Source organism: Podarcis pityusensis, assembly GCF_964106645.2.
Source record: "Podarcis pityusensis genome assembly, chromosome: 6".
Classification (NCBI taxonomy): Eukaryota; Metazoa; Chordata; class Lepidosauria; order Squamata; family Lacertidae; genus Podarcis; species Podarcis pityusensis.
Window position 1 is genome coordinate 60960864 of NC_138030.1, and position 268877 is coordinate 61229740.

The window sequence follows — 268877 nt, forward strand, 5'->3', positions numbered from 1 at the left end:
CCGTACCAAGGTGATCTACATGCTCCACAGTGAAAGCAAGGCCAGTCGGGAGCATTTGTCACGTGTTCAGCACAACTCGCCATCCCACAGTGAGACAAGAGCTTCAACAGGAGTGCCAGCCACATTAGCTGGGAAATCCCCCAGGGCATTCAGGAATCCATCCATCTTTGAGGGTAGACCATCTCAGACCATTGCAGAGTAGGGTAGCTATATTCAGCCCACATCTCACCATGGCATTGTCCATCCTCAACACAGCAAGAATACAGGGGTACCTCGGTTTAAGAACAGCCCTATTTATGAACTACTCGGTATAAAAACTCCGCAAAACCAAAGTAGTGTTTCATTTAGCAAACTTTACCCTCAGTCTACGAACAGAAGCCGAACAGTGGAAGGGTACCAGCGGCGGGAGGCCTCATTAGGGAAAGCGCACCTCAGTTTAAGAATGGCTTTGGTTTAAGAACGTACTTCCGGAACGGATTACGTTTATAAACAGAGATACCACTGTGTTATCAATCTGTTCTAGGGCATACCTAGTCACATATGTTGGACCCTTGGAAATAACACTGAAAACATTAGAAAACTAAAACTGCTTTGTAGGCAAATGTTCTTTTGCAGCCAGTGGCAATAGGAACAGTTTAATGCAGAACAGATTAAGCATGTAATCTGTTGAAATAAGCCCTCTGGCCAATTTCAAGATCAGCAATATGACTCCTCATTAGGTAATAAGCACCCCCCCCCCTCAAGGAACTTCTGCCTGCTGAAATATCTCAGAGACCAGGTGTATAATGTTAAAAGCATCCAGTCTTGATAGTTTTTCTGAGCAGCAGGATCCACCAGTGCCCATTTTAAAATTCATTTTTCAAGTGCGAAAAGCACTATTCATGTGATCAAGTGGGGCTGCCCTTTAGAGTGACACTGGCATGCGCTTTCAACAGTCACACCTATATAGCATATGCTCCAGCTATCCACATCCTTATGTTGGCTTTTGGAGCTGCTTTTGCAGGAAAACAAAATGTTTGTATGAGCTGGTAAAATTGCTACTCGCTCAGTGCCCTTGGCCTTCTGCTGACTGAACGGGGGGGGGGGGGCTAAGAGTGTGCCTGTTTTTCCTACAGCCTTACAAGCCCTACACCTACAAGCAGTTTGATAGAAGGAACGGAACAATACAAACCAAGAACAAGTAAGGAGGATGGCTAGAATTTCAATGTCAAGAAGCAATTATTTCCACTATGTGGCTTCAGAAGCAGAAGCTTGCGTTGCAAGCCCCAAGTCTATATCAAAGGGAGACTCGGTGCCATTTGATGGGCATATCATAGGCTCTCCAAGCTGAGTTCCTGCTTCAAAAACGCACCCTTAGAGACATTTTCCACATTGACCTACCTCTCTTTAAGATCACAAAGTGGGACGACTTCTCTATTATCTTCAACTTCTTATTGTTAAAGCAATCTTATTCTATGAAATTGAGTTGGAAGAGCATGCTCAGCTGAGACAATTTTATCTGTCTTTATAGCTCTGTGCTTTCGCATTCTTGCCAGATAAGCAGGAAATCTACCCATAACTCTCCAGTTATGAGCCATTAATGTTCTCTGCGGGTCTATCCTCTCTATCTTGGAAAGCAGGTAAAAAGTGAATATATTATTTTTGCAGCGCAAAATGGTCTTGGAAAGATATATTTCTTTACTGGCAAATCAAATATAATCACCACTGCCAGGAACCCTGCCAATAAGCCCATTGCTTTACAATTAAAGTGTTGGAAGTTTGCAAGTTCCATGTGGACAGATTAGGGTGGCTATATTTCCATATTGCCAGTCCCCCAAGGCAACCGCGCAAAAGGCAAGCTCTTCGTCCAGTCAATCCTTTAGGAACAAGGCGGCAAGCGAAGAAAAAGGGGCTCTCACCATTGCTGCCTTTTCATCATTGCAGATGCAGTGATGAAAATAAATCGGGGGCCACCTCAAACCACCCCCGGAGCATCTGCCAGAGCAGCACACAGGAGCGAGACTCCACAAGGGTTGCCTAACCGAGCTATAGCTTAGGGCCCCACTCTCTTGGGGGCCCCCCAAAAACGGGAAAAAAACTGGATGTACATTTCCAGAATGTAAGATAAAAAACAAATAAAAACCTACATATAGCAACAGTGGTTTTGTGTTGTGTAGACTCCTATGATGTAAGTAATGGGCCCCACCTGCTAGCCTGCTCCCTAAAATATCACTGGCTTGCTCATTTCTATATATAGGGTGCCTACATTCTGCATGGACTGGTTGCGTGGCAACATGTGCAAATGGCTTTAGATACCAATTAGGTCCATAAATTACCATGTAGCATATATTGAACACAGAAAACAGCGACAATTTGTTGTTGACAAAGGACAGCTGGACATATAAAGGGCCCTATTACCTTCAGTAGCTTAGAGCCTCATCAAACCTAAATCCAGCCCTGGCTGCCTCACATTGCCGCAGTGGCAGTTGGCCACGAGGAGCTCTCTGACTGAGGTGGCGGAGGGAGCCTCCCTTCTCCTCTGCCACTGAAAAGGGGTCATAGGGCGAGAACACAAATGTCCCACGGTGCCAATGGTGCGAAGCAAGGGGAAATGCCTGGCACCCTTCCTCAGAGAAGAAGGAGTGACCCCTGGCTGAGAAGGCGGTAGCCTGGCGCTGTGTGGAGGTGTCTGGCACTAAAACCCAATTCACCGAGTGAGAGGAGTGGGGTCGGCAGGAGAAGGAGCCTCTGGCTTTGCTTTGCCTCAGAGACAAGAAGCGGCGCTTGCCCTCCCAAGTGGAGAGGGAGGGGAGGCAACAGCTGCCCCCACAAGGTGTGCCTCAGCGCTCCTTGCTCCCCTGCCCCCTCTTCACTCCCTCATTCACATGCTCCCCTTCGTTGAGCTTTTTCTGGTAACATCTCCCCCCAAAATTAAAGTTTTGGGGGATTTTTAAAACATTTTTTTATTTTAAAATGGCCCTACTTGCCATATGTCTGGGTTTTCCGGACATTCTGTCAATTTAGCGAAAATCCACCCGGATGCCATTTTTCAGCTCGATTCCCGGATGTGTCCAGGAAACTCTGGACATATGGCAGCCACAGGGTAGATGCACTTAATATTATTTTAGGATTATATTCCAGAGCAGCAAGTCTTGCCCGAAGTCACTAGGTTTCCCACAAATATCTGGGAAATCCCTCAAAAGCTAATTGAAGGCAAGAATTGTTTCAGTATTATACAAAAAGTGGCATAATCAGTGAACTGGTATAGGTCTTGTATGTTTGGTGCCCTCTAGTGCCAGGTATCCATTATGAAAATTTGTGTATTGAATTTATTCAGTATAGAGCAGAGGCTCTTAGAAAACTTCAGTCCCCTTACCTCTAGGTACCTCAGGCCTGGTCAGTGTGGTGTGGCTTCCTTAATATCAGCCATGACCCAACAGACACTTTGTGACTAGCGGCTGATGTGCTTTTATTGACTAATATGGTATCAGGTTTGAGCAGTAACTAGAAGCATCCCACCTTTGCAGCTGTCATTACCCCTACATAACAGTTAGCTGCTGCTTTGGCCTTCAATTCAGCTTTTGTAAAGATCAGCATATGACCATTTTAAATAAATGAATAATATTACATTAATTCAATAAGCAAGAGTGGCTCATATGCAGGCTGGATACATCCCACAAACGTTGTTGTTGTTGTTGTTAGGATGTGGGTGGTGCTGTGGTCTAAACCACTGAACCTCTTGGGCTTGCCAATCAGAAGGTCAGCAGTTCGAATCCGTGCAACAGGGCAAGCTCCCATTGCTCTGTCCCAGCTCCTGCCAACCTAGCAGTTCAAAAGCACGCCAGTGCAAGTAGATAAATAGGTACCACTGTGGCGGGAAGGTAAACAGCATTTCCATGCACTCTGGTTTCTGTCATAGTACTCTGTGCACCAGTAGTGGTTTAATCATGCTGGCCACATGACCCAGAAAGCTGTCTGTGGACCAACACCGACTCCCTCAGACTGAAAAGCGAGATGAGCACCGCAACCCCATAGTCGCCTTTGACTAGATTTAACCATCCAGGGGTCCTTTACATTATTTATTAGTATTATTATCAATCATCATCATCATCGGGCACTTTTAGCTATCTCAGAAGCTATTCACAGTGCGATATAAAAAATTGCCCATATTTTCCCTCAGGTTGTGAAAATTAAACTGTTCAAAAGCAAAATATGTGTGTCACTTTCAAGTTCTCACTGACCACCATACTGCCTCTTGAAGAGATCTATTGCAAAACACACTTGTGCCTCAGACACTGCCCAGGCCTCACACTTGGTAGTGTTCTATATCGGTGAAGGTCTTATTCTTAGGCAGTGCTGGCTTTTATTACAGAGCCATCTGTGAGGGTGTTGAACTTGGTGCAGGCTAAGAAAAGCTATCGGGTTTTGCCCGTAATGAGCATCCATTAAAAACTCTTACCAAAAAATGGGGGCAGTGGAGTGCTTATTCTGATCTGCTTCTGCTTCTAGACATGCCCAGCAAAAGGAAGCATGTTTTGAGTTATTTAGGACAAGAACCCTAAAGCATGCTTTTGTGCGCACCAGAGAGGAGGCAGGGATGCCTTAACCCAATGCACATTACCTGTTTGGCATTTCTACGCCCAAAACATACCTTCCCACCAAACTCTGCTTCATTAGGCTGCCATCTGCACATACAGTATGCTGTCATCAGTGCTATTATTCTAGAAAAAAAGGTGCCGGAACTCACCATGAGCGCCTCCCTTGTTCTCTTACAATGGCAATGGCGCCCACCTGAGAGGTGCCACCAGAACTGAGTCCCTGTGATCCACACATGCACAATGGTTGTCTCAAATTACACACCTCAGCTTAACTGTGCAGTAAATGTAGCTTATGTTTTCCTTTCTGATTGAAGCTTCTTTGAAGGGAAACGCATCAAGCAGCCGTGAAACTACAAGGCAGCTCTGAAACACTGAGTAATGTCATGGGTACATGGCTTTGAAAGCCAGCAGTGGGAGCACACTTGACCCAAAGTAAATGGCAAAGTGTACATAGACAGAGACTAACAGCAAAGCAAGGGCATTCTTGGTAATGGTGCCCTTCTGAAGCGCTCTACCAAGGAGAACAATCAATTCCTCATGCCCTTTAGGAAATGTGTTTGCGGTTGGCTGCTGAGCTGGAGTGGGTGTTTTTTTACTGGGTGTCAGCTGGCCTCTGTATGGGTTGTATGGATAGCAATTGCTAGGTTTTAGTGCCTGGGAAAAGTGGTTCTTGATTATTTTATATTGAATTACTTTTACTAAAAATTGCTTGAACAGTGCTGCAAGAATCTACTGGCATATTTTATTTTAACAAGTATATTCTGCTTTTTGCCATGAAGGCCTCAAAGCGGCTTACACAACTATATCTAGTTACCAAATAAATAAAATTAACTAACTGGATTGAGAAATCTGGAAGGCGCTATGAATAAATACTAAATCAGACTGGTACTGCCTGACAGTCAAAGGTATGCATTTGGGTGCGTAAACTTTATCCATAATTGAACATAATTTCAACATAATTGTGGATAGCAGGTTTTTGTCAGTTGGAATAATAAGGTGTTGTTTTCCCAGGCCATTTAACCAAATGTGTGAACAGAAAGGAATTCAACAAATGTCGGATTCCAGCAGAGTGCCAGCTAAAATTTAGTGAGAATGTTTGTTCTTTCAAAACAATCCTCCTGTAAGACGGAGGAATTGCATTTTCTGTTGTCAAACATTGATTGGTGTTTTGTTCGTTCTTGTTCTCTTCATTGAATTCCATGCTTAGCAAGTGGCTGAGGAAAGTTGATGTGTGGGGGGGCTTTTATGTGAGACACTGAACTGAAACATGAGCCGAAAGTTCTACTTTGGACCTTTAAATTTTAAACCCCAAATATAGTTTGGAACCAGGCTACCAGGAGAACCAAACCTGCCTAGGAACATAAGAACATAAGGGCCTGCTGTATCAGGCCAATGGCTCACCTAGTCCAGCATCCATTCCTCACAGTGGCCATCCAGATGCTTGTGCAAAACCCGCAAACAGGACCTAAAAACTTTTCCCTCCTGTGGTTTCCAGAAACTGGTATTCAGAAACATATTGCCACGAGCCATGGAAACACAGCATTAAGATCTGTTTCAGAGACAGCCCATGCACAGGAGACAGGGCCTTTTCGGTGGTGGCCTCTGAGATACAGAACTTCCTCTCCACTGAAGGGTACGCAGTCCCACTTTTAGCTAGTTTTTAAAACTTACTTATTTTGGATTGCTTTAAATTATATTTCCTACATTTCCAGATGGTTTAAGATGACTGAGCCGTTCTATGCTGCTGTTTTGTTTTTTTGAACTAACTTTTTTATTTATTAAAAAATGATGCAGCTGTCTTTATTAGGAAAATAGGAAGCTGACATACAGAGTCAGCTCATTTCCCCATCTAGCCGAGTATTGTCTACCCTGGTTGAAGATGCCTGCCCCCCAGTATGGTTCCCCTTTATCACATACACAGCACAGCAGGACAATGACCTCCCCCCCCCCCACAAAAAAAGCATACAAATCAATATGGCTAACCGGACCCAACAACCTACCCCCCTACTTACAAACATGTCACACTGCAATTATCTGAACTCTACCATACAAGCTCAGGACCCCCTAATCTCTCGCAATAGCAACAAAAATATATGAACAAAGGACCTGCCTGTGTGAAGCTGACACAAACCCCTACACTAACACTAGGCAACACAACAACAAGAACAACAACAAATACCCCCATCTTTCTCCCCACAACTGCAAGATATCTATGACAAAAGTGTCTCTCACTAAATGTAAACGAACTGTGAAAAAGACTCTATGAATGGAAAGTGGACACAATAGATGGACCTTTCCCTGTTTATCTGTTTCGTAGCACACACACAAAATCCTTAATAAAAATAATAATAATAATAAAAACCAGAATTGTAGAGCTGAAAGGTACCACAAGGCTCATCTGGTCTAACCTTCTGCAATGCAGGACTTCTCCGGGGTTTCAAACAGAAAGCTTTCCTGCCCTACCTAGAGATACTAGGGATTAAACCTAGGATCATTCTGCATGAGAATTTTACTGTTCTCTTATAATGTTTGGAATTTTTTTTTGTTTGGCAATATATTTTGTGATCATATAAATAATGTTGTAAGGGCCATTGCCTAAAGAGGCTGCATATAACTGTATAGATAGAAATCCATATCCTGTTAAGACTGCAATCCTAGAATAATTTTGTGGGAGTACTGGTAATCGAATGGGGCTCCTTTTTAGTAGACCAGCATAGGCTTGCACTGTAATAACCTTTTAGCCCTGCGTCTCATTCTTCGGAAATTTCAGTAGGTGGAGCAATTGACAACATTTTACACAACACTCACCATTTAGTACAGACAAGCCACACAAAACAATTGCAAACAAAAAGCATCCTCTGCCTGGTGAATTAAATGGATAAACTGAAATCATAGTTTTTCTTCTTCTTGGACTAGTGTTTGCTAGTCAAACTGTATGAAGACTGCACATGCTTACCAAAATAAAACAATGCCACCCTGGGGTTTTCTTCACCCTCTAATTTGATGAAGGGTTTTGGTGGACTTGAAAGCTTGCACACTCCTTTTGTGTGCAATTTGATTGGCCTAATGCAGATTTTGGACTTTTTATTATTGGCCAACACGGCTACCTTTGCTTTTTACCAAAGCAAGTTCAATTAAAAATAAGCATTCACCCCTTTTGCCTGGCTCATTCTGTTGACAAAAACCAAAGCACCAAGTCTCAGCTTATTTAAAATCTGTGTCAATAATGCTTTAGTTTAGTAACCAAAGTGCACATCTACATGACACTATTTGTGGAGATTGGATGTTCTTTTTCAGGATTATGAACTATGAAGATTAAGAACCCCTGGCCTACCTGGCAGCAAGTCCAACGTCCAAAGGTCCAGAAACACAGTCCAGGGTCAATCCAAGTAGCCAAGTCTGAAGCACAGCAGTCAGGATACAGCCCAGAGTTAAACCCAAAGCCCATAGAGGTCCAGGCTCATCCAAGCCAATGTCTAGCAACAGGGGCAGCAGAGCAAACACAGCACCTCAGCTCTGCTTCCCTCTTTGTATGCTGATTGCAGCATCTGTGTTTGATGAGGCTTGTGACCTTCACCTGTTCTGAGTCTACTCTAGCTGAGGAATCACATAGCGAGCCCCACCTGGCCAGCTAGGCTGCCCCAGCCTCCTAGAGAGTCTCTTCTGCTGCTCCCTACGCTTCAGAGCCTGCCTTGTTTGTGGAGACAGGGGTCCCTCTGACTCTGGTGATGGGTCTTGCTGCTCTGGTTCCTGTGCATTGACCTCCGTCCCCTCACAATCGTCTGTCACCCTGTGAGTACTTCCTTCCCAAACCATCTGGAATAGCTCAGTCAGTAGAGCATAAGACTCTTAATCTCAGGCTTGTGGGTTCAAATCCCATGTAGGGCAAAAGATTCCTGCATTGTAGGGCATTGGACTAGAGGATCCTCATGCTCCCTTCCAACTCTACAATTCTATGATTTTCCTATCCTCTGCTTGCCCTGGTGTGTCCCAGTCCTGGCTACACCCCTCCCCAAAAAAACAGCTACAGGGGATGGGATTTTGTTGTGAAAATTCTGGGTGGGTATTCACAACAGCACAATTCAGAAATGGCTAAGTGAATAGGTCCAAATGGTTTCAATGGGTCTCAGTCTCATCTGACTTTTTCTCAATTGTCCTCATAGAGTATATCAACCACCTTTGGTGGTGCAGAGTCTCTAAATTATATACATAATGCTTGGGAACAATAAACTCATAACTCCACAATGTGGTTAGGCTACTTCCGCAATAGTTATTGTTTTGCTCTGAATCAGTTTATTAATTAAAAGGGGGGACCCTTTGGAAATGTGTTTTAGTTGCATGATGTGTTGTCAAAGTGCATGTTCAGTTTTCACTTTCGAGGACTTCCCCTTCCCTCTTGCACGGTGGACAGCTTTATTCTTCTTCAACAATTTAGATGATGATGTCAGCTGCAGACTTAGATTTTTTAAAAACAAAATCCTGCTGACTAAATATATTTCTGCGCAGTAAGCCAATAAACATTGATTTCTGCAGATGGGAGAAGCCAAGAGATATTAAATGATAACATTTTGTTCGTGATTCTGTGATAGGACCTGGAGAGATTTATAATTATTACCTCTCCGTCTCACTATTATCTTATTTAAGACCCCAGTGTGTGGTGTGGTTGCCAGGCAGCATGCACCATCCTGAGATATTTTCATCATTGCTATTGACCTCTTTAGATCTTGAAAAACATTAATAACCTCCTTTTTTCTGGATGGCCTCATGATCTTGGCATGTACCCTGACTTTGGTATGCACCTTATATTGTATACATTCAGGTGCCGATTAGAGGCAGTCGTTGCTCCACTTTTTATTATAAGATGAGGCTTACTTCCACATGCAAGAAAATTATTTGATGTGTAAGTTCAGGAAGAGGACCTGAAGCACAGTGCCAGAGCAAAGTACTTGGTTTCTTGCCAAGGTTCAATCCTTGGTGGCGATGGCAGGATCTACCATTTTCGGTTCTTTCAGTTTCTCAATCTTAAATTCAGTTTTCCACATTTCTACTTCAGTTTCCAAAGCGTTTTGATTTAAAAAAAAAAATCCTCAGCATTTTAGTGCTAATTTCTCCTGTTAAACACATTTTTGTATGCAGTTTTGACTAATGTGCACATTTTTGCAAGCATCGTCTCCTAATGCATTGCATTTTTGTATGTTATTATCACTAATGTAAAAAAAACCAAAACCCCGCACATGCATCCCTAGTACAATATATGCATTCCTGTAAACACTGTTTGGCTGGGAAACTGCATCAGAAAATTTGGATAAGTACAAATTTCAAAGGTTGGCTGTACAAGTTTGACAGTTTTGGCTTTAAATGCAAACTGAATGGAATTATTCCCCCTTCGCTAGTATGTAGCTGAGCCACAGGACGGAAGACCTTGACGACCTGCTTAAAGGAAGTGGAGGCCTGGGGTGGGCAATCATTTTTTTCTCTTCTGTCAAGAGCCATGCGTCCTTGGTGGTAATCTATCAGAGACTGCCTGCTAGTGGTGGGTGGAGCCAGACCTGAAAGTGGGTGTGTCCTCCCCCCCCCCCCTCTGTACCCAGCAAAATGCCAAGGGAGGGTCACTCTTGCTGAGGGTCTGAACTGATTCTTTGTAGAGGATTTTTGAAATTAGCCCAAGTCATATGAAATTAGGCTGAGGGCCACAACATGCCTACCTCTAGTGTAGGCCTTGCTGTGATGGATGAACCTATGGTCTGCCTCAAGATAAGGGAGCTTTGTATGTCCATGTGATGTCATGTCACCTGGTCACTAAGCGCTTGATGTATGAATTGACTCCAGTTGAAGACACCGTGTTTGTGGTGATGTGATGGTGCACGGGACCTGCTTGCGGTAGTATAGCTTTAGGAGGTTCACACACAGACACATGCCATCTGCCACTTGATACGGAAAGTGGAAAGAAGCTCACTTTATAATCTAGAATATCTGTGTGTTTTCTGTCTGTCTGTGGATGCCAAGACTCTCATTTATGTGATATGGCCCTACAAAAGAACTGGTTAAATTGTGAACAGAAGTAGGAAAAAACCACCAGATGCTGTATCGTCCTATTCTATCAATGGGCCTTGACGCACAAAGCCACTGGCAAGGATTGCGGCTTGAGCATTGCAGTTGCTTAGGTGGTGCTAGAAAGTTGTTTCTCCTCCCCTGTCATTTTTGCTGTTATTTCCTGAGTGGAAAGAATGCTGTTGTTATGCTTTAAAATACACTGGGAAGAGAAGGGGCCAGTTTCTGTTGTTTATTTTTAAGTCAGAGGCCCTGCCATTCTTGCCTTTTCCGTGGAGTCTAAGTCTCAGGGAGACCGCACAGTAAGCCGTGGATTGGACGTTTGCATTCTTGGCATATCTTTGAGTTTATATCATGACAGCTTGCTGGAGGAGAGCTCTTCCATTTCAGTCTGCCCCCAACCACCCTGCCTGCTTTTAAGGAGGGCGTCTGGTGCTTCCACCCCCTAACCCCTTTCAGCAGAGCAGATAGGGGGACCTTCTGGACAATGTGGCTGAAATGTGTTCTGTTGATCTCAGGGCTGTTTCACATGAGACATTTTGTACTCAGTTTTAGGATATCCAAGAATGCATACATGTTGTGTCAGCTACGAAGTGTGCATGTATAAATGAAAGGTTTTCCTTTCAAAATATTGGCATGTGATAAGCTGCTTGTGGTGATTTTGAAGTGAAGTAGAGCAGCCCATAGCTATGACCTTGGCTGCATACACATCATACACCCCATCCTGCAAGAATACTGGGAAATGTAGTTTCCCCCTCCTCACTGAGTTACAGTTCCTATCACCCTTGACAAACTACTTCCCCCATTACAGTGGTACCTCGGGTTACAGACGCTTCAGGTTACAGACGCTTCAGGTTACAGACTCCGCTAACCTCGGGTTAATAATTTACCTCAGGATAAGAACAGAAATCGTGTGGTGGTGGCAGCGGAAGGCCCCATTAGCTAAAGTGGTACCTCAGGTTAAGAACAGTTTCAGGTTAAGAACGGACCTCCATAACGAATTAAGTTCTTAACCCGGGGTACCACTGTATTCTTTTGTGGGAGGGGCAGTAAATATGCTTTAAATTTATTGTGTACACTCATCCTTATCAAAATGGATGTTAATACATGTAACTTTCCTTCCTAAAAGGAAAAGAAATACGCAAGACAGTACACTATATCTCTGTGTAGGGTGTGCGTGCGTGTGTGTGTGTACAAACAACACACACACCATACAATTTTAAAGTCTAAGAAAAAACCATTTTAATTACCAGACCATTGCAGATGATGAGAGGTACATTTTATTATCTTCTTTCTGTGGTTTTTCCAATAAACACAGAATGAGGTTCCCATCCACAAAATGAGGTATTGACAGACTTTGGGTGAAGGAGCAGGGCTTTTTTTCAGCCGGAACTCAGTTCCGGCACCTCTCAGGTAGGTGCCATTGCCATTATAAGAGAACAAGGGAGCCATTCTTGGTGAGTTCCAGCACCTCTTTTTTCTAGAAAAATAGCACTGTGCAGGAGTACAAAGAGTATTTAGAAAAGCACCTTGAGTGAGGCATACATCCCCTCTCATGAAAGGAGACCAAGGAGCCCAGTTGCCACAAAATGCTGATTGGCTGTTGGAGGTAGAGGTGTGTGTGTGTGTGCTGGGGGAGAGATGCAAAATTACAATGGGGGGGGGGGAGAATGGAACAAAGTACTTGGGAAGTGGGCAAGTTCCAGTTAACAAGCCGTAACAGGAAGACTTCACAGTGCAACATTTTGTTGCAAGTACCACTTGTTTTGCAACCAGTACAGCGCCAGAGATCTGCACATAAACAGAACTGAATGTTCCTGTTACAGTACTTACTATACAGATGTGCATCTGAGTGGATATAATATATATCCATTGCTTTGAATGGAAGGCTCTGTCAGCATCCTGTTTAAATGTGCCTACCTACCAACCATCTACATTCTTGTGCAACTAGTCACCTATTTGTCTCTGTACATGGTTTTGTTATTGGATCAAGGTATTTGCTGTCTGTCACAGTTACGATTCTGTAACATTTAGATTTCATAGAAGGGTAGAATTCTGAGGGTCATCTGGTCCAATCTCAACTAAGAGCATCCATGACAGAGGGCCACCCAACCTCTGCTTAAAAACCTCCAAGGAAGGAGAGTCCACCACCTCCCAAGGGACTCTCTCCCACTATCAAACAGCTCTGTCAGAAAGTTCTTCCTAACATCTAGTTGAAGCCTCCTTTCTTGTAACTTGAATCCATTGGTTCGAATCCTACTCTCCGGAACAGGAGGAGACAAGCTTGGTCCATCTTTCATGTGACAGCCCTTTAGATATTTGTAGCATGGAACAGATGTATAAATTAATGTGTAATTGTGACAGTGTGACTATTATTAATCCACAGTACGTAATGTTGTTGTTGAGCCATTTGAACTGGTGAAGGCTATGTGGTGAGCAAGTCATCATAAAGATACATTTAAAACTGATAAATTACTTCTGCTCCTCACTGCACAGAGAAGTTAATCTACAGGACTGATGGGCCTATAAATAACCTTCAATGAGCTCCTTCCCATTCAGTGTCTAAATTGTTGTTGCCATATAGCACAGTATTAAACTATATTTCTTTAGCAATCAACAGCCTTCTTTCTGAACTTGCCAAACTTGAGTGTTTACACTGTCTTAAGACAATATCTGGGATTTTAGACAGTTCTTTTCAGTTCTTTTCAAAAATTAAATCAAACTAAGTAAACGATGTGTAGAAAAATACTTTAGGTTAGAACTTCTCTAGACAACAAAAGGCTAAATAGTATCTCTGGAGTGCAAATAAAAACTGCAAATGTAAGAGCAATATAAAGAATTCTAGCATCTCCAATTGACATCCGCAGAGTTCCCTTGTTCTCTTGGAATGGCACTGGCGCCCACCTGAGAGGTGCAGGAACTGAGTTCCTGTGAGTTCCCCCTGAAAAAGCCCTGGTTACAATATTAGGTTGTGCTACAATATTAGGCTTACATAATGCAAAATTGAAGGAGGTCATTCAGATGTTGTTAATCATCATATTATAGACTGTATAATTTTATATGGATGCAAATGCTATAATTCTATTTGCTGCCCACAGGCATTTCAGAGTATAAGAAGTAACCAGGATGGCAAGAAGTATATTTTAAATACTTTTACTAATTGCTTCCTGAAAATATCTGAAAACAAGCAAATGTTACATTTTTCACATGGGCACAACACGGAATTCACTTGTAGATTCAGGTTTTAGAACACTAAAGTAAAATTTGAAAGCTTGCATTAGATGTCCCTTAGCTTGTGAAATGCAAACATTAAGATATGATTTTAGAATTCTAGCACTTGAACAAGTACAGGCACATTCACAGAGGGGCCAGTAATGGATAACTTTTTCTATTGCAACATGAAGCTTGTTGTTTTTTACATTAAACATGTGTATAACCACAGGGTCTCGGTGAGAGACTAGGTTTTAATGCTTTTGTTTTCGGGAATCAGTCCTGTAGGTTTTTTAAAAATAGAATTGTGCCTGGTGGGTACATTTTAGGTACGTAGGCCTTCGCAGAATTAATATTTATTTAGAGATGGCAATCACACTATATTTAGCTATCATATATAGGGATGCAATCAGATGGATTCTTTATATTTAAATCTGAATTTATTTTTTTCCCTTTAGTGACTCCAGAGAAATTGCATCAGGAGTTCGCTATCAGTGGGTTTTGACAGAGGAATTTGGCTACTATTCACAAGTAAGGCATTTGTGGTTGGTGGACTGTAAACAGATTACCGTATATTCATTTGCAAGCAAGGAATTTATTTATCTGAATAAAGTGGACGATAGTGTATTCTGAATTGTCAGTCACTTTTACTAACAGCGAATTTGGCTTTCCTTTTTTTTACCATTCCAGGGAAAATGGACGACATTGCTAGAACTTGAACTTCCATTCCTTGAATGGAGCAAGGCTTTCCTGCTTCCTCTTTCTATCTGCAGTGACCTTGGGCTCCCTGAAAATCTGCTCTTGAGGGCTGGCAGGTGCATCTGGAACAGCATGGTAGGTTGCATAGGAGGGATTCAAAGCAGAGGGTGCAGGGAGATTACAAAAAACCTGGGGACCCATCCTTGCATGAACAAAAGCAACTTCCACTCATACATCTACATCAGTAGAATCGAGCCATTGGCAGCATTCATCCATCATAACCAGAACAAATAGATGTTGTTTTTCTATTTCCATGTTTCCTGTAAATAAGGGTGAACCAAAATGGACCAGTGAACTGAGTTTCTACCAGGATTTAACAGTCAGATATGCTGTGCAAATTCATAGACTCCTGATCAATCTGGAACCAGGTTGATATTGATGTTTCACTTTTGTGAAGTGAAGCCGCCATTGGTCCATCCAGCTGACTGGTGGCATCTGTCCAGGGTTTCCAGCAGGAGTGTCTCCTGGCCTTAGCTGGAGAGGGGAGGGATTGAATCTGGCACCTTCTGCTTTCAAAGCATGTGAGCTACCATTGAGCCGTGGCCTTTCCAAACGTGGCATTTTCAGTACTGTTTTGTTTTTACACAGCATACATTTTCATTTACCGTATTTTTCAGTCCATTGGATGCACCGGACCATAGGAGGGGGAGAACAGGGGAAAATTTTTTTTTCGTGTTCTCCCCCTCTAAAACAAGGTGCGTTCAAGGTACATTCACCAGAGCTTGTGGGGCTGGCGGTTGGGGGAAGCGCTCCTGAAGCCTTTGGAGCGCAGCGCCCCGCTGCCCTGCAGAGGTTTGCGCGCAGCCATCCCCAAGCTAGAACAGCGAGACGGAGCCCTCCATCTCGCTGTTCTGGCTTGGGAACAGCCTTGCTAGCTTCTGCAGGACAGCGGGGTGAAGGCACCCCGCTGCCCTGCAGAGGTTTGCGCGCAGCCGTCCCCAAGCTAGAGCAGCGAGACGGAGCGCTCCGCAGTGCTCCGTCTTCCTGTTCTGGCTTTGGGCTTAGCGGCGCAGCCTGCATTCGCTCTATAGGATGCACACACATTTCCCCTTAATTTTTGGAGGGGAAAATGTGCGTCCTATAGAACGAAAAATACGGTATCTGACGGCATTATATAGTTTTATGAATTGTAGGTTTTAACCAACAAAGTTCTGCTCAGAATGGATCCGTTAGTCATGCCCACTAATTTCAGTGGGTCTACTCAGAGTACAACTGAAGCTGGATAAAACCCTATGCCTTTAATCAGACTCCGAGTAGAACCATTCACAAATTTGCCATTTGTGAATTTGAGAGGATCTTCAATTCTCTCTCTCTCTCATTTATTCATTATGAAATGGAATATCACTTTAGCTGCCTCTCCATCTCATTTATTTTGCTTGACTGTGTTGGATCCTCATATGGTGTTTGTAGGCTATATCCAGCTTTGTGGGTCCCATATTTTGTGTGTGCCTTCTACAAGAAGCCCAGGCCCTTGCTATTGATAATGGAATGTGAGGTGGAATGACCTCCTGTTGCTTTAATGATTACAACAGACTTGTGTGTCTGTGTGTGTTTTTCCTGGAGGACAGTAATGAAAGGAATGCTCAGTTTGAGCCCTTAAAAAAAGGGCAAGGCATGAAGTCCTGTTTTCTTGAGGGTATCTGGGAGTTGTGCAACTGATGTCTTATGTGAAGAGTCAAATATTTTTGCCCCTGAGCAACAGAATCAACTGCAACTATTAGCTCCATACTTGGTGCTGAAGCAAGTATTTTTTGTGGGATCACTTCCGACTGAAGGTGTGGAGGAAAGTGAAGAAAGAAGAGGTAAATAAGGGGCAGGGTGGTGCAGATGGAAAAGTCCATTCAGTTGTCAAGAGCATTTTAATTTTCTTTCAAGTTCTTTGTAGAGATTGTGTGACTAATGGAAGCCCGTTTTATTTTTAATGAGGGCTGTTTAATAAGAGTCTTAATTTTTTTAAAGCATCTCTTCACTCTGCTTTGGTCACCATTATTTTACCTCAGAATGCACCGCATATAAGTTTATTTCGACAGCTCAGCTGGATTCTCAAATTGATTTTGTGCTTGTTTCAGCCCTACAGAGCTGGACCATTAATTGATTACCTCTCAAAGCCCGTGACTGCTTTTATCAAACCTGGCATTACTTAACCATTTTATAAAGTTTCCCATCAATGCAATCAGGACAGTCTTACACAGATTTAAACAGAGGCTCTGTCAACTTGTTATATGACTAATTTTAATAGTAATGTACAACAAAGTTCACACAAGTCTCATTCTATTTTTCCTGGAAGGTTACTATAAATGATAATGTCAGTTCATTTAAAGCATTGAAATCCGGACGCAAAACAGTTTTTAAAAACCCCAAATTACTTTCAAGTTTTATTGCAGATGGGAGCTCCTTTGTCGTGTGTGTGTGTGTGTGTGTGTGTGTGTGTGTGTGATCCACACTCAAACTGCTCAAATGTGATGTGTCTCACTTTGAAGCATCCCCTCTCCATCCCATTGGTGCTAAAAATAAATTTCTGCCTATTTTCTTACAGAAGCTGTGCCTTAACAGGTGCATGCATGCAGAATCGAACAAGTGTAGCTTTGTTGCATTTATGACTACCATGCCATGAGAGTTTATGTCATGACAGAGAAAAATAGAGACCCTATTGTGAAAGTATTCATTTTTAAAGGATCGGATAGAATTGCTAGGTACAGGTCAAATCCCAACATATGTAATACTGGTTGAGTTTGCAAGTAATGTCCTGCAATGAGAGTGAATGGTGGTAAGCCTTGGGGTTGCAAGTTTTCCCATCTCCCCTTTCACATGGCAGAGGAGCCGCCACTTACAGTTTTATCCTAACCATTGTTCGTTTGTGATGTTCAAACCTGGGAAACTATGATTTGTCAAATTTCAGATCTGTTAATAAGGCAACCTATACAGGTTATGGATTTGTCGAAAATATAGTTTGAAAACAAGCCACTCTCTGAAAGTATAGCTTGATTCCAAATTGCTTTCACTAAACATAGTATTAAAAGCCTTTGCAGTTCTCTGGGTCTGAACGTCACAGGGAACAATGTTTACTTTAAAATAAGAAGTAGCTCCTTTTCTGGTATGTGAGAGATGAAGGACAAGCACACAAAGCCGAGGTTGTGATTGCTAAAACACATGCACATAATGGGAAACCACAATTTCCCATTATATCTGGACCCAGCCACTGAGTACCATAAATGGCTTTGTTATAGGGCCAAATTACTCATGACGCAAGAGATCAATGATCAGGACCACCGCATTTTGTTTAATCATTCAAAACAGCTAATTTGATCAGGGAAATAGTGCTGAGGGAAGCTCCTCGGTGCTGCCTTTTTCTCTTCAGAGAAGCCCTAATGCTTTCTGCACTTGCTATGACCACAACATGAGATTTTCTTTAGCTTTGCCCTAAAGAAATGTGTGCATGCACTGAGAGCTCTGTGACTTTCTTCTTTGCAGAAAAGAACCCTATGCTTCATCCCACAGTTAACGTAACACACCTGATTTTCAAACGTAATGCAGCAAAGAAGACTATTTTACAGTTCCATTTATTTACTTAAAATGATAGGTCATTGAAAACATTGCTCATAGCAGAGACAGCCCAAATAGTTAAGCAAGAGTGATCTGGCATGCACGCACCCCAGTTTAACTAGTTTTCAACAAAACATTTGCAGGATAAATTTGAGGCAGAGAAGCTAAGCAGATGCATATTACAGCAAGTTAATGAGGATGAACTTTAAATTATTACTTTGACAAAGCTGCTGTTCAAAAGAGGCTGCTCCACTGGAAATGAGGAACTGGTTGCACCGTTTCTGGATTATGGAAGGTATTTTTGTTATTCATTGTGGTTGAGCAATGGGAATTTGAGCGAGATCTTCCTATGTGTGCATTATAGTGAGTTCTGGAAGGCTGCCAGAGCCCACAGAAGAACTCTGCCTACCCTGTGGGTGGAAGGTTACTCAATAAATGAAACAATATGGCAGATAAATTAGTACAACAGATTTCAATCTACCAAGTTTGGGATTTCCAGCATTTTAGCCTGATGAAACAGATGAGAACAGATGTTTGCCCAAAAGGCACCTTCCATATGAAGCCATAATCAGAAATAGCTCTACAGAACCTAATTATGAAAATATCTTAAACAATAATAATTCTCATGAGGAAGTTTATGATCAAGTCATTTTGTTCTACATACTTAGCTCGGTAAAAAAATGAAAAAGCACACTGTATCTTAATTGTGCCCAAACTTCCAGTGAGAAATATACTTCAAAGCTTTCTCTTGGCTGGTTAATTCAAATTCAATTAAAAAAACGTAAGAAAGCCATATATATGATAATTCCAAAGGGATAAAAAACAAGATGGTTGTGCTTTGTGAATATACAGGTAGTAATGTGTGTGTGTTTGGATCCAATACATTCAACTATTTCTGTAAATAATTAGCTATGACTTCTTGCATCAGAGCCATAGAAACCAAACACAACCAAGATATATATTGTACATAATCTAGCCAATCTATATTTGTAGCTGTATGCTGAGTAAATGTTGACTGCCGGTACTTATAGAAATCAATAGTAATAAATAGCACAGTACAACTTACAAGTTAACTGAGACATGCGTTAAGATAGCTGGTTACAAACAACACTCATTATCTAAAGTTACTCCAAAAAAGTATTGCTTTACTGCTGTGCTTGTAGACAAACTGGAAACATCATGTGCTTTAAGAGATATATGCTGGACTTTCATTTGAAAAGCAATATCTGTTTTCACAGCCCAACCCAAAGATGTGGTACCAATGCCAAATCAATGACTATCAACTATACTTATGTCTTAGTTTCCTTTCTTCTCAGTAATGTCTAGTTTTACCCTATATGTGATGCTGTCGTGCTGTGTATTCTTCTTCTTTGTCTCAGAACATCTGCTATCCACAGTGGTGGGCGACAAGGAGAAACAGATAGGGCGGTGATGCAAGGTCAAATATTGCATAAAATGAGACACTCCTGGAAAAGCATGGCGTAATGGCAACAGCACGGTTGGATCCAAAGTTCTGTCGATGAAGTTCTGCTCATGCAATGGGGATCTCTCGAGTCTCAACTCTCAAGTTCTGCTGTGGTTGGATCCAAGCCCCTTTGACAAACACATCCAAACTAAAGTCTCTTGTAATGACTGCTGAGGTACTAAGAACTGGTACTAATTTGTGCCCTTGTACTGGGATCAGGCCCAAACCATAGCCGTAGCCCAACAGCAACCATCAGTGCTACTGCACTCTTGATTTGTCCCTGATGTGATGCTCTGATGCAGCAGGGAGAAAGGCTGGTACTTTCCTACAGAGCAGTCAATGGGCTGTGCAGCAACAACAGGCTTAGAACAAAAATAAGTGAATCTGAGGAAGATTTACTGGGCAGGAAGGAAGACTTCCTAGTGTTACCTTATTCACAAGGTACAGAGAATATATTTGAAGTTAATACAAGCTGACACAGCATCAGGCTATCAATAAATTTAAAGTATCTCAGAATTGCTCCATATTACTTGTACCTTCACTGAACCTGGGCAGCTTTGGTGTGGTGGTGATGTCATACCTGAAAGCACATTATCCTTTATGCCCTTGGTCTTCGAAAATGTAGAACTATGCCCAGGGCCAACCTAGTTGCTTCCCTGTAGTTATTCAAGCTTTGAGAAACAAAAAAAGATAAGCTCAAAGCTGAAGAAGAGACAAGACAACTTGACTTGTGGAAGTAATTACTATTAAGAAAAGGCAATGAAATAATCTAACCATTATTTGTGCCACTGGTCAGAGGTTAAGGCTATAAAAGCAGGTTTAAGGGAGTGACTCATTCATTAGAAATGTATGCAAATAGCTGACATAGTTCTGCCTTTCCGTAAGTAGAGAAATCAGCAGTTATCAGCTATGATCATGGGCATATAAATTGGTTACAGAGCTGGGTAAAATAATGAGTCTTTTGTTATCGGTTTCCCATTCCATCACTTTATGTATTCAGAGGCCGACTGTGCTGTATGTGGCTCCGAAGGAACTCTGCAATTTCCGTGTGGGCAGATTTCAAAGCTATGGACAAAGCAGAATTACCAGCCTACATGAAGGAGAGAAAAAAAGGAGATTATTATTATGCCAGCACTCTACGTTTAGACTTAACGTATTTTTCTGTGTATTAGACGAAGCTTTTTGACTCAAAAATCATGTCAAAAAACTGGAGTTGTCTTATACATGGATAGTGGCATGGGGGAGGGTAAGCTGCGGGCTGCCAGTCATCTGGTTGGTGGGCGTGCAACTCCCCCCCCCCCCAATGCATCAGTGGGAAGTGCGTGTTTCCCGCAATGGCGTGGAGGGGAAGCTGCCAGCCATCTCCCCTCATTTTCTTTAAATTTAGTCCCCCAAAATAGGGGGCGTCTTACACATGGGGGTGTTTTATACACAGAAAAATACGGTAAGTCTAAAGCTGTACATACTGTTAAATAAAGAAGAAAAGAAACCACCACCCACATTTATAACAACAGAGCACCTTCTCCAAAGGAGCAAGCACATTATTTTTTTCTAAGCTATGCCTACACACTGCCCAGGCTTACGCCCAGAGAGGTCACTTTGGTGCTGCTAATGCAGCAAAAACAATGTGGAAAGCAGCAATTAAGATTTATTGCTCTCTGCAGCCACAGCAGGCGCTGTGATTCTCCAGTGGTTTGACTTCACCTCTAGAGGTGCACTCCATTGTCTCCTGAGACAGATGGATGCCAACAATGGCAGACTTTGACATAAAGACTCCCAGCCCATTGGGTGAAATTTCGTAGCTATTATGAATCAGCATCTTTCAATGGCAGCCTTCCGGATTAGGTATTTGAAGTATTGCAAACAATCACATTTCACTTTATTGACCCCACTTTTTGGCAGACAGAACACAAGGCAAGTCTCATTTTGCAGAAAACAAACAAAAACCAAATACGAAAAGTCCCGGGTCTTCTAACAGTACACAGCAGAGTGGATTGCTCATTAACAGAGCAGGTCCTTTATAATAGCATATTAGCACTAAATTTCATGTGGAATCAACACGATGTTGATGGTCTCCAGTTGCATCCGTGTACATGCAGTTAAAAGCTTATTGGAAGTCACAGCCCTGCCTCAAGAGTTGTTTGGCTTGGAAATTGTGCTTAAATACCAGGCTGTTTCACTGTGAGGCAAAGCTTGATGGGACACATCTGGATCCAATTAATTATAGCATTTTCTCTAGTTTCTGCCAGCATAAGTAAACCTTTCTTCCTGTGATATAAACTAAACAATGGAAAGAGATAAACTGCTGCAGATTTAGTCTACCTGGGGTACTTTTCATATGATTTGAATTCACGCCACATCAGATCAACTCAGGATAAATTACCTAGAGATCAGCTTGGTATGTTTTGACTGACACTTCCCTAAGAATCTATTAGTCGGATGAAGACGCTATGGCCAACTGGGCATGCTTGCTCAGTCGATGGAAACTGCAGTCAACATCTGCAGGGACATAGGTTCTCCACCCTGATCTAAACATTAAAAAGCCTAAATTCCTAGTTGGGTTTTATTAACATGGCAGGGCAGCCACCCCCAAAATACAGAAGGAAGTGAAAGCCAGACTGGTTCACATTGACCTAGACTTTGATTCAAATTCTTGCTAAGCCACAGAATTTCAGAGACAATGGATGTTCTGAAAGCCCTGTAGAAATACAGGAATAGAGAGCCTATCTGTTGCTGTTAGTATTTATCAAAAACTTCCTCAAATGACCAAAGTGTTCTTTTTAAGCCTACACTAATTTAAAGAAGTGGCTGTTAAGCAGTAGTAACAACAGGAGAACTGTGGCCATGTTGCAGAAGTGGAAGGGAGACCAGTACACACAAAATAAATCTTAAACCGGCCACTTCTTTTGTTGAAAGGGCATACAAGCCAACTGGGTCAGGGAGGTCAACCAAACCAACCTGCTGTATAACCGCAAGTTGGCCTGTGTAAATCATCCATAGGGCAAGCTGAAAACTAACGCAAATTGACTCTTCTCAAAACTGAGACCTCAGTGTTCAGTATTTATTGAATAGTGGGTAAAAGGAGAATAATTTGAAACTCCCCGCTTGAGTCTTGAAGAATCCAAAGAACCCCTAGAGCCATTTTAAGCCCATCTCACACCCCTTAGGTTGAAAATAATATGTTAATGCCATATTGCTACTCACATTAATTAAGATTGATCTAAAATTGCTCTATCCAGTTTGGATACAATTTGCTGTATCCTCAGCTCTGTGCCCAAGAGTTGTGACAAACAGAATACAGTGGTACCTCGGGTTAAGAACTTAATTCGTTCTGGAGGTCCGTTCTTAACCTGAAACCACCTTAGCTAATGGAGCCTCCCACTGCCGCCATGTGATTTCTGTTCTCATCCTGAAGCAAAGTTCTTAACCCGAGGTACTATTTCTGGGTTAGCGGAGTCTGTAACCTGAAGTGTCTGTAACCCAAGGTACCACTGTACACGTATCTTGGCTAAAAATAGGCCAATCGTTGACAGAGGTATTTTCTTTCACAGCCCTGCAAGGAAGCAGCAGCTAGCAACAGCTCATGAGGTTAGGTTTTAAGAGTGGGTGGCAAAAATTGGAATGCCATTGGCAAGGGTAGGAGGAAAGGTGGGCACAAGCTTATAAACCCCAAGAGATCCAGTCCCAATAGCAACTTAATTGGTTGACCTGTAGACAAGTGCACAGCTCGGCCAAGCATAATAAATGGTATCCTCCCTCAGTAAACCTCTGCCTGTGTGTGAGGCAGCAGCCGTTAACCTTTGCTCAGTTTATAAGGAAAATGAGACAGGAATCTCATTTGCCTTTTAAGGAGCAGTAAATTTCACCTTGAAATTTGCTTTCCCAGACTAGAGCATGCATCCCTGTACATCAGTCTTGTTGTATCATGAGTTTTGTAGTCAACTGTCACTACATACGTTGTTCTCAAGCACTTTTTGCTCACTGTTGTACTGCACCATGGGATCCGTATTCTTATAGAAACACATACAGTTGGCCTGTGCATGCACGCTACAGCTAAAAAAAAACTCATAATGATGTGACAGTGAGCAAAAGTTAGGTTAGGAACTACACTGTTTAACAAGGACCTTTGTACACATCCGAAAGTCAAGTCAAGAGCAGCTCTGTCAGAAGAAACCTGAATTTCTATAAGATTGCTAGCAATTTCAGAAAAAAACCCTCATTATTGGTTCCCAAATTTTATGTTAAAACCCGTTTGAGATAGTATTTAACAGGAAGCTTAGTTTTAACATGGTTTGAAATTGCGGGTCCTTATAATTTGGCAAGCATTTATTTCTCTCACCTTGTCAATCAATGCAGCATCACAACTTGGATGGGTCAAGAGAAGCTTCACAATTTCGATGTTACCATACTGAGAAGCAACCATCAGTGGTGACAAACCAGCATCATCCTGAAGGTTTACATCAGCGCCACATGACAACAAGGCTTTCACCATATCTTCTCTATCATGGCTCACCCCCAGAATCAAGGCAGTCTGGCCTCCCTAGAAAAAAATCAGAAGTGAAAAATCAGTGAAGAAAATCACCAACATTTGTAGCCCGTTCTTTAAGGAGGAAAATGGTGCAAGATGGCGAAGGATATAAGGAAGACATGAAAACATGGTGCACTCCGATTCTTTAGTGAATGTTGTACTCCCATCTCTTCATTCTCTCAAAGCTATTTTTTTTTTGTGTTGCCCAATCTCTGACAAAGCTTCAGAGTTGTGGCTGCCATTTTGTTGAATTATGGGAAGGAAAAAGATTAGGAAAAAAGCTCATAATCTCCCTGCTGATAAATATATGTAGCCACTCTAAGATAGCAATGTAAGATAAGCCGGTGAAATTTAGTTGGTCTGTAGATATGAGCAAAATAATTTAGCCAAGTCTGATACAGGAGACCCTGTTTACAGCACCAACCCTCTGAAGAAGATGTTGAGGGTAAGCAGAGGTCTGGAAATGAGGATTAGATGAATTCATGGAGGACAGGGATACCAATGGCTACTGAGATCTTATGATGAAGGACTGTGTGTAAATCAAATACATGCATGCTAGCCATGATGACTACGCTCGCCTCCACAATTGGAGGCAGCGATGCTTCTGATCAGATGCTGGAAACCACGGGAGGGGAACGTGCTGTTGTGCTTGAATCCTGCTTGCTGGTTTCCCACAGACAAATGTTCAACCACCGTGAGATGAGGCTGCTGGACTGCATCAGCCACTGGTCTGATCCATCAGGCTCTTCTTATGTTCTTATGTACTATTACAAATATTGTGGCATCTTGATCATGTAAGCAAAGACTGACATTTCAGCACGATAGCATTAAAGTAACGTTTTATGAGTCCAGATACCCATGACCACTTTTTTAATATAAAAAAGCCTTTTGGTGTCTGTAACTCAAAACAAAATGTAGTGACACATTTCAGCATACCTGACTTGCCCGTATATTAACATTGCCTTCTTTCAAGAGCTTTGTGACCACGTCCATTTCTTCATCGGTTTCTGCTGATGCAAGTGGTGTGATCATTACTGCTGTATACCCAGCTTTGTTTTGATGGTCCACATCACAGACACCTAAACAAGAGGCAACATTTTTCATCTATCTATATGTACCAGGAGTCAAAGAAGCACAAGACACGTGAAGCAATATTCTTATTTAATTTACTTGTATCTCAGAAATCAGCCTTCACCAATGCTTAATCCTCCAGATTACAATTAGCTCCACAATGAATGGAAATTAGCTGGCTAGGGCTGATGAGAGCTGTCCTCCAAAACATTTGGAGGACGCCGGGCTGGCAAAAGGTTGCCATAGACAGTACCTTACAGTGCAATCCTATATGTGTCTACTTAGAAGTATGCCCCGTTGTTTTCACTGGTATTTACTCCCATGTAAATGCATACAGGATTGCAGCCTTAAACACATAAATATTTATCATGTATCTGTTTTTTTAAAAGACAATCAGCAACAGATGGTACAGATAACTGCGAAGATCAAGAATTTGATTCATGTTCCTTAGGCTTTAACACACTGAATTTTAAATTCAGAGGGATGTATTTTCCAGAACTAAGCAAGCTTCCTGTTAGGGCAAAGACTCTGGAAACAAAACATGGAGAAGTTACGGCGACAGAAGGGAACACACTCCTTGCATTTTCTAGAGCTTCTCAGAATATAGTCAGGACCATGCATGCCTTCTGTAAGCACGACCCCGTTTGCACAATTTGTTATGCTGGAATAATGATCATTCCACTCACTTCAGCTTTTGACTTGTTTGGACAGTTTAAAGGAAAAGACTCAAAAGCTCAAATGGGATAAACGGCAAAATCAGGGGCTCAATTCAGCTCATTGTCACACCAGAACAAGGTCCATTCTACATTCACTGACAACACTGGCGGGGGGGGGCAAGGTCATTGGGCCCCCTCATGAAGCAATTTCACCGATACTTTACTGATACTGCATCAGAAAAAATCCCTACGCCAGTCTCGGAAGGTGCAAATTGGTCCTAACAACACTTTCCTCTCATCCCTAGAGAAATTTGGTGGCCTGTATATGACCCAAGACAGTTTATAAGGGGATAGGCGTGAAATACTTTGGTTAGGGAGAATGATATTTTATTTAATATGCCTTGTACTAAATATGTACACTATGTGTTGGATTTGCTAGAAAGGCATATGGGAACAGGAGCTGGCTACCTTACTTGGGAGAAAAAGGGAAATACACATTGATTAGCCCTAGCCACAGATTGCTCACGCGGAGGGCATTAGCACGATTACTTGGAGTGGGGTTGTGCCCTTCACGCTGCCATTGATGTTGCTTCCTCTTCCTCAAATAGCCATGTGCGTCACCCACACTTGTCTGAAGAGAAACCACAGTGTTCAAGTTCTTGCTCATGTGTGGGGCCTCATGCAGAGGCCCTACACACACGTAGGGCAAAGCATGGTTGCTTCTGGAAGAATTCCTCAGGGCAGGGCTAAAAGCATTCCCCGCCCCTGCTTCCATGGGTGATGCCCAGCAGGCAAGTATAATGCATGAATAAGGCTATTGTGTCTGGCTTATTGTGAGAGTTTTCCTCATAGTCCTTGGCATCAGACCTTGGCTGTCTTAACTTCAAAGGAAGATGTAGGTATGCAAAAGGAAATAGGTGACTAAAGGATGGGAAAGAAACTGGAAGAAAGAAGTTCAGTGGTAGAGCACATACTTCGCATGTATAAAGTCCCAGGTTCAGTGTCTTCTCCAAACAAAAGATCTGAAGCAGCAGGGTTGGCAAAGACCTCTGTTTGGAGAGTTGCGCCCAGGCAGAGCAGACAGTACCAAGGTTTTTCTTAAGGTTTGCATCATTGCTAGAACTCCAAGGCATGCTATTATTTTCCTTCTTTCATAGACTTGAAATGAGTTAGTATTTAAAACTCAGTGTGTAGCTTTGAATATAATTGCCCGGGGGCATCTACCAAGAGAACAAAACAACCTTGTTTCAATATTCTGGGGTGGCTTGGAAGTCTTAGTGCAACAATTGATTTATAGACACATATGATAATATGCCATTCTTCTAACATTTTACAGGTTGTCATGCCAACCAGGAAATCAAAGAGCTTCTTTCTTCTTGCTGGAAAATACATGCATGTTTACTGGATAAAAATCTTGTAGGACATTTTACTCTTTCACATCTGACCTGACAGGCCAACCGTTTAGAATGCAGTTTTTATTGCTGAACTCTAGCTTCCCATTTCAGTTTATAAGTAGCAATCCTCGATTATGAAGTACAGTCATGCCTACTGTGACTGTTACAGCATAGAATATTTCACAGTTTCCCCCCGAATTTGGGGTGAGGGGATGTGTAGAAGAGCCTGCATTGAAGGGCCTAACTCTGGTATGCTCTTGCGCCTTAGAGGTCTGCAATTTTCTACCACAATTTTTGGGTTTCAGGTGTCAACTGAAAACACTTTTGTAACTCTTTTGCAATCTGATGAATAGAAGATTACTTCCTTAGCAGCAATGCATGTATCTGTGTTTGAATTACTTGATACAGTAGGTGGTGTTGTTTTTAGTTTGTACACGTTTTTAGCTATGTTTGGATGCATTTTGCGTAATTTTTTTTAAATGTACATCACCCCGAGTTCTTTTTCAGGAAGGTTGCATCTATAAGTATCCTAAATAAATAAACAGAAGTCAGCCATATCTATATTTAAGGGCTGATTGACCCTTTATATAGTAAATATACCTACCGCATACATAATTTAGACCTAACTGCGTAAATGGAGGGACGCGGGTGGCGCTGTGGGTTAAACCACAGAGCATAGGACTTGCCGATCAGAAGGTCGGCGGTTCGAATCCTCATGATGGGGTGAGCTCCCGTTGCTCGGTCCCTGCTCCTGCAAACCTAGCAGTTTGAAAGCACGCCAGTGCAAGTAGATAAATAGGTACCGCTTAGGCGGGAAGGTAAATGGCCTTTCCGTGCGCTGCTCTGGTTCGCCATAAGCGGCTTAGTCACGCTGGCCACATGACCCAGAAGCTGTACGCCGGCTCCCTCAGCCAATAAAGCGAGATGAGCGCCGCAACCCCAGAGCCGGCCATGACTGGACCTAATGGACAGGGGTCCCTTTACCTTTACGTAAATGGAAATACAACGCATATCAGCATAGTGTGACCTGTGTGCCTGCTCAGTGTGCTATCTAGGGGCTAACTGTTGACGGGCAATTTCAAGGCCCCTGTTATCCCTTCATCTAACACTCTTTATCTTTCAACCCAATTTGGGTTGAACAGGCCTTCAAACAGAGGACTCCTTCAAGAATGCTTCCAAGCTTATGCCGGCCATTAAGAAGTTATCCTTCTGTAATCACCAAATTCTGATTTTACATTTTTACATGGTTTTATATATGATCGTTGTCAATCATTATGATATTTTTAAAGGAATAATGGTATATAAATATTTTTATACACCAAAGGAAAATAAGCAGAGAGCAGTAAATCAGGACACAATGCCAGCTCCCCCTTTGCTGCAGATTGTGGACAAGATCAAAGCATAATGCAGGAAAGCCAGAGAGAAGATTACCGCAATTAAAGGAAAAGAAAAAAAGTACAGTGGTGCCTCGCAAGATGAAATTAATTCGTTCCGCAAGTTTTTTCGTCTTGTGGTTTTTTTCGTCTTGCGAAGCACGGTGTCGGAAAAGTTTTGGAAAAGCTTCAAAAATCACCAAAGTCTTCAAAAACCTCAAAAAAGGCTACCACACCGCGTTCTATGAGTTGCTCCTCGAAGTCAAGTCGCAACTGTATTAATGGTTTTAAGAAAAAGGAAACAAACTTGCAAGACGTTTCCGTCTTGTGAAGCAAGCCCATAGGGAAAATCGTCTTGCGAAGCAACTCAAAAAACCCTTTCATTTTGCGAGTTTTCCGTCTTGCGAGGCATTCGTCTTGCGAGGTACCACTGTAGCCAGTTGGGCCCTAAGAACTCAGATTGAAAAAGCAGTTTCAGGGAGAGTGTTGAAAGCAGAACAAATGGACATAATTTTCAGCTCCGAAAAAGCAATTAAGGGATTCTTACCTGTCTCTAAAAGAAGCTTCACAATCCGAAAGTTGGAATGAGAAACACTGTAATGAAGTGCTGTGTTGCCGTTCCCATCAGCCAAGTTCACAATTATATTCTCTAACTGTGGATGAATTGCCTCAACCTCTTGGAGGTAAGCTGCCACAATTTCAGGGCTGGAGGATTTCCTGCTTGAGATTCGGAACCACTCCTGGCAGATGGTGCTTAAAACGTGCCTCTAAAAAAAGAGACCGACAGCTGATTTAGTCCAACAATGAGGGTATTCCAAACTCTTTAACAACGTTTTTGTGCTTGAAACTCACAGCCAAACTATTAGTGCCTCCCATTCACCTCTGGGGACCAAGAAAGTCCTCAGATTTCAGTCCATATAGTAACTTACTGCTCTATGTACAAACTTCCTCCATGGAACAGCACTGTGAGATGCCAAGATGAGATGATAGCTCTTACCAGAGCAGCTCTGCTAAAACTGATGGGAGAGTTCAACAACATCTGGATGGCTGCACGCTCCCCAGCCTTGTTGAATCTTAATTCTATTATAGTTTAATGTGCTGTTCCTCTGCTTGGGCAGGCTACAAAAAGCAATCTATAACTGAGACATAATAAATAAATCTACGCATATTTAAACTTGCCTTGTAATGAAATCCTGCTATGGTAGCAGACCAGCCCAACATCTTTTCAGTAACTGGACTGATTTGAGTTTTGAGAGATGCAGTGTTGTGGCCAAGTGTAGACCCATTGAAATTCATGAACTTAAGTAGTCATATCCATTAATATAAATGGGCTTACTCTGAGAATAGCTAATGTTGAATACAACCCAGTTAGTAACACTGGATACAATCTAGCAAAGAGTATTAATACACAATGCTGTACACTCCGAATGAATGGGAGCCAACCATGTAGTACAGAGAGGAATAAAATCTAGAAGCCCACATGTTCAGTCTCAGTCTCCTCAGATGCCCACAGATGTAACCTCCCCCCCCCCCAAGTTCTATCCTGACATCTGCTTTGTGATGATAAATGCAATGGGTTTAAGATGTGAAAAGGTTTTATTATGGTTGATTGCTGCAAATGAATAAACTATATAAAACAAACTTTATTTGGGGAAATGTGTCTTTTACTTCCCTACACCATTTATCAAAACTAGCATTTCATTAATTTAGATTTTGAAAATAGGGAAATCGAAGTTAACCATAACACATCAGTGAAAAGCTGGCGCTAGTATGCCAGGGACAGCTCAGTCAGTAGAGCATGAGACCTTTAATCTTAGGGTTGTGGGTCTCAGCCCCACATTAGGCAAAAGATTCCTGCATTGCAGGGGAATGGACCAGATGACCCTCATGATCCCCTCCAACTTTACAATTCTATTATTCTCTGAGTCCACCATTAACCAAAAATAATAACTGAGAAGGTTCTTAAATTAAGCTGAAACAGAGAGGTGCTCAAAATACAACATGAAAAATATTAGTACCAGTAATTTGTCCTTCGTGGTTCTTATTTCTGGCAGGTGTTTGCTCAAGATCTGGCATCCTTTCAGAAAATCTGTAGAGGGTTTAAATCTGAAAACGAAAAACATCTTTGTGGATTCACTGTAAAAAAAAAAAGTGCAGAAAACACAGCTTCTTCTCTTTTTAAAGAATAAGATCAGGCAAAATAAATGAATACTAGTAGGGGGGAAGGCCCTTATAGCAAAACTGCTCCTCTGCCCCCTACTACTATTCAATAACTCTTTTTTTTATATGGAACTATATAATTGAAAGGTTCAATGCAGGACATAAAGCACAGGGGGTGTTGTGAGAATAAAATGAGGAGGGGGAGAGTTCCTTGAAGGAAAGGTGGGATATAAATGTAATAAATACAGGTTACTTGAGAAACTACCCTGTTTGTTATACAGTGGTACCTCGGGTTACATACGCTTCAGGTTATATACGCTTCAGGTTACAGACTCCGCTAACCCAGAAATAGTGCTTCAGGTTTAGTACTTTGCTTCAGGATGAGACCAGAAATTGTGCTCCGGCGGCGCGGCAGCAGCAGGAGGCCCCATTAGCTAAAGTGGTGCTTCAGGTTAAGAACTGTTTCAGGTTAAGTACAGACCTCCAGAACGAATTAAGTACTTAACCCGAGGTACCACTGTATACCCAAAAGGCTACTGTGTTTTGCATTAGTGTTTCACTTTCAAGTCTCCAAACTACCAGAAACACTCAGAGCAGGGCCTCCCGCATGCCTGCCCATTGTGTTCAACTGTGTCCCTGTTGACATACATCAGGGATCCATTATTTGTACTTTCTGGAAACAATTGATGGCATTTTTGTTTCAACAAGCTCTTGCAGCTCTCTTAGGTGTACACCTTGTGTTGCTTTTAAACCTATCCTTTGTAGTGGTTGTTTCAGTTTTAAAATTTATTTTTAGCTGGGCTTTTTTGTTTGTTATGTTTGTAAATCACTTTGAAAAACAAGCAGAAAATGATTCATAAATGAATAATCATAATAATACCTTGTCTTCAGTGTTAATTCAAATGCCTTATAGGTCATAACAACTTGGATTTTATTAATGTTTCTCTCAAATACATTATTACACCTGCTGAAAGCAGAATGGAACAGAAACTACTACTGATTGTCTGCAGGAATTGTACATGTTCACATAACGTTCCAGCAGCTTTGCTGAAACACCAGCTGCATCAGGCACCTCTTACCCCTAAACTGTGCCAGCTGGTTATTACAAAAGCAACTGTTTAGGAATTGGGACCTGAGTTTGATTTTCCCTCTTCCCTCCCTGTTCGTGTGTGTGTGTGTTTTATTTAGATTTTAAGCTTGCAGGCAGGGGTTGTTAATTGATTCCATGTAAGCCACTCTGGGAGCTTTTAAAGCTAAAAAATGGAGTACAAATGCTCTAAATAAAAAACAAGAACCATTACCTGTCTGCCTTGTGCTGTGTGCTTGGTCGTGTGGTTCCCTCTTGCTCTTCTGGGTCTTCTTTCCTTGCGTAATGGGCAGTTCCAGAAGTTCTTTGTTCACTTTCATTGCCATCTTCACCCCATCTATGCTCATCATTGCCACACTTTCTCTCAGTCTCACTATCTGAATTCCCTTCTGAGGAGCTTTCTTCACAACTGGAATCTTCACTGGATGTGGTTTCGTAACTGGGTGAGGACAGCAGGCATTATTCAGCGTTCCTTCTGTCCAAGAACCATAGAGCTATAAGCAAAATTGGTGGGCCCTAGGCCCAAAACCCTCTTAAATTTGAAATCCCAGGCTGTGCAAGCCATGGATATTTTTTTTTATTCACTGGGACATAAGTAATCTCAGAAGCATGCAAGTTTTTGCTAATTCGAAAGGAACTGGCCTCTTGTAGGAGTGGTGGTTTCAATAACAGTATTATTGCTTGCTTTCTAACTACCATGACGTGGCTCATTCATAATACTTTTATGGCTCTGTGCCATAAATGTGAGATTGAGGTGAGGTGACATTGCATAATTTCCAGAATGGGGATTATAGGCACTGATGCCAAGGGAAGAACCTGGCAAACAATTCTACATGACAACTATGCACATGTCATTGACATCTTTCTCACTGCAAGACTAATATTTAGAACCAATACCAAAGCAATATTGGTGTCTTAACAACTCTTAGCTTTCTGATTTATGTCCCCAACTATGGCACACATGTTTAATGCTTCCATTACAATTAGGAGCATATATGTGAATTCTACTTTACATTGTTTTAGAAAGCATTGTCCCTAATTCAGGGAATGATCCACAAACTTGAGCTCTACTGAGAGCTCCCCAACCTTTTCACCCTCTGCTAAGCTCCAACACATTTGAAGTCCAGCTTCCACATCGCCCAGCAGCTGTGAAATAACAGTTAAAGCAGCCACAACAGCTCCTGGACAGAACTGGAAGCAGATAGCCACTGGATATATTTAGTGTTGTTCACATTTTTATGCAAAAACATGTCATTTTCACCTCTATAAACAATACAGTACACAAATCAAAATGCAGCTATCCACCCAGTTTGTGCTTCTTTGAATTTTGCTATTCAGTTCTCCAACTATATGTGTACAAAAATGCATATATTTGGGAAAGCACATGGAAATACTTATATTACTGAAAATAGCACACCAAAAATGCATTATATTACGGGAAATTGTATACCAAAATGTGTATATTGGGAGAAATACACAATAAAATGCTGGTTTACTATTGTTTTTAATTGCACACTAATGCAGAAATGTGGAGTACTGTCCCTTAAGGCTGGAAAAATGAGAAACTGAAAGAAATCAAAATTAAAGATTCATTCATCTCTATCTGTACCTGGCTGGTGAGACTGTTATAAGTGGCCAAAGGTTGTGTTGGAGATGGTTGCATGGCTATTATGTCAAAAAACAAGCCACTGGGTTTGCTAAGGTTCAGCTAGGTATTCTGTTAGTACTATAGATTGGGGGCCATCCCCTTAATGATGAATTACATTGCTTTCTCATTTTATTCAAATACATTTTATCTTATCTGGAACTTAAAACATTTTACTAGCATTTGTGCATTTTCAAAGTAAAATGATAAAGTAACCACCTCTATATCAAAGCACTTAGAAGCCAATGGTGACTGTTTGCTAAATCACTTCTAAGGGTTGTCCCTTTAAAACTACTACTTTATCAGATGCTTAGGGAAGAAAATGTGTTAGCCCTCACTCTCAAGATTTTGACCTGAGATGGCGAGGATAGACTATGAAATATACAGGGCCCAGACACCAAACAAGTATTGTGATGTTTGCAGTGAAGTTTGGGCAGGTACAGATGTCCATGTGCATGTGGACTGATAGCAACATGTAGACATGCTAATAATCTGTTTTAATGATTTGTGATATATTTTGCATTTTATGAATGTCGTATCATTGATATTGAGCTGTTCACTTTTTTTAAAAAAAGATGGTAGTATAGAAGTTTTTGCAAATAAATTAATGTATTTAAACACATGGCCACAAACGACCTTTGATTCCAATATTCCACCTTTCAAGGAAGTTGCAAGCGATTGCAGCATTAATCTACAGCTACAAATGTCCAGCTTCCTACATGGTTTCTGTCGTGTCTCTGTGAGTTTACAAGCAACTACTACACAGCAAACAGCCAGTCCACTTGGATTTGGAACTTGGTGAGGAGAGATGCGCTAGGCAAATGGCAGAGGATCTGGTTTACAGGGGAAGGTGGGCAAAGTTGATGAAACTTTCTTAAAACCAACTTGCCTTCTGCACTGGAAGCCAAGAGCTGTAGAGTTGCCTATGTATCTGGAAGCTTAAATTAGCACAGTGCCTTTACATCACAGCCAACCATGGCAGTAGTTATTTAAGATTGTGTGGTAAACAACATTCTAGTAATGGGAAGCTGCAGTCTTCTGAATAAAAGGTTCGCTGGCATTTTTTTTTCTTAAGTCTATTTGTCAAAGAGAGTGAAAAAATATCTGAGTTCAGATTGTTTTGTTCTTTCTACAGAAATCGAGAGAACTGCAAATTGCAAGCTAGTTCCAATGATTTCCTGGCTTTTGGTGTCACTGCTTACCGTATGTCTGTTTCCTAGCCTACTCACTCAGTGCTAAGGTTACCATTCCTTTTGTGAAGTTTGCGGTGATTTTCAGCTTTCATTTATATTAGCGTAGTACTTTTCAATACTTCGGCTAACGACCTACGTCATGGGTAGGCAAACTAAGGCCTGGGGGCTGGATGCGGCCCAATCGCCTTCTCAATCCGGCCTGCGGATGGTCTGGGAATCAGAAATGTTTTAAGAGTAGAATGTGTCCTTTTATTTAAAATGCATCTCTGGGTTATTGGTGGGGCCTGCCTGGTATTTTTACATGAGTAGAATGTGTCCTTTTATTTAAAATGCATCTCTGGGTTATCTGTGGGGCATAGGAATTCGTTCATATTTTTTTTTTCCAAAATATAGTCCGGGCCCCCACATGGTCTGAGGGACAGTGGACCGGCCCCCTGCTGAAAAAGTTTGCTCACCCCTGATACGTCCCAATGCTTCCTCCAGCCTTTTGCAGCAATCTTGCCAACATCAGAATGGAGAAGGAATGAAGTGAGTCTGTGTTTAATACATCAATCTTTTCTTTTGGCATACATTAAAAAGTAGCATTATAAATGACAAGGCAGTTTTGCTTCTTCCATTGATGCTTACCCACCATTTACCCCAACAAACTGAAGGTTCTTTTTGGTGCCGTTACCTCCTGCATGGAAACCAGTGTCCTTCTTTTTCATTATAGATTTAAGGCTTGTGCTTGGAGAAATTTCTAATACAAATATTGAAAACACAGAACATCAGAAATGTTGTAACAGAGTTGTCTTACTTAACTATATCACATACCTTTAACAAACTGAACATGGTAAATAAGTCCCCCTATCTATTGAAAGGCTGATCTCAACACCTCTCAACTCCTACACCAGTGGCTACACACACACACACACACACACACACACACACACATATACACTGCTTGATTGTAAAAACAAAAACTCAAAAGCGGTTCACAACGCGGCTGTTTTTAAGAGGCCTATCTTGTCTGGTAGTTCTTCTGTTTGATAGCTTCATAAACTTACCTACCCTACCCTGGTTGGGGAAGGACACCAGTGGTTGGTATGATGCAGCAACCAGAGAAGGCTCCCCCAATCTTGGGTCCCTAGATGTTGTTGGATGCCAGTTTCCATCAGTATGGTCAATAGTCAGGCATTATGGGAGTTGCAGGCACAGATCCCTCAACCCAGCTTTAAGGCCCAACACTGAGCAATGTCACATGCATAACTGCAATAACATTTATTTATTCATCATTACAAAGACCCATCCCCTTCCCAAGCTACAGGCATTTTGTTGGTGCTTCTATTTTGTTGAGTGTGCAGATGCAATTGATGGTCAGTGGAGTTAAGGGAATGTGATAGAATAATGTGAAGGATGGAGCAAAAGAATAGGGGTATGTCAGTTCTCCTTCGCTGTGCAAGGGGGCAACAGGAATTTGTAGAAGTGGATAGGACTTTTTCTCAACCACTTTGGGGTCCTTGTTGGTGTTTGCGGAGGACATTCCCATTAGGTTTCCGACATTGCCTGGGCCCATTTTATATGTCCGTGATGTTCAACTCATTATGAAATGTAGTGTTCAGAAGAAAACAAGACAAAGGGAAGATGAAGACAGTGTGGAGAACAGCAGATGGCTCAGTTGCCTCAAGAGACTTAAAATGGAGGCCAACGATGACCCTGCTGTGTTGATACTGCTGCTGTTTAAATATAAAGCTTATATATGTCAATCACCAACTATCATTGATTTGACTCAAGATGAGGCACTGGTATCAGTGTTTGCCCAGATACTGTTGTCATCAGTTTGTGGCTGCGGTATATGGAATGGCAACCCTGAGACACTTTGCAATATCAGTGTATAGTTGGCATACCTTCCAACTCCACCCTCTAGCTAGACTTCCAGTCTGAGGTAGCTGAACTGGTCCAGTTTAAATGTCATCAACTTGGGTAAGCTTGGGATTCAGTGAACATAGGACTCCATTGCTTCCATGACATAAAGAGAGGATTGAGGGCGGATTTAATGTTTTCCAACTGAATGGAAACAAGTGCTGTGCATTTTGAAGAAGGCGCAACTGTAATGGGTCGTTTCAAAATATTGATAGCTTGGATTAGTCTGTTAGGTTGATTTGGCCCTAGAAACTGAATGGATCCCAAAACATTCTGGTGAGCATACTTTGTGCTACTCTTCTGATCACACGATAGAATCATAGAGCTGGAAGAGATATCAGGGGTTATCTGGTCCCACTCCCTGCAATGCAGGAAACTCAACATGGGTTTCCCATCCAATATGAAACCATACCGGACCCTTCTTAGCTTTGAAAAGAGTGTTAGCAGTTTTATAAATTGTGAAATGGCTCAAAACAGTTGTGTCCAAGAGTTCCCTATAACTAATGTGGGAACAGACATCTTTACAGAATGAGGAACTGAGGTTGTTGAAAGAGGACAGCTGACATTAATGGCACTTACCTTATGACAGAGCTGACCAGTTGCAGCTGTGCCACAGCAATGGCAACTTTTTCCTCCACCACAACAGATATCATATAAATGGCTGATAAATTCTACAAAGAGGTTCATCCATGGTTTTTCCCACCCTCAGTAAGTAGTGTGAGTGGCAGAGAAATAAAAAAAGGGAACTATGTTGATACAGCAATGTGAATATTTGCTGTTCTGGGTTTGGGCTGAAAAAACTGGTTGACTCTATTCATAGAAGCCCTATGCACTTTCTTATGAGCAGCATGGAACTAGATTGTAGGAGTGCTTTTCACAAACCTATTCCAGCCATCCCTGTTCATCAGTTGAGAGGATGTCATCCATGCCTGTCCATACCCATTTTCTCTTTCTATCGCTATGAAATTGGTTGTATTAATATGATGCATTTAAGTGATGTTGGATGATATTTTTAAGACATAATGAATTTGGTTTCTAAACTTTCATATTTCCTTAACTGCCACATTAAGTTCTGTTTACATTAAAATAGTGCTTTTCAACAACATGGAAATGTCACAAGAATATTTCTTTTAGTTTCCCTTGTTTGTTTTGGTAAAATGGACATTTTTATTATTATTTTGAAGCAGCAAACATGTTTATTTCATTCAAAATATCTCAGGTGATATTCCTGACTAGCTGCAATGTAAGTGGAAAGGAAAGACTGGCTTTGCCAATATTATTTACCCAACTGTTGATACTGTGTGTTGGAATTCTCCTTGTCTGTCGGCGTTTGTGTTGAGTAGGCAGAGAGCAGCAAGTTCAAGGAATTAACAAGCTGGTTCTGGATGGAGCTGAGCTTTGAGGCGGGCTGCTTAATGGCACTGGCGAGTTCTGGGTACCCGTGTTCTAGGCATGTCCACTGCTCTTGCAACAGATCCTGGATTTTTTTAACGTATTGGCCTACGATGGGATCTGCAGGCGAATTCTTTGGTTCTGGTTGGGTTTCCTCCTCATTCAGCTCCTGCTTAAAATCTTCTTCAAAAAGGCCTTCATTTCCTGCTGCCTTTGAGCCAACCACCTCAACACCTGAGCAGCTTTCTTCACTAGCAGCAGAGAACTGTGTGTCATAGTTGCACACTCCCTTCTGGTAGTTGTCATTATCAGTGTGTTCATCAATCTTCAGTTCATTGTAACTTAGCTCGAGAGGGGAACTATCATTTTCCTGTTTCATTTCTTTCTGTCTCTGGAAAGATGGACGGTCTTTTTCTCCAACATCAACACTTGTCATCTCATGGTGGACATGGAACAGCTTCCTATGGCCTTCCTTTATCTGCAGATTCTTATTATCAATTTCACAGGCATCGCACCCTATTGATTCCATAGGCACAGTGATGCTTACATTAACCCCTTTGTCAGATGCCTCCTTAGCTGCCCGTTCGGTATTCACAGCAGCATCATGGTACTGGAGGGCAATTTTGTCCTGCTTGCACGGTGTAATTTCTTTGGTACTCTCCCCACAGAGTTTCTCTTCCAGTTGAGCTTTGGAACTTGCCAACATTTCAATGCTTCTCTCCTTGGCCTTGATTTCCTTATCCTGCTGCTTCAAAACTACTCGAATCTGCTCAAGTTCTTCTGTCTTGTTGTTCAGCTGTTCCTCCAGAATAGCAATATGCTGCTTTAAGGCCGTTATCTTGCTAGGTTCTTCAGAGAGCAAAGGCTTGAGGTTTACGTTTCCTTTCATCTCTCCAGTGCCAGGACTTGTAACTTCATGCCCCTCCTGCAGTCCTGCTGTAACTGTCTCAATTATGTTGAGTTCTATGTCTTCCTGGGTCTGGCTCTCAGGGTTGTATTCCAAGGCTCTGAAAGTGGTCAATTCACTTTGGGTGGATGGCCGACAAACATCTGTCTCCGTTGCATCGCATTCCTCTTCTCCGCTCTCAGCAACTGCAAGCAGTTCCTGAGATACTAAATACTGGCTTTGCCATGAAGCACTGGGCTGTATTCTCTCCTTTGTAAGTTCTGGTTGCCCCTGGTCTAGTACAAGCTTAGCTTCTTCCTGTTGCCTTGTAAGCTTCTCAGTATCCTGGACGGCCTGACTAATTTGCTCCTTTACATTTTTCAGATTTTCAGGAGATCCCTTGGACCAATCTGAATCCAGTGTTCCCTTTACGGGACTAAAATCAAATTCCAAGCCTTTCCCATCAGAAGACGGAAGGAATGCCAAAGGTGGAAAAGCTTCTGGCTGCTTTTCTACTTCTGAATCCTGGCCTGGTGGCAGCGTGGCAGGCATACTGGATGCCCTCAAAAGCTGAGGCCTCCCTCTACAGTTGCCAGTCTCCTCTTCAAGGTGCGCAGCATCTTGCTTGACAGTCTCTATTAAAAGGGCCTTTTTTCTGTAGCTTGGCTCACTTGAACGCGTGGCTAAGGGCAATGAGTCAGTCAATGTGACAACAGGGCTGCTTTCCTCTGCCCCTAAGGAGGCCTTCCTTTGTGTAAGGAAGCTCTTGTCTGGGGCTGAGGAGTAGGCCCTTGATCCATTTTCTGGAAGGCTGAAATTGCGAGGCAGCGTGCTGAATTTTGGGTGCTTTGCCTTCCTGTGAATAGGAATCCTCTTGATAGTATTTCCTTTCTCAATGTCATCTACGTACTTCAGGAAGTCAAGATCTAAGTGGAAGCCATAGGGTGTTTCAAGAGAATAGGGGCTTTGGGGTGGATCTTTATCCTCTCGTTTGGACGCCCATTCATCTGCTGACATAAAATTAAAAAATTAAAACAGTGTGATAATCTACAAACAACTATAATATCAAGAAAGTCTGATGTCTGAAACCACTTATAATTCCTACCTCACGCCCCTGACAGCAGTCTTTAGCCACTTAATTCTCATGATGGAAAAAGACAATCTGCTAAGGTCACTCTAACCTAACTAACTAGAAACTACGAGGGCATGATGTGCCCTGCAGTGACGCAGCCATGTGCTTGAAAAAAGGAATCAGCTTGGTCTCATCAGAAGACTGTAGCTCAATGACATAGTACCAGGTTGGACTGGGAAAAGTCCCTGCACGACACTCTGGCAGGCCTCTGCCATTCAGAGTAGACCAAACAGAGTAGCTAGATGGAATAATGGTCTGACTCAATATAATGCAGCTTCCTGTGTTCCTCCTTTTCTGGCTGGCCATCTGGTCATAACACAGAGTCCTACAGACTCAGCCACTTTCTGACCTAGTGCCCAAGGAGCTCCACTCACAAGCATCCAGTTCTGCATGGCATAATGTACATACCAAGGGAAGGCCAGGAAAGGAGGGATGAGGGCTTCTTTTAGCCCTGTGCCCATCTCTTCCAGAGCACATCACGGTGACTATATGGAAATGCATAGTGCCTGTTTCCCATCCGCTGTGTTTCATCAGCATAGCCCTCTATCATTAGGATGAGGAGTTGTGAATAAAGGATATGAAAGAAGCAGATGAATGCCAGATAAGGAGGGCCCAATATTCTATGGTGAGGTCCCTATGGACTTCCCCAAACCCTCTCCCAGCTGTCTCTAAGGCTGCAACAGCATAGAGCCACTGCAGTATTTCTGAAAATCAGCCTATATCAGCATGCATACTCCCCCCCCTTTTTATTGAAATGCTGGCTGTAACTCCAGGCACAACTGCAAGGCAGTTTCACTAAATCACTGTGCAGTTAGCCTCTATCCAAAAGGCAAAAAGAGGGGGGAAACATGGCTGGCAATTTGTCATCTGAGACATCTCTGTACAGTCAGCTTAGATATATAGTCCCGAAGAGGCATGGGCAAATGTATAATCTTGTTTTCAAGGGCTGAATCATGTAATTGTAGCACCGAAAGTCATCAAGAATTTGCTAAATAATCACTCTACTTGGTAATTATGTAAATGACAGCTTTTGCAATCCACACAACATATTTGCTTTAAAGTCTGCATGATCCTAATGTATAATAAACCTTTACCATTACACTCAGCATCACTAATATATTCAGCACTAGCTTTCAAACCATGTCAAATGCTTTAAGACATGCATACAAGGTTGATCTGGAAAAAGAGCAAACTGAACAGATTGGTTCCTGGGAGTCAGCCTTGATCTCCCTTAAATATAAAAAAATGCCTCTGTGTGCACACAAGTTCCCAGGCTAAGAGCTTGGTGCTTTTGCACAAAACCAGACAGAAGGGAATCAGGAAAAGCAGCTATCTTCTTGAGTGGAGCTTGAAGCGTAACTCCTGCTCAACAGACCTCATGGCTCACTTTACTTTTCATGCTTAGGTATATGTATAAGACCCATGAGCAAAAAGTGAGGAGTGGCCCGAATACATGTTGTCTCAGGCAACCGTATACTGATTCAGGGGCAAACAAGATGTGACATTATTGACATTGTTTGGCCTTCCATGGTAGTCAGCAATGAGTCAGGACTGTGGTGTGTAAGGAAGGCTTTTTATCCTTTGACCCCACCACTGCCTGGGTCTGAACTGGGACTCCCTAAATTGATGTTCACAGTTAGAGGAAAGTTGACCCTTGGCACCAAATGATTTGAATAACATGCCATGTATTTTGGCCTTAAGAGTACAGGACCATGTAGGCCAGTTCTGCCTGCTCTGAAGTGCAACAGCTCTCCGATATCTGTGGTAGAGGTCTTTTTCAGCCCTGCTACCTCAGTCTTCATAAGCAGAAATGTCTGGGATTGCAGTTGGGAACTTACGCTTGCAAAACATGCACTCTCCCACTGAGCAAAGGCCTCTCTCCAATGGAAGACGTTATCCCTCAGCCCCATAGTACTGAAATACTCCTCCTGCTTCTTCTTATTTTTAAGGGGTGGTGCTGTGGTCTAAACCACTGAGCCTCTTGGGTTTTCCGATCAGAAGGTCAGTAGTTTGAATCCGCATGACAGGGTGAGCTCCCATTGCTCTGTCCCAGCTTCTGCCAGCCTAGCAGTTCAAAAGCATACCAGTGCAAGTAGATAAATAGGTACTGCTACTGCAGGAAGGTAAACGGCATTTCTGTGCACTCTGGCACTCGTCATGGTCCTCCGTGTGCCAGTAGCGATTTAGTCATGCTGGCCACATGACCTGGAAAACTGTCTGTGGACAAACACCGACTCCCTTGGGCTGAAAAGTGAGATGAGCACTGCACCCCATAGTTGCCTTTGACCGGACTTAACCACCCAGGGGTCCTTTACCTTTAGGGGGAAAGGCCATCAGCTTCTCTCTGCAGGCATAAGGTCCAGAAGCAGACCCCTCCTGCAAGAACCCTGTTTTCCCTTTGCACTTACAGATTCTGAACAGAGATTGGGTGAGTATTCAAAACTGGGGCCTGAACATTTTTAAAAGTCTAATTCAAAAAGCATGAGTTCTTTAATCGTTTAGCAATTAACAGAAAAATGAACAGTGTAAAGTTTCTGCCTTTCAATTAAGGTTAAATTCTGTATCCATACCATCTGTATTCTCCATAATGATGACTGCTGTCCAGACCACAGATGTCAAGCCATTAGTGAAACATCATCTGAAGACATGTAGTCCACCTTAAAAAAAAAGGGGGGGGGGTGGAAACTATTAAACAATACAATTATAGTTATTTCAAGACCTAAGCATCACACTTCCTTTCGATTATTTCTTTATGTACAAACTGCTCACTTCATCAGAATAATCTATTTTTAAACACAGAGCTATTAAGACAGTTTCCGTCTGCATGGAGTGAAATTATTATCCTTTGAGTCCTTATCCAGTAAGCACTTCCAGGCATCTTTTAAATCAATGTTTTCTCTTCTAACTGTAAGAGTTCCTGCTCTGAAGACACAGGCGTATCGCTATCAGATCATTTTTCACTGCTAAGCAACAACACACAAGACCAAAGGAAATTCAGAAAGAAATTGGGGAGGTAAAGGGAGGGGAAGAGGGAGGAGAGGAAGAAACGCTGAGGAGATGCATGTTGAGTAGAAGTTGAGGTGATAAGTAATCACTCATCTTATTACTGTTGGAAGCATTGATTACTCTGGGACATGGCCTATAATTAATGTGCTGTGTACTACAGCTTTCCTAGTTTAAAAAGCGGGGGGGGGGGGGGCTGGAAGAGAAACTAATTATAGACATGACAAGATATTGCCAGGGTCCTTCCCTACGGTTCTGCCTCAAGTAGCTGATTATAGACACCTCTAAAGGGCAGCAAACTGACAGATATTTCCAATTCCCATTTATAGATGAACATCCATGGATATGTATTAGCTAATATGAAAGCTGATGTAGGTAGTTTTGGAGAATAACTAGCCCCTTTTTTGTACGTGTTAATAGATAGGTCTGGATACAAAAAAACAGTTCACACATCACAGTAAATCATAATTCAGCCTTTGCTAATTTGATGCCTGCCCAATGTTTTGGATTACAATTCCCATCAGTTGTGCTGGCTGGCGCTGATGGGAACTGTAGTCCAGAAGATCTGAAGGTTGGAGAAGGCTGCCAGGTTTGGGGGAAATAAGCAAGCAAACAACAACAACAACATATGAATCAGTCCTTAGACATGACAATTACTGCTTACATTATTGTTTTTCTGCCAACAAAGCACACATACCCATGCCAATACAACACACTATGGCTACCTGGCTTTTGCCATAAAACAAGCCCCCATGCTTGTCAACGATTATTCAAAAGATTTAGAAAAGCTTCTGTGGTGTTGTCTCTGCTTAGTAGCCATGTTTTCAGCAGTACTGCTAGGTTCCATAAATCATATACATCAGTAGAAATAACTTTCTGTGCAGGATTATCTGAACAGTGTGTCAGTAGAACAGTACCAGGAAACCTTCAGTTTAAACTCTAGACAATCATTGTGTAAGCACAAGTGACATCTTTAATTTTAGTGGACGTATCCATTTGAAAATATATACTTATAAAATAAGTATATATACAGAAAATGATATAACAAAGATGTAGAATATGTGTATCAGTTAGATGTGGAAATTGTCAACATCAACATCATTAGAAGCCTTCACTACTCATTCACAAGGACATGGTTTATAGAGACAGCTGTAGTTTGCTTTATATTTGCGTCAACTGAAGAACAACAGGTAAACTGAATCTAAAGATCCAAAACATTCAACACCATGTCAAACTACAGTGGAATCCTGTGCATGTTTACTCAGAAGTAAGCACCGTATTATTCATTGTTGCTGACTCTCACCTATGCACGTGTAGGATTAAGTTCCACTGAGCTGGCAGCAATGGTTTGCCACTTCCGAACTGACAATGCACAGAGTCACTAAGATCAATGCCTGTGGCATTCACTACAAGGAAGGACCCTTTGATCATTTAGAAGCATTTAAAAACAGTATTTTGAAACCAAGATCATTTCTCCCCAGTGGGATGACAAGTTAATGCATTCTCATTAAGAGCTATTGCAACAGCTTTCTGATACTGCCTATCATTTGCAACTGCATTGCAGCAATTTATCTCGGCATTTCATTATTGGAGTTCAAACTGGCAGTTAACAGAAGTATTTGGCCAGGTTACCTTCATATCCTCCCAGCTGCCAAATCAAAAGGAAGAAAAGAAACCCAGACAAGCCTTCTCTTTCTAGGAAGCGCTCCAAACACTCCTGAAAAGTCCAGAGTTAGACTGGCAAAACATGTAGTCACTCCAGCTGCTAAAGAGTTGGTCAGCTGACTAATGACCTTGCTTGAAAAGCAAATACAACCTTTACTGTGATAACAGAGAAGGATGCAAATAGAAGTCGTGTTCAGGCATGGTAAAAACATGGCATTTGCAAGAATCTTCATATACTTTCCAAAGAAGGATTGTCTTATTTTTGAAGCTCCAAGAGAAACAAAACATCTGATTAACTCCCAAGAGGAAATGCCTGAACCAAGTTGTGAAATAATTATCTTATTTTTTTAATTTTTATTTTTGGAAAGGATTATTTAAAAGGCTGCCAATAATTAACAGTGGCAGAAACATAAAAATTATTTTGGGTAAGACAAGCAAAGCCTGGTTCTACCTCAAATCACAAACCTTCCCAACAGAAACATGATTATACAGTGGTACCTTGGATTAAGTACTTAATTTGTTCCGGAGGTCCGTTCTTAACCTGAAACTATTCTTCACCTGAAGCACCACTTTAGCTAATGGGGCCTCCCGCTGCTGCTGCTGCTGCTGCGCCGCCGGAGCACGATTTCTGTTCTCATCCTGAAGCAAAGTTCTTAACCCGAGGTACTATTTCTGGGTTAGTGGAATCTGTAACCTGAAGCGTATGTAACCTGAAGCGTATGTAACCCGAGGTACCACTGTATTGTGCATTAATATTCCCTCAGAATTCAGACACTGTGGATTTCAGTGAGTTTTATATTCTAATAAAAAGTTATGGATTGCAGCCTTAATTAAATGTTCAACTTACTGTCTGATTTACTTGTAGTCTGCAAGTGCTGCTAAAAGGGCAAGTTTTATTTTCTGAATTAAGAACAATGATAGATGCCACATTGATCTGCCTTGTAGCCGTAGGTCTTATGTAAGTAGGAAGGTTTGTTTTAACAGCTGCATGGCAGGCATTCAACAGGAGCTTTTCCCAGCATGGAACTGTTTCACCTGCTGGGCTTCTGCCTAATATGCTGCTGTCAAAAGGTACAGGAGAGCAGGCAGGAAAAAATGCCAAGTAATGGCATAAGAAAGTAAAAGCAGCCCTGCTGGAAAAGGCTATAGCTCAGTGGAAGAAGGGCAATACAGTGGTACCTTGGTTGTCAAAATGATCCGTTCCGGGAGTCCGTTTGACTTCTGGAACTGTTCGAAAACCAAAGCATGGCTTCCGATTGGCTGCAGGAGCTTCCTGCACTCAATCAGAAGCCGCGTTGGATGTTTGGCTTCCAAAAAAGGTTCGCAAACTGGAACACTCACTTCCGGGTTTGCGGTGTTTGGGAGCCAAAATGTCTGAGTACCAAGGCACGACTGTAGATTATTGTTGCAAGATAGGTTGTGCACTCAGAATGCCCCAGGTCCTATTCCCAGCATCTCCTGGTAAGGCAGGGAATGTCCCTTACTTGAAGCCATGGAAAGCTGCTGCCAGTCGGTGTAGGAGCTAGATGGGCCAATGGACTCACTACGTATAAGGCGGTTTCCTGCGTTCCTACGGATCAAGTCAAAGGTCCATCTAGCCCAGCATTCTGTTCTCACAGCAGTGAAGCAAATGGCTATGAGCTCTCTCTTGCTTGTGATCCCCAGAAACTAGTATTTAGAGGTAGTATATAGCCATCGTGGCTAGCAGCCATTGATGCCTTGGGAAAGCAATACAGTGTGTTCGCCACTGCTGGGACTGGGACCCTTCTCCTCTCACAGATGTTATTAGAAGACACTTCCTCGTGTGTGAGAAAGAAAACGCAACTTGTGAGGCAAACGATCACCACTGCCTCCTCCACCTGGTCCTGCTGTACAGATCCTCTCTTTGAAGAAACTAAATGCACCTTTCAAAAAAACAAAACAAAACAAACAAACAAACTGGGAGGGAAAGGGGTTCCAGTACAGTTTTCAGTCATGGCTGGTTGCTTTTAACCTTTTCAAAGGCACAGATAAATTGGTTTTCGTTTTTATTTGTTTCTCTCCCCCGCCCCCCAGTCTTCAGTTTGGTTCTCCCCGTTTCCACCTTAGTTTGCAATCTTCTTTTAAATACTGTATGAAAATTCATGTGCATTTTCCTATGCATTTCACCTAGCATTACTCTGCAATTTTGCCTTAAATATACATTTTGTTTCCAATCAGCTTCCCCCCAATTTTGGGATATTATTTTCACTAAAAGAAGCATTTTTGTGTGCACTTTTCCTTAACATATGCCTTTTGGGGGGGGGGTGCATGTTGGGTTGGACAACTGCACTACAAAAAATCAGAGAAGTAGAAACATTGAAGGATAGGTGTGTTTCACTGTGTACAGTAAGCCCACCACTTACGTGGGTGTTACGTTCTGGGATCATGCCTAAAGCCAAAACACAGTGGGTTCAATGGTGGGTGGGATTGCCAAAGACTCCCCCCCCCCCAGATGCCACCCCCTTTCCATGCCCTTTTATTTTTTACTTTTTGCCAAGAGCATAAAGTTGAATGTGCACATGTTAAATGTGCATAAGTTGTGGACTTACTGTATTTTATTTGGGAATTGCAAACTGGGTAGGTTACCTGAACAAATTTCCCTGCTATCCCTACTTGCTAATGCTACAGACAAGACAGCTGTGTGGACCAGATGAGGACAAGTGATCTCAGCCTTTGTACAACGCAGAGGTTGGCTTTCAGCCCCAAATATCAAACCATGCATCTTAAGTGACAGCTTTCTGCTCCAACAAAAAAACAACCCATGAGGCAAATTGGAGATAAGACAGGCACACTTGCTCCAGAACCTGAGCACAAGGCAATGGGCGTGAGGGTGGGGCACTGATCCCCAATACACAAAGCCACTTTCCGAAGCCACAATTAACTGCTTCTTCAGAAAACCATTTCACAGGAAGCAAATTTGTGATGGCAAAAGACAACTTGCCCCAGAACCTGAGCACAAGGCAGAAAGGAACACGCAAAACTATCCCTTCAAAGCAACAGAAACCCATTTCACAGGAGGTAAAGTGGTGAAACTAAAATAACTTGTCCCAGAACCCAGGTTCAATGGCAGAGATGGGCTCTGATCTCCAACACACGAATACAATCACAGTATCTATCTCCCTCATGATCACCCCCAAACTCTGTTTCTCACATACCCAACTGCCAAACTCCCTGATGCCAAACGAACAAAATCAAGTTTGTTCATGCTACTAAATAAAAGTAACAACCACATTTGCATTTTAAAGTCACACTGACTACACTTTTGGGGGTTGTTTTTTTTAAATAGTGTGAATGGAAAGCAAAGTGAAACAGCTTTGATTGTCTTATGCTACAACATCATGGGCGATTCTGAATGTTAACGGATGCCACAGCAAAAATGGTTGTTTGCGTAGAAGTGAATTGGGAGCCCAAGAGCTTATTCAATGCACTGACCACCATATGTTGCTGGTTTCAGCTTTCAACAGCCCCAGCCAGCATGGCCAAGCGCAGGGCTGGGGGAAACTGTAGTCTATAACAGTACCTGGAAGACACCATACCTAGTAGAGGTAATAATAATAACAGCAGTGTTCCATTCTGAAGAGGTTATTTTGGCTGAGGCTTCATATCTTCCTTGTTATACCATCAGTCTACAGAGAACCAGTGAAAACATTGAATCTGTGCAGAAGGACCAGAAAAATTAGCAATGCATCTGTTGTCATTACTGAGCATTCAGCACAATTGATTTTATACCTCAGCTGCAGTTCAATGAGTAGCATCTGTAAAAGCAGGCAGAAGTGGGAGGAAAGCCCTTTCCAGAGTGATCCTGTGGTTTAAGGAGACCCACTTAAAACCCTGCTGACTAGTCGTTCACTAGCCACCCCTTGACTAGTTGTAAGCAAGGAGGCAGGCAGGCAGGAGAGTTGGCTGAGGTTGGTGGGGCAGTGTCCCCATTCACTCTGCTGGACCATCCTCCAGTGATGGCAGCTGCCGCTTACAGCAGTGAGAGGTAGTAGGGAGAATGGGGTACTGTGCCACACTGCTGCCCCTGAGCAAGAGTGGGCTCTGCCAAACCACAGAACAGGCTAGATTAACAAAATCAAGGAAAACATGAACATGCCTTATCTGAGACCCAAGCTGGACGAAAGACCTGACTATTGGCAATGGTGCTTTGTGTGAGGAAACTGAACAAACAACGTCAAAGTGTCACCACACCGCTTCCAAGCTGCAAAGCACACTCAAGTCAGCTGCCAGTTTTTGAGGCTTATTGTTGGGGTCGGTGGGGGAGATCTCATTAGAAGGGAAAATATTTCATAATAGCTAATAAAACTCGCCAAGGTCTAGATAATGCTTCGATTGTGACCTGAGAGAATATTGCAACAGGAGGTGTGCCAGAGTTCTGTCAAAAGGCTTTCGAGGTGAAACTGAACCCACAACGTTCCAATTTGGTTATCCAGTCATGTCCTACTTATTTTAAAAGTACACCTCTTTTGGATCACGAAAAGGTCGTGGGGGCAGGAAGAGGAGGATTAAGCACCTCCTCCTTTGGTGCCGCTGCTCCGATTAAAATTTGAGCCCTCAAAGTTGCTTTGTAGTAGTACAAATGAAAGCAACAAGGGGAATGGCTCTCTCAAGGCATTGTCATTTTGGATTGAAATTCTAGATGCATTAAAATGTACTGTTGGCTTAATGTAGTCCATCTGGCTACAGGAGCTGAGGTTCAGGGATCCTACAAGAGGAATGTTATAGCTGGACAGGCTCTAGAAAGAAATCCTAGGCGCCTGGAAACACAGCTACCTCAGCCCTTACCCACTTTAATCTGACCTCTCACCTAGTCCATCCATGATTCCTTGATCTTCTTTCCCTACTGTGAATTCTGCAAGGAGATACACAGACAGCACCAAGTGTGAGTGCATCATTGTCTATTTTGCGAGATAAATTACTGAAGTAAAAAAACCAAACCCACACAAATAGAAAGCCAGCTGCCAAAACACTTGATGTTTAAAACTAAACTCAGGAATCCTAATCTGACCTAAATGGCCGACTGAGCTTTAGGCTGGGTCAGGTACACCCATCCCATGCAGGATTACGATGCAGAATCAACAAATTCCCTTCAGGAGCAGGATTGCGTCATCTCAACAGGAGCTAATTAAGAACTCCTTCCTTGTGGGCATCAACTAGTGAGCTGGCAGTGGAAGGACCCCATAGTCTCCTTTATGCTAACCATGCCTTCTGTCATGAAATCGCATTTACGCCCTCATCCTCCTTTGCCAGCTATCCATGTGTGATCTAGCATCTCCTGTTTAAAGGCACTCCAAAGAGCTCGTCTGGGTAGGTGGTCCAGATGAACACAGAGCAGTGAAGCAGAATTGTCAGCAAAAGCCACCTATCAAATGTAAATGCAGACTCTGGGGGAATATATGCGGTACATACTTTTGAAATCTGTTTGGATATACAGATGTGTACATAATGAGTTTTCAATCTGTCAAGTGAAGAACAGGGAGAAGAATTAGTTATGCAGGAAAGGACTCAAATGATACAGGATGCATGAAAAATGCACACACTAAGACTTAAGATGGGATTTCATGCAAAGAAGCAAAGTGCTGAGAGCTAGTTTAGGCTTTACAGAAATCTAAAATTGCTGGCTCTAGCCATGCACATTGACTTCAGTGACTACAATTAAAAGCTTGAACTATATGACATTGTGTTACTTCTGCCCGCCTGCACATTTATTGACCTTAACATTTGGGGGGAAATTAATGATTCCCTCCCTTACTCTCATCATGCTGTATTTTGCTCAACTAAACTACTTATTATACAGCAAAGGGTTGACTATTAGAATATACCATTATATGATTTACATATGGGCCTGGATAGAAAACTGAATGCTTTTTGGTTCCAGTACCTTAAAGGAGTAGGTTCAACTGACTGCACTGACCAACAATAACTAGTTTACTTGATAAACCTCTACAGATGCTGCATATTCACAGCTATAGAAAATTCACAGAATACCAGACTATTCGCTGTAATGTGTACATGCACCTAGAATTTTGAGGGGGAGGAATGACAGGACAGCATTCAGATAGTAATTTCCCATGCCCTGTGGAAATAGCAAGTACTTTTTCCCAGGGACGCTGCTGTACACTACATGGGGAGACAGCTGTGTGAGATGCTTTTGTGTTTCCATTGGCTGAATGATGGAGGAGCAACATAGGCTGAAATTCTGCATTGGCATTTGATTAATCACTCTTTTATGTGCTATCCAATAATATGTGCAGAAACATAACAAAATAAAAGATTTAGACATTCAAAAGCATTTAAAGGAAAATATTTTTCTCTCTGTATAATAAAAATGTAAGAATGTCATCATGAAGTCTCCATTGGATGATCTGTAGTGCCGCATCACAATCCTGGGTTTGCATGAAGACTGGGAACAAAAGTCTGGGAAATTAAAGCCACTCACACTCACCCATCAGGCTTGAGAACCTATGCCAACATTCTCAGTAAATAACACATTGCAAGACCTAGATATCCCACTGCATCCAGAAACCATATGTTGTCAGTTAGCCCAACCATCCTCTCTCATTTGAGCAGCTGTTGTTCAAACCAAGACCTGCAGTAAAGCATCATTTCCTCCCAAGCATGTGGGAGAGAGCTGGGCCACTCTGCACCATCTGCCATTTTAGAATCCTACATTTCAAGTCCTGCCCACGCCCTTCCATACAACAGCATTTTACTGGTCAAATACTGTTCTGGTGCCTGGCGGAGAAAGGTTCTCCAAAGCCTTTAGGATACAGAACTGGAGGCTGGAGCTTTTTATTTATATACTGCTTCATTGCCAAGGTGGTTTGTAAGCAGCTTACAAGTATAAGACCAATGACAAAACACACATAACAGTCTCTTATCTCTGCCGTGCAAAACTGCTTGACTGACTGACAGCTGTTGCAATCCTTTCAAAGAGGAAGGCCGTCAGCATTGGAGTGAGGGGATATCTCATCTTCTTAACAGTTGGAAGCCTTTACACACACACACACACACACACACACATGCCAATCCTATGCCTGCCAGGATCTGACTGTCAAAAGGCATATATCTACCAGCTGTAATGATAAACTCAAACCTCTCAGGTGTTTTGACAGAACTTTGCACATACTTTGGTTTTAAAATCAGATCTCTGTTTCAGTCAAGTGGAACTGTGACATTGCTGGGAGGATCACTAATAATATAAGAGCTGTTTTCTAAAGGCAGTATCAGGTATTCAGGAATATGAAGCAAATCCTTTGGTGCAGAGCAACCTCCTCTGGAGCATTTGGATTCAACTTCACAGTGCTGGTCCTTTTTCTTAAACTTGTTCTCCATGTAGGAAAGTTTTAATTAAATCCTGAGAGGTGAAGAAGTGTACAAACAATGTAGAGGTCAGTCAGCCCGCAACTGAAATTTGCAAAGAGATCATATTTTTCTTTTTCTCTTTAAATGACTTCCGATTTTGAATGCTGTGATAGCTACTATCTTGTCTCCCATCAAAAGAAAGTATTTGCTAAGAGATATGAGCTGTTGCTTGGCATTTTCTCCACAGGAGTTCATCTGTCTCTCTCGTGTTGAAAATTTGCAATCAGCGTAATGAAAGCTTTATTTGTCCCTTTAAGCTAGGGATAGGGAACTTTTCCAGCTGCAGGTCTGCATTCCCTGATGGGCAATCTTCTGAGGGGCATATCCTAGTGGTAGGTGTGGTCAAAAGCAGGGAAGGCAGTGCCTGTGGCATTATTACAGGTAATATATATTCAAGCCTTGGGGAAAAAAACAGCAACCCCACAATTAAGGGCATGTATCGGGAGCAATGAGGGATATGGCCTGGGGCAGAGGGACGGCCTGGGCAGAGTCAGGAGGGCTGGATTTGGCCCCCAGGCCTAAAGTTCCCCACCCCTACAATAAGCTAACATGAGAGATGGATTTGGTTTTTTAAAACTTATTTATAGATTTACTGAGCAATCTTATGTATACTTATCCAAAATTAAAACTCACCTGTTCAATGGGACATTGGTGGTGATGGGGTTTTGGGAGGGGGTAATTTATTTATCTATTAGATGTATATACCGCACTTCATCATAAGATCTCAGGGCGGTTCACATAATAATTTTGATTAGTTTCATAAATATGAAAACACATACGGTGTTATTCAGCTAGGGTTTACTCACAGCAGACCCACTCAAATTAAATGAGCATGACTAAGCTAGGGGCATTAATTTTAATAGGTCCACTCTGTATAAAAGTTAGTTTGAATACCACTCATATGATATTGCAAAACAAACACAGCGTTTCAGAGACTTTAGGCACATTAGTTAAAGCTTCTGCCCATCATAATTTCACCAGTGTTTCAACTTGAGAGTATTTTTTATACAGAGCATACACCACAAATTATTCCTTTCTTCTGCCACGTAAGGTTAAATACACCACCTCTAATGTTCCAGTTAAACTCTAGACTAACAAAACTCTTGGAGGCATAGAAGGGTTCCTGAATTTGAGACTCCCCCAGGAGACTCCATGCACTGCATGGACTTCGTGCTTTATTAACCCATGAAATAAATTTCCTTGGGCAAAGATGCCCTTTAGTTTCTGCCATTACAAGGAGATTAGACAAAATTAAATAAATCAGGTAATCTGTGAGCAATTATTCCATACAAAGTTCTGTGTTAGAAGGCTCACTCTCCTTGACTAATACTGTTCTGAAGTTCCTTGGACTCAGCGCAACAGCTGAGCTGGACTCTAGAGCAAAGGTGACTTGGGAAACCTCCCTCCTATGGCCCCTACTGATATACTAGAGAAGTAAAGGTTTAGAAAGAAACCTCCTTACAGTTGTTAGACAGCTCCTGCAAGATGCTTTCACATGGCTATAAGAAGGCAAATCCTTGTACCGTTTGGAGTACTCAATTGTTTGGAAATTAGTCATGAAACATCTGTCACAGCCACGTGCAAGATGGGACACTGATAGTGAGAAGCACTGGGAAGCACACAGTAGAAGAGATTTCGAAGGAATGGAATTGGTGTTGCTGTGATCGGCTACTGTCTGTGTGCTTACTTCCACACTCCTATTCAACCCACACATTTGCAGCATGTGCAACCTGCACCATGAGACTCCTCAGTTGCGACTAGCGACTACACTATTAAACATGACAAGCCGGTGATTTAAAAAAATCAGCCCCTGGTGGTAAGCTATATTTATCACAGGGCACTCCTTAAATTTCTAAATCATTGTTGTTGTTGTTTGTCTATGGACCTTATGAGACTTGGATAAACAAAGCTGGCTGCTGTGTAATTAACTCGGAATACCTTAATGCGAACTCAATTACTTTCAAAATAATTGGCAAAACCTCCACTGAGTCCATAGGCAGTTAAATAGCCATTTAACAAGATGGCAGTAATGACTATACTCAGCCATCCATTTTTGACTTAAAATGCCGTTTTCTCCTTAGACGTAGGGCTACTTTGATTGAATGTCTTCTGAGCAGATTCTAAGGCATATAATGCCCCTCTCCAAAATTCTGAGGGGGAAGTGTGGCTAAATGTTTTGTAGAAACAAACAAACAAACAAACAAACAAACCCCTGACCTATCTCCCATTAGGATATAGTTTGCAGAATCATTTCTATATTTCATTATGTTGCATCCTTTAACAGGTTCTGGCAAAGAGAAAAAGCAAGGCATTTTCTAAAGAGTAAATCATTAACCCACTGAAGTCAACGACAAAGCTCGCATTGACTTCTCTGGGATAAGAACTTGGACGTCAGACAAAGGCAACCTTGCCTCTCCCAAACTAGCTTATCCTTTAGTCATATGTAGCCTTGAGTGCAGGTCAACACCTCCCAACACACCAAATGCTGGGAGAATTATGTTTTTACAAAGCTAGACAAAAATGCTATTTTGTTCACACTGTGAATTGGTGGCACAGCAGAAGTTCTGTTATGCAGACAACTGGAGAACAATGTCTATAATAAATATGCAACATTGAGTGGTTTCCAATGAGCTTATTTTGTGTGGTTGATACTTAGATTCTGCTGTCCATCATGCACATTGTTCTATGTCCTACATATGGCAATCCAGCAAAGTTAAGACCAACAGGTAGAACAGCCTTCTGTGACCTTGGGCTCCCCACCCCCTAATGTTTCTAGCTACAGCTTCCATAATCCTGGCTGTTGACTTGGGCTGAGGGGGACTGGAGTTCCAAATATCTGGTGGGCACCAAGTTGGGGGACACTTGTCTGGAATGACCCTCTGTCTGTGAGACAGTTTTCTGCCCCCATCAACCTCAGGTACAGTATGTGAACACCTTTTCAGAAGTGGGCTCCTGCTTTCTATGAAAATTAGTGGTTTGGTGGGTATGACTTCTCTTCATAATTTTCATATTGTGATCATGGAACAAGACAAAAGCATAAAGGCATGTTCATCATGTGGAATAGTGGAGGTTGAGGGGGTGGGGAAACAGGCCTGCAAACCTTAACCATGTGTGTTTGTTTTTTAAGGAGTCACTTGTGACCCCAAAAAGTCTCCACAGACAGTTCAGCCAGGCCCTGTGAAGTTATTAAAAACTGAAATGAGTGTTTGATTTAACATGGGCATTTTTTATAACCTCTGCGAAGAGGTTTTGAGAATCTAACACCTGTTTTTGCTATCAGCATTTAAATGCTAAGGTGCCTCCATTTGAGCCGGTGCTATCACACAGGTTTTAGACTAATTTGTGACCAGAATTAAGTGCCTCGTCTTTAGCTCGCCCTACATGTTTCATGATGATTAATGGCCCAATTGGTTTGGGATGGGAGCCACATATATCCTGCTCTGCCAAGTGGAGACTGCCACTTAAGGAAGCTGCGCTTTGCTTATTCTTTATCGGTATTCGACTCACCAGCCGACATTTCCTTGTCTTGTAACCAAAATGGTGTCAAACAGACATCACCAAGAGATAAAGGTTAAAAGACAAAACCCAGCCTGCACCAAATATCAGCAAAGGCCACTTCCTAATGCCCGTCCTCACTGAACATTTGTTCTGATGTGTTTACAGTAATGTTATATGACACATGACAGAGCCTGTGTGGTGTAGTGGTTAAAGTGTCGGACAAGGACCTGGGAGACCAGGGTTCAAATCCCCACTCAGCCATGAAGCTCATTGGATGACCTTGGGCCAGTCATTGCCTCTCAGCTGACCTACTTCACAGGGTTGTTGTGGGGAGTTAATTGAAGAGGGGGAGAACCAGGTACGCCACCATGAGCTCCTAGAATTGTATCAGGGGGAACATTGTACCAGGGAGAATATGAAAACAAAGGCAGTGAAAAAGAATCTCTTAATTCTGAGAAATTTCTTAATTCCCCAGAATTATGTTGGTCCTACACAATGCTTTGAAGTAAATTGTTTATTTCCTCATTTGGCAGATAACCGCACCTAAATATTTTGGCTGAACAGGCTCTCATAGGCCCAAGAGTGTGGGAGGTAAACCTTTCATAGGAATCTGAATTTCTCAACTCTGAACTCTACAGAATGTAGTGACCCAATTCGGACTTCGTGTGCTTCAGTTCTGCTCCCCTCCGTTTGTTCACACCCACCCGGGCTCACTTGTACAAACAAGTCTCTATGCAATCTAACCAAACTACTTCTCTCACAAACAAGAGCAAGGAGGGGGGAATGGTACAGTCATTCCACTTCTAAATGCTGCAATATAGCAATGAATGCTGCAAATATAGCAGACGAGTACTCTCTATTCATAAGCATGCATTTAGGTTTCGGACTACAGATTATTTGCCAACTATATTTTTATGAAGCTGTTTTGAGTCCTGTGGAGACTTCTTGACTTCAGAGAAGGAATGGGAAGAGTGGAACCTGATTCTGGGGAGGGACCCAGTGGTCTGGGAGGTGCTGACCCAGATCGTGGAGAGGCACTTGTTCGGAGAAAGCACACCCCCAAGCGTTGAGGGAGAGCTGCCTAACTAGGCCTCAGCTCCACTTGCAGCCAGTGAAGTGCTTCCCACCCTCAGGGGAGCACCTGAGCCTAGAGCGGATAGTGAGCCGTCAACTGTTCCCATCTTCAAGGATGCATCACGGGTTGCACCAGCGCAAGTGGACCCAGCCTCCTAACAGAAGTGCCCGCTTGCTGGCCCGATCCCATGCCTCAGTATGTAAACACATAAATGGCTGTGCCTACCCCACTCTCCAAAAGCAGAGCTCAGGGGGCATGCCAAGTGCTGGGATGGTGTCTTCGTAATTTATGCCAATCTTTGTAACTTAGAACTCTGATTTAAGCGGCTGATTTGCACACCTTGTAATCAGTTTTAGAAAGCTAGGAGCTAAATGGCACCTTAAACCTGGGTTATGGGCGCAACAACGGAATGTCTAGGCACACTTTTTTTATATAACAAGAATACAAAGCTGAAAATGAACTGCAGCTAAAATATTATGTTCATTTTTCACATGGTCTAGTCCTTCCCCTGCTCACCCCTCTAATATTCTTAGGAGGGTCTCTTCTCCAGTCTTCAGAGAGTAGCTGGAAGCGGGGAAGGAGAAAAAGGTCCTCCTTTCCTTCCACTCTGCAGTTTTATTCTGAAATCTTAAGCGCAGTACTGCGCCCAGAGCTCAGAAACTGCTCACGTTAATGAAATTCCCTGTCGCAAAATGCTCCTAGAACAATGGGAGTTTCAAAACACTGCTGGTAACCTGATTTATGTTTGGACTGTGCTGCGCGACCATCTTTGGAACAACACCCTTAGTAGTAACCAAGCCAAGAGTCCCAAGTCCTGCGTCGACTAGTGGGAGCCTGGACAGTTTGGAACAACAGCCCTAAATCAAGGGTGGGGAACCTTATGCCTAGAGGCCAATGTGGCTCACCAGACCTAGCGCTGTAGCCCTCAGGAATCTTCCCAGGCCTCCTGTCAGGCCTCATATAGTCTCCACAGGCCAGGTGCTTACCAGCTCTACAATAAACCCTCTTTGAGTGCTTTTGCCTAGCTGGGATGCGTCCCTGAACTGCACATATGCCTATTGCTTGGGAGATACGTGTATACGGGTGCGAGTATAGAAATACCTGAATTTCGCATGGCTGGAATGCAGCCTATGGCAGAAAGATAAGAGTCACATCCAGTGTTCCATCTACTTTTATCTCGAAACAGGCCCTCAAGCTGGACAGAGCGGATTGCAGGACCATATTCAGCCCTCAGGCCTGAGTGTAGCCGCCCTTGCTTTAAAAGGTAAAAAAATCTGGAAACTCAAGGAAGCTTTTCCTTCTCCTGAAGCAATAGCTAGCTATTTAAGAACATCTTTTTTTGTTTTCCTTCCGTATTTCATTCTTTAAAAGGAAGTGTGTGCTTCCCTTGCCCCACCAGTGCAGGAGCGCACATCTCTTCTTTCAACAATAAATAAATTAATAGAAGAGGAATCAGGCTTCCACGAAACAGCCGTAATACTAAGAGGAAACCTGCCATCCCTCTGCACATCTGCAGAATACATTAGGCTGGGAAAAGAAACCCCTTGGTTTTGGACAAAGGAGTTAAAAAGAGAACCGGAAGGGAATTGTGAATCCCTTGGCACCTGTCTGTTCTTTGTATGAAGTATCAGATATGTAAGTCACTCTCTGCCCCTGGAACAGGTAACCTATACGTTAACATAAATAAATGCCAGGATGCTATCAGGAGGGATGAACTGAGGAGGCGTGTCTGACCATCAATAGTTGTAAGAGTTTGCTATCCACAAACGAGTCCAATCACACAATACCTGTGCTTTCAATTCAAATAAAACAGCAATTACATCAAGGGAAGGGGATTGTGAGGTTGTTTCTGACATGTCTATGATTCTATGTCAAAAATTAGGACATGCGATGTAGCCCTGACTCTAGAAATTATTTAACTCAGATACTCTTCTGGAGCCTTCCCAACACAAAATCACTGGTATTCTAAATACAACAGAACCTGTACCTCTCCCCACAACCAGACACTTTAAAGACACAGAAGTTAAATGGGTGGGGTGACTTGCTGAGGGAGAAAGCACTCTGTGCTTGCTCAGGAGCACTCTTTCTATGTTTCTCCTTTCATGCCTCTGAGGTCTGAGTCCCTACCCTGTTTAAACCGATCGGGAGGAGAACCCGAATCGCAGCAGCAGACAAACGAGCTGAGCAAGGTAAAAAAGAAAGGCACCGACAACGGGAGATCTGCTGAACTCAGCAAGTGACAAGGAGGACCCATCAGTGGCGCTGAGTGGCGCTTCTCTTAAAGCGCCGGGCTTTTCCTGTCCTTGGTTTTCAACACGGCAGGGACAGATTACATGTCTTCCCTTTGAGCATGATCCTGTAGGGGGCAGCCGCTCCATGCCAGCGAGCGAGCACTTTGGGAAGCAGCAAACTGCCCAAGGGAAAAGAGTCCTTATCATCACCATTCATCATCATGATAATAATAATAATAATAATAATAATAATAATAATAATATAGAGCCTCAGTTCGCATTTCTCCGGATAAACCGACTCGAAGCTGCCTTCTCGCGCTGCGCAGCTTCAGTCCCGCCACCATCGACTCTCCCCCAAATTTCTTCGCCGCACCCACACCCCCTTTGAGCCTCTTGCTCTCTCTCCCCCATCCTTATTTCTGGCCAGCCTGTTCTAGGATCGGAAGATCCCGATCTCTTGGCGATCGAGCCCCGGGAGCAAAATGTTTTTTAAAAGTCCCATTGGTCCTTTGCAATGGGGAGGCGGCAACAGCAGCAGCAGCAGCTGCAGCCCAGACCTTGAGCTCTGCCGGCGCGGAAGCGAAGGCGCACAAAGAAGGAGGCAAGTTTCCTTTACCTGGGCCCCGTGGCTGGGACTGCAGCTGGCCGGAGTGAGCCCCCCGGCCGCGCCGAGGAGGTGTCCGCCCGGGGCTCCTTTGCCCTCCTGCGCCGGCCGGGGTTGGGGCGGTTGATGCTCCTGCAGCTCCCCTCCCTGGGCCGGCTGCACAGCGCTCTCTGGAGTCCGGCGAGGTGCTGGAGAAGCAAGCGGGGCTTCTTTGCAGAGTTTATGAGCCTCCTTGCTCGCTGCAGGGGAAAATCTGCCCACAATGCTCTGGCGTTGCAAAAGAGAGAGAGAGAGACGCTGCCCCCTCCCCTGCGCTGCTTCGGCTGGCGCGCACAGACAGCCACCTTTCGTGATCCTGTTAAAAGGAAGCATTCGAGTGTCCTATATGTGTGCACGCATCTCCTTCGTGGCCGTTGGGCTTACGTGTGCTTATTTCGAAGTGAGCCCCGCGAAAAGCCGTGAGAGCAAAGGTAGTTAGGGCAGAGTTATTGGGGCGGGGCGGGCTTCGCAGATCGTTCCCTCTGACCTCTCCTTTTCTCTCTAGCATTTCTAGCCCGCCCTTCTTCACCCCAAGGACTTCAGGGCCGCCTCTTCATTTCTCGCATTTTTAGCCCTGTTCCAACAACAACCTTGTGATGTAGGGCAGGCTGAGAGACGGTGACCAAGCCAAGGTCATCCAGTGGTTTTTGCGCCCAAGGGGGTTTGAACCGCATTGCTGCCCTTTCTTCCTGCTCGTTTTCAAAGTGCATTCTGGAGATAATTTCTATCTCGAGGCTGTAATTTGCATGCAAAGGTTTGGAATACTTCAAACGGTGACCGTGACTGCAGACCTTAATTGCAGCAAACAGAGCTCTAGTGTGATCCAGAAGTCAATTGTTTGGAATACAGTACTGGGGTTCATTCTCGGAAGGTGTAATAAATGTAACGAGAATGCTTTTGAGCATGAACAGTGCCCATATCTAGGTCCACCTCCTTTGGGATTTTCACACACCTCTTCATAGAGTGTGTGAACTGGCTTCTTGCCAGCAACAGTGGAAATTAAACCAGTTAATATCTTTTATGGGACAGACATCTTTTGGCATCTAAGTATGCAAATTTTGAAGTTACAGAAGACTTCAGCAAACAAGATTTTTCTCATGTTATATATATATTCCATCTGAAACAATATGCTCACGGATAAGCACTTCGTAGAACAATAGTGCCTTAACCGTGTCACTACCAGCTTCAAAGCTCATAATCCGGCCAGAGCAGGGAAACTTGATATCTGTGTATGTAAATATTTGGAGAGGATAAAATATGTCTGAGAAAATTTCAAACCTCACCTTTATACATGGATATGTTTCCAATAGGCAGGAGTCCCTGCTCAGCCATGAAGCTCATTGGGTGACTACGTCCAGTGTCCTTTTTGCAGCCAAAAGTACTTCACAGGGTTGTTGTGATGATCTGTGTGTGTGTGTGTGTGTGTGTGTGTGTGTGTGGCATTGTGCAGGAATAATGGGATATGTACAGAACACAATGTACTTTTTTCAAGATTTGGTTTTTTAACAAACTGAGTCCGGTTGCAGTCCTGTACACATTATACTTTGAAGTGTGTCCTATTGAATGTATTAGGATTGGCTTCTGAGTAGACATACACAGGACGGTGCTCTAAGTACATTGTTGTCAAGCTGTGGGTTTGCACATGCTAAAAGCACATTATTTCCCTCAAATAATTTTGGGCACTGTTGTTTGTTAAGGGTTTCTGCTAATTGTAACCCTGACCGCGTTCAGTCCACACTTACTCCATTATCCTGAAATTATCCTTAACTGATAATTTCCAGGTTTAATGTAATCTTTCCAGGATCTAAATGCCACTTCTGGGAATCTAGTGGAAGTTTGACACTTTTTTCTGTGTTATTTGTTTCATCCATTTGCAAGCTTGTTAACTTGGAAAATCCATGAAGTTTTGCAGTGCAATATCACATGATGAAAGTTGGGGAAGTATCCTAACGTTGCATTCTTTCCTGCTATTTAAAACTTAGTCTGACATGGAAAATCACTCAGAAAACCACAGTTCCGTAACTCAACAGGTACTGCAGTGTAAAAGGAACATGAAAAATCAAGACAGAAGCTCTAGCATTATAACCAATCTGAATGCAGCATTCCAGCAACCCTTAACAAACTACAATGTCCAGAATTCTTTGACGGAGGAAATGGGTTTTGAATGTGCTTTAAAGGTGTAGTTTGCACACAGCCATTCACTAATGAATGCTGCAGAATAAAACTACAATGGATGCTGACCCTGCACTAGAAATATGCTTCTACTGTGGTTATGACCAATTAAGTATATGACCGTTCTTATTTATTTTATATATATGAAAATGTATAAACTGCTTGTTCATAAAAATATCCCAGAATATAGTAGGATGCCCAAAGAAGCCTGTGAAACAACAAGCTTTGTTAATACATGGTAGGTAAAGTAGCACCATCCATTTCAAGGAAGCTTTCATAGAATTGCATGACCCATGTAGGTCACAATGTTGTCATTTCATAAGTATTGTGCCACGTACCAGAAAAGTGGTTGGTGCAAAAGCTTAATGCCATGGTGTATTAGCCCAGCACATCTTTGGGCCCCAACACAGGCATGCTATGACTAGGAAGCTTAGAGCCAACACATGCAGCTGCCATTGTGGTGAGCAATGGGCCATCTGAACTCCCTTTCCATGTGCAGAACTGGAATTCCAGAAGTCATTGCAAGACGGTCTTCTCAATGTTGAGGAAATATCCAGATATTTGCCCAGCTATGTCCTTTCTCCATGAGCAGAGGGGAGAAGAGAGCTACCACACATCTTTTCAGTGGCCAGTACCAAACTGTCAGGGGGTGGAGGTGGGGTCCTATAAAATGGCCCACACATTTTTCAAGCATCTTTGGATGCCCTCTATTCTATCTACCCTTTCAAGTAGCCTCCAGGCTTTAACAGACTGGAACATGGACCCAAGCTATCATTGCCAAACATATGACAAGTGGGAAACATCTTGAGATAGTTGCCTCTTGCCATTTCTAAATCAGTGATTATTTCAGCTGCTGCTGCTTTTGGGTTGTCTTGTGATACGGTTCAAACACAGAGAAAGCACTTAAAAAAAATCTGTCTTATTACTAGGGAATAGTACACGCTTAAATAAATTAGAATATGAAAACAAGCACTGTTTGCACCCAACACAACACACGGTTCACACACTTACACTGAGAATCTGACAAGACATGGCCTTGCTTGGGCTTGTGTTGTTCCAGCAATGCAAATGAGACTGTTAGGTATGCACTCTGTTTTGCTCTTTGGCCTTCTGTCTGCTCCTGGACAGGAGACACTTGGCAGTCGTATAGCAGTGCTCTCATTAATGCAAGATCAGGTTCCCAGACACACCAAGTCCCACTCATCAATCTTTCTCCTTATACTGAAACCAGCAATGCAATGCTACTCCGGTGCTAAGAGCAAGATGCCCTAGAAGGGGGAAATTCATCCTTCCCAACTTGTTTCTCAGCAATAAACTATTTATGGCTAGAAATACATTTTCTTTTCTCTTCTGGAAATGTGCTCCTGAGTCAATCCACCCAATATAGTTTCACAAGATATACAGCATTGGTTGGCCCAGTTATGCAACAAAGGTACTATTTCCTAGACTTAGGTGTTGCTGGTGTTCTTGCAAATTTAACATGTGAGGTTAGATTGCTATGCAAGCAGCAGGAATCAAAGAGCACAGATATTGGCCAGCAACAAAAGGTATAACTTAAAATCTCTGACTAGTAAAACTTAATAAAACAGAAACCAAAGATAGTAAAACCTGAGGCTCCTGAACCTACAACCCTCAGATTGTCATGAACTGGCAGGACGATGGTGAGGAGGAGGAAGAATATCCTGGCGAGGGGCGAGGCTGGGACTGGGACAAACCAGAGCAAGCAGGGGATAGGGAAGGAAGGACTGTACTCACAAGGTGATGTAGGATGGCAAGGGGATGGCTGTCAATGCACAGGAACCGGAGCAGCAGGACCCATCATGAACACAGTGGGCTCTGAGGCGTTGGGAGCAGCAGGAGTGGCACTGTAGGAGGCTGAGGTAGGCAATAGCCCACAGCCCACAGCCCAGCTCCCTAGTTGGCCAGGTGGGGCTCGCTAACTCTGGGAGGAAGTGTGTGATAGGCTCAGAACAGGTGTGGGTCACCTGCCTCATCAAGCCCAGATGCTGCGATGCTGCAATCAGCATGCAAAGAGGGAAGCAGAGCTGAGGTGCTGTGTCTGCTCAGCTGCCCATGTTGAGGCACTTTGGCTTGGATGCTCCTGGATTTCTCTGGGGTTCTGCTTTGGGTTTGACTCTGAACTGTATGCTGATTGTGGAACTTCACACTTGGCTACTTGGACCTGGACTACGTTTCCTTGACTTTGGACTTGGCTTGTGTGGCTGCATGACCCCCGGATTTTGGACTTCGGATGCAACATTTTGACTTGCTGCCAGGTAGGCCAGGGGTTCAAGACACAGATTAAGAGTCTGATGCTTTACCGACTGAGCTATCATTACACTTTTTTTAAAATGCAAGAAAGTGAGAGTTTAGGATTGAGAATAAAGTAGCCATTTGCACTAGTTTGCAGAAGACAGGGTTGTTACTGAAGGATTGTCTGACCCAAGTCTGGTTTAAATTCATCAGAAGAAAGGAGAGCAGGGCCATTCTAGTTGTCCATCAACAGCGGGCACCTAGACAACAAACTGAACAGGCAGGCAGTCTATCTATCTCTCTAGTGGTATATGCTAATTGTATTCAAATCTCTGTCATTTTCCCCCCTTAGACATAAATGACCACCCTAGTATTATATTCAGAGGGAGAAGTAATATTGTCAGTTTGGGAGTAAATCATACAGGGGTTTACTTACAACAGAGAATAACTTGGGATATTCATGTGTTGTTGTGGTTTTTAAAAAATACAATTAAAAAGCTGTTTCCTTCATTTTTCAAGCTATGAGCAATACACTTGCAATGACCAATGGGCATTTTTCAATTTTTAAAATATACAGCCAATTCCAGATGCTTCAGAGGTAGTATGCCATATAATTTGTGTGGTTTATCTCCAGCTTTTGGCTATCTGAGATTTATATTTATTCAAGGATAAGATCAGAGGATTTGAGCCACCACCTCTGCTGCTTGGTGAATGTGCAAAAAAGGGAAAAGATTATAATCTGAAATGTTAATGGAGAAAACAAAAGGTGAACATTGCTTGAGAAGATATAGTGGATGTTTCATACATCTCAAGCTAGCTGGATTTAACAATGATTTTCACTTCTAGTCTGGAAAAATAACAGCAACAGAGGTGTAAATTTGAACTGAAGCACTGACAAATATTTGACATCAATAACTTTTTCTGACTACACCTACAGTTACTCAGGTTTAGCTGCTGTAAGGCTGTGTATGCAATACTAGCTTAAAATGCAGCTAGCCCTTTATTTCACAATTTGGTTGGGGGTAGAGAATGCATCCATACTCCTAACATTAGATTATGAAGCTCCGTACACACAGTTCGCTGCAATCCACACCTGTCCTATAGTTTATTGGAAAACACTGTGTTCTGATGAATTTTTCCCCAAACCAGCTTTGATCTGATTTGAAAACTTCAGCCATATAAGGACATCCATTCCCACTCTCCACCCACTGGTGTGGGCAGTATTAAGTACAGTGGTTCCTCGGGTTAAGTACTTAATTCGTTCCGGAGGTCTGTTCTTAACTTGAAACTGTTCTTAACCTGAAGCACCACTTTAGCTAATGGGGCCTCCCGCTGCCGCCATGCCGCCGGAGCACGATTTCTGTTCTCATCCTGAAGCAAAGTTCTTAACCCGAGGTACTATTTCTGGGTTAGCGGAATCTGTAACCTGAAGCGTATGTAACCCGAAGCGTATGTAACCCGAGGTACCACTGTAGTGGGTGGACATAGCAGACAGAGATTTCTCCAAGTAGTTCTTTATAAGTAAGCTGGGACTGAACTGAACAGCAAACAGCTCAGCCGGCCTGCTTTTATAGGCAGCCGGCTGTCAACATTGTAACAACAGCAGCCCAGGGTTTCCCGCCTAAATTAACTTACCTGGACCTGGACCTGAGTGAAAACTACATACAGTGGTGCCTCGGGTTACATACGCTTCAGGTTACATACACTTCAGGTTACAGACTCCGCTAACCCAGAAATATTACCTTGGGTTAAGAACTTTGCTTTAGGATGAGAACAGAAATCGTGCTTCGGCGGCGCGGCAGCAGCAGGAGGCCCCATTAGCTAAAGTGGTGCGTCAGGTTAAGAACAGTTTCAGGTTAAGAACGGACCTCCGGAACGAATTAAGTACTTAACCCGAGGTACCACTGTGCTTAATACCCCCTGGTGGCTAGGGTGAGAACTTCAATACATAACAGGCAAACATCAGGCGACTTAGAAATACAACCATACTGACTTCTGTGTTTTTAGCCAGTAATGTGTGCACGGTCAGCATTTCAAAATAAACTACAGGGTAGATACAGGATAGCTATGGGTTGTGGTTAACATTGATTTTATTTTTTTTAAAAAATATTATTTATTTATTAAATTTCTATACCACCCCTCATCCAAAGACCACAAGAACACAAAAATGCATACCATAGTAACAAACAAAAACAATATTCCCTCTCTCCCCCTCCCAGTTTAAAAGGCCCTAGATTGTTTAATTAGCCAAAGGCCTAGGAGAAGAAGAATGTTTTTGCCTGGCGCTTAAAATTAGGGTTGCCATATGTCCTCTTTTTCATGGGTATGTAAAATGAGAGTCACCATAGCAATCCAGAGTGAAAAGTAGAAGTCAGCAAAGATGTCCCTCTATTTTTACTCTTCAAAATATGGCAACCCTACCTAAATATATGTAACGAAGCTGCCGGGTGAGCCTCCCTTGGGAGAGCATTCCACAAGTGGGGAGCCACCACAGAAAAGGCCCGTTCTTGTGTTTCCACCCTCCAGACTTCTTGTGGAAGAGGCACACAAAGAAGGGCTTCAGATGATGGCCACAGTTTCTGAGTCAATTCATATGAGGAGAGGCTGCAAAGTAAATGGGTGTGTGTAGCACAGCCTAATTGTCCTTATTTTCCAACTTCTACATACGTCCTCAAGGGCAAATTCTCAGGCATCCTTTTCCAATATAGAATAAAGGTGGGAAGAATAACGCAAGTGATTATTTTCCTTCTGAAACATGCATTGAGAACTTGTCATGTTGAGCAGATGGGACAGAGAGCGGGAAGGGTGGTGGCAGTACAGTACACCTTCTCACGAGGCCATCCTTACCTTATATTTTATGATAGTTCTGAGATGAGTATTAATCCATGAGTCAGATAAAACAGTATTTAATCCAACAATGCTAGTAAGCAATGCAATGTGAATTGAAGGTTAAGGCTGAGTCCCACAGCTGCACTTAGGCAGTATTTCACCTTAATGAGATTACCTTCCAAGACCCCTGGGGTCTAAAGAAATTAGTAGCATTTAGTGATCTTCTTCAGCGATAGCTCTGTCTTTTGAAAATTAAAATTGATTCTTATTGTCTTGACATGTGAAGATCCAGAATGTGCCCTTTGACCTTGTATGTCTAGGGGAACTGACAGCAGATGTGGAAGCAAAAGTATCACCATGAGCTCATGTATCACCATGAGCAGATTGTGTGTCTCAGGGCCCCAAACGCGGAGGAGGGTGATAGAAAATGGGTGCGCTCTACCAGGTTCTAGGGGAGCGCAGCTTGGGCTGCAAGCCCATTACTGTGAAGAGAAAAATCGAGGCTCAATGGTAAACCTTGCTTGAGAATATGTATGCAAATTCCCCCCACCCCCCGTATTTCCAGCATCTTAGTTGGTGGAGAGGGGAGAAGGAAGTTTAAAAAAGAAAGGAAAGGAAGTGGAATGAGGCTGGATGTTTTGAATGTGGGAGGGAAAAGGGAAGGAAGTGGGTTGGTTTGGATAGATTGAGCATAAAAAGAAGTAGGGTCCATCTGTAAAAAAGTGGGATGGCTTGCTGTTGTGCTTCAAGCATTGCCTGCGGGTGGCGCTGTGGGTTAAACCACAGAGCCTAGGACTAGGCGATCAGACGGTCGGCGGTTCCCTTTACCTTTACCTTTTATATGGGGTGTCTAGCTCTTGTGAGATTGTCTGGAGCCAATTTGCTTGTACGATATGCAACCAATGCAGACATGGCCAGCTACGAATATAATATCAGGCAGTCAGAAATGCAAAGAGCACAAGTAATGGGAACTAAAATAGACTAATCAATCCTTCCGTTTTTCAAATAGACAAGGATTGGAAGGGTGCCTTTGTCTGTTTAACTGCTGTTTTTGTTCCACACAATCATCTTCCTCTATGATGCATTGACATGAAGAATGTACTTTTCCCATCACAAATGCAGTTAGGAGCAAACCTGATATATTTTTGCTTTAAAAGTTGTGTTTGAGGGCCATTCAAATGAAAGTCGGGTAGGTTAAAAAAAGAAAGAAAGCCAAAATAATATACACTGAAATGGGAGCTTCTGACTATCATATTTAGAGCTAATACTTTTTCTTACTCCACGTCACATTGGCAGGTAACCCTGAAGGTTTTTCAGTTTGACTTGCTTATTTTAATATCTGGTAATATTTAATTTGTAGGATAATGCTTTCTTGGCACATCCGTGTTTTCTCTCTGACTCTGGAAGACTGGTCTGTATATGTAAGTGGATTTAGGAGGAACTAGTGCCCCAGTCTTGTTAGAGAGATACTTCCAACAATCCAGTCTTGTGTGAAAACATTCACAAGCCAACTCTCAAAAGACCAGAAACTGTCTAACTTTATTTATTCTAGGTAAGCCTTGCAATCAATAATTTTATTTTTCCTTCCGCTTGTGGACTTGGATAGCTTTTAAAGCATTGGGAAGTTCTTCATGTAAACATACTGCCAAACCAATTTACCTGGAGTTGCCAAGCTTTAAAAACCATGTGAGCTGTTGTGTGTATACACCAAATGTGTATACATCACACATTATATGTGCATACACCATATTTTTAAACATGTTACCCTGAAAAAGAATGCCAAGAACTGTAGTTTACCCCTCACAGGGTCATCAGCACCCTGAAACTACAGTTCCCAAGATTCATGAGGTGTTTGCTTTAAATGTGTGTAATGTATACAGCCATCAGCCATGTAAACAACATACAAATAGTGCTATGCACTTAGAAGAACGCAGTATAACTCTGGAATGTGAGGGTTCTTTCCTATACAGTTGTACTTTGGATCCCGAACGCCTTCCAATTCAAACGTTTTGGCTCCTGAACGCTGCAAACCCGGAAGTGAGTGTTCCAGTTTGCAAACGTTCTTTGGAACCCAAACGTCCGACGCGGCTTCCGATTGGCTGCAGGACTTCTGAGGTACAACTGTATTTGTAACCCTCAGCCTCCAAACTTTTACATATACTTCAGCGGGATTAATTCAGAGCAAGTGTTTCAATACTATGTTTTAAAATCCTTCTTTTAGGAAAAATGAGTTTATTTTTCTCTCGAAGTCATTTTCAATTGCCTTTGTTTTAGTTCCATTTTCCAGCTCGCAATTTATTTTCTTCTGGTGCTCAGCGTGCAAAGGTTTAAGATTAAGGCTGTGCATATTTCCGTCTAAAAACAGAATGAAAAATTAAGCTATATTTTGCAGGCAGACGTAGCTATTGATAGATGTCTCAAAGAAATTAGAAACCAGCATGCTTTACCTCAGCCAGACAGAGTGATATTTATATTTGTTATAAAAAGCTATTTCATGAGGAGCATGTATTAAACTGAGCACATGGCTGTACCGTTCAGAATTGGCTGAAGAATCCTAAGTGCATTTATAAGGAAGTCCCACTAATTTCAGTAGAACTTTCACCAGTTAAAATGCATTTAAGATGACACATTGTGAGCTGCAACCTTAAATGTACTTGTTAGGGAATAAAGCATGGCCGATAATCGGGGATAATGGGAGTTATAGCCCAACAACATCTGGCCACAGCTTTCCCATTCCTCCCCTAGTCTAAGAGTCATGGCTAGCTACCAATACTTTGGTCAATGCTTTCCTATCTGTTAAGTTGTGGGTGAACATATCAGACGACACAGCAATTCTTCAAATAGCTCTTCTTTATTCAGATGCCAGAACAGAACTAACTGAGGAGCTCAGTCAGCCTGCTTATATAGAGCTCCAGAACAATTGTAACTGTTGCAACTTTCTAAAACTATCCAATCACAGAACGTCACTTTTCGATCCTTCATTTGCATACAAACTATCCAATCACTGAACGTCACTTTCGATCCTTCATTTGCATAACTATCTACAGTATCCCCCTGCTGGCCCAGGGTGAGAACTTCAGTACATAACACCCCTCCCCACCGAGATAAGGCGTTAGTTACAATCGTAATGGTTTCCTTATATACAGCACTACACGTAATGGTTCAGTTAGGCACAAAAGCATATCAGTTATATTTCACATACGTAGACCAACAGTGATACATGTCCAACAACATAGTCCTTTAAAAAATTTGGGCGCTTGGAAACTCTGCCAGACCGCCAGGGACTGGTAGCCAAGTCCGGGGGGGGGGGCCACACAATTCCTGCTGAGGCTGTGGTGCAACCCTAGGTGGCGTTGAAACCAAGTCCCCTGGATCCGCTGCTGTGGGTGGAACCTCCACAAGTGGAGTTGGCGGAATGTCAAGCATGGCAGTGGTCTGAGTCTGTGGTAAGTCTGGCAGACCCTCTGAAGCAGCTTGGTTCGGCTCCATGTCGGCAGTTTGCGAGAGAGGTGTATGTGGAGCCTCACCATCTGTAAGTGTCTGTTCCGGAGCCACGAGCGCAGTTGGGGGCACCACGGTAGTATCCAAGTCCCCAACCCTGCGCCTAAGCTGGTCTATGTGCCAGCGCCACAAGCGTCCGTCTTCGAGTGCCACCTGGTACGAGTGAGGTCCAGTGACTCCCACTACTGTGGCTGGCACCCAAGGAATGTCCCCCACATAGTTCCGGGCAAAGACCTGGTTTCCTGGAACAAATGACCGTGGCGCGTTGGCACAGCCTGGGGGTTCGGCCACGGCAAAGTCCGGGTGCAGCCAGTCGAGCGGGGACCCGAGGCGGCGGCCCATAAGCAGTTCAGCAGGACTCCGCCCTGTGGCCGCATGAGGGGTGATGTGTTGCACGGACAAGTATTCGGCGACCTGCTCGTGCCAGTCTCCCCAGTCCAGGCGCGCCAGTGCCTCTTTTGCTGAGTGCACCATTCTCTCCGCTTGCCCGTTGCTGGATGGATGAAATGGTGCCGTTAGGGCATGGCGAATGCCCAGTCCCAAAAGATACCGCTCAAAAGTGCCTGATGTGAACTGTGGTCCGTTGTCGGAGACAAGGACATCAGGACACCCATGCGTCGCAAAGAGGCCTTGCAGCACCCGGATGACGACCTCGGTAGTGGTGGAGGGCATCAGGGCCACCTCCAGCCATTTGGAATAGGCGTCCACCACTACCATAAAGGTCCGGCCGTGAAAGGGGCCGGCCAGATCGATGTGCACCCTCGACCATGGTGTCTTGGGCATCTCCCAGGTGTGTTCCTTAGCTGCCGGTGGTGCAGGCCTCGATTCTTGGCACGCTTGACAGGCGGACACCCAGGCAGTGATGGCATCGTCCATGTTAGGCCACCAGACGTAACACCGAGCCAACGCCTTCATTTTGACGATTCCCGGGTGGCCAACGTGCAGAGCCTCTAGGACACGTTGACGGAGTCTTTGGGGAATCACGACGCGGTCTCCCCATAGCAGACAGCTGCAATGAGCCGAGAGTTCATGTTGTCTGGTTGCGAACGGTTGGAACTCCGATGCAAAAGGCCCTTGTGGCCACCCCCTCCACACCCAGTTGAGCACACGGCTGATGGTGCGATCCTGGGCAGATGCGGAGGCCACAGTGGCAGCTGATACAGGCGCTGCCGGAAGATCCTCAATCAGGAGGAGCGATGAAGCAGGAGCCGGGTCTTCCACAAACGCTGGAAGAGGGCAACGGCTGAGGGCGTCGGCATGGCCCATCGATTTCCCCAGGCGATGGATGAGCCGGTAGTGGTAGGCAGCCAGGAAAACAGTCCATCGCAGCATGCGCAGCGAGAGGACCGGTGGAGTTGGACGATCACCGGCGAGGAGGCCCAGGAGCGGCTTGTGGTCAGTGATGAGGTCAAAAGTCCTACCGTAGAGGTATTCATGGAACCTCTTCACTCCAGCCACAAGTGCCAGTGCCTCCTTGTCGAGCTGGCTGTAATTCCGTTCCGTTGGAGATAGTGTCCTGGAAAAGTAAGCGAGTGGTGCTTCTCTTCCGTCTGGAAAACGGTGACTAAGGACAGTGCCGATGCCAAAAGGTGAGGCGTCGCAGGCAAGGACCAGCAGCCTGGCTTCACTGTACTGTACCAGCACACTGTCCGATGAAAGGAGAGCTTTGACCGTGTTGAAGACGGCCGTCTCCCGATGACCCCAGGACCAAGGCATCTTTGTGCTGAGGAGTCGGTGAAGAGGCTCAGCCACCGTGGCTTTGTGGGGCAGGAACATGTTATAAAAGTTCAGCAGCCCCAGGAACGCCTGCAACTCCGTCTTGTTCTTTGGGATGGGGGCCTGCTGGATAGCGCGGATCTTGGATGTGGTCGGGTGAAGGCCGGAGGCGTCAATAAGATAGCCCAGGAACTCCACCTGTGGAATGGCGATCTGGCACTTCTCCCTCTTTACTTTGAGCCCGGCCTCCTGGAACCTGGTCAGCACGGCACGGAGGCGCTCGAACAGCTGCTGGTGTGAGTCTGCGGACACCAAGACGTCATCAAAATACGGTACCACGCCCGGAAGCACTTGCAGGAGACGCCCCATAAGGCTTTGGAAAATGCCAGGAGCCACACTCACCCTGAACTGCAACCGGCAGCAACAGAATGCCCCTTGGTGGGTGACGATCGTCTGGGCTTCAGCAGTGGCATCATCGACGGGCAGTTGTTGATAGGCTTGGGCAAGGTCCAGCTTAGCGAAGACCTTACCCTCACCCAGGGAATGCAGCAGGTGTTGGACAACGGGAACCGGATAAGCGTGCTGCTGAAGTGCCTTGTTGATCGTGCACTTGTAGTCAGCACAGATTCTCACCGATCCGTCTGGCTTGACAGGCGTGACGATGGGGGTTTCCCACTTGGCGTGGTCAACCGGCTCCAAAACTCCCTGGGCGATCAGCTTGTCCAGTTGTTCGTCCACCTTAGCCTTGAGAGCAAAGGGAACCCGGCGTGGCTTTAGCTTGATGGGGGCGACTTGTGGATCAAGGCTAAAGGAGATGGGCGTACCTGTATATTGCCCCAACGTGCCGTCAAAAACCTTGGCAAAGTCTTTGACCAGACCCTCAGTCTCTGCGTTAGAGATGCAGTTGATGCCGGTGACTTCCAGGCCGAGGGCATCAAACCAGTCTAGTCCTAGGAGGCTTGGCCGTTGACCTTCGACCACCACCAGTCGGAGCAGGCCCAAAAAATCCTTGAAGGCGATCCGGAACCGGCCAACGCCTACCACGGGAATGTCGTTTCCCTGGTAGTCTCTCAGGTGTACACGGCGAGAGTCGAGTTGCCTTTTGGACACTCTGGGTACCAGTCTTTTGATGGTGCTCCAAGACACGATGGACAGGGCAGACCCGGTGTCGATCTCCATGTCACATGGAGCTCCTTCAATGAGCACTGTGACGTTCAGCTTGCGTCGCATAGGCGAGTTGGTTTGGCCAATCGTGGTTCCAGATGGGCAGCGGCAGTTGGTGAGAGCGAAAGAGCTTTCCTTGGCAGACTGGAGTGAAGACTTGGCCTTGCGAGTCGGTGAAGGGGGTGTCAGACGGAGCTGATCGGCAGACCTTAGCGATGTGGCCCCTTCTGGAACATGTCCGACAGATGGCGTCTCTGAATCGACACTTGGCACGGGAATGGTTGCCTCCGCAGCCGGCACATTCCGGTTGGCCCTTGGACTTCTGTTGGAACTTCCTGCGCTCCCGCTTTGCCTGGTGCACGTCATCGTCTTCACTGGAGGATGCCTCATCACTGCTGGCCTCTTTGTGATGCACTGGAACTGGCTTCCTAGCAAGACGCGGGCTGCTGGCCTTGCGAATCTCCTGGGCGGAGTGTTCAGCAGCTTCCGAGGCCACAGCCTCCTCAATGGCTTTCTGCAGCGTGAGGTCTGGCTTGGCGAGGAGACACCGTTGCAGATGGATGTCCCGGACCCCGCAGACGATTCGATCCATCAGGGCATCGTCTAAGTCTCGGAACTCGCAGTGCATTGCAGCCTGTCACAGGGCGGTGGTGTAGTTGTTGATTGACTCCCCCTCTGCCTGGTTCCGGTGGTAAAACGCATGGCGGGCAGCAATCTTGGACGGCTTTGGCGCGTAGTGGTTGTGGAACTTCTCTTGGATCATGTCCCACGTGTTGCCTGGACTGCTTCAGGCGCAACCAATGCTCGCGCCGTCTCAAACACCTCAGGCCTACAGAGGCTGAGGAATAGGCCCCGCTTCCGCTCCTTTGATACTTCTGTCAGCTCGTTGGCTTGGAGGTAGCAGTCGAACCGAGCGAGGTAGGAGTCCCATGATTCAGAGGCTGGCGCAAACGGCGGTTAGAGGCACAAGTGAAGTCATGATTCCGATGCCGGCGTGAAGGGCGATGGATGGAACACCGTGCTCTAGCCAGAACAGTCAGCTCTGAATTGGTTCTGTTCAGTGATTTCGCTCAGTGATTCAGCTCAGTGATTCAGCTCTGCTCAGAGGGTGGCTGCATCTGGCTGTGCTCTGATGTCCATCAATCCCATCCTCGTCGCCAGTGTTAAGTTGTGGGTGAACATATCAGACGACACAGCAATTCTTCAAACAGCTCTTCTTTATTCAGATGCCAGAACAGAACTAACTGAGGAGCTCAGTCAGCCTGCTTATATAGAGCTCCAGAACAATTGTAACTGTTGCAACTTTCTAAAACTATCCAATCACAGAACGTCACTTTTCGATCCTTCATTTGCATACAAACTATCCAATCACTGAACGTCACTTTCGATCCTTCATTTGCATAACTGTCTACAGTATCCCCCTGCTGGCCCAGGGTGAGAACATCAGTACATAACACTATCTTTGTGCTTTTTTACATTATATATAGTTAATAAATACAAAGCCAACAGCTTATAAAATATGTGGAGAATAACAGTAGCAAATACAAAAAGATGTGTGATAAAAAGAGCAGAAGGAAAAACTCGTGTTACTGTCTTCTCTTGCTTCCTTGAGTGGTGAGAAGTTCCAGGGGCAGCACTATGGGATTCATTTTTCTTTTGACAAGAGACCACTGCAGACAAATGGTGCGTTTGTAGTATTCCTTCCAATTATAAATATACAAGCAGAACTCAGTGGAGGCAGACAGGTGCTCCTTTAGCGGGCAACACAGCTGCTAATTCTGCATGATTCCCAGAGAGCAGCTGCTGCTGCTGCCCTCTCCAAGGCTGCAGCACCTCTGTTTAGCTAACTCCAGCTGCCTCTTCTCAAAATTCAAACTGCAAAATGCTTTATTTTACCTAGCACAATCTGCACTGCGCTGTCTCCAATTCCAACCCAATTGGGGATTTTCCCATTCAGGGAACCATCCACTGGTACTGAGAACTGTTAAGGTTCTTAAGTCTCTGACAACCACCATGTGACAGTTCAGACAACTCATTGTGGCAAAACTCACCTAACGTCATTGCCCCTTCCAAACAAGGTTGGCTGCCATTACTGAAATGGATCACACTTGCAAGTTTCCTGAGGAAAAGAAAATTAGACAAGTTAACAAGAATCAAGAGCACACAGGATAATACATAGTTGACCAATTATATATTTAGAAATGTGTTTCTTTTCCTTCAGGTCAGATTCCCTTTAGTGAATGAAAGACAGCATGTACCCCTTACACAAAGCCGTTGCCCCCAAACTTGGGCACATGCTTGCACAAGATCGATTTTTCTTCAGATAGCAAGCTTCTGTTCTGTCACTCACCAACATAAATTAGAATTTCTCCGACAATGGGCTCTCCTCATTATGTCATCAAATTTCTAAAATGGAGTTTCACTAACAAGTAAGCTTCTGGAGGTCCTTTCTTAACCTGAAACTGTTCTTAACCTGAGGTACCACTTTAGCTAATGGGGCCTCCTGCTGCGTCACCACACAATTTCTGTTCTCATCCTGAAGCAAAGTTCTTAACTATTTCTGGGTTAGCGGAGTCTGTAACTTGAAGCATCTGTAACCTGAAGCGTCTGTAACCCAAGGTACCACTGTACAGGCATTCAACAATCAACTTGTTTTTCTTCCTCTCTGCTGATCTTGACTATACAAATGCTTGGCATTTAAAACCTGCAGGACATTTATTCCTAAGTACTGTAATGTAGCCTCAAGCCCAACCCTTCTGCAGTAGGGAGGTTATAAAAAATAATAACCCTACTAAAAAAAAACCACCACTGCAAAAATGCATTTCCCCCTATTGGCCACAAAAAGTTTTATTTGTCTGTGAATTCTGCTTAGGCCTCCTTTCAAAATGCCAATGTAGTTCCAGGTGTGTTTTTTTAGATGTCACTTTCCCAACAGCATCTTTTGTCATGGTTGACAGGTACGTTTATTTTTGTTCTAATAGAGGAATTCTCACCAGTCTCAAATATGAGGACTCAGAAAGATGATGATGATGATAATCATTTATTATTTATACCCTGCCCATGTGCCTGGGTTTCCCCAGCCACTCTGGGCAGCTTCCAACAAAGTATTAAAATACAGTAATCCAGTAATAAAATACAGTAATGATAGCGTACTCTATTCAAATTATTAAAAATGTGTTCATGGTCAGCCAACACTATATACTTTATGATTTGTACTTCTGTTTGCAGAACAAATTTGTGTTCGTAGAGACTCCTGCTTAGGGTTGCCATATTCCCAAAAGTGAAATGGGGGGGGAATACTCCTGCTACTCTAGGCATATATTCATGAAAGTTCCAGTAAATTTTTTCCCGTTAAGATGATTACCGGTATTTGCGGGGGTCTTTCTATCCTAGGCCCAGAAATGGGTGGGTGGGGGGGAGAAAAATATTCCTTATTACTGGCAATAAAGAGTCAAGGTGCACCGGGATTTCTTCACGTTGTGAACGCTCAGCTGTCGTGTGTAGGGAATCCCAGAAGCATCTACATCACTCAGAATGCAGAACCCTGACTGGCAGTGGACCAAGATCCAAAACTAATTCCTTAAGCCAGGTTGCCTTTTCACTTGCTTCTTTTGAAACAGCAGACCCTAATACCACATGACAAACTCCATAACCTCCAACATTTATCCCATTAAAATAGGGACACCCTAAGGAAAAGTGGGACATTCTGGGATCAAATCAGAAACTGGGACGGCTTCTCTAAATCAGGGATGTCCCTGGAAAATAGGGACGCTTGGAGGGTCTGCAGCTGTTAGAGCAATCCTATACAGTACATGACTATTCAGAAGCTGAGTTCAATGGGATTTGGTAGAAGGCAGATCATTGGTCCGTATTGTAAACACAGACCAGCAGCTGCTCTTCAGGGTTTGAGATGGGGGGACATTCCCAGTCCTCCTTAGAGTTGTCAGGGATTGAACCTGGGACTTTTTGCATGCTGGGCATGTCCTCTACCACTGACCTATGCTCTTTATTCCCAGGTTTGTAGTCTAAGTGGCATGTGGATTCAGTTTGCTTCTAAAGGTGAACCTACCTGATCTGCACTTTCTGCACTTTCTGAATCAATATGCAAACTGAAACACAGTTACCCCTCAAAATTTGCATAGCTCTGAATTTTTGCAATAATGTACAGTCCTCCAGCAAAATAATGCGTACAAAAATGAATATAACAGGGTAAGGGCTGAAACAAAATCCATGCATTATTGAGAGGAACATACAAAAATGCATTTTATTAGGGGAAACTGTATATTAAAATGTGCTAATAATAAAAAATAATATATTTATATTTAATATATTTATATATTTATATGCTGCCCATCTGCCCCAGCCACTCCCTATACAGGGCTTCTAAGTGTTTATTTTCTTGACATCTGGCAGGAGAAATTCAACACTAAAATGCTGGTGGATTTTCACAAGGACTTTTTATCAAAACACTGATGTAGAAATGTTGAGAACTAAACTTTGCAAAGCAGGAAAAATGAAAAACTCAGAGAAACCAAACCTTACCTATTTGCTTATTCCTGGCTATCATGCACTTGATTCGTCTGAGAGATTACTGAGAAAATGCGTGTATCTTTTTTTGATGTAAGACTGAAGTGTGCCTCTAATTTACTTTAATGCGAGAACTATCTGCAGTTAGGGACGCGGGTGGCACTGTGGGTTAAACCACAGAGCCTAGGACTTGCCGATCAGAAGGTCGGTGGTTTGAATCCCCGTGACAGGGTGAGCTCCCGTTGCTCAGTCCCTCCTCCTGCCAACCTCGCAGTTCGAAAGCACGTCAAAGTGCAAGTAGATAAATAGGTACCGCTCCGGCGGGAAGGTAAACAGCGTTTCCGTGCGCTGCTCTGGTTCTCCAGAAGCGGCTTAGTCATGCTGGCCACATGACCCAGAAGCTGTACGCCAGCTCCCTCAGCCAATAAAGCCAGATGAGCGCTGCAACCCCAGAGTCGGCCACGACTGGACCTACTGGTCAGGGGTCCCTTTATCTTTTTATTTTGCAGTTATCCAGTTTGAAAAATGCTGTTCTGTAGTATTCTGTACAGTATTGCAAATTAGGCAAGTGCCCTTACTATTTTGTTTTACCACCATGCATACTATTTAACAGCTGGTTCTTTTCTTATAAATTGTAGACCATTACACGAAACAAAACTTCCTGCATTAGCAGAACTCTAGGAGCAAAACAATCTTAAGGCATTTGATCAGAAATTAGGCTACTCTGCCAAAGACAAATGGATTTTGTCACTCTGGCACTTCAGGAAAATCAGAGCATTTTGCAGTCTTTCCAGCTGTGCGGTCTCTACCTAGTGTTGAGGCCTCAGAAGGGAGGTTAATAAAGGAACATATGGTATGTGTACAATTTGCACAGTGTCCACAAAACTCGCACCATAATTTTGACAATGCAGGAAGCCTATTAGATTTATAGGTTTAATGTTGAAATACCCTGGGGCCGAAGTAGGATTTTAAATAGGCTGGGGTTTCCATGGTTTATGTGAAGCACAGAAACAACTAAAGGTTGCAGGAGACTCTCTTGCAGGGGTAATGCTTTGTAATGGAGACTCCTTTCAGCTCCTTAAAGATTCTGCCTCCCGGAAAGCTGCGCTTTTCAAGTGCTGTGTGTGGTTATTTTTGGCAAAGTATATGGGGAGCTTTTGGTTTTCCAAGTGCAGTTATTTTTGCAGACTGCAGTTATAAACTTTATAGAATTAGAGCTGGTTTAATCTTATCCATACAAACATTTTTCATTGCACATACCGTAAGCAGGTTTGCTCCCTCCACCACCTGCTTTCTGATGCTGTGCAACAATTTCTGCTTGTGCAATGGGACTCCCCACGCATGTATCACACCCTCCTCAGAGGGTTAGGGGAACTCCTAGAACAGATTGAGGGCATACACAAGCAAAAATCATTGCACTCTTAGAATCAGTGACTTAGCACTGCATGGGATTCCACCTTATATGTATATTTTATCAGGAATAATTTCATATCTAAAAATGCTGATATTATATTTTAACTGAAACCTCTGTCCTGCAACTTCTAGTGTGCTAGGCTTAGGAAAGCCAAATGAACTTTTTTACACAAGACAAGTCCTCTATTTGAAAGACTGTCTGGGGATAGTTTTCTATTTGAAAGGTTCTCTAGCCCAAATGTGGTTTAAAGATAATTATAAGAAGGGAAGCCTTAGTGGTTAGCACCTGGACAGCCATGGTGAGATGTACTCTGTTTCTATTAGAGAAATTATTTCTGCATTTGCATCTCTCAATAAGTAAACTGGTATATGCAAATTGTATTCGAAACTACATCTTTTGGGGTGATGTGTAGGTGGCCACATATAAGTACTGTCTCCTCTGATTCTGGAATAAAATATATGCATGCAACCTGAATGAACACATGTGAAACTAATATAGACCAGAAATAGATTTGAACCTTTTTTCCTAACTAAACTGCAAATGCAAGGTCAAGAAACCCCTGGTATACCTTTACATTGTTTCTACAAACCGCACCCAAGGTAAGCATTTTAGTTCTTAGCTTCTATATTTAAAAAATGAAATTGACATTCAGGATCAGTCTTTCATTGTGTAGCATGATGGTATGTGAATCTGATGTATCTGTTTCATATTGAATATGAAATATTTACAAAGTTACACCCTCATCTTATGGGGGATTTCATTTTCCTTATATAAATCCTGTCAGTGAAAAGGGTTGCAAAAAACAGAAGCCCTTATAAGAAACAATGTCTGAGTAATATGAAAGCCATCTTATGAGTAAAGTGGGGGGAAGCATAACTCAGGGCTTCTGAAGGGGTGTGTGTGTGTGTGTGTGTGTGTGTGTGGTCCATCTTAAATGGAACAAGCCTGTGTTCCCCAGATGTTCACTTTGTCTTGCCTTTGACAGGTTTACAATACTGTATTTAGTTCTTTTTCTATTGTAAAATAAAGGTGCCATTTCATCACTCTGTTGTGCTGTGTAGAACTCTTTAAAAGCACAGAATGTCAGAGAAGTCACTGAAGACCTTCAGCAAGCCATGTTCTGAAAGGAATAACTTATCTCTTCCAGAACTCCAGAGGGCCAATTCACTATTTACACAATGGTTTTCCCAGTGAACATTCTAGGGTTATCTAATGCACAGCCTGTGACTATCCAGTCCCAAAAGTTTTTTTTTGTGACTCCTCAATTTGTCATTTTAAAAATGCGATAATAATAATAATGCAACTGCTTCAGTGGGTTATATGCTGTGATGCCAAAAAAAGTCTGTGTTTTTGTTAATGTGCTGAATGCTCCTATATGTCCCATGCTGTGATGTCAAGTTTTTTTTTTGTGGCCCTCCAAGGCCCCCACCCTAACTTGTCTATTAAATTGTTTCTTTCTGAATGCTCTCATGTGCTTGCCCTGTTTTGATGCCAAAATTACATTTACTGACCACTCCTGTGTCCCCTGCAATGATTCTGATACTATAACTTTTTAATGACTACCCCTTCTTCTTCCTCCTCCTTTGGTGATCACTCGTAGCCAAGTAAGATTGTCCTCCAAGAACATGGTCTTAACAGTGAGTCCTTAAGTGACTCTGGAGGCCAATTCTAGATCCACATGTCCTTCCACAGTGGGTACATAGGTTTCCAGGCAGGAGTTGAGGGTTAGCCAAATGTGCCTTCCTCTTAGCTCATTTCTCCTTTTTGCCCTGAGTTCATGCTTCTTCGAAGTACATGACACCTTTGGTAAAGGCTGTTCTCCAATTGGAGCACTTGCAGGCCAGTGTTTCCCAGTTATCAGTGCTTATGTTACATTTTTTTAGATGTGCCTTGAGAGCGTCTGTAAACCTCTTTAGTTGTCCACCAGTATTTCGCTTTCCATTCTTGAGTTGGGAATAGATTAGTTGCTTTGGAAGACAATAATCGGGCAGCCACACAACATGACCAGTTCAACAAAGTTGTTGTTGAAGAATCATTGCTTCAACAATGGTGATATTTGTTTGTTCCAGTACACTGGCATTAGTTCAGCTGTCTTCCCAAGTGATGTGTTAATTTTTCGGAGACACCGTTGATGGAATCTTTCGAGGAGTTGGAGATGGCGTTTCTAAGTGGTTCATGTTTCACAAGCGTACAGTAAAGTTGGTAGCACATTAGCTTTGTATGACTACCCCAATCCCCTCATGAGTGTATCATTTAAAAACAATGAATTCCTATGTTCCAACCATACAAGTATTTATATGCCACTCCCAATCCATGCCGAATGGTAGCAAAATTCCAGAGGGTTCCAGGTGCTCATCCAGGGTTGTGATCCATGCTGTCAGTGTATGTTAGGTATGAATGAGAAAAAAGAAAGTAAGTCCTGAGACGCAGGGTAGATACCCCCTTTCAACTTTCCCTGTTCCACAACGTTTAGTTCCAGTAAAAAAAAAATAATAGTAAGCTGAGGGACATAGTGTGATGATTCTGGCTGCGGTTTTAAATACAGTACACACACAATATGAGCACCATCTAGTGGAGACAGTGAATATCTGTTTAAACAAACTCCCATATCCAGTTCCTGCCTTTTTGTCCTTGATATACTTCAAGGAACCCACCACAAAGGATATACTATTTTCTTGATGCGTGATATTGGAGTCTACACTTGTCAGAAATGACTGGGGCATAAAAGACCCTCCCCCAAAAAAACCCAAAATAGGGGCCCATTAGATTCATGTTTTGCTTAAAATGGAACAAAACAGGTTATGACTACACATCATGTGTTCTAACACTGAGCAGCTTTCCTCATCCTGGTGCACTCCAATTTGCTGAGGTCGATGCGACTTGTAGTCCAAGATATCTGAAGGGCACCAGGTTGGGGAAGGCTGCCTTGGACCAATGCAACTTCATCAGTGCACCAAAGCAAAGGGATTCTCAGTTGGTGCTGCAGTGCTCCAGTTATCAGATTCACCTACTATTCCTTGATTTGGCAAAATACAAGCCCAAGTCAACATTTTAAAAATAGTATAAGGCAGTGTTATCAGATAACTTTCTATTTACCTTTTGAAAAGGCTTTCCTTTTCAATTCTTATATCAGTCCCCACCCGAACCTATATTGACCAAACAATTCTGTTGATCTTCCCACTATTATATCAACTGTTTGCCCCAGCAGCGTTCCTCACTAAAGTTTCTATGCCTTAACAGTCTGCATGGCACAGAAATGGCCAACTGGACATTCCCCACAACAAGGCTGTGAAAGGGAAATATTGGGACTTACTATACATTCGTTTTCTTTGGGGAATGAAGGGTATCCATGGATATATGGGATCCAATGCCATGCACCTGAGAGTTCTCAAATAACTCAAATGTGAAATTGCTGATCTTCTAAAAGGTGAGAAGGTTGGGGGTCTTCTAAACACTTATAAAACATCCTGTCAATCCAACTGCAAATACAGGTCAGGACACTGTTATCTCCCTATTGCTGGGGCCTGAATGTGGAGACCTGTGAGGGAATGGCTAGTCACAAACAAAATCCAATTTATACTGCAGATTAATTGCTGAGACCGAAAGAGGAATTTACAACAATCCTGCAAAGTAGTACAGTGTTGAAGTCCCTCCGACTCCCTAGTGGTAGAAAGGCAACGCTGGGTGAAGGGCTTGCAAAGCTGATCATAGCAGAAGCCCCGGTGGAAGGAGTGAGTGGCTGTCTGCACTGGAGGCAAGTTGTGTAATCAAAGCCATCACCCTAATCCTGTTTTCCTCCTTCTTCCCTGACCCCAAAGCAGTTTTATGAGAGGGCATATTCCAGCCCACGGGAATCTTTCAGTCTTACTAATACCAATGTGTCAGCCTCCTTTCACAAGTTTCCATTAAGGAAAGAGTGGTTTGATCTCTTTAATTGTTGTGAAGGAGTAATTTTAGCCTTAGGCCAGGTATTTGATCTCTTTTTTTATTGTTGCGAAGGAGTAATTTTAGCCTTAGGCCAGGTATTTGGCGATGCTGACTGGGACTGATAGGAGTTGCAACATTTGTAGGGCAGCAGATTTGCCAAGTTGGTGACTCCCAGCTCCTCCTCACTGCTTCTTATTTTCTGATCATTGCTGGTTTGCCTTTCCAGCACCCCAGGGTGCAGCAAATTACTGTAGTCAATTGCATTGCAGATGCTCTTGTGTCAACTTGATGCAGATATTTCTCGCCTTCACTTCCGAGAAGCCCAAAACGAGCATTAAAAGTCAAAACGGAAATCGCCAGCGCGTGTAAGTCTACACTTTTTTTAATAGATCTACGACTCCACCTAGTTTCCCCTTTCGCGCCTTTTTTTCTCCCCTACGTTCCTTCAGGCCTCTGCGTCCCAGCAACCGTTACACTGTCACTTTTAAAACAGCACTCTGCTTTTCTTCTGGCCCTGCGGGTAAAGCGATTGGCTAGCCAAAGCAGGCCGCGATTGGTCAAGCGACGGAGCAGGGTGGGGCCGATTCGTAGTTCCTTTTCTTCCATCCGTCTCCTGTTGGCGGCGGGCTTTAAGCTTTCCAGCCAGGCCTCTACCGTTGCACGCGCGCGTTTCTGCGAGGACCCTTCCGAGCTGTCTTAGCCACCCGCCTGAGCCCAAAAGAACAAGGGAGGCAGGGAGGCAGCGATTTTGCTTGCACCAGAAGCGGGGGCGGGCCCCAAACCAGCTAGGGAGGCAATTTGCCGAACTTTTCACCGCCTCAGCGGGCGGTGGCCAAACCGGCATCCGTTCAGGGCAACCCCCGAGTCGCCCGGCGCGAGAAACGCGGTGGGGGAACGAGGGGTCCTGGCGGTGTGCAAAACGCGCCAAGTTTCCCGTCGTGGGCGGGTGGGTGTGTGACTGAGCTTGGAGGGACCCCAGATCCCCTCAGTCTATAGAGCAGCTGGGGAAGGGGCTATTCCGGGGCAGCGCCCTCCCGCGCTTCGCCCGCGGGGACCTGGCCAGGACGAGAGGATGTAGCGGCGGCGGGTGAGGAGATGCGGCGGCCGCGCCACCATGAGCGGGCGGGCGGGCGGGGACGCGCGTTTCTTTCCAGCCGACGGGTGGCCACCTCTGCCTGCCTTTACCGCCGCCTCGTTCCCGGGGGGGGGGGTCCGAGGGAACGACTGCGGGCCGCCGCTGGTTCTCTGGCGCTTCGAGCCCCAGCCCTGCCTGCCTGCCTGAGGGGAGCTTCAGGGAATATTTCGCTCTCCCTCCTTTTCACCCTTGAGGCGGAAATTAGTTGTGAAGTGCAAGGCGCGCTACGGAACTCTCCGCTGCGGTTTTTTTTATTTGGTCTGTCACGGACGGAGCCAGGCTTCGTGTGGAAAGGGGGGGGATGCGGAACCTCAGTTAAGTATTTTTATTGATTTGGGGGGGGGGTAGTTGCCCTTCCCCCTTTTCCCTTGGCTCCGCCCGTGGCGTCTGTGCAGGGGGAGCGTGTCTGACTGCTTCCCTCCTATGGGAGGTTTTTTCGGCTTTCGGTTTTCATCCTTTCCGCATCAAGTGCCGGGCCGAGAGTATTTTAGGGGGGTCGTTTCTCGAGCTGCCCTCAAATCTTAGGGCGGAGGGGGAGATGCCGCGGGGTTGTGTACCGGAAAAGTAACGACATCCCGACGTTCTTAAGTCTTAACCTGGGGCGATTTGGCGCTTCAGTCTCCAGTAAATAGGATTTCCGCCCTGGCCGGTAGCGTCAGATTTCTGCACTGTTTCGCTTCTCCTTAACAACCAAAAAAAAAAGTTCAGAAGCCGCCGGCTTTTAATGTCTAGGTCAGAGGGAACTTTGTATTAAGCGGTCGCAGTTTGGAGTTGCATCGCGCGCTAATCAAAGCGCAGTTGTGTTTCCCGGCCCACTTCGGCGTGTGCTCCGGTTGCTCTTGCGAAGCTGTGTCGTCACAATACACGCTGCCGCTTACAAAACATACAAACGTGGTGTTTTATATGCTTTTGACAGGCATGACTACAGGTTGCAGTTTTGTCGTGTTCGTCCCTCGGCGTTCTCTGGTGAGGGGGGAAAATGCCAGGCGTGCTGCCCAGTGACAGTAGCGGGCTTTCAAGAGGCACCCCCACGAAAAGAAGCAGACTTTCGCTGAAGTTCTTTCAGAAAAGGGAAACAAAAAGAGCTCTGGATTTTGCAGAATCGGCAGAAAATGAGCAAAAGACTTCAGAATATGAATGTTCTGAAATGTATGTAAGCATTTATTTTTCAGTAACTCATCACAATGTGCAGAGAACTTTTAAAGGCATTTTGGTGGATCTTCATTTCTATATTTGTGTTACAGTTTATGCTTAAAGTTCTGTATCTTACTGTATCAGTTATGCAAAATCTTACTGGCTGTGCTTAATTACTGTAACTACACATATTTGCATTGGCTTATGTATATCCCAGCCTTCAGTTGGCTTTTAATGTTTTCTAACAGAAGACTAATGGAGTAGGCTGTTAACATAATGGATTATGACTGAAATCAGTTTGATTACTGGTATTCTATCTTGGTGACAATTTGTTTTGTATATAGGTAGCATTACATACATTCTATGCTAATTGAGGGTAGAACAGGCATAATACAACCCAAGTTGATAAGTTTTCAAAACTCCATTGAGCCCAGTGGAAGAGATTTAGAAATGTACTAGACCTTGAACTTTTTTCTGTCAAAGGACTTAGCAGAGTTGGATAGAGAGTACCCTACATAGCCTGCTTTGGGTGGAATAACAAAAAGTGAACTGTTTGTTAAAACATTAAATTTGGTAGAAAGGTTTTAAAGGATACAGGCCTAAGAATACGTAATGGGAAGTAAGAACTACTGTATTCTGTGTGATTAACTTCTACACACAAGATTGTGCTGCACACCTTTATTCTTGATTGCAGGTTTCTTACACTTTAGCAGTTTGTTTCCATATGAGAAAATACTTTATTTAAAAAAAAATAGATTAAGGTGTCAAAATGGAAAACTAATTCAATAGGCTGCACTGGGAATAAACTTTAAATCCTGGTCTAATTATGGCCATACAGTATATTGTTGGCCTAATACTCCTGTGAAAATGGGAGCTTGTGTGGGATAATAATACTTTAGCCATTGAAGAATTCCTGGCCAGAAAGAAATCTGTTATGTTGTCAAGGAAAACACAAGAGTTATCAATACCATTTTTGTACTTATAATTATTGTACTTTAATTATCTTATTGTACAGTTAGAGACGGCTAATTCATTATTTTTGGAGTGTGATTTTTATGTGGTACCTCAATAGTGGTACTACATAGAGCTCACCCCGTCGTGGGGATTCAAACCACCAACCTACTGATCAGCAAGCCCAAGAGGCTCAGTAGTATAGACCACAGTGCCACCTGTGTCCCTTGCTCTGTCCCAGCTCCTGCCAATTTAGCAGTTTGAAAGCACACCAGTGCGAGTAGATAAATAGGTACCTCTGCGGCAGGAAGGTAAACGGCGTTTCCGTGCGCTCTGGTTTCCGTGTTCTGTTGTGCCAGAAGCGTTTTAGTCTTGCTGGCCACATGACACAGAAAGTTGTCTGTGGACAAACGCCGGCTCCCTCGGCCTGAAAGCGAGACAAGCGCCGCAACCCCATAGTTGCCTTTAACTGGACTTAACCGTCATGCGGTCCTTTACCTTTTACCTTACTACATAGAGCAGGGATTAAGAAACAGTATTTTAGCAAAAAGTCAATTTCTAAATTTAAAAGACATTTGCACATGTGTATTTTGGAATAAAATATATTTTTTTGTATGACAGTGACCAGGTAGTTCCTGCAACACAGCCACTTTCACCGTCGCCTATCTGTTGTGAGAAGAAAGGCAACATGCTACCTTTCGTGGGCTTGAACAATCTTGGTAACACATGTTATCTTAACAGTATACTTCAGGTAAGTTCATAACAGGTTAAAAATATAGTGTTGTCTAAAGTAATTTTGTGTGAATTAAGGGAATTAAAAGCTTACTTGGTATGTATTTACGTGTGCTGCATGAAGGAAGCAACAGAGGAAAGAGGCTGTAGAGAGCAAGATTTTTACCTTTTCTCTTATTGGAGACCCATTGCACAATATTAAAATTTATTTCATTCCATATATATTCCATCTTTCGTCATGGAACCCATGGCAGCATACTGGTGGTTCCCAGGAGGTCTCCCGTGCAGGCACTGACCAGGTTTCAGCACATACTCATAAGTTGGGCAATTTGCTTTTTGTTATAATCACCCTTTTCCATCTTACATCCTGATGGACATAAGTTGTGTAACAAATACATTGCACAAACATTGAAGATATGTGGCAGGCTCTAGGATATTGTTTTCTTAGTATGGTTTGCAAAATATTAAAATGAGATGTATTTGAAGAGGCTGTACTATGAGTATAATCCATCAAAAGTCAAGCCATTGTCTTTTAACTTAACATTTTCAGTGGAAGTGCTTTAAAAATACTTGCTTTACCTAGCTCAGAGGGAAAACAAGGAAAACTAAACATGAAAACAACTGTAAAACCATAGTACTGATAAAACCTGCAGTAGCTTGACCCACTATGCCTCCTTTGTCCAAACGTCTGCTAGATCAAAACAGTTTCACCTGCCTATTGATAACCAGGCCTTGTCAGGAGATTGGAGTTCCAAAATGGAACCAGAATGATTGATAACACTTGGATACACAAGCTATGTAGCATAGCTTTATTTCTGTTTGAGTTTTGTTTTTGTTTTTTTGTAACGGGTGTAACCTTAAAAAAATAAAAATAATATGAGAACTTTGAAGCCAGTCTATGGCATTTAGAAATAAAACTCAAACAACATGAATGAAACAGTGGGGCAGGGGGGAAGTTCTTAAGAACCAATGTACTGTAAAACACTTTTTAAAAATAACAGTATACAGTGGTACCTCTAGATACGAACAGGATCTGTTCCGAAGCCCCGTTTGCATCCTGAAGTAAATGTAAGACATGAGTGCGCGGGTCTCATTTTGCCACTTCCGCGCATGCGCGTGACGTCATTTTGAGCGTCTGCACGAGCGGCGAAACCCAGAAGTAATGTGCTCCGTTACTTCCGGGTTGCCGCAGAGCACAACCTGAAAATATTCATCCCAAACAGATTTCAGAATCATCAGACATAGTTATGACCACCTGTCTTTTACTATTAACACCTTATATGCGCAGCAATTTATTAAGGCCTGACATTCGTTCATCATAGAGACATATGTTTAAGATTTATCATGACAGTTTGGTCCTGTCTTATTTTGCAACAGATATATATTTAGACTTATTTATTCGCTTCTGTTTATCTACAATTACATCTGTTGATGCCAACTTCTAAATTTGTATCCCATCCCTCCAAGGAACTCAAAGTGGCACATGCATTGGGTCATCTTCCATTTATTACCTTGCTTTTTCTGCAAGATTGGGTAAAACTGCACAATCAAATTGTGGCTTAATAAGCTAGTTTATTAATGAGTGGCATAACCCTTCCATGCCCTTTTGTTCTACCCACTGAGCAAATGGCTAAGCAGTTCAATATTCTGTTTATAAAAATAGATTTCTGTTATACATGAGCCTGGAAACCTATGGTTAATGACTTGTGAGGATATTAAGCTATGGTTTGAAGTTAGCTTATTATCTTGGCTTAATTGCAAAGGTGCTATATATACCCATAAGCCAGGATATGATTTTTGTGAATCAGGCCATCTAGCGATTGGTCCAAGGTCAACCAGTGTCCTTCATGACTTAGCAGGGATTTGAAAGCAGGCCTCCCTGATCTCAGTGAAATACTCATTCTGCTACATCACACAAATATATAGCTAAATATGTGTTTCACAAATTCTGTTTTCCTTCATTGTACTGCATGTCTTGTTCCTATTTTAGGTGCTTTATTTTTGCCCTGGCTTTAAGACTGGAGTGAAACAACTATTTAATATAATTACAAACAAGAAGGAAAGCTTAAAAGGTGACACTGATAAGGTGAGAACATATTGTCTGTTATTGGGCATATTGTACATAACAAAAGTTAGTATATCATGGGTTCAATATAAACAAATCACTTTTGCTCCTTCCTTTGGAAGAAAGTTTATTATGAAAGATGTCACTTCTGTAGCAGGATAATTTAGACTCTGCATGATTTTAGAGGTGCTTGCCCCATTAGCACAAAGCAGTTTGCATTGAAACCACTTGCTATAAGGCTGGAAGGTGGGTGGGAACTCAGTTATAAGTGGTTTGGATGCAAACCACTTTTATGTAATGGAGCAAGCCCCTCTGAAAGAGCACTAAACCTCCATCAGCTTATTGATGCTAACAGGCAGCCCTGCTTGCAAAGGCGTTTTAGGGAACTCACTTTAGGATCCTGATTGTTCCATAGTAGCTGTCTATACCTGGTGTCTTATGTGATGTCAAATGTGGGGCAGGTGAACATGGTTTGCAGGAAATGACCTTGTGGGTCAAAGTAGGACATCTGCATGCTGGTCGTTCCTCACCCTTGTTTTAGAACTAGTCAAATGTATCCCAGGATAGACAGATGATGCCTTATATGGTATCTTTTTATATAGTATGGCATAGAATTAGGACTGAAGCACAATGAAGATTCGTTTGTTAGTGTAGTTCTATAGTCACTTTCAGACAGTAAAAGGGTCATTTAATTGACTTCAGTCTTTGGCATTAAGTAAATAACAACCTACTACCAGTACAATGATGATAACATTTATACATTTGAAATTTTGTATCACAGAATCATAACAGCTTGAGCTGGTGCGCAAAATGAAATTAAACACATCAATATTATGAAAAAGGATTATAAAATTATGTAACTAGCTAAAAAGAAGGCAACAAAATTAACTTCCAAATGCAAACACGTATTTTCTCTGTCTTTACAGGGGGGAAGTAAAGAAGATTCTCTTGCAAGCTATGAATTGGTCTGCAGTTTACACTCCTTGATTGTTTCAGTTGAACAGCTTCAGGCCAGCTTTCTCTTAAATTCCGATAAATACACAGATGAACTTGCAACTCAGCCAAGAAGACTACTAAATACGCTTAGGTACAAAAGATGTGTTTCTAACTATTTCTGAAGCAAATTATATGGAATATTGTAATTTGCTGCAGGAAGACAGCCTTTTAAGTTTATTGAATTATTCCTATTCACAAATATGTTCTCCAGCATCTTCTTACAGTAGATGTGTTCATTTCTAGTCACTTGATAATGTGAGGTAGCTTAGCAACAATGCAGATTAGAGTTTGAACCTGTTCTGTGATCTCTCAAATCAGTCAAATTTAAATGACTGATAGGCAAAAATAATAAATCATCTGTAATATACTAGTTTTTACAAAAATATATCTCCATAATTCTAAATACATAATAGCCTGCAAAACTGAGCAACTTCATGAAGCTGTACATCTACTTCATTTTAATTTTGGATCCCCCAAACATAGCGTAGTAACTTGAATTGTTCTTAAAATGTGTTCCCAAGAAGGGCACCTGCCAAATTTGGCTATGCTCATGAATCCCTGTCTAAACTGTGTCATTAAGCTATTTTTTGACAGTGTATATTAGGTAATGTGTTGCATTTTTTTTTTAAGGGAACTGAACCCCATGTATGAGGGATACTTGCAACATGATGCCCAAGAAGTATTGCAGTGTATATTGGGACATATCCAAGAAACATGTCAGCTGTTGAAGGAACAACTGAAACCCAGATCACTAGAAGAGCCCACAGCTGAACTAAAGAAAACTACTAATCAGGATATTGGCAGTACTGGTATTGTTGAGGAAGATGTTAGTTTGATCTCTGACCAATCTATTGAGGACGGTGAAGATAAAACTAACGGAAATGCAAAAAGAAAAAATGATACAGAGGATGGCAATGAAAAGAAAAAATCCAAAGTTTCCAAAGAGAAAATTGGAATAGAAGAGAATCAGAGACGGACCAGGTCAAAGAGAAAAGCCCTGGAGGAAAAACTAGAAAATCAATCTGAAGCAACCGTTAAGCATTGCATTGAAAATGAAAATACAAAACCAACCCATAAAAAATCCAGACTTCGATTAAATTGGTTAAAATCTTCAAGCAAGCAACCTAGCATTCTGTCCAAATTTTGTAGTTTGGGAAAGCTGACAACAAACTTGGGGTTCAAAGAGCCTGTTAAAGAAATAGAAAACTCTGGATTCACAGACAGTTTCCGCAAGTGTGAAAATGGCAGCCAAGGAACGGAAGACTACTGTGATCCATCATCTATTGAAAGCACTGTCGAAAAAGAAATTGAAAAACGATGCCAGAGAGGTTAGCCTTATGAGTAACTTGTGTGTGTGCCCAGTTTGCTGAGATCACCTGGCCACATTTTTGTGTTTTCATAGTGGTAGAAGAGATGGAACAAGTCACATGAATTGCCTCCTTGGCTTGGCTCTTTCTTCTTTTTCTTTTTTTACCACAGTCAAGCTATGAGGGCTGTACATGTTTTGTGGCTTATTAAGACTACATTTGTATATTATATACTAGGAAATAAGCATCATTTAACTCAATGGGCTTCTGAGTAAACATTTTAGGATAGCGCTGTAAACCTAGGAGCAAGACTACTAACCCAACCATGTTTCATGGCTGGGTTTTGTGTCTCACTTTCTCCTGTCATTAACTATGCATGGTGGGACATAGGGTGGAAAGAGATTGAGATATACGTTTAGTTCCAGCAGTGTAGCTTTCTTGTAGGGCAAAGCAAAGATGGCTGATACTTGCCCTAAGCAAGCAGAACAGTGGCATATTGCAGGGTTGGGTTAACTAGATCTGAGTTGGCAAATATAACAAGCCAAAATGTAATACAGCGAAGGTCAGTGTTTTAACATTTCTAATACTTCTGGATTTAACTTAATGAAAATTAAATCAATAGTTTTAGTATTCTTAAAAACAAAAACTGAAAATACTGGGATTTCTTTGTAGGGGTAGATTGGTAAAGTTCTTTTTTAGATGTAAGAAGCTGCCTAGAATGGTTAAGCCTGTATGCTAAAGGATCTTTTATCTTGCCCTATGGAAAACCACTTTCTGCATAATGAATGATTCTTCTTCTCATACTCCTTTTTGAGTAAACATGCTTAGGGGTGTGCTGGTTGCATCTGAAAGATAGGGCTGCAATGACATTAGCGGGTTCAATATCAAGAATATACCCCCAGTGTAGTGCCTAATAAGTGAAGTTCCTAATAAGAACTACATTGCTCATATGGAGTGGGATCTAAAGAGATCCAAAGAGCTGTGGATGGAACTTCCTGCCTTGGCATACAGTTTTTGAACTATACTTTGGAGCATTTCCTCTTGCTGTTTCAGCTGCTCAAATATATGGGATTTGGAGGAGTAGTGTCAGATGCAGTATGAGGAGCTGCAGTAAAATGATGAAATTCAGAGAACTCTGATAATATCTGTTCAGGAAAAGAGTTTAACCTAATCTGGTATGTGCTTTCCCTTAGGTTCAGAGTTAGCTGTCTTCGATTTAGTGGAGAGACTCTTCCAGGGTCAGTTGGTGTTACGAACACGATGTTTAGAGTGTGAGAGTTTCACTGAGAGAAGAGAAGACTTTCAAGATATTAGTGTGCCAGTGCAAAAAGAAGAGCTCTCAAAAACGGAAGAGAATTCTGAAAGTAAGTATAAACCACAGTAAATTTTAAGTATGCTTGTGATCCACATGCCTGTGTTTGGGAGGATTATGCATACTTTCCCTGCCAACTGTAGTTAAATTCTGGGTGTACATTTCTATATATAGTTTTATTATTTCTTTTTAAGTTGTATCCTGACAACTTGTCACCTGATGGGTGCTGACAGGCATTACCTTTTAAAGTACATATGCAACCATTTTCTTGGAAACAGTTTTTCCCCAGCTTACACTTGATGCCAAGGGTGGGGCAGGTGGGCATGGTTTGGGGAAAACAGTACTGTGAGTGAAGTTAGGATCCCTGCTGGGCCTAATCAGGCCCATGGGCTGGAGTTCCCTTCTGTACTGTAGATCAGCTAGTGAACCCTCTGCTTGATGAAGGAAATTCAGAGCTACAGCTTTCCCCCAGGAGAGATTGCTATTCAGCTCCCAAGAGCAAGGGCCCCTTCCCAGTAATTTTGTTCCACTGTCAAACTTAAATGTACAGTAACTCTTGTAACTTAAGGTCACTACTTTAGGAAACAAGTCTTTGCCCTCTTCTGTATGACAGCCCTACAAGTATCTGGTTGGTTTGTTACATTTTTCTTAGAATGTTTTCAATCTGCTGATTTGGTTGCATTTCTGTGCTTTTTTTTTCATGGCATTAATAAAATGTAAGCTACCTTGGAAGATGCAGATGCATTGGAAGGGTACCGCATAAGTTTTCTAAATAAATATGTCTTTTCTCCAGGTGAAACATACCTAGTTTCTCTAACTTTTTCTCATAGGCCTTGTTTTCCATATTTCATTATCCTCCATTGAACCAATTCTAATTTGTTTATATGCCCTTTAAAAGCACAACACCCAAAACTGGACATAGTACCTCGGGTGTACAGAATAAGGTGACACTGTTATTTAGAAACTAAGATTCTTTGAATACAGCCCCAAAATTGCATTAGCCTTTTTGCAGTTGCACCACACTGATCAAACCACCTGAGAGAAGAAATAGGTGTGTGCCAGAGGGGTGGTTGTGGTGTGAATGTGCTCAGTATGGTATTTCAGTTGGTGATTATTGTTATCCTATAAAACAGGCATAGGCAAACTCGGCCCTCCAGATGTTTTGAGACTACAGTTCCCATCATCCCTGACCACTGGTCCTGTTAGCTAGGGATGGTGGTAGTTGTAGTCCCAAAACATCTGGAGGGCTGAGTTTGCCTATGCCTGCTATAAAATGTCCCCATTCTGGTTGCTTAGAAATGTGTGGTCATACCAGTCTGTAACGTGCTGAAATGAAGCATGGCAATCTACGCAAGACAGATACTTCCTATAATACAGGTCTTAGTTATATGGAAGGGTGCATGGCTCTAAGATTCTGCAGGTTTCTAGGATGGTGTTAAACCCCTTCCCCACCTTAAAGAAACTGCCTTCTGTTTGGTTGTGCTGAAGTATGGAGATTAGGAATTGGCTTTGGAGAGTCATGAGATCACAGCAGAGCATAAGCTTTGGAACCCTGATGTGTAATTCGGTGTGTAATTCTCTAGGATTTTGGCACTTTTAAAAACATTTGCTCACATGTCCTGCACTCATATTATTGTGGTCAACAACCTGATTTGTATTTAACTGTTTACAGTATTGGGCAAACTAAATATAAGCAACTTTCTTTTGTAGTTTCTCCAGATCCCAAAACAGAAGTGAAGACTCTGAAGTGGGCAATTTCCCAGTTTGCTTCAGTGGAGAGGATTGTGGGAGAAGATAAATATTTCTGTGAAAACTGTCGTCATTACACAGAAGCTGAACGCAGTCTTCTATTTGATAAAATGCCTGAAGTTATAACCATCCACTTGAAGTGCTTCGCAGCTAGAGGATTAGAGTGAGTATAGTGAATAAACCACACTGAACAACCTGACTACTGGAAGTAAAACTTTGCACAAATATAAAATAATAAAATGGAACCCACATCAAGTGAATTTAACTTCTGGAAAGAAGAGCATGAACTATATTGTTAGGTATCCCAAAATATACTGTTGATATTGTGCTTCCCATGGAATTTGCACAGTAGCTCCGTTCCTCTAAGCATGAAGGGAGAGAGAGCAGTGGGACATATCATGCAGCTTCTTACATCCTTACAACAAAGATATACACTCTTGGGGATCTTGTGTGATCAGTGTTTCTGAATGCAGGGAGGGCAGATACATATAAGTGCACAAAGACTTCCAGAAATGGTGTGCCTAAAATTATTTGTTCTTGCTAATACTTTTGAAATAAAAAAAAAAAAAAATTTAGTCAGACCATATGGGGTGTTAAAAGTTTCCAGCTCATTCCAAATTGTATGCATGCAAATATCCCTCCTATGGCAAGATCTGCCAGCACAAGCAGCTCAGGATGCAGTGGATCTCCCAATCCTAGTTTAGCCAAAGATATGATGGTGTAAGTTGCTTAACCCGCCTGAGCTGAAGCTGGTGTTAGTCCTCAAAACGGGGGTGTAGTGGGGCAGGACTAGGGAAGGCTGGATTCTAAGCTCATTCAGCTCAATCACATGACCTGGCAACCTATTGTAGAACACTTATTTTTAAAAGGCTTGTTTTCCCTCAACCAGGTTTGGCAGTAGCAGCCCTGCTGCTTAATGGAGTTTGCATCTGGTGTAATTTTACAGTGGCTTAATTTACATCAGCGTGCTTCCAGAGGATTGCTCCCTTAGTGCGCATGTACCTTTAAGCAAAATCCTCCTTCTAAAATAAAAGTCACGTGCTTCATTGTCATTACAGTGGTGCCTCGCAAGACGAAATTAATCCGTTCTGCGAGAGTCTTCGTCTAGCGGTTTTTTCGTCTTGCGAAGCAACCCTATTAGCGGCTTAACGGATTAGCGCTATTAGCGGTTTAGCGGCTATTAAAGGCTTAAAGTCTTAGGGGATTAGCTGATTAAAGGCTATTAAAGGCTTAGCAGATTAGATAAAGGGGGGGGAAAGCGAAAAAAAAATCTCTAGACTCGCAAGACATTTTCGTCTTGCGAAGCAAGCCCATAGGGAAATTCGTCCTGCGAAGCAACTCAAAAACGGAAAACCCTTTCGTCTAGCGGGTTTTCCGTCTTGCGAGGCATTCGTCTTGCGGGGCACCACTGTACTTAGGTCACAGTCAAGTACTTTCTTGTAACTCACGCTTTGTTGGGAAAGCAGCCAATATTAAATTCTACTCACCTGGTGATGAATATTTTCTTCAACAGGTAGACCGTGCTAAAGCAGACCTAAATACTACAAAGTGGACAGTTGTCTAGAGAAATAAAAATAAATTAGGCAATAGTACAATAATAGTATTTTATGTGAGTGTGCCTAAACTAGCAAACACCCCATTAGCCAGGAGAGACTGCTGGGTAACTTCCTTGATTGCTTCTAGGCACGGTGAGAATCAGTTGTCTTGGCTTATTTGCCATAATTTTTTCACCAGTTGCAAACTCTCAAAAGACTTAAATGATTAAGATCTATCCACTAATAAATGTGTGTTAGAATATGTATCCTATTCTTCCCACTGTTTCTTGTATTTCATGGAAGGTCTTAACAAATATTTTAAAACAGGTATCTCTTCCACTGTAGTCCCACATTATATATATTTAAGGTCATGTTCATAATGCATAAAATATATTGCCAAATAAACCCTGTTCTTAATTTTCCACTTTTATATGGCTTTTCTTGCTATTTAAACACCAATCAGCATATAATTATAGACTATCTTTTTAAAGCTTTCAAACATTAGATACCTCAGGCAAAAACCAGTGAATTGTAATAAAAACAAGGCAACTAACAGTTCCTGCTGTTATTTTACTGGAAGCTTAAGTGTAAATTAAAGGCATATCTGAAATTGAATTATCTATTGAGTGGATTCACTCAACTGTCCCCAATATGAATTTCACTGTTGCGAAATATGAAATTATTTTACAATTTGTAAGTGCAAAGACATAGGGGGAAATTAGCTAGTGTCTTGTTGTAGTGCTTATTCAGAAATACCTATGCAAATTGCTTACCTATTGGGCTGTCTTTTGAAATAACTAATTGTCAAAAAAATTAATTTACCTTTGTAATAGTTAAAAAAATGAAAGAAATTGCTGTTCAGTCACTTGATTTGTTACAGCAAGAAATTAAGTACAGTATCTTAATATGTTGGAGATCTAAAAGCTAAGCACTAGAGTACCTCATCTTGGCTCAACGTTTGCAATATTACTTGGTGATAATGCAAATTTAAGAGAATTCAAGTTTAAGAGTGACTGAAATCCTAGAGCAACAGGAAAGCAAACTAGCTGAATTTTAAAATTTAAAAGTTTTATTTTTTAAAGGAGCTGTGCAAAGTGACAACATAATCTATTTATTACATTTCTCCCCAAGGTTTGATTGTTACGGTGGGCTGTCCAAGATAAATACTCCTTTACAAACGCCTCTCAAGCTGTCTTTGGATGACTGGAGCATAAACCCAGGCAACGAAATATATGGACTGTTTGCTGTAGTGATGCACAGTGGTATTACAATCAGCAGTGGGCACTACACAGCCTCTGTTAAAATTACAAATTTGGATAGCTTGGAATTGGACAAGGACAACTTAACAAGTGATCCATTTTGTAAAATTCACCCAGAGCCACTGAATGAACAAGAAGCAAGAGCTGTCACTGAGGACTATGACGACGGTGAGGTCTCCTTTAGAGTCAGTGGAAGTGCTCAGCCTAACAAAGGACTGAACAAAAAGAATATAGAAGCTGTGGGGCTTCTTGGAGGACAAAAAAGCAAGCTGAACTGTGATTTGCCAAGCAACAAAGCAACCCATTCTGAGATGATGGCTAACATAGTCACTGAAACTAAAAATGCAGAGCATAGCCATGCTAAAGGAGTTGCAGAGTTTGAACGCTGTGAGCAAACTGATCCTGCTATTGGACTAGAAAATAAAGCAATGCATATAATGCAGAGCTTGAAAGAGTATGAGGGGAAATGGCTACTTTTTGATGATTCCGAAGTGAAAGTTACAGAGGAAAAAGACTTTCTCAACCTTCTGTCCCCCATTTCCTCATCTACATCTACTCCTTACCTGCTGTTTTATAAGAAAATTGTAGAGTGAGGTTGTATTTTAACTATGTAAATAAGTTTAGCATCTGATCAGCACTGAAGAGCACCTATGAAGCTACAGAATGATTCACCAGACTAAGATTCTGTAAAAATGAGATGATTTTTTTTTAAGTGGGTAATTATCTTTATAGATTATATACAGATCATAGCAATACAAACCTGTATATATAGTCTGTTGAATAAAATGCTTTAAGAGCACAGTAGCATTTAAAGGTGGTTCTAATTTCGTCACACTACTCATATTCGCTCTCTTTAAAAATAAAGTTATTTGTACTCATATTCTAGAGTGTATAGTTGATATAAATAAATCTAATTGCTTTTGCAAACAAAAAATAATTGTTCTTTATTTCTAAAGCCATAGGACCTGAAAAAGTACCGTATTTTTCGCTCTATAACATGCACCCGACCATAACACACATAGTTTTTAGAGGAGGAAAACAAGAAAAAAAATATTCTAAACGAAACAGTGGATGTATGATTTTTGTGGTTCATGCTGTGGCCACAGACATGTGATCTGATAGTGAGTTTGGAGTAGCCCAATGCAAAAATCCTGAGGATCCATGTGGATCCATGCTTTGTAACCATGCTTTTGCACCACTGCGGCCCCAGGCAACAGTGGGTGCGTGCTTTTTTTGGTGCAAGATGTAGCCATGGACATGTTATGTGATCTGATGGTGAATTTGGGGTGACCCAGTGCAAAAATCCTGAGGATCCATGTGGATCTGTGCTTTGTAACCACGTTTTAAGTGGGGAGGGAAGGAAAAGCACTCAGGGGACAAGGAGAAGGATGCTGCTAATAATGCAGAAGAGGGGTTTAAGGGGAGAAGAAGCATGCATGGGGTGGGTGGAGAAGGATGCTGCTAATAATGAAGAAGAGGGGTATAAGGGGAGAAGGTTCCTCTCCTCTCCCGCTTTGCTCCTTTAAAGCAAGCAGGCTCTGCTTTTCTCCCTCATCCCCGGCTTAGCGAGCTGAAAAACTTTGCTGCTATTTAGCGAGCTGAGTGGGGAGGAGAGAGGGACAGAGAGCCTGCTTGCTTTAAAGGAACCAACCGGACAGGAGCCGCTTATGAGTAAGCGGCTCTTCTCCTCTCCTGCTTTGCTCCTTTAAAGCAAGCAGGCTTTCTGTCCCTCTCTCCACTCCACTCAGTGGCTCTTCCCCGCCTTGCAGTTTCAAAGCGAGCCACAGAGGAGGGAAGGAAGGGGAACCATGGATCCTCTGCTCACGACTGCAGCAGATCCCCCCCGCCCCCGTAGGCATTCCCTCCATAACACGCACAGACATTTCCCCTTTCTAGGAGGAAAAAAGTGAGTGTTATGGTGCAAAAAATACGGTAATTGCTTCTTTTGTGCCCTTACCCTTCTCCATTGTTCCTCATATAGTCAAAATATGTAGTGGGATGCTCATCTCAGTTTCAAGGTAGGAATGCATACATGACTTGGTGTTCCAGTTTTATTTCTGAGTTCAGATTAAGCTACTTTAGTATAAATATTTAAACTACTGAAATTTTTCTTTAAAAGATAAGCATAGCTAGGTACCAATACAGAGGGTTCCAGTTTCTAAGGACCGCTTCACATTTTAGGCATGCAGTACTTTTGAAGGCAACAAATGCATGGGCTCCATAAGGGAGGTTTGATTGGTTGGTACTTTCTATTGAATGTACATGTGATGCTAAAACTAGGTTTGGTTTTGGGTAATCTGTGAACTGAATTTGCAATGTACTCCACTTACCTTAACACTATTCTAACAGTAGTGGCTTTACAGATTTCACCCCTTTCAAATATGATTTGTAATTGAACACAAGGTGGACTAAAGGTATTTTTGGCTAAAGGCCGTTACCACATTTTCCAGTATGCTGGTATAGTTTTCGAAGAGAATCATAAAATTTTGCACTCGGCATATCTACTGAGAAGTTAGTCACTGCTTTAGAGGTTTTTCTCAGTATTAAGTGGTTTACAAATGTTTGTCAATCAACTGAATTGAATTGGGGCTTACTCTCAAATAAGGGGTTAGGATTGCAGCCTTGATGCTGAACTAGCAGTTTGCAAAAAACAAGCATCACTGAAGCGGTAGTAGTATTATGTAATGAATACATCATGTGAACACCCAGTCTACTTTAAACAAGTCCTTCCTTCCTGTGCAGCATCCTTTGCTGAAGCCAGCTTAGCTTTGCAACAGGAATGAAAGAGACGAGCTACTTATCACCTCGTGTCTGCTTGAAAGCCAAAAGTCCCTGCTTCACTTTCAGTGACCCAAAACAGTATTTGAACCTGGAAATTAGCGCTTTAGAAACAGGTTGGCTTTTGTGGACCCCCATATCCCCAAGGTCATCCCAGCATTTTGAGGCACAAGCCCAATATAACTCTAGCCACGTGGCACAAAAGTTTAAAAATGAAAGCATCCTTTAAAAGCATTTTGTACTTACCTTTCTCTAGGATCTTTTTTCACACAAAGATGAATTTTAAAAGCTGGCACACCAAGAAATAAAGTGTAAACATTCAAATATTTAATGGTACCATTAAAAGAAACACTGCATTAAAAATGGTTTAAATGCATTTGCAAATGCTCCTAATATAAAATAAATATATGAACTAAAACAAAAACAAATTTAACATTAAAGAATGCTATAAATAATGGTTGATGCATTTGGAGTACCTCTGAATATTAAAAAATGTCTTAAAAAACAGTTGTGTTTACAGTCTCACCAGTAGTTTGTATACTGTTGCCATGGGGTTAAAAAAGGTTTGAAGTCTATATAATAATTCAGAAGGGAAATTTGGCCACTTAACACTTCCATGTAAATTGGTAAAATGTGTGCATGGTGTCCTGAACAAAGTCCAAAGTTTTATTTCCAAATAAAACTTATAAAAAATTCCCGGTGTTGATGACACTGCACTCGTTTGTTCAATACCTTAAAATTCTTAAGTGTATTTTAAGGTGCTCAGATGTCCATTTTGCGAAGGCTCATTCTGCTGAAGGAGTCTCTGGGGAGGAAAAAACAGTGAGATAAGCTACTTCCCAAGCTGAACGCCAGAGTCTGGTGGTGAGTAATATTCTGCTACACAAAGTGTTTGCATATGCAGCTATAAAATTAACTAGTCGCCTATCTCAGGGCTCTGGTCTGTGAGAAACAGGGCTTAGGGCCACAGATATAGGGGTGTTAGTAAAGTAATTGTAAGGATTTTATATCACTACAGATAGGAATTTTCAATTTGCCTTCCCATGTACTTTTCCTATCCAGGAGACCTTTTAAAGAAACATTAACAAGCGATGTTAACATATATAAGAATTACCTGTGGCAAGCAGCAGGAAGAACCGTTTTGTATAACTGGGGAATTTTTCTATTGATCAGAGGCTGAAGTGCTTCCTTGAGACGGTGGTAATTTCTTTCAAGCTCTCGCTGATACTCTTTTTGGTCTGGACCAATCAGGCTCTTGTTCTTGCGCAGTGCATCTTCACACCTAGAAAACAAAAAAATTCAGACGATAGGAAAGTGACCATAGTCTACCCTCTTGGAGCCAGCCAGCAGCATTGTATCTGTCTCCTTTGCGTACACTCCTTGGGTCACAACACTAATTGCACTTATTTGGAAACATCCGAAACTTCCAACACAGCGTGACCGCAATGCCAAAATTGGCTTTCACACAATAAAACATCAGTCTTTCTGCTTCTTGGAGTAGATGTCTCCGACAAGTCATCCTAGAAATCTGATTTCTCTAAAGCTGTCTAACAGCATTTAAAAAGAAATGAAACTACTGCTTCTGTACCAATGCAGCTGGCTATACATGATTCTCCAACATGTATATAAAAGGTAAATACAAAGCACTGTGAGGTTTTCTGTGTTTCCTTGTTTAACAGCAGGAAAATCTCACCGTACATGTACAAAATGCCCCTTGTTTAGAAAAGAAAAAAGGGGACTGCTCCTGAAAGGATGCAGAAGTGCGTCAGCATTCATGGATCAAGGCCAAGATGTGCTGGAAGAACATCAGTGCCACCTAATAATGCCAAATCTGTTGCACGCCTTAGTAGTGCATTTTTGAGGAATGTAGGATAAAGTTTCAAGGAATTTTCTAAATTATGCAGAAATGAATTAAGAAGCAATATATAGTATCTTGGAAGTTGAACGCCTTGCAACTCGGAACGTTTTGGCTCCTGAACGCCGCAAACCCGGAAGTGAGCGTTCCAGTTTGTGAACATTCTTTTGGAACCTGAATGTCCGACGTGGCTTCCGATTGGCTGCAGGAGCTTCCTGCAGCCAATCGAAAGCCATGCCTTGGTTTCCAAATGTTTTGGAAGTCGAATGGACTTCTGGAACGGATTCTGTTCGACTTCTGATGTACAACTGTACATTGGGGCTGCATGGTGAGAAGGGACTAAAGTAAGTAATCAGACCCACCAGAAGACAATTGATCAACATATCTATCATGATCTTTTTTAGGACAATTAAAATGGGAAAAAAGAGATGTTAATTGAAACACAATACCTTTTTGTGAAGTCTTTGAAACAAAGCCGTAGTTTATTATGGTGACGGAAGAGCTTAGGATCGTTGGGTATCTCTGATAAGAAAACCTGTGCAACCTCTAGTGGTCCCTTTAAAGAATAATAATAATAATAATAATAATAATAATTTTTATTTATACCCCGTCCTCCCCAGCCAAGGCCAGGCTCAGAGCGGCTTACAAGCAATAATAAAAACAAGTTGAATGATTACAACTTAAAAACAAAATTAAAATACAACATTAAAATATTGAAACATTAAAATATTAAAATGTAGCCTCATCGCAGGAGGAGAAGGAAAGGAAAAAAGAAAGAGGGAGGGAATCAAATTGGCTCCAAGCCAAAGGCCAGGCGGAACAACTCTGTCTTACAGGCCCTCCGGAAAGAAATCAGATCCTGCAGGGCCCTGGTCTCATGAGGCAGAGCGTTTCACCAGGCCGGAGCCAGAGTTGAAAAGGCCCTGGCTCTGGTTGAAGCCAATCTAACTTCTTAGCCAATCTAAGAGGAGGCAGGTAGTGAAATACTTCTGCAGGGCTGGCTACTGGAATCATTTCACATACATGGAAGACTCCACAGAATTTCTTTAGGCTGTCTCCCCACTACGACCACACTCCACAACCTCCCTTCTCTTCCTATCTACGTTGACATTTATGCAACTGTCAAGGAGAAGGCAGAGTTGCACAAGGATTGCTTTCAAATGTTGCCTATAACAGCTCTAAGGATGCAAACAAACAGATCTCAAATTAGGACCCACCACACTCTCATGAAATATTTGTGGCTCCCTCCACACAATGCAGTTGAACTTAGCAAAGATTCAAATACTGATTCGGTCTGACACCTACCCCTACTTGTTGGTGGGCACTGACCTCTAGTTTTTAGGTATCACATATGCATGTTTACCTAGGAATAAGTCCCATTGAACTCAATAGGGTTTTCTTCGGAGCAAACATGTATTATGTACTACTATTCAGTGAAATGTCTGCCTTAAAAAAAAAAGTGAATCGTTTTTTAGAGATGTTCTATCCTGGGAAGGGGAGATTATTACATCACATGTTCCATTCAATCAAAAGTGTCCACCTCTTGCTTCTGCTGTTAACTCACAGAACCACTTTGCTTCTACACACTCAAATTACTTGCATTTGCACATACTCTGTTAGCCATTACTTCAATAATACTGTCCTCTTAGTTCTTCAATACAAAACAAGTTATATATATATATACACACTATTATTACTGTTTATATGCAATATATAGTCAGAACCCATTTTTGACAACGTTTTTTAAAATAAGCAAGTCTTGATGGTTGTACTCATGGACCTTTGTGATCAATACACTGACAGGGCCTACAAGTTCTGTATCCTTACCTGATTTACCGTTGTGCCTACTGAACCTTGAAGCACCATCTGGAGCATTTTGGGATCTGCTGGATCTTGATGTGTTGCAAAAGCCAACTCTTGGGTTTTCTTTTGCATATCCTCAATGGCGACTTCAATTGGTGTCAAAATGATCTAAGGAAACGAACACAGGAAAATTTAAGAAGAACATCAGGGGCTTCTCTTTTCACTGTGATTACAAGAAAATTTAATTTAGACTCATAAATAAGGAAAGGGAGAATCATAGAATTGTAGAGTTGGAAGGGACACTGAGGATCATCTAGTCCAACCTCCTGCAATGCAGAAATATGCAACTGTTCCATATCATGCAGGGATCAAACCTGCAACCTTTGTGTTATCAGCACCATAATGTAACCAACTGTGCTATACAGGTGTGTTGATTTTTCTTTTTCCCAGTTGCTAGATGCAAAGTACTACTGAAAAAATTAGAGCAGTTTTCCGGCAATAGTAATCATCAGTATCAAAACCTGACACCTGAAATAAAAGCTCCTCCTCTCAGGCTTTTGCAGTAAAAGCAGCTTTGTAAATGCATCTAAAACACATGCCAGTCAATAATCAGCAAGCTGAAACTTTACTGAGCGCATTATTTTTTATGTTAATCATTCCCCCTCTATTTCTGGCATTTCTCCCTCTTAAATTTACAGTTACCATCACTGTTGAGGGCTCACCTCCTCCTTGTGAATAACATTAATCCGGGTTTTAATGTAAGGGAATGCATGTGATGTCGTGAGGATGGTCTTCCTCTTGAACTGTTCATGCAGCTCACCATGAGCTCTGCCATCCAACGTGAAGGGTGTACAGTACATGAATCGCCGCAAGTTGTAGTTTTTGTCAAAATAGGTTATCCGGTCCTTCATTTCGTATGTGTCAAAGTAAGGCTCCACATAAGTTATCTGTATATAGGCCTGGGGCAGAAAAACAGACTAGTAGGAATACACTGCAGAATAGTCACCAGCCAATTAGCAACCGCGCATGGCCCTCATTCACTCATGACGCTGCTCCTGCTGCAGAATTTTTATGTTTGTGAGTGAGCAGCGAGGGGCATTAACCAAGAGACAGAACGAGGCCACACCAGTGGAAAGCACAAGCTTGCTGCCATTTTGTCCTCCGCACTCTGAACTTATATCTCAGAGCCAGTTGCAAAGATACAAAAGTAGGTGAAAGCAGACAACTCTTGCCCCAGTCTCCCTGGTGAAAATATAGTATGAAGTGATACAATACATCAATTATATTCTATACCAGAATTGTCTAAAAACTGCTACCTGATACCTGTATCTAGATTGAGAGAGGCGTGTGGATAAGGTCAGGGAGATCCTGAGATAAATGGCCCTGGTGCAGCATCATTTTAGCCACTCAATTTATTTTCTGGAACCATAGTATGTAGCCATGCACAAGCCAGGAACAAGGGCACTTCTCACACCAGATACAGGAATGTCCAACTTGATACTTATTTTTAGCTTCTTACCTTGTTGGCATCTAATTTACATTTGTCGACAGGGTTAGAGTCCTTAATTACTTCGACAACATCTTCACCAAACCTTTCTCCGTAAAAACCCTGAAAATTATCAACAATTTATTATAATTTACAATCTGGAGCAAAGTTTTAAAGGAAGGGTTTCACACAATGTTAGCAGAATCACATGAAAAATAGTTAGGACTGTGCCTGTGGTGTGGACTATGCCTGCATAACTTTGGGGAACAATTATTTTTTTGTGGGGGGAGGAAAAATAATAACGTGGGGAGGGGAGTCTGCCTAAAAGTATTTTGTCAATGTGGAAACATCCCATCATTTTATCATACGCTGGACAGTATGTGCAGCAAAACAAGTTTAAAAGACCACGCATTACACACCAAAGCAGACACTAAGCCAAGATATGAGTGAGCTTTGTTCCCCGACTGCAGCTGTTTTGTTCTTTCATTCATGAGTGTAACGATTTAGTCTTAATTAACTGCAGTTAATAAACTATATATATAACTCTCAGTTCAAGCTGGGAAACTATAGTCAATGACTCCTAAACATGCCAGGGTCCTAAGCCCATGTTAAACGAAGGCTTTCTATTCTGGCTTGTTTAGAAGCTCGAAAACATCAGTTCCCAGTTGTAAGGGGAAACTATAGCTAACTGAAACTTCCTGACTAGCAAAAAGTGAAGCAGCTGTCTGTGGGTGCATGAGGCTCATTCACATCTCAGCTTATTAAGCCAAGGTATGGTTGTCTGAATGCAACCCCATGGCTCAGAACTGGGCTAATCTTGGTACAAGATAAACCTGAGCCTACATTTACCTTGTGAAGGTTTAAAAAGTAAAGTAAATAGGGCTTCTACCTTTGATTGCTCTTTGTGAATGATTGGAAATTACTTGACCTGAAGGGTCCTTTTCACCCATGCACTGAGCCACAATCCTATTCATGGCTGTCTTGCATATGTGAATGCTACAGCTTATGTGGACAGGACCACAGGTCAGGTGAACACAGGTTGTTGTTTTTTGTGTTTGTTTTTTTGCAGAGGGAGGGAATAAAGTAATCCCTGAACTTGACTCTTTTTATAATTACAAATACAATTATTTATTACTTATACCCCACCCATCCAACTGGGTTGCCCCAGCCACTTTGGCCAGCCCTCCAACACATTAAGACATCAAACATAAAAAGCTTCCTGATACAGGGCTGCCTTCATAAAGTTGTGTAATTATTTACTTATTTGATATCTGACGGGAAGGCATTCCACAGGGAAAGGGCCACTACCAAGAAGGCCCTCTGCCTGGTTCCCTGTAACCTCAATTCTCACGATGAGGGAACCGCCAGAAGACCCTCGGAGCTGGACTTCAGGGTCTGGGCTGAACAATGGGGGTGGAGATGCTCCTTCAGGAATACAGGGCTGAGAGCTTTAAAGGTCAGCACCAACACTTTGAATTGCATTTGGAAACATACTGGGAGCTCCCTGAAAGCCCATGTAACGACAGGATTGTATTTTAGACTTGCTGAGACCATCTCACCTCTAACCGATGAGAAATTTCAGCCAATTTTGTTATGGCCGGTTCCTTGTAAACGAACTCTTGTTCATCGAGGTCTCCAAATTTAGTCCCATAAAAACCAACACGGAAGTATGTACCAAACATCCGCTTACCATCCTAGGTGCAGAAAGACGAATAGCATTTCAATACAAAAGCCCCTTCACATCTTTCCATTGCTTTTAACACTCCCTTTGAACACAATGCCATGCAGGAACAAACAAACCAACAAGTAGGACTAAAGAGAACTGTAAACCAGTTACAGCAAAAAAAAAAAAAAGGAGGGGCACACTAAAATTTAAACCATACACTTACGAGATTTATGGGAAAGCTAGCCTCAATCATGCAATGGGATAAAAATCAGTAGCTCGGCATAAGAACGGGACCACTTAACTAGCCTAACAGGTTTAGAAAGCAATGCTGGCAATAGTCAAGAAAGCAACCTTACAGAAAGGAACACTGTCGTGGCTATTTGCTTTCTTGACACTGGTGGAGCAGCACAGATTTACCACTGGTTAGGTTGGTCTCACTCTGAGTTTGGACCAAGCCAAATTTCCAACACCTTGCGGGTCTGGATCACTCAAGAATCATTAGGGATTCTTGCTGGACTTCAGTTTACTTGCATGCTTCCGTTCTCTGGGACTGTGGCCTAAAATATGGCATGGACTATGTCATCATCAGAGCAGAATGCTGAAATAATAAATGTGGGGAATAATTGGTGCTATCTAATTTGTTCTTTGCAGCTCATCATTTACGAAAATGGGAATAAAATGGGTTTAAGGGGCGGAGATGGTGCCTTGGTTGGAATAACTTTCCCCCGCATTTGGTGTGTGGGCTGTGAGAGACTGCACAGTGGTATAGCATTATATTGTCACCACATCATGCCCTCTTGTGGTTTCTTCTATATGTGACGGCATCAGTGTGATTAGTGCTATGGAAACTAGACTGCCGTATGTTGTATTCTGTTCTCTAATAGAGATGAAAGCAGGATCAGGCGGCAACCACTAAACTTTCCTGTAGCCACAGTCCATGAGAACATATTGCGCATGCTGCCGTAAAATGTTAGTGCCCCTGGGATCTCTTGTTTTTCCAGTGGTACAATTTGCAGAACAAACACTGGAAAGGAGACCTGGTATCGCATCTCCATGCAATTGTATGGATCACTCTGACAATTCACAAATTTTCGAATGCCAATCCATCCTTTCTGCTAGGAAAGCCTCCCAGGTTCCTCTCCCACTTTTGTTTTGGGAGTCTTTGAGATGCAGAGTCGTGTGTCAACTCTCCACCTATTCACCCCCCCTCTATAGTAGGGGAAGTGACTTCGCAGCAATTCAAAACAGACAAGTTGTTTTGAGCACATAATTTCTGGGGTGAACCATAGTGCTAAACTGCATTCTTCTGGCATATACAGATGCTCCTATATTACGATTCCAAGCAGCTGCTTCCATTTGGCTCAGTGGTAAACTGAGCCGTCTTAACACACCCAACACTTGTAGCAATAAAACTGGGAGGTGGTGCACACTTATGTGGAAGGCAAAAATGTAAACTGAAAGATAAGAGAGCAGCAAATCGTTTGAAATGGAAGCCACCAAATCTGCAGTTTCTTTCCACCAAGTCACAACTGAAAGAATTCACACTGCATGCACATAGTCACAAATATAAGCTGAGAAAAGTACTCCAAATGTTCACCTTTACTCTCATGGCACAGTTATGCTGCAGCACTCAGAATTATATTAAAAAAGGAGCAATGTGATGCACTAGCTGTTGAACTTTGCATCCCACCCTATCCTTGGTGTCTCTGGGCCAGTAACACGTTTCAAAAGATGCTTAACAGGAAAAAAGAAGAGGATTAAAATAGATAAACAAAGCCTCCCTCACTAGCTTCCAATTCTAGCTTGAACAGAAAGGATGGATAGCGATTTGGGATAATACTCTGGGGCCTGGGGGAAACGTCATCCAGGGAGACCATGCAAGAATAAATTGTCCACCTATGTTAACGGTCAGGATGGGCACACAAAAGAGAAACGAAAGCTCTAAGAACATACAAGGATAAAACTCTTTAGGGCCTCGTAAGTCATAATCTGCATCTCTAATTGTTACTGAAATATAAAAATGTTGGTGTAGGTCTGGGAGCAACAGCAGCCCATTCCTTTCAAGTGGTAGTAATCCTCAACTTCATCATTCCCAGGTGACGATGAATCCTCAGGTAGTGTGCATTATTACTACAGTCAAACTTGGAGAGCACGAAGACATTTCTTGTGGTTGTTAGTTTGTAACCTGAGAAAAAAGTGCACCTTCTCTAAATGGAGTTATCAAGCACAGTGGAAGCTTGGTTCCCGAACGGTTTAGTTGCCAAACAAATTGGCCTCCGAACGCCGCAAACCCGGAAGTGTTCCAGTTTGTGAATGTTTTTCGGAAGCCGAACATCCGACGTGGCTTCTGCTTGAGTGCAGGAAGCTCCTGCAGCGAATTGGAACCTGCACCTTGGTTTTCAAATGGTTTCAGGAGTCAAACAGGCTCCCGGAACAGATTAAGTTCAAGAACCAAGGTACCACCGTACTCTTTGGGTCCACCAATCCAGCAAAAGTCTGCAGACTTTATGTATTGCATTTATATGCCACTTTTCCCTCCAAGGAGCTCCAGGCTAAAAGGCAGAGAATGGCCCAGAGTCACCCAGTGAGCTTCATGGCTAAGCGGGGATTTAAACCTGGTCTTCCAGGTCCTAGTCTGACACTCTAACCACTACACCTTACTGGCTTTAGGAAGCCAAAATGATTAATAGAATATATTTCTGACCCTCCCAGATCATAGGGCCTACCAATCAACTCAGTCTTTTCTGGATTCAGCTTCAAACACCTTCTCCACATCCCTCCCTATATCCTGGACAGACACTGCCAAACCAGAATTTTAGGACCCAGGTTGATTAGAGAGAGAAATAAATAATGCCATCAGGACACTCCATTTTCATGATGTTGTCCCATACATCCAGCAGAATAGGATGACAGAGTAAAATGCTACTGGACCTTATAGAAAAGGTCCTGAGAAGATGAGAAGTCACCACCCCTTACCACTCTCTGACTGCCTAGCCTGGACTACTGAAGAGCAGTCCTGCGAACACCTGCCTACTTTTGCAATAACGCCAACCTCTCATGTGACATTGCTCTTCAATGACAGGTAATCTGCTGTGGCCATAAACAAAGATTCTGATAGTTAACTAGATTGGTCAATACCCAGGACAGAAACTGGAGCAGGCCCATGAACTGCCAAGGGAGGTGGAAACAGCCAACGGACTACTTACACGACCCTAAGGAAGTTGCAGAATGGGCAGGGAGTCAGTGTTGGGAAGCCTACAGATTAATTTCCCCCGTCTTGGAATAGTAGCACAGACAACTTCAGTCTGTGTTAATCCCAACTGGCCTATATAAAAACAAGGTTGACTCAAGTAAGCTACCAGAGTTGACATCCCTCAGCATATCCTCTGTACCAGTGGACGGTATCAAGTGTTCCATGAAAATTGAGAAAGACCCCCAAATACATTTCAGCCACTCTGATGTCATCTCTAAGTTAAGCGCCTGGGTTGCATTTAAGCTTATATTCATAATTATATGTGTATCCTACAACTGTGGAACACTCTTCTCTCTCTCTGAACACTTGTACCTTATGGCTTTCATCCACATAAATCCACTTACTGTTATCCCCAATGACAATCCAAAGCATTAGAAGTCACTCAGGGCCACTGTGTACATGATGTTTCTCGGACAGTGATATTGCTTCCATTTGCGGGGGAAAGGCATGTACACTGACTGCCATTGGCAGAAAACACACATACTTAGCTTGGCACATGCAGTGGGAATCACAGCTGCTTCTGAACACACACAACATGTGGCAAAATAGACAACACGTGCATAATTCACTTATGAATTATGTGCATCATAAGAACCTTGTAGGAAAGTGTAAAGTATGCAATGTTCCATAAAAGCGACAATGAACTTGATAAAAAGGACTGAAGGACAACAGGTAATTTTATGGCTGACAGTGCTTGTCCACACATGAGCAGGCACCTTCTAAATCTCTGCAACTCTCTCTAGGCTTTTAGAGAACCCAACTTGCTCTCCTGGAGGCTCCCCCTCCACATATGCCACAAACTTTAGGGTTCTCCTTGATTTTTGTAGTAGGAAAGGTAAGCTGTTTGGCTTGGGCAGCATTGTCTGCTAATTGCTCTAACTTCCATTAATAATCTTGGCAACATCATGAGACACTTAAGGAAACTTATGTAATGAATCAAAAGTACTATTATGACTGGAGTTTCAAACAAATAAGCATCATTCTAAGCTTTAACAATGGTCACCTAAGACAAATTAGGAGGTGGTGTTTATAACGAAGGTTCTTTCCATTTAGCTTCCATTAATTTGTGGGGAGGGGAATGGGGGGGGTGTTGATGGATCAATGCCTAGGAAGATTTTGGGGAAATGTCAACCCAGAGCATGCTGGAATGTGTGCAACACAAGAACCAAAGCACAAAGTTCCATAAACAACAGGCAAAAGATGGGGACATCAATAACATCATATGTCATCATGTTATTGTTCCAAGTGTGTTCTGAATACATGAAGGCTCTATAATTTTGCCCAAAGGTTTTCACAAAAATCAAAACCCTTGCTTTCAAGCAAACAAAACAAATTAAAAGTCCATGGTCTTTGTTTCTGAGAGGTGCTAAAATGCAGTTATGAGAAAGGAAGTTATTATAAAGCATTTAAATCTATTATTTTGAGAAAAAATAATAGCTCCTTGGTAGGCAAAGAGAATGAAGGTGAACACTGTAGAGTCATTACAGAACTGGCAGAGCAGGTATAACAGCCGTCATGACTTATGAAGGGTTCATAATATGTTGTTATGCATGGTAAATATCTGTTGGGTACAAAGTTTTAAGAGGCTCCTTCTGCACATGAACCAAAACCTTTGCCAACTGGATTTACTTAGCCAAAAACAACAAAAATTGTCGCCGAATTTGGCCCTGCTGTTATCCACAGGGAAGTGCAAATATGCCCAAGGCCGTCTGATCAGAGTCAATAATGCCACATTTTTCATTGCAGTGAAATGGCTAACCTGGCATTCGAATTTGTAACATCAGAGTTGAAGAAGCCAAAAGGCCTACTTAAGTTCAACCCCCTTTCCATGAGGAAAAACCACTCCTCCACGAACATTTAACTTTAGGAGTTAGCTGGGAAGTTTTTTTCCGTACAAACCTAATTGGGATTGATTTGTGTGGCGTTTCATAAACCCCTGAGCTGGCATAAGTCATTGGTAAAATGAAATTATTGGGGGATGCCATGGGAGTTTTAAAAAAAAACAAACACCAACAACTTAGTAGGAACTTACCACAACAGACAATAGTAAAAGTGGGGAGGAGGATCAGCAACCAGGGCAATAGAGGAGAAAACAGAAAGTATTTTGATTAGGGAAAATCCAAAACAAATAAGCAGCATTTGGCAGCAAATAAACAAAACAAAAAAGGTATTTTAAAAACTGGAACTGGGTAAATAACATGCAATGGGTATTAAAAGGCCACACAGAAGGAAAAAGTCCAGCAAGAGGAAAGTTCAAGTGCAAAGCAGTGGACAAGAACATAAACCATGGGTGTGTTTTACCATGCAATAGAACATTACTGAATAATGTTAAAATTGTAACTGATGACAGGATATACTTCAGGGGTCGATTTAGCATCACACACATTGATCAGAAAAGATGCTCGCAGGCTGTTGTCCCATTAATGGAACAGCCACAAACTGCCTTTTGCTGTGGTTTTGTGCCAATTTTAACACCACCAGGGAAACCCTTCGGGGGGAGGTGAATCATGGTGCAGTTGACGGAAGCAACCAAACTGTATGGGTGCCACTTCAAGCAAGCGCTTGAGCTAAATGGAGAGTCTGTGTGACATGAACTTTGCCTTTCGGTTAAAGTGGGCATTGTAAAAGGCTGCACGTGCTTGGGCCAGCTCCCAGGTGGTACAAAAAAGCACACCAGCTCCAAAACTGATTTTGGGTCCCCAAGCCTCTCGTTGCAGATGGCGGGTCATGGAATTAGCACTCTTGATATTACATGCCTTGATGATGCTTTGACTTGTTTGTAATTGCTCTTCTGAACCAAAGCTCTAAACAAGAGAGCCGGACTCTTATCTGACAGAGCAACATAGTCAGAGAAAATCAGAAGCAGAAATCAGAACTTGTACAGCTTTTGGGGAGGTGGAATCCAAAAACTATTCACATATTTACTAACAACAACAAGAGAATGCAAAACACACATATTTCAGCTACGTACCAAATTCTTAAAATTCCTTACAAAATTGGTCTGCGTTGGTGTATATAAAAGATATGTATTTGGAGACACTTCTATTGTTTTTAAATGAGGATGGAGGTTTGATTGGTACATTTTAAACACAACTGTAAGGAAATTAGAGGTACTCGAGTCCCACTGAAATCAGAAGGGCTTACATACTTGTGCCCTGTACCACCAATTATTTCAACGGGAATCTGATTTTGGATGAGTTCACACTGAGCTTTATGCCATGGTTAACATAAGCCGGGGTTTCTAAACAAAAAGCACACCATGGCTTATTAGCATAATTTGCTTGTGGTTAATAAACCATGATAAAGCTACTGGGCGGGGTTCAGGCGAGAAAATTAAACCATGATTTATTAAACCATGTCTTAGTGTTATGTGCAAACCATGCCACTCTCAAGAATGTGCCTGTCCTGTGACAAAAAATGAAGGTGTCCGCGTTCAAACTTATCTATTTATAGTCTTGGATATTTGTTGCAGTATTTTCCATTATAACTATTTCCCGACAGATAGCCATCTTAGGCCGTTGCAGCAAAAAGAACCAAGAATCTTGAGATGTCTGAAAAATAAATGTGCAAGTCTTTAAGGGGCATGATTATCTAAAAGGCAGTTGGGCTGGAAATTTGCTCAGTATGATGGGCCATATTAGAACCATATCAGTAACTTCCAAACAGCTAATCAAATAACACAAAAGGGGTCTTTCTGCTTTTTGTCAAAGTCTGGGCACTAACCACAAATCTCAAAGGCAGAATTCTAAGGTTTCGGGAGGTAGTGCACAGTCCAGGAAGCAAGGGAACTGTACAACCTCTAAGCTTGCTTCATGAATCTTAGGAAATCTTTTCAGCAAAACAAAGGCTGAGGCAGAGTCTCTATTTCATATAATTCTCTGTAGACCCTCCCCCAGTCCATGGGATGATGAAACTGGCATTCTTATACAAGCCAGGGCAAGGTTGGTGGATTGTATCTCCCACAAGATCTTCAAGGATTATTTTCATGGTTTGGGTCCAGACATACATCAGAATCAGCTGTATCAGGTCACTGAACTGCTGCAGAGGAATTTGAATTTTGTACATCTTGAATTTTGTACAAAAGACTCTATCTTGGCACCCAGTTGAAGCCCATGACCTAATTCTTAAGAGATTTGAAAGCTGGAACTAAACTCAAGTTCATTTCACTCTTGCTCAGAGCTTAATGTAGCAGAAGAGTATTAATACTACAGTTATACGTTAGGATACGAGTGAACGTCTTTCTAACGGGAAACAGTTTTTTGCATTCAAGGTCTTTGAGCATTAGAACTTAAATCGACCCCTGTGTTGGGGGGTGAAAATATGGTAGGAAGAAATGGTATTCTGTGTCAATATTGATGAGAAATGGAATACAAAAATAACAAACTAGTGATGGTAAAAAGTGGCTCATTCACCAAAGAACCTCATTAGTGTCATAATACAAATGCATTCATGCACTACCTAAATTGTCTAAAATGACCACAACAGTTTTACTGATACTTCTTTGGTTAATTAATTCAGGTCAATAGCAGACAGCAACAGAAATACCCACAGCTAGCACATGTGGGCAAAGCATGGGCAGGAGTCATCATCAGACCAATCTATTAGTGTTCTTTACTAACTAAAACATTACCTACCTCCCAGCCAGTACTCTGCGTAATAAAAAGTAAAACAAAAAAAACAAAAAACAAAAAGGTATGTCACAGGAACAAGACCAGCTCCTTTTCAAAGGCCAAAACATAACCATCAACAATAAGGTGCTGTGCACTTGAAATGGCTTAGCTGCCACACATTTAAGTTAGCCTTTCGTTTCATAGCCCAGAATATTAAGTATGAAGAAGCTCCATTATCGGGCGCTGGAAATCGAATGTAAATGCAAATCCTCTGGCAATCGGAAATTATTACATTGCATTCACCATTCCAGCCTGAAGTTCAGCTACTGAAACCCAGGTTAGTCCTGCTGGAGGAATTCAGTTTTTGCGCGCTGAACGGCATGCTGTGGAACACAATTGCAGTTCCCAAGTAATGAATGGCAGTACTCATTTTGTGTCATTGTTGTTTATATCTGTAAAGCAAAATGCAAACCATTCTTCATTTGTGCTTGAGCTCCAGTTAAAAATAATCATATGGCACAACCAGCTGTCCAAACAGTATCTCCCTGCTAAATTCAGGAAGTAAAAATGTAACCAAAATGGAAAATAATAGCCTCAATCTAGCAGAGCCTCTGGAGGCCCTGCACAGATGCAAGTGCCCTCATTTATCAGTATATGGACAACAGCTGGCTGTAATTTTGTGCCCAGGCACCCACTGTTCAGCTTCAAATCCTGGTTTCAAATGCTTAAGGGGGCATGCTTAACATTAGCTTTCATGTTAATTAACCATGGTTAAATTCAGCTGCCGTTAGCCTGAACTGCCTGGGAATGTGCCTTAAGTTTTGCTTAGAGTCTAATCTGATCCCAGCTGCTGTGGTGCCAACTTGCCCTTGTTTTGGCCCCCACATACCATAGAAAATTTAGCTGTTGCACTCATCAACATGGAAGAAGCAGGACCGCATTGAGTCACATGCTCTTCTCTTGGTATCCACGTGTGCTGCATGAATGTCTGCAGAGAGGGGTCCTTCGTCTCTATAACTATACATGCGAGAACCCCGTCCCACCCCAACATTTGTGCTGTAGATGCAGACAACATGGCAGGGCACAGACTGGAGTGTGTGAGATGGGAGAGGGCTGCTTGCAGCAGCCTCACTTCTTCTTCCCATGCTGATGAACATGGGAGCTTTAATGCCTCCACTGGGCTCTTCTCTTGGCCCATGGAGCCATCTGTCAGTGACACTTCCAGCCCACTTCTCCACACCCAAAAGTAGAGTCATTCATTACTACGCAGCCTCTACAATGCAGGTCACGGTTTGCACAAGCAGAGAGATGTTGCAGCACCAAAAAAGAGATACCTGCCAAAAAGGTAGCTCAAAATGCAAAAGAGCAAAATTAAATCCCCAGGCTGTCCAGCTATATATAGCTTTGGGCTGCAATATTATACCCGCTTACTTACAGCTAAGTAACTAATGGGAGTAAACAGGATTGCAGTATGAAAACACCTTAACTACACTTTCACATGTTGTGAAGTCAGTCTCTAGCCTGGAAAACACAAGCAAGGAATGAATTTGCAGTACACTACATTAGAGTAACCTGACTTAGGTGAATGGCTCTGGAAAAATTAGGATTTATCTGATTGCTCTCTTTGCCTAGTTTTGCTGATTTTTTACACTTTGCAATATTGTCCACAAGCTCTCCATATTTTGAATGCTTTGATGACCTGGAAAACAACTGCCATTGAGGTTTCAATGTAACTTGAAGGGAAAATGACACAAATACTTTTAAGGATCTCCACACTACAAGCAAGAGCCTAAGTCATTACCTGATGAACTATTTTGGTGAATGCTTCCTGGAGTTTACCGTGAATTGTGGCAAGCTTCTTGGCATCTCTGTTAGCTTCATGAATTGGAATGAGGATTTTGTAAACCTCGTTGACTGCTTCATACATGCCAGCCTACAAAACAGTGTCCATGTCAGGCGGTTTTATCGATCCATCAAAAAAACAGACATGCAACAGCCTGAGTACAATATGTTATTAAAATGCTTATATTACAATAATGAAATTAAAACACTTGCTTTGGATTATTTGGTTACTGAGATGGAATAAGTAATGCCTGATATAAGTATCAGTCGTGTGTCAGACCTGTGCAAATGTACATTTTGCCAAAAGTTTGCAAGACTCCATGCATCAAAGGCCCATTTAAACTTGATGAATACTGATTTAAGACTCCCAGCTCATGTGCTGGTCCATGTGTGAAGGAAGCAGCTAACAGCTTATGTAGCAGCTGTGCTGGGATGCCAGCATGTTTGCTTCAGCCCATGGAATGAGAGCCTTTTTAAAGATTATATAAAACTGTGTTCCAATCCACAGACAGAAGCTTCCTAACACTACATGGTCAAGGCCAACCTTGATGACACAGAAATTTGAGGAACTGTAGTGCTGAACAAGGTTTCATAGCAACTTCTGAATGCACATTCCAGTTGGATCCTGATTTAGCACAGCATGTTGGAGAACCAGCTTAGCCATGATTCCAATGGCACAAAATACGTGGGCTGGTTCGCAAGCAACTTGAGTCAATGCTGCTGCCACTTAAACGACTGAATTCAGTGCAGCTGAGCAGCTGAAATGCAAATACTGAAGCTTCTATACTTTTCATTGTGCATTTGAGTTGCGCCCAGTGTTTACTTACATGCAGATCAGGGGTGGGGAACTATTTTCTGGCCTGCATTCCCACCTGGAAATTCCCCATTCCAGCTGTGAGTGTGGCCAGAGGCAAAAGTGGGCGAAACAACTGATGTGATTCTCACCTGTGTATGCTAGGCTGTATTCAAGCCAGAGGTTTCTATGTCCACATCCCTCCCTCTCTCTCCATTCAAACAAACAAGAGGCTTTATCGCAGCTCAAGAACACTTGAGAAGAATGCAGAGCAGGTGAGAGGTGGGGTCCAGGGGGAGGGGCCATGTTATGAGAAGGGGTGTGGCCTGGGGATAATCCAGAGGCCTGCATTTGGCCCTCAGGCCTGTGGTTCCCCACCCCAATGCAGGACACTGATCGTATATACTATGCAACCATAAGGGAGTACTGTACTAAATACATGTATTAAACTCTTCTACCATGGAGAAAGAGGCTGCAGCTTGCTCCAGCAATCCAACCAGACCTGCTTCAGTAAAATACTTTCCCGAGCATATTCCTTCTTCATCTGGCGATACGACATCATCAGAAACTGCAGATTCTTCCAAGACGTTTGAGGAGATGTTCTGAGGAAATATATAACGTTTACTTTCAGCAGTTACAGTTCCAGAGACACTGAAAAAAAACCTATTTAAAATTCATTCATCACCAGGTTCAGGCAATGCTCTGCTGCAAAGTCTGAAACCAAAGCAGCTTCCATTCTGCCGAAGTCCTACTCTAATGGAACATGTTGTTGTTTTTTAGTTGTTTAGTCATGTCCGACTCTTCGTGACCCCATGGACCAGAGCATGCCAGGCACTCCTGTCTTCCACTGCCTCCCGCAGTTTGGTCAAATTCATGTTAGTAGCTTCGAGAACATAGTAACATGCAATTAAACTTTAGTTTTTTGTTTTTGCTCTACAGAATGTTAATTTGAAATACAGGTTTACCCACAAGATGTTATTTTTTTGGGGGGAAAGCCACTGTACCAATGACCCATCCTCTTTGAGAAGAAACATGAAACCAAACTACTTTAGGAATTATGCAGCAAGTAAACAAGTATGGCAAATTCCTTTGTACATGGCTGGAATTAATAATAGAAAGAGCTTTTAGCCAATGTGTCTTCAATGTATTGTACCAGCAGCCAAAGTGGAGCAATGCAATTATATCCCATGAATTTTTGGGAAATGTTCTTTTAATATAGACAACGCTATGTTTTCTGGGGGGCTTACATCATTGCTTTGTGGAAAGGCAAGAAGCCCAGCTTTGCGGTTTTGTAAACAAAGAACATTACCTGAAATGTAACGCATCCTACGGGGAGATATTTCCGATCCTCAAGCATGCTCAAGTATTCAGCAACGAGTCCTGCAGAGTGGACCAAACACTGTGCAGATTCTGCATGATTGCTTCTCTCTGAGTGTTTCCCAGCCATGTTCTGTAGCCAGGTGAGTCGTAGGTCTGGGGAATTCTGGTATCCCTTGGCAATTCTAGTTTTCAAAAACCCAGGAGAGTCATATCAGTGTATGTTTACTTACTCACATTTTCTTAAGACGGCAAAATATCCAGTAAAACTGTACCTGTACATCAAGTCCACAAGCATCTCTGGGTCTTCTTGGTGCTCCTTCATCTTAACTGTATCAGACAGGATCATATGGAGGTTGAACACAAGATCTTGGACCTGAAATGGGAGGGAAAGTATCTGAAACAAATATTCTGTGCCAAACAAGGATTTGTTGGTTACTTCGAATTTGTCTGACAGGAATTCAATTGTGAAAATCACTTGCCATTGTTTATTTTTTAAAAACGAATCGTGCCAGGGAGACATCATGTTCCCCTCCAGTATTTCAAATTTTGCATTCATCGCCAGTCAATATTTGTTAATTCTATGTTCATTCATTCATTCATTCATTCAGCAAAGTTGGACTGAATTATTTGAGTGGATGAGCAGTTTCTTAGAAATGTCAAGTCAGACTTCGTTTTTTGTTGTTGTTCATTTCACCATTTAATCTGTCTGGTTTTGAACCTTAACACAATTATTTATTGTTATTTTATTTTATGTGAGACCTTTTTAGACCAACTTCCATCAGATTGGATTTCAGAGTGATGCAGAGCACAACACAAATACAAAAGAAACCCTCACCACAAAAAAAAAAAACAAACTAGGGATATCCAATCTGATGCCCCACAGATGTTGCTGGACTTCAACTCCCATCAGCCCCAGTCAGCACATCCATTGGTCAAGGATTATGGGACCTGAAGCCCCCCCCCCCATCTGATTACATGTTCATGTATCACTCCATGTTCACATTCAGGTTTTGCATCATCAGAAATTCCAATATGGATCAACATCCTATTGAGTCTAAAAGCAAGTAAGCTGAAAATTGTGGGTCTTAAGGAAATAAAACAACCCATACTTATCTATGTCAAGTACTATTCCTCCTAACCTGATCAGGGAACGTTGTTTCCCTTAGTTCCAGGTCCTCTTCAGCATAGGTCAAAATGGTTTTCAGAGAACGTCTCAGAAACTCCTCATTAAAATTCTGAGATGTTCCTACTAAAGATGAGAGTGACATGGTCACCTGCATTTTCACTCTGGCAAAGTTCTGAAACAAACAAACAAAAAATTGTTACTGCGCCAATAACGTCAGGTGACAACACCAGCTTAATAGGCATCGCAGTCCCAAATCAAAAAGTACAGCAAACACGTTTGATTTTCCTGAAGGGGATCTGGCCAGAACTCCATCCATCCATCCATATGATTAATTTATAGCTGAGTTGTTTAACTCCAGATTAAAGTGTTCTCCTTTAAAGACGACACAAGCCTTTTGGTCTGTGTGTGACTATTCCCATTTAAAATATATGACCCTCAAAAAATCAGTGCTCCTCACTTGTCCTCTCTTGCACCAGTTTGAATAAGCATTGCACCCCATGCTTACAGAAACACTATACCAGGGGTGGGTATCTTCAGGCCAGAGGCCTCAGTGAGGCCCTCCAGCCCTCTCTATTTGGTCCTCTGTAATCCCCCCCCGGCCCTCACTGGCCCTGCATCACCCTCTTTGTATTTTGGCTTGGATGGAATGTGTCCTTGCGTCTGGATGGAGGACAGAAAGGGATGTGCAATTGTGTACAAAAGCTAGCCTACTGTACAAATCTAAAATTTAGATTTGTTGCTCCACCCACTTTTCCCTCTTGCCCTGCCCACCATTGGCATGCGGCCCTCAAAATGCTGCCCAGAATAAAATGTGGCCCTTTGGCTGCAAAAGGGCTTTGCTGCCCCATGCTATACTTACATTCCCAATCTCAAAGTTTTGCCTCATGAGGAGGTACAGGGAGGCGCTGGCATGCGAGCGTATGGTGCCGATGCTACTGCTACAGTGGCGCAGGAGTCGGAGGCATAAGTCAGCACACTGCTCCGTCTCCTCTTCAAAGAGCAGTTCTGGGAACTAGAAGGACAGCGCGAGAGACAAGCATTCAGCAGTCGTGGCTGCACCCCAAACACCAACACAAAGTTGAATTAATTGCACCACAATCATCGTGGGCTCAACTTGACCCAGTTGCGCGCCCGCTCCCAGTAAAGGAGGCCATCATCAGCCCAGTTTGCCGGAAACCACTGTGGAGGTCCAACACTTTCCAAATCAGAAAAGAAGTTGAATACTGAAGTGAAATTGTAACTCCATGCTGCCCTCCTGTCCTCAGGACACTCACCTTTGACACCAAGGCCCTCTGCGTAGCAAAGCAATGCTGCAGGTAAAGAGCGCTCTGGTTGCAAGCCATGCTGTGTAAAAGAACCTTCAGCACTCCGCCAAGAATGCTTTCCTTGGACTCGGTCACGGAGACCGTCTGTAACCAAAGACAATGGAAAAAAGAGAGGCGGGGAAGTCAACTTTAGGGCTGTTGCAGACAGAAGTCACAGCAAAGGGAAGCACTGCGAACATGTGCAATGGAGAGAGAGTGGCCATTTCAGAATACACTTTCTACAGGGGGCATTGCTAGTCTTGCCTACTATCCGTTCTTCAGGCATTCAGAGCACTGGGAAGGTTATCATTCTCACCTGGACTACTATCTCCAAAGTATCCAAAATGATCAGATTTGCTTCCGTTGCCAAGTTGCCATCGATAAGAGCCTCGTGTTCTATCTCAGCTCGCGATCTAAAAAAGCATTAAAAATAAATTTTCTTTGGAGAAGCGAGGAAAAGAAACTTTTTGTTGCAGCTGGAGAAATAAGATTGCTTATCAGATAATCACCATGCTCTAACAGAACACTTTAGCAGTGGGAACCATCAAAAACAGGCTCAACACCTAGCATCACCAGCTAAAGCAGGGATGGGGAACCTCTGGCCCTCCAGATGTTATCAGACTCCAGCTCCTATCAGGGCCCAGGCAGCATGGCCTATGGTCAAGGGCCTCTGCCTGTGAACCTAGAGATCCACCGCCAATCAAAGCAGATATTACTGGGCTGGGTGGACCAATGGCTTACATGATATAAGAACTTTAAGATAAAATAAAGCTAATAATGCTTGCAACAAAATGAGGAGCAGAGTAATAAACGATAAAGAGAAAAAGAAAACCACATTAGCATGTTCATGATAAGCTTGGGAGTACAGTGAGAGAAAAACAGCAGTGGGGGACCCATGGCACTCCCAATGTTGTTGGACTACAACTCCCATCATCCCTAACTGTTGACCACAGTGGCTGGATCCTATGGGAGTTGGGATCCACTGACATACAAAGGACCACAGGTTCCTCATCACTTGCTTAAGGAGATGTTACTTTAACAGCTGATAGTGTGTGTGTGTTTGTATTTTATAGGAATCTGATGAGAAGCTTGAAGATAAACTGAAACCACTGCACTGTTAAAAAAATTCAGTGGGATTGTTGCACTTGCTAAGTTTGTAGGAAATTATGGTCTTCCAAATCTTATCAAACCACTTCTATTCAGAAGGTTGCTTGGGTCCCTACTGTGCTACCAGGCAAAAGCCTACTAAAACAGAAGAGACTTTCAACAGCATTTTGTGATGTGGAATGGGGCAGCTCTTCAAAGAAAAATAGCCCACTGGATGGACAAACTGAGACAAGGTCTCAGGTAAGCCCTCTTCTCTTGAGAAACCAAGAGATTTTTCTTTCATGAAAAATATGTGCACTATCACTGATCTATGGCTCCTCCTGGACATGTCTGAGTTGGCACACCTGAAGTAGTTATTTGAATCCTAACTAACACGATTTGTATATATCCTCCCTTTCATAAAGTTATGGGGCCTTTCCCTGCTAATGGTGCCCACTGTTTCTTCATGAAAGGCAAAGGATTAAAATTACAAAGTGTGCTGCAGAAACACAGTTTGGTAAGGGAAACTAGGGCTACACTGAAGAAAATGAGTATCTTTTTATTCATCTTTACATCAGTGAAGACAGCATGGCACTTTATGATGTGAACACATGGTGGCGCTAAGAGAATAAATTTCTGACGAACATTACTAGCTAGTAGTTACCAGTGGAAATGTCTATGTGATGTATGAAACGTCCTGCTGGTGTCCTGTGGTGCTATAATGCACCATACATGCTTCCCAAAAGCCGGCAATGATCTGTCATAAATGGTAGCAGTACATGCTACTGTATGCACCAATCTGGAGCAGGCAATATGCACTGCTAGCAACAGACCGAGCAACATCATTTTTACTGGCACATTGTTGGAAAAGTGGAATTTAGTCCTAATTATTCCACTTGACTTCCACTGAAGTATGTGTTGGAAGCTGGCCAGAGTGGCTGGGGCAACCCAGCCAAATGGGCAGGGAATGATAATAAACTAATAATAATAATTCAATTGGTCAATACTAGCTGTCTGCTAAAAATCCTACTAGGAGCATCCAGCTCCTCCTTCCCTCTAGGGATGTGTGTGCGTGCACAAGGGCAACTTCTATTGCAGTCCTTACATGAAGAGAAAGCTTTTGTAGAGCCTGGAGATGGCAGGGCTTGTACCTGGGACCTTACTACATGCAAAGCATATGCACTACCACTGAGTCACGCCTTTCCCACATTTATTTCTGAGTCGGACAGAGCCTTCGGCAGAAAAGGAGAAAGCTGTCCAGCAGATGATGCATCAGCAGGCTGGACTGAGATCTTGCTCAACAATGAACATCTCCAGGGCTAAATATGTTTTAAGGGCACTGTCCATACACTCACACTGTGCTAGGCAAAACTGAATTGTACAGAAGGCAGTGAATGCCCTGGTCTTGCAGGTGCTGCAAAGGCTTTGAAAAGGAGAGTGCTCTAGAATTCTTAAAAGGAGATCTACAGATCTCTAGTTTATTCCTGCCTCCAGTTTATACGCCATGTGACCTTTTTGCATTTCGGCTGGTGGAACCTTTAACCAAACACCTCCAAAATTTTTACCAGGATCAAATTAAGACTACATCAAAAAGATGTAATGTTAATTGGACTGTCAGGGAACTGCAATTTTCACACCAAAGTTCAGACGTGCCCAGCGCTATGGGGGGAAAAAGGGATACCCTGTAGCAGCACCCACCCACCCACCCTCACACTTCATAGCCAAGTCATGTTGCAAAAAACAAACAAACCCACAGACCTTCTGCAAAGCACCTCAGTCAAACAAAACCTGCACTCAGAGCCTTATTAGAAGACAAAAAGCATGCCAAGCAAAGTTGCAACCGTAAGTCCTACACCTAACCAACACCCCACCCCAACCATTTCAAACCCCAGCAGGCACTCGTACAACAAAAGGAACCACTGAAGTCACAGGCAGGCATACAAAGCTGCTGCCAAGCGCCAAAAGCCAGAATTGCCATAGCAAAAGTACAGATGCACAACAGGGGAAAAAAATTAAACACAGCAGTACACCAGTGCTACAGTACCTGGCTGGTTTGTGGCTTCTAAAAACACAGCACATGTGGGGAAAATAATCAAAGTGATGGATTAGGGTAGGAGAGGAGTCAGCTTGGAGAACTCCAGAATGGAGTGACCGATGGCACACATGCAATTACACCTGGTTACTCTTGGCTGCAACTTAAAGCATCCTATAGCCGTCTTATCAGTGCATTGGTCATCTTCCCTTACAGCACAATCCTATACAAGTCTAGTCAGGAGCAAGTCCCATTGAGTTTAATGACACTTACTACCAGGGAAGTGGGTGTAGGATTGCAACCTCCTGTTCTTTTAAATAAACAACACACGTGTGTGATAGCGCTATTCTTATGAGGTTAGTCCTATCTCAGTTCAGGTCCAGACCTGCTCATACTGTGAGGAGCAAGGCAGTCCCTATCTTGGCCAACTGGCCATTTCAACGTTAAAATGTTTGGGTACCAGGCAGAGGGCCTTCTCGGTAGTGGCACCAGCCCTGTGGAACGCCCTCCCACCAGATGTCAAAGAGAAAAATAACTAGCAAACTTTTAGAAGACATCTGAAGGCAGCCCTGTTTAGGGAAGCTTTTAATGTTTAATAGGTTATTGTATTTTAGTGTTCTGTTGGAAGCCGCCCAGAGTGGCTGGGGAAACCCAGCCAGATGGGCAGGGTATAAATAATAAATTATTATTATCATCTTATTATTATTATTATGGGTAAGGTAGCATTACTTGTCAAGTTTTTCCGTGTTCTGTCGCCAGTGAGTCATATCCTTTCTCCATCTCAGGTTCTCTTGACTTCCAAAGGCACTCCCAGAAGGACTTCTTTCTGCCAAGCAAAGGTTTAAAAAAATTGCTTTTAACTTTTTAATCTTTGACTGCTGTGTTTGACAAATTAAATGAGGTATCATGACTACACCCTTTGCACACAATGAATGGTTAACCTCACATTAAATGATTATTGCACTTTAAAATTAATTATCATCAGTGTTGACTAATCCTTTCAATACAAAATGAACCAGCTTCCAAGCAAACGTGTGAGTAAATCAACACTATCTACCAAAACAGGAGGAGGAAACCTTTTTCAACTGGAGGGCCACATTCCTTCATAAACACCCTTCTAGGGGCCACACACCAGGGGTGGACCAGGGGCCTGAGAAAAAAGGGAGCCGGGCAACAGATGTAACATTTCCCTTTGTACATTAGGCTACATTTCAGTCACATGCACACAAAATGTGGAGGAGAGACACTGGTTTTACACATACACACCTCCATCCAAATACAGTGTAACCTCAGGTTACATACGCTTCAGGTTACATACGCTTCAGGTTACAGACTCCGCTAACCCAGAAATATTACCTCAGGTTAATAACTTTGCTTTAGGATGACAACAGAAATCGTGCTCCGGCAGCACGGCGGCAGCAGGAGACCCTATTAGCTAAAGTGGTGCTTCAGGTTTCAGGTTAAGAACGGACCTCTGGAAGGAATTAAGTACTTAACCCGAGGTACCACTGTAGTAAAAGGAACCATCAAAATGCAAGGACACGCAAAGAAGTGCAGAGTATGGGCAGTGAGAGCCAGGGTCCTGAACGGGGCATCACCTGGAAGGAGCCTTGAGGGCCAAATGTACAGGTTTGAAGAGCTATATTTGGCCCTCGAGTCTGAGGTTCCCCACCTTTGTTCTATAATATCTCATTAACACTATCAGGATAGTTTACTATTCATAAATTAAAGACTAGCTCAGTATCAAGGAATGTCGCATTGCTGACTCCAGAGGGCTCCACTGCAGAGGGCCCAGTACAACCAATGTTTCCCCTGCCCTGTCAGAGTAAAGGACTGCTGGCATGGGGCAGCTTTCATGAAAAGCGGACTGAATCACTGCTCCTATACAGGACTCAGTTGGAGGCCGACTGCTGCTGAAGCAACATCCAAGCTCTGCCTCTTTCTGGCATTCAGCCTGAGCCTGCACAAGGCAGATTTGCTTTGCTTGGCCTGCCTTGTCACTGCAGAGGTCAATGCTTGCAGGAGGACTGCGGCCGCTCTCCCTGTCAATCACACAGAGCCGCCTTAGCACAGTGCATGAAGGGGGCCTCCCATTTCAGCCCCTTCTGTCAGAGGAAAGCGTCAACTTACCCAGCTGTCCCCTGCTTCGCCGTACCATTTCTTGCCTCGCCCCGATGCTGCCAAGTATAGCTTCTTCAAGTTTGGCTCTCATGTCTTTTGACTTCTTAAACGTCAGGCTGTTCATTCTTTCAAACACTTTCTTACCCTGAACAGGTCACAAGAAAGAGGTCGGAACATGAAACAAGAGTCAGCCCTTTTTAAAAACAAAGAAAGCCCATTATAATTTAATACACAAATAAAGCTAATTATTTAGGCAGCTTCCTATATCTCACACAGAATTTGCAGTATCCACAAATTCTACTTCTAATCTTTCTTTTGGGAGAAGCTAAGACAGTTAAACTTGCTACAAAGTGGTATATATTTCTAGCGTTCAGGGCTTCTTTTTCAGTCGGAACTTGCCGGAACTCAGTTCTGGCACTTCTCAGGTGGGACACCACTGTCATTCTAAAAGAATGAGGGAAGCATTCATGGTAAGTTCCGGCACCTCGTTTTCCTAGAAAAATAGCACTGGTAGTGTTGAATCATCCTACGTTTGCTTTCTTGCCTATGCTTGGCTAACTAGAGAACTGCGAATCATGGAGAAATTTGAATCAATCAGTTGTTCCTTCAGCAAAGCAGAGAAAGACCCTTCCGAGCAAACAGGGAGGAGATGGTACTAACTCATTGGCTCTCAAGACTGTTCAGTGGGTACAATCCCAAGCAAGGATTGTATGCTGAGCAAAGCAGGGCAAAGACTCCAGAAGCTCGAAAACAGGAATTTAGTTTCCCTTTCTGATGGGAATTTGGTTTGGTGGAGACTTAAAGGGTGAGAAACACGAAGGAAACATTGTTAGAAGATCTACTTTTAACTGAGTAATGGTTGTGTGGTTCTGAATTCAGCGGCAACCATTTTGTGTGAGGGTGCTGTTCCTGACCCCTGCACATGTTGGCGGAGCATGAATAAGCCTACCTTGCCCTGCCCCATTTTCCGGCCACTTCTAGGCTGGCAGCGACGAGCATGTGCATGATCGCGCATCAATCGGACACATGTACACTGCTTTCTGCCTGTACCGCTTCACTTCTCTGAAAAACGTGAGCGTAATTGTCTTGCTGCTACTATACCTTGTATTCGAAGCAAGAAACACAGAGGTAGAGCAAATCCAGTAAACGATTAAGCTGCAGCACAGAAAGGTCCGTGAACCATTTTTGTAGGACACTTTCATCAGCGTTCTTCAGGACCCACAAGAGGCAGATCAGAAGGTTCCGACTTGACTCGGCTGAAAATGTTGAATGCTGCCTATTTGTCTGAAAACACAGGAAGAGCCAGTTAGAATCAGGACCACTTCTTCTATTTAGAATATTACTCAACCAGCTACTCTTCTGTTCTTCTGGAAGGAGTCTGGTTGAATTTATTTTAACTATTAATTATTATTTGTATGTTTTATTGTGCTTTAAATATTCTATGGGGCAGCCAAATTATATAAATAATAACATTATTGTAATTATTACACTGGTTTTAAGTACTGGCATAGCCATGAATTGGATCACTGTGAACTATATATCACTTCAATTCTATCTATCTATCTATCTATCTATCATCTGCTTTCTTAAGAAATATATTTAAAAATGGAATAGAAATACATTTAAAATTAATTAATTAAATAGTTTAGTTAGTTTGCTACATTTAAACCATTGCTTCACACGGCTATCCTGAAGTGATTTGCAATAATGAAGTATAAAACAAACAAGATTTAAAAAACAAAAAACAAATATAAAATGCTAAGCCATCTAAAGGAGCACACAATATCCACACAGGATAGACATCAGTAGGCACCAAAATACTCAAACTGATTGAACAGGCCTAATGCAAGTCCTCTGAATTTTAACTAAAAATACATTTCCCCCCCATGTGTTTCACAATGGAGAAGCGAGGTTTTAAATCTTGATGTGCAGCCAAAGAGTTTATTATTACACCACTATCTCCCAGGAACAGAGATAATTTTGCTGCAGCGCAATCTATCCGTCACCTCCTCCCACCCACCCTCTATGTTCCAAGAGAGAGTAGTGCCATCTGTTCTGTGATCAGGACTGCCACCCACTCTTGCTGCCTTGCAAACACGGGACATGCACATTTGTCTGTTCAATGTTCTAGAGGAAAAAACACTTCTCTGTACCGATGACGTTAGGAGAAAACTGCTGGGACGGGTGAGTTGCGGGACAGAGGTTCCTGCAATAGCCATGGCAACCGTCTGGCTTATCATGCTTCCACCCTCGCTCTCATAGTCCTCCATTGCTGTGCAGCTTGGCCGTCCGCGCTGGTTGTGGTTTTCTGTAGAGAAACAAGCCAGTCCCAATGAAGCACCACTGCAACAAGGTTATCCCACTCAGCTACCACCCTCCCAAATTTTCCCTTAAGTATTGTTTAACTTGGAGGCTAAGCAGTAATAATGCCTTTCACACTGGACCGCAAGCGAGCAAGTAAAGCTATGTTCAAGGTACACTCATAAATTATCTGGATGAAAGTGTAGCATTGCCTCTTTCCCTGGATTTAGAATACCAACCATGCAAACAGTTTGCCAATAGAAACATATGAACCTGCCTCATTCTATGCAGTCCAGCACTGTAGGTTTGTTGTCAGGAGTTGGTATCGTCAGGCAGCTGCCAAGGCTCACATTCTAGCTGGTGCCCCACTGTGACCCCTAGAGATCCCTAGTTCTCCTCTTCCTCGTTGCTGTTGCCTGTTCCCCTGGCCTCCTCAGGCATGCCAACAGTAACAAGAACAAGGAGAAGGAAAAGTGTACTCCTGGGCTATGGTACAAACTGGGCCCAGAGATCTAAGGCAAATGGACAGGGAATGGACACAGTGGCAGGAAAGTGGACTTCTTGCTCAAGGACCTTTCAAAATCTGGGACCAACACTGACTCCATACAGACAATTTATAAGGTTAGATGTGCTTAGCTTAAAGAGCAGAACTGTATCTTGCACTCTCAGCCTGTTAAAATACTGGTGTACAGACAAACCCAACACTTCAGTCAGTGAGCCCAACCAATTATCATCTTGTATGAGGCCCACTATCCACTAAATATCTTTTTCAGCAAGGCTTTGAGGGGATCTGATTAATTGGCCCAGATCTGACTGCATCTGCCATTAAAGCTCAATTGTTGTGGGTTTTATTTTTGTTGTGCTTTATTTATTGATATGATTGTATTCCAACTTGACATTACATTTTGATGAAAAGGGGTGTGTGTGTTAGAAACCTTTTAAATAAAACAAGTAAGAACTCAACAGCGATAGCAACAGGTCAGTGGAGAAGACATTGGCACACATCCTATTCTGTGTAGCTTTGGGACTACATGCAAAATTTGATTGCTGATGCAAACTCCTGAAGATTTAAGCACTCATTTCCTGGATGTCACTTAGGAATCCCTTGGTTGGTTGGTTTGTTTGTTTTTAAGTTACTTGTTCAAGTGAAAGACAGCACTCAGGCAGCAGCACAACATGTCTGGCAGTTAATCTGCCATTTTTCTTAATGCAAAAGGGGGAAAAAAGCATACGAAATACCTGTGAAATCATACAGCTGGGGCACACTCTCCATGATCACACCAATCAGAGGCAGGTACAGTGTAGCCACCCGGGCCTTTACCTGTGGGTCAGAGTACCGTGGGTCGGAGTCATGGCTGGACAGCAAGTTGTGTACCATGTTGATGACTTTCTTATGCAATCCAAACAAACTGTTAAGATACGAGTAGGGTTGGAAGGATTAGTTAATAGTTTTAGAGCAGATAAGACTTGGTAAACACACACCTACACCAACACGCTCACCGATACCGCATTTGTCTGTGTGTGCAGTGTGTCTTACAGTTGCACACCTGTATCAAAAGATGCCAGCGTTTTGTCACCTGCAGTAAAGTGGTAAATGAATCACGGTCATGGAGATGGCAATTTCACGGCCCCTGGTTTAACCACTGAAACAGGATTTGTTGATATGCAAACCCTTTAACATTAGCCTAGTGGCCCTCAAACGTGTATTTAGCTCCCACCACCTTTGCAACAGCTGAAGGTGTGAACCAGTTTTACAGGTGCTTCTCTCCTGTCTCCACACAGATCAATGGAGCAAATGCTTTTCAGTCAACCGCCATAGTGAAAGTAATGGGTCAATAAGCAGAAGGACAACCAGTGGTGGTTCCCCCAAAGCCCAGTCAATGGGAGCAGGGGCTGCTTATCAATGCTCCTACTGTTCCTTTTTTTCTTTTTCTCCTGCTGGTTATACTTGGTTGCTATGGCTCCCTTAACACTTCCTGCCTCTTTGCTCCATTTTGTAAATTTCTTATCAGACTTCTGCATCTTTGCCTTAGTTGCTGCATCCTGAGTCCCTGGTGGCCACCACAACTTGTTTTTATCCGGAAGTGTGGCTTGCAACCTAAATATCCACGTGCTAGAGACTACACACATGCAAAGAGGTGCTTTTATTAAATGGCACTACAACAGGCTGCCTGGGGAATCGGAAACCACGTTAAAAACACAGACCTCCTATTTGCCAGATGGGGTTATCTATAACATAAATGTAAGCCAATTACAGAGTTGCAAATCTGCTGGCAGATTTGAGGGCAGGGACCACACCCCTGTGTAGCTGGGGTTAACGGAAACGGTGTCCAGGTCTATGGCAATTAGTATCCAGGTCTATGGCAATCAAATCTTAATACTACCACATTTTGGCTGTGATCCAGAGCTCCATGCATCAATAGGGTTCTCATTGACTCTATGGGTTGTAACCTGCTGAAATTAATAAACCTAAATTAGCCATGCCCATCAGCTTCAGTGGGTCTATGCTCAGTAGAACTAGCACTGAATTCAATCTTGTGGTAGATGAAACAGCATGAAAGTGACTATGTTTATGGAGAAGCCCACGCTCTCACCCTGTATATACATGGCTGCCTCATAATACTGATATAAAAAGGTTGCTCTGGTAGGAAAGATCTTTGGATAGCAATCAAAGCAGAGGTGCTGAGCTTGAGAGTGGCTGGGACTTGAGGAAGTACCTGTTTCCTTTCTTTCCCCTCTAATATCACATTTGAACGCAGCCCTGCTTGTGAAACATTAGATCTCCTTTGAATTATTCCATCCTGCCCAGAATAATTGTAAAACTCACCCTTCTGCATCAGGATCCAAAATGACAGTCAGCTCAGTAAGCACCAGGCCTGACAAGTAGTGCTGCTGGCGGAAAGGCACGGACAGTTCAAACATATTTGCAATCTTCTGGTCCTGGACATTCGTCGAGAAACCAGAACTCTGTTATGGAAACAAACACCAACCTTTGTTAAGTTTTATTGTATGTACTTCAGACTGCAACGTGTCGACTGCATTGTCCTCCGGACAGGTTACATTTTACGAACAGACTATTTGGTAATCCTATAAATGTGGCTGGAGCAACCGGAAACAAGAGTATTGTATAACATACTTAAGACTTTTATTTACAGAACTCCGAAAGACTCCACACACACTCTGCTCTCACAAACACTGCTCTCTATTTTTCTGTATTTCCAGTAAGTGAAGCCAGAAGTTTCCCAATTCATGAGCTACACCTCTGAATATAGAATCACATCCCTAGGATAAAGTTTTTTCCATACTCCTCCTCCTCCTAACAACTTAAATACAAAGTCAAGGAGCATGAAATATACAAGCAGTATACACAATTACAAATAGCTTAAATTATCTTCAGTACATATAGTATACCTGTTGTGAGTTACATTTTACTGTTCCAATAATGTGTGGTATTAAAATGTGCAATATAGATTTGCTTTCCGTTCACCTTATTTAATTCGTATGCAACAGGTAAGCTTGGTCATGAATTGCACGGGGTTCACAGTCTTTCAAAAATTGGAATTATCTAAGCTCTACAGCATTTTGCATAGAGTATGCATGCTGCAACAACCACATGAGACAAATTACCTCTATTTTCTGATATATATATATATATATATATATATATATATATATATATATATAGTTTTTAAGTGCAATAAGAATAAATCTGTCTTCTTCTTCTTACCCAATAGTTGATCACAACGGGACATGACTACCACAAGTGGAAAAAGGTGACTGGCTCTTAATTATCGTGGTGGACACTGACCTTAGGATGCTTGGTGAGTGCTGTACCATCTAGTCCTCTGCCAGTCAACCTGGCTGGCTTTATCCAGTAAAGACAGACATGCTATGTGCAAAAATGGTGTTTTCCTTTCCCCAGGAGACTCTCTGTTCTCCTGGTTGTCCAGCACCCATATAATTTAAAGCACTTTCCTCAGTGAGTCTGGATGCTGATTACACATATGAGCACCAAAGGACAACCTACATTCAAAGCAGAACAGTACTTGGAAAAGGTACTTCATTCTACAAGTGCTGCCACCACACACTGGGTTGTTCTTCCCACAAGGCAAGCAATGTCTTTTCTAGGCACCCTGCTCACCTGAGATGTTGCGGAAGACACGGAAGGTGATGGGGAGGCCGGGGGTGTCAACAGGCTGCATGGTAAATTCAGAGTAACGTAGTGTTCATGGCTGCAGACGATGCGGAGGAAATCCAACCTCAAGGACACAAGGGTGCTCGGGTTGGGTAAGGAATAAAGCTTGGATGACACCTTGTAAAGACGGGGAAAGCACAGTTAAAGAGTTACAGGCCACCAGAAGCCACTTCCGCACGGAAATTACGGCTACAATTAATCCTGCATGCGGCTGCTAGACTGATGACTGGCAGCAGCCGCCAGGACCACATAACATGTCCTAAAAGACCTACATTGGCTCCCAGTACATTTCCGAGCACAATTCAAAGTGTTGGTGCTGACCTTTAAAGCCCTACACGGTTTCAGCCCTGTATTCCTGAAGGAGCATCTCTACCCGCATCGTTCAGCCCGGACACTGAGGTCCAGCTCCAAGGGCCTTTTGGTGGTTCCTTCACTGAGAGAAGTGAAGCTACAGGGAACCAGACAGAAGGCATTTTGGTAGTCGCACCACCCACTCTGTAGAATGCCCTCCCATCAGATGGCAAACTGGCCGAGTGCCCTGGCCTCCCCTGAAAATGCCATGGAACCAGCTTCAAATTGACAACTGAAAGTGAAGCTTCTGTCACTCCACCAGTCATCTGCTCTTACGAATTCTGCTCCAGAGATGAACTTTCCTTCTCCTCCTACTCTCCTCCTTTCCCCTTCCCTGCTGCAGTTTCCAAAGATTCTTTGCTTTCACCTCATGCCAACCCATCCCTACCTCTTTTTATCCGGAGACTTTACCTGTTTGTAGTACACCTTAGTAAGGCTGAAGACAAATCCTCTGTCCATAACAGTGAGTAGATCGTTTAGGAAGAAGGCTAAGCTAGTGTTGAGCCTTTCAATCATTTCAGCATCCTACATTGGGGTGGGGCAGAAGGGAATGAAAGGAAAGGAACAGAGATAAACACTGAGGCTTCATGCTAAGGCCCTCATCCAAGAATCTGTCTTGCGTCATCTGGAAGTTATCGTTCAGAATCAGCGGTTAAAATTTTGACAAGAGCACAGCTGAACTTCTTCCATTACCTTCTGAAACCGGGAGACTATATCACTGGCAATTGTGCTGACCAGAGCAGCTATGTCATCCATGAAGCGCTCCGGAAAACGATTCTTCCTTGGAGCATCGAGTTTGTCAGCAAAATACAAATGATGCACCATACTTTTTACCTGGAGGGAACATATATTATAAGTTGCAGTCAGTTGTAAGGGGAGAGGGTGGGGAGGAAAAAATCAGCCATGGATAGATAGCACTGTGATTTGATGCCTTTCTTTAACACAAACCAGTCACAGCAATAGCTACAGATCCATCCTGTTTGGTGAGGGGCAGAATTTTCACCTCTAAACATTTCCTGGTGTTTCAAGTGGGGCAAAATACATCCTGTCCTCTCAAATTTCTTGTGTGTGTGTGTGTGCCTGCTCCCAGCCCAAGCTGCTGCTGCTTCTTCTGAGCTATGCTTTCCCTTTTTATTTCTTCTTAAAATTACACAGTAAGTAGGGCCATAGCTCAATGGTACAGCATCTGATTTGCACGCAGAAGGTCCCAGGTTCAATCCCCAGGTAGGGCTTGGTATGTACCCAGTCTGGATTCCTGGAGAACTGCTGCCAGTCAGTGTATGAAATACTGAGCTAGATAGACCAAAGGTCTGACTCAGTATAGGACAAGCTTCCTACACGGTGAAGTCAAAGCCCCACAGAGCCAAATAGAAGACCTGTTCCCTGCTTTGCCACAATGCAAGAGTGAGCAATGAAACCGTTGCTGGATCCAAATTTTGTGGGGCTCTTGAATAAGAGGCTTTCAGTGGTATCTCCTTCCAGAGTGGTCTCGCTTCTCACCACCACCATCACTGTTCCCCATTCACTCCTCCTCTCACTCTGGGCCCAATCTGAACCACTGGCCAGAAGGAAGATGAAGGCTCATGCCCACTTGGGGGAAAACAAGTGAACATAAACAGATAGTAAATAACAGGGGCTGGGCAATAGGCCCCCTCCTGGAATGTAGTCCTTGGCAGCACCCAACCATGCTGACCATCGTCACCCACAGCACCTTGAACAAAATGGCTGCAGCACAGAAGGCCAAGTCATGGAGCATTCTCACAGCTGCCTTCGCAATGGGGATGCCCCCACAAACAGTTCTCTACACTCTTCTGAGCCCCTTCTCATCACTGAGAGGACTCTGCAAAACTGTTTTTGAGAAGCCATCTGCCACCCTCCCCTCCAAGGTCCTGTCTCATCTCTAATTCACACTACCTAGCGGAATTATTCAAGGGCATTTCAAGCGTTGCACTAGCACAAGCACCTGAGAAATCAGTGGAATTAAGGTGAAACAGAAGAGAGAGAAAATGAAGAAGATTTCCTTGTTCTCTTACCATAAGTTCGAAGAAGAACCACGCTTGCTGGAGAGCTGCCTCACGTACACTCCCACTGCAGACAACCCACTGTAAGGCCAGTTCTTCATGAAAAAGCTAGCCAGATTCAAATTCACATTCGGTATCAGTTGCATGATAATTTTCAAACACACAATCCATTAAAAAAGACCACAACAGTAACAATGGACACACAGGGTTGGTGTGGACATAATACTAAATCATTATTAGACTTAAAGGAACAAGTCTAGCTTCCCTTAGCTCATATGAACCCTCTCTCCTTCCCCAATGCAGAGATACAGAGCAATCTGGAAGCTTTTGATTCTGTTTTTTTATTATTATAATTAAGCAAAGCTTGTTGTGTCATTCAAACATGGATGAACTGTGGTTAAGTCTTAACTATGGTTGAGAGAAACAAATATGAAGTTGGCTTCTTTTCCCTAACCATAGTTAAGATTAACCAGTTTAAGGTTTGAATGACGTATTAAACTGTATTTAATCTAAAAAGTGGAGAAGTGGCGAGTCCAGGGGGAGGCCAAGCTCATTCTCATAAAGCTAAATCATGGTTAAGCATTTATGTCCGAGCACAGTCACAGTGAAGGATGAGAGTAAGCAAAACAATGAGTGTGAAGGGAACAGGAATGGTAAATGTACTTTGATGAAATACTTGGGGAACAACATCAGACCACAGTGTGTACTGTGTGTGAGAAATATTTCACATCACCTTGGTCCAGAATTTTATTATCAGTGGGATTATTTTTTTAAAAAATATCACTCTCTTTCCCTCAAAATGCTTGCTTTAGTTTTAAACACTTTGCCTAGCCTTTTCTTAACAGAATCAAGAAAAAGAGAACCTCTAAGGTACACAGGATGATACTTTATCAAAGCAAATTATAATTTGCTCTGTGATTCTGGCAAAGATTATAAACATAAGGCATTAGGCTAAATAAATCATCATGAGCTTCTCTCTTCTGGTTCGTGAATTGTTGCCTTCCCTCTTGTTTTTCTTATCTTGGCACCACAAAGGGGCATAATTGACAGCTAATTATGTGGGGATGTTTTGTTGTTTTTTTCATTTTTAAAAATCAGGCTTTCATAAGGAAGTAGTTCATTCCTAAGCCTGGGGGAGGTGAGAGGGACACTGCTAGAGTGAACATAATCATGCTATCACAGTTGCTTCTGACAACATGCTCCTCTCTCTCATTTTGATCTTACCAGAGGGGCATAAGACAGAACAGGAGAGGTCTTTAAGCAGAGGTTGGCTGGCCATTTGACATGTATGATTTAGTTGAGATTCCTGCATTGCAGGGAGTTGGACTAGATGACCCTCAGGGTCCCCTTCCAATTCTACAATTCTGTTATTCTATGGAACCATGAGGCCCCTGCAACATTAGAACAACACTTCCCTCAGCGATGTTAAAAATGCAATTTATGCTTTGGCACGTGGGTAGAGTGCTGCTGAAGCTAAATGTAAGATACAGTTCTGAAGCACAAACAGCCTCCTGGAATAAGATAGGAGGCAGAGGAGGGAAACAGTTCATCCCTGGAGGGTACTTGACAGGAAGGAGCTCCTGTTTGTTCCTCCCCTACCTTCCGTTGCGGTAGGTGGAAAAGACCTGCTTGGGGAGGTTCCTAGCAGGATAAAAGTTTAGCTATTTTCTCTTCCCCTCCCTTAGAAGAAGTAAAGAATGAATGGGAAGGATGATGGAAAAGATGGCAGGAGTTTTTTCTAGCTCTCATCTTTCACTCCAAAACTTGTGAAAAACCAAGACAGAAAATGGCCAGTGGGAGCCACTGCAGAGCCCACATTTCTTGCGCATCTGCTTAAATCTTTGCACTATTCTTGAGAGAATTGTTTAAAATTGGAGAGGGGAACTCTTTTGAAACCATAAGTGAATCTTCTGAAACGTTTTATGACAGCCTAAAGCCCTGGTTTTTAACTGAGCAACCTTGGCTCTAAGCTGACTCAGCACTCTCAAAATCAAGACACAAAGGCAGGGAACCCACTAAAGTGTGATGGCTTTAATGGTTTATAATGACTTAAAACTTCCCTGCCTTCCATACAATGTTTAAATTGTCTTCACTAAAATCTACCTTTTTAGTTGGCAACCGTCCTGTTAATGTTTGTAAGAAACTTGACGTCTCTGTGTGCGAAGACATACGATTACAACTTCGGTCTGTGGCCTACAGAGTGGGAAATGAATGAATGATGACAGCACATTAAAGTTGGTTGCAGGTGACATTTGCAGTTTGGGGGCTACGAACATCAACAAAGTAAACAGAAACATCCAGGTATCAAATTCTTTTGTGCATCTTGTCAAATAAAGGCCCAGTCCGGACAATCATTTGAGGAATCATAAGACAAGATATATGAAGCTGGGAATGAGTGAAGGGGCCAAGCATCCTTCCCTTCCACCTCCATCCAATTTGGGCATGGAAACCACTGAATGAACACCCACACTGTGGAATTCTGGCTTAATGTTCATTAACAAATCAGAAACTAAGTCAGGATGTGATCTAATCCCGGCTTATTTTCCTTGTTTGTTAACCGACATTAAGACAGAGTTCCTCGGTTTTGATACAAAAACCAGGATCTTTACACCAAAGCTGTTGTGCAGCATGAGGAGGAGAGGGAAGAGAAGGGGAGCTTGACCCTGACTTCATAAGCCATGGCTTACAAAGTCTCAAATGCAATTTGTTTAGCAAAACATCTGCAGGGTTTAGGGCTCAGGCTTCTTTAAAATCAAGTGCAAAGTTTTCGCATAAAGATATGTATTGTTGCAAAGCATGAAACTGGTGTGTAGCAGCATTATATTCTCTTGATGTATATATTAAGAAAACAGTGTACTTTAAGATATCAGCGCCATTCCTTCCAGCTTAAACAAATGCAGGGTTCTTACCTCCAAAGTATAATCCAATACCAATGGTTATTGCACTAAATGTGACTTTTTTGATTCTTAAATCTGGTTTTAATTTTGACGGCTTTTTGGCTAGAATGATGTTCATTTCTATCAGATTTGTTTGGGGTTGAAAAGATGTTGTTTTGCTTTTGTAGATAAAGCTGAGAGGTATGTTCAACTGACTTCAACCCATTCCTTTGTTGGTACAAATATCCAATAAATCAATAATCATGCAGTGTTAAGAAGCAAGCAGCTAAGGTTATAGTGTCAAGACCTATAAGGTTACAGTGTCAAGACTCCAAATATTTCATACTTTGCAACAAAGGTATCTCTTATGACACCCTCCCCACTGTATCCAAATGTTATTAGCTGAGATTAAGATCTAACATACACAACAATGCCGTTTTAATTGCGGTCACCTATTCACATGACAAAAGGAGGAGGGGTGGATGAGGGGAAAAAATGCATTATGAAAATGGTGAAAAGGAAAAGTGGCATGTTACCAAAACAACAACAACAACTTATATTTGGGGGAGGGGATTCTTAGTACATGTTTCCATTAGGAATATGTGTCACCTAACAATTCAGAATTTTTGTAGTGGTAGATTATAAAGAAAGGGGGAAAGGAAATTAAATTATATAGCATCATCATTTCACAAACCCAGAAACAACTGAAACACAAAGCGAGGACAAACAGTGGTGGCAAGTGGGTGGTTTTTCATGCAGTGTGGTGGTGCTGGGGGTGGAGAATGAGGACATGGAACTCTTCAAAATAGATAAAGGCAAGTCAAGGAGACCACAGTGTAAACTCGGGAGGATAAGATGTTCTATAAGGTAATAGTAGCCAAGGCAAGAAGAAAGCTCTAATGTAGACACCACCTGTGTAGTCTCTGCACTTGGACTGGGGTTGGATCCCCATGGGGCAGCTTTTGGAGCACCAGTGTTTACCCAGGAATTGGAGCGGTCTAAGCCCTGGGCATATAACAGAAAGCAGCAGGGAAAGGAAAGAAATGTTACATGTTGCATGCCACACAGTACAGGAAAACGCAGAGAAAATCAATTCCTTCAAAGAAACCCAGAGTGTATTCCATACAATTAGTACTGTTAAAACTACCTACGTTTTAGTCCAAAGGGTTATTTCTCTCATTTCCCCATCACACACGCGCTCACATGCTAAAAAGATGGATGTCTTCAATAAAGGGCATCTTATCAAATTTCCCTATTTTTTTATTGATTTTTAAAAATATATAAGAAAAGCACTCATAAATATGTGTATGATGCTGTAACTATAGGCCCAGATCCAAATAAAGTCAGTCACACTGAAATGAGTGGAACTTATAAATGAGTTGCAGTTAAACTTGTCTTATAAATTTCAGTGAGATTTAGGAGCAGCTAATTTTGCCTGAATTTGGGTCATTGATTACATCTTAAAGAAACCATTTTTGTGAGTTTTTAAACAAATACAAGAACCATTAAACATTTAGTACATCTAATGGTGTTTGTTCTAGCCATTGACTTTAAACATAAACTTACATATTCAATGTTCAAACATATTACTTAACATAACCTCTCCACTGAGACTATTGAGCGGTTGGTATAACAAGGATTTTATCTTATTACTTCAAAGAAAGTAGCCTCATCAGGCCTCTCTTCACCAGCTCAGAGTAATGAAACCTGTCCACATACATTTCTGGGCACACAAAAATCGATATCTGCACACAGATGCACCCAAATTGCTGTTTCAAAAGTTTTCTAGTCTCCTGTAAATTGCTACAGCCATCCTGTTGGCATTTTATACTTGGACCAAAGGTCCCTGAACCAAACATTGGCAGATAAATAATGAATAAACAATCCAGGTCTCAGAGTCAAAATTTATAAACCATGAAGCAATATGAAAACACTCTTAGGAGTTTAGAAACTCGCAGTAAATAAAGTTCAACAGCTGGGGCAAGAACAGTCCTGCAATCAAAATTTCTGTAAGATGCAGTTTGTGGTTGGTTGGTGTTCCACCTGCCTTTTAAAAATCCATTGGTCAGTCTGAGTGCCAATCATGTCCTTGTATTGTATTCCTCCTTCCACTCCCCCAGCTCCCACCTCACACTCCCTCACCCCCTGGGTGCAGGGCAGGAACTGAAATAATCCAATCCATAATTTGGACCCAATCTATATTTTTTTCTAAAGCAAAACAGGATTTCAGAAGCATAGCAAAAAGCCCCAAATCAGATTTTGGTCGGGGAAAGAAATCATGACACTTCCAAAGCAAAATTGAGGGTTTCCACTGATTTTGATGTCCCCAGAGTTTTACAATATCTCTGCCAGGCTGTCGCATTACTCCTTCCAGCTTATTAAAAAGCAGAATATGTTTCTGTAAGAAAGCTTCTATCCATTTTTATTGCCAAATTACTCAAGGCCAGGCAGCTCACATAAAACTTATCATATCCAAGGTAAATTCCATGTGCACATCACTCCCTCAGGCATTTCACAAAAAGGTCAAGGTGGTTTAATTAGCAAGACCATCAAATGGATACTTAAATATTCTGAGCTCTCCCAGTCAAAGCCTTTAATGTTTAATAAGAACAACACGTGTCACTTTTTGGGGTGAAATGGTTTTTTTTAATCATTCAAAAATTATTAAATTCCTTGGTGCTTCCATTTCCATCTTGCCCTTTTATACAAACGGGGCGATGACTTAAAAAAATAAAGTGCCTTCGATTGATTTTTCATGTAACTGGGTGTAAAACGCTTTTAAAGTGGCTCATAAAATAATTTGGACCGAAAGGAAAAAGTAAAGGTCAGAACTTCACAATAAAAGAGTCTGCTCTTTCGTTGCCTTTGTCCTTGTACAGGTAGAGCACCTTGAAAAGTAACCTGCTAACGACTGCAAACACCCTTTGAGCGCTGCCTTCCTGAACAAGCAAGAACATCGCGGCACATTTTAAAGTACAAGCTGCATCCAATTTAGGGCAGATAACACTGCCTGGACCTCAGTGGGGTTTGAAAATGTAAGAGATTAACTACCTGAATAGGGTTTAGGAATTAAAAATATTGGGCTATCACCCTCAGCTAAGTGCAATCCTACCTTACTCCCGATGATTGATCGGACTTCATCATCCGGCGAGGTTGGAGTGCCAGAGATATCTGGGTTGCTGTTGCTAAGGCTCCTGGAGCGATTCAAGTTTAGGCTTGCTGGTCTGACAGCAGAACGAGCCATGGTGGCGTAATGGACTGATCCTCCCAAGCCACCTGAACCTAAACAATGAAGCACAGTATAACTCAACAAGGAGGCATGAGGCGGAATACCGTATACCAAACCAACACTAGTTCCACTTCAAGTACCAGTCACTTCCACAGCGTCCTCAATGGTGCTGTTGGCAGGTCCCTTGGGTTCAAGTCATCCTTTGTGTTGCCTTCACTTCCCATCGGTCTCTGAAAATGATTGCCTTTGAAGCTTTCAAAGGAGGCACTGGAAGCCCCAGCTGGTCTGGAATTCATGCAGTGCCTTCATCAAGATGCCTGCACTTACTCAGTGGTGAGGAAAAGAGCCTGAACAGATGAGCCTTGATTCAACAAACCACAAGGGAAGGGAGATCTTCTGACACCACCCACTCCAGCTGAAGCTGCTTGTATCCCCTAGAAATATGTTCCTTGAGGTTGTGGGACTACTCAGCATGGGTGGACAGGAGATGGGGAGCAACCGTGTGGAGGTGGAAACTGGGAAGCATTAGGGACTCTGGTGCATCCAAGCGATGGTTGTGTGCACTGTGCTTTTTGTCAACTAACTCACATGTTCTCTTGCTAAAACTAGGCTCAGCCTCTGACAAACTCCAAGACGACTAACACCTGGAGAAGCATGCCCCTCAGTTCCAATCTTTACCCCCCAAAAAGAGAACCCACCTGAAGATGGTGAATTGGGAGAGGTGTTTGGCAAGCGAAAAACGTAATAAATATATGAGGTGAGGAGGTTGTTTCTGCCATGCTGGTCTTGGTTTCCTTCGAGGTTTTTGTGGAGTCTGTTTACAATAGAGGCCATGGCTTCAAAAGACGCTTGACCCAGATTTACTAAAAATAAATAAATCAAGCAGTTCAGCATTTATCAATATAGGTAACCTCACTATCACAACAGCTTTTTTTTTTTTAAGCTAAGCCCACATTCATTTCTCATGAAAAACATTTCCAGAGTAGCTTAAGTATTATGAAATTTAACCCTTAGCGGGGAGAGCAAGCACTTGATTTATTAAGACTTTCTAGGATGCTGAATAGTTTATATAGCATAAATTATAAGTTCCAACAAGGAATTGGGTAAGAAATGGTTCAGGCAGCATGCCAACCAGAAAGAGTAGAATCCAAATTGGTGCACTGTGGTCACAAAAAGGTTTTAGATGCAGCAGAGGTGTTTGCTAACGGAATAGGAAGAGTGATAATTTCTGTCACTTCTTCCTTCCCCTACACTTCCCCCCATTCCACCTTCCACCCTGTTCTGGAAGATCTCTCAACTGCCTGAAGCTGATTTTTTTTAAGGTGTTAGGAGTGGCAAAAGGAAAGAAATTGCCTCTCCTCCTCGTCCATTAATGGACACCCCCACTGATCAAAGGACACCAACTGGAAATCACTAACCGTCGCAGTCAAAATGTTTAGCTCCCTTCCATTTCAATCCTCTACCATAGCTAACAAGTATACATAAGGGATACATATGAAAAGGTATTGTGATGGATGGGGAAGTGTTACATGTATCATAACTGGCCAAATATAATATATTGTTGTCCCTGGGATGACTTCATAGTAATTTCAATTATCCGCACTACAGTACAAAGGAGAAGGCACTGAACGTCAAGCCAGCTCTGGCGTACTCTACTGAGAGTAACACAGAAACACACACATGGTGAACTCCAAACATCTCCTAATTCCATTCATCGAGACTTCCAATCAATGATAGCCCCAAATGTTACAGGTGAACAATGAAAACATCCTTGAACATGTCCATGAAGAACAAAACGTCAACATGTAATTATGGCAGTTTAAAGTGTGGATGAACTAATGCAGTAGGGAGGGTTCGCTCCAAGGTCTATCATGTTTTCAAAAACCCAAGCATAAATAAAATACCTATTTGGCCAGCAATGATAGGAGGTCGTACAACCAAGAGGATCAGCTTGTCAAGCAAGAGATGGAGAAATCGCACCACAGGCTCCAGCTGAGAGGAATTCAGTGCCGAAATACTGCTCTTCAGTTCGTTCTCCAAGTTGTTTTCCATAATTCTCATGTCGCCTATCCGCACAGGGAACATGTGTTCATCCAGGGCATGAACAAGGGCAAAGAACTTGTCAAGGAAAGGGTCCTGCATAGACAAAAGTCCCAACAAAATATACTAAGCCATGTTACTTCAAAAGTGAATTATATATTTTGTCTAAACAAAAAATACATTTCTCTGTGAGTGAGAGAGATAGGAGAAATTATATCTAGATTGGATTCAAGCCTTTCTCTTGTAGGGACTGCTATGAATACATACCTGTGTATGAATAGATGACACAGCAACTATTTCTACATTAAAAACTCCCTTATGGTTATCTACCCACTTCATTCCAGGCAGGGGCACCTGAGGGTGGGGAGGAAGCAAATAATAAAAGCATTCAGGAGTCTGATTACAATGACAAAGCAGAAATATCAATTACAGATAGGTCTAGCAAAAGCAGGCACTCCATTCAATATTAGACATGGAAGATATGAACATCTTTTAAAGCTTGCTGTCTAAGAAAGGGATCAGAATATTTCAGATGCCTACTGCTTCAATTATCATTAGCAGAAGGAACTACTGACCTCTGGAGAGAGCACAGAGTACGCCTGAGGTGGTTTCTCTAGGGAAACAGGGAGAAGGAACTGACCGGTTTTCAACCGTCCATTCTGAAGCATTGGTATCCACTGTTAACGGGGGAAAGAAGGCAAAATATCTCATTTGTACACAGGGTATGTCCAATTCATCCAACATAATAATAATAAAACTTATCTGAAGGTACAGGATAAGAACAACACACTATCAGAATCACAAGGATTTGGGTTCAAGAGTGCATGGACTTTGTGTTGAGTGGTATATGCTCCAATTCTTACTCCAAAACAGGGTCGCAGGCCACAATCCCAGAGGCCCCCAGGTTCTCGCCAGGCCATGTCCCCTTTCCCCAGACAGTGCCCCTCACTGGCCCTGCCCTGCATCCTTCTTAAGTGCCTTTGCCTTGCTTATATTAGTCTCTGAACGGTGGTAATGCCTGTATGGTGCTCTGATTTTTGCTGGGCTGGAATGGAGTCTACTGGACAAAGGCAAGAAACATCTGTTGCTCCAGAAACATTTGGCCCTGGCCCCACCTGCCCCATGCATGTGCCCCCCAGAAGGCTGTCCATGAGGTAACGTGGCCCTTGGTTTGAAACAGGTTCCCTACCGTTGCTCTAAAAGGAAGAGGCGGAAGGAAATATAAGACTAGAAAATGGAAAACATGAAAGAAACGCTTCAAAGTAAAGTGGGAACACAAAGGTTCATTTTTATAGAACGAAACTCAGAATAAACCCAAATTGTATTATTTGCAACCCACAAGAATATATCTTTCTGTCCACTGCCAGCTTGTCTCTGTTCTTGTTCCCAATTCTGAGTACCACGGTGGGTGGTCACTTTCAACCTAGTCACACGATGCTGAGCTCTCAGTGACATCAAAGAGTCAGAAATTACTAGAATACAGAAATAACCTGAACCAAACAAAATAAAAAAAATTCTGTGGCTCTCCTCCTCCCTTCCTGCTCCCAGATGAAAAATGAAAGGAGTGGGGCGTAAAAGGGAGAGAGAGGATTTGTGGGATAAATGGTTTGTTTCTCTGTGTGCTTTTACCGTGTATCCAACAGGCGTCTCCAGAGGAGTATTTTGTTTTTGTTGGCAACTGACATGATAAAAAGTGAAAAGCAGGTGGTGGTGGTCAGTTAAAGTAGCAGGGAGTTTAATCTTGATTTCTTCGTGAAAATCAGGAGATCTGTTTTAAGATAAAAAAATTCATCTGTAAGTATAAAGCTTTCAAAGCCTAGAATACAGCCATGCTTAACTGCCTGCTGCTCTTCTGCATTTAAATAGAATCTTATTGTGTGAGAAGCATAAAGAAAAAAAGAAGAATTAATAATTCCCACTTAGTTCCCTAACTCCAGAAAACCAAATTCTATAAGACCTTCAGGTGAATTTAGCATTTCTAATATAAGAGGCAAATTTGCATGATCAAATCTTGGTTTAATGATACAGGAATGCTATTCTTTAAATATTTAATGGCCTGTTTGTTCTCTCTTAGCAAGTTACAGACAGGGAGGCAAGCTTGAGAAACGGTAAACCACTACAGTACTTAAAAAAACCAAAAAACACTGCATTACAGTAAGATAAATGTACTCATGACTCAGGGAACATCTGAAGTGCTTTGAGCACCTTCAAAACATATCACAGCACTCTGGAAAATTCCTTGCCCTGCTCTCCAACAGCATCAGCTACTAGCTCAAGGAAGAGAGCTGGACCTTGTATGTGATGAACAGCACTTTGGAGACAGTGTAAGTGTTCAGAAATGCAGTGCAAAATAGATGAACCCAGTCTCACATTGTGCAGATGAGTACCTTTGAAGCCCTCCCCTGCTCCCAGTGGGTAGGGACAGGGTCCTGGGAGCCTCCAATTTTTGCTGACTGCTCAACCCTGGCTACCTAAACCAGCCAAAATTTATTGACCCTTTTTCTAAGTGTTTTGCTAGAATACTTGGCATGCCACCAGGATCAAGCTGCATGTGATTTAAAAGTCAAAAGAATGACAAATCCCTGAAAAAGCCAAATAACATATAAATGAGATTTGGACACTTTAAACCTTAATAGGATTTGGGCACTTTGGCCTCAGTCCTAAACCACTTTTACCCTTCATTGGGCTCCATCCAATATATTCCACTATTAATAGCTTGAAGAGGACGACAAAAATTCTGGACATAATTATAAGGGGAAAAAATTCCTCACAAACTAAATAAACTTTAACCCAAATAAACTGAGCATTGGGTCAAGTTCCATTTACGAACGGAATGTCCACCAATTGCAGGATTTAATTTTTAGATGTACTGAATATCTGATTCAATAAATAAACAAACAAGCAAGCTCAGTGCCTTTTGCAAGACAGACCATATTGCAAGGTTATCTGTTGCCAGGACTTTTGGAATTTGGCATTCCAAAGCGTAAATTTCAATGAAACAAAAATGTCAGATTCTTCATCCAAAATATATTGTGCATGATAGCACAATACTCATATTTTAAAATTTTATATATATACATTATCCTAATGGGTAGCTTTTCTGTATTTAGTCACAACGTATGCTTACAAACAACACAGTGCAAGCATTAGTGCCATGGTGGTGGTTGGTTTCATGAGACGGAGAGCACCTGAGAAAAAAATCGTACATAAAGGCTGCTGCAGTGTTCATGTACTTGACATGCCATGCTCCCCATAGGATTCTTAAAGAAGTCTAAATGCCATGTTTTGCACCAGCTGCCAAACATAGGATCAATACACATAGTGATAAAACCATTATCAAAAAATGGCATATATCCCACATTACATTGTCCACAGACCAAGAGGACTGCAGAAACATCAAGGCCTTTGTCACTGTTTTGCTTTATACTTATAATCAAAAGCACCATGCACCTAGCTATTGGTACACTGTTATAACCACTACTGTCTTGCTTCCAATTGTAATTGCATTGTGCACATAGTGTCACGTGACGTCTTTTGCATTTTACCTGTTATGATACACAACAGCTGTATATGCTTCTTTTGAAAATTCAGCACAGCTGGATTTTCCAAATATTACCTGCAAAAGGAAATAAAACAAGACAATTTAACATTGCTTTTGAGTTCTAGAAGTTAGGCTAAGAGCCAAGAGCCTTTACCAACATCAGTGAAATGTCGGTCAATTTTGCCAAGGCAAAATGAACACCAGAACCTCTACTGGTAAGACTACATTTTATATAATTATGATGCACGTCAGTTTAAACAATGATTACAAATGGAAAATGGGCAGGACGTGATTAGGCTGGAATGATGGTTGCTACAATTTCATGAGATAGGTGATTCCATTTCTCTGCTGCACATTAAGCAATGTTGGTTGTATGAGCATCGTAGAAAAGAAATGGCAAGAACTACATAAGCACAAGCCCAAACGCACCATGAAGTTTGAAAGGTTAGATTAGGCTTGTGTAGGGGCTCATGATTATGGCTATCCAGAAAAGAGTTTTCTCAGCAATGGCCACTCAATTGTGAGACTTTCCAGTTGAGGGTCCTTTACAATGTATAAAAGACCTTTGAAGACAGCTCTTTCCTCACCAGCTGTTAGTGGGTAACATTATCTTGAGGATTTTGTGCTGTGGGTCCTTGGATTTTAATGCTGCTTTTCTCATTTGAAATGCATGGAGCATTTTTTTCTCCAATTCTTATCTTTTATTTATATATTCTAATGTGTGCAAAACAATCTTAGATGCTGTGGAAGCCACTTTGTAGAGAAGACTTCTGAAAAAGTGGGGTATAAATTTATTCAATTAGTAAATAAATTGGAGGACACAAGATGTCATAAAATAACATGTCATGAATATTTAAATTTAATATGAACTGTGCTCTATTCTTGCTGGGCCTGCAGAAAGGGTAGGAAGCAACATTGAGTCCAAAGCAGACTACTCAGGCTAGATCTACAGAACGCCACATGTAGCATGCATCCAACACCTGAAAAACAATTAGGGCACAAAAGCCAAAAGCAAACACACACACACACACACACACACACACACACACACACACACCCCATACCGGCATTGCGTTACTTGGATCCTCTCCAAACATAAATTGGACTTTTACAGTGATATTCCGAGCAGATCCTTGACGGTTGGCAAAGTTAAGGCTTTGAGGATAGACATACAGAAGGTTTCTGTAAAAAATAAATGAATATTACATAATGAATACTGCATCATACAACTATGAAGATATACCAAAGTGTCTTGGGCATCAGTTATAAACTTTGGAGCAATGTAGTGTGTTGTGTGAGGCCAACGATGCACATTATTGCATCTTTTCTGCCTGCTTTCTTACACTTCTGAAACATAAACAATGCAAAAAGAAATCATGTAAGAGAAGTAGCCTGCAAACAGCAAGGGAAAACGAGAGTCAGAATGCATTATTTCTCAATATATCTTTGCCCATTTTGACATGACGCGTCTAAGTTTTACCATTTGGCTTTTCACAAACTCCCAAACACAAAACATCACTGAGTCACTTGCTACAGATCCTCCACCAATGGTTTGGCATATACCATATTCCAGGCATAGGCAAACTCAGCCCTCCAGATGTTTTGGGACTACAATTTCCATCATCCCTAGCTAACAGGACCAGTGGTCAGGGATGTTGGGAGTTGTAGTCCCAAAACATCTGGAGGGCCGAGTTTGCCTACGCCTGCCATATTCCATATTCCACTGAGCCACAACTTCCCTGACTCACCACGACACTCCATTCTCAATGGGTTGCTTCCAAAGGCTCATATTCTCCAAATAGACAGAATCTCCCTCTGTCAGAGGAAGGAACCTTCTGTTGTCAGTAGCAGATATACCTTCAAATCAAACCCAATAGACTTTGCATTGTTCTTGTGCTACACAGAATGGTGGACTATAGAGCCACATTATCTTTCTGCATTCCATACACTGCAGCAAGCTGAAGTGAGCAGATAGGGCTTTCTTTCTGTTTCAAAGGAAGACCTTCATGCTGAATTAAGCGCCGGAATTTCATCCCCATTGGTCATCTGGCTTAATCAATGTTCTCTTTATTATTTCTGCAGGCGGCTGCTGAAATACTTCTTTTTCCCCCTTTTTTGTGGCTCTCCTAAATTACCTCATTCTGGCATGAATACATTTGCTCCTCAACGTGCTTTTTCAAATAAAAATGGATATGAAAATTTACTTTAAAATGTACTTTTCTCATAAAACTTTCATTAAGTGTTATTAGTAGCTTAAGAGGGGGATTTAAATGTATTTGCGAAGCCAAGCTGTGTGATCCCTATATTAAGAACAGTGTTCTTCTGGGGACTCATATTGGTACTGGCCATTAAAAAAAAAGGACTTATGCCCCTTGCACTCTTCTTTGGTGGTATTTTCTCTTAAGTACAGGTGAGGAACATTTCAATCCAAAGCGAAACTGTTTTGGTTAGAAGGTTAAATGTTTCTCCTGTTCAACATGCATCTATTTGCTTTTAAAAGCTTAGCAAATAGAATCCTGCCCTGGGGTTGACAGTGTTGCAAGAGGGAGAGAAACAAAGAGTTAAAACCCCACAACTTGCATCCAATAGGACAAATGCCATCATACTTTCTCGTGACGATCCTGGAAGTGATCCTCTTTCTCCCTTCTGGGCTATGTGCCTTTCCTTGTCTTTGCAATGAATTATCTCTTTAAAACCCTACACTCCTCATATAGCATTCTGCCAGTGCATGGTATATTTTGTCATAGGTATGACCTTCTTATAGTGTACTCCTACACATGAACTTTTCAGAGTCTTATAAATCCCTTACAGCTTTATATCCCCTTTGGGGTTCAATGGTGTCCTAAAGTATGGAGGAAATCACTTCTGCTTGAACAACATGGTGGCATCCTTCCTAATATATCCTCCCTTTTCAACTTTTACTATGATCCACACGGATGCCAACCACCAAGAAGGAATGATGGGCCAAGCAAGGAGAGATCAGTAGTCCCAGGCTCCCCAGGCAGCCAGGGCAAAAGAAGGCTATGCACCGTTGAAGGAGATCAAGGTGGAGGTTCAGCACCATGCATAGTACTCCTGTAGCTGACACCAAAACATACAAGTTGTCTCAGCAAAGTTCTTCAGCAACTGGTCAAATTTTATAGGAGGGCTAGGTAGTCATTGACTAGAAGCCTCATCACTTAAGTACTGCCTGCAGCTGATCTCTCCTCACAGCTGATAAAAAAAAAAGTCCCTGTCATAAATGGCTAGTCAGGTTGGTTTGTCTGTTTTGGTGTCCAAAAAGCCTAACGAGAACACAGGTTACACTCATTTAAGTTTAATGATCAACTACCTCAACTTGACTTTTCAGGTCTGAGCAGCATATATTTATAGGCAAACTAAGTTGCAAGGACTATCACATAGAACGGCTAACAGCAGCTTGGAAAAGCTTTTCTTTTCCAAAGGCTATCATAAACAGAAAGAAAATGAAAATAATACTAGTATTACTCTTCGTAATTTCTCTAGTTGCTGCAACAAGAATAGATGGAGATGAGTTTTCCTTTGTACCAGAATCTCCTGAGCCAAGGTTTGCTATGTTACATGATGTGCAATTACTAGCCAACGGGCTGCTCCAGCTTGGGCGTGGCCTTAAAGACTTTGCCATCAAGACCAAAGGCCAGATGGATGACATCTTTCAGAAACTTCACCTTTTTGACCAATCTTTTAATGAGATCTCAAAACAAGCCAATGAGATAAAAGAAGACGAGGAACAGCTAAAAAACACTACTTCTATGTTGCAAGTCAATAACGAAGAGATAAGGAACATCTCTGTGGAGCTGAATTCCAAGATAGAAATACTTTCACGGGAGAAGATTCAACTTCAGGATAAAGTAGGGAAGCTGGAAGAAAAAATAACCAAATTGTTTCAGACCCAGATTGAAAATCAGGAGCCCGAAGAAATTGCAGCACTTAAAGTAAGTAGCAGGTATGGAATAGATTTAATATTTCCAAAGTTACCTGAAATGGTTTCCATGCTACTAATGGAATCCAAAGCTCCAAAGTCAATTATGACCTTGTTGCACTAATATCAGTGATGTAAAATATACTTTACCTAGTGGCTGTTTCATACAGTTTTGCTTTGTTTCCAGTGATAAGTAAAATTAAGATGCTAAAATGTTTTTAAAAATTAAGATGCTAAATTAGATCACTCTTCGGGGAAGGAATAGCCAAAAATTCCTTTGCAAATCAAGTCAATTTGTGTTCAAGTACAAGTGTATTGGAAAGTACAGTACAGTATAGGAAAATGTTCTGATACCTTAGAGCAGTACTCTCCAGATGTTGCTAGACATCACCTTGACTACTGGCTATGCTTGCTGGGGCTAATGGCAGTTAGGAGACCAACAATATCTGCAGGCACCATGTTGGATACCCCTGCTATGATGATAATAATTTTATTATTTATACCCCGCCCATCTGGCTGGGTTTTCCAGTGCAAACATTTTCCAGTGCAAACTGCCCTTGTTTATGCACAGGAATGTTTTCCACTTCAAACATTTCCAGGAAAGCCACATCACTGCATTTTGAGGAATGAAATGAACGTAGTTATCAAGAAAGCAACAACTGGTTCTCTACTGTAAATTTGTTCCTAAATGTTTGTTGTGCATTTATGTAAAATGTATCCTGTGGTACAAGGATACTTCATGACTTTTTCTTCTTTAATTAGTTTTTTGGAGGATAGTTTTGGATCAACAGCAAACTGCACGGAATATCTAGGGAACTAAACAATGGCTCACGTATGCTCTGTGCTTTACCAAAAAGCAACCAGAATGAGATGAATTATTTTAACAAAAGCCAGGGATGGTCAGTGTTCTAAACATGTAAGCCACATGCTTTTGCGCCTAGAATTTTTTTCCTGGACAGTCCATAAAGGAAGATAATCAGAGTACCCTGGGTGGCTGGAACCGCTTCCCTTTCATAACATAAGACTATGACATAGGAAAGCCTCATTTATTTTTAAATATTGTACTTTTCACAGCTTGTCCTTACAAAATTTAAAACAGACTGCTGCTTTAAAAATAATAATTCCACAATCAACACAACGAGTAACTCAGCTGCAACTGATAATGTATCAACCAAGTGCCAAAAGCAACATCAGCAAAGCGGCAAAAGATCATGAAATAATTTAAGCAAAAAGCCTAGAAAAATGAAATGGTGTTCAGCTGCTGCCCAAACAATAAAAGCACAGGCACAAAGCATACATTTTGGGGGCAGGATGTCTCCAAGATATGGCAAAACTACTAAGAGCAGTTGCAGCAGGGCCTCTCTGATGACAGTTCACTGAGTAACTTTGTACAAGATGGTCAGGTTTGTATGAGTTGTTGTTGTTGCTGAAGTAGAAGGAAATGGCTTATGAATTCAGCCAGGGGAAAGGAAATAGAAGACAATCAGGACTCAAAGGGTAGGAATGAATTAAGAGTTTCTCCATGATGGCCAGCAGTGGTGTACACACCAGTACGAGAAGGGTGCATCAGGTGGATTCTCAAAGACTGAACTCCTTAAACTTCCCTTTGGATATCAAAGGTCCTTTCCAGCAAAATGACTGCTTTTTTAGGGGGTGAGATGGGGTGGGATGCCAAAACAGATAATAAAAGCAAGTCCCAGACAGCAGCTTTGCTTCAGTTCCAAGAAACCAGCTCTTAATCCATTGCTTTTTTAGGGCAGAGTACAGGATCCATAGATTATGAAGCAAAACAGGATTGTTGCATGATTTGACTATACAAAACCATCCCTCCAAATAAGACTGAGGATATACCTTCTACTTCTGTTTAGCATGCTAAGACAACAGCCTTTGGTGAAATTGGCTTGCACTGAGAGGTGCCCTTCTCCTAGCAGAAAGCCTCCTGCAAGGACCCTAAATCCAAAGAAGCTCTTCTATCAGCAATATTTTACACAAAATCTCTTTTTGTAGCCTACTAGAGCACATATGGGACGTGGGTGATACTGTGGTCTAAACCACAGAGCCCAGGGCTTGCAGAACAAAAGGTGGGCGGTTCGAATCCCCGCAACGGGGTGAGCTCCCATTGCTCGGTCCCAGCTCCTGCCCACCTAGCAGTTCAAAAGCACGTCAAGTGCAAGTAGATAAATAGGTACTGCTCCAGCGGGAAGGTAAACAGCGTTTCTGTGTGCTGCTCTGGTTCGCCAGAAGCGGCTTAGTCATGCCGGCCACATGACCCAGAAGCTGTCTGTGAACAAATGCCGGCTCCCTCGGCCTACAGAGCGAGATGAGCGCACAACCCCAGAGTCGTCTGCGATGGGCCTAACGGTCAGGGGTACCTTTACCTTTAGAGCACATATACTACAAATCCAAATCAGGGGTGGAAAACCTGCAACCCTTCAGATGTTGGTGAACTTACTCACCAACCGCTTTGAGGGTTTTTTCTACAATAAAGCAGTATTTACATTTTATGAAATAAACTCGCAACATCCCTCAGCCACAGCCAGCATGGCTGGTGCAAGTTGTAGTCCACCAAAATCTGGAAGGCCACAAATTCCCTATCCCTGGCCTAGATCCTCTGTACTCTGCATATTTCTCATGCTGTAAAACACTGACTCCACACTGAAATACATCAGCCAGAGCTTGATCAAGAGTTCATGGACCTGCACTATTAAATTTTTTCCTTCTGCTTCATGGTCCTTTGAAACCAAGCCACTGTTTATGCTCTCCCTGCAGAACTTCGTGGAGCAGCAGGACAACCACCTCAGATCCCTTCTCAAAAGAGTTCAAGCGCAGCATGTTCAACTTGGCAAACAACAAGAACAAATAGAAGACCTGGAAGAGAAGGTAACATTGCTGCTTTACCAATGTCCTCCTCCAAATCAGGGCAGTCTTTTCAGGGATATCAGGTGATTTTTGAGACAGCTGGGAACTGAGGTAAAGAGGTAAAGGGTGCGGAAATGGGGAGAAATAAAGAACTGATGGGAAAAGTACAAACTACTGAATAAATAGCAAAGTGTACAGGGAATAACTCATCTTACACGATGATTTAATAATTTCAATACATTTCCATCATGCTCTAAGATAATTTGTGGACACTATGTGTCTTCACTGTGTATTCCCAATGTAGCTCCAGGATTGGAATGGAAAAATAACATTTCCTTGTTGTATTTCAACTTGAAAAATTCCGAAAATACTTCTTTCAGCTAACGATCTTTACCACTCTTGAGGTAAAAGAAATTGGGCATGCCCCACACATGACTGTAGAACGGTATTGGGGAGGGGAAATGCTTCATTCTCAGGAATTCTCTTGTAAAGATAAGAGGTCTCTACCATCAGTAAACCACTTCTCCCCATTCTGTTATCTCAATATACCTGGGCTCCAAAGTGTCAGTAGATGAATGACAAATTTTACTAACAAAAAACAGACTAATAATAATAATAATTCTCTGTCTCCCCAGCTAAGCGGCCCTGGTTTTCAAGACAACACACAGACTTTATTCCCCTTGAGAGAAGAAAATGAAACAGGGCAAACTGAACTTAATACAACAGCTAAAGTTCAAGATTACAAAGGTAACTGCCCCTGTGGAAGAAGAAGAAACAAGTAATCCTTGTGTACACTGTCATCTGTGAATACTGTTCTAGTATACATTTTTCTACGAGTATACATCTTTGAACACCACACTGTTAAATTCTCTTTATTACTGTTGTTGGAAAAACAAGTGTGGCCTTCCACAACATGTTGCAGTGTATCTTCCTTCCAAAAAAGGAAAGCTCCTATTTAGGCTTCCAGTCATCCATTCCCTACAAGTAGGACATTCTACTCTATGTCCTTCCCACTCCCTGCTCAATTATTTTTTCTACTGTCACTGTTCATTCTGTTGTTAACGAACATGTTCATTTGGCTGTTTTGATGGAGTTTGTCCATTTAGGGTTGTTTTCTTTTTAAAAGCTTATTTCTGCAAGCCGCAAGTTTTCCCCAAGCATGCCAATACTTCCTTCTCGTTTCTCAGCGGCCATTTTGGCTACCATTTTGTCTGCGCTACCAACTGGATGGGATAATGTGACATATTAAAAATAATAACAATCTAAAGAAGAATGGGAACCCTTTACAAAGTACTTAAAGAAACAACAAAATGAACTGGACTCCTTGGCAGGTTTTGAATAAACATTCACAAACCTTTACTTGGTAATATATAGATAGATAAATAAATAAAGGATATTTACAATTTTATAACATGAAGAGAATAACCTGTGCTGAAAAATCAGAGAGAGGAGCTGAGGGAAGTCCGGGTGTGTGTGTGTTCCTTTTTGGGGAGGGGGGAGGGGGAAAATGGGAGTGGTGAATGAGGATAAAATGTTATGTTGAAATTCCTAATAAAAATATTCAAAAATTTTTTTTTAAAAAACAATCAAAGGAATGATTCACAGCATTCTTTACTACAATATCATCACCCAAGTCCCTGCCACAATACTGAGTGCATTTCAGTGTGCCTTAAACTCACCCCGCAGGACTTTAGTCATACATTTGTAACTTTTAAAATCTTGTTGTTCTTAGGAAATGCTACTGATTGCATGTGGATATACAGCAGAGGTGAAAGATCTAGTGGCATTTATTCTATTAAGCCCAGAGGATCTGAGCCTTTTAATGTCTACTGTGAAATCAAAGCAGGTAAGTCCAGCTACACCAGGGACCATCTAATTCTCCTGCTAAAAATCGTTATGGACTTCATTTTCTGCCCTGAATGATGTTAAGTGTTCCATTAGGGAAACATAGGAAGTTACCGTATACTGAGTCAGGCCCATCTAGCTCAGTATCAGTTTAACTACAGTTGGTCAATAGTTAACTAGGATTACCAAATAAAAAAATGGTGCTGTCAGTAGGATCAATTATTTATGTTCCAACTGGGTCAGATGAGGATGCCACGACAGAATAATCATCACAACTAAACCTCTTCCAGCAGTGGACAAGTGGCATAGACAACTTTCACACCCATGCATGAAATTCCCATGGGAGTGAATTCAATGAATTTTTTCTATATTTAACTGCATTAAAAAGCATTCATGGGAGGCACAATATGGACTGAGCCTATGTTTGCTGCAGTCCAAAACTAGGGGGGAGGGCAATAAAGCAGGTAATATTTATAGTTTATAGTTTATAGTTTATAGGTAAGTTTATTTATCTTTTTTCATACACAGAAAGTGCATGGACAGTTATTCAAAACAGATCTGATGGATCACTAGATTTCAACCAAACCTGGGAGAACTATATTCATGGATTTGGCAACCTGGATGGTAAATACATTCTCTTACATTTCCCTAAATAATTGAAGTATTTTTATGTGCTAAAATAGTAGTTGACTGTGTTTTATGTAAACATCAACACGTTAAAGTAAGTGAAAAACACCTTTGGGAAAATAAGGGATGATTCACATTTGCATGTTTTAAACAGGTTAGCTTTCTTCACCCCCATTCTTTTGATCTGAATTGGTGCACAGTGAACAGCTTGAGATTCAATCGACCCTTGCACTAACCCACAGAGCATCAAAGGCAGGGTGCCCCTCTAAAGACCAGTTTGCTAAAAGCACATGCAAGATGGGTTAACAGAAAAGAAGTTAATCAGAATGAATAACCTGTCAAAACTGGGTTTTATGGATAGATTCTAATATACCTACCACTCAGATGTTTAAAATACATACACAATGTAGATTAAGAAAAATATACCCTGCACTTCAGATACATATCCACCTTCATGTTTACATGTACAGAACATTTTTGCTTAGGGCTTAAAACCGTTGACTAAGTCTATCAGGCATTTGACTGATGCAGATGACCTGTACAACACCAAATTGAGATGTACAGTTCATGTGGATGAATCCAAGAATTTAGTTGATTTATGTACTGCTTGGCAATCCCAATCACTACCTTCTTCTATCCTGCCCTCACCCCACTATAACCATGTAATACAAGGAGAATCTTGCATGGCAACAGCTGCAGTTCCATGCAATGCAAGATAGGCAGGGCTCAACCTGACCATTTCACAGAATCACTCTCTTCAGTTTTCACAATTTACTGCACCCTTTTGCAGGCACAAGACTCCCCTCTGTGTTTTTAGTGTGAAGCTTTTCCCTGGCACTGGCAAAGCAGCACTGGCAGCTGCTGTGCTATTATCAAGAGGTAGTGCCTGCTTATGTTACTTCAAAAACTTTCCAAGTTGAGTGAGGAAGTATGTAAGGAGGCACTTTCTAGGTGTCTAAAATACAGTACTAAAGTACTAAAGATCTGTAAACATAGCAATGCAGACAAAAAGATATTTCTATTATCTCAATGTTTTTTGCGGAAAATATTGGACCAAATGAGGCCAGAAAATACTCAAGAAACTTTACAGCATATTAGAATTAAACTTCATAATATACAGTAGAAAAGTTGCCATGTGGTGACTGATACAACAGGCGGTTTTCATGCATATCACACAGTGAATAGCACTGGGTCAACATAAAGCTCAATGGGTTTCCGCTGAAACAAAATCCTGGTTTCTAAACTTAACCAGCCAATCGTCCCATCAGAGGACCAGGCAGAAAGAAACCACCCTTATTTGCACTGGTTAATCATCCACTTGGGACACCAAGGTGCAGGCTAACAGACACATCATCCAGCACACTTTGCTAAAGGTATGTTCCAAGCTGCTTCTACAGAGGTGCTAAAGGGGGGCAAGAATTGAAGTGGCAACCCTGTTTGGCCACCTGGACAGGGAGCAACATATATTAGCAATTATCCTGAAATCACTTAGTGAAGTCCTGAAATATTTTGGTCCATAAGTAGTTTGATTGGCTTCATTATCATTACTCGCAAAACCATAATTTCAAGACTGCAAAGTCAATTTTATACACCTGGAGCTGGACTAAACTAACCTGGTGCACTAGTGGAAGCCAGTGAAAGAACTCATGGTGCAATGGGCCTCCTCCTCCTCCTCAATCTGCTCTGGGGGGTCAGGAGAAGTCCCAGAATAGTGTGCAAGCAGAGGAGAGGGGAGATTCTGCCTGGAATGCAGAAATGTTTACACTTACAGAACAGTTGTAATAGCATGGTCTTCAATTCCACCCCTAGCATCTAGGGATGTCTCAAAACATCTATTCTTCTATTACTTACATGAAGTTAAATAATACAGTCAAATCACTGGCCCATCCAGCAATGGCTCTCCAAGATCTCAGGCAAAGAGCCATTTCCTATTATTGCCATCCAAGATCCTTGTTACTAAAAACTCCTGGGGACTGAACTCAGGATGTTAGAGATGCTAAGGAAATGCTGTTATCAGTAAATTATGGGCTTTTCTAGCTGTTATTTGCTATGTAGAGCAGACATGTCTAACATCAAAGACTCTCTTCTTAAACCAGAGTGCTATTGGATTCCGACCAAATGTTACTGGATTCCAACTCCCATCAGTCCCAGACATCATCCAGCAACATCTGGAGGGCCAGGGGTTTCCCACCCCTGCCCTAAAATTCATTACATAGAAAATATTTCCACAAAATGTGGCCCACCAAGAGTTTGATGGTTTGCAGTTCACTTGAACTCATGGACAGTTTGTTCCAAAGAGAGGTAGGGGAAATCCAAATAAATTTAGCATGTGCGACACTGCAAAAATGTCTGAACAATCACAAGGTCTTCTTAAGGAAAAACTTCACATGTAGATTAGCTCAAAAAGTCGTTAAGTGCCATCTCCCCATTTCCTCCCAGCTGGGACCTGTGTTATATAATTCGCATTGAAGACACAAACAAGCCCTGTACAATTTCATTTCCTCCTAATAGCTACAAATTGTTTTGGCATTCCCATAGCTTGTTACAGGTATTTTCAGTCCTCCTTATATTAATTGGAAACTATGGTAGCTCCATTTATGACATGAGATTGGATTGTCTATGGTGTATGAAAGTCCCCACAACAATATTGTTCTCAATATGATATTTTGCATTTTTTGTTTTTACATTAATGGTCTTCATTAAAAAATACTGCCCCCTACATAAAGCTCAAGCACCTGGTTCACATGACACAGGAAGCCAAGCTGTGGTTCAAGAGTGAATCTTCCTTTAAAAAAAAAAAAGAGTTCATAAGGTGAAGTTTTCAAAACTTTTGAAATCAGAGCTTTAAGAAACGCTGACTTGGGGAGAAAGTTGATAATACTTTCCCACAGCAGCAAAATCAAAGTTGAAACTGAAATTTCATCATTACATTGTATAAAGTTTGCCTGGTGGTGAAATCTGAAACATAAATGCAAAATCACATGTTTGTTTTAAAAGGGTACATTTTATCTTTTCCACTATTTCTTGCTCAAATGTCCTCTCATTTACCTTTGCCAATTTGGAATGACTCCACTGGCCCAACTTTAGTGAAAAAATGCCTTAATGTAGTTATTCTGGAAAAATGGTAGAAGAAAATACAACTATTTTTTAAAAGTAGAATCCAATGTGCACTTACTTCTAAGAAAACATGCTTAGTTTTGCACTCCATGTAATTCACTTAGAATGTTCAATTTAAATGTGCTGTGGTAAATGACACTACCTAAATGCCTATTAAGAGTGCATTCCTTTCTCATGGCTGACACTCCATTTCCATAGCAATTAAATTTTATATATGCCACTCGGTTCACTTATCAGAGAGATTCATTCACACACTTTTGTTAAGTATGCCTTGCATTATCCCTGGCAGACTCTGGCAAGCTGCAAAGTTCCATTCCGTTCATATTTAGTTTTAGTTTCCTGTTTTAATTGATCATTAGTGCATAATCTAAAAGTTGTAAACAAAAAAGAGATATCTCCAAGAGAGATTATCTGAAAAGTTCAAGGGTTCCCAAGACTCAGGTTGTCTGCTTAATTAACCGAATTAGTAACTCTAACTTGCTTATGTCTTGCCATCAGCCTAACCTAATAGTTCAGTCTGTGCAATTTGTATTTTCAGGAGAATTTTGGCTGGGCCTACAAAAGATCTATTCCATTGTAAACCAAGGTGACCACATCCTGCGTATTGAGCTGGAAGACTCAAGAGCTAACCAACGTTATATTGAATACACATTCACCATGGGAGGTTCAGAAACAGACTACACTGCTCTTCTCTCCAGGATTACTGGGAATATCCCTAATGTTCTGCCTGAACAGAAAGAAGTGAAGTTCTCTACAAAAGATCACAACAGCAACACTGAAAGAAAAGTCAACTGTCCAGAAAACAATTCAGGTAGTCTTTTTTGTACAAGCTGCTGCTTTAGTTTTTCTCATAAATCGGGGGGGGGGGGGATACGTTGTGGAAGATATAGCTGCAACTTTGTCTACAAAACATATATTCCCTGTTCTGAAAAATGAAGCATTAGGAACCAGAAGCAAATTCTGAAGAACAACTGGGTATGTTGGGTGAGGGACTGCACATCTGAGTGATCAATCATGTTTAGAAACAAACTTATCTGCACTCAGAAAACTAGCATGTCATAGACACTATAACTTTTTTGCCTCAATATGGTATTTTATAAATGTATATTTAATATGGAGAAGTATCCAGTTGTGTAATTTTCCACATGCATTCTGTACTATCTTGGAAGGCTACATCTTATCAATCTCTGAACATGTGACTCACCTTCTAGTGCAGGGATGGATAACCTGTGGCCCTCCAGATGTTGGTGTAACTCCCATCCTCTCTATTGGCCATGCTGGCTGGGGCTGCTGGGTGTTGGAGACCAACAACATCTGCAGTGGCACAGGTTGCCCCATCCTTGCTCTAGTGTTTCTCTCCCATATATTTCTAGTCCCTAACTGAACGTCAGGCAGAACTTTAGGAAACAGAAATAGAACTAAAAAGTGAAGTGATCTGGCAAAGATCTAAAAAGAGGGAGCATAGCACACAGGAATAACAAACTGGTGACATGATTTCCTGTAGAGCACCTCCAAGTAAATCCGCAAGAAGTGCTGGTATTCTATATACTTTCTCCTTAAACCGGGCAAAAACGTTATTCTGAAATTCCCTTTTCTGCCCCCTCCAATGTGGAAAATTCAAATTTGCAGCATGAATCAGTAAGTTATTTTAATTCATTTGCAGTTCAATCCTATTTATTTTACTTCCTCTAATAAATGTAGATAACTATGAAACTGTATAAAGTTCACCTCTGAGCGTCAGTTTTACAGAGAATGTAAGTGTTTGAGATAGATAGGAGTGCTGTGGGGGTTTTTAAATCTGACACTGGGTAATTAAGTTAAAATAGAATGAATTCTTTTTTAAAGAAGAGAGGTGGGGGTATGGGCCATTGTATGCAGAAGATACCCTGGCATTTCCAGGTAGAGATGAGTATATCTCCTACTGAAACGCTGGAGAGGCAATGCCAACGTAGACAACTCAGCATAGGGCAGCTTCCCATGTTCCTAGAGAGAGGGGTGGTGGACATTGAGGATTTGTGACCCAATCTGGCAGATGTTATGACAAGCTTCATAGAGGTACAGTTCTTCCTAGTTCCCTTCCCCCCGATAAGCAACTCCTCATACAAGGGAGCCAGCTACTATTGATGCTACCAAGGATTTTGAGAAGTGACATCAAACATGGCATGAAAAGAAATGTCAGAAATCCTCCTCCACACATGGAAGCCACTTCTAGTGCCTAAAGGGGGGACTATGAACCACGCCCTTAGTCCTTATGATTGTACTACAGTGTTGTTGCTATCAATTAAATGGTGCTTATAATTTCATCTTCAGGTGGCTGGTGGCATACGGCATGTGAAGAAACAAACTTGAATGGAAAATATATCAAGTCAAGTTCAAGAGGAAAACTGGAACGGAAAAAGAGAGTGCTCTATTGGAAGCCTCAGAAAGGAAGGCCCTATTTTATCAAATCAACCAAACTGATGATACATTCTACAGATTTTGAAAATTTTGACTGAGCATCACCATTTGGAGTCTATCTAATAAAGCACATTATACCTTTGTCAGAGCCAAGTGAAGGCACTTTTCAGTACTCAGGCGAAAGAATTCTATTGTACCTTAATGATATATTTTGTTTCTGTGGCCACCATATACAAAAACACAGTATGGTCAAATGATGGGCAGAGTAATGGAAACGGACAAATGCAGCCAGTTTTTTAGGATTGTTGCTGGCTCTAGAAACCCACTGCTAGCAAGCTTTCCTTAGCTTTCCTAAGGATAGCTATATCTGAAGATGTTTACCATACCAGTGGGAAGGAAGAAGGGAAGGGAAAAGCTTGCCCCAGGTAGGGCTTGAGCTTCCCTACCTTCCCTCCTTTCTCTTAACAGCAGAACTTGTACTACAAGGGAGTCAGGAGAAGCCAACATTGCAGGGAAGAAGCGTGGCAAGGAGAAATCTTGGGGCAGAAAGGAAATATGATGCACAGGACAGCAGCTCACCAGCTCACCTGATTTTCCTAGCCTGGCCCAGCCTGTATCACCATAGAAGAGAATTCAGCCACTTCATTTTGATGGCAGAAAATAAGCTACTGCTTTCAGGAAACATTTAGGGGACCATAACCTACTACCGTGGATCTCAATGTCACCATAGGCAAGGGGGAAGGCTTTGTCACTGTTCTCTGTTCAAATCAACAGCTTTCATCGATCTCTATGGAATAAAATAAACAGGGTGCAATGCAATTCACAGCTTAGGGGGGAGCAAGGCCTGTCTCTTTGAATGAAGGCTGAAGTCGTTTGTATGAGGGAGAACAGACATGCTTTTTACTACACAACACCTGTGACCTACTATAGCTGGTACACACCTCTACCCATATAAGAGATTCCACTGAAATGGATGGCACAAAATTAATTGGCTCCATTCTGGATTTCATTCAAGTGAAGTGTAAAATTTGATTCTTGCCTAGTAGCTGCCCCCACCCCAGTGACATAGAAAAGTGCACCCCCTTAGCTTCTTCTCTATAGAAGAATGTCTGCCATTCAACCCTCCAGAATTTAAGATGCCACTATGGTGATCGTGGCCTCCCACAATTTCTTGCACTAGCCTCTGCTGAGAGAAGGGAAAGGAAATGACGCCATTTGCACATCAAGCTAAGCCATGTGGACAAGAATCAATGAGCTCGAGCGAAGTATTAGGGTTGCGTTCTCCCCTTTCCTCCTACCATGTAGTTGGGAGGACTTCTGTCAAGCTTGATTTCTCTTTTACATGTTACACTTAATGCATCTAGTATTTAACTCTTTGAATTTCATTGTTGAAGACACAGTAAAGTATCTCTCACAGCTGCTGTGGAGTACCTCAAATGAAGTGTCATATTGCAAATTCATATTAGATCTGCTGCAGGCCTCAAAGCTTTGAAAATCTTTACGCTCATCCTCTGCTTGGCTCAATGACATTTGCTAAATAAACAAATCTGCTATCATTTACATTAGCAAACTGATGGCCCATTTCTAATAATAAGGAATTTTTCACTTTTTAGTAATGTAAAATAAGGATCCACATCCATCACTTTTAGAAATAGATTTCCCTCTTCAGTGGCCTGCCACCTCTCCAAGAAAAAGCAAAGTATCTTTCATCCCAGTTATACAACAAGGCACTGTGTAAAGATTACATATTATACATATATTATTTGGAAACACTGTGTCCTTGGGAAGACTTTTACCTGCCTTGATTTATTGCACACTCCCTGATGGTTGGCTGACCACAATTATTATCCCTCTGCCCTAATCCCTAAAAATATACTTAGTTGAAAAGAGACATGGAATTGCCTTCCAAATTCTCTTCCTGATTTGGCATTGAAGTTAATTAAATTTCTCCTTGAGAAACAAGAAATTTGGCCAGAAGAACAGTCAGGTTTTAGAGAAAGCTGTTTCTGCGATGAAAGAATTTTCAGTTATTCATATGTGATGGCTAAATACAGTTTTCAGTAATATAACTCTTTCCAGCCTTCATCTATTGAATGAAATTAAGACTCTCCACATAAAACCGAATTTGGGAGAAATCACTTTTCAGCTCAGTTAAGCTGTTGAGGGTTGTTGCTTGTTTGTTTTTTGGCCTAGAGTTTTGTGCTGCAGTAAATCAGATTTGGAGAACCTCTTCGATTCCAACTTCCAATATTGTTAGACTCCCAATTTCCATTGGGCCAGTCAACATGACCAACGGTCACGAATAATGTTATGTATTTATATTGGTTCTTATATTGTAAACCACCCTGTGATCTTTGGATGAAGGGTGATATAGAATTATTTATTTTTATTTTTATTATTAATGGAAGCTGAAATCCAACCACATCTAGAGGGCCATAGCTTCCCCATCCCTGCTGTAAATTATGCAGCAAAGCTTTTGGAAGAACTTCAGCTCTAGAGTGGCTTAATAACCTTGGTTAAAAAAGGATATCATCCCAATGTAAAGAGACAATTATAGATGGTGTAACTTCACAGTGCCTAACAAACTGAAGTTCAATCTTGATTTTTATAGCGTCAATAACCAAAATGGATGATGGCATGCCATGAAACCATGTGCTTTAACCTGCTCTTATGATATACCTCCATCCAGGTATTCTTGCAAATGGCATCAGACCAGACCAGATCATGGAGACATCTCCTATGTGCAAGTGGTTAAATGTGAACCAGGCCTCAGTTTTCTTATTACAAGCAGTTCCCCAAATGAAAAAAGTTGCTTCAGACACTAGATTAGCTAAACAGAAGACAGAAGGACTTCCAAGGAAGGAGTCAGATGATTGCGGAGTGTATCGTTTCTGAAAGTTCGGTGGGGAGCAACTGTGAAAGGAAAGAAGCGCTCTCCAAGATGGAATCAGATACTTGTCTAGGGAGCTAATATATTGGGAAGGAAATGTTCATATTACACAGCATTATAGATACTACTTGAAGGAAGCGTTCGATGTCCATATTTTCATATAAACGATCAAGTGGAATACAGTAGTCTTATGCCAAACAATCCAACATTCCACCACTGCAAGGGCAGGCACCTGAAAGGGACTCTCAGGATCTATTTATGGACTCTTCTATAGTGCAATGCTATGCACATTCATATGGCAGCTAAGGTATGTATTCAGTGCAGTATTAAGTAACCTCCCATGAGTGTAAGTAATTCCACTTGTGCAACGGGACTGTCCTCTTCCCCCCCCCCATGCCCCCTAAAACTGTTCTGGGGATTTCTCCAACCCTCTGGGGCAGATTTGGGGAGAGTGGTGACACACATGGGGGGAGAAGGAGAGACAAAAGCAAATCCTTATGCTGGTGAGACAATTACTTAGCCCTGCACTAGGTACAAGCCTGTGTCCTTATGGATTCAAGAGGGCTTATTTCCAGATAAGAGCATAAGATTGTAGCCACAGAAAGATAAATTAGGAATCTGGATGAATTGTTAAAATATAAAATTCTAAACAGCAATTATGAGAACATGACAGATAAAATTTAGAATTAAACAAAGCAAAGATGAATACAACACTAGGAGAACATTCCTAGAAATAGGAATTGAAAGACTTAGGGCATCGACATTTATTTTATTTTTTACCGGATTGTATGAACAACAGGATAACAACCAACTAGTATATCTTATGTAATCCTCTGAATATGCACTAAACTAAGAACTGGTGACTCTAATCAGCTTCCAGAAATATGAAAACAAAATCCAGAGGATACAGGCTATTGTGGATTTACTAAACGAGAAATTAAAAAGCTTCCCCTGAAGACTCTTTGTTCTCTGAGCAATTACCTGATTACTGAAAGTGTGATTATCCTGAACAGACTCATCAGTCTCTGTGTGATCTGCCTCAATCACTGCATCTGGATGAAAGAGAGCACCATGCACTGTGTGAACTAATTAAAATCTAAATTCCACTCTTACCTGTATGTTGTATTTGGAATATAAACATCCCTTGCAGGAAACTCCAGGATCTCTCTTGTTGGTCGTACTCTGCTATCAGGGTAAAGTTTGACTTGCAGCAACTCTGGCGTTAGACAGTAATGTGGGTTTTCTGGGGCTGGAGAAATGTCTATCTTCAATTGAGCTATGAAGAAAAATTAGCAGTATAACCAATCTGGTAAGCAACCATTTGCCTGGCTGCCCATGATGAGTAACAATCATCACCAGGTGGTGAATCAGGAAAACTTTACAAAATATGGTCCTTTCCCCCCCTTTTAGCCACCAAGTTCTAATGTTGCTTTGCATAGGTAGGCAGGCATCATGATATAGTAGCAGTGTTGGGATAATATAGTGATATAGTGTTATAATTTGTGTGTGTAGTGTTAACATAACAATGTTGCTGCTTAATCACTTAAAAATATGCTTCTAGTTAGTAAGTAGAGCTACTGCTTTGGAAAACAAGAAAATAATGTTTAACACCCTTCTTTTTATTTATTTATTTTAAAAGCGTGCCATTAAATATTTTCTTGTTCTGCATTAAAAAAAGTAAGAGTTTCGCTTTCTGAAAGACCACTTGCTCATGTATGTTTTAATAGGAACATAGGTAGCTGCCTTATCTTGAGTCTGATCACCGGTCCACTAGCAGCCTGTCTGATCACTGGTCTATCTACCAGCCTGCCACGGCCAGGTGCTAAGTCAGAAAGAAGAGGATAAACAACTTTCCAGCCTTGTGTCAAAAGGTTAGTAAAATTGTTTTAAGATCTGATCAGTTTGGGGGCTTTACTTGTAATACCTATTTGAGTTTAATAGTCAAAAGGCAAGAAAGTAAATATTTACAATTCTTTTCCAAAAGAAGGAATTTGGCGCAACAGCAAATAATATACTGGAAGGTTAGGGTTGTCAATCTCCAGAAGAGGTTTTACTTGCTTAAGGCATTGTTGGAAAAATAATTGCTGCTATCAAGAATGACTCATAAGGCCTCTCAGACTTTGTTCCTCCTGGGGGCCGAAATCTGAGTAGTTCAGATCCAAAAAAACCAAGGGAGCCAGCCACATAAACAACAGTTTCAGAGGAATAGTGGGAGAAAACAAGATTAATTTGTAATATTACTTTTCTAGTTCAGCACTGGTAAGCTATGGAAAAATAAGGAATTAGTTCTCTGTCCAGTGTTTGAATCTCATGGAAGCTACTCATGTGTTATAAAATGGTTTACTGGACCCACATACAGTACTCTTACTGAAGAACAAAATACTTAAACAGATACAGAAACAAAATTGAAGCCATTCAAGGTATCAGTGGCTACTAAACTAAAAAAGGCCTCAGCCTTCTCAGAAAGATCACCAAAATACCTGTGATAGGCCTCAACCTCCGTAGAACAGAAGATGGCCTTCTCATATCCGCAAGAAACTTATACAGGTCTTCATCACTCAGGCGGTCACCTTCCTATTGTTAATTAAAAATAAAAGCATGCAGTAACTTTCAACTGTGTTCTTAGGTAGAAAAAAACCTTTCCTTTTGCATGTTTTATTGCCTTTCATTATATTCCAAGTTTTCAAAGAACTGAATTGTTTAAATAGCTCTTCTCTGTTTTAAATTATAACATATTCATAGCTAGATGAGATTCTCTTTTTAATTGCAATCAGGAGTAATTACAGTAAGCCTCCAATATAAAAAAAAAGGCCATAATGATTTCAGGATGGAGGGAACCACTAATGCTCATTTTATTCTCATTTTATAAGTTAAGCAAGGCATATAGCTCTGACTTCTCTGTTCAACTGATCAGAGCAACTTCCTTTGACTTAGTAGTTATACTCCTATCTGACCAGGAAGAGCATCAGAACCAGAGCCTACAAATGCACTGCAGAGACTCTAGCACCAAAACTAAACTACAGTATTTCTTCCTTTACATTGCAATAATCAGACCACATTACAGAAAGATTTCACTGGGTGTTCATTGAGACTGCACTGGTGTAAGTGGCCTTAAAAGCTGCAGTATGATATCCATCTTGATTGAAGGGAACACCAACAGTTTTGCTACAGGCCTTTCGTACCCCCTTTGCACGTGAATCATAGGCTACAGCTCTCTGCTTTGCATGCAGTAGGTCCCAGTTTCATACCCCAGTATCTCCAGGTAAGCCTGGTAATGCCCTTTGGAGAGCAGCTGCCAGCTAGTGTAGACCATATGAAGGTAGATGGACCACTAGTATGAAGGCAGCTTCCTATGTGTTTTACACGTAGAAAGGACTTATGCTACTAAAGTCCACCTCAGGGTTGTGCAGCTTCCCCTGGCCCCATTCTATGTTAACTGTTGATGCCTGCAGGCGACAGCTTACATGGGTAGACCTCTATGAAAGCTGTTTCCATGCGCAACTTGGTTTCCCTTGCAGACATCCACACCTAACACATGCATGTTATGGTAGGGCCAAGGACCAAGACAAACTCACGGCTGGGCCCTGCAGCCCTTTCTATGCATGATGCCTCTTTCTGCATCCAATCTGTTTTCTAGAGACCGGCGCAAAGTGGCAAACGTAAGTGATAATAATGAAGGGCTGCGGTCCCTAAGTTGCTGGGCAGAAATATCTACTCTGCCCTTCTCATCAGAAACGAGCTTGTGTCACGCTGCCCTGAACCACTGCAGCTTATGCTAGTCAAGTTGCTAATTAGTTTGCTATTTGCTAGTAACAGGAAAATTGCCCACAGTGTGAACAATTTCATTCCCTGCAACCTATTAGACAGTGCACATTATTAAAGCGGATTTCCAGTATAATGCACTCTTTAGGGATGGTGGGAATTAGAATATAATGCTGAGAATATAGAATTTAGGTCAAATGTAGTTACTTCAGCAGCTAGCGAGAGTGCTAGTTAAGTAAAAGAAGAAAAATAAAAACCTTGGTTGATATATACTTTATTTAACAGTTGCCAACATAACCTTGGTTTTAAAATACGGTAATCTCAGTTAATATAGAAACAGTTTTGAAAACTGCACCTGAACTTTCAACTAGAAACACACACAAATATTCTAGGTTTATCTTTCTTAATCCTAGCATGCTGCTTATGGGAATCCTGACCTGACCCAGAATCCCCAAGTCCTTGTTTTATAAAGCTCTTAATCTGCCTCCTTGCAAAACCCAAGGTGTAGTGGGAGTATTAATCTGGGCTTTTTTCAGATCAGTAGACCAAGGTGCTGACCACCTTTGCTGGTATTGACATAAAGAAGCACCAATTTCGCATAATCTATACAGAGCCTATCTAAATTGTCCTGAATTTTTGCGAAGTGAGCTGGCATATCTTCTTCCGATACCCTTTACTTGTTGTCCATAACATGTGGTTTGAATTTACCTATAAATGTAATTTACCTGTAACATGTGGTTCGAATTTATCTGTAACACTGGTTGCACCAGTGTTAGAAACTGAGATATGAAAGCTAGGAACTAAATAGCACTTTAAACCTAGGTTATGGGCACAACAACAGAATGTCTAGGTACTTTTTTTATAACAAGAATACAAAGCTGAAAATGAATGAACTGCAGCTAAAATATTGTGTTCATTTTTCACATGGTCTAGTCCTTCCCCTGCTCACTCCCCTAATATTCTTAAGAGGGTTTCTTCTTCAGTCTTCAGAGAGTAGCTAGAAGTGGGAAGGCAGAAAAAGGTCCTCCTTTCCTTCCATTCTGCAGTTTAAATCTGAAATATTAGACACAGTACTGCACCCAGAGATCAGAAACTGCTTGCGCTAATGAAATTCCCTGTCGCAAAATGCACCTAGAACAATGGGAGTTTCAAGCACTGCTTTGCACCAGCCCAAGAACCCGACTAAGGGATTCACTGACCCTGGTCATAAACTTCTCTTATTTATTTTGTATTTTTAGCTTGCCCATTCTGAAAGCTCAGTGTTACTAAACGTATTGCTTTAAAATAGCTGAATTGTAATACAATGCGAGATGCAATAAAATTGCAATTTAAAAACATACTGCATCTAGCATAGAGCATTACAACTTCTACAACCAGGAAAAAAAAAAAATGGTATTCCATGACCATCAGCAATTTTCAAGTGGTTCACAAAGGGAAAAGTTTGGGAACCACTGGCCTAGGGCTAAAAACTCCTGTGCCAATCCCTAAAGTGTGAAGACAGGGATGTAATGTTACCATGAGAATGAATCATGTAATACCTGTTTAAAGAAGTTTGTCACCGTGAGGGTAGCTGGTCTAAAGTTAGTCAGGTTGCAGGCCTCATCCCCACTCGTTGTCCTTTCCAAGGAACGCCTGCCGACAATGCTAGAATTCCTCCTCTCTGACCACGACCCTTTGCGTTCTTTAAGAAAGAAAGCAGGAAAAAACCAGAGCCAAAATAAAGTCAAATAACTACATTTGTTTTAGGAGCCAGCATGTGAAGAGAACGGCAGTTGCTTGAAATCATGAGAAAGGAAAGAGGGAATGGGTGGTTAATGCTAAGACAATCGCACTCCTGAGGCATTAGGAAACAATGAAGCACAGCTGAATACCTCTGCTCCTCTCACATCAACCATACCCCAGTGCCTTGTGCCTATTATGAAAGTCTTTATCATGTGGAGAATTATGTTTTTCTCCTACTGCAAAAAATGATGAAGTTGGCAGTTTTGGGAGGGTGGAGGGGATGAGGAAGATGCTGAACAGTGGTTTCAGATGAGCTGAGCGGCTCACAACGATTAATCCACTCCTTTGGAAAATGCTCATCAGCCTGAAACACTCTCTTAGACTTAGTTCTAGAGAGCATAACAGATGGTTTACGAGGAAAATCCTTGAAAGATAAACCTATTTGTTATTACAGGCTTGTCCTTTTTCCTTTCACCCCATTACCGAGGCTTGGGCAAGGGAAAAAATAGGCAAAGCAAGCTGATAAACACATATTGTGCACCAGGCCCAAAAGCAAACCCTGAGGCGTTAAAAAAACAGCAACAACAAAATAACTATTTTGTTGGATCAGAGTAGTGATCCATTGAAAATGTGACGTCCTTTCTCCAAGGACTGAGTGAAATTCAAGGTGCCACAAAGATGGGGCAAAATAGGGGAGGCTAATGACAACCCAGGAAAAGCTTTTACTGAAGAAGCTTTAAACAAAACTTTAAAAGAGATAGCAAGAAAGCATGATGGATAAATAAGAGAAGGTTGTAGAAGATACATAGAGCAGCACGGCAGAAGAATGGGACAAGGAAGGAGAGGCGCTGAAAGCAGCAGAGAACGTTAGCCCCTGACATTCAATTAGAGAAGACTAAAAAGTTAGGAATGACGCACATACTACCAACTTCTATAGAACTGTAACACCCCCTGGAATGGGTCACTTTTATTTCAAAGGAAAAGCTGCTAGAAAGCCCCAGTCCAAAACAGAAAGATGTTCTGGATCAAGGCCTTGCAGCTGGTTTTTCTTCAAAATAGAAATAGCCATTTAAGCACGCTGTTTCAAAAGCGTAAATGACATGATTCAGTTTGTGTTAAGATTAAGAATCACTTTGTAATTATCTAGATACCTACCTCCTGCAGCAATTTCCACTTCTGTAGAGTCCCTCTCCAAACTTCCAGCACTGCTGACTATGTTCATTAAATGAATGGCCGTCCATGCAAAAGGCATGCGATATCTGCCAAGCCTTTGGCAAAATTGTTCTGATTGACTTTTCAGTTTTTCTAGCTTTTCCTTGTTCTGCAGAGGTAAAACCACAAAACTTACAAAACTGAAACATTTCTGAATTTTTTCATACTGCCTCTGCTATAAATAAATGCTGGGTTTTCAACAGAAGGAAGTACTGTTTGAATAATGTATGATTTTTTTTAAATATGAGAAACTTGCAAATGTTTTAAGGGCTACAGAACTATTTAAAAAAAGACACCACCTGCATTTAGGGCGAAACCCATTGAAAACTGCTTACCTTTGCAGCATCTGCTTCTTTTAAAATCATATATGGCTCTGCACACTCCCCAATATCTCCCTGTTGTAGTACCTTTTCCAGCTGTAGGGGTGGGAAGTGGGATGGGATTGAAGAAGGAAAGGAAGAGGCAAGCATGATGTTTGAGATACGTACACCACACATATACACAATGAACTGACTAGCCAGCGCAGTTTAAGCTACCCACCCAGACACCCACCCAATCAGGTAGACTGCCCTTCCTCTTTTGAACCAGCAATATAAACTGCAACTATAAAAGGTAAAGAGAGGCTTCAGCTATGTATGTGCAAGCAATTTCAACTGCATAGTCAATGCCCCTGAAGAAGTCACAGAGGAACCCCTGCCTAAAGTTTTGGCTTTGGGGCTTTGATCGGTTGAGAGCCAAACCAAGGCATTTTTGTTGGATGTGCCATGCTCTGGAACATCTAGTTACAAGTGAGACCAGACAAGGGAAGAAGAAAAATGCAGTGTGGAGTCTTCCTGTTTGGTTTTCCTGCCACTCCATTCCATTCTCCCCACCGAGCCGTTGGCCAGCACTCCGCAGCCACTGAGCATGCTCAATTCTCACTGGTCCAACCCCCCCCCCATTTCTGTACTTCTGCAAACCTTGATATTTCCCCAAAGCCTGCTGATACCTCCGCCTACATCTTCTGTGTGGATGCTACCATTGTGGCTACATATAGCTACCTGGAACTAATTTACTGTTAAATATATGTGGAAATTTAAAAAGGAGACACAGCTAAGCAAAACTTTCTGAAAGTATTATTACTTTCTTCAAGGAGAATTTTGGGGAAAATGTGTAGGAGAGCTGTGAACATTCTCCATAAATGTTTTATTTAGCTGTCTCTCTCTTAGAGAAAGAATCAAGCCTTGAAGCAAGGCAGAGTTTATGATGGACAGTTTTACCCAGATTGTTTCTTATCTTTTGGCATTTATATTTCTAAAGATCCTTTTGCACAGCTCAATTCAAATGTCACCGAGAGAGGTTAATAACATGGCATTCATTTAGAGAGGTTTTCTTATCGCATTGCTGGTGGGGAAACCCAGGCTCTGCTATAAACAAGAAAAGTTCACTCCCTCATAGATATCCTATGTGGATGAAGCAAGCAAACAAGCTGGAGGAGGAGGCGGGGGGGGGGGGAGGACAACATTTAGGAAACACGCTTGTTCCCAGCAACTAACCATATTCATATATTCATTCACCCTAATCTGATACAATGATATGGCCACGGAAACAGGTTTTTGCATGTGCTCCTCTTGTTGGATCTGGAAATACTTATGCAAAAGGTTGCTGCATGAGCAATTTATAATACTGGATGTCTTCACCTAGCACACAGGCATGTTTCTATGACTCCAAAAAGCATCAAAACAGATGGTCAGCACCATCGGTTTGGACAATACTGATAATCTGTGAGGAGGTGGAAGGTGCTAAATTCAGCCCAGGTTCTACATCTTCTCAATTGGGGTGGGGGGTGGGGTTAAGGTTGGCTTGGAACCAAAGTCCCTCCTCCCACTCTTTCAAAAGCACAAATGGCACTGCCAAGGCTGACAGTTCCAAACATTTGCTGGGCAACTAAGTACAGTGGTACCTCGGGTTACAAACACTTTGGGTTACACTTTGGGTTACAAACTCCGCTAACCCAGTAGTAGTACCTCAGGTTGAGAACTCTGCCCCAGGATGAGAACAGAAATCGCGGGCCGGCAGCAGTGGGAAGCCCCATTAGTGAAAGCGCGCCTCAGGTTAAGAACGGTTTCAGGTTAAGAACGGACCTCCAGAAGGAATTAAGTTCTTAACCTGAGGTACCACTGTATGCAGATCAGCTAACCTCAACCTGGTATCCTTCAGGTGTTCTGGACTGCAATTCCCATTATCCCTAGGAACCAGGGAAATGGGTTGAGGAAGGTTGCATAGGATGTCATAGCTAGTGTGGTTAGGTTTTGGAAGCAGGAAGTTTTCTATAAAATAATTCTTCTCACACTGCCCAAATCTCACTTGGGCCCAGATTACATTGCAAACAGCCATTTTACAAACTAACTGGCAGGGGAATGATCTAAAAAGGAGCACAATATATGATGGCACCTGGCCTGTGACATATGACAAGCTATTTTTCTGGCTTATTTATCTTGCTCATGTCCTTTTCCTTCTCACAGACCAAAAACTTAGCACTATTTTCAACAAATGACTGCTAGCTAGGCTCATCTCATTGAGTTTACAAGCATTAATGTGCAAGTGCAAGCTCTTTGAGGTAGATTGCATGGTGTTAATCTTTTTCTCTTTTCTTGTAAAAATCAACTACTGTGAATATATGCAGATTCTGGCTTCAGAAGGTATGCAATGAGACGTGTGCAAAATTTGAGAACAGAATCTCCTCTTAACGCTGCTGTCAATGAGGCTTCCCTCTTGCTTCGGCAATTTGGGAAAACGCAACGTGAATCTCAATCTTAACATATTTCCCATGGCATTAGGAAGCTTTTTTCTTCTTCTTCAAAAATTCTATTGCATAGTGACTATCTTAAGTGCCTCCCCCAGGATAAGGCATTGCTCTATATTGCCCTATCTGCTTTCAGAGTTCAGTAATGTTACAAGTCTAAGGCAAAAAAGTCAAAGCAAGAATTGTCTTCGGACAGAGTCTATATCTTAGTATCAAAAACCAAACTTCTGGAGATTGAACTCTTCAATTTGAGAATGACTAAATTCAGTCAGCAAAAGGAAATGACAACACTAAGCAGGGTCATTCTGTAATCTGATTTTCACAAGATTTGTAGTTTTCCTTTCAGTTTTCCCTATTGAGGAAGGCTAAAATAAACAAATACAGTACAGTACCAGCAAAATGCAACCAGGTGATATTTTTTCTTAATATATTGTTATATGGGCACAGAAACTTTAGCTTACTTGTGCCAGGAGATAATACACTTTTCTGAGGGAAAGATTCATAAAGGGGAAAAAAATATTTCTTACCTTTATTACCAGAAAGACATCCTGAGAGGGATATGTAATAGAAAAAATGGCTGACCGGGCCAGAGTGGTTATGGCAGCAGGTGGAACATGAGGACGCAGCATCCCTTTCATTTGTTCAGAGTTTAAATCAAAATAGAAGTTCTCTGAAATCTAAAAGAAAAAAATAGCTTATTACACTGAAATATATCCAAAGGCTTTACCATAATAAAAAATGTTTAAAAAAATAATGTTAGCGCACCTATGTTAATTTCACTTTCATGCCAACTGTGGTTTAACAGCAGACAAAAAAACCTGTTAGCCAGCTGAATTGTTCATTTCTTAACAGGCAATGTATCTATTTGTCCCAATATGATTTGGACTTATTTAAAAATAAACCACCACCACCAAAAAAACCCTCTGCAGCCCAACAATGATACTGTAGAGAAGTATAACTTTTCAAACAAATAAGCAAGGCAATGGCTTTGAAAGCAATGTACTCAAAACAGCATGAACAACCAGGGATCCACTTCTCCACTCATCACCCTCTCCTTGGTACATGCTTCATTGCCCTCCACCAAGAATGACAAGAGAGCCCCAGCCTTCCTCCCTAACTTGGACATGGATACAGAGTGGAAAGCATTCCAGTATAGCTTTGCTAATTTGTGATAGCTCAATGCATGGGGAACATCACCATCCCCCTCTAGAGGCAACCTAGAGAGGAAGATAGGGATAAAGTTTGGTAGCGGGCAGCTGAAGTGTTTTGATAGCAGAGGTTTTAGTTATCATGGTGCTTGCCAATTTCCCCTCTCCTTCAGATGATAATTTCCAACTGATCAGAGACCTGATAATCTGAAAATATACTTTAGGGGATTTGGATTTTCTAGATAGATAGATAGATCCTCTTTTTTGGCAAGGATGAATGGTCCTGCTCCAACACCCTTCTCACCTCAGGCCCAAAATACAGATACTAGTACCCAACAGCTGTCAGGCATGTCAATGAAGCCCTCTCATAAGGAAATATAATTTGGATTGAAGTGGGAACTTTCCATCCATAATTCTAGCTTCTTAAAATGATATTGTGTAGTTCCTCTGCACGTGACTGAGGCAGGAGCAAAGAATTGTGGGAGGCTGGCTGAATCTCCTCAGATTTTCCCTCCTGCCTTGACAGAGCAGTTCGCTCCCCCCCTCACTGTTTCCCTTATATTCAGTTAAGTTTTCTTTTCTCTTTGTACTCCTCCTTCTTTGCATTGTGTTGTCTTCATTTGCTTTCACTCTCTTCATGTTTTCTTTTCCTCCACTGAGGCATTGAAAAAAACAAAAACACAAGCCCACCCTCTCCGCTTGCTGCTTCTCATTATTTCTTCACTTCCTTGCTGTTTTACATTGCTTCCTAAACTTTATTTGGTTTTATTTCATTTATTTTTCTATTGCAATAAAAAAAAAATATAGAAGTGGAACAAACTCAGGGGCCCATCAAGTTTCACTCTCCCTGCTGGAATCAGGTGTTTTTAGTTATGTTCACTGTGTTTTGCCTATTTGGGCTGATGTACACCATCCTGAGCTCTTTTCAAAAAAGGGCATTCTAGAAATATCCTGAATACTGTAAATAAATAAACAAAATAATCAGGCAACCGGTAAAATAGTTTATTGTATCCAGCAACCTCCACCATTCTTTACAGGGTTTGCTTTTTATAGTACTTTCAGTTCCTTCTGTTCTACTTTCTATTTCTCAATGTAATTTTGAAAAAACGCAGTATTCCAGTGAAGACTTCAAGTGCTGTTAAGCAGAGAGCTGCTGTTACCACCTATGTCTTACTGCATGCTGTTCAAACACCATGCAAAGGAAGCAAGCATCAAGCAGATAACTCACCTTTTTCTTTTCCTTAACGTCGTACAATGCCAAACTTGCAAAAATCGGCTCTATTTCAATTTCAAATCTTAAAGGAGAAAGAAAGTTTAGCTCTATTTCTTAGATTTTTTCAGTTTTATACACAACCAAACAGCAACAAGGTTATTTCCCAACTGAAACTGCACTACTGCAGCTGTGTGGCTCCCTAGAAATAACTTTAGGATGCCATAGCTCAGGGGTAAAATACATGTTCTGCATACCAAAAGGACACAGGTTCAATCCCTGCTGTCTCCAAGGTATGACTCAGAAAGATTCCTGTCTGAAGCCCTGGAGAGTCACTATCTGTCACTTTCAGCAATACTGCACCAGACAAACTTGTCAGATGATGATGATTTTTTGAATTTGTATACCACCCTTCATCTGAAGATCACAGGGCAGTTCACAACTTCTGGGAAACACATACTACTGACTCTATTTAACAGTTGTGCCATCTAGAGGCAGTCCTGCAAAGCCCAAACCTACATGGGGCCTAATCAGCAGCACCAGCTGACGTGCCTCATCCGAAATAGGATGGTGTTTAAAACAGGTTGTCAGCCAGTTTGATTGCACAGCAGCAGCTTATGCACTTTTGTATATTGCTATTCATAAACCTTTTAAAATCTGCTGTGTATTACGAGATCTCAGGTCCTAATCTAAAAAGACTTCTAATGAAATCAGTGGGAGAAGTTGTTTAGCGCTTAGGCATGAATGGGAATGGACAGCAAACTGGGTCAAAGCCCTATCCTAAGCCCATTATTTGCAACTGTTGAGCTAAAATCAACAGTCCTTCTGCATAAAGTGTTTAGGAGAAGGGTGTTAATCACAAATAGCTTTATCTCGTTTAAATGCAGTTCTCCAAAGCTGCCAATACCAGAATTAATGAATTTACTCCATGGAGATCAATGAGATTATGTCTTTTGTATCAATCAGCTGTTCACCATGGCTTCTATCTTTCTGTCACTGGCAGCAGAGAACAAAGAACTGTAAGTCTCAAAACTGTCCCTCTCTTGCCACTAATGGTACCTATTGCCAGTTAAATAATGGCTATTAGCTAATAAAGACTGCCTTCAAAACACTTCTGCTCAAAAGCAAGTCCCATTCATTTCAATAATTGCTCACCACAATTTTTTGAACAGATGGCAGAACACAACTTTTAGACATTGTGATATACTCTGACCTTGTCTGGGATATTTTTCTGTAACACCTGAAAGAATCTGCTGGTGTATATGACTCTTCACTGTCTTGTAACTGCTAGTTTGTTTATCGATACCTGTATTGTTCTTGGCTCTTTTACACTTGCTATTATTAAAGCTAATTATTGCATTTTTATATTACTTCATTTATAATGGACTTTGCTGAATGATGAAGGACTAAAATCTCAGAAGCAAATAAAACATCAGAATTCAGTTTTGAGCATGTGGGCTTAAAGCTCCTAAAACTATAAAAACGATATACATATTTGTCCTTCCAGGCACTAAACACAATTCTCATTCTTTTTTTTTAAAAAAGAGCACAAGATAAACATGAACTCTGTACAATAAAGACAAACATCATTTCCTCAGATCTAATATGAAGAGGTTTCTGTAAAAGGAAAATCTTAATTAACTGCTGTAATTTGTTTTTTATATAGCCATTCACTGTACAAGAGTTCTCCTGGGAACTGCATTCTGGTACAACACCCTGTAAAAGGCTATGCCATGGAATCATCTGGATTAGTGTCAGGGCTTAAAAGCAGCTCTCGTCTAGGAAGCAATTCCAACATATATCTCAGTTACGAGAGGCACTCTAGTCTAACTGGAGCTCCCTAACAAGAAGGGTTGACCTAAGTGAGGACACACAAGATGAATACAGCCATGTGGAAAATCAGTTTTGTGCTTTATTTCTCTAAGGGAATACCAGTAAAATTTTACCTCGTGTTATTAGAGAAGAGTTATAGGCAATGAACCAGCTGCAGGTAACCCTACATTCAGGAGCTCCACTTCATTAAACTTGTTTAACAGGTTTCTCTTCTCCCCAGTGAAAGCTTTGCTAACTGCCTCAAGTCTCAAGTCTTAAAGAGGCAGCCATGGTTTTAAAGACTCAACTTTGTCTTACTGAATCAGTTGTCTGACTGCTGGTGTAAAATCTCATCTCAAAAAAAAAAAAAAAGCTACATCAATCATGTTGTTTTTAGCCAATTGTCCTTTGTTTGTGGGATGAAAGCCAGATGTAAACAGGATGAGGGAAGGAATTGTGTCTCTGCTATGAAGTGAGACTTTGCAGACATTACGTCTTTATTGTACCAGTTGCATTGGCTGCCTGTGTGTTTCTGGATCAATTGAAAGTGCTAGTGTTGACTTTTAAAGCCCTAAACAGTTTAGGGACAGGTTACATGAAAGTCGACCTGAACTCATATGCACTTACTCAGGCCTTAACATCACCCTCAAAGGTGCTGCCTGTGGGTCTACCATCAAGTTCAATTTGTGGGCCCTTTCAAGTAGTGATGATCCCATTAAATTTTCTCCCAAGGGAAATACATCTGGCCCAATCTTTATTTATTTATTTTAATGGACCTCAAAATCCCACATCCCTTCATTAAATGAGCACTTCACTTTCTTGCACTCAATACCACTTTAATGTACGGGTTTGTTGCCTTGTAGCTCAACTGGTAGAGCATGAGACTCCTAAAACTCAGGGCCGTGGGTTTGACCCCCACGTTGGGCAAAAGTTCCCTGCTTTGCAGGGGATTGAACTAAATTACCCTCATGGCCCCTTCCAACTCTACAATTCTATGATTCTATAGTACATACCATTTTACAAAAGCATGACTAGGATTGAATATTCTGGCAAGCTTATTTTATAATTATTTCCAGCGTTTTGAATGTACGATGGGAATATTTAATTGACTTACTGCCCTCTTTGCACATTAAGGTGCTCAATGTAGAATTTGAAAAATTAATTGTGTCTTGGTAGTTCTATCGGTCCCAATTATTATCATACAAGGTGCACTGATTTGACAGATCAAATGTAAGCATGCATAATTTTTTAAAAATTAACAACAACTGTATTACTTACTTTAAAGACAAACACTTCACAAGAAGCCTCTGACCAAAGTGTTCCTTGGGGATTTCAGGGATGCCCAGTCTTTCTATTGGTTCTTCCTGCAATCGGGCACAAATCCAGCAAGTAATGCATGCACTCCTTCCACAAACAAAGTGTATTGTTAAATGGCTAAAGAAGGCAAAGTAGATTTCCTCCCCTCCTATTCAATACAAATTAATCTTCAAGCTTAACAGCGTGTGGCTTTTGCTGCAACTATAAATAACACTGAAGGGGTTTAATTTAGGAGAGCTACTGAACAAAGGATTGGAGTTCTGTAAGAAAATTCCTTGGAAAGAGGTGATCCAAAAGTCCAGATTTGTGCTTTAATCACAGGCTGCTTTGGCGGCAGTTGCATGGAAACAAAAGCAAATACAATCTTAGGGTCAATCCCTTTAAAATCTTTGGCTCCTCCACTCCCCTGTACACTTTCTACAAAAGCTGGCAAACACCGCTGTCGAAAGTCTAGGACTGGTATTCAACATTAGTCATAAATAAAGTAGACTCATCAAATTCATCCCACTTAAGACGGCTGTGGCCCTACAGGCCTACAAACCCAACAAGTTATGGCAGAACATCATGCTATTTAGCCTCTATCTTCTCCCTCCCCATCTCATTTTAATGACTTCTGAAATTCAAGTCGATTTTATATATATATATATATATATATATATATATATATATATATTCCAACTATAATAGACCAGCACTCACTATCTGGCTACAGAGGTGGACCTGGCACTTATGTGTGCTTTGTGCTAGTATTAACAGGTCTCAGTTAAGCTCACAATACCTCATCTGGGGCTGGATGCAATGCAAAAAGTTCCTTGTGTCTGTTGGACTTTCTCTGTTCATCATTTTGATGGTCGATTTCTTCATTTGGGGTCCTATCCAGAAGATTTGGAAGCAAAGCATCTGGGAGGGAGTTTTTCAAGTCAAAAATACTGCAAGCCCAACTGCCCCGTGGCGTGTCATCAATTGACATGGACCGTCTTTTAAGATCATCCTGAGATTGAAGAAATTAAACCAAACATGTAAAGTGAAATATGGAAAATGTCACATGTATTTTTAACACAGTGAATTTTTTTTTTAAGATGCAGGCTTCATAAAGCACCTACTTGTTCATCCTGGTAATTGTTGCCATCCGGAGCGTCATCAGACTCAAATATCTGTTTGGGTAGGCCTTTTTGCCTCTCCTTCTGTTTGTCTAATGTGTTGGGGTTAAATCCTGTTCCCAGTTTGTGATATCTATTCAAAAACAGATTGTATTAAGCAGTGTCTCTCCTCTACAAAACCAAGCAGAAATGGTGAGCAACATCTGAAAGCTTAATGCCCTCCCCAGAAAATACTTTTTGCTACTCTTGACAGCATCATGCTGTCCATCAAGTTCTGTAACAGGAATTTTTGAAAACAGCATTTTCTCTTCTTTGACTGCAGGTGTTGATTCCAGTGTAGGATATTTAGACTTGCAGAATTAAAAATCAACTCATACTGGTTACTTTTCCTGGTTGCAATAAGAAATGACTCCTGCTGTGACCATATAATCCTATAAGCATAAGCACCCGTCGATCAGCAATGGAATACTTGAAGTGTACCACGATGTAGCTAAATGCAAACAATTTGTCCTAGTAGACTGTATCCTTCACCTCATTAAATCACTAAGTATTTTTTATAAGCAATCCAAGTATGACAGCATTTATTTGTTTATTTGCTTGTTTTAGCACGGCTGTTTTCAAGGTCTTCTTGACCAGTGGTTCCCAATTATCTAACTACTGCGGACCCCGTTTTTCAAAAGCCAAGCCATGACCCTCTACTTCTGAAATTTGTGATACCTCTATGGTAGTTTTTGTTACGTGAATGGTGCCACGGACCTCCTGGGTTCCATGGACCACCAGTTGGGAACCACTGTCTTTGACTATTATAAAGGCTACTGTATCAATTTGATGTTTAGCCCATCTACCGTATTCTATCGTTGCAACTCAGTGGCTTTTAATCAGAATACAGGAAGAGCCCTGGTGGATGAGACCAAAGGCCCATATAATTCTTTTTTTAATGAGATCGATTCACTTTCTCCACACCATAAAAAATGTCTAATCTGTATACACAGGCATTGTGCATGAACTGGCTCTCAGTAATATTGGTACAGATCATCTGACAAAGGCTGATGAAACTTTAGAGCAGGTGAGGGTAATCTCTGGCCCTCCAGTTGTTGCTGTACTACAACTCCCATCATCCCTGGCTGTGCTTGCTAGGGATGATGGGAGCTGTAGTCCAGCAACATCTGGAGCGCCAAAGGTTTCCATGCCTACTATGTATGTTGCTGAATTACAACTCCCATCTCTCCTGACTATTGGCCATGCTTGATGGGGCTTAACGGAGTTGAAGTCCAATAACATCTGGAGGAACACAAATTCTCAAATCCTGCTCTAGTATATAAATCAGAAAGCTCCAAAGGTAAATGTCCAGGAGCCACCATTATTATAGCAGACAACAGTGTCTGTCAGCAGTGCTGGCTATATTGGGATAAACCCATATGTGTTCTGACAATCAAGGCAGTTGCAATATTGCAATCATTCTTGCCTATTATTCTCAGAGTTGCCCATCCTCAAGGTGTTACCATTTTCCCGGAAGCCAAATTAAAATTATTCTTTCTGTATGTGATCTTGATGGGTATGTGACAACTCTCTGCCCTTCCTCCTCTATTTCACCTGCACATCTGAAGAGTGCATTACTGGGACTACTAATGACAACTCTTGGGAAATATGTACATTTATTCTGGCCTCCTGAGAAGCAGACAGCACTCTCCTGTCTCACTGCAGTCTGCATTCTGACTGCAAAGAAGGGTGGGGGACAAAAGGCTTATGGGTGGAACCAGGCATGACACAGAACACAAGGGGTTGCCAAATGGAATAGATTGCTCGTAATAGGGCTGTCTGGCTAGGATTGCCTGATATGCCTGAGAAGGCCCAATAACATTAACATATTTAACATTGCTACTAGATAATTTTACTTTTAAAACATTCCATATTTTATCAGCATCGCTCTATGTCAGCCTTCACCTTCCTGGTGCCCTTCAGATGTACTGGAGTACAGCTTTCCCTCAGTCCCAGTCAGCATGGAGGGCAAAATTTCTCTAGGCAGTGTACAAATATTGTGCTCTACTATAAAGGCAGAACCAGATGAGAAACAGCGGCGGCCAAAACTGGCAAACACCATCTTGTCTACCTCCTTCTGAACCTGACCTGTTAGCCTGGTTTGTTAACTGACGTTCAGCCAGAATTACCCCAGTTCAGATATAAAGGGAACTGTGGCTTAACACAAAGCCAGGAATGAAGTGTCAAAGTTGTCACACAAGGGGAGGGGAGGAAGGGTGAGCGAGGAGCCCTCTGCCCCAATGCCTATTCCTAGACTCATAAACCACAGTTCATAAAGTTGTGAATGATAATCTGAACCTGCACACAGAGAAAATGACACTCCTGCACCATCGAAAGAGGGTTATTTCCTACCGCCTTCCATTTCTTGTTATCAACCTTTTCCACTATTATTATTATTTTCTTATTCGTTTTATTCCTCATCTTGGCATTTTCTTTTCTACCTAATTATATAAATCGTTTGAGTAGTTAATAGTGGTTTTACCAAGTGATTACAAAAGCGCTGGGAGGACAAGTGAGCTTGGCATATACTCTAGTCTCACGCAAAAAGGCTCTATTCTGACACGATTTATGAGTCATCCCACTGACTGCTGAACTGCTCCATTGCAAACATCTTGACTGCATACGGCAAGCCCTTTCATCTAACTTGCTTCCCATAAGTATCCACAGCAAAAAGATGGGGGAAAAGAATATGAATAGGTGACTCATACTTTCTCCATTATTCCCTCCAACGCATTCAGAAAAGTTGTCTCCCCCTTTTCATGAAGTCATCCTTAAGGGCACCTGCCTAAAAGTGATAACTAAAATAGCAGTACGGTCTTACATCGGCTCTGAATAGTTACTGATAGCTACAGCAACTGCATTCTGAAAATCAGTCCCCCCGCCCAACACACACAGCTGAAGGGCATCTCTTCAAATATATAACTTTAAATACACAACTTACTTTCTGTTCACAATGGCCCAGTCTTCTGTGTAACTTCTTACGCAATCCCTCACGTGAGGGTCCATTTCACTATAGAGAGGGAGAAATAACTGTAAATGGTCTCTTCAAATCACAAACATCTTATTTCATTTTAGACTGACAGGCTGAACTACCATTTAATACCCCAGTACAGTGGAACCTTGGTTCCTGAACGGCTTAGTTGCCGAACAAATTGGCTTCCAAACACCACAAACCTGGAAGTAAGTGTTCCAGTCTGTGAACGTTTTTCGGAAGCTGAACGTCCAGCGCAGCTTCCGCTTGAGTGCAGGAAGCTCCTGCAGCCAATCAGAAGCCATGCCTTGTTTTTCAAATGGTTTCAGGAGTCGAACTGACTTCTGGAATGGATTAAGTTCGGGAACCAAGGTACCACTGTAATAAATACAGCTGTAAACATCTGCTACATTTCCAGTCATCACAAGTGCATACAGGTTGCCCCACTTTCCTTCATTCAATGTTTATTAACGTGCTTTCTCCACCTTTATGTCATAAGTTACCGTATTTTTCGCTCTATAAAAAGGGGGAATGTGTTCACGTCTTATGGAGTGAATGCAAGTGGGAGGCTCAGCTCAGCGCTCCCTTTAAAGAGCTGCACACACACTCCGTGCGCTCTTTAAAGGGAGCGCGGTTCTTGGGGGAGCTTTAGCCACGCGCAGCCTCTCCCGGGCAGTGGGAGCCTTCATCCTGCTGCCCAGGAGAGGCTGTGCACGGCTATCCCATAAGCCAGGACAGAAAGCGGGATCGCTGCGCAGCGATCCCGCTTGCTGTCCTGGCTTCTGGGATTCAGAATATTTTTTTCTTGTTTTCCTCTTCCAAAAACTAGGTGCGTCTTATGGTCTGGTGCATCTTATAGAGCAAAAAATACGGTACATGTGACACAGGGCCTCTGCTTTTTAGACTCGCAATCAATTCACTTTCTTTCCCTTTGCTTCTCAGATCAACTGAGAATTTCAAGGGGTACAGTTCCCTTCTCAATGCCCCACACTCTGATTCTGCCACCACTGCCATCTCTCTGTACCTGTATAACTTGTGCTTTCTTTGCTCTCAAAGCTGTCCTGGCTCCAGTGTATAGTTTTGAGTGGCGAAGGAAGAGAAGAATATGGGGATAAAAAAGTCCAACTCCTGTTAATGGCTTCAGCCAGGCCATCTCCCATACCTGCTCAGCTGCAAGTATGGGCCATGGTTTCTGTTGGTTAGCCCTTACCTCTCTTCGGGTACTGCTGACACAATCGTTCTGCATTCTCGAGGACTGTAGATAACTTCAATATCGTCCAAAGGAAATTCAAGCAAGTCTCTCAAAGGGCCGCAATCCACTGCAAGTGGATGTGTAAGGAGGTATTCTTCCAAATCCACTGGATCCACAGGCTCAGTAAGAGGCACCTATGAAGATAAAGAAAAGTTATACTAAAAGTGTCAGCATTTGGCTATTTTAAAATAAATAGATCTGTACTTAATTTCCCCGCTCTGCATATTTTGTTTTCCTCTGCAGCTGAAAAATATCAATATCTAAGCCTGCCCAGAAATATACAGGACTGCCAATTTCATTAGATGTTAAGGTTTCCAGGCCAAAATCACAAGTACAGACACATCCAGATGGTAACTGCTTTGTTCCCTCACTGGGAAAAACATTTATCTCCTGTAGTAATAGCCCTCAGTCACCACTCCCACAGAAAACAGCTAGACAGCCATGCAGACCATCAAGTCCTTGCTAGGCTCAACAGTCATCCCCATAAAAGCACATGGACTAGAAGATGGGATATCAACAACATCAAATCAAAATCTCAGAGCCTGTTCTGAAGAGGCATCTTGCTGAAGCCAAGGTATGGCTCTTGTCAGTGCCTTAGTGGAAGAACCCCATGTAAACTGCATTAATTTCAGTCATGGAAGAAAGGCAGGATATAAATGTAGTAACTAAAGCAAAAACAAACTGTTCTGCACATATATCCTGCAGAAATTAGTCATGCTATTTAGCTCATGTGTTGCAAAGGCACAAGTTTTATGCCCTTCAAGATGGTATGCAAGTTGCTTTCCTGTGCTTTCTTGTATCTCAAAAGACAATGAAGTATACCTCTGGGGGTGAAGTCAAACTGCTGTGTTAGCAACACCCAAGTGCCTTCCCAGGGCACTAGCCTGGGCGGTGTGTATGGAGGTCCTGGGCTGCCCAGAAAACAACACACACATACTATTTGAGCCTTGCTGATGTGGCCCAAAGACAAGCAGAGAAATACGTTTGGCACCAGCTTGGCTGCAGAAGTTGCTGAAAGGAGGGGTACAAGGCACCAACTTTGGCACTCCCCTCTGGATTTTTGTAGTAGGGTTTACTCCTCAGCCTTTTCTTCTTCGGAAGATATCCCACAAGGCAGCAGAGGTTTAGGATCAGAGTCTTCCTTCTCCTTCTCTTCTTCCCAGGTTGATGAGCCCCAGCGTCCCGCTTTCTTGTGAATTTAAGAGATTTTGTAAGTAGACTACCAGCAGGAGCAGTGCAATGTCAGAGCAGAGGATTCAGCAAACAATGGATCAGCCTCACCAAATAAAGGGTTTCCAGTTTCAGAGTTTACTCTTCTTATAGAGGCTAGTTCCAGGAGTTCTGTCCTCTCCTCCCAAATGTGGTGTGATGTAGCACAGTGGCTAAGAGGAGTGAGATATGAGCTGGGGAGTAGTTGGTTCAGGTCTCAGATCAGCCATGAATTTGCTAGGTGACCTTTCACAGACCATTATCCTCTCAGTCACAGTCCCACCCCTGTCTGCAATCTGGGGGTAATAATACACATATACAGAACTCTTTGAATATTCTCAAGTCTTATTATTATGCCTGGCTCATGATGGATAACGGACCCTGTGAAAGCCAGCACCTAATTTTATTGAAGCTCGCGCCCATCATCATCATAACTTAATGGCTCATTTTGGGGACAGACAAAACACGAGCTACAATTATGCAAGGAATCTGGAGATCCTGGTCCAACACTTGGTGTGCACTATATTATCATCTTCTGCCTGGTGAAAGGAAACAGATGGTCCAAACTTCACAGGGGACATGCCAATTGGAACATAATATTCACAAGACAGCTACAGGGAGGTTACTCTGTGGCCCAGGAATTGAGTCTAGGTATCTGAAGGAATGCCTACTTCCACACCAATCTCCCTGAAAATCATTATCAGAAACCCTCATCCAGGTGATATGACTGGGATGGGAACTTGATTCACCTCCTCAATGAAACAGTCTTCCTAGGGAGATTTGACTGCCACCTACTCATAAATCTAAACAGTGATGGTTTGTTTTTGTTTTTTACTATTGCTTGTTTTATTCACTGCCTTAACCTTTTTAGCTTCGTTGTTGCTTTAATCCTTCACTTTTGTGAAGTATGTGAGACTCCCTGAGAATATTTCTACTGAAGGGTTTCACAGAAGTGAATTAAACAAATTCTGTTCACAGGAAAGGCTGTGGCTCAGTGGCAGAGCACATGCTTTTTGAATGCATAAGGTCCCAGGTTCAATCCCCATCTGGGAAAGACCTCCGCTTGAAATGCTAGAGTGCAGCTGCCAGTCAGAGTAGACATTACTAAGTTTGATGGACCAATGGTCAGATTCTTTATAAGGCATCTTCTTATGTTGCACATGCCCAGGTTCTACATTCTGGTCCAAAACAAACTCTATGGAACTTAAGAAGTACAGTATTACAGAAGTAGGTCAAAAATAATTGCATTCTTATTCTGAGTCTTTCATTTTCTTGAAATAAAGCAATGCTACACTCAGTCCAATTCTAGCAAATGAGTGCTACAAATGCACTGGTTTTATACTTTACAGGGCTGTGTCGCTTTCCATTATACTACAAGCCTAAGCAAAAATCATCAAGGTGACTCAGGAGAGAGACATTTCCACCCTTAGGCATCACCAAGTCATGAAAACCTGAGTACTGCCTTAGCTGCTATGTCAGCGTTTAGCAAAGCCTCCAAGGCAACACCTCCATTACTTTCAAAATCAATTCCAAATGCAAAGCAAAGCCTTTGATCTGACCTTCCTTCTCATACAGGGCTGCAAAGTTAAGACTGAATTAGTAAACTTGCTTTTTGCAAAAGAAAGGGGGAAAGGTGCTCAAGCAAAATGGTTCAGATTGATAGGCTGGTTATTGAGTGGCTGAAGACTTCAAAATAAACCCTACAAAGCCTAATACACACATAAACAAACAGTATAAACGATATAGACCTCCCAGTCACGGTCAAAAAGTGATTATGGGAAACAGAAATACTCTTCATATGAAGCTAGAATTCTGAAGAGAATCACCTTAAGCTAAGAAGGGATGGCTGACCAAACAATGCATAAAGCTTGGTTGCCCCTTAGAAAGTCAGGATTTGGTCCTAGGTCAAGAGGGTTTGATATCCCAATCTGCAACTGTGTTTGAATGTCATGCTAAACCATATTGCCCTGGTACGGCTGCAAGGAGCAGCTTGGAAGCTTCCATTTTTTTTGCTCCAAACAGATAATTCAAGTTGGCTTGTTTCACACAAACCATACCACACAAACCAGTAGGCACAGTTTCTCAATGGGAATGGGATGGCAGGGAGCATGAACTCAACGCCTGCCTAGCCCCATTCACATTCTGTCAAGCTATAGTTCAGCATGATGTCAAAACGCAGCCTCTGCATTTGCTTACATGAATCAACACTTTGTGTCACCATATTCTCAAATAAGCAGAGCACTGGTCTCTAAGAGCTTTGAGACAGACAAACACTTTACAGGCATAGCTTCAGTGCAACACTTTAAAGAGAGAAGAATAGAGGCAATAGTTGCACTCCCATAAGGAGAGAGGCCAGAAGGTCAGCAGTTCTACAAATACAATATCTCCGGTTCAATCATGCCAAAGACTAAAATGCTAAAAATACTTTTAGGTACCAATTCTTGGTCATTTGAGATTAGAGTAAACTGCTGATGTGTTCAAAGTGAAACACATTTGCCCTGCTATCAGAAACACTGAATGGATATATTCATTCTGAACTGGTGATATGGTGACATACATTGCCTGTGGGATAGATTCTGTTGCCTTTGCCCAAATTCACCATGTGATTTCAACATCTGAAATGGTCCCCCTCCCTTTTCCCATGCAGAAACATTGTTCCCACCAGGAACACCCTCTCTCTCTCTCCACAACATGTGATCACCATAATCAGTAGCATCCTAGCCCTCTAAATTGCTATGTTCTGCTGTTGAAGGAAGCTGGAGGGAAAGCACAAATTTGGTGTGCCACTGTGGTGCTGCAAAGCAAGAGTGCCCTACAACCCTATGAAGACCTAAGTGTTAAACTGTACGTGAAAGAAACACAGAGATAATCAGCTACACAGACAGGGAAGAAAATAAATGGGACACACTTTTAAACTGAGTACAAACTGATGTGGGCAGGTAATGTGCTGTATTTGGTTGTTTTTTTTTTCAAATCCTCATCTTCACTAAAAGAGGAAAAGATATTTCTAATTATAGACTGGCTGCCCCTCCCAGCACACCGTCATCCTTCACAAAATAAAGTATAAATTATCATCATGCATCACGGTGATTGTGGGGCAACTGTATTTATTATTTCTCCATCAATTTGAATCAATTCCTGCCAAGAAAACCATATATAGGGTGCCTTATTTTACAACAAAATATGGTAGGTGAAGAATGATAGGCTAAGAGCAGTAGAGGCTTGCTCAGCTTCTTACCTGACCTCCCAACACTGCCATTCCTGCAGTGTACTGGGAAGACAAAGGCAAGGGGTGAGGAGGCAGCAAGGCTGGTGGAGTGCAAACGCACCAGCAGAGCCAATCCAGAGCTCCTGCTAGTGTATTTGCATCATGCCAAGCTCTCCCCTTCATGCTCCTGATATGCCAGACCAATGGCAGTGACAGGAGGTCATGTAAGCAATGCAGCCCCTCCCACCACTGCTGGCTGAGAGATTCTCCAAGGACACTCAATACTTTATACACTACAATGCACATGTTCTCATGACATTGTACAGACTTCTCTGATCTGATCTGGTACCCTCCAGATGTTTTCAACTACAACTTCCATTACCCCACCCTCACCAGCCAGTATGGCATTGGCCACTGGTGGAAATTGTAGGTCAAAACATCTGGAGAGGACACAGTATATAAAATAGTTCAGCACAGGCCACTGGGTGATACATGACTAAATATGGGCCAGCCATATTCCAAGGCAAATGCACACATTAAATTTTTGATTTGCTTATAGGGAAAGAGAGTATGACTGAAAAAGGCTAGAACAATCTGTGGGGAAAAAGTACTGGGAGCCAAGGGAGACATGATTAGAGCAATAATGTTAAAACAATAAGAGTTAAAACAATAATGTTTCTATTTTAGGTGCAGAGTGTTCACAAACGTCCTTATTCAAGTAATGTCTTTCCTTTTATGAAATGGAAGTAAAACTGCCAACACATTCCAGGAACTTCATAATGAGAACTGATGTCAACAACGGCTACAGGAGCTCATCAGCATCCGGAATCAGGTAAGGCATTCACATTTTTGTGCCTACACCTCTTCAGTAGACTATTATAGCATGAAGATGTAAACAAACATAAATGTCAAACCCAGAAGCCAACATTAGCCTCACCATCTGTGCAGTCAGAAATACTGCCTAACACCTGAGTAAACAGGCAAAACATAAATTCTTGGTTATGAAGAGGAACTAGTTTGTGTCAGCTTATTGGCAGATGAAAGACAAACGCATTATTTTAAACTCTGGCATTTTATGGTGGAGAGGCGGAGAAAGCAAGCTTTGGAAGGTCAACCTATCTCCTTTCTGGCTATAAGGGATTTGTTGGCACCGCCCTCCTGATGAACAGGTTGCCAGTTCCTATTAAGAAAACAATGTTATGACCTTTCCTCAATAAGCCATATCAGGACATAGGATATTGTGCCAGTCAAGCTTTCAAGTGCTTTTTCAAAGGAACATTGGCGAAGGTATCATTATTTTCACTGTAAAAATTGAAAGCCCATATAAAAGCAGAGAAACAGGACTAACGTGTAACAGGCAACAATGCTCCCAGGCAAGCTATATAAGAAAAGAAGAAAGTGAAATTGATTCTTTTGAGTTAAATTCTTCTTGTTTCAGTTGCAGGGCCTATTCATACCAACATTTCCTACTACAAGAAAATCTGGCACACGCTCACCTATGTCATTTTACAATCAACAGTGCATCCGCTGTCATACATCAGAAAATCCAGCTCTTAGGATACCACCGAAAATATGCATTTATGAAGGATGCCAAAAGTTGGCTTTTGAACATCGCAGCAGAAGCATACAACCCTACCAGTCTCACCAAGAGACAGAATACCTCTATTTTAAAATATTTTCTTTTGTAGCTACTACACACCCAAAGGTCACATGAACATGACCTCAGATAATGCGTTTTGGTCAACAATTCCTCTTAAATATTTTTTCTTCTGTTTCGATCTTTGATATTAGTCATTCTCTTGTTATGCGATTCCAACCACACCCTATTTTTGTTAACATTCTGTCAATGGACCATGGAGAATAGTTATAGCATCAATAACGTCTAACCACTTCTGGTGTTTATTATTATCAGTGAGCACAGGGAATATAATTCATCCCTACCAAATATTGTTTCAGATAGGATGTAAGTTTTGACAACGTTATGATTCTTGCTATGGAAAATAGTTTGTTATTTCTGCAAGTAACATCTTATTTTATACATGCTGCTCTTTATAGGGATATTTCAAACAACTGTTATTTGTTTGGTGCATTAACTTCCTGCAATACTATTAAGTATGCTTTGTGTTTCTGGCTAAACATCTAACTCAACAAAACTTTCAGAAACTACAGGAGACAAGGTGCCACCCTGCCAGCATACAATTGGGAAAACCGGTAAGGCACAACTTTAATCACTCTGTAAGAATACATATACCATAAAGCCTTCTGCGGCTCTATCCGTTTGAATCTCAGTACACACTCCGTACAGTGGTACCTTGGTTGTTGAATGGCTTGACTCCTGAACGCCGCAAACCCGGAAGTAAGTGTTCCAGTTTGCGAACTTTTTTGGAAGCTGAACATCCGACGCGGCTTCCAATTGAGTGCAGGAAGCTCCTGCAGCCAATCGGAAGCTGCGCCTTGGTTTTCGAACGGTTCCAGGAGTCAAACGGACTCCCAGAACAGATTAAATTTGACAACCAAGGTACCACTGTACTGCAAAGAGCAGGGCAAAAATGCATTTAAATTGTAAGTTTAAACACAATTTAGCCTAGACATGAGAACAAGCTGCCTTGAAAGCTTAGTTCTCCTTTCTTGAAAAACCTGTTTTAAATGTCAAAGTATTTCTATATAGCATCCCTAGGGAGAAACTGGAGTAGTTGGAACTCCTTCAAGTTGTCCTCGTTGTACTGTTGCATTTATGAATGCAACAGTAAAATCAACTAGTCAAGGTACAGTCACCACAAGGTAAACAAGCTGTGCAAGAATTACAAAATAGAGAAGCAACGGCCATTAAGTTTGGAAATCTGCTAAGCTCCTAAGGCTGAAATCCTACACTTGCTTACCTGAGAGCAAGTCTTAAGACACTAAATAGGACTTATTTCAGAGGAGACATGCATCAGGGTTGAAGAGGGACACCTATCAGCTATAACTGTGCAATAGCCTAGCACTGGAGGTCATGACAGCCAAGATCATGCTGAATTTTAACTGACAACTGATTCCAACTTATTTTCCCCACACATGTATTAGGCAATGGTCACCAGCAGATGGAATGGTGTGGCAGAGCTGTGGAGCCACCCCACCAACACCAGTCACTACAGCCTACATGGATGTGGACAGGGGAGCAACGACATCAGGGCTGTGCAGGCACACCAGATTGGCTGTGTGTGTTTTTCTACAGCTGTATTAAAATAACTGGGAAAGAGCTCCATCAGCTGCACCAGAACAAAGAGCCACTCATCATGACTACCTTTGGCATATTCCAGTAATTGCAATAAACATTCTGCCTTCTTCAGCGGTTCACACCTCTTATGAGGAAACTGCCATCCTAAAGATATACATATATTATATCTATATAAATGTGCACACAGCCCTTAACTAAAGTAAGATACCAGCTTGATAGATTGAGTTTATATAAACTATTATCCTTCACCCGGCTCCGTTGGGAAATGTGCACAGGTAGAGTTAAGGTTGTCAGTGCTTGCATTATAAAACCCTGTCTCAAATGTTTATAACTGGACTGTTACAAGGACGCTCAAGCGTTTTGTCTTTAAGGCTCTGTTATTCTTCACTGTTATGTCCCCTTACTAGCTCGGAAATAAAACTCTGCTTCCTATCGACTTTGTCCTTCCCTGGATGTCAAACACAGTATTTTGCAGTATTTTAGTGCTTCCTTCAGCCAGCCAACACTTGTTTCCATTTGCTCTCCTACCTGTATCTCTGCCGTATCATCTGCTACAACATGAGCAATGTGTTAGCTAAGCATGTCTATCTGTTATTCCATCCATACAACACTGTTGTATTTCCTACTGCCGTTTCATTTTTAAAGTGTCTTGGGATTTGATGCACAAGCTATTTTGTCAAGGCGGAACCAAATGTGCTGCAAGTGAATCAAAAGAACAGGTCTAAGAGCCTTTTGTTCTGTGAGCATCTCAAATGCTCCAACCTGCATTCTATTTTCAGTGGCTTTTATTCTGTGTGATCATTACTAACGTATTGTAGCAAAAAGGGGCACTCACAAAATACTGGAATCTATACCAAAAAATTTTGAGGAAAAAAAATTTCATTCTAAACCAAGCTTTTTTTAAAAATAAAATATTTATTTTTAAAAAACAAGTTGTCTTTACTTTTTTAATTTATACCTTATGCACAATGAGATTTAAATCAAACTGAGTGTTTTCTTAAAGTATGTTTTAACTGCCCTGCATCTTTCCAAGTTTCCAAATTACTATTACAAAAGTCCTATATGGTGACACCTACGGTGAGTTATCTTTGATGGAATTTGCACATATCACAAAATCTCCAATATCTAATAACAGACTTACTGAAAATGCAAGTATCGTCAAACAGTCAGCAACCTTTTTCAGCTGTGGGCCAGTCCACTGTCCCTCTGACCATGTGATGGGCCGGACTATATTTTTGGGGGGGGGGAGAGGGGGAAAATGAATAAATTCCTATGCCCCACAAATAACCCAGAAATGCATTTTAAATAAAAGCACACATTCTACTCATGTAAAAACACGCTGATTCCCAGACTGTCCACGGGCCAGACTGAGAAGGCAATTGGGCCACATCTGGCCCACCAGCCTTAGGTTGGCTACCCCTGCTATACAGAGTTGGGTCATGCTGATTGACAGCAGCTCTCTAAAGGTGCAAGGAAAAAGTATTTTCTAGTTCTGCAACCAGAAATCCTTTGAATTTGAAATGCCACAGATTAAACAGCTAATTGTGAAAGCACCTAAGTGTGTTTTACCCGTACAAGGGACCTGTGCTGACACAGAAAAATAACAAAATTTGGGAGTGAAAGTCTTTCTATTTACCAGTGGCTTTCAAACCCCTGAAATCATGTTTCATTCTCTATTAAAGAACAATAGCAAACATGCCAGTCAAAGAGAAATAACAACAATGGGTGCTTGACCTACTTGGCTCAATCAGCAAGACAGCATTTGTACTACCAAGCAAGGGAGGGAGGGGGAAAATCTAATGCATTAGATGAAGAAGATCAAAGTCTGCTCTACTATATTCAAAGACAGATAAAGTTCTTAAGCAGCGAAGACAGACAGTAAATTTAACCCTACAGCTGCTGGCTACTCATACATTTACAGGAAGGCAAATCAAATTTCAGGTGTTTACTTAAGTGGCCATGTAGCCAAGGCTTGAAAGACACTTGTGTCTATATTATCTATACTGTGTCTATATTATCTGCATAACATTGATAAATGTAAGATATTCAGCTGCTTCCAAGTGGGAAAAGGTGTAGCCTTTGAAGCTCTCCCTGGTAAACTCATAGGAGTTACTGTGAAGAAAGGAAACTGGTAACTTATAAGAACCACACCACAGCGGGGCTGTGGGAAAAGGAAAAAAGAGTTTGGATTTGATATCCCGCTTTATCACTACCCTAAGGAGTCTCAAAGCGGCTAACATTCTCCTTTCCCTTCCTCCCCCACAACAAACACTCTGTGAGGTGAGTGGGGCTGAGAGACTTCAGAGAAGTGTGACTGGCCCAAGGTCACCCAGCAGCTGCATGTGGAGGAGCGGAGACGCGAACCCGGTTCCCCAGATTACAAGTCCACCGCTCCTAACCACTACACCACACTGGCTCTCAGATTAACACACAGGAAAAACTGTTAATAACTGCTTTTAATATACAGGAGAATGTTCCTGGGTGTGGTGGGATTTCCTGATGTTTTGGTAAATGATGCTAAGAACACCTTTTACTGCAGGCTTTTTCTAAGAAAACAAAATGACAGCAGGGAATATGGTAAATTTAAGTTGTTGAACATCCATTTTCCCTGCCAGAATTCCTCTAGAATTCTCGCTTTTTAACTGGATTTGTTTTTCTTAAAGGCATAGATTCTCATGTGCTAAATTCCATTTTCCCCAGAGAAATAAGTTTTCTGAGTTTTTCTACTGAGACTCTGGCCTTGCCTGCAATAAAACAGTAGGGCTGAGAAACAGGACAAGAATAATTTTTAACATTATTTAGTAATTGCTTCATAAAAAAATTACCTTAGGCAAAATACAGATCAAAATACAGGCAGTGATCATTTTAGGCATGTCCAATTGATGTGCGACTGCTAACACACAGGTCCTTTTGGACATGAAAGAGAGGTTAACGGGGGTGCTTAGACATGCTCCACCAACATGCCTGGGGGCAGGAACAGAACCCACGCACAAAATGGTCACCCCCTGTTCAGTAAATTCAGAATTATAATCTTAAACAACCCAAGCAACGCAATGTAAGAAAAAACAAAACACATAAATGAGCCAAAGACCATCACAAAACTAACAACCGCACAGCCACTATTAATCACAAGGCAATAATGCTAGTAACTTTTCACTTGGGCACTGTTGAAACTCCTCCTCCAGGTCTCCATAAGTATTTCTGGAAGGATGACAGCAATGGACCTAGGCATGTGACAGATCAGGCTTCTCCAACCTGGTGCCCTCCACATTGTTAAAAAACAGCAATTCCCATCTCCCCTGGCCGCTTGCCATGATGGATGGGGTTCAGCTGAATTAAAGTACAGGTTGGGAAGGTCAACATACAGTGTTGAACTTCAGGGGAGAGGAAGCTCAGGGTTGCATTCCTGCATATCCATGACACACACTAGTTGACTCTGAGTCAGTCACTATCTCACATGATTGAGCCCTTTGGAAGGCAGCATGGAAGAAAAATGTAACCAGTCATCCTTGTCTCTGGACTGCACTTTTAGCAGGAGTTTGCCAACCAAACAAGCCATGGAAGTATGGAATGAGGTCTAGAAGACTGTGTTATCAAAGCACTTTAATTTTTATTCTGAGCAGCCAACTCATAATTTCGTGCCTTTAGGTTTAACAGCGCTAGTTTCTTGGCAATTTAAAATGGTTGAAGAACTCAGCTGATGAGAAAAGGCTGTCACAATTCCAAAATTCTGAGGCTTTTTTTTCCTTCTGAAAATAAAATGTCAAGCAAGGCACAGAGGGAGACAGCTGCGGAGGGAAAAACCTGTTCTAGGTGCTGGAAGGAAACTTAGTACAAAGAAGAAAAGAAAATATGCCTCCTATTTTTCTCTAGTAGCTCAGGAATGAGGATGCTTGCCTTAAGGTGAAATTAACCGACCTGCTTTTATGCAATGCACACACACACATTGAATATATAACTAACCAGCAAAGATTAAATATGCAGATTGGCTGCATCCTATCTTTCAGCAGTATTCTGAATGGCAATTTTACAGAGATGCCCGCCAAGAGTGTGTTCATAAGAAGCCTATTTGCATTTAGTGAGGCATTTAAACTGGAACTATCTTATACAGATGTGTCTAAGCTGAGTGCAAAAAATATTTTACATCAGTGCTGAAAGATCTAGTCCTGATAAGGGCCTTTGTTTTTAATTAATTAATGACCAATCAGCAAGGCTTGCATCCCCACAGGTTGTGCTTGATGCAGAAATGCCTAGGGATGTGATTGCTATCTGTCTTGCAGACTTAACTGGGTCTCAAAGTCTCTCTCATCCAGTCAGCTGATCTTTTCTCTATCAATATAGGCTCGCGGAGGTGTATGGAAAGGAGAGAGTGGATACTTTTTCTAGATGGTGCCACAAGATGGCAGAATGAATTCTCACCAGCCCTCTTGATAAATCTTGCTCTAATTCTAGTGCCCCATTGGGCAATGGCAAACGTTCAAAGAAATGTCTCAGAAATGAAAGGAAAGAGTAAGAGTCGTTGACCTTTTCATATTTAAATGAAACAAGATTTAACCAATGCACTACCTTTTATTTAATTTCAACATGACTTTTACATTACCTGTCAGGTGATTTGCAGTCTAGCGTATCACTGCATAGTCAGATAATTCATTAGAGTTACTGCCCTGTCATAGATTGCACGAACTGAGCGTGAATACACAACACAATTGCCAATAATTAAAGGTACTCAGCATGGGGAGGCAACGGGCTGCAATGCATAACCCTTATGCTGCATTGCTGCCACCACGTTCATTGGGAATACTTGTAAGTGGGAGTATTCAAGACGTGAACTACAACCTATAACAGCTTGGGATGAGTTTAACAAGACTGTTTTCCATTCTCTTAAATCCTCCTTGGCTCTACCTTAATATTTATTGCTGAATATCTCAACAAGAAATGTCAGGGGTACATTAGCTATCCCCATCTGTTAATTTTCTGAGGAAGTGAGGCAGCACACCAACAGTGCTGTCATTCTGGAAACTAGCAACACTCTCTTGAATATGCAGCTATTTTTAATTTTTAAAATACATCTCCAACTCTTCCTCACAGCCAATCCTGTTTAATCTGAAGTTAGTTCAGAACATCTTGAAGAATCAGCTGCTTGTTTTTAATCTTTTTAGATTAATAATATCCAAGAATATGTAGCTATTGTGAAATTTGTGTAGAGATAATTACACAATCAAAAGTTGTTTCCAATAGCTTAAATAATCAGGAACCTTTCAGGGCTTTAGTGGAGACTGATGTCATGCATGGGGATTGATAAGGGATTCAGTGTTGTCACTCACATACTTCCAATTGTGCAAAGCAGCTTTCCCCTTCTTTCCTCTGCAGCTCCCAGTGCATCCTCAAGATTTGCTATAGAGGGCCAGGAAACCCTCTAGAACAGATTTCGGTGCACACTGGGAAAGGTTATGAAAGGGAAGTCTCATTGTGCAAGCAGAACTCTGCTCATGTGATGCTGGATACATCCCTAAGTTTGTATCCACAAAAATATAGCAAAAACACTTAACTATGGAAGGGAAGCATCCAGAATTAAGAGAGAGGAAGTCCAACAGGATTTTACCTGCTACATCTTCCCACTGCAGTCCCTGCAGCTCTCCAACATTCTGCTGCAGCAGAATTTTGGCTGCAGCAGCAGGAGGAGGAGAAATGCCAGAATACAGGGGAGATGCCTTAGAATCTTAGACTTTGCAGAGTTGGAAGGGACCACAAGGGTCAAGTCCAATGCAGAAATATTTTGCCCAGCCTGGGCCTCAAGCCAATGACCCGGAGATTAAAGACTCGTGCTCTACCAACTGAGCTATTCCAGCTGTCTTGAATATGAAGAAGGAACTCTTGAATACAACCCTTTATATGTATCTCTTAAAAGAGAGCTTTACCTGGCCAGTTTTGAATTCTGGATGGCATCCAAGTCTGCAGCCGAGCAAATCCCACACCCTACTGCAAGTAGCTGCATCTGGGCAAAAATCCATATTGCTCACCCTAGTTATGCTGCTGTTCCCAGGGACGCTACATACACAAAATCTGGCACAAGAACTCACACATCCCAGTCTCCTTTGTGTAATTAATAATACATCCAAGCACATTCGTTTCCTAGACATGCCCACCACCTTTGAAGACCAAATTTAGAAGAAGAAGAAGAGTTTGGATTTGATATCCCGCCTTTCACTCCCTTTAAGGAGTCTCAAAGCGGCTAACATTCTCCTTTCCCTTCCTCCCCCACAACAAACACTCTGTGAGGTGAGTGGGGCTGAGAGACTTCAAAGAAGTGTGACTAGCCCAAGGTCACCCAGCAGCTGCATGTGGAGGAGCGGAGATGCGAACCCGGTTCCCCAGATTACGAGACTACCGCTCTTAACCACTACACCACACTGGCTCTAGAAACTGGGTACAGATATGCTCCTTTAAGGCACTCCGAAAAGGGCCAAACCTCCTTGCCAATTCCAAGTATTGCAAAAGGGTATGCCCTCGGGTTTTCTTGGACATGCACTTCACACTTGAAGACAGATTTGGGTATCCACACATTCAGCATCCATAGCTAAGAGTGCAATCTAGAAACCAGCAAGTATGCTTGCTCTTACATATAGGAAAGCCAGATTAAAGCAGTTTATGTTCTGCACCAGTTCAGCTTTCTTATGAATATAAAAAATAACTTACAGTTGTATGATGGGAAATGCTGCCTCCAATATTAAGGTTCTTGAGAAGCTGCGGTGATCCACCATATTGTCCTGAAATCTGCTTCCGGACTTCAGCTGCCACAGTTCTAGAATGAAAAGGTAATTTTACTCAAATATGATAGGACACTGCTTTTAGTGACAGCATAAATATATATATATATATATACAGAGCATCAGGGCTCCACCCATAATACATTGCCATGTGGCCTATGCATGTATTATATTGTATGTATGCAATAATAATAATAATAATAATAATAATAATTTGTACCCCGCCCATCTGGCTGGGTTTCCCCAGCCACTCTGGGCGGCTTCCAACAAAGATTAAAAATACATTAAAATGTCACACATTAAAAACTTCCCAGAACAGGACTGCCTTCAGATGTCTTCTAAATGTCAGGTAGTTGTTTATTTCTTTCACATCTGATGGGAGGACATTCCACAGGGTGGGTGCCACCACTGAGAAGGCCCTCTGCCTAGTTCCCTGTAGCTTTGCTTCTCGCAGTGAGGGAACCACCAGAAGGCCCTCGGCACTGGACCTCAGTGTCCGGGCAGAACAATGGGGGTGGAGACGCTCCTTCAGGTATACTGGGCCAAGGCCGTTTAGGGCTTTAAAGGTCAACACCAACACTTTGAATTGTGCTCGAAAACGTACTGGGAGCCAATGTAGGTCTGTAGGTATGCAAGTCAAATTTCATTATTTATTTATTTTGTTAATTATTCTTTAAAAGTTTTAGATTGTCAGCTGAACTACATGAACCTGTATCAACCCCCAACAGCTCAGTTTATAACAAGAAGATAATATGGAAGAAATTAGAGAGGGAAAACAGATGGGGAACAGAGAGAAGAAATGTTCTGCTGTATTTATTTAAATTTATCAGGATGTTGCTTCATATTAAATGAGAGTGCAGCCAGTTTTTCTTTGTTTTAGTTTCTATTTGTTTTAAAACAATCAGAGTAGCAACTGGAGAGCCCAGCCCATTTTTGTCCAATAGACCTTCCCACTTCTGAAGCTTCCAAGGAGTAGCAAGCAATATGGTAAGAGAAATCCTAACTCCCTTTTCCTGATGGCAGGACTTTGGAAAGAGTTGGAACCACTGTCACATCTGTTCATGGTGGCTGGAAGGCAGGATAAGCCCTGATCCCCAGTGCTATTACAATGGTAGCAAGACTGGCTTAACTCTACCCAGTCTCTCAAAATGTCCCATTTTCAGGGCTTTCCATTGGCTCCTTCACTCACATTTAGTGGACAACAGAAGGCCAGCTAAGAGAGCTGGGATGAGGGACACCTCTGCCTAATCCAAACCTCCTCCCAAACTGACGTGGCGGAGGTGCGGTGGATTGTTCTTTACACATTTTCACTTTACCTCATGATTCAGAAAGTAATTTACTTCTGAATGCTAAAGTATTACCTTTCATTAATAACAAGAAGGCAAGGATTACACTCTTGTTCATGAAATAAATATATGCACTGCAAACTTGTAAATAACTTATACAGATCACAAGCCCTTCTTCTATAGTTTGACCCAAAGCCCTCACTCAGAAAATGTCTGACTACGCAAAGCCCTATGCAGAAACAAGACTAGGCATAAGACCTACGAAGGATTAGTCACCGAGTGACACGGGTCCATAAATTCTTGCACTGCCTCTCCAAACCATTGCTGCTTTAAATCTTAATAATCAGCATACAGACTGCCAGAGTTTGATAGCCTCTTCAGAGTCCATCAGATGTTTGAGAGGAGGCTTTAAAAGCCTTTAAAGCATGAAATTGACAACACCTTCATCACGGGGATCATCAAAGAATCCAGCAATGTAAAAGAAATGCTAGGCCAGCAATGGAGGTAATTGTTTGCCAGAAAGAGAATAGACATGAGTGAGTACAGGAGATAAACTGTTAAGAGTAAGAAGTATGTTCATAACACAAGAACTCATGGTTATCCATTGAAATTGGCAGGAGATGCAGGACTGACAAACAGGAGCAATATTTCATTAAAAGCATATTTAAATGTGTAAAATTCATTGTTACAGGATGTCCCTAAAGCTCTTAAACTCAGATGGGTTTAAAATAGGATTTGACAAATCCCTGACTGTGCAGATGGTGGCTGACTGGAGTCCAAGTTCAACATCTGGAGGGCCATCACTGGAACCCCATCACTGGTTGTTGTGTGGATAATGACTGCATGTTTGAGAAGCACTCTGAACACTTGAAAGAGCTATACAGGAGTTCAGCATTGTTATTATTATGGACCTATCAGTGGCTATTTCCCCACAGTAACCAAGGAGAACTTCCAAGTTTCAAAGATGGGGTACAGACACAAGAGCAGGGAAGACTGTTGTCTTCACACCCTATATGCGAGCTTCCTGGAGACATCTGATCTGTGGGAAAACAGGATGATGACTAAGATGGGACACAAGGGATCTTCTTGTGTTCTTTATTGCTATGTCCTCATAGGGAGGGCAGATGTTTCCTTAGCCCCCTGAATAGAACTGTCTGCAACAGCATCGTATCTAGTAACTATAAGGAGTAGATTTTGGTTCATCCAACTCTCCCTATCATATGTTAGATCTTGTTCACAGGAAGACCTCCTTTTCTTTAATAAAGCCTGGCTGTAAACTGTGTAAACTGAAATTCCATGTATTTCAGCAGTGAAGAAAGGTGGTGGCATATTCTTCTGTATTATTCCTTTAGGTAAGATGGAGAAACTGCAGCCTCCAGGTGTTGAACTATAATGCCCAACAGCCCCAGTCAGCATCATCAATAGTCAGAGATAATGGAAGTTGTGGTCCAACAACATCTGGAGGGCTGTTGGTTCCCCATTCCTGCTCATATACTAAACTAGGCTTCAGACCCACCAACGAAAAGAGAGCTCACTAGCTATGCATTTGGTTGAGACCTCCTCTCATTTTTGCAGTTCAAGGAAGTCAGCAAAACAAGTGGCTTTTTCTCTCATTTTGCGTTATGTCATGCCCCTCACAGCAGCCATTTCATGGTTGGGCCACAACCACCCCCCATCCCAGCAGCAGCTATTTTGTGACTGGTGCCCTTAGCACTCTCTCAAATTTCAAAATGTGCCCACTGGCCCAAAAAGGTGGGCAACCCCTGAATGAGTTAACTTTACAGCCATAAGAAGAGATGATTTGCCTTAAAAGCACTTTGAGTCTATTAATGGAACATGTGTAACCTTTTCTTGTGGGAGGCATATATTCATTTCTAGGAATTCACTGGCAGCAGGAAAAAAAATAAAGCCTCTGGAATTTGTCTACAAATTGTTACCAGGATGCAACCGCCTCCTCCAAGAGAAAACGTAGCTTCTAATATTATCAAAGGATGGAACTGTTTATGTTACTAAAGGATATGGAATTAGTTTTCAAAGACTGTCACAAAGGAGAAAAATAATTAACCAAATATTCTACCACATTTGTGATTCAATGAGATCATTATATGCAGAGAGGATTTTTTTCTGAAACAAAGGTTCATTGACAGTATATGAAAAGTCCAGACCAAAAAAGACCAAATGTAAATTTTGGAAACTGCTTTTGGAAGTCTGCAACTGCAGACTTTCAGTGTTTTAAAAAATGAAAGGTGTTTAAAAAAGACAGCCCTATTGTCCTTATATGCATAATTCAAGTATGTGCACTATGTTTAGAATTATGATTACAGTGGTACCTTGGTTCTTAAACGCCCTGGTACTCAAACAACTTGGAACCCAAACACTGCAAACCCAGAAGTAAGTGTTCCTGTTCGTGAACATTTTTCAGAAGCCGAATGTGCTCAGTTTTGAATGTTACACTGAGGTCTGTTTGTTTTTGCTATTTATTTTGTGCTTTTGAGGGGGGGGGGTTCATTGTGGGTTGTTTCGTTTTGTGACTGTGTGGAACCCAGTTCAGCTACTGATTGATTGTGTGACTGTAGTACATTATTGTTTTCATTTTATGGATCAGTGGTCTCATTAGATAATAAAATTCATGTTAAATTGCTGTTTTAGGGGTTGTTCTTAAAAGTCTGGAACGGATTAATCCATTTTGCATTACTTTCTATGGGAAAGCGCAGCTTGGTTTTGGAACACTTCAGTTTTGGAATGGATTCTGGAACGGATTAAGTTTGGGAACCAAAGTACCACTGTATATTGTTTTTCAGGGACAGCCAACAGTGCCCTCCACATGTTACAGACTACACTCGTCATCATTCCTATTCTATAGCACCCAGCTATAAGCTGTTTCTTGTGAAAAGCTCTGGCAATGTTGGCCCAATCTGCACCAGCAATATTTTTGCCAAAAATACCTTCTACCATTCCTCAGTTTTGCTCAAAGTCGCCCCAAAGAGCCAACAGTGGAGTCTGTAACCTCTGAGCAACTGAGCCAAAGACACCCGTAAGACCTTTGGATTTCTGACCTAGTGTTTTCCAAATTACATTTTCCATATATCCGCAGGAACAGATGTGGCTTTCAAAAGTATAACCAAGTTTTTAAAAAGTTATGTGAAAAGTAGCTCTTAAGAAGTAAAAAAGAAATGTAATAAAGCACTCTTTTTGGTAACATCAGCTGAGCAAGCGGCCAAAAAGAAAAGCAATTCAGGCTTTGCACTGAGCCAACATATAACCAGTTGCAGACTGCTGTGAAACCTTACCACCGCTAAAAATCATTGTGAATTTTGCTACTTTCCATAAGAACCAAGAAAGACAATGTGACAGAAAGGCTTTGCATTTTGAACTGTTGTTCAAACCCATTAAAACTAGCTTCTGGTAAGAATCTAATTTTACTACCGAGAATATCTAAGTATTTTGTGGAATGGTTTAATTGTACAACATGAGCAGCTGTTCACAGCATGAAGAAAACCAGAGGCTATAAATGGCTTGCATGGGGCCTAAGACTTAAAATTTCAACTTCTGAGATATCAATATTTCAAGAACAATGAAAACTTTTCATGGCTTCTAAATGATTGTTTTTAAAACAAAAACAAAAAAACTTGAATAAACAGTTTTCACCAGGAGTCTCAAAGATGTTTTACGGCACCATATTTAAGAAGGGGATTCAGTGTTGGGACAGAAATCCGTATGTTGTAGGAATCAGGCTTTTAGCGCAGCACCCTCCTATTAGGGCCTACTGAAAACCTTTCTTTTTCAGCAAGCCTTCTATAAAGAAGTTCTTATCCCAGACTGCATCTGAATTGGATTTGAAAATGCTTTATACGGTATATGTCTTTACTACGTATCGATGTATTTTAATTATTAAACACTTCCCACGTTTTCATGGGAAGCAATTCATAAATAAAAAAAATAAAATGCATGAAAATAAATTCCAAAATTGGTTCTAGAGCCTTCTCCCTGCTGATGCATCACCACTTTTTATGGATATACCTGAATATATTTCTCTTATTGCTGCTGTTGCAAAGAAAATAAGGAATACACAGGGATCAAATACAGACAGTTCATCACTTCTGGTCTCTTCCAGCACTTTCCCTTTCCCTATAAACAAAGTTAAGGACAAGAAAGGTTGACACTCTTCTTCTCCCCCCCCCCCAATTTTTCCTTTGGAGTGGTCCTCTGCCATGAATAGATTCAGTCACTGCTGCCAGAGCTTGCCATTCACAAGGGGTGAAAGTAACATTCTTCTGGCTCCTGCTTTCTGAATAGCTACAATTGAACTGGCCAATGTCAATCTGATGCAGCCACTACTTAAGAGAAGTAGTCAAGAGCTTTAGCAAGAGCACTTGATCAATCACTCAGTGTTCTAATAAGCAAAACAGATTCTTTTCGTTCCCCTGGTGAGGGGTGAAATAAAGCTGCATCACTGCAAACATATTAACTGATTTCAATGGGACTTTCTCTTTGGTATGCATGCTTAGAATTGCAACCTGTGATCCCCAGATTCTCAGACTCAGTTATTTCTAGTTGTTGGGGAAGGTGAGGAAGAGAGACTAATAATAATAAGTTGCTTGGGAGCCTAAGTGGAAATCTCTTTGATTTCAAATGGAACTCACTTGCCCTAACTGTAGAGCTGCTCCCATGGCACAATCAGCTCCCATGGCAAAATGCACCAGGAAGGAAGGTTTTCTTAATTGCATCCTGCCCCCAATCCTTTATCACTATCTGTCTCTCTAATAGGGAACTCAGCTGGGGAGTGTTGTAGCCCAAGCAAAGACCATGAGAAACAAGAGATAGATAAAAAAAAATATGCTCGGGGGAACCTAACAGTCTGCAGGAATACAAAAATATTTGGTAAAAGAAAGTAAGTCTAGGGGGAAATTGGGACAACATTCCCCCCCCCCCAAAGCAGCCCAAAGAGAAATGAGCAAGCTCAGTAGCCACAGAATATCTGAGGAAGGGGTGGAATAGATGTTTTGGAAGAGGGCATGGTGAACTGGAACAAGTAGAATTTACTCTGCAACATTTTGTTACTGGTCCTACATATAACAGGCATCCCCAAACTCGGCCCTCCAGCTGTTCTGTGACTACAATTCCCATCATCCCTGACCACTGGCCCTGTTAGCTAGGGATGGTGGGAGTTGTAGTCCCAAAACAGCTGGAGGGCCGAGTTTGGGGGTGCCTGAATAATATCTAGCAGGGTGGGGAAAGCTAAGGGAGCAGTGAACAATATCATAACCCTTTAATCTGGAATTATTACTACTTCCTTGGTCATGAACTGAAAGCCAGTAATGTAGATTAGCATCACCTACCCAAACATACATGCATGTAGGGAGAACTATTATCCTTAAAATCTCCCCATTACTCAATTTACAGCTGTCACCTAGGCCACATGCGCTCTATTCATTTAACACAGGGAACTCTGAGAATTGTACCTCTGTAAAAGGAAGAAGGGTCTCTGCTAAGGGTTCTGAGAATTGTTCAAAGTACAATTCCCAGGAGAAGCCAGGACTGTTAAAGTGGTATGATGCCGCTTTTAAATGTGGTCTAAAACATACTTAGTAGAGAGAGAGGGATTCACCTCTGAGTAACCATGCAAAGGAATGCACTGTAAATGTGTGCTAGTAGTTCAAAGAAGCACAGATGGAACAGCTCTAAAGTTACTGAGGCAGCACTGTGTATAGGTGGAGTAGTGAACTTCAGCATACAGAATATGGCAGTGGCTCCTCTACTCCATATACAGTGGTACCTCGGGTTAAGTACTTAATTCGTTCCGGAGGTCCATACTTAACCTGAAACTGTTCTTAACCTGAAGCACCACTTTAGCTAATGGGGCCTCCTGCTGCCGCCGCGCCGCCAGAGCCTGATTTCTGTTCTTATCCTGAAGCAAAGTTCTTAACCTGAAGCACTATTTCTAGGTTAGCAGAGTGTGTAACTTGAAGCGTATGTAACCTGAAGCGTATGTAACCCGAGGTACCACTGTAAATCCCCACCCCAATATACTGCTCATTGCAACACTTTCCTTGGACTAATAATCTAACTTGCAAACTGGACTTCACTAAGTATAACTAAGATGGTACCAACAGACACCTCAGATATATAGAAAGTATTTCCTCATAAAAGAGAAAGTGAAGAATATACAAACTCTTAACCATCTTGCAGGGAAGCTAGCAGGAAATCAAGACCTTGACACATTTATAGTCCTTCCAGTTGCTGTGAAGAAAGAACTTAAGGGACACTACAATTCCAGGGCAGGTTGACAGTTGCAAGACAGCAAAGTATTTCAGAGGGTTTTGCATCCCCTGAACATCAGACCTGAGTTCTGCTCTCCACCTTATTCCGTGGAATGAGAGATGCTTGCCATGCTGTATAGCAGACAAGAAAACATCATTGTGTGTTCTGCACATGACCAAGAACCCATCCCAGATTCCCCTTTGTGTATAATGCACGCATCACCAGCCCCCTCAGGCACATACATCACAACCTTGAAGGCAAAGCCATGCCGCACCTCACCAGATCACAGCACAGTAGGCAGCTTAGAACCACACTCTGAGAAACACAATTCACAGGCATAAGGACAAGTGGGAGTAAAATACACCAGCCTGCTACACGAATCCGGAGAACAATGCATGACAAAAGGGGCCTGCACACGATTCACCGAATGCAAAGATAAAGAGGGGGGAAAGGACAACGCATGCACGGCAGCTTTTAAGCCAGCGCATAAACGAACGGCATGCTTGGGGTTTGCTCCCGTGCACTTGCAAGCAGCTCACAAAGCACGGCGCAATCACACAATGCAGCCACCTCCCTCCGACGCAGAACCCAGAGTATGGCAAAGCCCTGGGACGACCCTCGCTCGCTTTTTCTGCCAGATCGAGGAGAAACCCCACCAGCCGCCCCGCCCACTCGCCGGAGCGCAGGGTGCTCGGCAGACAGAAGGTGCCTGCAGATCGGGGTCACGCAGAGAGCGCAACGCCCTTTGCGATAACACGCGAGCGCACAATGCTCCCCGCCCCCGGGCAACGCGGGGCACCCGAGGACCGAGAGGGTGTGACTCCTGGCAGGACCAGGGCCAGCCCGGAGCGCGCAGCAGCAGCACCCGCCGGGCGAGCCCTTCCCCGCCCCAAGCGCAACCCGGCCACCCGCAGGCTGCCTCGGGGAGGCGCGCGGAGCCAGGCGGCATCTTAGGCCCCTGGCGCTTCGCCGGCAGAACCCAAGTTGCAGCTCCTCCGGCAGCGAAGCCCGCGGGGCCCACAGCTTAGTCGCGCCGCCCGCCTTACCTGCTGATCTTCTGCGCGAAGGCGCGGCGCTCGGCCATGGCTGCTCAGGATCGACAAAAGCAAAAGCGCTTCCAGCTTCCCTCGCCGCCGCCGCCGCCGCTGGAGAACAAGTCAAAGGAGCCAGGAATGGGCGCCGTAATGCTCAGGAGCGCCGCGCAGCCACACGGCGTTGCGCGTCCCCGCCCGCCGGCGAAGGCCACCCTTTCCAAGGGAAAAAAAGGAGAGTGCGCCTCTCGTCGCGTATATATGGCCCGGCCAAGGCAAACGGGAGGAGGAGAGGCTGAGGAGGGGTGGTCCCGCTCGCCCCCAAATCTATCGCGGGCGGGGGAAGGGGCTGGGATCCGGGCTCATCCCGCCTCGCGGAGGGGACGAGTCATCGAGGGGAAGGGAGGGCGCGCCTCCGCCCAGCTCCAGGGAAAGAGATGGGGCAAAGGGCGGGGGCAGAGCCGTGATTCCACTTCCCAAAGCTGGGAGCCTCCCTCTTCAATTCCTGGCCGGGCTTTCGGGCTCCTGCTCCGCCCACGAGGAAGACGGAGGGAGGAAGAGATCCAGGTTTGTGGGGTTGTGGGAACCCGCGTTCAAAAAAAAATCTGCGGAGGCGTGGAAGAAGGATTGAGGGGATCCCATCATCTTCCCCCCGTCGCCCGTCATTAAAACTGAAATGGTTGGTGCCTGGCGAGTCTTGTGTTATTTTTACTAGTTGCACGCTATCTCAGGTTTGGGGGTTTTAAGGCTGGAAACTTTAAAATAAGCAGGAATACTGAAGTTTCGTTGGATGGTTTTTCGCCACGTTCTAAGCTGCGCCTCTTTTCGGAAGCGGCTTTGGTTTTGTGTCATAAGGGCGAGTGCTGCATAATCATAATACAGAGGGGGGAATTACCACGACGCACACTTCAAAATACCCTTCCCAGTTCCCTCTGCCACTTCCCCTTTCTCTGTAGCTTTGCTGTTGACCCCATATGATAAACTTCTACTTGTTATTCCTGACTTTTCCCAAACCACCCACCGCCTCTTCCTTACATGGAATCGTAGAGTTGGAAGGGACCACTAGGGTCATCTAGTCCAACCCGGCCTAGCTCCCTTTCCTCGCCAGACTTTTCATGCTTTTCAAGCTTAGCCTACCATCGCTGAGGACCACGTGAAGTGTTTGGTTACCATTACGCCTTTGCAGCCTCTCTTCAGTGACTGAAGTCTGATACTGTAGAGCAGAAAGTGAAAGGGCTCTCTTCATTCCACCGTGGTATTAACTGTCTTCACATCCTTGCTGTCTCCAGAAAGCTGCAGAGAAGTTACATATTATTATTAGGGTTATATATTTATATTCCACCTTTTTTCCATTATGAAGCTCAAGGAGGTGTACAGTGGGTTCCCAGGCAATTTCTGGTGCAGGCACTGATCAGACCCAGACCTGATTGGGGTCATTTTATTTTAGAATTATGTGATTTGAAGGGGGGAAAACAGCCTTTATCTTCCACCATAAATATGACAAACAAATACACGCTCTTCTTCATCACTATAAGGGAGAAAAAGGAAAATGGTAGGGGTGGTTCTGTCCCCAAAATCAATGCAAAGGAATTATCACATTTACTGTCCATAAATCAGTGGTACAGTTAGGGAATTTGGCCTTAATGTTCTTTATGGGTCCTTCTCTGGTAACACTTTACAGTGTGGTAAGCCAGCCATTTGGGAACCCCTTGCTTCCAGCTGTGCAGAAGGGCAGACAGGCGAGTACACTTGCACTGGACCTTGGAGGGCCTTGCCAAGGACTGGATGCTTTTTTGAGTTTATCACTTGATTCCAACAGGACTCCCACCCTCAGCATCAGACAAGCTCTGTACAGGCCTGCCCTGCTCATTCTGCTATGTTGGGGCCCTGTACATGTGTCCCAAAGTTCTGCCCTGGCTGGCAGCATCACTGGCATTAACTGAAATGTCAGAGAGCCCACTCCACTGAAACCACAGAAATTCAGTAGCTGCCAGCATGGGCATAGCCAAGGGGAGAGCCTTCTGCCAACCTCGCAGTTGGAAAGCATGCCAGTGCAAGTAGATAAATAGGTAAAACAACAGAAATACTTAAGTAACTGACCAATCATGTCAGTTCTGCCCCCCCAACAAAAGTCCTGCACACCCACCAGGGCTGCCACGTACAAGGCTCAGGACATCCCTGGAAGTTTAGAATGGCCCTACAGTTTAAAAGGATGGCAAGTAGCTTCGCAGAACAGCAGAAGTGCCTTGTGTTGAATTTTGAGGAGTATCTGAAATTTGTCACCGCAAGAGAGAGGGTTATTGCCCGATCTTACATTATCTGGACAAACAACTGCAAAACTGGTATTCCTATATGTGACTTGTATGATTTGTTCTGCTTGTATAAGGTAGCTAGAGGTGCTTCTGATTGTAAAACAGAAGGTTACAATCTGCAGAAAACAACAGATGTTTATTCCATAATGTTATTCTTATATGAAGTCCATATAATAAACGCTAGGTCTCTGCAGTGTTACTTAGTTTATATATTTGATCTGGTAACAAATTTAAACTTTTTTTCATTAATTGTTAATTACTATTTTATATTCACATTGAAATATCTCACATTTAAAATGTCAGTTTTCATTAATAAATTGCTTTGAAACGTTGCTTATCTCATTCCCTCTGCTTTGTCATATCCTGTCTTTATTGCTGGGTTTCAGTCCTGCTTTGATTTGACTTGGTATTAACAGCACACACTGAATAATTCCATTAAAGCAGACAGTATTTTACATGGGGATAAATCTCTGAAAAATTAAATTGCTAAAATATATGGAGTTAGGGACAGGGCTGCCTTCGTTATTTGCTAGTATGAAGCACATATGATTTCAGTACTGTAATGCTGCCAACAGTAAAACCAAAAACAGCTATTTAATGCAACACTGCAGTGACTCATTAACGTTGTGCTTATCAAGTATTTTGTCATATTTTGCTATGTATATATGAGTGTGCTGTCCCCACTCTGGGATCTTCTAAATAACCAATACTTTGGCCCATGTGGCCCACGTTAAAACTTAAAAGGCTAACCTTTTTTTTCTTAGGAAAGTGAAACAAAATTATGCTGTCAGCAGAAAAATGTGTCTTGTTTGGGTAAGTAATAGGGTACAAAAATTAATAATCCACAGTCCTCATTTCTAACAAGCTCTTCTGAGACCTGGTCTGCAACAGCCCTGTTTTCAGTCTATTGACTGCCAGATGATTTAGACTACAAATCCTAAACACATCTATATACCGTACATCTGGAAGAATTGATAAACTCAATGGGACTTTTGTTGTATAGGATTGCACTGTTTAGACTACAGTGCAGAATTTGAGGCCCAATGTAACATCCAACTAAGGTGTCACGAATTCCAGAAGCTAGCACTATCAGCATGAATTTAGCACAACAGATTCACACAGAGCCTCTTCCAGTAAATTTGAACCAAATAGGTATGTTGGCCAAAGTCCTGTTATAATATATTTTAAGGTGTTCAGGTCGTAACTCACTGTATCTGAGAGCTAACATTTTAAAATAAATGTTATATCTTGGAAAAGCAGACTAAACAAAGACGTAGTGGGCAAGATGTAAACTTCTATGCTCACATTGAAACATTCCCTGTTTTCTTTTCTGTCCTTGTTTTCCTCCCATCTTTAAAAACAATCCCTTTATCTGAAACATATGAATAGGAATAAGATATATGCAACTCAGGCCCAGTTTGCTTTATACACTGTCTGCAGTGTTTTTCTGAAGAGCTCAGAAGCCTGCTTTGCAGGGTTTTTAGTGTGGCTGCCGCTATTTTGTGGAACGGTATTTCTTTCAGGATATGATGGGCACTCAATATATGCACTTTCCTGAAACAATTGAAGACATTTTTGTTTCAACCAGATTTCCCAGCTGGATAAATAGGCATTTTGCAAGGGTCTACTTTGTACAGTTTAGGCTTGTTTCAAATGTATTTATTCTTTATGTATTTTTAACAGCTTTTAATTACCTTCAGTGTAAATTGCCTTGAGACGGTTGTTTAGAAGGTGACCAATAAATTGTTGCTGTTAAGGGCACATTTACCTGGAAGTAGGTCTCATTGAACCCAGTGGGACTTACTTCTGAGTAGACCTGCATGTAATTGCACTGTAGCTGTGAAATCAACACTCACTCAGGTGAGTTGTGTTTTAAAATTGCAGCCTAATCTTGCAACTTGTATGTAAATGTAGCTGGTATCATATTCATATGTTTGCAGTATATAACAATCACAGTAGTTAAGGAAGAAGAAATTGGTAAATTATTTTTTATGCTTTTAAAATCAAATTACAAAATGTATCAGGCATAATATAATTTTAATACTGCATGCTGAGCACATGGTGAACAATTACATTTCTAGAAGGAAACTATTAATAGTAATACAGGAAGTGTCCAGAATAGGCACTATTAATTAACCTGACTCTTTCTGCTTTTTTAAAAAACCATCTTATTTCTATTTCTAGCCTTCTGAGACTGTAATCTAAATGTATTCATTTTCGCCCTCTGTGGAGAAGACAGTTTAATGGAATTGTACATTATTACTTTACTTACAAGCAGATTGCCTTGGCTTCCTTTTCTAGTCATCTAACTATTCTGGCCTTCCTAAGGATCTAAATAACCACACAGTCTGTTTTCAATGCTATGACTCAGCCCTGAGAATGTGAAGAGTAACTTTGAGCATGTCCAAAAAATCCTGTATCTTAACCTGCATAACCTCAAGCAATTCTACATCTGGGATTGTAAGAGCACTTGGAGTCACAAGCGGTTATTTACACAGGAGTGCTACCTTTGATGCCCCTCACTGCAGAAATTATGCAGTGCCTAACGCCTTCCCTGTTGCATTTGTCCCCCATCTTGCTTTATCATCTGTGATCTTGGTTTCTAAGGATGAAGATAGATATTGTAAAGTCTGATGGAAGTGGCTTGAACACCCATGTGCTGCATGCTGAGGCATTTGTTTCCAGGGCAGGGAATGTTGATTCCTTATTCATTGCATTTATGGTGTGTCTGTCTTCACTCTGTCCTGACTTCCTGGACAGGCTAATTGCTTGTTTCACGAATTTAAAACTACAGAATGACCTACCAGACCTGATGCATGTCTTAGTCTTCAATTTGCACTTGCTTACCTCCTAGACTTCTGATGGTTTGCTCAACCTGTTATGTGGGTGAGTGACATTGAAACATTGCCTTCGTTCTTGGCCTGGAACCCCCAGACAAGCAAAATCAAGTGTGTATATCAGTTTTAAATGCAACACGTCTCAATAAATCCTGAGGTTGGTGAGTAACATTTATGAGTTGAGGATCTAATAACAGTATGACCCTGGCACATGCTGCATTGGAAAAATGCACAGAGAAGTCTCAGGATAAAGCTACCTTTTATTTTTATTTTACAAAACAAATTGTTACGAGCACTAAAAATCATTTTTGCAAATTACGATGTAGAGAAATGCTGAGAATCATGGGCAGTAACAAATAGTCTCAGCATTCTTATCCAATACATGATGAAAACAGCATAAAGAAGTGTATGTCAGCCTCTAAAGTACAGAATTTGAATACCTTTTAAATTCTAACTCCAGTTATACTACTGCTGCTGCTGATACTACTTCTACTACTACTTGTTTACCCAGTGTTCCACAATGTAGATTGAGGACCTTCTCTCTACAACTACTGTAAAAAGCTAAATAAAATCTTTCACCTCACTGAATCTCAACAAGCAAATGCGAAGGGGGGAGTGTTTCAGGTTACATTTTCCAATATAGCTGCAGCTCAGTAACAATCTACTACATCTGTGCCAATGAACTTAAATCATAACAGATGGATGAGGCTAGTAGAAATGTATACATGACCTTGTAAGGAAGACCAACAGATATCACAGACTGTCTGACTCAATTTTTTTCAGTGCATGGAACATTAACCAAAGGAAGTGAAGGAAAAACTGAATTAGTATATGAAAAGGGCCAGAGTTGCCTCCCTGCTCCTCATACGCTTCAAATAACACTATCCACTAAAATTCTCGTGAACAACAAATCTTGTCTCTCCAGTGCTGACAGGCAGCATTTCTGAGAGCCATAAAGTCCCACATACTTGCCCCACTGTGATTCCCCAGCTACATTCAACCTGCTTTCTAACCATACTCTCTTCCTTATAAAACCTGCTTATCTGCATATGTTTAATTATTTACAGAATTCTTATCTACTATAGCATCAAGTTAATTAGTCCTAAATAATTATTGTTCTGCATTGCTCAAAAAAGGCTGCTATTAGAGCATTTGTCATGTAGGCCCTGTATCACTCAGTCCCCTCTTTTTGCTTTCATCACTGCATCACTCAGGTACTCTTTTGCATTTCCTCTTAAAGACAATATTTACATAATGGGGGCATATGACAATTAACCTACGGTATTTTTCCATGTATTGGACAAGGTTTTTTTACTCAAAAAATCACATCCAAAAACGGGGGTTTTCCAATACATAGATAGTGGCATGGGGGGGTGGGGAGAAGCAGGGCGCGGGAGTGCGGCTTCCCCCGATGCTGCAGCGAGTGGGGAGCGATCTGGGGGGTGTTCCCTGCCCACAGCTGCGTGGGAGGGAGAAGCTGCACGCTGCCAGCCAGCTCATTGGCAGGAACGCAACTTCCCCCAATGCCGCTGCCCGCGGGGGGGGGGCACTCCCTGGGTCGTTTCCCACATGTGGCGGCATCAGGGGAGGTTGCACTCCTGCCCACCGGATGGCTGGCAGAAGCACAAATTACCCCAATGACACTGCATGCGGGGAAACAATCTAGGGAGTGTCTTATACATGGGGGTATCCTATAGACGGAGAAATGTGATATATTATGTGGTGTCTCTGGCAGGAAACCTGTGAGCCTTCAGATGTTGCTGGACTCCAGTTCCCATTATCCCTGAGCACTGGCCATACAGACTGAGGCTGATGGGAGCTGGGGGTCTAAAGTCGCACAAATAGCGTGTATTAGAAAACTACATATCTCAGTTGGCAAAGCCCAGGATAAAGAGGTGCATATTCTCCATTTGATGGAAAACTATATAATGAAGAAGATGCTAGGCACAGCTCTGGGTGGGTGGGAGAATTAATCCTCCTCAATGGAGAGGGAGAGAGGATCAAGGGAAAGCACATGTATACACGAATGCGATTTATTCATTTCATTTCAATACTGCGTTATAGAACTTTTCTGAAGTAAGAGCTTCATTGGCTTCCATGCAACTTCCTATTTGGCTCCACAGAATTCTAGACAAAACTGTGCCTTAGTATTGCTCCTTTTGTTTTCCCATTTCCTCATGTACAGGAAGCTTCTAAACAATTGACTTCTGGCCATTAGCTTCCTATGAGGTTAGTTGTTAATATGAACGTTTATTATATCTGTCACTATCTGGAAATTGAGGAAATGGCTTGCAGCTAATGATCTACGCTTTGGGAGAGACAGAATTTAATATCAAGGTGTGTGTATTTCTTTGTGCATGTGTATGCAGGTGCATGCATGTAGATGCTTATTAAATACAGGGAGCACTGCTAGGACATCGAGTTATAGGACCAGCCCAAGACATTTTGGCACCTGAAGCGAACCACAAAACGGTGCCTCCACACCCAGGAAGAAAATCTATATCGGGAGCAAGGGAGAGAGGAGACCAGCAGCTCCTTCTATTTGCCAAGAGGGTGCTGCAGATGCCATTGCAAGGAGCTGCTGAGATGGCAGATCCAGCCTCCAGGGAGCGCACAACAGCTCTTGCCACCACCACGGCAGCAGGTGATGCATTCCTTGGAAGCCGGATCTGCTGCCCCTGTGGTTCCTGCCACCTGAGGTGGTAGCCCCACTTTGCCTCATGAATGGGCCGGCTCTGCCAAATTATAAAACTGTGAATACTGTAGGGCAGAAATGGGAAACTTCTGTCCGTCCAGAAGTTGTTAGACTCAAACTCACATCAGCCCCAGCCAGCATAGTTAATGATCAGGGTGAATGAGAGTTGCAGTCCAATAGATGGAGGGCCACATGTTTCCCACCCCTGCTTTGTAGTGAAGACTGAGTTTCAAATTAAAAGGGAGAATTAGACTGCAGATAGATGTGAAACATTGTGCAAGTATTTATTCAGCTGACGAAAACGACCTGAAAGCAAGTAGTAGCTGTATACTGATATGGCAAAACATCTATGTGAATTCTTAAAATGTTTGCATAATCAGACACTCATAAAAAAGTTCTGTTGTAAAAGGAAGGCAAAAATGGCTGCATTTAGATGCAGATAGCACTAAGTGCAGCACTGTGAATAGAAATGAATATATGTCAACAAGGAACATTAAATTAGTGCAATCACTGAATGGGCCACTGACCCTATTTCACTGGAAGAATTTATCCTTTTTAACAGAGTTCCAAAGAACACAATTACATACGTGAATTTGTTCTTTTTGCATTTTAAATGTTTACTGCATTAGTTTATATGTACTATATGTCTTAACCTGGGGTGAAGAACCCTTTTCGGTCTCACACTTCATCATCAATAATCATTTGGGGGCCACATGACAAACTTACCTGAGAATGAAGGTCACAAGCACGCTGACTTTAAAGACTTTGACTCTTCACAGTAAGAATATAGCTCTTAAAAAACTTGCAAGTTAACACTTTCCTTAATCATTCACTTTCCTTATAATTCAGTTACTTCTTTTATCACAAATCTTGGTCTGATGATGAGCTACTCCAGCATTTATTTGGCTTTGGTATTTCAATAGTTGACCAGTTACGGTTATCATTACATTTCTATCTTGCAATTTGAAGGTCTTCAGTCAAGGTGTTTTTTGGGCTATTTAATTGTCATGAGTGATGTTATTTTTGGAAAGGAGGAATTGTTACAAAGTATATAGTTATTTATGTTAACTTTTAAACCAATGGTTACATAGTAAATGACTGTGCAGTGACTGTAATTGGCCACCAAACAACCTGACTTTGCATTTGCAGGATATTTACCTCTTTCCAAAATTGTGAGTTTCAGTTTCAAAACACAAAAGTGTTCTATAATCAAAACAAAGAAAAAGCTAGTTCTGCAATGGAAGTCTCCCTATGTTAAGTGGAAATGAGAAAGAAATTCCAAAGGTAGCTATTTTAGCTTAAAAGCAGTGAGCAAGCACAAGTGTATCTTTAAATAAGATACACATAGTGCAAAGGTATAATAAAATTTTGGATGATGATACCATTAGAAGAATTATAGTTAAAATACAGTGCATACTGTAGTAAGGCATTCATATTATTGTGAAGTGGGAAACCTGGCCAAATTGAAATTATAATTATGTGGGTGCCATGCCTGACTTAGGTTTTTAAAATAATACAGGCAAATGTGGCTTTTATTTGGTTTTATCTTTCAATTAGTACATTGGTTTTCAACTTTTACTGACCCACTTTTAACACATTTCTTGATCTGGAGGCCCACCTCTTGATTTTTTCCCCTTTACCATACATTTGTATGGTGGTAGTGCTGCTTGAGATCCACTTTACATCATGGCCTGGCAGTGGCTTCCGACCCAGATGAAGGCCAATGAACTACTAGTATACACACACCTGTTTTGCTTTCTGCAACTTACCTTTCTCTCTCAGAAACTTTAAATAAAACAGGCTTTCCATTGCTTGGGAGGATCTACATTATGCAAATTATCCACCTAGGACCTTACATTAAGAGGGCCATCTGCTGGCGACTAGTTATATCTGCTAAATAGTATCAAGTCCAAATTGTGCCTGTGTCCAAGGCTACTTGGGTCAGTGTAGATGTAGGACAACTATAAGAAAAGCAAACCTTTCTGTGTGGGTCTCAGGGCCAGTGTTACCATTAGGCCAGCTAGGCAGCCAGCTAGGGCACAGACTTCAGAGGGTGCAGTACTGACCTTTGAGGGGCACAGTTTTAGACAGTAAATTTTTGTTATACAGTATCTTACAAATTTCTGATAATATTTTACTTTTATTTCATTATTTTAAAAGTAATTTATGCATTATAATGGTTTTTAATGTATGTGTGTGTATGAAATACACCTTAGAGTTGATTGGAGGTTATGTTTTATCTATATCTACATACTGTACATACATATTTATACATACATTCGTACAGAGCTATTTTTCTAGAAAAAGAGGTGCTGGAACTCACCGTGAATGCCTCTCTCATTCTCTTAGAATGGCAATGGTGCCCACCTGAGAGGTGCCGGAACTGAAAACAAGCCCTGCATACATAAAATATGAAAATGCACTTAATTTTAATACTTAACAGTCACAATGTATTCCTATTCAGAAAATGGATATATGTTAAGCTGGTACTTGTTTGCGCATAGAGAAGGCCTACACAACATTTGCCTGGCTACATCTTAATCCTCATATAACTGACGGGCTGAAGCAAGCACTCTACGGCTAGCTGCAAAATATTTTTAGGGTTGTCATCTGCTTTATTAGGAAAATACCTGATCAAGTTAGAAGGCGCAGAATTTATTTTGTACAGTATTCAGAGGGTACAGAGTGGCTGCGGAACCCAACCAGATGGGCGGGGTATAAATATTACCATTATCATTATTCATTATCATTATTATTGGCCAAAGAAGAAAATTCTAGGAAATTGAGGTGTCCAACGGTCTCCTTTTCTCTGAGTCTGAACTCCCAAAGTGCTTCAAACTTCGGAGACTACATCTCCCAGAGCGCACTTCTTTCTCACCGCAGGGGCACCCTCTTACGCCGCGGGAGCAGTGCATTCTGGGACTTGTAGTGTCTGGGCAGCTAGCAAATGAGAAGAGTCGCAGTTTTGAATTCCCGCCCCCCGCTCGCGCCGATGGTGACCCTCTGCCGTGTAGGCAGATTTGGTTTCCTCCTCAGTCCCGGAAGCGGCGCCACTGGGGGGTTCGTAACGGCGCCGACTGGCTCTTATGGTAGCCGGAGTGGGTCAAACGAGTCGGTAGTGAAGATCGGAAAGTTTAAAAAAAAAGAAAAAGAGTTTTAAAACAGGAGGGCCTCCCCCCTCCCCTTTCTCGCCTCCTTGTGACTCCGGCGTCCTCGGTGAGCGCGAACTTTTGGGGTCGGGTTGGGGGAATGAGGACTTCGGGTTCCTCGGGGCCGCTTTCAGTGGGCGGACAAGCATTTCAAGGCAGGGGGACCCTGATGTGTCTTGGGGGTTCCTCTGGAAATCCTTTGGGGCTTGGGAACGGACGGGGAGCAGCCTTGTCTTGTAGAAGAAGGAGGGGATTTTTTTAATAGGACGTTGAGAAACATACACAGTCATCTCTTCCTATATTACCCAGTGATTTTGGGAAATAACGGCCTCTGCTTTTTGTACTTTATCTGGAGGTTTTGCAATAAGGGCACATCTTGGGTCGTGGCAAAAAAAGGCACGTCCCTGAATAAGGTTTCCGCTCGCAAATTTATTTTGTGCCGCCTGCAAGCCAAGGAGCTCCCTCCGGGCTCCATCTGGGCGCTGAGATGCCACAGATGACCATTTTGGTCTGACATCTGTCGAAACGAGGCGTTTCAGGCTACAGCTGTGTAGAGAACTTAGCATTTCAGGGTTTGTTCGTTCGTTTGTTTTTACTTATTTACTCTAAGCCACCCAAGCAACTTTACGTTATGTATGACATTTGTATGCCACCCTATAAGTAATAAAATCCCATTCAGTTTGGTTGCTTATTGATACTTAGGCTGCAGCCCTGTGCATGTTGGCACATGAGGAAGTCGCATGGAGTTCAGTGGGTGTTACTTCCAGGTATGTGGGTGCAGGATTGTGAACTTAGTGGTTTTTTAAACAGCTGTCTAAAAGAAACTGTGTGAATGTGTGCCAACCCCATTTAGGACAGTCTGCTCTTTTTCATCTGCTGCTAAAGGTATCAATTTATTTATTTACTAATGGCTCAGGGCAGTATGAGGTGAGAATAACCTCTTGTCTTCAGAAAAATCTAAATTGGTTAAAGCTACCTCAGGAGAAATTTGTCCTGCTTAATATAGGCATCCCCATCAGACCAGCATTGCACACCCTTTTGTACTTTTTTTCTCATGATCTGTAGAAATATAGATAAAAACAATACCAAACACACTTATTTCTCTGGCATTTATCCTGAGTCTTTCCCTTCTACATCTAGCCCCAATATTTCTCCTTAACACACACATTCATTCCCCAAGGGAAGCCCCTGTCCTCTAAGCTTTCTCCTTATTCTCCATGATCTTAGCCTGCAAATGATCCAGTACTTTCAAACAGTCTTGGAAGCAGCTTTGGGTTTTCTGGTATCTAAATAAAAATAAGTTTACAATTTTTGGCTAGCCCTAGTAGCCAAGCCAAAATCGTGGTTTTAAGGACCCTTCCCCTTTCCTTGTCACTTACTTCACCCTGCGCCCCTGCACATAGTCAAGGACTGTCTTTTTGTGCCCTCCCTAGCTTCAAATCTGGAGCTCAAAAGAGCTGCAAGGAGTTGCGGGTTTGGCTGCTGTATCTTACATGATGCCCAGGCACTAAGGAAACTCTTGCTTCACTTTCTTGCTGAAAAGAGGGAAGCGTTCCATCGTTAGCCACTACAGGCTTGTTTCCAATTCTCCAAAACATTGTTTGAAGAGTTGGAAACATTATGCACAAAACCACCCAAATGAATTTAGAATCTTGCTGATTGTCATTAGTATGGCAATTGAATAAACTCTAATACAGTTTCCTATGTTGTCTCAATAATTTATATTTTGTATGTTCCATATGGGAAGTTTTCAAAGAATGCTTTGGATTGATAGCTTCTTGTTGCGTAAGAAATAAAAATAGTGTTCTTTGAGATTCAACTAGGGCAGGGCTAGTTAATGTAATGCCCTCTAGATGTTGTTGGATTCAAAATCCCATCATTCCTGACCATCAGCCATGCTTGGGGCTGAAAACAGGGGTATAAATAATAAAATTGTTGTTGTTATTATTCTTAACATCTGGAGGGCACCATATTGGTGACCCTTGATAGGTGCTTGGGCTTATTTTATCCCTGAAATAGCCAGAGAAAACTTTCAGAGCTGCAGACTTGCAGATAAATTTTAGCTTTACGAATGCCCTTGATCTTAAAAAGGCAATGAAAGAAATCAGCCCCCCGGAAGCTGCTATTCTTCAGCCATTTACACTGACATAAAATCTGATGGAGCATATGCAAACTTATCCCTTCTTTCTGAAGTTACACTGCTGATACACGTATCTCCATGCAGCATTGTTTATGTAATGAGATGTCTGTTCAAAATTAAGTACTCATATTGTGAAGAAATTCTTGCTTTGCTAACCTTGCTTTGTTTGCTTAGCTGTTTTCCAATGCAAATATTTACAGAGGTAGAAAGGAAGGTTAACACTCAACAATAGTTCCTCCATCCATATCCATCCAAAATCCATATCACAGCAATACCATTAGTAGCAGCAAAAAGACAAAGTCAAAGGAATAAATTAATATAGTCTGTGAACAAGCAAATAGAAACCTGACGTATCATGGTCATTATATAATAACAAACAATGTGAACCATATACAAGCCATTGAAATTATTTAAACAGCACACTACAGACAATTCCCCAATAAATTTGGAGTAAGATTTCCATAATTAAAACTCATTTCCTGCTTTTTCAACTAACAGAAAGCATGTATGAATGGCAGCTCTCACTGCCTCCATTCTTTGGTGTTTTTCTTCCTTTCTCATTAATGTCAATACAGTACACCCAGAAAACATATTATTAAAAATATATTTTTTAAATCACCCATTATGATATAGAATGTATAATGTAAGGCCACTATACATAATGTAATTGAAATACCTGTTTAGTTTTGTTAAATGTTTTCATGGTAATCTTACATCAAAATCCAATAACATATGGCTTGACTTGGCACAGTATTTGGTGACATTTTGGTTAGCCTGTTAAAGGTATTGCCTTAATACAGATTTTGATTTTTTTTTTAATGAGCCAACACACCTGACCTTTACTTGTATTCTTCGTTTTATAATTGAAAGCCATGCAATGTATAAATTTTCTAGTGAATTTTTAAAGTAGCTCTTTTGCAAGAATAATCTAACATATTACAGGAGACTTTGTTTTGGTAATTTATTTTTAAGCATACTCCTCTTTTTGTTTGCAACCCAGATTTCTTCCCTTTTAATACATTTTGGACTGGGATAGAACCCAACTCTCTTAAATAGAGCATTAATATTCATGAGCCCAGAGTCCTGCTTCTGAACAGAATAGACATAATATAAAACTGTGTCCCTTTTGCAGCAATTCAAATATTTTTCTCTGTCTTCCAATTAGTGTTTAGGTGTTCTCAGATGTACACCAATGTAATCTATGTACACAGGACAGTTTACTGTGAAATAGAGAGCATTTGGAGGACATTATGTTTTATTTAGCGTTGGGTGATAATTTTACTGTTGTATATTTGGAATAAAATGTTTTTATTATTTATTCATAGAAGTTACAATTGCTTTTCTCTCTGCAAGTGGAGGCTTCTGAGATTTTATTGCTCTTCCTAGTCACAATATGTTCAACCACCTAATAACACAAGCATGCTTAGCTATGCCCTGAGTGTTCATGGATGTGTTTATTCCTTTTTCTTTTGCAGTAGCACAGATTAGTGTCTTTTGAGACAGTGATGGCTTTTCCTCTTGAATCTGAACATGGAGGCCACAGGGACAGATGAAGTAGAGAAAATAAAATCAAAGTTTATGTCTGCATGGCATAATATGAAATACAGTAAGTGAAACGCGATAAATTGCATTGCTTAAAACAATTAATGGAAGAATGCAACCTCATCTTTGAAAATGGATTATGCATTGTCTCAAATGACTGAAGCTGGTTTGCTGTTCCCAGTTAATGTTAACTGTTGTTAGTGCTGGTGCAGATGCAAAGCTAATACTACAAGGGAAGGAAGTGGGAATTTGCACAAGAGAGAGCATGAGTCGTTTTTTGAACTCTGAGGCCCAGTCGACTCATTCGGATGTAATGCTAAGCCATTTCGTATTATGTGAATGAGGCTTGGGTTTGTCAACTTCCTCCCCATCTCTCCTCTCTCAGTGCAACTGCAAAAAGGAGATCAGAAGCATTCATTTCTATTTTTAGCTAACCTTTGTTTAGCATTATGTCCAAAGCAAACTATTTTACCTATGGTTTATGGAAACAAGCCAGCTTTATTAATAATAATAATAATAATAATAATTTATACCCTGCCCTCCCCAGCAAGGCCGGGCTCATGGTTAAGCCATGGTTTATGAAGTTGGCTTGTTTTCATAAACCATAGATAAAGTTTAACCACAGTGTCAGGTTTGGCTACACTGCCATCAATTGAAAAGAGAGCTTTTGATCTAATTGTGGGAGTGTCAGAGGAAGAAATGCATGAACCACAGTTTAGTACTGTGTCTGAAACAAGCCAGTGAGATAGCAATTAGGGTGTGTTTAGTGCTAATGAAATATTGTTGCTTTGTCCTTAATTAAATTCTCAACTGTATGGTTAAAACATAGTTTAGCTGAGTAGTCTTCAACCTTTTCAGACCCAGTACCTACTTTCAACCCAAATATGTACATGGGAAAAAATTTCTTAGTTTTTTTTACCATATATTTGTATGGTGGTAGTATGACCTGTCTTAAATCAGGCCATGACCTGGTGATGGGTCCCAGCTGAAGGCTGATGATTTAGCTTGTGAAACCCAGCCTTTCCCTTGGAGGGCATCTGTAGATAGAGCTACTTGTCATCTTGCAGGTTGGGAGGTTGATGACGTATGAAACTGCCATAGCCATGATTAAGAAAGTGGCTGTGTTACTTCTCCATTAGTTGACAAATTTTTCCTTCCAGAAATTTCTGCACCTCTTTGGACACCTACTCCTATATCACTTTTAAAAGAACCACTTGCACTTACATAGTCAGCAATAGCTGGGGATAAATCAGTGTATTTCCCCATTCTGTGAATTCCATGTAATCAGATATCCATGACAGATACAAATCTATTCTGGTATCATAGTCCACGAGGAAGATGCTAAAAAAGGGGAAGAAGAGGATAGCTTGAGAAAAGAAAATATTTATGAAACTTTCTGCAGAAATAACCAAAAGAGCAACTGTTGTTTTGTAGTTCCTAACAATTAAAGCTTAAAGAAAGCTTGAAAGATTCTACTAGGTTTTTGTCAGGTTTCTGCTCTCAGTAAAGAGAAACTCAAAAGACATAACAATTTGAAGACTTTTAAAAAACAAACCAGTCTTTAATTCTGTTGCTGTTTAATTTTTATTGTTTGCCCTGGATTTCTGGTCCCTATTTTTAATGTGCTTTTAGCCTTCAATCTAGCTGTTTTTCAACCTCATTTAGCCTTTCCTTCCTCTATGTGAGGAGCGGGTCAGGGTGAGCACCCCCTGCCCACAAGTTCCCACGACCATGTTGAGGACTGAATATGTTTTTGTATTTGATTGCTTTGAGTGTTGCCTTTCAGAGGGATGATATGGGCTGGATAGAAATTTTGTGTAAATGCTTGTTTATTTATTTGAAACATTTATATAGTACCTGTTTCAAACAAGATTGGATTTATTTCTCAATACTGTGTTTCCACTAGTTGTTACTGCTGCTTGGAAAGTGAAACTTTCTATGTATGTTGTTTTTTTAAAGTGCAGACATCAACATAAACTATTTAACAAATTTAACATAGGAATAACCTAAACCCTATTTGTGTTGTACAAAGCAGAGGAACTTGTTTTTAATAAAAGCTGAGACTGCTCATTTTCTTCCTTGCTTTCTGTGAACTTCATTAAAGTTGGCCTGGAGATCATTTCTAAATGTCTTACTTTGCTTTTCTTCTTCTTTATAGGCTGGGTGTTGAAAACAAAAACTTACTTTAGCAGAAATTCTCCTGTCTTTTTGCTGGGAAAATGTTACCATTTCAAGACTGAGGGTATGTGCTGCAAGCATGTAACTTGCTCTTCAGTCCAAATGGACATTGATGCATATATATTACTGTTTCCCACTTGCAATAAGTGGCTGCTGGAAAAGTCTTACATTCCATATGTGAAGGATCTTCATAGGACATATTAAAGCTCTGTTCCCTTACTTCCAATACACCCAAAGTTGTAGAGACAGCTACCAACACAATCTGTGTGAAGCCAGCATATACCTCTCAGATCCTCTCTACTTTGTTAAGGACCTTGATGAGTGCAGTTGGAGGGTTGCGTGAGGCATGCATAGGCCTCAAATTCTTTATAGTGGCTTGTGAGCATGTGCAGACTGGGCAAACAGGGCTTTGTAAAATCCTGTGCCAATTCATTTGTGTCTAGGCAACAATTGTGCTCATATGTCAATTACAGCCCTGCCTTAATGTCAGTTACCGTATTTTCTTCGGTTTTCCTTTCTGCAAAAGTTCTCTGCAGGATAATTGTTTCTATAATATGGAAGAATGATATAACAAAAACCAATCCAAACTGGCAACTGTTTCTGTTTGCCTTCTGATTTTTATATAATTTTTTCTCCCACATTTCCTTTAAATATTCTGACCTGAAGACACTGGCTTTACCTTTACTTTTTATGGAGTGAAGCCTCTAGCTCAGGGGTAGGCAACCCAAGGGCCGTGGGCCACAAGCGGCCCACGGGGGTCATTTAACCGGCTCACGAGCCGCCCAAAACCGAGCCACCCACTCGGCGAGTCCCCGCGCACTGTGCTAAACCAGCGCAGTGTGGCGCAGGGACTCCCTTGCGCGGTGCCGGAAATCGCGTCTGTGCAGGTGCAGACACCAGAAATCGCGGCCACGCGCATGTGATCCAGTCCAAAGAGGGATCTCCGCTGGAGTGAACCGGCCCAGTCGAGGTAAACTTTGCTGACCCCTGCTCTAGCTGTATATTCATTCCCTATGGCAAATACCTGTAAGCTCAAGTTACTATTTTTGTTTTATTATTTTGTGGAGATTTCTCATAGTGGGCTTTGTACTGTTCACAGCTCTGATAAACTGTACAAGATTTTGCAGTTGGTCACTTAGTTAAAACAAGTACTAGTAAACTTTTTTTTTTTTTTTAAAGAAGCTTGTTATGTCTCTCTCTTATAGAGTCAAGTGACACGTCACCAAATGGGTCAAATTATGATATAACAGATGAAGGGATTTCAAGAAACGTGGAAGAGTTCCGTAAAGATTTTATTTCCAGAATATGGCTGACATACAGAGAAGAATTTCCTCAAATCAAGGGCTCAGCTTTAACAACAGACTGTGGCTGGGGCTGTACCCTGAGGACTGGCCAGATGCTTCTAGCACAAGGACTTATTCTTCACTTTCTTGGTAGAGGCAAGTTCACCAGATTTTTGTCCTGTTCAGTTAACTTTTAGTTTTTGATTTGAGGGAATAGATAACCAAAGGAATTGGGCCATGTGTGCTTATGAGAACGAAGTGTGTTAGAATTGTAGAGTTTGAAGGGACCACAAGGGTCTTCTAGCCCAAACTCCTGCAATGCTGGAATTTATTGCCCATCGTGGGGCTCAAACCCACAGCCCTGAGATTAATATTCTCATGTTCTACCTACTGAGCTATCCTGAGTGTTAGCCTTTCAAATTCAGTAGTTCTGAATGATTTTTAAAGAACAGTGTGGGGGATGTATTGGTGGGTGTTGTGAAACTCTGTAGAAACCTTAATTATGCAATCCTTTTCCAAAATGGATGCAACTTTCTAATGCTTGTGTTTGGCAAGCATGGATGTATATGTTTTCTTCCCCAAAAACATGTTGCTCTTCTAATGTTTTTTACCCCAAAGATACCTTGACTTTTGTTTCTTATTTAGCATTTGAGAGGATGTAGCCTGTTCCTAAATCTCACTAAGGCAATATCTTGTGGCAATGAGTTTCACAACCTAGTTGTAAAATCATTTTGAGGAAATTGCTTGAGGACATTTAATAATTTTAAATACAAATTAATTTATTCTAACTTCTTGGAAACCATGTTTAATTCTTGGAAAAATGAAAAACAATTCAATTGAAAAAGTTAGCAGTTAAGTTTGGTGTAATTCAATGACATTTCTTAATTCATCGATGCCCCTTAATCCTGTTCTGTGTGAAAAGTTGTGGTGGAACTGTTATAAAATCAGTGTTGTTGTACTTTTATTCGGAAACTCTGGGATAGTCTGGCTGGTGCTAAATCTCTGTTGTTTAGTGTAGAGAACAGACAACTTTAAGCGTCTTTAAATTTCCACCAGATAATTTAAAATGAATAAAAATTCTTTAAATTGTTTACTAGCAGGCAAACCATTAACTATATGCTGTGTCTGTCACAGACTGGACGTGGCCAGATGCATTTGTCATTGAAAATTCAGACTCTGAATCATGGACAAGTCACACAGTAAAAAAGCTCACTGCATCCCTCGAAGCATCACGTACAGGAGAGAAAGAATTCAGGAACCAGTCAAGCCACCACAAGCAAGCCCCAGGGGGGAACTGGGGGAACAGAGAAAGGAGGGATGAACACTTTCATCGAAAAATAATATCGTGGTTTGGCGATTCTCCACTTTCAAATTTTGGCTTGCATCGCCTAACAGAATATGGAAACAAGTCTGGGAAAATAGCTGGAGATTGGTATGGGCCAGCTGTTGTAGCACACCTTTTGAGGTAAAAACAAACTAAATTGTCTTTCACTAATGTATCCAATGGAGGGAGAGCTCATTTTAGCACTGTCTTGAGATTGTCAGCTAATTAGAAAGTAACAATTAAAGCTTTAGCTATATATCCTTGTCATTAGTGATTCAAATTCATAGGATGTGTTCCAGAAAGAAGAAAAGGAAGGAGTAGTGAATATTTCAAGAATGGTCTCTGTTCAAAGTTTCTTTTATTTCTGAAACATTTCCGTTGGATTATTCTAGACTACAAAGATTTGTTCCAAACCTAGACTTTTCGTAGGGTATCTTGAATGAAATGTTCTAAAAACCAACAACTCTTTTAACCTTGGAACATGCATAACATTATAGACTACTACTTCTTTTTTTTAATACTGTAACCTGGGGGCTGTAATGTACTGATAGTGTAATGAACTGTCAGAGTTTAAAATTGATGTTTTCAGCATTTCTTTGCACACATCAAATTCTTTTGAAATTGTAAGTGTATGGGACTATTAATATTATAATTACATAATAGTAAAAGTAAAGGGTCTGTGACATTCAGCCTAGATTGAAAAAAAGAAAAAAGCTGAAAGTCAGATTTCTCAGTACAGGGTGCCTTTATGTGCCATTTTTTTGGACACCATTGATTTTGTATTTTTATAGTCTTATGTTCTAGGTGGGTCCCAATATGGTCATAAATTGAATCATTAAACTTTCTAAGCACAAGAGGCCAAAGTGCAGATGTAAATTTTTACATTTATATAGATGCAGGAGTCATGTGCTGCTTGTATAGCAAGAATATTCACCTTGAATGAGACTACTGGGAAATAATGCAGTGTCTTGAGAGGTGAAGGTTATTTATGTATCCAGTTGAATTTGCAGAGATAAATAATTGGAATTGACACGGAAAACTTACTAATATTTTCCTAGAATTTCACGTTACGCTTTTCAAAAAGGAAGCTTCTAAGGTTTTCATGTTCAACTTGAATATTTTCTGTAAACCAATACCACCAGAAATTTATCCATTGCATGGCCACCTTATCTATTCATAGTACACCCCTTCCCCACCCACTTGGATCCCTCATACAACTTGGAGCTGATTGTTCTTCAGAATGCTCTGAGGCCATGAGTAGCTAACCTTTGGGGGCAATAACAGTATACATACTTGCACGGGAGTATTTCCTACTGAAACTGGTGGGCCTTACTTCTGGGTAAACAGGTTTGTGCATTTAACTTTGGAGCTAAGGTCATACAATGATTATATATACAGATTGGGTTGGATCCAGTCTAGTAATGATGTACAGTCCTTGTACTCCTGGAAAAGCTTTTGCAGAGGGTTGATGGACCCTCCGGAACAGTATGGGATGTGATGGTGGAAGATTCGGGGACAAGGGGAAAATCAGGATCAAGGGTGAAGAAAAGCCTTTGCCCTCTTTCACCAGCAGAAACCCTCGGCCAGATCCTGTGGGGGGACAACCCATTATGTCTTTGTGTCCCATAACATGCTCCCAAATCTATTTTCCACATGTATATGTGGTTGGTTATGACTGATGGCAGATTTCCACTGTGTGTACTCTGTATCATAACAGGTTTGTAACATGTTGGCACATTATAGTGGGCAATTGGCTTTCTTCACGCATTTCAACAAAGATGTGTGCAGTTTCCCTAACTCAGATTTTTCAGCATTTCTTCTTTAGTAAAGCAAGCTACAGTGGTACCTTGGGTTACATACGCTTCAGGTTACATACACTTCAGGTTACAGACTCCTCTAACCCCAAAATAGTACCTCGGGTTAAGAACTTTGCTTCAGGTTGAGAACAGAAATCGTGCAGCGGCGGCACAGCGGCAGCAGGAGGCCCCATTAAGCTAAAGTGGTGCTTCAGGTTAAGAACAGTTTCAGGTTAAGTACGGACCTCCGGAATGAATTAAGTACTTAACCTGAGGTACCACTGTATACTAAAACAGTTTCAACTTGGTGAATTAGCTATCTGCTAATTGGAAGTAAGCATAATGAAAAACAGACTGGCATTGTCTTATGATGCTTGTTTTTAAATTGCTTTTGTTTTCCTTGCTTGCCACATTTTGCAGTCTGCGAATTACACTTGTAGTTCATCTCTGTGGCAGATTAAGGCTGTGTTTTTCAGCGCTCCTGCCTAGTCTATTTCTCCAGAGTAGGTGATTTGAGGATTGTGTCCTAATAAAACTGTCGGCACATTTGCAAAGCTAAACAGGGTCCGGTGGGGTTTCAAATTGGATGAGGGACCGTGTGTTGAAATTATTTCACTGAAGGGGGTTGGACTAGATGATCCTTTGGATTGCTTCCAACTCTATGGTTATGATTCTGCACCTTAATTCTGTGCATTGTGAACCTAAAGTAAGCCTGTTTGTATTTAGAAAAGCTGTTGAAGAGTCAAAAGACCCTGAGTTACAAGGAATAACTGTCTACGTTGCTCAAGATTGTACAGGTAAGGGGGGTATATTGTGCAGTATTCTTGACCAATGCTAGCGTTAAATCTTACATTTCTTTGTGATGCTAAAAACATAAGAGTTTGATCCAAACATAGAGTTTGATCCATTTTGCAAATGGATAGGAACATTTCAATTTGTACTCCTCATGATAGCTTCCTGTCTCAACATTCCAGAGAACCTACTTATTCTTAACCAGATTTTTTTTTCTTGGGTGGGGAGGTCCCACAATGCAAACAAAACCCCACTGACATTCTCCTGGATCAAAAGCTTTACAAACAAAGTTACACATTGCAAAACTTCATATATAAATAAGGTTAATATTAAGCATTTGGGTTAGATTGTAAGCTCCATGGGGCAAAAAGCTTCTTGTTGTTTCACTCTGCGGTGTTATTGTATATTGTTGGTGCAATATACTGAAAATTACTGAATTCCTGGGGATCAGTGTTGCTGCACCGACTCTTAAATGTTTGTTTGAGTAACATTTTCTAATGCTGAAATATGGAAGCCTTTTCTTTTCTAATACGACCAGAGGATTGTGCACTTCTGTAACATCTGCCGTGAGCAGGTCCTCTGAACTTACTGACTCAGTGTTTCAGACTCATTCTTCTTTCCCAACATGCACAAACCATTTTAAGTGATATATTAATTCTTTTTCTCTACGGAAAAAAAATTTCCGAGTAATTAAAAGTATAGTTTAAGAAAGCCATCTTCTCTCTCCTGTGCTATTAGATCAATGCAAAAAATTAATTTCCTTCTGCCCTGGAGTAATAATGAATGTTTTCACTTTGCATTGAATACTCAAATATATCAGGCAGGCAATAAAGCAAACACAATCGCAGTTTCCTTATTGGACGAAAGCAGCATAAATGCTCTGATTATGTATGTGCTGCTTCCAGGCGAGGTTGGATACTAATGCTTTTGCTGAAGTCCCAGAGGGAGATGCGTAACGCTAGGCTTCTGGTAGAGATGCTGCTGTGAGTGATTGCCCCAAAGCTGTGATATACCCAGGCTGTAAGAGCATGAGAATAGCCCTCTGGATCAGGCCAGTGGCCCATCTGGTCCAGCATCCTGTTCTCACAGTGGCCAACTAGATGCCTGTGAGAAGCCAGGGCGTGGAACGGAGCACAAGGGCAACACTCTTTCCTCCCATGGTTTCCAGCAACTGGTATTCAGAAGCGTTGCTACCTCCAGCTCTGGAGGCAAGAGCATAGTCATCCTGGCTAGTAGCCTTGAATAGCCCTCTCTTCCATGCACCTTCCACCCCCTGGAACAGGACAATGTTAGCAGCAGCTAGAAGGTCTGTGGGACATGTCCAAACCAGGTATGCCTATGGTTTGCCTAGGCTCAACTGCTTGCTTTCTTAGCAAAAGTTCTTGCAGATTTAATTACGGCATCAGGTTTCATGACTATGCCATAATACAGTGTGGTTGTCTTGAAGCTGCCACAAGACAAATTGCTGTTTATGCTCCAGCAGACTAGCAGAGCCCTCTGGAAATCCCTTGCATTGACATATCTGCATCGGTGTGGCCTAGGAGGGAGAGATGGCGAGCCTAACCCTATTTGCCTGGGAGTGAACCCTGATGAATTCAATGCAACACACTACTGAATAGATATGCTGTAAATCAGCAAAGTGCTGTTTTCAGTTGGACTCCAAGATCTCTTGGTGCAGCGCGTGGGTGGATTTCACGCTATATTGACACAGCAGTGGAAACCTATTCATGACTAGTGAGCCAAGAAGCACCAGTCCCATCAGTTCATGTTACAGCAGTTGGGCTTCGTGCAGCGCAGGGTTTGTGGCATCTCTGGTTTCTGCCCTTAGGCATGCACACTCACACACTTGTGTTTCTGGCCCTCAGTGGGAGAACACCAGAATCCATGAGGAGGGCCAAACAGTGCCAGTTCCCTCCTGTCCCCCTTAGAATCAGCAGATACCTTGTTTTTTGGTTGGTTTATTCAGTGTGTATTTGGCTTTGTTTGGTTTATTCAGCATGTGTTTGAAAACGCGTTTTTAAAAATCTCCCTTACATTTCGTGTTGCCTCATTCAAGTTTACAAGTCCGATGTTATCGATACGCAGTGCTCTTTTGCGGATTCTGAAAAATCGGATGCCAAATCTGTCATCATATTAATTCCCGTGAGGCTGGGAGGAGAAAGAACCAACATGGAATACCTAGAGTTTGTGAAGGTATGAAAGGAGTTTCAGTGTCACTTTTCAGAAAGTAACACTAGATGGTATAAAAAGACAGTTAAGGATGGAAATCTTCAATCTATTAAAAGTATTTATGATTTTTACGGTAGTAGATCATAAAGTTTGACTTCAGAAATTTGAAATTTCAGTATGCAGACATAATTGCAGGGCTAGGATATTCAATGTTAAACCAGTTATAACTATTCCAGTCCCTAAATGGCTGTCTTGCTGATGCAGTAATTCAGGATAAAGACTGATCTGATTTCACCTGTATTGGTGGTTCATTCAGTGAGCACCCCCATGCATCCTTGATTTTAAAATGTTACCTAGGATCTTCATCTGTTCCCCACACTTAAGCAGCTGATTAGTGGCATTTACATTAACAGTATCCGTTTTCTGTCTCAGTGGTGCTAATAATCAATTTAAGACTGTCATGGAAGCCCTAAAGATGACTATCTCAAATATCAGCAATAGTGTGCCGTCCCTTCAGTCTATGCTCTTGTGACCCTCCTTTTCCGTAAAACACTCGGATATCAAAATTAATAAGCATGTTCAGACACTGGGTAGTATAACATCTGCTGCTGCACCCTGTTGTACCCATATTGGCTGTTGTACTATAGACGGTTCATTGTAATCTCTCCGTTTGGAAATTGTCCTATCCTCTTGCCTATTTTACACACTTCGAGTCCTCCCTCCGTGGAAATGTTTTACCTGGGCCTGTAAAAATACTCTTCTGAATTAATGGAAGCTGTGCCTAAAGGGAAGAAAAGGGGACCAGCCCTGCTTCTATTTTCGCCAAGTAGTCTTAAGAAGCAGAGTCTACTTGATTAGTCAGGGGTTCAGAGGCTGTGCTAAATGAAGTAAAATGACAATATGGCAGCTATTTGTTTAGCCTGCTCCAAGTGTGAAGGTTTTAAAGTTAGGATTTCCTTCTCATTTGCTTTCTTGTCAATGTCTGGAAGGACAAGTGTCATGCTCCATATGTACATGGACACACAATGAATAGCATCAGTTGAATGAAAAAGAGGATGGGTTTAATTTTGCTTGTCAAAGTAGTTGTAGACGCCAGGGAAACTGCACAGGTTTTGTCAGGCATATTAGCATGCAGTCCTTTGAAATGTGGACCTTTAGATTCTTTATCCCACAGCAGGCTTAACATCCCTCTCTCAAATGCTCCTTAGTCTCAAACTCATCCCGAGTGTCAGGCTTGTTTGCTCCTTCCCTCCCCGTTGTGGCTCAGTGCCTAGGTCTTTTCGCCATTGTTGTTACTATTCTGGAATGGCTTATCCATGCTTCCTGCAACCCCAAAGTGCTTTCTCTGTGCCAAGAGGGGGAGGAGGCCACTTCCTCCCTGGGGCGGCGAGGAAGCCTTTGGGAAGTGCTGTCCAAGCAGATCAACCCTTTTGTAGCGGTCTGCTTCCCAGCAGAACACTCTGAGATGGAAGGGGCGGAGTGACCAGAGATGCCAGGGACTGCCAGGCCAAGGGATTCAGGCAGCCCACAGGTTGCTCAGTTCACCTCTGCCTCACACTTTCTCTGAATGCCTTTCTTAGGTAAATGATACAGCTCTGCTTTCCTCTTGTAAGCAGCTTGTACTGAACAAAATTAGCCAGCATGGAATTAAGTCTACTGTGTGGTAATCCTGCCTCTCCCCCCCCCCCCGCCCCATTTATTTATTGTGATGACAGGGGATTTTGAGTCTTGAATACTGCATTGGTATTATTGGTGGCAAACCTAAGCAGTCATATTACTTTGCTGGATTTCAAGGTTAGTATTTTAATAAGGTATGTCTTTTTCAGTGTGGTATACCTCTCCTCTTCTCTTCTCTTCTCTCCTCCCCACCCCCTCCCACCCGCCAAGCTTTGGAGTTAATAGAAACCCCCTGGGAAGTGGAATGATTAAAATAGCAAAATGAGTACTTTATTAATCAGACTCACCAAAGTCCAGTCATTTGTCATTTGCCCTATATGGTAATTGGATTCTGTAAAATGTACATTTAATTTTCTTTGTTGCACAAACAAGGCATAATTTATTTGTTTCATCAAACTCTCTGAGCCTTTCACTGCTTACTACCTGGCAGATCTTGGTTATATATTTACCCTTTAGTAGTTTAAATGGTACAGGTTGATGACCAAATGACAAGCAAATATGTTCTTCCTGTCATGATGAGGGAGTACAATGCATTTTTCATATGCAAACTCCTGGAATATAATTGTGTGTTTGTAAAAGTAATTTTATCTCCAAAAATTAAATGACAGTCTCATCACTTTATCAAAATTCTGCTTCTACAAGCATATTTGATTATGCAAAAGTTAATCTGTCCTGCAAAAACCTACGCTTCAGTCAATGAATATCAGCCTGGCAGGCAGTTACTTGCTGGGGGTGTCTTTCCCCCCATGGTTCTGCATAGAAATTGGATTGTAAGCAGTGTAATAATAAGGTGTTTTTTGAATTACTTGTCTTTTGTTTTGTCCTTGTAGATGACAGTTTGATTTACATGGATCCTCATTACTGCCAGTCTTTTGTAGATGTCAGCGTAAAGGATTTCCCCCTCGAGGTAGGATGGATAAAGAGCCAGCACTGTTTGCTTCATATATGAACCAAACACTAATTACTTAGATCGTTTCTCTTTCTTTCTTTCTTTCACATAGAATCACAAAAAGAAATAAACTAAAAAACGAACCAAGCCAAATTCATTGCTGATGTTTTGTATACAGTGGAATACATAACCTCTGCGTGTCAGATTTTTGCTTTGAGACAACCAAAGTCTAGTTTTGGTGCTTTTGCAACGGGAGTAGCATAACCTCACTCCTTGTTACTCCCCTCCCACTTACAGGAATTTCAAGTGCTGAGTGTCCAGCTTCACTGCTTTGGGAAGGAGAGTTCTCTCAGTTGTGTGTGTGGTTCATACATTAACAGCTCTATGCTCAGACTAGATGCTGCACGTGTGTGGGGGGGGGGGTTCCCATGACTTTCCCAGGCTTGGAACTAGGGGAAGGGCTGTATCTCTGTGGCAAAGAATCTGCTTGGCATGCAGAAGGTCCCAGATTCAACCATTGGGATCTCCAGGTAGGGCTGGGAATGTTCCCTTCCCGGAATCTTGACGAGTCTCTGCCAGTCAGTGCAGACAATACTGAAATGTATGGACCAGTGGCCCGACAGTTTCCCAAGTTCCTGTGATTTAGATGGCGGCCACACACAAAACATCGGGGAGTGCAGTGCCTCTGCTATGCCCCTGGGACTGTTTACGGAGCTGAAAGCATGTAGATGGAAATTGTTCTGAGATTATGAATGCCTTTACTTGACCCAGTTACAGATAGGTAGCCGTGTTGGTCTGCCATAGTCAAAATAAAAAAAATCCTTCCAGTAGCACCTTTAAGACCAACTAAGTTAGTTCTTGGTATGAGCTTTCGTGTGCAAGCACACTTCTTCAGATACTGTATCTGAAGAAGTGTGCTTGCACACGAAAGCTCATACCAAGAACTAACTTAGTTGGTCTTAAAGGTGCTACTGGAAGGATTTTTTTTATTTTTACTTGACCCAAGTTGACTTGCAATGCAAACCTATGATACTTGAATGCAACGGAAGGCAGCATCCCACAATGAAGGTGTGTAGCACCCCACTGTGCTATCTGCTTTTTCTCCAGACTTTTACCTTTCCCATGACAAAGGCTGAACATGGACCATGATGCACAAAGAAAGAAGCACCCCCCCCAAAAAAATTTGCTTCACTACTTGCTACTAGCAGCAGCTGGCCCAATTTACAGCTAGTCTGCGTCCCAGGAACCCAGGTCTCAGGAGCACAGGAGTGCTGAACCTGTGGCCATCCAGATAACTTGAACTCCACAGTTTCCATCAGCCAGCTTGGTTAGAGTTGATGGGAAATGTAGTCCAACAACATCTGTTGGGCAGTAGGTTCTCCTCTTCATATTTTTTTAAAGCAAGTTTCCAGACCTCTGTCAAGGGGGTAAACTTGAAATCTGCTTGAACAACTCATAAACAGACAGGGCACAGCAGCCCCACCCATTTTGTGTTTAAAAAATACTGGCTGCAGTGTGAATCAGAGCTTTTGAGCTAGCACTGATGAAGATCCTAGTCACTCCTATAGTCTGCGCAGCTCATCTACTCAAAAGGGCCTTTTCTCTCACCCCACTTGAGCTGTTTACATTAATTCTGCACAGTTTAGCGGCTGCCGCTCAGGCTCAGGCATTTTTCCATCTGGATTAAATTGTGCAAATACTTTTTAGCTTGTGTGTAATCCTCAGATTAGTAGTGAATTAGTAGTGAATAAAATAGTAATATTAGGTACCCCTGCCCGTACGGGCCAGTCTTGACAGACTCTAGGGTTGTGCGCTTATCTCACTCTAGAGGCCGGGAGCCAGCGCTGTCCGCAGACACTTCCGGGTCACGTGGCCAGTGTGACGAAGCTGCTCTGGCGAACCGGCACCAGAGCAGCACACGGAAACGCCGTTTATCTTCCTGCTATAAAGTGGTACCTATTTATCTACTTGCACTTAAGGGTGCTTTTGAACTGCTAGGTGGGCAGGAGCTGGGACCGAACGACAGGAGCTCACCCCGCCGCAGGGATTCGAACCGCCGACCATGCGATCGGCAAGTCCTAGGCACTGAGGTTTTACCCACAGCGCCACCCGCGTCCCTAAAATAGTAATATTAGTAGTGAATAAAATAGATTTGCACATACATATCCATTGTAGTATTGTTAAAAGGCTTTTAGCAGGTAGCAGTCCTAGATGAGAAGTTAAGGAACGAGAAGTTAGGTTACAGCAGGTCGAGAGAGAAAGGAATAGAGAGATGTCTGTGTATTATAGTTGTCTATAGTTTATGGAAACGATTTCTTATTAAAGTAATATCTGTTTGCTCAGTTCCTCAATAATCATTTTTTTATAACAACAGTGTCTGATTCTTCCTGATGTCCGAGGTAAAATGGCTACCTGAACATATGTGGCATAACAAGAACATGCCGATTTGGGTGGTCTCACATTGCAAGAAGCACTCTTTTAACAACTGAATTGTGGATCAGACCTTAATGTTGAGTGAATGTAATAATAATCTGTCCTTGTCTAGGGGTGTCAAAAACTAACAGAAATTGCTTTCTTATTGTAGGTAACAGTTCTGCTAGATTTCTCCATATCATATGTTTTCAGAATTGATAAACTGTCCAGGCTAAGTTGAAAATCAATCCAGTCTGCAGTCAACCTACAGAATCTATTTGTTTGGAACAGCCTGACCGCTGTTCTATGCATGTAGAGTGTATTTTCTAAGCATTGAGATAAAACTCTGGATATGCTGCACTGCTTTTCCAGTGCTGCTGAGCTATCCCCTTTTGTGTGTGTGTCTGTTGGGAAACTTCAGGTTAATGTATTGTATCGCTGAATTTCAAAAATGAGAATTATTTTTCTAAAGTGGATAAAATGTTCTACTGGGTTACTTTTCTCTGTGTTTAAGAAAAGTAGATCTATTATATTGGAATCTCACTAATAAAAAGTGCATTGCAATGGAAAAGATACATCAGTGGAAAGGAGGTATAATGAAAAATGATTTCATCCAGTTCTTCTAAGCCCTTGCAAATTTCTGTAAAACAGTAGGGAGACAAGAGCAGCTATCAGGGAATTGTTATTGCTGGTAGATGCTGGCAGTAGGTCTCTAGGTTTTCAGAAAGTTTTCTTTCCCAGTCTTCCTTGGCAATGCAAGAGACTGATCCTGTGGTTATTTGCAGGCAAAGCCTGTGTGCTTGCCTGAAAAAGTCAGTTGGGTCATGAAATGGTCAACTTCTCTTTTTATAAAGTTCCTCCCCTGGAAACAGTCACTTAATATCCTTCATGACTTGCATTTTGCAGATTCAAATGTGCAGAGAAAAGCATGCTTGTTACTTTAGAAGTGCCAAAAATAAGGAAGAAACAACACTGTCTTAAAATACCTGCAAATTATGCCAAATTTCTTTTCTTGCAGCACCCATGTTTTTCCACATTGCAGTTGGAGATGATAGGTTTATTATTTTACTTGGAAAAAATGGGAAATTTTGGATTTTTTAAAACATTTAGTTGACTTTAGCAGCTCTCATTTTTACCATGTAAAAGTGCTTTTTGTTAATTGAACTGGTAAAACTCAGTCAGTTTCATGGAAATGTTTTATGAATCATTCGGAAACAGGGCGAGTAATTGTATCTTATATCAATCATTTTCTCTTGTGCTTTTAAAGCATTTTTAAAATCTTTCATCCACTTATAATTACAGTCATTCCACTGCCCTTCTCCAAAGAAGATGTCTTTCAAAAAAATGGATCCTAGCTGCACTATAGGGTTATATTGTCCAAATGTGCAAGCCTTTGAAAGGGCCTCTGAAGAAATAACTAAGGTAAGCATCCACATGATGAAACTGATACTTTACCTTGTCGTCCTTTACTTTTATATTATTTTATTTTGGAACATCTTAAATATTACTCTTCAAGATATATTATCAAGGCTTGAGCCACTGATATGTACTGGCAAAGACAAATATATAAGCCCACCAGCAATCTTTTGTGATCCCATTACATCAGCACAATTGAATTGTAAAGTCTAGATAAAGAAATATCTTAAGTAGATGATTCAGTAACTACTTACACAAGAGTATTTTCAGCAGATATGCCTATCACCAGAGAAAATAGCCTTTCTTAAAAATAATCTGCATCTTAAAAGGCAGTTTTTTTGGGGGGTGGGGATCACTGACCAACTTAACTGAATTACATGGGGTAAATGATCTTGCAACGCATGCCTATGTGTATTGTAGAAGTTAAATTAACTCTGAGATAATTTCCCCCTTCTCAATTATATCAAGACCAAGTATAAGGTTGTCCCACTAGGTGGCAGCATTTAAACGAAAATATTTATGCGGAAAGCTTCAGACACTGAATGATCTTCTACACAAAAAGAATCTTTTAAAAGGCAATTCCTTGGGGATGACTTTAAATGGAAATATTAAATCAAACTAAATTGTGCATTATTATTTGTTAGTGTAAGTATGTTTGTTACATTTACAGTTAAAATATTATTACTATGTGTTAGCACCATTTTAAATTTACTGTGAAAGTAAGCACATCCGAGATACAAGCAAACACAGGGTTGTTTATTACATCTGGTATAAAGTAAGAAAAAGAAAATAAAATTGTTACATTTAACACATAAAAAGGGAACAGCCACTATATTTGCACAGTAACACACGCCACTTTCTCTTAATTGTTCGTGCTCACTCCCATCTACTCATCTGTTTGTTTTCATCAAGCTGACATAAATAGTTGCCTTGCTCAAAAGTACGATAGACATTTAAAACTATGGTGGTTTAACAAATTCTTGTCTGAAAGATGGCATAGGAGAAGGCTTTCCTAGTACCACTCTTACAGCACTTAGGGTGCAGTCCTATGCATATTGTGCAAGTCCCATTGGACTGATTTGCACTGTTAAAGCTGCTAGGTATTGTGGAGTGGAAGTGTGAAAGTAAAAAAATAAAAAGGAAGGATCTAGGAAGAACCCATGTCATATTGACTCGTTGGCCTTGTTTGCATCTAGCAGTGAGCCATGGTCAGAAATAAACCATGGCTTGTCATGAATGAATGAATGACATGCTGGTGCAGACTGCTCAGTTTGCATGTAATGCTAAGCCAAGCTTTGTGGTTTGTTTCTCCTGGAGATCCTGGCAGGATGGAGCAGGCACGATTGACCAGCAGGCAGCAGCACACTGCTCATTCATAGTAAGCCATAATTTGCTTCTGGCCATTTTTGTTTCTTTATTTTGCTTGATAATTGAATCTACCTTCTTAACAATTCATAGATGTTGGAGGCCCAAGCTTTGCTCACATCCTTCATAAAGAGAGAGAGAGAATATGCCGCAGATTTAATAATCCTAGAAAGTAAAGAGGCATTCTGGAGTGGGGAAGGCTTAGAGAGTGGTTTGTCCAAGGCTATAGTGTCCATGACAGAAAATGCATTTGAACTAGACTTCTTGGCTCATAGCTCACATTTGTAGCCACTAAATACATTGCACTGCTTCTTAACAATTCTGGAGATTAGAATTCTCTGTACAGAAGTCTGCCTCAATCAAAATTACTTTTCTTGGGAATCAACATCATTTTGATTCCGATTACATTGCATCATTTTTCATGTGTATGCTTCTACAGGAATAATTCCCAAATCATTCTTTTGAAAAGAAAGCACTACATACCTTAGAAGCCAGCCCCTGTATCAGCAGGGAGGTATACTAGTTCTGTGTGGTTGTCTTCCTAAGTGGGGAATTGTTCAAGCAGTGGTACAGAACCAGATATTTTAAAAGTCTTTCATCTCCTTTGAAATGGTCATGGCTGTGTATTTTTTTCATGTACATGCGTACACCATTTCATTTTGTGAGAATCTGATAATTTGGTGTGAAATTTGATAACAATCTTTTTTTCTATCTCAAGCAAGTTTCTAGCTCATGGCTTAATGTGAATTCAGAAATATATAGGCAATTTCTGAAGATAGCTGAAAAAGCAGACCAAGAAGGGCTTTCATTGGGTAAATGGATTTCAGCCTATCAATGCCCTTCACAGCTCCCGTATCACATTTCGATTTTGTAGGTCTTGAGTGTCAAAGATTAAGAAGGGTAAAAAATTAGTGCAATCATTTCCACAGTTCTGTGGTCTGAGTTTCCTTACATTCCCTTAACAGTCAGTATTTAGGGAATCGTGGTTTATTATATCTAGTGTCCTCCATACAAATTTAGCATGAAGCCACTAGACTAATGTATATCGTCCTTGCAAAATTGTGTGTGTGTGTGTGTGTGTGTGTGTGTGTGAACACATATATTTTCATCTATAATGGGAAGAAACTCATCAGACACTGAGTAAGTGGGGAGCGGCTTTTACTTAGTCGTGGTGGTGGCTGTCATGTTGTAAGACACCTGTCAATTAGGAGGGGAAGGCCTGCCAGCTAATTTCACAGGCTACCAAACAGCCATCAGAATACCGTGAACTTCTGTTACTGATGTGGGCTGAATTGATCCAACAGCCAAATGATAAAAGGTTGTATCCAATTATCTTGTCCCTTGAGATCTGTTGCCCTGTACCACCTTCCTAAAATGTTCCCCTTTCACATGAGCCTCCTTTTTCCGTCTCTCCTCTGCTCACCTCTGCTCATGTCGTGGTTCTCCTTGCCCTTCTCTTTCACAATACTATCAGAAGGATGTAATTAAACTGGGATAGAACAGTTTAATGTAATTAAACTGGGATAAAACAGCAGAGCACAGTAAAAAAATGTGGAATTTGATTTTACTGCAAGCATGATTTTCCCGCTCCTGACTGTTGTTGTTTAATACCTCATTCTGCTTAAAGATTTTTAAAAATTGTTTTGGATTAAATGTGCAATTAGAACTATTTTTGAATTTCTGATTTGACCACTCCCTCATGTAGATTAATCTGTAGACTAATGTGGCTTTTTAATATGGTGCTGTAACCATATATGTAATTTAACTGATTAAAATTATAGCAGTTCAAAGAGCTGGTGTGAAGCTTGGCTTTGAACTTGCTAGGTTTTAGATGTTATATGAGAGAGCTGACTGGGTATGATTTGTTTATCATTTGTTTCGCTTTGGGTGTAATTCTACCATGCAAATAAATGGGTGTTCTAGGTACAGATCTAGTGCACACACATCTCTGATGGGGAGATGTGGCATTGGGAGGTGTGCCACAGACGTGAAAAATATTTATTTGGGATGATTTGCATGCCCTTTGTGCAGTGTTTTCTGCTTGGTGTTAAAAATGAATGCTCAGTTGACAATGTACACATAGTTGGAATAAGAGCAGTGCAATGTTTTTTGTCTTCTAATCAATGTTTTCCTCTGATCCTGTGTTTAATTGTAGATCCTGAAATCCTCATCTAAGGAGAATTACCCTTTGTTTACCTTTGTAAATGGGCATTCTAGAGACTATGATTTTCTGATGAGTCCAGTCCTGGAAGAGAGAACCCTTTTCTCTGAGGATGAAAACAAAAAGTTGAAATGTTTTAGTACTGAGGACTTTGTCTTGCTGTGAGGACATTTTATTGTATTTATTCATTTGAAATATTTATGCCCCATCTTTCCACCTGTCAGGATCAATAATGTGGCTTAACATTTAATATTAAAAACAACAGATAAAACAGCCAGCCAGCTTAACTGAAAGCATCAATTCACAGAAAGATAGAAATAAAGCAATACAATTATCCAGGTCTGCTACTGATGATCAGTTCCACCAATGCGTTTTCTAAATCCCAAAAAGTTGGGGAGGTGGGGGGAAGAACAAAAAACCCCTCTTGGAAGGGAATTCCACACTCTAGGCACCACAACAAAGAAGCTTTGCATAGTTAGTCTTAACATTTCTCAGGGCAGGGGAGTCAGAGCCGAGTTTCTAGCTGTGGCTCAAGTGAAGCCATTGCACCTCCTACCAGTGAATTCTAGGTGCTGAAGATTCACACATGGGTTAATATGTACTGTACTTTACCTGTCTGAATTGCCTGAGGGAGAAGCAGAAGGGTGAAGCAAGTCCCACCCCACCCCCCCAAATCCCATCTCCTGTATGAAGTGGCATCAAGTTGGGATATTTTAACTATCGTTTGGACAGCCCTTCTTCTCATAGCGAACCCACAGTGGTGCAAGAGGTGGCCCTACCTGAAGCAGATGTATGCTCCTAGGTGTACATCTAGGTGTGGTTTATCAGTTTGCTTTGTGCTTGATGGGAAGCAGTAGTTTTGGTGCGTGTGAAGTCTTGGCATACCTTCTTGCCCTGAAAGCAACACCAACATCTGTAAAGGCATTGTTGGCCTGGCCTCAGCAGCTGACGTATTCTCTAGACGTTTGGATTTGTCCACCAAGCTCGCCATCCCATAGTCTTACCTGCTGTGGCAGTTCCAGAGAACAGTAAGATAACAATTTCCCTTTGAAAATACATGTGTTGTGTTCTTCAGGTTTCAGATTTTGCCAACGTGTTTTTTTTTTAAAAAAAAACACTCTTTGTAAATTTATTATTTTCTTAGATTTTCTTAGATAGTTGATGAATAATGAAATGATGCACTAGTAAAGGAATAAATCATTGTTTCACTTCAAATATGGTACAATATTGAAGATTATGTGCCAGAGTTACTTTCTCTTTATGGTTTGCAGTGTAATCTAAATATTCCCTATTCAAATCAGTTTTTTGACATTGACGCCACATATTTTTTGGGATCCCTGATTCAGAGTATCTGTGATGAACTTCATTCAACCCACTAAAAGGCAGCCGGGCATGTGAGGTAACTTATATGGCGAGTTTGCAGTATGGATTCAAATCCATTGAGAACAAGTATTTAGGATGTTGTCTTAATTTAAGATGAATGTGGATAAAGAGTCAGCAAATAAAAATATTAGTGTTACTCTGTCTGAACTCCCATAATGTTTAATAACATAATCATGAAGTGCCACTTCCAGTGTGCATCTTGCTCAAATGTGCATCTATTTTTAAAAAACACAACCAGTAATATGGATGCAATTGTGAAAGCTGAGCTATGTAAGTGCATTAAGGTACTGCTTAGCAATATTACCTTATAATGGCTAGTCATTAAGATCATAGTGGAATCTTAATAAGAAGAGCTAATACAGTATTGGCTTCTCTCACAATTTGAAAAGGTACGTTACCAATAATAATCTGCAACCAATCACAGTAGACACAAACAGTTATTACACGGGTGCTGTGTGTTTTGTTTCCTGTCTCCAAATACAATTTGGATGCTTACAATATTAACACTGTAGCTTGTAAATCAAAGCATATAACTGCAAGGTGAGAAGTTAACAGCAGACACGCAAGGGGGTGATGATCTGGTTTGTGATACCTCTAGCCACTGATGTACAGTTAGAAGTACCAGTCACTTAGCATGTAAATCTCTAACAGCAGGCTTAATTTCAGCGCAGCATATTTTAAGTGCACACAAATAAGATGGGGAAGAAAACTGTTGCTTTATTAAATGTGAAAATATTAAATGCTCATGCCTTCATTTTAAAAATGTATCGTTATTCCTGGGATGATTTTTTTCCTGCTTTCTAAAGAAACAAGCTATGTAAAATGGCCTGGCTATTGGTTCTGTTTGTTGTAACCCAACATTCTGCTACAGTTGTCTTGTCTGAATAATAAGCTCCCTGTACCTCCTTTTTACAAGGATGACAAAAAGGACAATTTATAGACAAAGCACAAAACTTGTTTGAACTGTGCCCAATGCAGCTAAATGGGGAACTTGCAAGTCGAATGATGGCTCATTCAGTGGCAAAATGTTTGGGAAGTCATGAAGTGCAATCTTTTGTGGAAGTAAGTTCCAATGTGTTAAGTGTGGCTTACACTCTAGTAAGTGGTAAGCAAATCTAATGCACAAACTTTTTATTGGTACATGACAATAATGGTAGTGTATTAATTGTAGTATATCTGTATATACAGTTGTATATTTTTCACTAAACAGTACAAAAGACCATTTGTGCATTTCTGCCTTCTTCTGTGCTTCTAAACTACTGTTATTCCCTTTATACCTTTAGTTGTTGTTGTTTTTTTTAAGAATGTACTTACCTTTTGCCATTTGACTAGCCCCCAAAAGGAATAAAACTTAACTAGATTGTAGTTTATGAAGGAGCAAAGTTCTCTATGGCAGATCAGTAAGACTTTTAACTTACCGTATATACTCGAGTATAAACCAATTTTTTCAGTACATTTTTTAGGCTGAAAAAGCCCCCCTCGGCTTATACTCGAGTGAGGCAGGTGGCAGCGGCGGAGGGACGAGCGCCTGAAAGGAGCCCTTTCAGGCTGCTCCTCCACCTTTGCCGCTGTTGGCGGTGGAAGAGGAGAAACGAGCAGCCCGAAAGCAGCCCTTTTGGGCTGCTTGTTCTTCCTCTGCCGCTGCTGCCACCACCCGGTTTGTGGTGTGGTGAACCGGATAATACTCAAGTCAATAAGTTTTCCCAGTTTTTTGTGCTAAAATTAGGTGCCTCGGCTTATATTCGGGTCGGCTTATACACTCTATCAAGAAAATACAACATTCTAAAATATAATTATTTTTTAGAACCATCAAAAGACATTTTATCCTCTGTCATGTAGAGCACTTGAACTGGACATTGTTCTGTCAGCTAGTAGCCAAAACAAGGTGTGCCATAATTCTGTCTCTTCATAACAAGTGACAAAAGACCTTGAAATTTTACAAATAATCAGATCACCGAGCTTAATAGCACTGCTATTGGGGTGCAGTTGGTATTAATTTTTTCCCTTCTGCTCAGTGTTCAAGTTGACTAAACTACTGAAATATTTCTCTGGGTTAGCACACTCCAATGCATTCCCATGTAACTTGGAATGTCAGTTTTGCATTGTGTCACTGCCTGCTCCGGCCCCCATCCTAGCTTTGGGACATTCACAGATTGTCCTAAAAGTTTGTGTTACAGTACTGACAAGTTAAATTACTAAGTTACTATAAATTAATGTTTTTCAGTAACTACAGGGGACTTTAATTTGAAACCACGTTAATTACATGGTGATTCTCGTTACCTCTGCTGCATTATCTCCTTGAAATCTCTGCAATTAATTTGTGTCGTTACTGTTGTTGCTGCTGCTGCTTTCAAACACAAACCATCCTAGCATTCATTATCACATACCCAGCAGTTTGCCTGGTGTTTTTCTTTTTTTCTTTTTAAAAGGCATCTTATAAATCAACACCCTAGTTTCATGCCATGATATGTTGAATGAAGATGTGGACACACACTAGGATTAAAATGACCAGAACCTTACTGAGAGGCATAGGCAACATAGCTAAACTCTGTAAGAATAGTGCAAAGAGGAACTCTTAATATTAGTAGGCCTGACCAGTTTGGGGCAGGCATGGGCGTTCCCAGTGAAAACACTTCTTGCCCATTAAATATAGGCCATAAAGCTGTTCCTTCCAAGGGAGAGAATCAAATTTTTAAACAGGGATCACAACCCTCATTGAAAAGGTTAACTCGGTCTTTGCAGAAAAAGTAGTGCTTCCCGTACAAAGCCACAGGGCTGACAGTAGCCTCGGAAAGATCCTGCCCATATTCATCTTTGCATTTGTTGTCCGCAGATCCTGTGCAGAAGCCCACCTCTTTAATTTAATGTAAACTCCTGGGGGAGTTTTAAAATCCCCGTTATATCCTGAAAACCTTGCCAATCAGTTCCAGCCCTCCCCTTTTGCTTAAGTTATGATCGTCAAGATAAATCATCATGTTGGAACACTGTTCCTCCACCCCCTGCCAGGCTTTTCCATACAGCCAAGGAAGCATTGCTTCACTGCGTGCCCTGAATGCTGAACCAATGTGTCTGTGGCCCTCAGCTGCTTTTGGAGGGGACTCTGAATACTACCTTATCTTTTCATATTGTGGACATAGAGAGGAGAATGTAGCACATTGACATCTGATGCAGGAAATCTGTAAGCTGGCTTTGTATATATAATACCAGCAAGTGCCCACAAGCACCACTTTGATGTAATTCCACCCCCCCATCCAAAGCTGCTTGTGACGGCTACTCCAGCAGTTTTTGCATTAACCTCTTGGAACAGGCCAGTGGCTGCAAGTGTCCTTAATGACACCCTCCTGATCCAAAATTTGAGACACTGAACGTGGTCTGTTCTACACCCAAAGGTGCAGAGGGCCTGATAACATGACCAGCAGATGAGAGCACTTCGCCTCCACAGTGATGGCTGGTTTGCAAAAACCAGTTAGAGAGCCTAAAATTCTGGAATTCACTGGTGGGTTGGGGCTCCGGAAGAAAAACAACAAATCCCTGTAAGGAGGCCTTTGCAGAACTTGAGCTCTCCAGATGTTTTAGACTACAACAGCCCCAGCCAGCCAATCCGATGTGATAAGAGATGATGGGAGTTGTAGTCCAAAACTTCTGGAAGGCATCAGGTTGGCAAAGGTTGCTTTTGGTCTATCTTTGCAGCAGGACAGTGCTACAAGTACTCTCAGAAAGTTCTACTAAAGCTGTTAAAATGCCCTTTTCCCATCAAGGATAAGTCAAGCAGTTTTCTACCTAGAGGCATGGACCTTTGCTCTTTCATGGCCATGACTCAATACAAGCAGATCCCAAATTTTCTGATTCAGGCAGTTGGTTGAGTAGATCTCAAAGCCAAAGCAATTGTGCCTACAGTGCAGATGCAGGGTGGATTTTTTAAAATATCCCTGTGTGGAAAGCCTAGATAGGACTCGAGTGTTTGTACCCAGTCTCTCAACTCGACAGGCAAACAAACCTTCAAATGGATCAGTGGACGTGAAGCAAAAGGTAGGATTTGCAAATGATAGCAATCTGAACCCATTTGCACAGAGCTTTCTGAGCTCCACAGCTTAAACAGTGAGATGTTATTTTTTCGTGCGAATGGATGTTTTAATAGGATGGCCTGGATTTCTCCATCCAGTTTTTTGGGGGCGGGGTGGATGGAGTTACTTGCCTAGTAAACAAAGAACAGTAGAATTGATTCTGTCTTCCTCCCCCCCCCAAAAAAAGAAAGATGGTATGAAGCAATAGCAGAGTAATGTTAATTTGTAACTTATTGGTTAGATTACTTGGATTCTCTTTTTAGGGATTGGGGTACATAGCGCACCAGGAATGCACAGCATGACCCCTTGTTCTCAGGATTTTTTTGTCAGCCCTACATGAAAGAGGTTTTGTGCTGGGATGCTCCACTCTGAAGCTGTTCTCTGTTTCGCATGTATTTACAGAGATGTATGAATATTTGATTAATGAGTCATGGTCTCTGGAGAAATTTAATAACTCTACTGCTGTACAAAGCCAGCTCCTTTACTGGTAACACAGCTGCCAAGGGTGTCTGTGACACTGAAGCCCTTTCGGGATCTAATGTATGCTGGGAAGTAAATTCCTTCATTACAAGGCGAGACATTATTCACTCCCCAATTTTGAACTTTTGCAAGCTCACTTTGCTGGCTCTGATTTGTAAAGATTTTCCCTGTGGAAACTAATCTGCAACATGTGAGCTTTCTTGTTTTGGCAAAAGTTGATGGGGAGGCCAGGTTGCAAAGAGACACATCCTGTCCTCCAGCATGTCAGAGGAAAAGACGTTTCCCTTGTGTTCTTGCAACACCTTTAATCTGAAAGATCACTATCAAATGATGTATGTTAAAAACAAAACAAAAAACAACACACTTGTCCTAGGTTGGCATGCACAAGAGTTCAAAATGAATTTCATAAGCTGTGGCAGGGGAGCTGCTAGCTGGGTCCCTTAGTCTGCATTCCTATACAGTGGTACCTTGGGTTACAGACGCTTCAGGTTACAGACTCTGCTAACCCAGAAATATTACCTTGGGTTAAGAACTTTGCTTCAAGATGAGAACAGAAATCATGTGGCGGCAGTGGGAGACCCCATTAGCTACATACGCTTCAGGTTACATATGCATCAGGTAACAGACTCCGCTAACCCAGAAGTAGTGCTTCAGGTTAAGAACTTTGCTTCAGGATGAGAAAAGAAATTGTGCAGCAGCGGCGCGGCGGCAGCAGGAGACCCCATTAGCTAAAGTGGTACCTCAGGTTAAGAACCGTTTCAGGTTAAGAACGGACCTCCAGAACGAATTAAGTTCTTAACCTGAGATACCACTGTACATCTTTATCTCCGAGTAAATCCCATTGAACTCAGTTGGGCCTACCCCTGGGCAAACCTATATAGAATTGTGGTGTTATACATGTGTACTAGAATGTCATTTTCCCCATGCTTCCAGCATAACCCTATGTGTGTTTACTGAAAACTTCAATAGGTAGCTAGGTGTAGGACTGCAGCTTTTAAGATAACATGCGGGGAAAGAAAACTGAAGCACAATTGCTGTGGTTTGGTGCACATTTGACTGACCCTGGTAAGACAGAGACAAATGGAGCTCATGATATCTGAATAAGGTTGCAATCGGAAAATTCTATTGTTAATATTGGCCAGGAATGGTGTCAAGGGTTTTAAAAACTATGGGGATCCAGTGTGTTGTAATGGTTAGAGAGTTGGGCTAAGGAGCTGAGAGAGCAGGGTTCAAATCCTCAGTAAGCCATGAAGCTCACTGGGTGACCTTGGGCCAGTTGCCATATCTTAGCCTAGCCTACCTCACAAGGTTGTTGTGAGGATGAAATGGGGGGGGGGGAGAGAACCATGTACACCACCTTGAGACCCTTGGAAGATAAAGGTGGTATATAAATGTAATCAATAAATAATAAAACTAAACAGAAAAAGACAGTGTCGTCTAGCCTAGCAATTCCATTAAGAGCCTAGTTTGCAACTGTGCTGCATTTATTTCTCCTACCCACTTCCCAGCCAAATCAAACCCACAACCTTGTTAAGATACTTTACTGGGGGAGTGTGTGTGTGTGTGTGTGTGTGTGTGTGTGTGTTTTGGGGTGGGAGGAACAGCTATTTCGGATTGTTCAGCATAAAATGTGGTTAAAGATATGGAAACAAAAAAGAAATCAATTTAACGACAACTCAGACTTAAGAAATCAGAGAGAAAATTTCATCCGTATCACTTCTCTGTCCTAGGAACCTATGCTTTATTGCTTGTCTTAGCATAAATCTTAGGTTTTTCTATCTCCCCCCCTCCCAGTTTTGTAGTTTCTGTATGGAGAAGTTAACTGCATTATAATAAAGTTTTATGTCACTGAATTTGTGCATTTTGGAGGCTAGTTTAAGTTTGCGCTCTCTCTCTCTCTCTCTCTCTCTCTCTCACACACACACACACACACACACAGAGTGTTTGTACATTTGGACTAAGCTATCATCTAGGAGAAAAGGGACACAGGTGGCGCTGTGGGTAAAACCTCAGTGCCTAGGACTTGCTGATCGTATGGTCGGCGGTTCGAATCCCAGCGGCGGGATGCGCTCCCGTCTTTCGGTCCCAGCTCCTGCCCACCTAGCGTTCGAAAGCACCCCTAAGTGCAAGTAGATAAATAGGTACCGCTTTATAGTGGGAAGGTAAACAGCGTTTCCGTGTGCTGCTCTGGTGCCGGTTCGCCAAAGCAGCTTCGTCACGCTGGCCACGTGACCCGGAAGTGTCTTCGGACGGCGCCAGCTCACGGCCTCTAGAGCGAGATGAGCACGCAACCCTAGAGTCGGACACGACTGGCCCGTACGGGCAGGGGTACCTTTAGCATTACCTATCATCTAGTAGATGAAGACAATGCAATGTAATCTATTACATGGATCCACTTGACCCACATGCACATTGTGTCTGTATTTTTCATATAAATTAATCTTCTCTTAATGAAGGAGTTGGAGATCTGTGGTCTTCCAGCTGTTGCTAGACTCCACCTCCCATTAGACCCAGGTCAGGGATGATGGGAGATGCAGTTCAGCATTACCTGGGTTACCTCAGGTTCCTCATCCCTGTTTTAACAGTAGCAAACAGCACACAAAGTCAGACCATTGGTCCATGTAGCTCAGTATGCCTGCACTGACCAGAAGTGGCTCTCCAGGATTTCAGTCAGGCTCTTTTCCATCCTTACCTGGAAATGCTTGGGATTGGTTAAACATGGAACCTGGGGGGGGGGGGGGGGAGAGACACCTGCAGTGCACATGTAATCAAAAGCACCAATCTTTGTCTTTCTAATTTCAAACTAGTATTGCTCCTTTTTTTTTTTTTTTTTGGTATGGAGATTTCCACAGGAAATTATTCACTGCCCATTTTCTCATTCTCCAATTTTATTTCTAATATCTCAGAAAAGGGATCAATTCTCACTTAGAAAGTTAGGTAGAGATTTTAGTGGTGTTACTTCAGCTAAACTACTTGAAATAATGGGAAGGAACACTAAAGGAAAGGAAAAGGAAAAGATAAATTTAGTACAGAGGCTTTCACGGGGAGTTTTAACTGCAGCTTAGAATTATACATGCTATGCAGAATTTCCTGCAACTCCTTCTCCTTAGGGCCACAATGCATTACAGCAGACGTATAATGAAGCTGCTATAAAATCTCTGGTAATTAAGGGGGATTTGACAGTAATTGCAACAGTGAATCAACTTAATTATTACCTGCTTCAAAGAGAGCTAAACTGATGTTATAATCTAACCTTTCCTACTTTTAAAATGAGAGATTAAACAAGTATGTGTAGCATTTAAGAATTAAATCTGTTGAGATAGAATTCTATTAATATGCTTTTACACACACACACACACACACACACACACACACATATATTGGGTATACACAGCTGATGTGAGCAGCAGAGCTATTATCCAACACCCACTGAAACAGTGAACATTTCTTCCTATGTTTAAACAGTTAGGTGTTGTCCAACATCTGTGCTGCAAGCCGTCTCCTTGGCTATTAACAGAGGGACCCATATAAAGCCCTCTGCTATAAAACTGTACCACACAAACCATACTGAGCCCTCTAGCAGCCTTGTAGAAGAGGTCCAGTGTGATTTCTGGACACTTTTAAGCACATTGTGCTGAATATGTATTTAAAACAGGGGTGCCAACTCAAATAAATTACTGGGAGGGGGCAAGTAAGCCCCACCCCACATAATCAATAACATGATGTGGTGCACACGCACCATTTGAATGGCCATCAACTTGGGGGGGGCTGCCCCTCACATATTTTATTTGGGGGGCAAAGACCCTTTAGCCCTTAGGACTTGGCTCCTATGGTTTAAAGTATAACGCAAAGCCATGTAATCATTGAAGATGCAATAGACCTGAGAGTTGCTTTGTAGGTCTTATTAGAATAGATATTTTATGAGGTTTTTCTTTTAATGCAACGGGCCTTTGTAGACTATATATATGCCTTGTTCACAAGTGTAGAAAGTTATAACCATGTTGTTCCAAAGAGGACATGAGGCATGAAATAGGGGAAAACCTTTCCCAACCTCGTTCAGTTTAAATTTCTATTTTTGTTGTTGTATGCATTATACATTTGGATTAAAAAAAAAAAAGCTTTTGGCAAATCCTCCCCACTCAACAAGCTCCTGAGTAGAATGTAGCAATCAAACCATCACACTTCTTTTTACTACTCCCCTCATTTTTATTTTTATTTTGGAAGTTTCCTGTTTCAAAGTCAAATGTGACTGCATGGGACTCCCTTGGTAATTGTCCACTTGCATATATATTTAATTTTTTAGCACTGTGGTTCCTGTTTTTAGTTGGTTGTCTCTCAGCACTTAGGTCTCACATTGGGTCCTGGTGCCATTTCAATTTAAGTCCAATGTCACCTCCTCTCTGGTTGGTTCCATGACCAACTCTTTGAGGGGATAGCCATTTAGAAAATCTAAAACATTTATCCATGTTGTTATGACTGGAACACACATTTTCTGAGTCTACATGAGGGCAACTGAAGTCACCTAGTATTGCAGTTTTTTCTCCTTTAGTTCATTCTCCATCATCCTTTAGCAATAGTGATAAGTTACTTTGGGGGGTCTAGTATTGACACCCGTAGTGAAACTGTGGAATAATATGCCCCAGTTAAGACATTTGAAGGTTGTTTGACTCTGTACTTTCTTTGACATTAATTAATTTCTGCAGAGGGTATTTCTATTTATTTATATCATCACCTATGCTGTGCACAAGAACTTTTTTACTTTACCCAACCCTGAAACTCTTAATTGCTTTTCTGACCACCGCAGAAATGGCTGTTCTTTGAATTCTCAGTAATTTCACACATTGTAAGGGATTGAAAATGGGCCTTATATGACATACCGTACATAGAAAGATTCATATTGGTTTTCATACTGGACAGTATCTTTGAAGTCTTTACAGAATTAACAGAAGTGTGATGGCCGAGACTATGGGTTAATGCCTAAGTAGTTCTAAAAAACATTTTACCGAACTAAACTCAGAACAAAGCAATTAGCTCCTTGAGTCAAGGTCAACTTCTGTCAAGGTCAACTCTCCTTTTATGTTTGTGTGGTAAATGTAGCTCCCATGAGATTTAGCGTTCATGTCTTACAAGATAGAAGTTTTCTCTGCCCTAGAGAAGAAATAGATTTCCAATGGGTATTGAACAACACATTCTGTCAGAATTCTCCCTTAAACATGTTCAGTAGAAATTACTATGGAGGCATTTCTTTTCAACACTGCCAATATTCAAAGCCATGTTTCTGATTTTTGTCAACTAGTGAGCCATAATCTAAAGGGAACTAAAGTTTTGAATCTGTGGCTTGTTAAGAGATAGAGTAAGGACCTAAGTATATGTTATGACAGAATTAGTAATCATATTGTTAGTTTTTTAAATGTTGTACTAGGCATGGGGGAATTGTGATCAGTACTTGCAGCACATGAGATGGGGAGATGAACTTTAATACTTTAACTAATGTGCGCTAATGGGTTTCCCCCCAATCCCACTTATTTCTATATGAGGTGGAGGAGATCACAGCCAGGCTTAAACCTCCTCTCCCCTCAAGCTGCAGTGCTGATCTTAATCCCCACACACCAGGCATCTACCGTATTTTTCGCTCTAAAAGACGCACCAGACCATAAGACGCACCTAGTTTTTGGAGGAGGAAAACAAGAAAAAAAGTATTCTGAATCCCAGAAGCCAGGACAGCAAGCGGGATCGCAGCTCAGCGATCCCGCTTGCTGTCCTGGCTTATGGGATAGCCACGCACAGCCTCTCCTGGGCAGCGGCATGAATTCTCCCCCTGGCTGGGAGAGGCTGTGCGCGGCTAAGCAAGAAGCCAGGACAGCAAGCAGGATCACAGTGCAGCGATCCCGAAGTGCAGCCCTTCTCCCTCCTTGGGGAAAAGCCCCCATGCTCCATGCAGCTCTTTAAAGGGAGCGCTAAGCAGAGCCTCCCGCCTGCATTCGCTCCATAAGACGCACACACATTTCCCCTTACTTTTTAGGAGGGGAAAAGTGCGTCTTATAGTGCAAAAAATACGGTCATTTTGAAAAATGAATGAGATGATTGCCAATAAGGTAATCAGCACAATGTGTAACTTCCTGTGAAGAAAATTAGAATCACAGAATCATAGAGTTGGAAGGGACCCCAAGAGTCAGTCATCTGGTCTAACCCCCTGCAATGCAGCAATCCTGCCCACAGCCATCCCTGAGTGGGCTCGAACCACCTTCTAGTTAACATCCAGACATACTGATCTCTTAAAATAAGAAATGGTAATTTGGCTTAGGTTGTGAAATCCTAAGGCATATAGTCTGTATGGAGCAATATCATACCTTTTCTTCGCTATCTTATCTTTGCCTTCCTACACCAGGTTCCCTGTTTAGAGAAGACTTCACTGTAGCACCCATATTTTTTGTTATGGTGAGGTGCAAAAAAGATAGTAAAAGCAAATGCTATTCAAAAACACAGCGTTTTGGGTCTTTTTGTTGTTTTGCAGTTTAATCCTGAATATATCAATATATATAGCCCATCGACGTGGTGTAAATCCCTATTTAACCCAATGGGACTACCCCACCCTGCTCCGCCCCAAGCAGCCATGTATAAATTGCATTGTAAGCCTTGCTGTGAATCTGCCTGCACCTTATTTTTGTTTTTCCCATTGAAAGACCATGTTTGGTGATTTCCTTTGGGTTGTGAAAACAAGAGTGAAAGTGCTTCCTGCAGAGTAGTAGTTTCCCGATGCCCATTCAGAATGAGGGCAGGAAGACTTGCCCTAATTACTTTGTTAACAGCATTCTTAACAAGAGTCTAAGAATTTAAAACATATCAGAAAATAATAAGGTCTTGACCTGTTTACAGTAATTGGTATCATAGTGTAATTGGTATCATGGGCAACGTGGCCCCTGACTGTTTGGGATAATATTGCCAGAAGGAAAATTGCAACATTTGGAAAAATCAAAATGGCACTGAAGATGCCATCAGATGCAAAAAATCAGATTAAAAAAAACGCATGAAAACGACCAGTTCTTAGGAGTTTGTGGGATGGGTAGTGGGCACTTCATCACCCCAAAGCTGTTCTTTTGCTTTACTATGTAAATATTTACTTTATGAACATTGTTTGGAGCTTTGGTACAGTTAACTGCTAGCAGAATATGTGAATAGCTGTGGAAAGCCAGTTCCATCGGTGGGGGGGCGGGGGCTGCCATCTAGGGCTAGCTGTGATAATGGAGGCATTCAGAGAAGTAGATGCTTATAGCTTCAAAATTTATGGACTATATAAATCCCCCCTCCTTTTTTTCTTTTTGCACAGACTGTGATACCAGGCAAAGAAAATATTTCTTTAAAAATGGCTTTTTTAAACACAAGATTTTTGGACTAGGAATAGAAGTCTTTTCTAAAGGAACCGATGCTCATATGTATAAGTGGGGGGAAATAGGCAAACTTTTAACAAATTTTCATGGGTGCCTTTTGCTATTTTTACAGCACATTTTAAAATAAATGAGAGATTAACGTAGGAAGAAGTACTTAAGATGCATGCTCAGTGACTATTTTTTCATAACGTTTTAATGGGCTCAGGGCTGAGCTCCACTAAAATCTAGATTTATTAGAAACGTTTCATGCATTTCAATGGAGTTTTTCATCATGAATCTGGATATTTTACATTATTTCCATAGAGTTGACCCTTTGGTTCATTAGAAATGCTCCAGTATAATCAATGGACCATTTCTAATGATCCTGGTTTTACAGCAAAGCCAAGGGTCAGTTGTACTGAAAACAATGGTGCTAACCTCTCGGTTTATTAGGAAAATGCTTCCATGTCTCAATGGAGCACCTCTAATAAATCATATAAATAAGTGCCCTGTACTAAAAATTAAAAGAAAAGTGAAGATCCGCTGGATGTGATCCTTCAGAATCACAGCATTAGAAATGAAGTACCCTACCTCTCCCCTCTAAGGATTTAGCCTGGTGCTGCTTTTGCCCCGAAAGCCCTGTGGCCTGGGAGGCAGATTGGCTCGCAGCTCTGCCTACAGACTTTGACCTCCACCCAGCAGAAAGAGTCTCTCTTGGGGCAGAAGCTTCCTAAAGCTTCCCATCCTCCCCCCTCCCCATCCCAGTGATCCAGAAATGGGACAATTATGTGATGCTCTTCCCAGATGGCTGAGGAGCCCAAATCTAGCCTTTTCCAATAGCTGTTTCCCCAAATATCACAGTGTCCTGGAATGTTGAATTTCCTTTCCAAATCTCCTTCCCTAATTGTGCATGTTCCCACAACAATCTTCATCCCATATTCTCTAGAGCCCAGTTTCCCATTTCTTTTCTCAATAAAAGTGGTAAGTAGTACTGCCTGGAAGTGGATCTAATCTGTAAACATCACTTAACTAATGCTAAACTGTTTGTTCTTATTGCTTCACTTACAATGCATGCAGATTTACATCTCAGTCACTAAGAGCGGAATTCAACATTGCACTATTATAAATGTTGGCATAGTGGTTAGAGAAATAAGGTAAAGGGATAGTAAGTGGACTAGGACCTGAGAGACCAGTGTTTAAGTCCCCACTTGGCCATGACACTCACTGAGTGACCTGGGGCCAGTCACTTCCTCTCAGCCTAACCTACAGGGTTGTTGTGGGGGTTGAATGAGGAAGAAAACCATGTACGCCACCTTGAGCTCCTTGGAGAAAAAGCTGGAATATAAGTACAGTAAATAAACATTCCATCTGTGCATGCATATCAGTTTGCCCAGTGGAATGATTCCCCTCTCTCCCCAGTGCTATTCCGGGGGTTCTCCTGACTTCCCCTGAGCCAATTTCAGGCAGTGTGGAGGGCATATGGAGGGAGGAAGACAGCCTCTTTGCACAAGTGGAAGCAATTGCACAGGGCTTCTGCTGACACGGTTAGTTCAGTGAATCTTGCCTTAAGCATGTTGGCTAGTAGGGGCTGGGAAAGACTCCTGCCTATGCCTGAGACCTTGGAGACCTGCTGGACTGGATGGACCCATAGTTTGGGGTCAGTATTAGACAGTCCCATGTGTTTCATGTTTGTTTTGTTTAGACCAGTGGTTCCCAACCATTTTTTGGCCATGCCCCACCTAAGCATCTCTAATATCCTCATGCCCCCACTTCCTGTGACATATAGTTCTTATTATTCAAAAAGTGAACTCCTATTCACGAGGAGGAAGACTAAAGGCCATTAACTGTTAATAAGTCATTCTCAAATTGCCCTCCTTAAAAATCAAATTGCCCCCTGTGGGGCGCATGCCCCATAATGTGAACCACAGGTCTAAACCTACCTATCTTGTAAAAATTAAAAGACCAGCATTAATGCAAAGTGTGAGTTGCACCAAGTCCACTTTTTCCCTTTGAAGAACAGTAGAATTTAGTTTCAAAAGAAGCTCACTCTGGCCATACAAAAAATCTTCTGGTATCATAGCAGACCCAACTCTGTCTAGACATCCATCACTTGGCTGTAGAAATCAAAAATTGATTGGGATTGGAAAGACAGAGGCAGTCCTCACCAGTTTTGGATGACAATTTAGCAATAACTTTTACTTAACTTTTGCCATCAAGAAATAATTTATCCAAGATTAACAGGGAGGGACGGAGGGAGGGAGAGGAGGCTTCCTTCCTTCCTTCCTTCCTTCCTTCCTTCCTTCCTTCCTTCCTTCCTCTCTCCCTTTTCCTTAGGCTCTGGCATGGCTATCAATGCTGCTCTATCTCTGGGGTTATCTGTTAACTCTCAAGACTTCTGCCTGTGGAAAAGCCCTGTACATGGACATACAATTAAGCTGACACCAGGCTTTCCAGTAGCTATTGAAAATGTGCTTGGTGGTTCCTATCCCACCCCTTGTCCTCTAACAGAGTGTGCAGGGAGAGGTGAATAACTTTGTCCTCTGTATAATCTCCCCACCCCTTTCTATATCCATGAGAAGGGGTCAGCTTCATTTGTCCACTGAAGATCACTCTGGTCTCCCACAATATGCAAAAGCGTGTTACTTGGAAAATTCTGCAGAAGGATTATGAATGCAGAAGCCCAACTAGATTTCATTGATGAAGAATATCTCTGCTCTTCAAATGGAAATTGATCCCGCCCGTTCCTTTGTCCTCTAACTGGCAATGCTGTGTGGAAAGGATACAGGCTGTGTGGGGAAATCTACTTGTCCTGGGTGATTATGATAAAGACCACAGTGTGATTTTAAGCCCTTTCCTTCTCTAGAGGCTCCAGCAAATGCACCAAGAGGCAGACAATTTCCTTACCCACTCCCATGAGCTACTGCAGTTAATCATGTCAGCCCATGCTGCGGAGTGCTATGTTTAGGGCCTCTGGCTGACAAAGGCAGGAGTTCATCTTATGGTCCCTAGGGCCATCAAGAAGCCCTAAAATGTTCATTTGTGTTGCCTATTGTCTGACCACATCTGTGTGTGCTTTGCAAGTTTTCAGGGTTCACCTTCAAAGAGGTGAAGAGATGCATACAAATCCCCAGCACACCAAGTTAATTTAAGGGTGTGGTGGTGGTGTTTTTTGCTTTTGAAGTGGTGACTTGCGCAGAGTTTCCTGTGTTAATTTGGTGATCTAATCTGGGCTCAGATTTGCACTTCAGCAAACAGATTTGCACTTCAGTGGGTTAGGAGGTAAAGACAAATCAGTGATAAAGACCACACATTCTAGATGGTAACTCGCGTTCATCATTTGGCTTACTGATACACAGACCCTGTTGTTTCCAGCTGAATGAAAATGTCGGAATCTGTATGTGTAAATGGGTGCGTGAATAATTCAGATTCTTAATATCTACTTACAGTTATCAGGATCTTTTATTCGGCTAGACTTCTCCATAAGGTAAAGGTAAAGGGACCCCTGACCATTAGGTCCAGTCGTGGCCAACTCCGGGGTTGCGGCGCTCTTCTCGCTTTATTGGCCGAGGGAGCCGGCGTACAGCTTCCGGGTCATGTGGCCAGCATGACTAAGCTGCTTCTGGCAAACCAGAGCAGCGCACGGAAACGCCGTTTACCTTTCCGCCAGAACGGTACCTATTTATCTACTTGCACTTTGACGTGCTTTCGAACTGCTAGACTTCTCCATATTTCATGCCAATTTTATCACCTATGTGATAAAATCACCTAGAGAGTAGCTCATATGCTTTTTGTCAGTCCGTTACTCAGGTGACAGTGACACATTTCAACATATTTGTCAAAATGATCCAATAATGTTGTGATTCCATGGGGGACCGTGGTCCCGGTTGCAAATTTCTGAGGGGGCACAACCAGCCTCCCCCCTCCCCAAGACAGGCTCCCTCATCGAGGCTGGAGCCACAGGGAGGCAAGCCAGACCAAGACCAGGTCTTTGGGGCTGGGGTGCCACCTCCTCTTCCTTCTCGTGGCTGGTGAAGGGACATCCGTACATGCCCTGCCCTGGACCAACTGAGAGGGAGGCAGGATGAGGGCAACGCTGCCCACCGAGGAAGGATGGAGAAAGAGGAAGGCAGGAAACCACTTCCACTTCCATGCCCCAAAGGGGACTTTAGACTGCTCTTAGACCAACTGTCAACCACTCACCCACTGCAATCCACCTCTGAAGCTAGCAGGAGTTTCAAAAACAGCCACTAATGTGGCACAGGCTCAACTATACAAGAAATCCATTTGGTATGCCTAGAGAAGCTCTTTGAATCACACCTATTAGCATTATAGTTAACATATGGATTCATGTAGATGTTACATTTATTTTTGCATATGTGCATATGAGCGTACATGCATACTACCCATTTTATTTTTGTAGGCGCTGGAGGAAATAAAAAAGGTTAAAAAAAAATGCCACGGTTTCATTAGTGTGTTGCATGCAATGTGCATTGGAGCATGAGTGTGCCCACCCCCCCCCCGGTTTTAGACATCATGATAATATATTTCCTAGAAGAATCATTTCACTTCATCATCACACATGGGCTCCTTTTCTAACCATGTTAATTGTTTCTGCATCAAAATCACCGATGATAACTCTTTCCTGTATTGTCATGTTGTCTATAAATATTTAGCAACTGGCTTGCCTTTTCCTGCGCAGCTCCCGCATTCGAGATGCAAAGGTAGCATCTGCTGAAATTGAAAGCAGCCACATTTTTGCGACTGCTTAATTAAATGCCAAAATTTATCTACATTAACAACAAAGTGGTAAAATTTATTGATCAATTCACATGATATAAGTTGACAAATGGCCCGGGCAATTTCCATAATTTTCTACATGTGTTAAAATTTGTAATGGGGGAAAAGAAGAGAGCGGGCGAGAGAGAGCACTATATTAACATTCAATGGGGAATGAAAGTGATGTTTTGTAATAGAAGCTAATGCCCTGCAGCAGTATACTTTGTTTTCCGTGCCCTGTCCAGGCAGAGGCTGTTTGAGTAGTGTACAGATGGGTCTCTGACAGTCCTACAGCTGTTCTCCTAATTGTCCATTAAGTGTTCTATTGATTCCCTGATTCAAAGTACATGTCTTTCAGCTCAACCTATCGTGTGAAGTGGCAGGCACATTCCTTGTAGGATGACAGAGCTGCCTGAAACCTAAAAACGTGGGCTGCCACTTTCAATTGAGCATCCTGCTTTCAAAGGGAAAGGCTTGGTTAAAGGAGCTTTGTAATAGCAGGATGGGATTTTAGTTTCCAAACTTTGAGCATCAATCAATTAAAGCAGCCTTAAGCAAGAGGAGCTTTAATTCCTCGTAAAGGATGTGTCGCTACTGAGGCCTGCCTGATGAAAACATTGGGCAAGCATATTGGCATCCTATTGATAACAAGTTACTAGATTTATTTAACCATATGCAGATCTTCCTCAAATTGTTCTGACATGAGCCGTCAAGGGTATTCTTATTTAACTTGGCACGCGCTCTCTCTCTTTAATAGCAAAGCCTAGATCATTGCTGATTCCAGATTATGCCACTCAGAAGCTTGTTTAAAATCATCTTTCTTTAATCTGAAAAAGTGAGACATAGGATGCCTATCAGTGGGAAGAACCATAAATCTTCAAAGAAACGAATAGCCCCAGATAAAACTGTAAAAGTTATTTAGTTCTCCACAGAAAGAGGTTTATTAATCTAAAATTTCCAGTCCATTGTGCCATGATTTAGTTTTCACACAATATCTCATTTCTGGCAATGTATAAGGCTTGTATCTCAAGCAAAGAGATGATCACCTCAAATCTGAAATAGAGGTGTCATCGAAGCAAATTTCTCCTAAACAAAAGTGAGGCGGGGATTCTTTAAAAGGTTTTGTTCACCAATATTAGTTTTTAAATAGCCTTTACTGTTAGGACTGGCTTAATTTCAACATACGTACTTTTGAATGTAAATCTATGTACGGTACGTAAGAATTACTTTGTTGTGCCAATGTTTAAAAGATCTTGTTTATGATTTAACAGTTTATACTTATTGGTGTTGAATGTATATTGCCAGAGGAAGTTTTTGTTTCATAGAAAATAAAAGTTTGAGATGTCAAACTTTTACAGATTAAGGGTTTAAGAGAAATTATTCTTATTTTGCTGAATTATTTCCTGTAAACATTAACATCTTATTATTTCATGCCACTTTGTTTTTTTGTACATTTTAGCTTTTTCCATATGGGATGCCTAGGTTTGTGGCGTGATATCCACCATTATATCTCCCCCCCTCCAGATGTTAAGTGGTACTATGAACCAGAATTTAAATTTGAACTTTAAACAAAGTTAAGTGTCCAATTTGTTGCCTGATAGCCAGACCTACTGGTTCTTTCAACTCAGTATTATCAACACTGACTGTCAGTGGATTTCAAATGAGAGCTTCTCTCATCTCTCCCTGGAGATGCTGGGAAATTGAACCTTGGACCTTCTGCACAGAAAGCAGGTGCTCTACCACTGAGCTAAGCCCTTTTAAAAAGTCCCACATCTTCACCTTGTTTTAGAACTTTACATTTCTAAAGCCCTTGCCAGGCTTTCTAAAAGAAAAACTAAACACGTGAGGGATGGCAACGGCGAGGAACAATGTAGGTCAAAACACACAGGCTTCGTCACCATTTCTGTCACCTTTCAGCTCATGGAAATAGATGTTTTATTTCATGCCTGGAAATAAGGTCTTGGGTTATTCCAGGGCTGGTGGGACATGCACAGCAACGCCTACCTTATGGGACATGCAAGCGGCCTTCCCTTTCCCCTTTGGCTCTTCTCCACATTTGCAGCAAGAACTAAGAAGTAGCAATAGCAGCACAAGTGGAGGTGAGCATTTTATGCATTGTAAGGAGTCAAGGAGAGATAATACTATCGTTAAAAAAACCAAAACCTAATGTGAATTGTATATACTGGGGTTACAGCATCCATAAAAATGCACATATCAGTGAAAATAGCACTGAGCTTCCTTTTAGGAGAAATTGTTTTTCAAAATGTATATATTAGTCAAAATTGCATACTAACTATTAGGAGAAATTTGCATTAAATGCTGATGAATTTTCATGAGGACATTTCCCCCTCAAAAAGTTCGCAGGCTGGTGTGAAAATGTGGAGAACTGAATTTAAGACTTGAAAAATGCAAAATTGAGAGAAAATGAAATCGACAGATTGTCCCATCCCTAATGAGGGCTCCCCGAAGAGGGCTATGTTCCCAGTCTATGGTTATATTTAGTATGCATTCCTCATCTATTTAGATCTTGTTCTATTTACATGGTAGGTTTTTGTGTCTCCCAATATGTGATGGTTTTGCATACATTTACACACATTGAGCATATTCCTATTCTCAATTCAGGATTGTATTTTGGCCATCGTGCATGGATTAAAGATATATCCAAAAGAATATATTATTATTTATTAAATTTGCATGCCGCCCTCCATCCATAGATCTCAGGGTGGTTCACAACACAAAATTACATTTTAAAAAACAAAAAACATAATAAAAATAAGACCAAAACCAAACCAATAATGCCCTTCCCACAACACATTCAAAAGGGCATCAAATGTCAAAGAGATAGGAAAATAATGTTTCTGGTCATAAGTATAAAAATGTGATGTTCTTTCAAAGTCTATCTAAGATGGTGACAGGATATATACTCTAATACCAGTAAAAACGTTTTGTGAATCTGCTCAAAGAATCAGCACTTTCAAATACACTGTTAGGAGGGTTTTCACACAAGATTTTCAGAAGCTTTCAGGTGTAGACTTTTGTCTTGTTGAATGAACTTCAGCTACACTAAATTTTAAGTAAATTTGTGATGACTGAGCAATATACATTGGCTGAGCTGAAATCCAATAACCCACAGGACAAATTAATTTTCAACAAAAAGGGCAGAAACCTCAAGTGCCACAAGACTATGGAATCTCTGAGTCTCTCTCTGGAGCCATTTTTGCAAATCACTACTGCTATTCATAATCTAAATCAGTCTCCTTTAGCAGCAGAAAGATCTTTTTTCATGACAAAACAGAAGATGACATTCATTAGTGCCTAACATGCATAAGCTACCTGAAATTTATTGGTGCTTTTCTACTTATGTGGCTATGGCTTCCTTTGCCTACTGAAATGGGCAAATTCCAGGTGTAAAACTTAAAACATATAAATTTTCACTTTCCCCAACAACTTCTGGCACTTTCTTCTATTTTAGAAGCTAGTGGTTAGGAGGAGCACTCCAATATTTTCCACTTGTGTGTCTCAGTGATGGGTTGGCAATAGGAAGTGAAGTAATGAATGGTCTCAATGTGTTGGCTGACCCCCCCCCAACACATTATAACCCCTGGTATTGCTTGACCAAACTTTACCTAACACACCTTTGTTATAATAATAACTGGAATGAAAATTCTCTTCCTCTTCCCATTAACTCCCCCCCCCTTTAATGTTCTGGGAGGGGCTTATGGATTCACTATGAGCGCGCTCAATAGACATGGCTGTTTCTAGTTTAAAACAAGACACTCACAACATTTATGAGCGCTGGAGAAAGAATTTGACTCCTCCTTATTTATGACCAAGAACAATTCAGACGGGTGAAATGACAGTATTTCGCTACTCATTCCTTTGAAGTACATATACTTCTCTGAATGTGAGCAATGCAGACAAACCTCAGTACTCTGCTTAGTGTATATCATGTATATCAATAGGCTGCCTTAAAAAAAAACACCAAACCAATTTACAGTTAATTTCTATTAGTTAACTACAAGTGGAATCTGGATTTTCAACACTTACTCATGTATATACTGAATGTTCAAGTTACCCACCACACATTCTTTGGTTTCAAATAGAAATGTAGGCCAGTCCTTCAGACAGACAGAAATAAGTTTAGATTTCATATCCTCTCTCAAAATGGGAGGTGCTTGTTTGGACTACCTGTAGTGGATTGGCTCATATAACTGAGCCACTTGCTCTTTTTTAAAAAATAAATAAATAAGCGTACACCCCATGCTTCTCAGGGTGGTGTATATGGTGCCATCTCACATATCCTAATTCTACTGAAAAAGGAGGTACGCCCGAACCCTGCATTTGAAGTGCATGGCCTCCTGAAAAGAATCCTGGGAACTGTTGTTTACTCTTCACAGAACTATAATTTCCAGAACCCTCAACAAACTACAATTCCCAGAATTCTTTAGGGGAAGCCATGTGCTTTAAATGTGTGGTGTGGGTGCAGCCCTAGTGTGTTGCAACTGCCAACCAGTGAGTTTCATGGCTGAGCAGAGATTGGAACCTAAATCTTGTGGATCCAAATCAAGAATTCGGTTCACCATATGTTCTTGTTACAGCGGAACCTCGGTTTTTGAACGTAATCCATTCCAGAAGACCGTTTGACTTCTGAAACGTTTGAAAACTGAAAATCAATGGGCTGTTGGCAATTTCAATGGGGAGAAAAAGAAAAACGTGCCTTGGAAGCCATTTGAGTTCTGAAAAACTTTCAAAAACTGGAACACTTACGTTTCGGAGTCAAAACGTTCTGCAATGGAGCCGTTCAAGAACCAAGGTTTGACTGTGTCTGTTTTAGATCAATATGGCAAAATATGATCCATCACTTGATTGGGCTGAGGATGTATGGCATATTTTTATGCCCAACAGCTGTTCCCAGAATCAGATTCATCCAAGGCCAAAATATCACGTAAAGAGAGAAATCATTCTACCTCTGCATTGATGCCAGGGGAGATACTGGCATGAAATGTCTATCTGACCTGACTGAGGTCATTTTTTTCTCTTCCCTATTTAAAATCCTTCTGATCTTTCCCTCACCGTCAGGAACAAGGACACCATTTTGTAACCAAAGTCTGAAATTGATGAAGACTGTTGGGCAAAGGCTTCCTCTAGCTCTTAATCTCTTTAATGTTAGATGTTCAGTTCTTTGTGAAATATATTTATGAAATATAAAAGTGTGTGCCCTAGTGCCTGACGATAGATCGGCTATGCTTTGTGGTTTGTTCACCCTATAAATGCGGGCAACACTCTTGGCCAATCAAGTGAAGCCCATCCACTGATATATAGTGCTAGGCTGTAGCGCTTAAAAAAGTTGTTAGATGAACAGGTTCAGGGTTTGGCCACACAGCAATAACAAGGACTTGGCCGAAGGGTCAGTGTTATGCCTGCAAGTCATATAGGATCAAACCAAACTGTAATATTTGCTTATTATTCACACTTTCAAAGTTTGCAGTAGACTGTGTCACGCCATGGCTTGCCCTTCATCTGAATCTGAACAAAATGGTTCCCTGATAAAGTGGCCCTCACCAGTAAATGAATATACAGTGTCATTTTCAAACAGGAAAGGAGATATTCACAAGTGTAATTTGATCTTTCTCAGGCTGGTCCTTAAGGAACCAAGTCCTTGGGAAGGGTTTAGGGGAGGGGGGGGGGCTTTCTCTATCCAGTTCAAACTGTAAGAATACTGGCAGGCCTGGAGCAGCCAATTTAGCAGAAAGAGAAGTCACAAAGCCTGGCGATATGCATCCATCCCCTGCCCCACCCTGGTAAAAGTGCCATGACAAAGTCCATAGTGAGCACACTCATCCCCAGCCCCCAGCCCCGTTTTACCATGATATCTGTAGGATTTTGTATCATTTTCATAACATATACAGGAAATAATGGGAATCCAAATGCATACCCTCCAACATTTCTCCAATGAAAATAGGAACATCCTAAGAGACATTCTGGGATCAAATCAGAAACCAGAGCGGCTTCTCTAAATCAGGGATGTCCCTGGAAAATAGGGACACTTGGAGCATCTGCAAACGGCATATGAGCTATGGAAATTTGTGACTAGCTAATACTAAGAAAAATGAATAAATTAACACCATTATCCGGATAGTAGGCAAATGAGATTGCTTGCTCAGTCCTTGTGCCTCTGTAAGCCTGGGGGTATAAGGTGACTATTGAGCCATCCCATAACACAAAGTTCCTGGTTTTGATGGACAATCTCCCTTCCCTAGTGAATAAGCAGCACTGGAGGTTGTGTGTGTGTTTACACAGAAATGCTGCTGGACAGAGTATGCGAGTTTCATTACTAAGGGAGCGTGGGCACAGTTTGATGTTTTCTGTGATACAAACGGCAGTTGCCACACCTGTTCTGTTGAAGCTGGCGGTTCTCTGCATTTTGGATGGCAATATGATAGCATCCGCCTGTGAAATTATCTCTCTCTCTTCCATTTGTTTTGTTGGCTGCATAGTAGCTGATCTCTCTTGCAGCTGTATTGTCATGAGATACCCTCCATCATATCATTCAGCCTAGTTTAGCCAGCAGCCTGGGTACTCAAGCTGGTCAAAATACTTGAGTAACCAAAGACACTAACATTTTAGACTTTTGAAAAATAAAACTGATGAGTAAGGAACAACCCCACATATGGACATAACACGAAAGAGTAAAAACCCAATCCTAGTGTGATTTCATTGGGTTCAGTGCAGTTACACAAGGAACCACATTCCTTCATAAGTTACCTGGGTCTTGTCAGCTTAGACAAAAGAAGCCACTGCAGTAACAGGCATATGGTACAGGGTATACCTTTAGTGCTTGGGAAATGTAATGGAAAATGGAGAGAAACAGCAAAAACTAAATACTGCCTATCTATGTATGTATGTATGTATGTAATTGACAAGTCACTGTTTAAAAGTGTTGAAGCACAGCTTTGCTTAGAAAAAAAAATCCTCACAGAAATTCACTTGCAGTGAAACAGATTACACCAACCTTTTAAAATGCAGGTGACTGTCTGCAACATATACCTTTCCTTACACTTTGGAAGTGGTTGAGTGAGAGGTCTGATTAAACATGATACAGAAAGAACTTGCAAGTAGCACTGTTTACTAACATTTCAATTTCTATGCCTCATTTATTAGACTTAGAATAAAAAGGTTAGAGGGGTGTTTGGGATTGTCTTTAACCTTGATGATATTTCCACTGAAGCAGCATAATGGCTCTTAATTGCTTAAGTGAAGAGAACATGTTGACATGTCCTTCTTTGTGCTTAAAGCTCTGTGCCTAAACCATTATGCTAATTCAAGCATTATATACACCGAAGTATTTATGGGACTGACACAAGTGATGTTGCAGGTAAAGGGCTGTGAAATGGTCTGTAAACAGAGAGAATTGATTCCAGGCCCAAAGCAATGCTGTTAAAGTCACAGACATTGAACGGCCAACCCTACAATTTCTATCCAGATTGTCAAACTGGGTCAGACAGTGTCAGCAGGGCTGCCATTATAGATCAGATGGGTGGTTTAATAATATGTAAACCAACCACACAAATGGAAATTAAACACAGAAGCAACTGATAGCTATCTGATAATGCCTTGCAGTGTGGGCAATGAGAAGCAGGGAACAGGTTAAGTTATAGCAATGAACAATACTTACAGCATAGCAGCAAGAAAGCTATTGCAATATTTACTATTTGGCATGTAATGCCTGAACCAAACTAGGCACAGCACAGATATAAAAAGCAGAGCTGTATATGCAGGCTTATAGTCCAGTCAACTCTGTATTACATTTTGTATTTTTAATTTCTCAGTTGAGATAATAGCCACACTGAAATTTGAAGTGGAGGAGGTTGCAGGTCTCAGATTGTGTCAGTTAGGGTCATCAGTAGATATAGGTGAAATATCTGGTATGTGTTTTTAAAGTTATACACACACACACACACACACACACATACATATAGCATTGAAAGTAAGTTTTATAGTATCTTCGCAAGTCTGTGTAGAAGCACAATGACATATTTATTTTGTGATATTGAGCTTTCATGCATCCTAAAAACTGTGTCTAGGTGTATATAGCTAATTGATTTCAATGTAGCTTATGGATATGTATTGCCTGAAAGAGCGTTATCAGACTGTGTACAATTCATTCCCTCTGTTTCCAGGGTAGGGCAGGGCTTGGGTTGGATACATGCTGTGCTCTGGGAAACACAGCACTCTGAAGTTGCTGCAGCAAGGAACAAGCTGAAACCGAGCTGTCATATTGTAATGGCAGCAGGTGCAGTCTGATTGTCAGCACTGCCTGTGCTACAAGATACTCCTTGACCTTTTCCAGTCATCTCCTACTGTGACAGAATGGGAGAGGCCCAAGGTCTCCAAGGTCTTGCATGGTAGAGTCCTCAGAATCAGAGGATGGCAGTGCCAAGTCTTCAAGCTAGGGAGCTACTGCCTGTATAGGTGTCTCCAGTAGCAGTTGCTCTGAGGCTGGTCCTGCAGGCCCTTCACCAGAATCAGAGTCTTGGCCTCCACCACATGATGAAGAGGAATCTGACTCCTGGTTCCTCACTCACACTGCCTCTGATTTTGGAGGTAACCAGGTACCAGTCATGATGATTTGTCAAATCTCCTTTTCAAACCAACTGAGGATATCACCACACCTTGTGGTAGCTACATTCCATACCTTAGCTATGCCCTATGTGAAGATGGACCTCTGTTTGTCAGTCCTGCTTCTTCTGTCATCATGTTACTTCCTTAAATGACATTGTGTTCTATATTATGCGAGAGAAAGAGAGAATTTGGATATGCCTGTATCACATTACCTATGATGTGCCTTTTCCCC

General features: G+C 41.9%; 5 protein-coding genes and 4 long non-coding RNA genes across 30 annotated transcripts; 6 read left to right on the forward strand and 3 right to left on the reverse strand.

The window, feature by feature from the left end:
* The first annotated feature begins 8099 nt into the window (after positions 1-8099).
* LOC308480417 lies at positions 8100-18296 on the forward strand. The gene is made up of 4 exons (XR_013988094.1): positions 8100-8369; positions 14297-14369; positions 14529-14672; positions 16300-18296. It is a non-coding gene; the product is annotated as an uncharacterized lncRNA (long non-coding RNA).
* Positions 18141-82945, reverse strand: KANK4 (KN motif and ankyrin repeat domains 4). 7 transcript variants are annotated; one of them, XM_081011742.1, is made up of 11 exons: positions 82415-82945; positions 75212-75279; positions 42595-42681; positions 37899-39899; positions 35340-35451; positions 32089-32313; positions 30646-30733; positions 29175-29394; positions 25070-25212; positions 23945-24145; positions 18141-20695 (listed from the first exon to the last, which is right to left on the reverse strand). In XM_081011742.1, exons 3-11 carry the CDS (start codon positions 42608-42610, stop codon positions 20594-20596), a joined length of 3108 nt encoding a protein of 1035 aa, XP_080867868.1. In that variant the 5' UTR covers positions 42611-42681; positions 75212-75279; positions 82415-82945; the 3' UTR covers positions 18141-20593. The 7 variants fall into 7 exon arrangements, with proteins under 7 accessions (XP_080867868.1, XP_080867864.1, XP_080867866.1 ...); XM_081011738.1 differs by having other exon boundaries at positions 37899-39902; XM_081011740.1 differs by lacking the exons at positions 75212-75279; positions 82415-82945 and adding an exon at positions 59499-59639.
* A 1011-nt stretch (positions 82946-83956) lies between these two features.
* USP1 (ubiquitin specific peptidase 1) lies at positions 83957-98140 on the forward strand. Its single transcript, XM_081011762.1, has 9 exons — positions 83957-84115; positions 85080-85312; positions 86870-86999; positions 88971-89066; positions 89972-90132; positions 90672-91369; positions 92542-92712; positions 94371-94572; positions 97076-98140. Exons 2-9 carry the CDS (start codon positions 85143-85145, stop codon positions 97794-97796), a joined length of 2349 nt encoding a protein of 782 aa, XP_080867888.1. The 5' UTR covers positions 83957-84115; positions 85080-85142; the 3' UTR covers positions 97797-98140.
* Positions 94579-96366, forward strand: LOC308480411. The gene is made up of 2 exons (XR_013988087.1): positions 94579-95469; positions 95828-96366. It is a non-coding gene; the product is annotated as an uncharacterized lncRNA (long non-coding RNA).
* A 2146-nt stretch (positions 98141-100286) lies between the features above and the next one.
* DOCK7 (dedicator of cytokinesis 7) lies at positions 100287-209032 on the reverse strand. Of its 14 annotated transcripts, none has more exons than XM_081011718.1 (51): positions 207832-208985; positions 199168-199273; positions 184796-184971; positions 183556-183624; positions 180579-180708; positions 180254-180466; positions 179437-179522; positions 176365-176431; positions 174516-174665; positions 171539-171619; positions 171147-171312; positions 169808-169950; positions 166988-167081; positions 165621-165783; positions 147897-148014; positions 146837-146907; positions 144921-145059; positions 143867-143968; positions 143559-143645; positions 143156-143387; positions 141950-142114; positions 141135-141304; positions 138935-139027; positions 137250-137339; positions 135159-135254; positions 133819-133959; positions 133537-133650; positions 132721-132891; positions 131407-131546; positions 129819-129988; positions 128432-128586; positions 127380-127562; positions 126288-126423; positions 124887-124983; positions 124170-124187; positions 121356-121452; positions 121010-121144; positions 120595-120747; positions 119749-119907; positions 118882-118982; positions 118599-118791; positions 117748-117891; positions 116456-116587; positions 114679-114693; positions 106685-106810; positions 105159-105248; positions 104362-104598; positions 103664-103807; positions 102286-102392; positions 101096-101263; positions 100287-100786 (listed from the first exon to the last, which is right to left on the reverse strand). In XM_081011718.1, the coding sequence occupies exons 1-51, from the start codon at positions 207867-207869 to the stop codon at positions 100744-100746; spliced, it is 6414 nt and encodes a 2137-aa protein (XP_080867844.1). In that variant the 5' UTR covers positions 207870-208985; the 3' UTR covers positions 100287-100743. The 14 variants fall into 14 exon arrangements, with proteins under 14 accessions (XP_080867844.1, XP_080867838.1, XP_080867851.1 ...); XM_081011712.1 differs by having other exon boundaries at positions 106685-106819; XM_081011725.1 differs by lacking the exon at positions 137250-137339 and having other exon boundaries at positions 106685-106819.
* On the forward strand, positions 150227-161765 carry ANGPTL3 (angiopoietin like 3). The gene is made up of 7 exons (XM_081011858.1): positions 150227-150785; positions 153542-153652; positions 154267-154378; positions 155364-155477; positions 156005-156100; positions 159759-160031; positions 161531-161765. Exons 1-7 carry the CDS (start codon positions 150297-150299, stop codon positions 161713-161715), a joined length of 1380 nt encoding a protein of 459 aa, XP_080867984.1. The 5' UTR covers positions 150227-150296; the 3' UTR covers positions 161716-161765.
* Positions 190062-192426, forward strand: LOC308480420. Its single transcript, XR_013988097.1, has 3 exons — positions 190062-190086; positions 191415-191465; positions 192318-192426. It is a non-coding gene; the product is annotated as an uncharacterized lncRNA (long non-coding RNA).
* Positions 209033-210893: 1861 nt separating the features above from the next.
* Positions 210894-218579, reverse strand: LOC308480415. The gene is made up of 3 exons (XR_013988092.1): positions 218389-218579; positions 217984-218056; positions 210894-211500 (listed from the first exon to the last, which is right to left on the reverse strand). It is a non-coding gene; the product is annotated as an uncharacterized lncRNA (long non-coding RNA).
* Positions 218580-218704: 125 nt separating this feature from the next.
* ATG4C (autophagy related 4C cysteine peptidase) lies at positions 218705-244556 on the forward strand. Of its 3 annotated transcripts, XM_081011847.1 has the most exons (12): positions 218706-218876; positions 219512-219576; positions 222425-222555; positions 224650-224733; positions 225875-226108; positions 227087-227417; positions 229799-229869; positions 231921-232057; positions 233749-233827; positions 234541-234617; positions 238314-238433; positions 241948-244556. In XM_081011847.1, the coding sequence occupies exons 3-12, from the start codon at positions 222480-222482 to the stop codon at positions 242116-242118; spliced, it is 1380 nt and encodes a 459-aa protein (XP_080867973.1). In that variant the 5' UTR covers positions 218706-218876; positions 219512-219576; positions 222425-222479; the 3' UTR covers positions 242119-244556. The 3 variants fall into 3 exon arrangements, with proteins under 3 accessions (XP_080867974.1, XP_080867973.1, XP_080867972.1); XM_081011846.1 differs by lacking the exon at positions 219512-219576 and having other exon boundaries at positions 218707-218876; XM_081011848.1 differs by lacking the exons at positions 219512-219576; positions 238314-238433; positions 241948-244556 and adding an exon at positions 237184-238294 and having other exon boundaries at positions 218705-218876.
* Positions 244557-268877: the final 24321 nt, after the last annotated feature.

Bases quoted from the DNA above. Each gene is read 5' to 3' on its own strand.
- KANK4 (XM_081011738.1), bottom strand. The intron at 30,734-32,088 runs GTAATGGTTCTT...TTTCGTTTTCAG, and splicing joins ACACAGCACAAGGCAGACAG to ATTTAAACCCTCTACAGATT. The intron at 20,696-23,944 runs GTGAGAGAAATA...TCCTTCATGTAG, and splicing joins ATGCTGCATTGATTGACAAG to GCTGGTAATTCTGCTTTGTC.
- USP1 (XM_081011762.1), top strand. From the start codon at position 85,143: ATGCCAGGCGTGCTGCCCAGTGACAGTAGCGGGCTTTCAAGAGGCACC. The intron at 85,313-86,869 runs GTATGTAAGCAT...TTTGTATGACAG, and splicing joins GAATATGAATGTTCTGAAAT to TGACCAGGTAGTTCCTGCAA. The intron at 90,133-90,671 runs GTACAAAAGATG...TTTTTTTTTAAG, and splicing joins AGACTACTAAATACGCTTAG to GGAACTGAACCCCATGTATG.
- ANGPTL3 (XM_081011858.1), top strand. From the start codon at position 150,297: ATGAAAATAATACTAGTATTACTCTTCGTAATTTCTCTAGTTGCTGCA. The intron at 155,478-156,004 runs GTAAGTCCAGCT...TTTCATACACAG, and splicing joins CTACTGTGAAATCAAAGCAG to AAAGTGCATGGACAGTTATT. The intron at 160,032-161,530 runs GTAGTCTTTTTT...TTTCATCTTCAG, and splicing joins CTGTCCAGAAAACAATTCAG to GTGGCTGGTGGCATACGGCA.
- DOCK7 (XM_081011712.1), bottom strand. From the start codon at position 207,869: ATGGCCGAGCGCCGCGCCTTCGCGCAGAAGATCAGCAG. The intron at 131,547-132,720 runs GTGAGCAGGGTG...TTTCCATAACAG, and splicing joins TGTCTTCCGCAACATCTCAG to AGTTCTGGTTTCTCGACGAA. The intron at 117,892-118,598 runs GTAATGTTCTTT...ATATTTCCTCAG, and splicing joins TAGGATGCGTTACATTTCAG to AACATCTCCTCAAACGTCTT.
- ATG4C (XM_081011847.1), top strand. From the start codon at position 222,480: ATGGAGGCCACAGGGACAGATGAAGTAGAGAAAATAAAATCAAAGTTT. The intron at 227,418-229,798 runs GTAAAAACAAAC...GTTTGTATTTAG, and splicing joins GTTGTAGCACACCTTTTGAG to AAAAGCTGTTGAAGAGTCAA. The intron at 233,828-234,540 runs GTTAGTATTTTA...TTGTCCTTGTAG, and splicing joins TTACTTTGCTGGATTTCAAG to ATGACAGTTTGATTTACATG.